This window comes from Ambystoma mexicanum, chromosome 7q (genome assembly GCF_040938575.1).
Source record: "Ambystoma mexicanum isolate Mex_15411 chromosome 7q, UKY_AmexF1_1, whole genome shotgun sequence".
Classification (NCBI taxonomy): Eukaryota; Metazoa; Chordata; class Amphibia; order Caudata; family Ambystomatidae; genus Ambystoma; species Ambystoma mexicanum.
Window position 1 is genome coordinate 255,192,690 of NC_090941.1, and position 288,358 is coordinate 255,481,047.

The following is a 288,358-nucleotide window of genomic DNA, read 5'->3' on the forward strand; positions in this document are numbered from 1 at the left end:
ACTCCTCTGTCTGCGACACCTGCACTGAGGGATCAGACAGTCTTGGTTCCTCCGCCCGTGGTGGATCGGAACGCAGGGTCACCCTCCACACCAGTCACTGATGTGCCTGGGACATCACGTCGACGGGGGCATATAGTCGTGCAGCCGCAGGCGGTGCCAACACAGCGAGGACCCCCGGTCCTTGGGTCCCGCAGGGGTCAAGCCCGGCAACGCGGTCGCCGCGTGCAACCACTGTATACTGAGTGGGAGCAAGACATGACTGCCAATTCCGAACGGCAGGGGGCAGCAATGGAGAACATCGCTGACAGCATGGAGCGTGTGGCCCGATCTGTGCTCCCCCCTGCTAGGCAGGTGCTTCTCCAGCAGCAGGCGGCACGGTCCACGGCCCGCTCGCTCAGGCTGGGCATGGCGGCCTCAGACAGGGCACGCCAGGCTGAACTGTCGTCTCTGCGTCAAGCAATTGCTGCTCACGCAGAGGCGCACATGGATGCCCTGAGGGAGGAGTATGCCTCCCTCAGATCCACTCTGGGTGTCCTTATGATGTCCCAGAGGAAGCAGGCAGAGGAGAGGTTTGCACAGCTTGAGCGCACCATCTCGGCTGAGCTACAGGCTTGCCGGGAGGTGCAGCGGTTGTCCAGCCAGGCCTTGCAGGAGGAACTCCATGTTACACGTGCTACCTTGCAAGAGGAAGCACGTGTATCACGTGAGGTTCTGCATGCAGACCTATGTAACATCGCCACACAGAACCAGGCTCACCTGTCCGGCAGACTTGCTGCCGACGAGGGGCAAGCTGCGGCTAGGCGTGGCCAGGCTACTGTGCCACGTCCTCCTTTCCAGGATGAGCCAGACTCGGACGACCATCTATCGCCCACATAGGTCGTGCTGTGCAGGCGTTGAGCCCATGGAGGTATTTTTTTTTGGCTCAGCATCATCGCATGTGGATGTTGAGCAGCACCCTGTACCTCCCCCCTCCTGGGTGCCTCCCCTCCCCCCCGGGTCGTATGTGGCCATTTTTGATTTTTCTTTTAGTTTAGTTAGTTAAGTTTCTGTTTGATAGTTAGTTTAAATAGGTAATGTAGGTTTTCCATAGTTAGTGTAATTAGTTAATAGTTGAGTTAGTTTAAAATTTGTAGTCTATTGTGCTTTCATGTGACAGTGCGGTGCCTTGTGGTTTTTGAAGACATCCACTGTCTGTTCCAGCTGGGCCCTTCATGGTTGTCTTGTGTATGTGTTTGCTGCTTGGGTTCCTTGACTCACATATGCCACTCCTGCCTCCCTTATCCATGGGCTCGCAAGGATGGTTCGGTGTTACAGAATTTTACACAAGGGCTTTGGACTGTCATATCTGTGGCATGTCTGGTGCTTTATGACTTGTGTTGACACCCCTAGTGGGGATGATTTAGGTGTAATTGTCCACTGTTCAGCTTTTGCTAGATGGGGTGTGTCATGATTAATGTGGACATTGATTGCTATGCATTGTGTATTATGTCTCATATCTTTTCTGTACACGTGCCTGTTGCAATTCATGCTGTAGATAGTGTTCCACACTTTGGAAGTCAAAGACGGGCTGATGGTGTGATTTGTGATGTGACTCTCTGACATGGTCAAGTAATGAGATGCCTGATGAGACACACACAGATCACTTTGATGCTTTAATCATTTGTTTCATGCACTTTCTGCAGGGGGATGAGGCACCAGAGCACCTTTGCCAGCAGACATGGCCCATTGGACGACGGAATTCCTGACCCGTTTGTTGGTGCCCACATGCACATGTGTGCACGTGCAGAGCCACAGTGATTGCAGACCCACATCCTAGAACTGCTGACATGTTCCAAGGAACTCCAGGCAAGGTGAGCATCACAGGGGGGCCACGACACAGCAAAGCTTGCACCAGGCGAGTTGCACATGCAGGCTTAGTCACAGCACTGAGGGTGAGCTTAGACGAATATTGGTGTTGAAGCACACAATGCAGCTCAGATGTGTTTGTGGACTGATGGCTGTTGATAGTAGGGTTGTCTGGGACACATGCAGGGGCAGTGGCACATACCCTGCGGTACAACAAGGTTCATTGAGGCACTTGTATCAACCATGTAGCCTTCCGAGACATGGAAAGGGGCAGCTCACAGGGACATACAGCAAGGGACATACTTGGGTGCAGTGCATGTCTATTCCACGTACTTCATGATAAATGCACTGCCAACTTTGTTTTGGTCATGGTGGTACGCAACTTGCTCTGTAGTCATGGCTTGCCATATGGGTCTGTCTGCTTACCCAGGGAACATTGCATGTTGTGTGAATTGTGACACATTGGTGTTCCATTTGCCACGCACCCACCAGCGCCTGACTTACTGCATTGAGTGTGCATGACCCGTCACAGGGGTGATGTTATATATGGGTACGAAGCATCGAGCACTGATTGTCTGTTTGTAGAGTAGTTTGTTGCTATGGGGCATGTTTTGTGTTGTGTTTTTGTGTAATTGGCACATACAGGTTGTTGACTGTGTCTCTCTTTGCAGCATTGCAGTGCTCCTGTAACCGGCCCTGAGAGTGCGCAGGCAGGAGGCCAGCACTCAAAACCAGAGCTAAGTGTCTTGTTGTTTTCCTTACAAACTGCACTGCATAGGCTTGCTGGGGAGTGTACTGATGCATGGATGTATGTGTGGTCCTATTTGGTATGTTTTTTTCCCTAATCACCCGTGATCCTATGCAATTATGAAACCTGTACCCTCTATCCGGTGTTCCTGCTTCCCGTGCCTATCCACGCAACGTTCCCTGACCCTCTTTCCCCACTGGGGTTGCGGATGCCTGTGTAAGCCCCGAACTTGCAGGCGCCAAAACCCTAGAGGGGGTGGTTGGTTCGTACCACTCCTGAGCCTGGACTACAGAAGGCCATGACAATGATGTCCAAGTTTGTTTGGATTGTGTATGTGTTCTTGCAGGTTGTACATTTTCGTGCATTCCCTAGTTTCATGTTTCATTCCTCCTCCCCTCACCTGCCACTCATTCCAGTCATCCAGTGTGTCTACACCTGTCCCGACTGCATATCCCTGAACCTCATTCCCCACCATGATCTCAGGGGCCTGTGTGAGTTTGACCTTGCAGGCACCGGGGACATGGTGTGGGTGGTTGTTTCATGAGTCTCCCGCGCCTGTACAGGGGACCTGTGACAGTACACATCCATTCATGGTGCATCATCCTATGTCATGTACCACACATGTCTCACATCCTGTCGTGACATTGTTCTGCTGTGCTACCTTGGTTGTTGCATCATTGTGGTAGTACTTGGCGTTTGTGAGGTACTGCTACGTCAAGTCATCTACTGGAGGTTGTTTGGGTTCGTTTTCATGCCTTGGATTTTGTGATTTTGGAAATGAGTGTGGATTCTGAGGGTTCAGGCATCTTTTTACACACAAGGTGGGAGATGGACACAAGGGGAAAGGTGATCCTGTGGCCAGGTGGAAATGAGGGTTGGAGGGTCCATGACCCAGGTGCAGTTGTTCAGTGGGTCATGGTCATTTGCGCGGGGGGGGGGTTGTTGTTGATAGTTGCATTGCCCTGCAGTGTGATGGGAACTCTGACATTGTAATGTTGTTGTCCTATGTACATGTTGTGTTCTGCTGATCAATGCCTGTTCATGTGTTGTGTTTTCCTTTCAGGTGCGAGGGGATAGTTGTGGTTTGACATGCTGGGGTGTACACATGGTGGATGTTCACATGTGATGTGTAGGGAACACTGATGGTCACTTGAGTGCACATGCATATGTGGAGTGCATGTCCCTGCAGAACCACACACTTGCACTCGGATGCACTCAATGTACTCCCACCCTTGCATATCCACGTGTACACTGTTTGCCTTCTGGTGCCCACTGTGTCCCGGCAGCACGTTCTGTGACCGATTATGGTTCCAGTACATGCCTAATTTGGTGTTTGATGTAGTCTGTCACTTAGATGTGATGCTCAGGGTGTGCATCACACGCAATGGCTGTTCACTGTGCTGTGCGCTGAGCAGTGTGATGCAGGAGTGGGAGACTGCACACATGAGCTGCAGTGTTGATTTTGCAATGCATAATGTGCATATAGACAGGCATTCATTGTGATGTTACGTCTACGACTGTTGCAATGCATTTGGAAACGACTTATTTTGGGTGGGACATTTTGTTGGTCTGTCATTTCATCTGATTCCGGGTCAGGCATCATTGTCCGATGCCACTGTACATTTAGGACATGGCAATGTGTACCTTATCGTTACTGCGTCGGTGTATGGGTATTGCTTGCCATGTCATGTTGATGTTTGGGAGGGTTTGACTGACATGACAGTGATGGCCATGGCCTGTTTTGCAGGTGTGTGTGATGCACACCTTGCATGTCCAGGTCATCCGCTTCTCTGAGCAACTGGGCGGGGGTAGGTTTCTCTCCGCAGCAGGGCCCTCCCCCTGGAACAGACTTCCTGCCTGACTTGAACTTGAGGGGAACCATCTCCAGTTCTGGAAGCACCTCAAGACCTTCCTCTTTGCTTCTGCTTACTCTCTGCCTCTCCCTTGCAGAATTCTTCACTGGAACTGCACAGGAGCTGCTACTGGGACACTCTCACCAACCTCGGTCCCTGGCCCAGCCACTGTCAACTTGCACTGCCACCCTGGCAACCCCTGCACTGCAGTACTGTCTCTCTATCCCTACAGCCCTCCCTTCCCAGCACTTGTCTGCACTTACCTTTGCAGTTGCCACCAGGCGACCTATGTATTATTATTTTGGCCTACTTCCCCTGTACTGGACTCCCCCCCACCCTTCCCCTTGCACTTTTCCCTTCCCCCTACCCCTGCACTTGCACAATCTCAATGACACCTGGCCTAGTAGTACCGTTCTCTGTGTTCCCTTGTTCCCCCCCCTGCCTCATTGCGCCTTGGAATACTTGTGTATGGCCCATGTCATGTCACATGTCATATGTGTGCATTTTGGTTGCACAGGATAGCTTGTGTTTAAGTAGCTAGGGATGCAGACGATGTGGCACTTCCATGGCAACTATCTCAGGGTGGTAGGGTTGTGACAGTTGACTGTCACTTTGTCATCATCGATTGTCACCTGGTATGTGCCAGGCCTGTGTGCACTCCGCAGGGGTGGGAGTTTAGGTGAAAAATGTGGCCACAAGCTGGGTCCGGGCTTCCTCGCCACGTGCCCTGTCCCCTCCCATGGGCAGCGCCTGTGCCTGTGGTTGGGGATGTGGGGGCACCACCATGTCCACCGGGACGCCCTGCCGTGTTGCAACATTGTGCAGGACACATGCTGCCACAATGATCCTGCACACTACTGGTGGTGCATAGAGTAGTTGCCCACCAGAGCGGTCAAGGGAGCGGAAACGTGACTTGAGCACTCCGAATGTGCGCTCCACTATGCCCCTGGTTGCAATATGGGCGGCGTTGTATCTTACCTGGGGTGGTGTGGTGGGGTTCCGGATTGGCGTCATCATGTGGTTGCTCAGAGGGTAGGCACTGTCCCCTGGGGAGATGATAATAATTGAGATTATTAGGGTTTGGATATTTGTCTGTGTGTGACTTGCATGCATGTGCAAGGGCATTTGTACTGACCTAGGAGCCATGTGTCGCCATGCTGCCCAGCTTCCAGGGCCCGGCTCAGGGCGGACATTCTGTATATGAAACTGTCATGGGTGGAGCCAGGGTAGTTTGCATAGACAGAGGTGATGATTCCCTTTGCATCGCATCCCACCTGTACATTGATGGAATGCCAGTGCTTGCGGTTTCGGTAGATGTGCTCAGTGGCCCTAGGTGGACGTAGGGCCACATGGGTGCAATCTATGGCACCGAGCACTTTGGGGAAGTGTGCCACCCTGAAAAAATCCAGGACAACGGCCTGCCTTTCTGCGGGTGTTCTGGGCATGTATATGTGCCTGCGGACTGAGTGGCGCGCTGTCATGATTGCCAGTACCTGGTGTAGGCAGCGTGACTGCGTGGCCTGTGAGACCCCCCCCACTATGGCAGTGGTCCGCTGAAACGACCCAGTGGCCAAAAAATGCAAGACATTGAGCAGCTTCTCCAAGGGAATCAATGCTTGGGAGCAAAGGGTGGGGGATGTGAGGTCATCTTCCCACTCCCTGACCAGGTCTAGGATGATATGGGGTGGAAACCTATACCTGCCGTAGACCTGGTCGTCAGGCATCCCAAAAAGGCTTGTCCGTGGTGCAAAAATGCGTGCCCTGGCTATTCTCCTCCTCCTGCGGTGTCCCACGATCAGTGCAGCAACAAATGGGGCATTCATTGTCACTGTATATACGCGTTTGTTGTTTGCGCGCACTTTTATGCTGTCCGCGGGACGCCTCCGTGTGGGCGGACTCGTTGACGCCTGTGCACGTCTTTTGCCGTGCACGTGTTTCCCGTATTCGGGTGTCATCGCGTGTGATCGGAGGGGAGCGAGCGTACATGCGATTGGCCTGGGTACGTGTGTTTCCGGGTGCGCGGGTAGTTCCACACGCGATTAGCCTGGGTACGTGTGTTTCCGGGTGCGCGGGTAGTTCCACACGCGATTAGCCTGGGTACGTGTGTTTCCGGGGTGCCGTGAACTTTCACACGCGATTGGTTGAAATCCACGTGTGTTCTGTCATCATGTGCAATGAGGGATACACCCTCGCACGTCACGTCACAGACGCGCTCACGCGCTGAGGGCCTTTGGTCCAATGAAAATGCGTATGCGTGCAGACGCGCTTACGCTCTAAGGGCCTTTCCTCGAATTACACGCTGACGTGCAGATTTTGCACGTGCCAAATCACTCCGTATCAAGCTGGCCACGCAAATACACACGGAAGACCACGCTCCTGCCCAGAAGGCCGAATCACTGCCCCCCAGTGCCCCGAGCAGCCTCCCACGTGCCATCTGCTGCTGCCTGCCTGCCTGCCTGCTGCCACCGTGCCCTGCCATTTGGTGCCTGCACATCAGCCATCTGCAGGGGTCCAGTTGCTGTGTCCACCCCTGCTGGAACAGTAGACTCCCGACTGGGATACCATCGCTCCACAGCCCAGCCCCAGGACCCAGTTGCCCACCCACGCCTGCCTCGGGGGTCGCCATGTCGGGGCAAGCACCATCTGAGACCAGTGGCGACCCCCAGCCAGAGAGGCAGAGGGCCACCAGCTTCAGTGAGAAGGAAGTTGGTGTCCTGGTGGAGCATGTCCTGGGGCATTATGATGCCCTCTTCGGAAGACCACGCGCCAACAAGGAAGGACGGGAGAGGATCTGGGACGATGTAGTGGTTGCCATCAACGCGGAGGGGGTGGCAACCCGCGACATCAAGCACATCAAGAAGCGCTGGGAGGACTTGAGGTCCAGGACCCTCAATAAGGCCCGGCGCCTCGTGGAGGGGGGCCGGGCACGCCTGAGTGACATCCAGATGAGGGTCCTGGAACGCGTAGACCCAGCGCTCCACGCCCAGATCCTTCGGAGGCAGACCCATCTGCAGTTGGCCGGTAAGTGGCCAAGCATTACTGTGTGAGACAGGGCATGTTGCAGTGTGCTGGTTGTCTGATACCTGCCTGTATGTGTGACATAGGCCATGTACGTATGTGTGTGTGCAGGGACATCATGGTCAGGCATGTGAATACAGTGATGTGTGAACCACATGGTTGGTGCATGTGTTCTATTGCAACATGGGGGGCTTTGTGCGGAATGGACACATGGAAGCATGGCAGTCTCTGTTCCTGGACATGGGTGGGGGTGAGGGATGGGTGCTGGTCCCATGTACACGTATGGTGTCCATGTGTGTGTGTCTGACCTGCGTGTCTGTGACTTGTAACCGCCATGGATGCATGACACATGTCTGTGACAATGTTCAGATTCACTGCGTCTGTGGTGTACGAGGCCAGATGGATGGAACTACGGTGAGGTGTGTGCATGTGATGGAAAGACCCATGATGCATGTGAGTTTGAAACCAACATTGTATGAATCATGAGTCCCTTGGTCATGTATGCCAATGTCCATGGCCTGCGCCATGCCTGTTACTGTATGTGTTTTGCCTGCACTGACCCATGTGTTGTGGAGGGACATGATGGAAGTGATGTATGACAGTGCCACTCATCTGCTGTTGCTTCCTGTCTAGGGGACCATTGTACAGTACCCTGATGCTTGTGTTCTATGTCTCCCTCTACACAGTGGCAAGTGAAGAAGAGGGCGGAGAAGGCGCTGTGGAGCAGAGTGGCGGGGATGCTGCCACGGCTGCAGCGGAAGGGGTGGGTGAGCCCCCACAGGGGCTTGCACCGGCGGAAGACGGCGTGGAGACATCCAGGTTGGTGGTTTCCACAGAGGTGGAGGAGGCCGCTACTGAGCCACACATGGGGCCTGGTGGGGGCATCCCCGCTGGTGCAAGTGGTGCAGTCCAGGGCCAGGGGCAGGAGGCAGCACAGGTCGCCGTGGAGGTGCCTGTGCATGTCACTGTCCCTGACACTGTGACTGCACCACCATGCGCCAGCAGGGATGCCCCATCCCAGGCCCGTCCGCAGGTAGGGGAGATGTCCATGTCATGTGACACTCCTCTACCTGCGGATGAGGGGACCCCTGGCCGTGTGGAGAGGGTCCTGATTGGTGTCGCGTTGCGCACGGCTGGCATTCGTGATGAGGTGCATGCTTCCCGGGAGGAGCATGCACATCATCACGAAGAGCACCGTGCGTACGTGAACCATTTGGGAGCCGCCATGGTCGGGGGTTTCCTACATGTGTGTGGCCTTCTGGCGACCCTCTCCTCCTCTGTGGTGGCTATGCGCCAGTCGTGCTCCATGCCGTCTTCCGGCCCAGATGCCACCAGGGCCCCCTGTGGACCTGCCCCGACCAACGCAGCCAGCTCGGTGGGGACCCCATCCCTGCCACAGTCGGGAGTCGAAGGTCCAGCAGGGGTGGACACACCAGCAACTGTCCCCCTGCAGATGGAGGATGTGCCGGCATCATCTGGCAGGGCACGTGCACGACGGCATCGGTGGATTCCATCAGCCTGGATGCCGTCGTGCTGGCAGAGGCAGTGGCGTCGGAGGCAGCAGCAGGCTCGACGTGGGAGGCATCATGGCTCGGGCCATCAAGATCAGAGGGGCAGGCATCGGCCGGAGGGCAGGAGAACCCTGGGATGGCAGTGTCTTCCGTGTGGGAGCAGTTGGTCCAGCGGATAGGTGCGGAGCGGCAGCGGGCGGAAGAGGAGCGGCTCACCATGGTCAGGGCGGAGTTCTCCATGCGTCGGGCGTTGAGGCGGGCTGAGTGCCTCGAGGAAGCTCGCAGGGAGTTTGAGGTGGACACGGGGTTGTCCCTGCGAGACCTCGGGGCCAGGACAGAGTCCCGCCTCCGGGACATCGACATGGAGTTCGATGATGCCCTGGCCGGCAACATCACAGAGTGAGCCGCAGGACTTGCCCGCTGCCATTGTATATAGTTCTTTAGTTAGTTAGTGTTAGGTTTCCTTTATTTTTTAAGTTTTTTTTGGACCGCTCGGACAATGGCCACTTTTCTGTATATATTTTTTTTATTAGTTAGTAGTAGTAGGTTTCATTTATGGTGTTGGACTCATGGACCCTGGGATATTCTTGTACATAGTTTGATGTTTGGAAAACAGCTGTTGGATTTATATTTGTGTTCACCATGTGGCAATGGTTTTTCCTTATTTTCTCCCCCCATTATTTTTCTTTGGACTACATTAGTTTTTGGATTCCTTTGTTTTTTGATTTTTTCTATTAGTTCTCGGACATGGACCATTTGTTTTGTCATCTTACATTTGTGGTATTTTCTCATTGGTTTCATGCATGTCATGATATGGGTTTTGACATTCACTTGCACCCATTGTGTATGTGTGTGTGACGGACATGTGTTCATTTACATACTTGCCATTGGGGTTGTATCATGTAATTGCATCTACTATGTGGGTGGATGCAATCCTTGGCTGGGTGTTTGTGCTGGGTATGCTGGCCATTACTGCCATGATTGCGTTTCGTCAGGACCTGGGGGCAGGGGGACATGAGTGTGGGCCTGCTGGGGGGTGGGGGTGCAAGGGGACATGAGTGGGACATGGTTGGGGGCCCGCTGGCAGGTGCCCCACAGTGCTGGGGGGTGGGGGTGCAGGGGGACATGAGTGGGACATGGTTGGGGGCCTGCTGGCAGGTGCCCCACAGTGCTGGGGGGTGGGGGTGCAGGGGGACATGAGTGGGGGCCTGCTGGTGGGTGGGGGTGCAAGGGGACATGAGTGGGACATGGTTGGGGGCCTGCTGGCAGGTGCCCCACAGTGCTGGGGGTGGGGGTGCAAGGGGACATGAGTGGGACATGGTTGGGGTCCTGCTGGCAGGTGCCCCACAGTGCTGGGGGTGCAGGGGGACATGAGTGGGGGCCTGCTGGGGGGTGGGGGTGCAAGGGGACATGAGTGGGACATGGGTGGGGGCCTGCTGGCAGGTGCCCCACAGTGCTGGGGGGTGGGGGTGCAAGGGGACATGAGTGGGGGCCTGCTGGGGGGTGGGGGTGCAAGGGGACATGAGTGGGACATGGTTGGGGGCCTGCTGGCAGGTGCCCCACAGAGCTGGGGGGTGGGGGAGCAAGGGGACATGAGTGGGGGCCTGCTGGGGGGTGGGGGTGCAAGGGGACATGAGTGGGACATGGTTGGGGGCCTGCTGGCAGGTGCCCCACAGTGCTGGGGGGTGGGGGTGCAAGGGGACATGAGTGGGACATGGTTGGGGGCCTGCTGGCAGGTGCCCCACAGTGCTGGGGGGTGGGGGTGCAAGGGGACATGAGTGGGACATGCTTGGGGGCCTGCTGGCAGGTGCCCCACAGTGCTGGGGGGTGGGAGTGCAGGGGGACATGAGTGGGGGCCTGCTGGGGGGTGGGGGTGAAAGGGGACATGAGTGGGACATGGTTGGGGGCCTGCTGGCAGGTGCCCCACAGTGCTGGGGGGTGGGGGTGCAAGGGGACATGAGTGGGGGGCCTGCTGGCAGGTGCCCCACAGTGCTGGGGGGTGGGGGTGCAAGGGGACATGAGTGGGGGCCTGCTGGGGGGTGGGGGTGCAAGGGGACATGAGTGGGACATGGTTGGGGGCCTGCTGGCAGGTGCCCCACAGTGCTGGGGGGTGGGGGTGCAAGGGGACATGAGTGGGGGCCTGCTGGGGGGTGGGGGTGCAAGGGGACATGAGTGGGACATGGTTGGGGGCCTGCTGGCAGGTGCCCCACAGTGCTGGGGGGTGGGGGTGCAAGGGGACATGAGTGGGGGGCCTGCTGGCAGGTGCCCCACAGTGCTGGGGGGTGGGGGTGCAAGGGGACATGAGTGGGGGCCTGCTGGGGGTGGGGGTGCAAGGGGACATGAGTGGGACATGGTTGGGGGCCTGCTGGCAAGTGCCCCACAGTGCTGGGGGGTGGGGGTGCAAGGGGACATGAGTGGGGGCCTGCTGGGGGGTGGGGGTGCAAGGGGACATGAGTGGGACATGGTTGGGGGCCTGCTGGCAGGTGCCCCACAGTGCTGGGGGTGCAAGGGGACATGAGTGGGGGCCTGCTGGGGGGTGGGGGTGCAAGGGGACATGGTTGGGGGCCTGCTGGCAGGTGCCCCACAGTGCTGGGGGGTGGGGGTGCAAGGGGACATGAGTGGGACATGGTTGGGGGCCTGCTGGCAGGTGCCCCACAGTGCTGGGGGGTGGGGGTGCAAGGGGACATGTGGCTTGGCTGGGGGGCATGCCCATGTTGGATGGGCTGCCTGCGGGACATGACCAGGGGTGCAGGGGAGTCCCCTGTGGTGTGGGCTGCCTGCAGAGGTCGTGGAGGGGGTAGAGGGGAGACCTGGGAGGACCCACACTGGCAATTCACCTCTTCAACTTCCCACACACCCACGTAATACACTGCCCCACTCGCACAGGCCCAATCGCGTGTAGGATTTCTCGCGCACCCCTGTAATACACGTACCCAGGCCAATCGCGTGTAGAATTTCTCGCGCACCCCCGGAATACACGTACCCAGGCCAATCGCGTGTAGATTTTCTCGCGCACCCCTGAAATCCACGTACCCAGCCCAATCGCGTGTAGATTTTCTCGCGCACCCCTGAAATCCACGTACCCAGGCCAATTGCGTGTAGAATTTCTCGCGCACCCCTGAAATCCACGTACCCAGCCCAATCGCGTGTAGATTTTCTCGCGCACCCCTGTAATACACGTACCTAGGCCAATCGCGTGTAGAATTTCTCGCGCACCCCCAGAATACACGTACCCAGGCCAATTGCGTGTAGATTTTCTCGCGCACCCCTGAAATCCACGTACCCAGCCCAATCGCGTGTAGATTTTCTCGCGCACCCCTGTAATACACGTAACCAGGCCAATCGCGTGTAGAATTTCTCGCGCACCCCTGTAATACACGTACCCAGGCCAATCGCGTGTAGAATTTCTCGCGCACCCCTGAAATCCACGTACCCAGGCCAATCGCGTGTAGAATTTCTCGCGCACCCCTGTAATACACGTACCCAGGCCTATCGCGTGTGGGAACAAATTCATCCACTATCAAGCCCTCAGAAACCTCTGATCGGGATAAGCTCTCCTCCTCTCTATTCACCCTTAAACTTAACCAGAGTTTCCAGCTGGGCTTTCGGTTTCCTAGCTCCCACCATCTGGAACACTCTTCCTCTGCACATCTGCTGCACCGAGAACTACCGTTCCTTCAAAAAAGTCCTAAAATCCTGGCTATTTGCCACATTATCCTGAAACACCTACCTATACCTTCCAATTCCTGATTTTGAACAGAGAAACACTCACCACCAGTCTAAAAAAGTATACACAAAAGGGAGGGGATACAAAGACAAGTCCAGATTTGAGCTCACTAGTATTGAGATGACCAAGGGGTATGGAGACGTGTGGCCGCTGCCTGAACTGAATACAAAGTAATCATGTGAGCTGGAATTATAAGGTTGTGCATGTCCATAAATGAGGCTGAGAGCGCTGGACCTGTCATTTGTTTTGATGGAAGAAAGTAGAGTTTGGCCATATTGCTGGAAAGTAGGTCCAATATGTTAGGTGGGAGAGGGTGCCATATTGAAGTGGACAGCTATGACTATGCAAGATAGGTTGCATTCATATTGTTTGAAAAAAGGCACACAATGTATGGGTGGAACTGGGAACCAAATTGAAGTGGTCAGCAATAGCTGAACATGGACAAAGATAAGCAATGTTAATGGGTCTGTAGCCAGTAAAATCTTGCAAGAGAAATTACATTTCCCCATGCATGTATTTGGAAATAATGCGAGGAATCCTTGTCTGTGAATATAAGCCATAGCATATATAAAGCCCTGTGTGGAAAATAGTCATAGAAAACATGTAGCTTTGCTTACCTCTACATAAACGTTAAAGTTAAAAATAAATGTGTATTCAGTGAAAAAACGAATGTGGGCAGCACACTAACAATATTGTATTTCTTCAAGCAGATATACCTTCTTCACTTAAACCTTTAATATTGATTTATTTGCATTTGTAGAGTGCACAAGCAGCACTTGGGCATCGTGGCGCTGTTATATAGGAACTTAGTTACAATAAATGAAAGCTTAGTTACATTTGCCGATCAGTGTCCATAGTTACATTTGCTGATCGGTGCACGAATAGGTACATGGTTATGTGTTACATAGTGTGTGGCTAGTCACCTAGTGTTATAGCAGTTGATATAATATGTATAGACATAGTAGTTAAGGAATCTGGTCAATGCTAAGTAGAGTGAGTATTTTAGGAGACTATCCTTGTTTTGATGGCAGGTGAGGAGGTTCCAGTCTGAGGGCAAGTGGGAGGGCATTCCATTCCATTGCCTGGCAGTGATGAAGGGGAAGCTGAGACCACCCCCTTTGGCGCGTTTGACTCTAGGTAGAGTCAGCAGGTTGGTGTAGGGTGTTCTAGTGGGTCTGGGGCAGGGGTATGTTAACTCTCGTGGAGAGGTAGGGCGGGGCAGTGTGATGATGCACTTATGGGTGAGGGCAAGCGTCTTGAACAGGAACGGATATGTGACTTTCTTCTAAAGATCAGTCTCTGTTCCAGTTGAAGTAGCTATTGTTTCACATTTTTGCCTTTGAGATTAGACACCAGCACATTCCATTAGTTATAAAATGTTCCACTAAAGGATCTATTATATTCGTGTTCTTAATATAGCTTCTGTGTTTGTTCATCCGCACCTTTACTTTTCTCATTGACATTTCTATGTACTTCTAAACCAAGTTATGTGAAACAGCTGGGGGCAGGCGTGGTTTCTCTTAATTTTAGTGTGGCCTGTGGTTATGTGCACTGTGTTTGTAGAGTTTGAAGCCTATTGATACACTAATGTGGATGGCTAATAAATATTATTCACATCCCTGAGAAGCTAGTGGTAGGATCTTGGACAGGACTCCAGTTAATAAAGCTTGTTTCATGTGTTTCTCTAACATCTTCTGGTTTGTAATGACGTTTATGTATTTGTTTAATGACTTGCTATGCCAAAGTTTTGATTTGCAATATACAGTTTTAGGTTTGTCTGGCAAACAAGGAATCTGACTGTTCCCCCCACATAATGCACACAGGATGCAAACCAACTGAACCACCAACAAATAACAATGAATGACCCCTCCCAAAATACCCATATGATTAGTACGCTGTGACAGAATGCCATCCTTGAGGGTTAAATAGCTGAGCGTTCTTTAGTTGTATTAATAACATGATGCAGGTAATTCTTTTTATGAAAGTGAGATCTGCTAATCAAAAACCACTTTCATAATGATGCATGCTAAAAGTTTAGGGCCCACATATACATGGTATATCTCCTGATACCATCTATAACTAAACTACCCTGCAGAGACAGAAGGGCCGGTTCAAAGGTCACATGTGAATTCCTGACCAACTGCTGGACCACAAAGTTCCAGTAGGAAAAAGTGTTTTTTTAATCACATGGACCTCTGGTTGAAAACATTATAATTGTGTACCCCATCAACCTGATAAAACCTCAATATGAAAATATAAGCCATGTTTCCTTATGCTATGGGAGTTACTTAGATTACACAATTATACTGCCACAAGCATTTGATGTAATATTATTGTCAGCTAGGCAATCAGAACTTGTGCATTACAGTTGTGTGAGTGTATTTGTTCTCTGGCCTGGGTGTATCCACAACAACCATGTTGGACCCAGCCCAGGAAGTATCTTTTTTGATTCCCCAGAGGAGTATCAACACATTCCTCAAGAGCACAAGAGCCCTCCCCAAGAGGTACCCCACCAATAGGTGCTATAAAACAGCCCTAACATGGCAATAGTCATTTCACACAAGGTGCTGATTACTGTAGACATATTGAAACAGGTAAACACAGTTAGAGTAGTCTAGAAGAGAGGTTCAGATCAATGAGATTTCTCATCATCTTGTTTTTGCAAGGGCTCCTAAACTTCCCATCCCCTCTCCGCACATTCTACAGACAAGGCACTCTTGACATGACATCAACAGGTGAAGGACATCTTTCACAACATTGATGATTTGATTCATAACAACAGGCCCATTGCAGCATTGTCCCTGGTGAAGTTGGGAGTTCCTTGCTTTAGTTGATCAATCTTTGGACAAGGGATACACCTTGGACTCTGTTCAGAATACAGGCTTGTCCTTAGTCCACTACCACAGAGGTGAAGACAGCGACTTTGAAACAAGCTGCTCTTGTCCCTTACACCCTCCCGGGCACATGTTAGATGACCAGCTGGATGGAAAAAGCCTAATCTACCCGGGATCCTGCACAATGTAGGTGACAGAGCCCAGCCAGTGTTCTCTAAAACCCTTCCTGGTTGGCAAGGCTAGAGTAAAGGGCTCAACTTGCACCTGAGACCCTGTTCTACGTCCCCCAGCAATCACAGAACAAATGAAGCAAACCCTGTCTCTACCGTCATCTCAGAAGTGCATTGATTTTCCATTGGGAAAAAAAAGCATGCTGACAAAAATATAAAGCGCACGCCTCCAGGAATGCAGCAAAACGTGCCCTCACTACCTTTAAAAAGGATATGTTCTCCACCAAATCTAGCTCTATTCAGCACTTCATCAACATTGCCATCAATAAGCCTAAATAACATTTTGAAATTTTAAAAGAAAGTTGTATAACCCACAATGTGTATTATCAATTTAGCTTCCTAACTTACAATTGGCCAATGAGTTCAACATTTTTTTTCTGAACTAAGTTAGCATGGTTAGAAACAATATTGATGCCCCATCTATGATCTCCCAAACTTTCTTATCTGAAAAAAAAATCCAATTATATCTCACTCTGCCCGTTTTCTCCAGTTTCCTCTAACAAAATATCTACATTAATCATGACATTTAAACCCACTAACTACAATTACAATCACTTACCAGCCTTTCTTGCTCAACATCAGGCCACAGTGTTAAGTGAATTTATTACCTGTATTCATAAGTGGTAATCAGAAAGAAAGGACTTCGCTCTTTGGCCGAATTCAATCTAAATGTATCCAAATTTAAGTGGTCAGGGTGCAACAATCCTGTTGCTCCAGAATAGGGACAATCGAATCCCTCTTCAATCCACAGACTTTTTTCTACTTGTTTCAAACTTTTTCTACTTTAACATAAGGCCAGTGAATAATTATAACTGGATCCTTTAGTGTTTCGTTAAAATCTATCAAGAAAAGAAAAATCCCTCCACTAGCAAATACACTTAGTTTGATTTAAAATTGAAGGATATGAGACTCTCCTGAGGATCCCTTTTGATCTTAAAAAAGGGTGAAACATATGTAGAGAGTACAAATCATTTGTGAATAAACAACGTTCAACTACTATCATTAATAGTGTGACATTCTATTATTTTGTCTCTCACCCACCTAAGTCTAAATAACGGATTATTGGATTGGCACATTTGGGACTGTACATTCTACTGAACTTTGAATTTATTACCTGCTTTGTTAACTCTTCTAGTAAGAGATTGTTCCTAAGGTGTTGAATGCTTCAATTTTCACATAAAAGTAAACAACATTGGAGCACAAAATGCTTCTTAACTATCATCCGATTGCGCTCTGTTTTAGTGAGCAATGATTCTTGAAAAGGTGGTTAACTCACAGTGGCAAAACGTTGTAGAAGAACATTGATTTCTTGACCCTTTTCATATAGGTTTTAAGCCATCCCATGGAAATAAAACAGCACTCTTACCCGTCTGGGACAATATCCTGAAATCGGCAGACGAGGGTGATCTCATCTTATGCTCGAGCTCTCAGCACCAGTCGACTACAATTTACTTCAGTCTAGACTCATCCGAGGCACCCTCAAAGGGTTTGTTTCATTTTTATCTGATCAGAGTCAGCAGGTTAGGATTGGGTAGAACTATTTCAGCTCAATTCCAGTTTCTTGTGCGATCCCTCAAGGTTCCTCTTTGTCCCTTTTATTGTTCATTATCTACATCCACCGCTTATGTGCATCTTTTAAAAAATGTGTTTATACTGCCACTCATATCTATATGAGAAGCAGATCTATGTGTATGTGAACATTACATCTGACTCTCTTCAGCGCATCATGGATTGAACATTAGAAATGAAAAGTTGGATGGCGTCTAACAAGCTGCAATTAAATCCTTCAAAAACAGAGTTTGTCCTTCTTAGTCCCAAAAATATACTGAATAATCCATCAACACTATGTTGTTTGAACTTCCTTAATCTTTTGCACACGTTTAAGTATCTGAGTTGCTTTTTGCAATCCAACTGGATTGTGAGTATAAGGTTGGGATTTAGTGAAGCCTATTTGCTTTCGCCTCTGACTTTTGCAAACAATCCTTTCTTTTACTCTGGAAGCAGATTGACCGTTAGTTGTTCGCTCAGTGATAAATTCCAAATTGAATAATTCCCTTGCAATCCTTAAAGTGATCTCAGCAAAGCAACCTGCTTGGTTACAAAAGACGCAAAATGCAGCAGTGAGACTTTTGTTCCATGTTCCAATATGTTCATCTATGTCACATTGTTATTTCACTGGCTGCAGGTACAACAGGTAATTCATTTTAAGATCCTCTTTATTGTTTTTAAGTGCCTTCCTGGTCTTGACCCAACTTATCTCACTGCCAAACTTGTACCCTATGGCCCAGCACGATCATTACAATTGTCCAATTAACATCTTCTAGTAGTACCTGTCTCCTACACTGTGTCTTAGTTTTGCGCCCTCGTTTATGGAACTCACTTCCCATTGATTTTTGAAACAAATGATTCTTATTTATCATTTGGGAAAAATGTAAAACCCTATCTTTTTGAATAACTTTTTGATTTATATTCCCTAAACACTTTTGCCTACCTTTTGAAATCCAAACCGAGATGCAGTTTAGATGGACTGTTTTCTCCCTCGCATTGGTAGACTATATGCACCTGATACATACATTCGTATGCGCCCAGATACCCCAGGGTTTGGTGCGCTTCATAAACAAATAAATACATTAAATGAATACAGTTCAAATTAAAACATTGATGCCCATTGGGGCACCTTTGACAGAATCCACACTGCTGTAAAGAAAGCACTGGAGGAATCCTTGACCTCTACATTTGACTGACTACAAAGCTCAGAGTTTTGCACAACGCTGATGCTGAAGCTCTAAAGTTTCGGCATTTGAAACATGCCAAGTCATGTAGTGTCCCATCTTGCCACCACCTGCCTCATTACAGACATCTTTGAGCTTCAAGATGCCATTGATTGCCCTCTAGCAAGGACTGCCTTTTTTGATTTTTATAAAACTAATAAAATGATACATCTCAGGAAGGAAAATCTGCTGATCGGATTTGCCTTCCATAAACTCCATGTACACCTGTGCCCTGCAGAATCAGTATGTCGATCTGCAGTGACTGCTCTCCAGTAGCACAGAGCAGTTTCAGGGGTCACATGTGCTCATCTAACAGATGCAGTGACATTCAAGTCTTTGCAGCATAGGGGCTGCAATTAAGATATGCAACCCTGTTCACTACACCACAAAAATATGAGAGTTACTGTCCTGGTGGCAGCTGTAAACTTCAAATACAAGCCATACATGGGTTTATGAAAGGCAAATGCCACTCATCCTGTACAAATGATTGTGGAAAGCCAAGTGAATGCAATTTGCATATGTTACCTTGATATGCTAAATTCTGGTGACGCACATGACACTACATATGTTAGAGTGCCTCCACTTTTTATTTTCGGACTTGCCCTCTGGTTTGATGTGAGAGGGAAGAGACCATGGGCCTCATTATAAGTAAGGCGTTAAAGCAACAACGGTGCCAGTAGCGCTACTGGCACTGTTGCTACCGTACCACCATACTACGAGCTGTTCTTGCAGGTGCCTGTCAGCGCGCCAGGTCTGACCTGGCAGGCAGAACGGCACCCACGAGCACAGCAAGTCGGATGCTCCGGCACCATTGTAAATGGTGCTGGTGCATTTGATGTCCCCATTCCCATCGAGCCCTGTGGGGCTCAAAGGGGAATGGGGATGTACCGGGCCCAACACCCACGAAAGGGTAATTACCGGGTCCGGCTGGGATGGAATAGCCCATTAATTGCCCATTCGTGGTTGCCGGACCGGATGCGAGTTTGGAGGTAGCCTTGCCGTTTTTACCACAAGGCTACCTCCAACCTTGTAATTAGGCCCCATATGACTCTAGAACAGAGACTGAACCCCAAAAGCAGGCTTGCTTTAGTCTAATCACCTGGGGGATTTTCCCTTTAAAGAAGGGGTATTTCACTCCTTCTTTGATTCCCTTTGGAAAAAACACCTGAAGAAGAATATGCTCCACCGCTTTTGGGAGAGTTGACAGTCTAACACGCTCTGCAAGCTCTTCTATCTAACCTTGCCCAAGGCACATTGCGGGTGACCGGGTTCTTGAGCAAGACCAGCATCTCTGCCAGCAATGGTCTGCCCAAGACCTCACCATTTCGTGGGACCTGTGAAGGTGTGTGCCTTCCTTCCCCATTGTAGGATACCAAGAATAATGACTTATGTTTTCCATGGGTCCCTGGTTTGGGACTCACAGCAACCTAATATTCAAGACAGCTAGGCTTCCTTTGTTTTCTTTGTTGAACCTCTTTGAACTCTGATTTGAGCTTGTTCAACCCAGTCAAACCAACAGGGCCCTCCAGTGCTGCCTTTGGCACTCACTTGATCTACAAACCACTGTGTTGTACCCATTTTACCAGTTTTCCATCTCACTGTGCCAGCAAGCATATCGTTACCTTGGCGTGAACAAAAAGCTAATTGTTGAACACGCATCATTTGAACCATGTTTTGAACGGTTGTATACTAATTGACCTATTCACTATTGGCCTCAGGAGAATTGACCTCGGGAGAATTTACCAAATTTAGAAGGTCAATTAGGATACCCCCCACAATCCCCACCCAATCCAAAACCCCCGGCAGCCCTCTGCCCAATCCACTTATATTATTTATAATCCAAAACAAACCCAATACCTATATAACATAACAAAAATAATATAAAGGTCAATTGTGCAGAAGGTCAATTAGGACCACTATAATTAGGTCAATTGTGCAAAAGGTCAATTGTAAAAGGTCAATTTGGGTAATACCTTTTGAACAGCCTGCAACTTTCTGGCTGAACTTTCTAAAAAGTTTACCAGACCCTTGGGACTTCATCAAACCATGACATTCAAACACTGCACCAAACTGCCTAACTTGAACTGCAAATCCAGTCACCATTATCTTTGAAGTCAAAATGACAGTCAAACTTGCCCTTGCGATACTTATGTGTCGCACTCCATTGAGCACTTCTTCGAACCGCAGCAAACTTCAGCTCGATGATGTCACATCCCTAGTGGAGCCCATCACCCGTTTAGCTTGAACAAACTGCTCATTGCTCGACCTGCTCTCAAAACGCTGAAAGTATTGTGTGATATATCGACCCGAACAAGTTTGTACCAAATTACTAAAACCGACTCTGAGTTGCTGTCTCATCGAAATACACCTCAAATCATCAGGATCACAGTTTGGAACCATCACAGGATCTCGACTCGAACCACGGGAGTGTCACATTCCCACCAAAACCAACAGTTACCACATCTCACACTAGCCCCAATTTTTTAACCAACCCTGGTGAGCCATCTGGACTGCATCACTAGAACACTTCATTTGAACTGCTCTGAGCTACCATTACCAACAAGCTCAACAGCAACCACTAACCACTTTGGCCTACACGATTTGCTGCACCCAAACTTGGCTTGATCAGCTCACATAGCAACAAGAAGACTGATTTGAAGCTGTTAAACTGATAAGAACTGCAGAAAGGTATTATTAACAAATAAATGGCCCCTCGGTCCTTCTGTGGCCTAGAAACTGGTTAGGGTTTATCCTGTGTTACACCCAAGAACATATCTTTTTAAAGAAGATTTTGATTTTTACCTACCTTCCACCCCTTATTCATTACCCAGAGTGCTATATCTTCATATCTTTGCTTTTTAAGTGTGTTTTCCTCAGGGGTGCATTTTATTTAGTGTATTTATTTTTATTTAGTTATTTTTGGTGTAATAAATGTAAGTTTATATAGTTTTATGGAATCTAGATTGGGCATCCCAATTATTTTGGACTATTGTGCTTTGCTGTTTGGGATGCTACTGGATCCCATTCACACCCCTCTGGAGAGCATAGTCTTCCCTCGGCACACGTTACCACAAATGGCAAAGGAGGTATATCTCTTACCTGGTGCTGTTTTACCTGTTTGTTTGGGATCACACTAGTTTTGCAGCAGTTTGAGGATCGAGTCGGTGCTTTAGCCACTACTCAGCCTTGTAATCCAGCAGGGCAGAAGCCATTTCATTACACCGCTGACAACATGTTGAGCCAGCAATCCTGATCACCATCAAAGGCCAGTCTCTGTTTTGCTTACCCGAGACCACTGGTGCCACCAATTTGACATCACATGTCCCTAGTAGCTTTGACACACAAGCCATCACTTCTGCGAAACAGCATTGGAACCTGTTGCTACCATTATCTGACTTGACCATGCCTCAGCACTAAAAGCGGCAGACTCCCAGATGAATGCCAAAAAAGTCTGTCTCGATGCTGCTGATTCCCAAAGATAAGAAGATGAGGCATTTGAAGTGGTGCCGTTCACCTGGTCCACATTAAAATACCATAGTGAAGTTTAAGTCCATTCTCTATTATTTCTAAAGACATCTTCATAAACTTTGACATTTTGGCTGAAATAATTACCTGAGCAGCATTGTCTACAAACCCAGTGTTCCCCCTTATTCCAAAGTCTGCTGGCCCTATGTTTTCACTTGCAGGGGTCAGACAGTAGTGTTTTTATTAGTTGTGTGCATTTAGATTAGTATAATTATCGATCCTATTTTTATCCTTTGTCGGACATTTTTTATATTTTGGTACTCATTTAATGTTGTTGTTTGTGCGGTCTCTGTACTAGGTTCCACCCTTCAAGAAAAGAAGAAACTGCCTCTGCCCATGCTGCTTAAAGCAGCAAAAAGAGGTTTATCTGTTAGGCTGTGCCTGTTTAACCTTTACGATTGAGATCATTGCTTGTTTAGTACTAGTGTGTGGCTAAGAAGGCACTTTATCCACTATTTATTCCTGTACTCCTGTAGATTCATTGTAATGTCTTCAAAACTTCACCTCTACAATCAACTGACCACGCCCCTGGCCAATGCATCCGAACACCAAAAGCAGATGAGGTTCCCTTTTCTGCCACAAATGCATGCATCTGCCCGACAGAACACATAGAAACGGACCCACATGCAAACACAGGGTGCTTCCAGTCTGCATGCATCAACACAACAGCAGAGCTGCCTTGCACTTTCCCATTTATAACCCGTAACCTGACCCACACCCTTCTCTTTCAGATCCAACAGTTTTCCTGGAGAACATGCCAAGGACAGCAGAGCATGGTAAAAATCATTGTGACATAATAACATTACAGAAACTAGTACCATCTAAAATCAGGCAGAGCCCAGACACATGTATCCAGATGGAATCTCAAAAAGTTCAAGAATCATCTCACTTGTTGATTTGCCAAAACGAGGAGGAAAAGGGTGATCATAGTCAAATTCTTACCCAGGGCCATCTTAAGCACTTTCGGGGCCCTGAGCACAGACATCTTTGGGGCCCCCCCATCAAACCAAAGGAATTAAATGATGAAGAATATATGCCCCCCCACCGCGAATCCCAACCCACCCATAGGTTGATATGCTGCTTCACAGAATTAAAAATAACGATGTTTACTTCCTTTCAGTCCTCTTACCCTCTTCATTATTGCTCTAATCAGAATGATAAACATGTACCATTTGAAGGCCAACATTATCAGTCTACAAAGAGGTTACTTCTGTTCTAGCATAAATTATATTCAGGCGACTTTTTATCAATAAAATCCAGGCAGGTATGCAGCCTATAGTATTAATGTAGGAATGCATGTAAAAGGTACATGTAACCCAGAATAGACAGGGAATTCACATTTGCTACCTCACAGAACACACACACATGCTCAAGCATGGATAGAGGAGACCAATTGGTAGGAAGGAGAAAGCTACACATGCCATTGCATGGATAGTGGATGCAGATTAGAAGCTACCAGGAAGGTGTCAGTATGCAGATAGACTGAGGTTATAAGTGGGATATGGTTTTCGAATAGTGTTGCCATTAGAAATCAAAAGAATAAACTGCCTATGGTGTGCAATATATCAATGCTCACTATTATAGTGCAAGAAACACTATAGCCAGTGAAACCATGAGTGAGGCTGTTTTGAAGAGCATACCCTGAAAAGGAAATCTCCCTGAAGGGCTGACCATTTTGAAAGGTTTAGGGACTGGCAATTTCGAGAGGCTAGGCAATACAAGATTCAATTAGATGCCCAGCATTACACACAATGGTTAAGGGGTGAATCTGGGATTTTGCAATTTCTGCATTTGAACACTTTCATTACCAATTCTTACCATAAACTCAAATAATTTTATTTTATAAAACTGACTTGGAAAGTACACCAATCACGTTACCAAACATGACCATTTTTCAAAACAAAATATTATAGAAGGGGTGACACAGAATGATTCTAGCTTAATTCTCTCCATCTTCAAGAGAGGTAATAAGTACCAGCATACCAATCAGTGTGATTTAACCAATTTAATAAGGGTTGGTCGTTTGTATTTTAAAGCTTTACATAGTTCCAAAACACTGGCTTGTGAAATTTTCATTTATAAATGTGCAGAAACACCTTTGACTTTTACAAAAGTGAAAATCGTTTTTTTTTGTGTCAAACAAGCAGACTTTAAATATGCTTGCCCAAGTCCTGCACCATCTGGTCCACTCCCTTCTGTCTACCACCCCTTCCACTTAAATGACCTACATAAGAAGAAATAGCAAGTAATGGGCAAAACGATGCCATAAGCATGTGAGGAGGCAAACTTCACAGAAGACAGTACAGTAATGTACGAGATATTAAATGATTTGACCAGGATCCCTGTATTGTCTGCTGGCAAAGCCAGGATACAAGCATGAATGGTTTGGTTCCAAATTTGGATACGTATTCATCTCTTGAACCAAAAGTTTATGCTCATTGTTGGAGGTGATTACATAGGTTTTACAACACCCCATCTGAACAAACCAATTTCTAGACCTTCACCATAAGGATGACATGTTTGTTTTTATAGAAACCCTTATCTGGTGCAGGTACATTGCTGATAATAGCACTTGGTGTGCTGCAAGACCGAGTACAGGCATGTTTAAACACTTGTTTGTTTGTTTGTGTATTGATTGATTTTGTATGGCGCGCCAAACCCAAAGGTAACAGGGTGCTACAGAGAATAGGAAAACAAGATTACTTAAAAACTTAGTTACAGGCACAGTATAATCATATACATTACATAACACGATAAATCAGTTAAGAGTATACATATGTACAGTCAGGTTGATAGCTATGGATTAGTGCGTGGTTAATCTTGGGGGTCATTGGAGTGTAGCCATGTGAGAATATTCAGTCTAAAGCTATAGTAGGACTGTTCTGTTCTGATGTCAAGCGGGAGAGCTTTCCAGTATTGGGCTGCCTTAACTGGGACGCTGCTCCCTCCTGGTTTTTTTTAGTCTAAATTTGGGAATCTGAAGGCAGTAGGAGTTGACGGCTCTGGTGGGGTGAGTGGATGTTTTTCTCAAAATTCTTGCTGCCAGGTGGGGGGGCTGCATTATTAAGACATTTGAAGCTGAGTGATGCTGTCTTAAGTGAGATTCGGTCACAGATTTTGAGCCATTTTTATTTTCTTCTAGTGTTAGAAATGTGTTCTTTAGAGGATAAGTTGAGGGCGTTTCTGAGAGCGTTGTTTTGCCATATTGGAATTTTGTCAATGATGTATTTGTTGGCTCCCAAATACAGGGCAATGCAATAGTCAAGTTTGGAGAGTATTAGTGCATTGGCAATGATGATACAGCTGGCTTGAGTGAGGAAAGCTCTACTTGCCCTAATAAGCTTACACGTGTAGGCTGTAGAAGATGCAAGGGAGTTAACTTGTTTCTTTAGTGTTCGGGATGAGTCAAGGTGAAAACCTAGAGTTTTAACTGTTTTGGAGACTGTGATTATATTGCCATTGATGTTAAATGCTGAGTAGTTGGGGCTCAGTTTTTTTTTAAAATGGCAGTGGATCCGAGGAGTAAGATTTTGGTTTTATCATCATTCAGGCATAGTCCATGTGTGGCAAACAATGCCTGAATGATGAGATATATTTTGTTTACCAAGGCTGTATCCGTATCAAAATTGCCTGAAAGGGTGATGAGGATCTGAGTGTCATCTGCGTAATTAGTGTAGGTGACACCCAGTCTCTCCAATTTGTCGAATAGGGGCTTGGTAAAGATATTGTATAGAGTTGGCGAGACGCAAGAGCCTTGGGGTCACCACAAGTTATTTTGATGGGGTCTGCTGATGCCAATGTAGAGAAGACTCTCATTGTGCGGTTGTCCAAAATTGATTGGATCCAGGTGTTAGGAAAGATTTCATGATTGTAGGTAATTTTCCTTCCATGTGGCAACCCCCAAACCTTTTGCTGTTGCTTTACACCCTGATCTAGACTTTGCCAGAGAAGTGCAGCCTTCCGCCGCACTCCTATGGGCTTTCGCTCCATTCTTATGGGGAAACTGACATGCCCTTAAGACAGTCAGTACTGTGAGACTTTGTTTCCCTTAGTCCTTTCCTCATGTTGCAGCTTTTGAGCAATATGAAACAAGAGTGCACCATAACTTACATTGCCGCGCTCTTGGGTCTCTAATCATTCCAATGGCCCTAGAAACTCTTGCTGGACTTATCATGAAATGTGCAAGTGTGTCACGGACGGGGCTGGTGGCAGCTATCGTTTCTTTGTGTTTTGAACCCCTTTTTGCCATGTTAACCGCGCTTCCCGCGTTTCGCCCAAATGGGTGGCCTGGCCTCCAAAATGGCCATGCCCTGAGGTTCTTTGTCCTGTCCGCTGACCATCTTGCCCCTTCACCTTCCCCCAGGTCGAGCCGACCCGGGAAGTCCTTATTTGGTCATGCCTTTCCCACACAATGCTTTCGCGGGCTTCTGCATGCCTTGTGTGTGCCTCCAGGATGTGGGCTGGGATGTCTGTTCCCAATACACCTCCTGGGTGAAAGAGAGTCTAGAGTGTCTTGAATGCCTGGGACCACCGTGGTCCGTGATAGTTCCATGTATGGTGTGAGTGTTTTGTGAGCAGATCTCCCATTGAGTCCCCTCCGTTTTGGTGCAAAGGGAACTCTGGATGAGAGGAGGCTGGAAACACCACTACCATGTCGATCTCCTGAGTTCTCACGAACAAAGGATAAGGAGCCAAGTATCCTGCAACTAAGAAGCTGAGTCAAGGAATCGCAGGTGACCCGCTGAAGGTTTGGCACCCTGCACTGCTGTCGTCCTGTGAGACCCCTCTGCCTCTGATCAAACGAGAAGGCCTGTACTGGCGCTACGACCCTTTAGAATAGTGGGAACAACATTTCTCGGCATCTTCACCAAATCCTGTACGTAAGCCTTCAGAAGTGTCCCAGGGCCATCTAGTGGACTGACCAGCCTACACAGGAACCTTGCTCTGTCACTGCCGTCTGGCTTACTGCTAATCCCGTGTCCTTGGCACTCTCACCATGATTCGTACACTTGGCATTCCCAGGTCTGAAGGGAGACGTGTGCTTTGGGACCGGAATACCTCTGGTTGCCGAGTTGCCCTGCTGTGGTAACAAACCTGTGCGTGTTCACTGCATTTGGACACCCTCGACCCTGACTCCTGCTGTCGCGAAATCTACACAGCATCGAGGCATCCTGCTGATCGCATCTGAACCTGCCAGTACTGAAACGGAACCGGAGAAGCCTGGGTCTGCCTGCATCGGGGACCGAGTGAATAGTCAATACCCTAACCGGTCGCCCTCCCGCAGGAGCCTGTGGCTCTCCACCGCTGTCGTAAACAGCAACCCTTTTCCCCACTCGCACCCTGCTTCTGGAGGCCGCGCTTGGGTAGCGGGGAGCTGTTCATCATCGTTTTGTTCACCTCTCTGAACTGCCCGATCTCCCTGAAGAGACTCTACTTTGCCCGTTGGCACCCGCGTGTGCAGGTACTTTTGAGCCAAGGCTCCACTCTTCATAGAGCTTGGACTTCCTTCTAGTTAGGTGGCCTCTGATGTCGAACTGGGTCTAACGATTACTTGCACTGCCTGTTTTCCTCCACATCTAGGTGGTCTGCATAGTTTGTGCTTCTAACTCTTTAGACCCCTTGGTCTTGTATATATATTGTATTGCTTGTGATGTGTTGGTTTATTGGAGTTTTACCGTGATTCTTTACTATGGTCGATGTTACAAAGGCCTTGTAATAAATGTGTCTATATTTTTAATATAACACCTGTCTGGAGTAATTTGTAAGCGTCCGTGCTTTGTGTGCTCATTGCAGGCTTTCAGTCACCCTCACCCCTCTTGAGACCTAGTCTTGACCGCCGCCATCGCTACCCTGATTGGTCTGGCTTGTCCAGAGATTACCCTGATCCAAGAAACTAGGCTGGACTTCTGAACCTCTGCCACTCAAGGACAGAGTTCAGAAATCCATCTTAACACCAGGCTATGGCCTCATTTGAGAAGTGGGCAGCCAATGCCAGGTGTTTGCATAGTACTGTGTGATCCACCAGATCAAAGGCTGCCAACAGATCAAGGAGGAGTAGCATTGCAGTGTTTCCCTTGTCATTGAGTTCATCAATCTGTACTTTAAGATCAATTAAGGCTGTTTCTGTTCCATGCTGTGGTCTGAATCCTGATTGGCAGGTACCTAAGAGTTGGTTAGTTTAAAGGTAATGTTGGATTTGTAGGTATGCTACTCTGTCTATTATCTTGAGGAGAAATGGTACCGTGGTGATGGGTCTATAGTTAGTGGGAATGGCAGGATCTAGAGTTTGCTTCTTGAGGAGGGGTAGGACCCAGGACTCTTTTAGGTTACTTGGGATGGTGTTGGAGGAGAAAGAGGAATTGATCAGTTTGGTTATGAATGGTGCTAAGTCTCTCGTGGAATCCTTAATTAACTGAGCTGGGCAGTTGTCACCCTTACAGTTGTCACCCTTACAGTTAGAGGGTTTAAGGGATACAATAATTGGATTTTTTTTTAATTTGAAAGGGTTGAGGCAGGGTGAGTTGATAGTCATAGGGATGGTGATGAGAGATGATTCAATGGGAGTTAAGGAGTCTTTTTTTAAAGCAATTTTAGTTTGGAGTGTTTTCATTTTATTTGCTAGGGCATTTTGGATGCTGGTGCACCATTGTTTGTCTTTGGCTATATCGTCGAGTGGTGGTACTGGGGATTCCAGCTCCCTTAGGATAGTAAATAATTCTCTAGTGTTGGAGGTTGCGTTACAGATTCTTTCATTAAAGAGATTTTTTTTTTCGCGAATAGGATTTCTTTTTTTGTATTTATTGGCAAAAAGTTCCAGTTTGTTTTCTTCAGATGGGGTATGGTGCCATATAGACTCTAGTTTCCTTTTTTGTATTCTTAGGTCTTTTAGGTGTGGGGTGAACCAAGCATTTAGGTGAGCTTCTGGTTTACTTTTTTGAAGTTTTAGAGGAGCAATGGTGTCTAGTGCTATTTTCATAGCATTGTTGTAGCTTTCTACCAGGAGCTCAGGGTGCTGGTTATTTAGAAGATCATTGTAGTAACAATGGCAGGAGATTGTCTGGAGTTATGTTTTTTTTAGCTCTTGTGGGTAAGGGGGGTGCCATGATTTTCTCTTTGGTGGTTTGTTTATTAAGCGTTAATGTAAAGTCAATAAGGTAGTGGTCTGACCAGTGTTGAGGGGAAATTTTGGCAATAGCGGTATCACAATTGAGGGTGGCGAACCAGTCCAGGGTCCTTCCTTTGTTGTGGGCGGGGGTAAGAACATGCTGGATTAGACCATGTTCAGCTAACATAGTGGCTATAGATTGGGCTGGTTTATCATCTGGGTCGTTAAATCCTAGGTTTAGGTCACCTAGTAATTGGATTTCTGAGGAGTCTTTGGTGTTATTGGCTAAGAGACTGGAAAGATCCTCTTTGAAGGTCCCAATGGTGCCGGGTGGCCTGTATATTAGGCAGATAGTTAGTGCATGGCAGTTGGAGATGGGCAGTTTGGCTATGAGGAGTTTGCATGATTTGTTTATTTTTATTTTTTTTAATTTGTTTTGGTTTATTCAAACCTTTACAAAGAAATATATACCGTAAAAAGACATAAACACGTTTCATTAAAACAATGTTTTCACAATAGATTACTTATACATTTACGATTGCAATAAAGATCCAAAATACAAAAAAACACATAAAGACAAAGAACGAAAATCTATTACCTCAACCTAAAATATAACCACATTACAACCTAAACAAATATTTAAAACCTTTGTGGGCAATAACACATTCTGTGTTATCCACTTGGAAACAAATAACCTTTTCATCAATTCCTATATAATACACAGCTAAAATACCTAAGCTTTATCAATAAAAAAATATATATATATATATATATATATATATTTCACACACAAAATAATTCCTCTGAGTTAAACAAGACCTTTGTCTCTATCCTCAGCAATTTTTATGTCAGGGCACAAGTAATTTTCAGAAATATGTTAACTTTCATTTTCAAGGCGTTAGAGGAGCCATTAAGCATATCACACCAGAGTTTGTTTCTGTCCACCCAAGCTGTGTAAAAGGCATGGTCCAGTAAAAAATGTTATTGTCCCTACTGGTCTGCCATGTTTTTCTAAGCCTAAGTGGCTCGATTTTAGAAAACTTTCCTATGGACCTTACCCGAGTTTTTGTCCATTAAACGCATGCGAAAACAGGCACCAGGGAGCCGCCATTTTGTGATAATCCTATCACTTGCCGCATCGCCCTGGCAGATCTGCTTCTGCGGCACTAAATCAACTCCCCCGCCCCTGAGCCTGTCATCAGCAGACTCGTACAGCCCATTTCCCAACGCCAAAGCACGTCTCGTGTCAACAAGCGCTGCGCCTCAGCTAATGACGGGTCGCCATGGAAATGGCAGGACGCCTCTTTCCTCAATAAGTATAAACAGACCGTTTCCCAACACACAGCAGCAGATTTTCAATTCCATTCCTCTCTCTGTGTTACTTTGAGTATTCTGTGACTCGTTTCTGTGCTCTGGTCAGCTACCTTCGCCGCTTGTAGCCCGTGTGAACACCTGTACCATCTCTGTAAATTATTTTACTTTGTTTACCACACAATGGCTACAATAATGCCCTACATGTATGAGCCCGACTATACCGAGGAGGAACTACTGGAAAGGGACGCACGCGAAAACGAAATGATGGGGATTCGGACGGCAGTTGGGAGGACGATTCAACAGACGAAGAGCCTGGGCCTAGTCGCATGGACGGCGTCTCCACCTGGTGCACATGCAATCGGTGCGAGCTAATGCCAACCGAGGACGAGAACTGCTGCTGCCGAGAAAACTCGGGATGCCTGGCTTACATTTTGGAAGGCGAGCCACGACCGCAATGCATCACCGAGCTGCCAGACTTCAGGGCAGCCTGCCTCACACGGGCCGTGTTGAGAATAATGATGGTGCTTATGCACAAACTTCGCGCAACTGCTCGTCCTCGTAATCCGAGTAACGAGTAAGTATACTCTGCTTGTCATGCCACTCCTATTTCATGTTCTTCTACTATATCCAAAATTATATATTCATATCATAGTAATGCATGAAAGTCGTTCAATAGTGTGCATTGTCTAGATAGCATTTGTCCTTGCATAATGCCATTAGTTACAAGAATTGTCATTGCCAACAAACGTTTATTAAAATTATCTTGGTCATTTAAAAACAGTTTGTTTCATTCCTTTTCACAGGTGGTACAGGCTGGTGGCCTATTGTTCCTTTACATGGTGGCTCCACGGGAAGCTTGGACACCGCGTTCGAAGAGTGATACCCGCCTGTGCCGTTCGTGCCATAAGAGAAACGTTCCCGAGTGACAGCGGTCAGTACAGGGGATTTTCTCTGCAACCTGACCTGTATAATCTTTACAGTCTTGTATTTTTGTGTCTTTAAAATAAGATACAAAATAAAACACCACATATATTTTAACAACGGTTGTTTTCGATTTTTTAAATGAATCAAGTGTGTCTCCATTCAAGGATGGACGTCAGACATCTGTGCTCCGAATGGGTGAAGGTCTGGTCGCTGTGAAGCAGGGTGGTCACTATCTATCTAAGCTAACATAACATTCTCGATAATGCATGCACTAAATAACACTTGTTCAAAGTCTTTCAGTAGGTTATGTCTCTATAAAAGTCACACATATATCTATACTAACAATTACCATTGGATTATACAGGCCTTAGGTTAAGGGTCTTGACCACTATAATAAACCGGTTGAAGTGTGGGTCTGTGCTCACAAGAATCTCCGGTATGTGGCATTTGTTATTGATAAGCAACGATATACTATCAAAGGCAGTTCGCACCCGTGGATGAGCGCTGGCATGTGGGGCTGTCTGGGGCGCGAACGACCAAGGTGCCACTTCAAAAGGTATCCCACCCCCAGGGGCCATCGCTCACATGGCCTCCTCAGACCCGGTGTCTCCAGCCAGGCCTCCCCTTGAAGCAGGCCGCCCCCCTGCAATCCACATAAGTGTGTTTCCATTCAGCAGTCTTCCTGTGCCTTATCTGCACGCCCCAGGCCCATCCATCCAACCCCCTCTATCAAAGGTGGTTCGCACCCGGGGATGAGCGCTGGCATGGGGGGCTGTCACAGGCGCAAACGTCCAAGGTGCCAAACAGCATGTACACTTCAAAAGGTATCCCACGCCAAGGGGCCATCGGTCACATGGCCTCCTCAGACCCCGTGTCTCCAGCCAGGCCTCCCCTCGAAGCAGGCCCCCCCCCTGCAATCCACATAAGTGTGTCTCCATTCAGCAGTCTTCCTGTGCCTTATCTGTATGCCCCAGGCCCCTCCATCCCACCAACCCTCTATCAAAGGCGATTCGCGCCAGTGGATGCGCGCTGTCAGGGGCGCGAAAGGCCAAGGTGCCAAACTACATGTACACTTCAAAAGGTATCCCACGCCAAGGGGCCATCGGTCACATGGCCTCCTGAGACCCCGTGTCTCCAGCCAGACCTCCCCTTCAAGCAGGCCGCCCCCCTAAAACCACGACATATATACGTCATTCATTCACAAACACACCCCTGTTTCTAATACTTTATAAACCACTTGATATGTCTCATGAGAACATCTTTGTGCTTTGCAAGTCAACTCCTGAACGTGCTACCTGGCAACCACTGAGATCTACGCTAATCTGCTCGTCGTTGTGCTATCCGTGAACTTCTGTGACCGCTTAGAGCAAACCCATCAGTGTGCTACCTGTGGCCACCCACCTATTCTCCTGCAACATACTGCTCTGCTTGCTGAATCCAACTGTTTGTTGGTCAAGGTAAGGCCATGTATCCTAGTCATATTTCGCAGATTTTTAAATTTCTATCTATTTGCAAGTAGAGTACACAATAGTGCTATGTTCATTGGTCTCATTGCTATTGACTTGAGTTTCCATTGCTATGCTATCAATAGATCTATTTATTTTCATCTTTGTCTATTGTCATCGAATTGCATCCTTCGGCGGGCCAGTCTATAATGTAAGCATGTTTCCTTCTCGTGCAAGACAGAACATCCAAGGAACGAGTCACATGTTCAGATTTTAGTCACATCATTTATACATTTCTGCAACTTATGCAAATACTAATCCGCACATAATGAACTGGTATAGTTCCGGCGACCAAAACAAACCTTGCATTGATCATTGTATGATTCATTTACTTTTGTATCAAATCTTTATTCATGAAGATTGTCTAATAATGTCGATATTTACTTTTCAGATTTATCAACAATGCCTGCCTGTTCGATTAGCGGTTGCCCTTCGAAGACCCATGCAAAATCTGAAGGCACTACAATGCATGTATTCCCGCTAACTGTTAATCAAATAAGAGAATGGGTCAGACATTGCAGATATCCACTGGATGAGCTGGAAAGTAGAGTCCAACAAGTCTTACAGGACAAGAGGGGTGATCGATACCACATCTGCAGCCGGCACTTTTCCTTGGACATGTACACAACATCTTGGGTAACAAAGAAGAATAAACGGCGAACAACACAGAAATTGCTCGAAAACGCTATTCCCACTCTATTCGTCCACATTCTGCCACCGGTGAGTCAAATGTCTGGATTTAGCTTTAGGCCTTGCGGTAGTGTGTAGGTAGCTGAATGGATTAATTGATATTGTAGGTGTTCTATCCCTTGTAATAATTTCGATATTGATATGAGTGTATAGCTTTTTGAATAATGACATTTATCAATATATTCTTTTTCGATTTCATAACCCACAAACGAAATGTATATATATGGAAACAGGGAACTGTGCTGTATTGAGCATTTTTCAAGTATTCTGTCGCCTTACATGGCTATTTTTAATATTGGCATTTCATTATCAATCATTAATTTACCTTTACAACTTCTTGACTATCCCTTGAATCTGAAGCAAGAACATTCTACATCCTTGACGTGGTCGCAGTTATCAACCACTTCTAGCGCATATCAGGTAATCTTACTAGCTAATCCGCTACAGACTTGTTTTATGCATGTCAAGTAATAGTTTTATTCTATCGTTTTATTATTTTACCGAATGTTTGGTTAGTGCTTTCCAATTGAGATACACCTTAGTTATCGTCCACTGGTGTTTGTTTTCAGTTATAATTAGTGTTATCCATACTAATGCAAGTACTTTCTTTCAGGGAGATGCTGAAGCGTCCGCCACATCTACAACATTTCTAGATGTTCTTCACCAGCAGGAGGTATGGATACTGACAGCTCCATCGAGCGTCATCATCAGAGCTGGAATTCTTGTCGTTTGATTGTTCTACGCAATGTTTCATTCGTGGTTAGCCGTTGATATGTACCTGTGCTGTCGACCCCAGGTGTGTGTTATGTTTTCACTATTGTACTCCTCACTAATGCAAGTACTATATTTCAGGCAGTTGATGGAGCGTCAACCCCTGCACTTGATGCGGAGCCTGACATTCAAGTCATTCCAGGGGAAGTGGAAGCGGGGCCATGCGTATATGAATCGGCGCAACAGCTTTCGGAAGTGCGCACTACATTTGCAACATCCATAGATATTCTTCAGCAGCACGAGGTATGGATACTGACAGCTCCATCATGCGTGATCATATAACGTGATTCCATTTGCTATACTTTCTTCCCTATTAACGCAAGTGCTGTGTTTCAGGGAGACGACGGAGCTTCCACTATAATCACAACATCCCATTTAGATGATGCAGATGTAAATAAATCGGAGAAATAACTCGATGAAATGTGATCATATTTAGATTTTCCTTGATTCTTTTAGACAATGCATCATTTGTGGTTATCTCTTTATATGTACCTGTGCGTTTGACCCCAAGTGTGTGTAATGTTTCCAATATTGAAAACCATACTAATGCAAGTACTGTGTTTCAGGGAGACGACAGAGCTTCCACTACAATCACAACATCCCATTTTGATGATGCAGATGTAAAGGAATCAGAGAAATAACTCGATGAAATGTGATCATATTTAGATTTTCCTTGATTGTTTTAGACAATGCATCATTTGTGGTTATCTCTTTATATGTACCTGTGCCGTCGACCCCAAGTGTGTGTTATCGTTCTTATATTGAAAACCATACTAATGCAAGTACTGTTTTTCAGGGAGATGCTGATGCCTCCTCTCCAATACAATCATTCATGGCAGTCCATGCAGAGCCAGAGGTATGGATACTGACAGTTCCATCCAAATAGATCATCACTGGTCGAATACTTGTCATTTGATTGTTGCACACAATGTTTAAATCGTGTTTGGCTATTGAGATGTACCTGTGTGTTCGTCCTCACGTGTGTTTTATGCTAACAATATTTTGATACATAGTAATGAAAGTACTATGTTTCAGGGAGACGATGGAGCCTCATTCCGTGTTGTCTATGTGGATACAGAAAATATAGTCGTTGCAGCGCAAGAGGAAGGGAGGACATGCGGAAACGAATCGGAGCTACAGCGTGCAGATGTTGAAGGTCGAGTCAAAAAGTTGCAAAGAAAAAAAACCAAAAAAAGGTTAGTTACAAACAGTTCATAACTTTAAAAAAATGTTTGTGCTGTGGACTATTTTATGGTTTTTTCCAGTCAATTGGACTACACTTTATCTTGTGTTTAAACTGAACATCCCTTTTCCAATCTCTCCTCTAGTTACCCATGGTTGTCAGAACTATACATACACAGACAGTGAAGCGAATGAGAGATGTTGCTTGCCAGACCATGTACACTATGGAGGAACTATTAATTGAGGCGAGGCGTGTTCAGTATCAAGATGCTCATGTCCAATGGCCAGAACATGAATTAACTGTGTTTTGAGAATACAGCAAAGTTGCATTGGACCATTGCTACAGTGCGACTGCACCACCACAAGAAGATGATATTGAATGTATTGAGGTTAGCTCTGAAGTAGTTGCAGATCAATTCACGCAAACTACACCCGCCAAAAAATTGCCACCCAAAAACATGTCAACATTGTTCTGTTCTCCCATCAATGTTGAAGTAGCAGATGTCGAAAGGACAGAGAATGAACCAGCCGGAGCATCCATAGACGCATCAGAACTTGATAGCAGCGATATTACTTTCAAATGTGTTGAAATCTCTGCAACGTCACAGGCCGAAACAACGTTGACGCAGGATGACAGTCTAATGAAAGAGAGCAAATACATTGTATTCGACAGTTGTTTGATGGAAATTATAAGTATGCTGAAATGTGGGCATTCAGTTACAGGGAAAGTATGTGGGAAGCCATTGATTAATGTAACTCGTCAATTAAAGGCAGTAACGTCAAAATAAATGCCGCCTGTCGATTAAATCATAGGTTCTCATGGTCTGCACAAATGATGCTGGGGAAAATGCCAGCAGGCAATCTACTGTGTGCAGCTGCATCACTTTTTAGTGGCTCCAGTTTTAGAAAGTTAGAGGCTTTCTTTCAGTTTGTGGGACTCCATTTCATTTCTAAATCGCTGTACTACATATACCAACGTGATTATCTGTTTCCGGCCATTAGTGATGCTTGGAAAATTGAACAATTGTCTCTAGCAAGTACATTCGAAGGGAAACGTTTCAGGCTAGCCGGCGATGGACAGTGCGACAGCCCTGGATTTTCTGCCAAGTACTGCACTTACCACTTTCAGGACATGGATGGTAAGAAAATTGTGAGTTCGGTGGTTGTGCAGGTAACACAATGTACATCCTCAGTGGCCATGGAGAAACTAGGATTTATAAAATCAGTGGAATATCTACAATCAAGGGGAATGCACATCGACCTCATAGCCACGGACAGACTTGTTTCAATTGCCAAGACAATGAGAGAGCAGTTCCCGCTTATTATTCATCAATTTGACATATGGTATCTTGCTAAATCAATCAGTAAGACAATCTCGGCTGCAGGAAAAAAAAAAGGTTTTGAAAGTATTTTGCAGTGGTCACAGTCTATCACCAACCATCTTTGATGGAGCTCAAAAACTTGTGAAGGGTCAGTGGAAATACTACTTGAAAAATGGCTGTCACTGATGCACCACTGTACCAACATTCACCGCTGGTCAGAAAACCTACATTTCCACCAATGTGAACATGACCCTTTGTCCCCAGAGGAGGCAAGGAAGAAGAAGTGATTGATTCCATCTTCACTGACACACAAAGCCATTGAGAAGATTGTTTTCGACAAAACTCTATCAAGAGATTTGAGAGGACTGACAGAATTCTGTCACACAGGAGATTTGGAGGTGTTCCACAATATGTGCCTAAAGTACAGGCCAAAGCGCTTGCATTTTAGCTTTCGGGGCATGAAACATCGCACTCTACTAGCGGTCTTGGCACATAACAGCAATGTCGGACGTGAACAATCTAGGACTAGGGGTAAAGTAAGGATGCCTCGCTACACTAAGGTGTTTTCAAAATGAAGTAAGCAATGGGTGATCAAACCAGTCTATGATGAAATGCAGTTTGACTTTGTGAAAGGCCTTATTGTTGCTGTGTTAGAGAAGCACAGATATGGAATTATGGACGTTTCTGTGCAGAGCAGTGATCCATTGCCACCGAACATTGCAACTGTGCCATGTCCACCAGAAGCACAGCTGGTTGTGAAGTACACATCCTGGTTTAAATAATTGAAATACGATTGTCTTTTTGTAAATAAATGTTATTGTACAGTGTACCTGTAACCCTAACCCATGGGTGTCATCTTTGAATTCTCTCTATTCCCCTCATATATGTGTATGTATATATTTTTCTCATGTCTCATGTAATGTAAATGCTGCGCACTGTTGCGCACTGTTAACGGAGGGGAGGCTTGCGTATTGCAAATAATAAAACAAACAAACAATAAATCTCACTTTTAACTCAACTCTTAATGTCTCCATAGTTATGATTCTTTGGGGCTGCAAAGCTCGCAGACAACGGGGACAAAATTGGGGGCCTTAGAACGCACCAAGCGGGCCGTGGCATTTGGGAGAGAAGCCCGTTCGCATTTACACATTGTGGCGCACTACATAGAGGGATTCTAAACTTCAAGTTCTCACAGATGCCTTTACTACGGGATGTTGCAAATAAAGAATGCGAAGGACAGAGGCTTTGATTTTCAGCTCGCGCCCAGAAGAGGCCCACAAGTCGCACTGGAAGTATAAGGGTCTATTGTTTTTTGACCTTGAGACAGGGACCATGCCGAAAGAACTTCATTTGAAGGGGGTGCGCAATAACTTAAGAGACGATAAGGCAGAAAATTCAGAAACTAGACCGAGTTTCATTTTAGTTCAGTATCCGAAAAATTGTTGTCAAGAGCACGGTCGGATTTACAGACTGCATTACGCAGAGACACAATGGAAATTTCAAATATAATGTGAGTAAATCTTTAGACGCTTTTATACCGAATGAAGAATTAATGAATGGATGCATGAATAAATGAATGAATGAAGAGCTAGGAAAAGCAAGGAAAACATGTTTGTAGTGGGCACATGGGCATACAGGTTCACAGGTCTCACTGATCTCGGTCCTTGGACCAGCCACTTTTCCCTGCACTGCCTACCTGCACTACGGGACTGTCTCTGTATCCTTCAGCCCCTTCTCCCGGCATTTACCTTGCACTTGCCACCAGCTGGCCCTATTATTTATCTTTTATTCTAATAACCATGTACAGCACTTTTACCCCCCTCTCCGCTTCCCCTTGCGCGATCTGAAAGACACCTGGCCTAGTAGGATCATTGTTTGTCTGCCCTTGTTCCCCCCCTGCCTCGTCGCGCCTTGAAACACTTGTGTATAGACGCGTTACAAATGAAATATCATATATCATATCATTCCACACGCATGTAGACTAACTGTCGTTTCTCATTGTGTGTTGGCCTCGATTTATTTCGTTACTTTTCGCATTGATTTTAGAGCCGAACATACTCCATTGAACTATCCTTGCAAGCAAATAGTTTCTGATCGGCCGTATTAAATCAAATAATTTTTTTGTTTTCATAACAGGTATTTGATCCCGTTCTGCTACTGTCATTGGTTTGAGACACCGGCAGACGGATTCTTCAATAGACACCTGCAGCTTCGTGTGAACAACTGGAGCACGTTAACCATATTATGGGACGATCGCCAAGGGCTCACATGCCCTTATGCTGTACTAGTGGCTAGAAGCAACATATCAACCTTTACGATGGACTAGTGCCTAGTTGATGGAACAGCCTTGCGGTTCACCGTGCTTCCAAAGTGCTTCTTTTAACGAAAAGCAACACCCTGTGTACCATAAAGGAACAGCGCGTGACTCAATATAAACTTAGACGGATTTGCGGATACAGATAAAAGAAAATAAATGGCTTTCGGAGTTCATATGGCAATTGCTGAATATTCTCTAAACATTTAATGTCAAATAAATGTACTTTACCAAATGTACCGTGTTGCTGTTTGATTTTAAAGTACAGTTTCATATTCTGAATTGTGGCGCGCTGTGTTGTGAGATGGTCTGTGTTGGTTTCCGGGTTCTGTGTGGAGTCGCATAGAAGACGACTGGACGCGTTTGCCTATGCAGCACAGTAACGTCACGAAGAGAGGCGGGTAATATGAATGTTTTGATAATGTCAGGCTCAGGGGCGGGGGATTTGATTTAGTGCCGCAGAAGCAGGTCAGCCAGGGCGATGCGGCAAGTGATAGGATTATCACAAAATGGCGGCTCCCTTGTGCCTGTTTTTGCCTGTGTTTAATGGACGAAAACTCGGGTATGGTCCATAGGAAAGTTTTCTAAAATCGAGCCACTTAGGCTTAAAAAAACATGGCCGACCCGTAGGGACAATAACATTTTTTACTGGACCATGCCTTTAAATACAAACTGTGAAAAGCTTTCGAGTCTCCTCTCTCGAAGAATTGGACGTTCCAGTAATAAATGCTTTAGGGATTCACCTACGCCTTTTAATTTACAGAACTGACATTCTTCAGTCCCACTAGAACTCAACCCCCGAAAAAACAGGATCTCATTTGTACTTAATACGTTAAACCTGAAACGCATATACGAGTTTCGATATTCTCTTGAAGGATATTTCTTCCGGTATTCTTCCGGGTAGGGAGGAAATTTCCAATACGACACACTTTCAGAGTATAGCTTAGAGTGTAACAAAACTACATTATTCTCCAACCAGTCGTATGCATTGACAACCTCCTTAACTTTATCTGGAAACATAATAAGTGTTTTTACGGATAAACGTAAATCAAAACGTTTTTTCTCACAGTCCTCTTTTAGATTGTACATAAAGTTTCCATTCTTAACATGATTCAAATGAGCATAAATTGTGCTGCTTTCGGCAACCAGACATTTTCTTAATAGAGCCAGTTTTCTATTGAACATGATACTAATAAGTGAATGCAGGACAAGTTCATATCTTATTAGCTCTAAGGGAATACATTTTGGAACATAGTATAACAGTTTATGCCATATCATGGCCTCAAGTTGATGTAAAAAGGGCCACAGAGTTTTAGAAAAAGATTCACACCCATATGACAATCTTGGCATCACCTTGAGCCTATAAAACAGAATGCAGGGGGCAAGAGTGAATTTACCATATGTCCTTTCAATGGCTCTTATTTGATTAAGAGCCACCTTTGCTTTTTGTGTCAAGCTGTTTTTTAACACTGTGCTAGAGTTACTAGAAAAGACATACCCTAACCAAGTTAGGACTGCTTGGCTTTTAATTTTTGCACCATTACAGCTCCAATATGAAAAGAACGGGGTAGGACTTTTACATCCCACCTGAAAGATTCTAGTTTTGCTTGGGTTAATTTTCAATTTTCTTTCATCAATAAATTTACCGAAATCATTTATCAGCCTTTGCAAACTGATTTTTGTACAATCCATTAATAAGAAATCATCAGCATATGACACCTACCTAATAATTAATCCTCCTATTTTAGGTCCAATTAGGCCGCTAGAATCCAGGGACCTGCCTGCATTTGACACATACAGATGGAAAAGTGTTGCAGCTAATCTGAAACCTTGTTTAAGCCCGTTCCCAGTAGGAATAATATCGGTCAAACTCCCTTTGTTGTTCAGCCTGACTCTAATTGCTGTTTCTGTGTAAAGGTGAATAATGACATCTAGCAAGGCTTTATCAATACCCAACATTGACAGGGTTTTCCACAGTGTATGCCTGTCCACAAGATCAAAGGCAGAACTTAAATCAATGGATGCGATGTATACGTGCTTCATAGCTTTCTGTTTAACCGCACTCATTAACTGAACCATCAACAATCCACCGGCATCAGTCCCTATAGCTTTATGAAAACCAATCTGCCTGTAGTCTAATATACTGTTGTCATCAATCCACACAGTCAGTTTTTCAAGTACTACACCAGCAAAGATTTTCGACTCCACATTCATAAGTGTGATCGGGCGATAATTCTTGGGACACAGGCGATCGCCTTTCTTGAATAATGACAGTACATACAAGACTTTCCAGTTTTTTGGTATCTTCTTTTTGCAGCAAATATCCACAAATAAAAAGTGCAAAAGCTTAGACCACAGATCAATATTATTTTTTAGATTAGCCAATGACAACAGATTGAGACCTGGAGTGGAGGTAAGCTTCACTTTTTTAATTAATCTTTTAATGTTCAAGATTGATATATCCAGATGCCATGCAACAGCTGTAAGATCCCCAGGAAACACATAGATTTGAGGGAATTTATATAAAGATCCAAAATACTTGGACCAGACCCCAGCATCTATAGGATTCAATTGTAGGAGCTGTTGATTACATTGGTCTTTATTTATTAAAGACCAAAAGCAGGTATTATTCTTCCCACGCATAGCCTCTTTCATTGCCTCCCCATCTTTTTGGGCTAACCCTCTTCTGATACTCTTAATCCAATTCTTATATTTTTGTTTACATCGCCTAATTTTTAAACTCCTCTCAAGTTCCCCCATATCTTTTGTCTTTATGTTTCTGATGGACTTACTCATAATGATCTTTGCTTTTTTTACAGACTCAGCAAATGTATGTATGTGCACTTGATTTGATTCTGTGCTACCACTTCTAAGCACCTTGCTACCAAGTAACATATCTTCAATGTAGTCACCAAAATTGTCAACAGAATAGCAAAACAACATTTTCTCATAATTTGAGTATGCAAGGTCCTGTGTAATAATTTAGTTAGCCTTTTCCATGTTACCATGATTCCATTTTACATGTTTCCCATCATTGAATGCTTCAATTTGAATATGAAAGGACAAGGTTTCATTATTATCCTTACGCCATGGGAGTTCCAGACGTAACATTGCATGATCGCTATTGCAGTCTTCTACAACTTCAAACTTTTTACAATAAAATTTCTCATGGTTGCAAACAAATATGTAATCTAATATGGAACATGATCCTCGAGCGGCCCATGTTGGCATAATGTTGTAAACAGGCTCCATGCCCCAACTCTTTCCAAAATCCAGCCATTGACAACCTCTAGTTTTTTTACTATCCATATTGGGCGGAGGAACACGCATCTGATATTGATCAGCCTTTGTAAGTAAACAATCCGCATTCAAATCACCCGCGAGTAAAATAAAACCTTGTGGGTATTAATCGAGCCAATTGCAGATCTCTTCATTTACACATACAAAGAACTCCTGAAGATCACACATATTCTCATTAAATGTATTCCATTATGCATTGAACATCACAATATGAACAGTTTCAGCATCTGTTGTCAGTTGAAAACTAGCTCGTATGGCACAATCAAGCACAAACGAACTGTCCATTAGTTTGATGCTCACATCTATTCTGTATGCCAGCAGCAAGACACCACTTGGTCTACCTCTATCTTTTTTTTTGTTGCAGCTAGACATAAGGTGTTAAAACCATCGATGTACAAACCAGAAGTGACCCAAGTTTCTTGAAACAGCACAAAGTCATATTTACTAAGTTTCATACATTCTTCAGTATCTAACAAGAGATGTTTATAACCTCTTGTATTCCATGACACAAGTTGAAAATGAGTCCTTGTGCTAAAGTGGTTTAGGAACGGATTTCAATTGTGCAATTGATTCTCGCAGGGAAAGTGCAAGCCAGCGCCACTCTTGCATATCCTTTACGCAAGACTTTGCTTCATTAATAACCTCAATCCCTTCATTTTGTACTGATGGTATTACAGCTGTTCTAATATCTGAGGTTCCATTGTACATCTTTTTTGTCTGTGGAGGCTTATAATTGAATGTATTATTATAGGGTATGCTATCAAAACCTTTCCTCTGTAGGGTGCCCATTTCTTTCATGAGTAGTGCTCTGATCAGAGAGGATTTGATGATCAGCCATAAATAATCATATCTCAAGTTATGGATGAAATCCACATGTTGTATATCCGCCGATGTTATCAGACAGAGTTCAGGGATTTCGTTAAATAAATTCAATATGTATGGTCTGTTCAGGGAACCAGGACCACCTTCCTCAAGTACATAATACAACATTAGACTATGTTCATTTGGGAAAGCCGGTCCCTTAAATGCCCAAAAGACGGATCATTCTGAAAATGTTGTCCCGATAACACGGGACCTTTATCTGTGATAGGCATTCTGCATGGAGGTTCGTATACCCTATCTGTCATGCAAATAGGGGCCACAAAACCCCCTGACGATATATTTTTGTTAGGTTCAATTAGAGCGTAACCATTAGAACTTGTGGGAAATTTCTTTTTTAGAATATTGTCAACCATAATTCCCAGAGTTTGTTCTGAGACCCCCTCCCTCAAGGCCATGATTTGCACCATGTATTACTACTTCTGTTACTGGCATACAGGTCTGCCCACGTTCTTCATTTATAGGTCGAGAATCTATATTCAGAGACCCGCATGATAGTTGATCAAAGGTGTCAGTCGGGTTGTCATCATGCAGGAGATTTTTGGAAACTTTCGGCAAAACACCCATACTTTCACTCACTCTCTGTTTTTTTAGAATATTTACAACCAAGCAGCAAACATCTTGCTCTCTAAGACACTTCTGAGGGGGCACACATCCAACCACCTTAGGCTTATTCACTGGGACAGGATTAACATGCTGAACCCTAGGAGTATGAATACCAGTTCTTGCTTGTATATTCGAAATTTCATCATGCAGGAGATTTTTGGTAACTTTCGGCATAAAACCCATACTTTCACTCAATCTCTGTTTTTTTTAGAGTATTTTCAACCAAGCAGCAAACGTCTTGCTCTGTAAGCCCCTTCTGAGGGGGCACACATCCAACCACCTTAGGCTCATTCACATGGACAGGATTAGCATGCTCGACCCTAGGAGTATGACTACCAGTTCTTGCTTGTATATTAAAAATTTCACTAACTACATGACCAGAGTCAGGTGCAGAATAAGCGTGTGACTGCAGATCATCAACACAAACCACAGCATCACTCATCAAATGAGGGATTACACAAGGTGACATAAGGCCAGTAGGGGATGGTGTATTGGCTTGTGACTGCATTTCTGGGTTTTTAAATATATCAAAAATGTCAGCCACACCTCTTTCCATACGCCTGAGATTTTTATCAATCCTGTCTGTCACCTGTTTATGTTTTATTGCATCTGTTAATCTATTGGCACCCTCAGAATATTCTTTCTCAAATTTGTTTCCAGTTTCTGCTGTTCCCTCACGTGACATAAGATTCCCTCTTGCAGCGCTAGGCATTGTATTCGCACGTGACTCATGCAGGTCTTCTTTATCAGTACAAAAGTCATCACAAACAGTTCGTAGGTCAAGATTTCTCATGAACTTACGCAAACTGTTGTTTAAACACTTGGGCTGAGAGAGATTTTTTTTCTTTTTTTGCTTGTTTTTTAGATATTTTTGTTAACTCAGAACCATTCAAAATATTCAGTCCCTTCCCACCATTTGCATGATTTGAGGGGGGAAGAAGTTTGTAGTCTAATAGCGAGATTGGTTTAGCTATAATAGCTAAACCCCTCCTTTGCTGTCAGGTCTGTCCATTCTAATGAATTGGTAATTTTCAGGGATAGCTAGGGAGAGAACAGGGCCTGCAACTTCGTGTAACCATGATTCAGTGATTGCTAGGAGGTCAAGGTTATCGGATAATAGTGTGTCTACTATTTCAGTGGCGTGGGCCACTAAGGACCTGGCATTGATCAAGGCACTAGATAGAATGGTTACCTTAGGTAAGTTTTGGATTTTTATTGGAATAAGTTTAGGCTGAGTGGTATTGTTGCAAAGTATAGTTGGGTTGGGATGCGGCTTGGTGTACCGTGAGGTTGGTTTATGTTGGTGGTTAAAGGCCTTGTTGCTGTGACATATAGGCTAATAGATGTGGGGTAGTCTAGCTAGAAGTCTATTATTTCTGTCCATGGTGAGGCATGGTGCATGTTTATGGGAGGGCATAATGATAACAGTGCTGAATATGGTGAGGCACCGCAGGGAGGCTATCTGGGTCTTGTTAAGGCACATTGTAATGGGCAGTAGTGGAAAGCAAGTGGTTGAGCTCAGGTTAGGCCAGGGGCATGGGCAGGTACCAAGTGTGCTAAGTTATGAGGGCGGCTCAGTGTCTGGCAATGAGCTGTTTCTGGCAGGCGCTCAAGTCTAGTGATTGCTTATTTTAAATAGGCAAGCTTGCAATAGCTGACAATGGCATTAGGCAGTTTTGTAGGCCTGCAATAGCTAGCGGTGGGCTCTGTCAGAGGGGCATAGAGTAACTGACAGTGGCAATAAACAATTGCAATGATGCAGGAGGCTAAACAGTTATACTGTCGCTATGGTGGGCACACAAAATCCGCTACCTAGGTCAGAGAATACAATTTTCTATAGTACCATTGGGCACATAGGGGCGAAATTGCTACAGTAGCATTGGGCACACAGGAGCAAATGCCGAGGTCAGAGAATACAATTTGCTATAGTAACATTGGGCACACAGGGGCAGATTTGCTATAGTAACATTGGGCACACTGGAGCAAATGCCTTGTTGGGCACACAGGAGCAAATGCCTAGGTCAGAGAACACAATTTACTATAGTAACATTAGCCACACAGGAGCAAATGCCTAGGTCAGAGAACACAGTTCGCTATAGTTAAAATTGGGCACACAGGAGCAAATGCCTAGGCAAGAGAGTACAATTTTGCTATAGTGACATTAGGCACACAAGGCGGTTACTTAGGTCAGAGAGCACTACTGCCTTAGTGGGTACTTTCAGCAGTGGGTTGGAACATTGGGCATATAAGACAATGGGGCATATAAAACAATAGGCGCACAGCAGCAATTATCTAGACCATAAATCATATGTCTGCTGCGGCATGCAAGGTCGGCAAGAGAGGCGGAGGAGTATCTAAGAATAGAACAGTGAGTATGCAATAAACATCGGTTTGTGAGTGCAGGGATCAGACATGGAGGAGGCAGGTCTAACACGGCAACAGGCATTGTCGGATGTGGGGATAAAAGCAGTGTTTACAAGTACAGTGCAGGATGTAAATAGTAGGGAACGGTATGTTTCTTGCAGTGCGGTAATTACATAATGAGGTGCAATATATTGGTACAAATCTCATATAGAGATAAAGAAAAAACTGAAGAATCATGTGTGAGGGCCTGTTGAGTAGAACAACTTATATTATCTAGCAGATAAGCTGGTAGAAAGTATAATGCTATACAGCAATCGTACCTGCTCCGGACGGCGGCAGATAGAAACATTTAATAGAGATCAGATAAAGGCACATGTCCAGTGCGAGATGCAGTACAGTAAGACATAGGATATGCTTAGTCAGCCTTACAGGAATGTGCTATTCTAATCTTTCATAGGAACACATATCTCTGCAATGAGTGCTTAACGCACTAAGCTAACTTTTGAATAATTGTGGCACTGGATTTACCAATATGCATTTTAAATGTGGCTATTGCACATGATCAACATAATTCCCACTGGAAGGAAAGAATGCTAGAGGAGTTGTGCTGCAAGGAACACACACACTATATATACCACAGTGAATACAGAAACCATTACATTATGAATTGATCGAGGCAGAATGTACTTGCCAAAACAGGCAGGCAGTAGGTTTAGAGCCTCAGCACCATGCCATAACATATCCTGGTCTGTGCTATTTAAGTCTGGTGAACAAAAGAATCTTACTTATTTAGATCAGGCAGACTTGTGGGGCCCCCTCCAAGGCGAGGGCCCTGGGCAAGTGCCAATTTTGCCCTCCCATAAACATCTCTCTGTTCTTACCGTGTTTAAGTAGAATAGTTCCCCTAACACTTCAGAGATAAAGGTAAAATCAAATCCACAAAGTGAGATTATCACTCACTCATCATTCCTTCATATGACACATGCACAGATCTATAATGAATATTTACATTTCTGAGTATATGGAGAGCAATTTTGCCCATACAGGAAATCTATCTTACATTGTCTGATCCCCAGAGTTTTCTACTTTTCTCTGACCCCATTTTCACCAAGGAAAATAATATGTTCCTCTCTAAAATAGGCAATCATCTAAAAAGATGGCGCATGGCATCTGTCTAATATGCAATGAAATATGATACTCCTGGATGATGGCAAGCCATAGGACTGCATACACAAATTCCAAAGGGAGTAAAACTCAGTCGTCTAAAGTCACACATCATTAAGTTGATTCAGTGTAAGATATGATTACATCAGCTAACAAAAAATAAAATTCGGCACACCTTTAACTCATAATAATAGCCATACAAATAATGTGTTAATTTCAGACATTACATCTAAAACACATGTGTGGTATTGTGTGAAAATTGATGGGCTTTATTTTCTATTTCCCTAAACTTATATATGAGGTGTAAAAACAATGGGGCTAATTTGCGAATACTGTGTGCTTTGGCGACAGAGGCCAGTTACGTTTACCCTATAAGAGTAGATAGAAACCCGCCAACAAACTTTCCTCATTTGCACAGCAGAGTGAAAAAAGGGAAGGGCAAAAAGGTGACATACACGCTTGTACTATGCTGTGCATCTTGAGTAAACACTGTCTGCCATGTATGCATGACAGGCAGTGTTTAAAATAGATTCCTATGGAGTCCACTTGCCTTTTTGTGGTGCAAGCATCCGGAGGACTCTGTGGGAATCCTCAGCCTTTGCACAGGCATGAAAATCCATGCTGGCGCAAATCCTGTAATATTTGTATGGCAGTAAGGAGGCGGAAAAAATGTAGTTATGTTGCACCCTCTCCTCTCCACCATACACGTGCTTTAAAATGAGGCGTGTGTAACATACAAGCCTTAAAGCCCTGCACAGGGCTTTCAAGCATTGTCCTTACGTTAGGTGTAGGACAATATGAGCTCCAATGTGTCAAATGGTTATGCTTTGTTTTACGCCTCGGAAAACAAAATGGGACATGTTTCTGATGGTGAAGCTGGTACACAGAAGAGAACCAGCAAGGAAACAAATGTGTTTCTGCAGTATTCTCTTGGTGGCCAAATAGATTGAATTTCTTTGCAATCCCACTGTTTCTAGAACCTGCTAAAAGCAGGCATACTGAAAGGAACCCAATGTACACGCCACCTTCAATAGGTTAATGGCAGGTTTCATTGGCTCTATTTGCACTGTGACATAGACACATGTTTTAAAGGCTAGTTTGACTGTTATTACACTTGCTTTGCACTTCATAGCGCAAATGCTAATTATTGCACACAGGGAACCATTGTGCACTTAAGTGTAAGCATTACAAGTCATTTCAAGGCAATTTATTTATTTAAAATGTGACCATATCTGGATGAAGACAGACTGTTTTTGGATCTTCAAGAAAAAGTCAGATCGTTTAATTTGTATTCCTATGGAGTCCACCTGCTTTTTTCTGGTGCAAACTTCTGGCACACTCCATACTAATCCTCAGCATTAGCACTGGTATGAAAATCCATGCTGCCACAAAAGAGAATGGCATTCCACTTAGTTCCAGTGGTGACACTGCCCTTTCGGCTCCTTCTTTGGAATAACCCAATTTTCTTTGTATAAGAGGTCATCACACAATTCAACTCCACTTTCTGGATCACAATCCCATGAGAGAGGTGACTCAGAGTTTTTGTAACAAGCAGCACACAAGGACAACATTAGTTTCTTTGGGAAAAAAGAGAAACTACGGGTGGGTGCAGTGTTCATGTTGGTGACACCATCAAATTGAGGGATCAGAGAAGAAACATGACATGTGTAATTTCTGAGAACATGGTTCCACATCCTGGCAGTGTGCAGTGCCTAAATTATCTGTGGAAAGTAGCAGCATTTGGTGGGATTCTGAAAGAAGAGTGTGTGTGTGTGCGTGTGTGTTTTGAAGCACCTCATACTTCTTTTGTAAAACCCAAAAGCTAAAATCAACTTTCGATAGAATTTCTTATTTATTTTGTAATCAGTTTAATTTTTGAACCTCCAGGTACCCACATTTATAGATAGAGTGCAGAGAACGGTTTGTATGACACCACATCTCTATTTCCTCTTTTCACATATCAAGCCTGCCAAAATGAATTTAATGATGCCTGAAAAGAAGCTTAACTTTGCATAATTTGTCTCTATTGTTTTAAAAGCCACGATGAAATTGACCTGCCAAAGAAAGGATCGTTTTTGGACAGAATAGCTCTACACGGTTATATCCTGCTGGCTTCACTATTCAAGAGTGTTTAGCACTCCACTACCAACAATGACTCATTGCAAGTTAAAAATACCCTCAGCAAGATGTCATGACCTTGGTCTTGCAGATGATCTGGGACTGCTCACATTTGTCGCCTCCTCTTCTACAAAGTAACATGCTTCTTCTTACCACTGACTGGTTATGCTTTCCTCTGAGTTTGTTCTGTCATCTAAACACATGTTCTTCTTTCAACACTACCCCCTTTTCAACTATGCACTGTTCATAGCTAATGCCCAGCCCCTATACTCATATCGCCTCTGCCATTCTATAACATGTGTTATTTCACCCAAAGTCCAGTCCCTGGTTGTTGGGCCTTTGTGCTTCTGTGGCTAGCAACAGCAATGTAAGCAGAAATGGGGAAATGAAGATGCTGTTTGTTTCTACTGCTCAGCTCTCTGCTCTAGTCTGGCAGTGGGTTTCAGATGGGCCATGGGTTTGCAGAGAACAAGAGCTGTGCTATTCGACGCTGAGGTTGTTATTCATCTGTTAGTCCCACTTGCTGTAACTGAGCTATGCTGGTCGAGCTTGAACCTATGGAAATGGCTTGTATTCCTTTACTGAAAACCTTGTGTTTGTGGGAGTCTAAGAGCAAAATCAATGATCTTGACGTACTTCTTGCTGAGGTTTACAATCTCAAAATATGTCAAGCATGACAAGGATGCACTCTATCTGTCCTTGTTTGTACTGTATCTGTCTGTCTGTCCTTGTTTGTTCTGATCAATTTAAATGAATGGCGGTTGGGGCAATCAGAAGAGGGAATAATATATCACTGTCTTGGATATATCTTTTTTTTTTTTTAAATCAAGTGCTGCATCCTTTACAACACATTACTCAGACCATGTAAACGCCATGTAAATGCAGTACCATTGCTTTTATTTCAGTACTACAATGTAACATTATTAAAAAGTAATCTTAGCATCTATGCAGTGTAGTGGGGTTAGTGAAACATGAATAAACCATAATTTCCCCATCTTTTTGGGCTAACCCTCTTCTGATACTCTTAATCCAATTCTTATATTTTTGTTTACATCGCCTAATTTTTAAACTCCTCTCAAGTTCCCCCATATCTTTTGTCTTTATGTTTCTGATGGACTTACTCATAATGATCTTTGCTTTTTTTACAGACTCAGCAAATGTATGTATGTGCACTTGATTTGATTCTGTGCTACCACTTCTAAGCACCTTGCTACCAAGTAACATATCTTCAATGTAGTCACCAAAATTGTCAACAGAATAGCAAAACAACGTTTTCTCATAGTTTGAGTATGCAAAGTCCTGTGTAATAATTTAGTTAGCCTTTTCCATGTTACCATGATTCCATTTTACATGTTTCCCATCATTGAATGCTTCAATTTGAATATGAAAGGACAAGGTTTCATTATTATCCTTACGCCATGGGAGTTCCAGATGTAACATTGCATGATCGCTATTGCAGTCGTCTACAACTTCAAACTTTTTACAATAAAATTTCTCATGGTTGCAAACAAATATGTAATCTAATATGGAACATGATCCTCTAGCGGCCCATGTTGGCATAATGTTGTAAACGGGCTCCATGCCCCAACTCTTTCCAAAATCCAGCCATTGACAACCTCTAGTTTTTTTACTAACCATATTGGGCGGAGGAACACGCATCTGATATTGATCAGCCTTTGTAAGTAAACAATCCGCATTCAAATCACCCGCAAGTAAAATAAAACCTTGTGGGTGTAAATCAAGCCAATTGCAGATCTCTTCATTTACACATACAAAGAACTCCTGAAGATCACACATATTCTCATTACATGTATTCCATTATGCATTGAACATCACAATATGAACAGTTTCAGCATCTGTTGTCAGTTGAAAACTAGCTCGTATGGCACAATCAAGCACAAAAGAACTGTCCATTAGTTTGATGCTCACATCTATTCTGTATGCCAGCAGCAAGACACCACTTGGTCTACCTCTATCTTTTTTTTTGTTGCAGCTAGACATAAGGTGTTAAAACCATTGATGTACAAACCAGAAGTGACCCAAGTTTCTTGCAACAGCACAAAGTCATATTTACTAAGTTTCATACATTCTTCAGTATCTAACAAGAGATGTTTATAACCTCTTGTATTCCATGACACAAGTTGAAAATGAGTCCTTGTGCTAAAGTGGTTTAGGAACGGATTTCAATTGTGCAATTGATTCTCGCAGGGAAAGTGCAAGCCAGCGCCACTCTTGCATATCCTTTAGGAAAGACTTTGCTTCATTAATAACCTCAATCCCTTCATTTTGTACTGATGGTAATACAGCTGTACTAATATCAGAGGTTCCATTGTACATCTTTTTTGTCTGTGGAGGCTTATAATTGAACGTATTATTATAGGGTATGCTATCAAAACCTTTCCTCTGTAGGGTGCCCACTTCTTTCATGAGTAGTGCTCTGATCAGAGAGGATTTGATGATCAGCCATAAATAATCATATCTCAAGTTATGGGTGAAATCCACATGTTGTATAGCCGATGTTATCAGACAGAGTTCAGGGATTTCGTTAAATAAATTCAATATTTATGGTCTGTTCAGGGAACCAGGACCACCTTCCTCAAGTACATAATACAACATTAGACTATGCTCATTTGGGAAAGCCGGTCCCTTAAATGCCCAAAAGACGGATCATTCTGAAAACGTTGTCCCGTTAACACGGGACCTTTATCTGCGATAGGCATTCTGCATGGAGGTTCGTATACCCTATCTGCCATGCAAGTAGGGGCCACAAAACCCCCTGACGATATATTTTTGTTAGGTTCAATTAGAGCGTAACCATTAGAACTTGTGGGAAATTTCTTTTTTAGAATATTGTCAACCATAATTCCCAGAGTTTGTTCTGAGACCCCCTCCCTCAAGGCCATGATTTGCACCATGTATTACTACTTCTGTTACTGGCATACAGGTCTGCCCACGTTCTTCATTTATAGGTCGAGAATCTATATTCAGAGACCCGCATGATAGTTGATCCAAGGTGTCAGTCGGGTTGTCATCATGCAGGAGATTTTTGGAAACTTTCGGCAAAACACCCTTACCTTCACTCACTCTCTGTTTTTTTAGAATATTTACAACCAAGCAGCAAACATCTTGCTCTCTAAGACCCTTCTGAGGGGGCACACATCCAACCACCTTAGGCTTATTCACCGGTACAGGATTAACATGCTGAACCCTAGGAGTATGAATACCAGTTCTTGCTTGTATATTCGAAATTTCATCATGCAGGAGATTTTTGGTAACTTTCGGCATAAAACCCATACTTTCACTCAATCTCTGTTTTTTTAGAGTATTTTCAACCAAGCAGCAAACGTCTTGCTCTGTAAGCCCCTTCTGAGGGGCACACATCCAACCACCTTAGGCTCATTCACCGGGACAGGATTAGCATGCTCGACCCTAGGAGTATGACTACCAGTTCTTGCTTGTATATTCGATATTTCACTAACTACATGACCAGAGTCAGGTGCAGAATAAGCGTGTGACTGCAGATCATCAACACAAACCACAGCATCACTCATCAAATGAGGGATTACACAAGGTGACATAAGGTCAGTAGAGGATGGTGTATTGGCTTGTGACTGCATTTCTGGGTTTTTAAATATATCAAAAATGTCAGCCACACCTCTTTCCATACGCCTGAGATTTTTATCAATCCTTTCTGTCACCTGTTTATGTTTTATTGCATCTGTTAATCTATTGGCACCCTCAGAATATTCTTTCTCAAATTTGTTTCCAGTTTCTGCTGTTCCCTCACGTGACATAAGATTCCCTCTTGCAGCGCTAGGCATTGTATTCGCACGTGACTCATGCAGGTCTTCTTTATCAGTACAAAAGTCATCACAAACAATTCGTAGGTCAAGATTTCTTATGAACTTACGCAAACTGTTGTTTAAACCCTTGGGCTGAGAGAGATTTTTTTTCTTTTTTTCTTTTTTTGCTTGTTTTTTAGATATTTTTGTTAACTCAGAACCATTCAAAATATTCAGTCCCTTCCCACCATTTGCATGATTTGAGGGGGGAAGAAGTTTGTAGTCTAATAGCGAGATTGGTTTAGCTATAATAGCTAAACCCCTCCTTTGCTGTCAGGTCTGTCAATTCTAATGAATTGGTAATTTTCAGGGATAGCTAGGGAGAGAACAGGGCCTGCAACTTCGTGTAACCATGATTCAGTGATTGCCAGAAGGTCAAGGTTATCGGATAATAGTGTGTCTACTATTTCAGTGGCGTGGGCCACTAAGGACCTGGCATTGATCAAGGCACTAGATAGAATGGTTACCTTAGGTAAGTTTTGGATTTTTATTGGAATAAGTTTAGGCTGAGTGGTATTGTTGCAAAGTATAGTTGGGTTGAGGATGCGGCTTGGTGTACCGTGAGGTTGGTTTATGTTGGTGGTTAAAGGCCTTGTTGCTGTGACATATAGGCTAATAGATGTGGGGTAGTCTAGCTCGAAGTCTATTATTTCTGTCCATGGTGAGGCATGGTGCATGTTTATGGGAGGGCATAATGATAACAGTGCTGAATATGGTGAGGCACCGCAGGGAGGCTATCTGGGTCTTGTTAAGGCACATTGTAATGGGTAGTAGTGGAAAGCAGTGGTTGAGCTCAGGTTAGGCCAGGGGCATGGGCAGGTACCAAGTGTGCTAAGGTATGAGGGCGGCTCAGTGTCTGGCAATGAGCTGTTTCGGGCAGGCGCTCAAGTCTAGTGATTGCTTATTTTAAATAGGCAAGCTTGCAATAGCTGACAATGGCATTAGGCAGTTTTGTAGGCCTGCAATAGCTAGCGGTGGGCTCTGTCAGAGGGGCATAGAGTGACTGACAGTGGCAATAAACAATTGCAATGATGCAGGAGGCTAAACAGTTATACTGTTGCTATGGTGGGCACACAAAATCCGCTACCTAGGTCAGAGAATGCAATTTTCTATAGTACCATTGGGCACATAGGGGCTAAATTGCTACAGTAGCATTGGGCACACAGGAGCAAATGCCGAGGTCAGAGAATACAATTTGCTATAGTAACATTGGGCACACAGGGGCAGATTTGCTATAGTAACATTGGGCACACTGGAGCAAATGCCTTGTTGGGCACACAGGAGCAAATGCCTAGGTCAGAGAACACAATTTACTATAGTAACATTAGCCACACAGGAGCAAATGCCTAGGTCAGAGAACACAGTTCCTATAGTTAAAATTGGGCACACAGGAGCAAATGCCTAGGCAAGAGAGTACAATTTTGCTATAGTGACATTAGGCACACAAGGCGGTTACTTAGGTCAGAGAGCACTACTGCCTTAGTGGGTACTTTCAGCAGTGGGTTGGAACATTGGGCATATAAGACAATGGGGCATATAACACAATAGGCGCACAGCAGCAATTATCTAGACCATAAATCATACGTCTGCTGCGGCATGCAAGGTCGACAAGAGAGGCAGAGGAGTATCTAAGAATAGAACAGTGAGTATGCAATAAACACCGGTTTGTGAGTGCGGGGATCAGACATGGAGGAGGGCGGGTCTAACACGGCAACAGGCATTGTCGGATGTGGGGATAAAAGCAGTGTTTACAAGTACAGTGCAGGATGTAAATAGTAGGGAACGGTATGTTTCTTGCAGTGCAGTAATTACATAATGAGGTGCAATATATTGGTACAAATCTCATATAGAGAAAAAGAAAAAACTGAAGAATCATCTATGAGGGCCTGTTGAGTAGAACAACTTATAGTATCTAGCAGATAAGCTGGTAGAAAGTATAATGCTATACAGCAATCGTACCTGCTCCGGACGGCGGCAGATAGAAACATTTAATAGAGATCAGATAAAGGCACATGTCCAGTGCGAGAAGCAGTACAGTAAGACATAGGATATGCTAAGTCAGCCTTACAGGAATGTGCTATTCTAATCTTTCATAGGAACACATATCTCTGCAATGAGTGCTTAACGCACTAAGCTAACTTTTGAATAATTGTGGCACTGGATTTACCAATATGCATTTTAAATGTGGCTATTGCACATGATCAACATAATTCCCACTGGAAGGAAAGAATGCTAGAGGAGTTGTGCTGCAAGGAACACACACACTATATATACCACAGTGAATACAGAAACCATTACATGATGAATTGATCAAGGCAGAATGTACTTGCCAAAACAGGCAGGCAGTAGGTTTAGAGCCTCAGCACCATGCCATAACATATCCTGGTCTGTGCTATTTAAGTCTGGTGAACAAAAGAATCTTACTTATTTAGATCAGGCAGACTTGTGGGGCCCCCTCCAAGGCGTGGGCCCTGGGCAAGTGCCAATTTTGCCCTCCCATAAACATTTCTCTGTTCTTACCGTGTTTAAGTAGAATAGTTCCCCTAAGACTTCAGAGATAAAGGTAAAATCAAATCCACAAAGTGAGATTATCACTCACTCATCATTCCTTCATATGACACATGCACAGATCTATTTACATTTCTGAGTATATGGAGAGCAATTTTGCCCATACAGGAAATCTATCTTACATTGTCTGATCCCCAGAGTTTTCTACTTTTCTCTGACCCCATTTTCACCAAGGAAAATAATATGTTCCTCTGTAAAATAGGCAATCATCTAAAAAGATGACGCATGGCATCTGTCTAATATGCAATGAAATATGATACTCCTGGATGATGGCAAGCCATAGGACTGCATACACAAATTCCAAAGGGAGTAAAACTCAGTCGTCTAAAGTCACACATCATTAAGTTGATTCAGTGTAAGATATGATTACATCAGCTAACAAAAAATAAAATTCGGCACACCTTTAACTCATAATAATAGCCATACAAATAATGTGTTAATTTCAGACATTACATCTAAAACACATGTGTGGTATTGTGTAAAAATTGATGGGCTTTATTTTCTATTTCCCTAAACTTATATATGAGGTGTAAAAACAATGGGGCTAATTTTCGAATACTGTGTACTTTGGCGACAGAGGCCAGTTACGTTTACCCTATAAGAGTAGATAGGAACCCGCCAACAAACTTTCCTCATTTGCACAGCAGAGTGAAAAAAGGGAAGGGCAAAAAGGTGACATACACGCTTGTGCTATGCTGTGCATCTTGAGTAAACTCTGTCTGCCATGTATGCATGACAGGCAGTGTTTAAAATAGATTCCTATGGGGTCCACTTGCCTTTTTGTAGTGCAAGCATCCGGAGGACTCTGTGGGAATCCTCAGCCTTTGCACAGGCATGAAAATCCATGCTGGCGCAAATCCTGTAATATTTGTATGGCAGTAAGGAGGCGGAAAAAATGTAGTTATGTTGCACCCTCTCCTCTCCACCATACACATGCTTTAAAATGAGGCGTGCGTAACATACACGCCTTAAAGCCTTGCACAAGGCTTTCAAGCATTGTCCTTACGTTAGGTGTAGGACAATATGAGCTCCAATGTGTCAAATGGTTATGCTTTGTTTTACGCCTCGGAAAACAAAATGGGACATTTTCTTTGTTTCTGATGGTGAAGCTGGCACAGAGAAGAGAACCAGCAAGGAAACAAATGTGTTTCTGTAGTATTCTCTTGGTGGCCAAATAGACTGAATTTCTTTGCAATCCCACTGTTTCTAGAACCTGCTAAAAGCAGGCATACTGAAAGGAACCCAATGTACACGCCACCTTCAATAGGTTAATGGCAGGTTTTATTGGCTCTATTTGCACTGTGACATAGACACATGTTTTAAAGGCTAGTTTGACTGCTATTACACTTGCTTTGCAATTCATAGCGCAAATGCTAATTATTGCACAAAGGGAACCATTGTGCACTTAAGTGTAAGCATTACAAGTCCGTTCAAGGCAATTTATTTATTTAAAATGTGACCATATCTGGATGAAGACAGACTGTTTTTGGATCTTCAAGAAAAAGTCAGATCGTTTAATTTGTATTCCTATGGAGTCCACCTGCTTTTTTCTGGTGCAAACTTCTGGCACACTCCATACTAATCCTCAGCATTAGCACTGGTATGAAAATCCATGCTGGCACAAAAGAGAATGGCATTCCACTTAGTTCCAGTGGTGACACTGCCCTTTCGGCTCCTTCTTTGGAATAACCCAATTTTCTTTGTATAAGAGGTCATCACACAATTCAACTCCACTTTCTGGATCACAATCCCATGAGAGAGGTGACTCAGAGTTTTTGTAACAAGCAGCACACAAGGACAACATTAGTTTCTTTGGGAAAAAAGAGAAACTACGGGTGGGTGCAGTGTCCATGTTGGTGACACCATCAAATTGAGGGATCAGAGAAGAAACATGACATGTGTAATTTCTGAGAACATGGTTCCACATCCTGGCAGTGTGCAGTGCCTAAATTATCTGTGGAAAGTAGCAGCATTTGGTGGGATTCTGAAAGAAGAGTGTGTGTGTGTGCGTGTGTGTTTTGAAGCACCTCATACTTCTTTTGTAAAACCCAAAAGCTAAAATCAACTTTCGATAGAATTTCTTATTTATTTTGTAATCAGTTTAATTTTTGAACCTCCAGGTACCCACATTTATAGATAGAGTGCAGAGAACGGTTGTGTATGACACCACATCTCTATTTCCTCTTTTCACATATCAAGCCTGCCAAAATGAATTTAATGATGCCTGAAAAGAAGCTTAACTTTGCATAATTTGTCTCTATTGTTTTAAAAGCCACGATGAAATTGACCTGCCAAAGAAAGGATCGTTTTTGGACAGAATAGCTCTACACGGTTATATCCTGCTGGCTTCACTATTCAAGAGTGTTTAGCACTCCACTACCAACAATGACTCATTGCAAGTTAAAAATACCCTCAGCAAGATGTCATGACCTTGGTCTTGCAGATGATCTGGGACTGCTCACATTTGTCGCCTCCTCTTCTACAAAGTAACATGCTTCTTCTTACCACTGACTGGTTATGCTTTCCTCTGAGTTTGTTCTGTCATCTAAACACATGTTCTTCTTTCAACACTACCCCCTTTTCAACTATGCACTGTTCATAGCTAATGCCCAGCCCCTATACCCATATCGCCTCTGCCATTCTATAACATGTGTTATTTCACCCAAAGTCCAGTCCCTGGTTGTTGGGCCTTTGTGCTTCTGTGGCTAGCAACAGCAATGTAAGCAGAAATGGGGAAATGAAGATGCTGTTTGTTTCTACTGCTCAGCTCTCTGCTCTGGTCTGGCAGTGGGTTTCAGATGGACCATGGGTTTGCAGAGAACAAGAGCTGTGCTATTCGACGCTGAGGTTGTTATTCATCTGTTAGTCCCACTTGCTGTAACTGAGCTATGCTGGTCGAGCTTGAACCTATGGAAATGGCTTGTATTCCTTTACTGAAAACCTTGTGTTTGTGGGAGTCTAAGAGCATACATCAATGATCTTGACGTACTTCTTGCTGAGGTTTACAATCTCAAAATATGTCAAGCATGACAAGGATGCACTCTATCTGTCCTTGTTTGTACTGTATCTGTCTGTCTGTCCTTGTTTGTTCTGATCAATTTAAAGGAATGGCGGTTGGGGCAATCAGAAGAGGGAATAATATATCACTGTCTTGGATATATCTTTTTTTTTTTTAAATCAAGTGCTGCATCCTTTACAACACATTACTCAGACCATGTAAATGCCATGTAAATGCAGTACTACAATGTAACATTATTAAAAAGTAATCTTAGCATCTATGCAGTGTAGTGGGGTTAGTGAAACGTGAATAAACCATAATTTCTTATTTTTTAATGTTTTAGTTGAATTTTGAACCATTATAGTTCATCATAGTTACTAATATGTGAGCGAGATAAAACACATTTTTTTATTTCACTAATGTACAACAGTGCCAGAAACTAATCTGTCTCATAAATACAATCAAATCAGTCTGTCCTTCCTCACAGTCCCATGTAAAATGTGGGTGGGGATGAAAGTTTTTCACTCGTTGGCCGCACCGCCAACTCGACCTGCAAACAGGCTGTCCACATTCCTTGTTTCGGCCAATTTTGGGTACGCTGTAAAAATATGTCCCATGTGTTCAACATAAGTGTTCACCTTCATCATAACAATAAACAAAAAAGGTGTGAATACTTGGATATCTATCTATATAAATAAAAATGTAAATGAATGTTTGTTCAAAATCTTAAATCTCTGAAAGTTCTTCACCGATTGCTTTGAAATTTTGACACAACGTTGCATTCGAATAGGCGCGCATTTTTATATACCTACTATACATAGATGTCACACCTGTGACAGGAAAAAACATGCTTATTTCTGAAAAACAGTGGCATCTGCTGGACGTAAAAGCAACACACGCTATACTAAATATTTTACGATTCCATTTCAATGTTTCCAATTTAGAATGGCTCAAATACGTGCCGAGGAAGCAGCAGAGCGACGTGCAGCTAGACTTCAGGATGCACGGTTGCGAGCACGGTGATCGCGTTCTGAAGCTTCAGATCTGCTTTGTTATCAACAGAATGAATGCAACAGGCTGAGAATGGCTGAAAGACGTCAACGAGAAACAGCAGGTCAGCGTCAAACACGACTCTGTGCTCAGGAATTACAATCGCCTTCCATTCCGGTACAACCCAGCTGATGATCATAGTTTGAGCCGGCATGTTCTCATCGGCACCATGACTGAAGGGTGTCCTTATTGCAAGGCTCTGAAATTCAATGGAGAAACGAAAGGAATGTTTTGTGCTGCCGGGAAAATTAAACTGCCTCAACTTGGAGAACTGCCAGAGACATTAAAAACTACCCACATGCATTGTGAAATTAAACATATTAGAAACGTGTGCTTTCTCTTGTATTTCTTTTCCATTTAACCAGACTGAGCCACATCAATTCCAAAATGACCATTGTCACCTGCACAGCTCAACTGTTTGTACAACATCATTTATTCGACAATTTCATGCAAAGTCATAATAATAGACTTTCTTAAAAGCAAAAAAGATGTATCTCATTCCATGACCAATAGAGCTTCATCATGTATTAATCAGCTATTAGGCTGATTTTCACAATTTAGCTACAACCCTCAATGTGGTTCAATTCCTTAATCAAAGAGCTGTCAGCGTTTATGTGACATACATTCCGTTGAGGAATGGTAACATTTGGCCCGGGGAGCCAGTGTAATTTTCTGGCCCATAGTGTGGTGGCCGTAGCCCACAATGTAGCACCCCCAACTCCCAGAACAAGTAAACTAAATACCAACCTCTCCTCCAACACATTCCTATGTATCCATATTTTATGCAGTATATCTTTCAGTTATGTTTGATGTTTCTTAGAGACCTAGAACCCAGGAATGTGTACCACATACCAAGCATGGCAACATTATTTCTCCAGGATAATATAATTGATTACATGGGAGAGCTGGGATTTGATCAGAGGTTTCCTCATGGTCCATTTAGAAATATGCCAGTTAACTACATCTCCGCACACCCCATACCCTTGAATCTTTAGTTTTAGACCAATGCAGTCTGGCTTTGCTCTCTCAGCCACACATTGAGCTAGCAAGTCAAAATACCTGCACCTGGCTTCCTGCCCAACATTACATTCCCATACATGGACGTGGCACTTTGTCTAACGCCCCAGTATAAGAACCTCACTGGCATCCCACCCCATCACACATATGCATCATATACATGGATACAATTGAAATTATTTATGGCTTAACCCTATAGAAAATAAACACATACAAGTGGGATTTTCTCTACAGATAGTTAAGGAAAATAAGGCAGAATTATGAAAAGTGATTTGCTCAGGATCACATAATGTATGAAGTGTTGAAGCTGAGCATTTGAGCCCTGCCTTCCTGGTTACACAGTTTCCAATTTAGAAAGCAGAGGAGACCTCATCTTCTACTATTCTATATTCAACAATAGAAACAACAAAACACTCTCGCAATGTTGTTATTGAAGGGATAAACTAGTACACTTGTTCAATAAATCTAGCTTTCAAATCATCAATATATCTAGAAGAGGTAAGCCTAATACATAATCTGTATATTTAGGGGAATACATTTGGGATTACACACTTGTGCAGACTTAATTGGAACACATCACTTTTTCCTAAAAAAGAAAGTAGTCGAGTCCCAAAATCAGGTGAGGTGGCATGAAAGCCAGACACAGATCTCAGAATCAGTCAAGCAACCTGCTGATCTTTCCAGATGTGTTTCTCTGTCTCATTTCCCCATTTTCCTTACCTTTCACCTTCCACTGTCCTTCCCTTGTACCACATTCCCGGTGCCCCCCTGTTCCTTACAAATAACATTCCAACCTCTGTTCCTCTTTTGTTCCATTCTTTAACCCTCAACTGAATCCCCCTCCCTTCCCTTGCACTCACCCCCTTCCTTTACCCAAATTGCATAGCCACAAATGCCTTGCCAGTGACAGCCTTTAATTGTGCATCTAACCAAGTATGTTTCTTGCCCCTCATCACGTTGCGTTGCCCTTGCTCATATGTAGACAGTAGACCACCTTTATTTGTCAGTCAGACCAAACACAACAAGAAGCCATGGTCAGTTTCTTGTTTGTAATTGTGACGATGTGGTCTGCATTCGGAAAGTGCAGGGTGAAAGACAACGATGGGACTTGGCTTGTATTGCCCTCCTAAATAGCAAATAAGCTGCATATTTCAATTCATGGAAGCAGAAGGAGCAGCGAGGGGACTCCTCCCTTGATCTGGTGATGGAGGGGGAGGAAGTGCAACCTACTATATTTATATGCAAAAACACATTTGCAGTAGTTGTATGAGCCACTGTACACAATCCGTTTCTCAATTCAAATTGATGGTGAAAATGGCTTAGAAATGGTTTGTTTGTAAAAAGTGTATTACCACCAGCGGAAGTGGTATTTCTGAAATAGCACTAGTGGTATTCCAGAAATACCACCTCCATTAGTGGTAAACTTTGAATAGGGTGGATTTTCTGTAATACAGCCGGCAGAGGTGGCAACTCTCTCCAGTGGTATTTCATTTACAAAATCTGACCAATTCTGAATGACCCCATTTGTAGTCTACTAATACTTAATTCATGAATGATAGGTCTTTCTGTGCATGTTTTTTAACTGTGCTCAAATGTAAGTGCCATAAACAATACAACAGCAAGTTCTATACGCTCCATACAGTATCATCTACAGGTGCTGTTCAATGTGCTCATTAAGCCCTTTTGTAATAACCTAACCAGTGATCAGGAAATTCACCAGATCATGGAGGAAACATTCTTACAGACAAACTCTAACCGGATGTGGGCACGTACTTCCTTGGCAAGAAGGAGATATGTTAAGCAGCTGTTGATTGTAACAGATCAACGTTGTATGATGTACAGTGGTGCCAACATTACCATTCAGTCTCACAGAATCTGTCATTTATATTGTGTGCATTACCGCACCTATACTCTTCTGTCTCCCTCACTGTGGAGGCCTATGTGTATGGGCCACCCAGGACATTCTGCAACATTGTGGAAAACAAGATGAGTGCCTTGCCCCATCTACACAGAAGTTGGGCAGACATTGCAGCACTCCTCTTATTGCGGCAGGCTGGATTAGGAAGTATTGTGTCTCTTTTGGTTATTATTTTTTTATACATTTTACATTTATGGCACATGGGGGGCAACATCCCAGCAAGCCTGGGGGAAATTGGACCCTGGTCCCCTTCCAAGTCTGCCCTTGTTCTGAGTCATGTTTCTTTGTGCTAGCAGCAACGACAGTAACAAAGGATCAGTGCTTTATTACGAAGTGCTCATTGAAGTTAATTCAATAATCTATAGATGATGAATCGGAGAGCCTCATTATGATTTGAGGAAGATGTTTTGGCAAGTGTGGAGAAACACCTCTAGAGTAAATGCATGGAAAATATTGACATTGGTGGACCTACAATCATGACATATATGAAGGCACAGTACTTTGGCACAGGTGACTAGATAGGTATCCATAATATTATGTGGGAGGAGGAATTAAGGCTCTCTATGAAATGTGGGCATGGAGACGTGTCAGGGATTGTTGCATTGCCGCCATTTTGTATGATCAGGCAATATTCATCGTAAGCAAATGTATATGTAATAACAGCACCATGTATTGTGGACAGAGCACCCTTGGGCCCATTGGCATAGCCTGATATGGAGGCTCTCTCGTCCACTACATTGTGTCATGGACCAGGTTGGGTAAGCAGGCATGGATTAATTTAATTGTATGGTGAGCGGCCCAGATTATAAATCAGGAAGGATACTGTTTACCTCTTTCAGCAAAGTGATCAGAGAAGGTGCAATTCACAGCTTCAGGGTAGATAATCATACATGTTGAGGAATCATGTCAATGTAGACCATATGTATTTTCCTTTGTTCTAGTTCTCCAAGGTATACTGCACTCTGTGTTCATTGTAGCCTTTACTGTTAACTTTACACACATATGTAACCCGCCTTGTGTGCCATTAGCATGTTATTTCCCTGAAGGTTTTGTAAATAATAAAAGTGCAATGGGATCATTCTGTATGTTGGAAGAAATATTCCCGTGATTCAGTGGGATTGATACACTGAATATTAAATGAAACCAGTGATTCTCAAAAGTGTGCTATAAAAAATAAAGCTTAAAATGCTGTTTTTAGCGTTACATTGTATACATATGTTTTACTTATTGAATGTTCTGCAATGAATGTTTAGAGAGTTCTTAATATAAACTGCAGGAACATAAAATTACTTTTCCGACCCCTGACATTGTCTCAAGGGCAGGAATTTACAGACCTGATATAAAATATTAGCCTTCAGTAAAGCACAAGATAAGAAGACACCTTCTGGGGACCTAACATAAGCTCTGCTGTGTTCAATTAAGAGCTTTACTTTTTGTCACAGATTAGTATAATCATGACTCCCAGGAATCTAAGGATTGTAAAACGTTGCCTGAATGAAGCCAGCGGAACAGTTTTGTATTTTGAGTTTTCCATCGAATATCTCTATTTACACTTATGGCAGAATTGCAGACCAAGTCCAAATACTCCAAGGGATTTCTAAGATAAAATGAGAGGGCAAAGGCTCATACTGACATCAAGGCTCCCAAATAATTTCTTCAGATATGCTTTCAAACACAGGCTTCACACTAGTCACTATTTCCTCTGAACAGTGAATGTATTTCATAAATTGTGGTGTTCATCAAAACTGAAATAGCCGAAGAGTTACAAATGCAGGCAGTGAAACAGAAAGGAAACACAATTAGTGTTAGTTTTGATGTCATGTGTCTGGCCCGTGCAATATCATCTTTGCGCTTTACACACAGAACTCTTGTCTTAGCTGTGGAATTGAACATATTTAGGAAATATTAATTTGGCTTCAGAATATGTTTTTTTTTCTTTCTTTTAAATATTTTCTAATTGTTTAAGAGCTAATTGATACAGGACAAGCATTCAAATCTGAAAATTGTTCGAAAAGGAAAGAGGAATATTCATCTTTGAATTAGGTGACTCTGAACCTGCTTCCATCTGTTGTCACAGTTTGCTGAGAAATATAAGGAGACTGGTCACTGAAATATTTGGTTTTTTGAAGACCATGTGATATGAAATTACGCTTAAATCTCCCTCATCTATCACCAAATGTACATTCAGTCATACTAACCCCTACTTTATCCAGGCATAATTCTTGTCTTAAGCTTTTCCGCACACTTGCCCACTTTATTGAAATCACATATATTGAATTCAGATTTGCACTGTTCACCCTATTTAATAATCAATGCTGTGCCAAATAATTCACCTCCTACGACCCATTTCCGCAACCATGAATCGCCCCATCCATTCAACTGCAGTCTTACTTATTGTAAAGAAAATCAGTGCTGACCCTAGCAACCCCTCATTCTGCAGATGTGTCTCATTCATACCCCAGCAACTCTAAAATCCTTTAGAGGGTATTTTTAAACTCATGGTAAACTATCTGGAGGCTCAATCAGTGTACCCCTGCAGTCTCGATTCCAGTCCAAAAAATACACTGAACATGCCCTCCTCCACCTCTTCATCTTCCTGACCAATGAACACCACCCACATATCTCTTTTTTCCTCATTCTTCTTGACCTTTCTGTGGCCTTTCACTGTGTGGATCACCTCTCCTTTCTTCAAATACACACCCACCTTGGCTTTATAGGCACCTGCCTTGAATTGGTGTCCTGCTATCACTCTGACTGCATTATTTCCATCACACTGAGCGCCAACAAGTGCTGCCAATAACCGTCCATCTGGAAATCTTCTATTTTTCACTTTTAGGTTAATTCCTCTTCCCCATTTAGACTGTCTCAATTGGAAAAGTAATTCACTCCTTTGACATTATCTCTCATCACTTTGCTGATAATTCTTGGGTCTTTCCCTTCTTCTCCTTCCCTCCTGTTATCTAAAAATGCATAACCAACTGACCGTACATTACCTGGCATCGGACGGCCATAAGTTGCATCATGCACTCAAAGATAAAGGACATCTTTCTCAGAGCCTCCAATGCTTACCACACACTCCTTTCTCCAGTTGCATTCCCCCAAGCACCCTAGACCTTCACCTATGATTCATAAAATTGTTTTTTTATGACTGCAACCTAAAACTCTTCTTGTTCATCATGGCCATGGCCACCACAGCCTGACTCAACCTCCTAAACATTAATGAAATCCACCCATGCATCATACATCAGTCATCTAAAACACTAATCACTATTCCAGAACTAAGCAATCTGCACTACTGCCCGTGCCTATGTCTTGGTCTCCCACTCTGGGTGTTTGCTCCTCACAATGTCGTGCTCAACTTTGCAACACCCTCGACAACCTACCTAGATCCTCTACCAAATCTTTGCACCATCAGCACTCTGTATGGCTCTCCATCTGCATGCAAAATCTTTCTCTTTTTAAGATCCTGCACCACCTTGTATGTCCATCCATGGACTTTGCCCCATTATCTCTCTGGCAGTCCTCCAAATGTCCCCAGCTCATATATCTATAACCTGCCCATCCTGTATTTTATTCCAGTTTCTGTCATCAGCCCTACTTACCCCACCTCACCAGAATGCTTCAGATGCCTATCAAAGCCATCCTAAAATTGGAAATCTCCAAGTCCAGGCTAAGCCCCATCTGCTAATGGAAAAAGGATCCCCTTTTATCCACCTACCTTCCCATTTTAACTGGCTCCCCACACAACCTTTGGGTTCCCATAACTATTCTATGTAAATTGTAACTATGTAAAAACAGCCTTATGCTTTCATTTTATTTCATATTAATATGTTGTCCTTGTCATTATTGTGCTTGATCCTGATTCATGTTCACACTGTTAACCCCTTTTCAACTGGACAACTAATTCACCTGTGAGAAACCAAAAGGTGTCTCACCCGCTAGTGCTTGGGGACTTGTCATCCAGGTGGCCGGGACGCGGCCATTGATTTTGGATCCAGTTCCTGAGTGAGGGGTTTTCGGGGAGTGTGGGTGAGGCAGCTGATGGTGAGATGTGGTATTCCCGTTTTTTGTTCATCCAACCCCTCCTATTTTTTAGGATCCGATGTCCTAACCCCCCCCCCATTTCTGCACAAACACTAAGCCAAGGAAGAGGGTCACTGAGAGTAACAAGACTAACTCATACATCATACTGGATATGTACCGCTAATTGGGCCAGGCAAAGTCAAGCACTAGATTTTAAGTGCATATACCTGATTACAATTAGCTCTCCTAACACGGATAAAGGGCATAACCTAGAGACACACTCTGAACAAGGTCGAACACGAGTACGAGTAGAATGTCTGGGGCAAAGGCAAACCTAATGGAGCAGAACGATGGACCAAGGGACGAGAGCAGTGGGTTGAAAACCCCAAGAGGTCCCTACCGGAGGTCATTGCCTCCACAAGGCCACGAAAGACTTATTGAGAAGGCCATATTTCCATATCGAAGACTGCATTGTGTTTCAAGGAAGCCAGCGACCCTCCCAGGTGAATGGCAGAGTTGGAGGCCAAGCCTGTGGTACTAAACTTGACCTATGAAATGTAAATTGAAAAGTCAAAGAAAGAACCGCACACAGCCGGTGACTTGGAAAGTGACCTGAGCAACCAGTGTGTGCTAAGAAAGATTGAAGTTGCAACAATATATCGCAAGTGAATGCTGCACCCCCGTGGTGGAGAGACGAGGAAAAGTAGACCTGTGAATGAACTTTAAAGTAAGGACAGGTGTGGAATCAGCAATACTGAGTAACGGAATGGTCCTACAAAAGGGAGAAGCCCACTCGAATGTCTCAGTGAAAGGTGCATGGTCTGTAGCGATAAAAGTGAATGACCTGTAAAAGTGAAAGTGAACAAACTTAACCCAGAGAGAAGGGGAGAGGAAAGGCTGAACATAGAATTCTGAGTCAAAGTCAAAGTCAAAGTGGTCCTCCGGTGGTCTGTAAAGAAAGCCAATTACATTTGAAATTCATCGACATCCGAAATGCGGTCTGAGCCTGAGTGAGGGAGACCAGAAGTGTAAAAAGCTTGGGGAAGCGAGCCCCGACAAGTGTTGAACTGTGAAAGATGTGAGCCTGGCAGAGGGGGACCAATGTTGAACTGTGAAAGGTCTGAGCCTGACAGAGGAGTACCGGTGTGAACTTTTTGATTCGCTGTTTGGAAAAGACTGGAACAAGAACCTTTATTGTGAAAGGCTGGGCAGGCCTCAATACACTTTCCGAACTGTTTCAGTGTTAAAGCCTGAGCCAGAGTGTGTCATCCTGCCTACAGAGACTGCCTTATTCTGTGCTGTCTAAACGTGGGGAGGAGATCTGATTTGGCCACATGTATTCTTTGTTGAACACTGATTTTCCTTTTATTTATACCTACATTACACACTTTTTTGTACAAGAGATAGGGCAGGCATTAGGTTTTGTTACTCCTAGGCCATTTTGATTTGACAGGCAGGACTAAGACTGTCTACTTTATTATTTGATGGTTGAGACGACTCCCATCCTAGTTACAGGGTACGGTAGGAGTTTTTCCAAACCTGACAAAGTTATTAACAGTTTTGCAAATGGTATCTTTGGTGTCATTCTTATGTGGGATACCATGCCTCCCCTACACACCCTGCTCTTTATTACAACTCCCTTTGTAAGTCATTTCTTTTCAAAATTACTCCCTTCTGTCTTCAATAAATAAAAATACAGATGCACATTTCAGAAATATGAATTCATAAATGAATTTCACAAATCATACATAACCGTCACATATGCATTGGTGATTTCAACCTGTGAATTCCCTCAGACGGCACAACGTCTGTGGAGGAACTGGAAAACGCAGGGTTGAAACAGTTTGAAACACAATCCTGCATGTGATATAACTTGACTGGGCACTGCAAGGAATTCCTACTACCAGACTAGCTAAATGGAATTTAACAAGTATTAACTAATGACCCTTCTTGCTTGACAGTGTTACTTGGCAAAATATGATCTTGGGCAGGCATTTTTTTAAAGTGTGCTGTCCTGGGATGTGGTGTGCGCTTTTATTTTTTGTGCTTTATTTTAACCAAATTCTGGTTGTGGGCAGCATCTTGACAGGACATTGGCAGCGTTTAGTCTCAAATATTGTGGCAATCTCCTTGCTCAGTGAACGAAACCGGACAGCCAATCAATTCAGACATGTCTTCCACTTGAAAGGTTGTCTGGCACCTTGAAGTGGTGTATTCAGGGATGGTGATCCAGTATATGGAGCAACGCGTGCCTTTGCTGAGTGATGGACCTGAATAACATGAAAACAAATCCACTCCATGTGATCCACCCCTTAGATCTAGCCACTGATGTTTGTATCCTCAAATGAAAGAAGCACCCATATGTCCATGTTCACCGATTTGGCATTCAGTTGAATATCCACTATTTCTAAAGCAATGCCACAGGTGATAATGACTAATCCCCCAGGAACAGCCTAGAAAAAAATCTCCTTTTTGCACATTGCTTGACATTAGGTATAAAAAAGAAAATAGCTAAGTAATGGAACTCAAGTGAGACCTTTCTTATTCAGATTGGACAATCACATTTCTCTGAAGAACCCATAAGGTCTCACTAGTAGACCATAAAGAATAGCTCAGACAGGCCTGAATTATTAACAATAGTAAAGCAATACTGTGTTTTCATATAAGATTTCCTATTATAGATTTTTGCATTTCATATCACTGTAAATGTTTTTTTTTGCTACTGCTAAATAAATGATTAACAACTTGAGACGCATGAACGACTGAGGTTGCTTTGTCGATATTGAACCTTTGATCTTTATTGTCAGTAAAGGTTGCAGCTGCAGGGGCAAAGTGGCTGGAGCACGAGTGACCATACCAGGAAATAGAACAGAATGGTGGAAGAGAAAGAGGAAATAGAGTACATTCAGTACATTGTATAACTCTCCCACTTCCGAAGTCCACTTCAGTACGTGATTCTCCCTTTCTATTATTCCAATGTGTCTCTCTGCTCACTTACCCATTACTTTTTTCATATCCTATATTTCCTTCTCGGCATGCCATGTGGTTCGTTTGTTATATAATTTCTTCTTTTACTTTCTGATACTTTTTTATAAAAAATATTGCCACCTAAGAGTAACCTGCTCGCCAGCATAGATGCTAGGCTATATGCATCACTCACAGGCGTTGTTTCTGTGATAAAATATCCATGTTTGTCGAATTTAAATAACAAAACAACCATATACAAATCATTTTACATTCCGCTCATAGAGCTCTTCGGCCTGAACACTTTTTAATAAATTGAGTCTCTAGGACCTTTTCTATCAAATGTTACAAATGAAAATGTGATTCCATATGTACAATTCAAAAGGCATTTTTTGTTTACATATAATGCGATGAATCACAGTCTGAAATGCCATCTCCAGTTCCTGGAAGATACAACCAAATGGTTCCAGCTCCTGTTGGTGCTCAGTGCTGAGACATTTATGGCTCAGTGAGGTCTGGTCATCATGGAGAAATGTCCTTTGAAATCCAGTTGCTCATAGTTATTTGTTGAATGAGCTCCTCGCACCTTGAGTGGAAAACAGCCACTTTCGGTCCATGTGCCAGACATCAAGTCTTCAAAGGTATGAGTCACCTCTTCATATGAAGATCTGGGACATGGTGAAATGTGATTACTTAGAGAGCAGACGGCTGCCCGGAATGAATTAAGTGCATTTATGAACCGTTTGTCTAGTGCCCATGGAACATGGAATCTGTAAATGCTAAGCTTTTGTTTTGTATTGAAAGGCCTGGATTTTTGAGAACCAACTCCAAGCAGAACCATCAGCTTGTATGTCCAGCTTCAAAAGCCAGTGTTTGTATTTTCATGGTATAGCATCCCCTACATCCTCTAACTTGTTGGGGATTGTTTGCAGTTTTACCTTCCAGGACAAAGTGGCTTTATTCACCAATGCTGCCTGTAATGTTATTTTACCTGTTGCAATTGTCACCCAAACACAGAACAACATTACAACTTTTTCTCTGCAATCAAACTCCTGCCTTATATTTTTGACATGTATGCTTCGTTCTGCAAACCTGATTCCCAGTCCTGTGAAGGAAAATATACACAGTGCAAGGCCCGAACTCGATTTTAATTCTCTATAAACTATTGTGCTTTTCCTCCATGAATTGGCTGTTTTTCCATTTAACAAAAGATTGCAGGCATTTTCCATGAACTGAAAAGATTTCTGTTTGTGCCTGTCTTTAAAGCTGGGTTGATAATATCACACTTTTCCTTGCAATTGTCTTTTTCAAATGCTGTAAGCAGTCTGCAGCACACATCTATGTTTTTAAATTTGGCATTTCTCTATGCATCCTTTTCTTCAGTATAGATGACCTTACAGGATGTCCTCATACCAGTACAACATCAATATGGTTTCAGCATTTGTCATTAGATGTCATCATTCTACTCCTGTGACACAATGTACAGAAGACTAGGCAGTGCAGGACAACAGTATCCTATCCTCCTCAAAGAGTTCTTTTCTGCTGGCTCATATCCGCTCTCAGTGTTGCTCTGCTCTGAGGTTCCCCATGCACTACTTGTACTTCCATTTGGTCTCACCCTAATCAGAAATCACAACAGATTTGTAAAGGAGAGCATTTACTATTTAGCACCTAGTGCCTAGACACTCATTGGGTACAGGTGAAGTATAAGGGCATCACTCAGCAACTACAGAAGAGCATATGAACTGATAGGATTCTGTTAATTTAATGTAACATGGATTCTTTGACAGTGTGAAAAGCAATATAGATCAGAAGCTATTGTCAGATGTGACAATTTTGCAGCATAAACTGAACTGCAGTGCATTGTTGTAAAACATGCCAAAAAAAGAATGTCACCTGGGTAGAACAGTAGAACAGTAGAACCGTGAAGTTGTACACTGCCGTGTATTGTACCGTAAATTTGGAATGTCCGAATACAAAGGATTGCATGGCATTTCAAACTATTAAAATCTGGGGGAGAAATTGCATATGACACGATAGCAGAGTACATTTTTAAAATGTGCTTTAGAGTCCATGGAGTCAATAGAATCGATGAAGGGAGAATGCTATTGAAATGATAGCATGTAACTCCTTAAATAAATCAGGACAGAAGTATAGCATTATTTGGACACTAGCTTACATGCCTAAAGACTGTGTACTGAAGACAGAGGACATAACCTTTTGTGAATCCTGTATGCCATTGCCAGTGTGCCAAAATAATCAACATTTTCTTTATGGTGCGCTTGCACCATCAAAGAACAGTGATGCAGTTCTAAAGTGGGTTTGGGGGACAGGAGATAGACAATGCTGTTTGTGTAAGCCCCATGCAGGGGAGAAATACCAGTGGACTGTAAGGGTCCCACTTCTAAGGTCACTTTATTTGCATAATGCAATCAGGGATACATTTCACCCCTATCTAGGCATTATACGTTGAACTTAAGAGCAACATTTGTACACATCCATTTTTTTATCGCTGGGCATTCTTGTCTTGGTGGCCCAAGAGAGTAAGTACAATCCCAAAAAAACATAGCAGTAACCAGAGAACTGCTGTTGCATTCATCAAGACATCTATCTTCCATATTCTTAGAGCAATCAGAAAATTAAAACAAATGGTACTCTATATTTTATTGCATGTCTTTGTTTTTTTTCACAATGGTAAAAAACCTTTTATGAATACAGATTGCAGAGCATTGTCATGAACAATATATGCACCATTTTGGTTTCTAATTTTAGTTTTTCAGCATGCCAATGCTTCAAAAAAGGCAATTGGTTTAAAAAAAAGCCTGATCCCATTACCACATGAACACAATATTTTAATGGTTATAAATGAACACTTAGTCAGGAAAATAAAGCATGGATAAGAAGATATTTTGGAATGTGGTGTACAAAACAGTGCTTGGAATCGCCAGTCAAAAATGATCGGTTCATTGCATCAGCTCTTAACTGTTGCATCCTCCCAATTGTAATTTGGCATAAGCCTATGCTTTGCATCTTTTGGCTCTACCACTTTAACCGCAGTGGAAAAGCAAAGGCGTTCTCTAAATACTGAGTATTCCACAATATTGACACCAAAGCAAGCTTTGATCTCAATAAAGGTAAGGTGCCGTTTGGCTTGGTTTGCAGCCTATTCCATTTGGCACTATGTTTGAAGATAATTGCCAGGATATTTGTGTAGTGACATTACAACTGCACTGACGATTCACTTATTTTCCTTGCTTGCCCCACCTTCTCTCTTCTGTCTCTTCTGAGACCCCAGAAGACTTGTTACACTGATTATTCAATGTTCTTCCTTCCTTGTCCTCCTTCTCTCTTCTGTCTCTTTTCAGCTCCTGCAAACTCTTTGAAACATGCACAAGTCCGGAATTGTGCTCTGCATTCTGAATACTACGCATCTAAGATGCATGTTGCCTTTCTTTAGATGGTTTGTTGCGAGCTCAAGAAAAAGAGAGGGGGAAATGGCATGATGCAAGAGTACAAGGTTTGGTGGTGAGGATGGATGCAGAGGTTAAAACATAGCGCTTATGTGGACTTGGTACTAAAATATAGCACTTCTGTGCAATGAACCCAGAGCTATAATGGACGTTTGCTTCAGGCCTCGGTTAAACCTCCACTTGATGCAAAGTCTTTTTTATTGGTAACATGTTTGCGGTGCTGTCTAGTGCCTATGTTATTTTGCAGTGCTTCAAGGACATGGAGAAAAGCTACACGCACAGATGGCTAAGACTGAGCAAGGTGCCGTCTGATAATTGAAAACGTTGTTGTGGAATGTAGTTATTTTGGCTTCTTTCATGAGAAAGGGAAAAGCTTTGGCGGTCATTACAACCTTGGTGCTAAGTGCACCAACTTTACCACCATGGTGTAAACTATGTTTACACCATGGTGGATGGTGGATTTACCGCCCCATTCCAAGGTGTGTTGGGCGGTAAATCCCCATTTCCCATTTTCCCTTCCCCATTCCCATTTTTGCCCCATACGGCATAATGGGAGTGGGGAAGGCGCTAATTACGCCGCCGTAAATTACGGCGGCGTAATTAGCACCATGGCGGGTTAGCGCCATGGACTTTAACGCCTGCCAAAAGCAGGCGTTAAAGTGGGAATCCGGCGTTAAGGGTTAACGCCGTCGTTAACCCTTAACGGCGGGGTTGTAATGACCTCCCTTGTCTTTTTGGGTTCCTATGGAGGATCCGGCCGGGGGCTCATTGGAACTTTTGAATCGGCAGAGACTTGGAAAAAGCCAGAAAGTTTTGGAAAATGCCATCATGCATTTGCAATGACTTAAAAAGGGGGGCACCTGGACAGTCAGAAAGAGAGAGAAAGATTTGCTAGTAGACGGACACATTGTGCCAGGTCTGTTGATATCAAGATTTTTCTAGCTGCCTGTAGAGGAGTTTTTCCAGGGTCGTTTTTCTGGAGAGGTGAAAGCATTCTTTAATGCTGTATCAACGGTGATGTATATTTTCTAAAATACTTTTATTATTTCTTATTCTTGTTGGGTTTTTTGCATTAATACATTTAGGTATGTTTTTGGTGAATAATGGTCTCCCAGTGTCCAAGGATGTTTTTCAGTTAGTGTACTGGGGAGAAAAATAAGCAATATATTAGAAAGCAAAACATCATTATAGGCAGAAACAGGTGAAGAGTTGGATATAACATTGTTAGTACATATACGTCTCTAGCACTTGATGTCTATCGAGGCATGTTAATCTCATCCTGTTAGTTACCGATTGCTATACTAGCTCTTTTACTAGTCCTATTGAAGTAAAAGCTCAAAACTCACCCACTGGTATATAATTGCTCAAAATGTTTTAATCCATCACTAGCCAATAGATTATAACTGATTGATGCTGAGACCAAATTGAGGAACGTGAGAGAGAGAGATAGAGAGAGTGAGAGAGAGATAGAGAGAGGGAGAGAGAGAGAGAGAGAGAGAGAGAGAAGGAGAGATAGAGAGAGAGAGAGAGCAAGAGAGAGAGAGAGAGAGAGATAGAGAGAGAGAGAGAGAGAGAGAGAGAGAGAGAGAGAGAGAGAGAGAGAGAGAGAGAGAGAATGGCATTATAAAGATGAGATGAGGATTAGGATAGAATCGATGACAGTATTGCAAAACACACCCCAAATTAATGTTTGCATGAAGGCAGTTACCAGAGCAAGGCAATGGAAAAGTATGAGATAAAAAGAGAAGAGACTGAAAAAACACTCATATGAGGGTTTTCCAATGCCTTATTGCTCGTATTCTAGGGCTACCAAGGCCACACCTCAGAATACAGTAATGGCTCACTCAAACCTATCTAATTCCCCCTACATCGACAAGTAAACCAACAAACAAGTACAGAGTTAGGTGGGGCAGAATGGTAGCAATAAGACCCCCAGATCTGGGTATTTAGATGATACAGAGAGGAAACTGGACTCATATACTGAACAATAGGTGACATTGAGTGACAATTGCCATCACTCTATGTCAAACCATTATTCATTGTCAGAGGACTCAACAGATGTTTAAAATCCAAAGATGAACAGAATCACTTCAGGTATCTCATAGATTGAAAAAGAAACCAAAGCAATCACAGACCCATAGGAAAAATGTCCCCAAATCTTACTCATATTCCAACCCTAAAGATACATTTTGTGATGCAGAAGTTTAGCGGGCACTGCTTGAGCACTCTTCAAGGGGATGTGTTGGATAAAATGTGTTGCAAATAATGCTTAGTAGCAATGGTTAAAAAGAGTGTGGTAACTTATGAAACTTGCCACTCTGGCCAAGAAAATAGTCCATTCTGTAAAAGATAAATGGGCCCATCCCAGTATTGTTATTTATATTTGTACTTAGCCTATTACAAACTTTTATCACCATAATCCATCCCAAAACCACACTCAATATGATGCAACATTGAAACATCCGCCATCTTTCCATAACGTCAGGTTTAAAATCATATGTATTGTAAATCATAACCTAGACTTAATCATGTTTAATAACCATTGTTTCCTCCAACAATTTGTTGTTAAAAATGTCATCCAAATAATGAACCAGAGCAAACTTCAACCTAAAATCGGTTCCACCACATAAAAATGATTGCCACCATTCATCAACATTTTCTAATGGTTCCCCTGTATAAAATCACCCAGACATGTTGTTCACCAATCTCTCAACATAGGACACACCAGCGTTAAATGTCCAAAGATTCAACAGAGTCCTTACATAATTGGCACAGCCCATCTACAAAGTTCACTTGCTTCTTAATTCTTAGTACATCCTTTGTTAGTAAAAGGTTAATTCGATGGTCTGCACTAGGACATTTTACCAAATATTTGCGGAGCATGTTTAAATATTGGATATCCACAAGATGCTCATACAATTTATAGTCCTTTATTCTTTGTCCAGGTTTTGGTCCAATAATTACCCCAGAGCACTCTCTTGATCAAATCTGGGTTACTTTTTAGTTGCATTTCTGATGCACCCATGTCGGCATGTATTTTTCTACACTGGGAAAGTCATAACCCAGTCATGTCCCATGCCACCTTTTAATATTCTGAATTGGGCTAGGCTGTCATCACAAATAATTTTCCAAAATAAAGCTGAGGTGTTCCATACAACCCTAGCATAGATTGACAGAACACCCTACTCATATCTAATAGCTGGTCAGGGTACACAATTTGGAAGGTGTAAAATGTTACGCCAAATAATAACTTCCAATGTCGCACAAAGGTCCCATGGTACACAGAAGGTTGCACTGCACCATAGCATAATATGGGTAACACTTTTTGGTTGTAAAATTTCACTATGGTGGCCAATGAGAACTTGCCATATTTGTTGTGAATCATGTTTTCTTGGGCCACCAAATTCTTGTCTTTTAATTTTAATTCCATAATTTGAGGGATATCTTTTATATTCACATTCATGCTTATTCACAAATATTTGATCAGTTTTACTGGTTGTTTTGCCAACTTTCCCAATGATCACCTAGGGTTGTTTTTTTGTTTCCCCTCTGTGGCTTCAGGATTAAGATTTCCAATTTAGCTCTGTTTATTTTTAGACTTTTACAATGAACGTAATCCTGTACCATTGTTAATTTACGCTGCAGTCTAATCACAGTCTGAACGAGAACAACAAGGTAATCTGCGTAGAGTAACCATCCCAACTGGTTCCCCGCTATTCTCATAGGAAAGATTGCAGTGGAGTTTAGAGCCATCTATAGATCTGAAATAAACACATGGAATAAAGCAGGAGCTAATAAGCTTTAGCATTCAATATGTACTGATCATTTTAGTCATACAACCAGATTGATTTAATCTTACCTGGATAGACGTATTGGAGTAAAGCACCTCCATAGCCAGAACTTTGCCCCTCTGGCAATTCCAAGCTAACAGCTTACCCCAAAGCAAATCTCTGCTTATGACATCAAAAACCTGTTCTAGGTGAATGAAGGCAAGCTATAACTGTTTCTCTTCTTGCCTTGACTTAATGTTCAGTAAGTTAATCAAAAACAGGTTTAAATTACATCCCACTCCTTTTACAAATCCAGTCTCGCAGTGATCATAATGTCCAGTATTCATCACCCATGCCCTTAGCCTTGTCAATAACAACAGAGACGCATACAGTTTACCCAATAAGTACAAACGAGCAATTGGCTGATAGTGATTCTGATCCAACCTGTTGCCTTTTTTAAAAATATGTATGACAACTGCAGACTTCCAAGAAGATGGAATTGTTTTTGTTCTAACAACTTGAGAAAAAAGGATTCATGAAAACTCCACTGGAGCTGATTTCAACATCTCATGTGTAATTCCATCTGGGCCAGGAGCCTAGGATCTGCTGGCTTTCCCGATGAAGTCTACTAGTTCCTCTTTGGAAGATAGGATATCCCACTCAGTCTGATCTAATTTTAGGATTTTTGCCCATTCTAAATTGACAAAGAACCTGCCATGGGGCTCAACACATTTCTCTTCCCATGGAGTGGTTTGCCACATAGAGATTGTTGGTTGGTTCCTATTGCATTTAAAACCTGCCACATTCTCCTCGTATTAGTTGAAGACAGCAGACTCAGCATTGACTCTGCATCGTTTGGGCTAAAATGCCCTTGTGTGAAATCAGCCAGTTTGTATATCGCTGTCTGTGTTTTTTGCTGTATTTTGATCTTATTAAAGCGGGCATACACCGCACATCTCTAATGTCCTTATGTAATTTCTTATTTTGATTCGAAAATTCTTTTTCAAAAATATTTCTGTGTTTAGAAATTCATATTCTTACTCCCTGATCTTATTACATATAGCTTGCCAATAATAGGGTGAAGTCTGTACTCGTTCTCTGTTCATGCACTCTTTTCTGATACCTCTGAGACGGTTGTGTGATGTCCAGTGGGTTCCAGCAAAGTCTATTATGACCTGGCTCGATCTCAACTTTCACTGGCCAGAGTATATTGTTCTACTCAACTGCCACATTCCAGATCATCCTCAAAAGGTTGTGATCGCTGTTTTGCATGGTGATTAGTTTGACCTTACCCTATCAAAGACATTAGGTTACACAAAATAATAGTCCAAGACAGAGTTCTGATTGTCTCTGTGCCATGTATAGGCACTTGAAATGTCCCTGGGACCTGACCATTCAACATATGGAAATTTCTCGATTGAAGTTCATTTTTCCAAAGATTAGCTCTTGCTTTCTTCCCCCAATTGATCACTCACCAAACTTCTCACTTCCTTCCCCAAGGACTTGATACAATATATGTTCAAATCCCCACACAAAATAATCCAGGTGTTCGAATAGTTACAGTTAAGATTGCCAATTTGAGCAGTGACTGTATCAACAAAATATGAGGTTTACCACATTTTTGAATTCCAGTATAAATTAAATACTACCAGAAGTTTATTCTGAATGCTTGTGGACCCTTCCAATTCAATTACCAATATTTGGATAAATGAATTCTGAGACTATTCATCCACCACGGTCAACTCTGCACCATTCCTTATACTTGTAAGCAACCTGCCAAAGGGATTAGGGTGCTTATACTGCTTCCCCACTCTGATTCTTTTGAACAGAGCAAGTTCACTATTAGTTTCCGTCACATCAAATCTCAAAGGGCACAACAGTGGAGAGGTATCCACTAACAAGTTTCAAATTATATTTGATTTTACATGAAGACAAACTATATCTCAATGTTTCTCTTTTAGGAATTCAACAATCACAATGTCAGCTGATTCAGTGGTCCATAACTTAGGTATATGATGGTAGAGCCGCATCACATTATTGCGATATAAAAAATGTACTTGTCCACCATAGGAAGTATTCTTTCTAATGTTATGAAACACTCCACACGTGAGGTTTTAAACCAAGACTTGGCAATATTTTTTTTGTTGTTGTGTGTCATAATTCTCTAGAGTTTGCCAATAATGCTCCCATTACAGAACTTTCAGGGTCATTTCGCTTTGGTCGAGTTGTGAAAGTACACCATCCGCTACTTGCTCAGAGCTATGGTTCTTCAAAGTTACCACCTTTCTACCTTTTGATCTAAATAATGTATCAGCCATCATCCTTTTAACAGCCAAAGTTGTGAAATATATATCAGTCCCCACTTTTGGGGTTGTCACTATCCTCACAGCTTTTGATGTTCCTACAAGCTGTTGATGATCACTTGGACTATTTTAGATCACATTTGGGGGTGTTTGACTTGTCATCACATCTTCGATCTCATCATGGCCATAGATCAAGATGTTCAATAGATCAGTGCTAGATGAATTAGAAGCTTCAATCCCTCTTTGGGTCTGTAGAAGTGTTATCAATGTAGCATGTGCGATCTTGGCTCCTTCTTTCCTGTGCAAGTTAACACCATCCGAGTCTGTTGTGCAATTTCTGAAGTTAAGAAGTCATTTTCTTGGACTATTAGAGTAACGAGTTTTCATCTGAGGCATATTTTTTGATTTATTTTGCCTGTAAGTTTTTGATGACACGATTTTGCTGCTTTTTGTCTGCTGAGAATAGAAGATGGAAAAGTTGTTGTTGTCATCCTGAAGATCCTCTTGTTTACCAGTATGATGATTCTCTTCCTCCTTTTCCTCTTCTCCAAGTAATAGGCAAGTTTCCTCCACTGGGGATGGAGCAGTTACGTCAGTATTTGTGGGATTTAATTCCCTCGAATCAACATCACTAAGGGCCCTATTCCTATGGCCGTCTCCCTCACTTCACTCAAGCTCCCCCTGTTCCATGACCACACCATCTATGAAAGGGTGCTCCAATACCTGTTTCTTTGTAATCACGTTAGGAGCCCTTTTCCTTGCTCTCTAGGGGTTGGTTGACAATTCTGAACTTTCTTCATTAACTGTTATGATCTTCTCTGATTCAGAGTCACTGTCACCTCTTTCTTTTAGAATCCCTGCACTGCCCCCTTGTTGCACTCCACCAATCGCTTTTTGTCTACAGTCAGTTCTTTAAGTGAGTCTAAAGTTTTTTAACGTCTTTGAAGATCTTGCTTTCCACCTGGGGTTGTGGCCTCTTGCCTAGCTGTTAAATAGGACTCTATAAATAACAATTTTGAATGCATCATAGCAATTAAGGTTGCAAGATCCTTAAGGCTTTCATGTATAGATTCATACAGTTTTAAGAAGGGGGAGAGAGTTACTGACATGGCTGACATCAAAACAACTTTAGTGTGTTTGTGTTGGACTTTGTTTCCTCCAATGTTTTCTTAGTGATGCCCTGTTTCACTTGTCTTACTAGCTATTTTTTTTTGGCCTGCAACTGTCACTTTGAGGGTACAGTGACTTGGTTGAATTGTCAGAATTGCTCTAAGTAGATCTCATGGCACACATATGAACTTTTTGAATGTTGCGTTCAATTGGGGGACATATTACAACTAATTGATTGTCCATCGATGAAAGAATACCCTTATTGGTACATTTCCCCAAAGAGTGGGGGAACACTCTGAGATTCGACCAGTTCTAATGGATTAACTACTTCAACTTGATTTTTTTTTAATTACCTCCCCTCTGAGGTGCACCTGTGCTGTTTTCAAATTGGAGGGATATATCAGCTAAATCCCTCCTTAACCTTGCTGCCAGTGAACCTTTTGCCAGAACATCTACTTCAGGGTCCTGCTGGATCACCTCTGGCTCCTCAGATGGACTACCTCTACTGAGTCCCCTACATGAAGTTGGAATTAGTGTAGAGGTTGATTGAGGCAACATAAGTGGCAAAATTTAAATCCAAAATACACTTGGGGTTATGTATTTCATTCCACCCTTGCTCCATTAGCCCATGTTCAACTCCAGCCATCATATGCTCATCTGTCAGTTCAACAGTTGCTTGCCATAAACTGGCACACTCGACTGCCCCAAAACTTCCTGTGATCACATGGGGCCTTTCGATCTTCTTGCCGAAACCTTCTTCACAGACCATCCAATTTCAATGTTTTTAATATGTCCATGTTAGATCTGTTACCAGATGCCATAACACATAGCCCTCTTGGGGATCCTGGAGTGGACACTAAATTCAACAATGATGTAGAGTGTAATAATATAGTACCTTGGCTAAGCGACAGTGACTTCAATGACTTGGATGCCGTAGAGCTGGCCAAAAACTGCAAACGCGACTGTCGTCGGGTGCACTGCAAACCTTCTTTCACTGGGACGACCGCTCGAGCCATCAAATGTTATCACCAAAGATCACCTTTGGGACCACCGGGAAACCACAGGTAACACGGTCAACACACTTGCCACACTCCACAACACTCTGCGTCGGGCTGAAGCTTTTGTGAACTGGATCACACTAGAACAATGGAGGGGGAAATTAGACTCCAAAAACAGTATCTCCAGCACAGTCAACACACTGCACACTGCTCGCCACTATCTGGCTAGTTAGATGATACAGAGAGGAGACTGGACTCATATACTGAACAATAGGTGACACTGACAAACAATTTTCATTAAAATCCAGCGATGAACAGATTCACTTCATATAGCTCATGCATTGAAAAATAAACCAAAGCAATCACAGTCGCACAGGAAAAATGTGCCTAACTCTCACTCATGTTCCAACCCTAAAGTTTATATGTGTGATGCACAAGCTGAGGGAGCACACTTCAAGGGGATGTTTTGGATACCATCTGTTGCAAATGATGCTTTTGAAAACATAGTTGCTTAGTAAGATTGGTTAGAAATAGCATAGTAACTTATGAAACGTGCCACTCTGGCCAAGAAAGTAGTCCATTCTGTAAAATAATTACAGGCCCATCCCAGTATCATGTGCCCCATAGGACATTCATATCCTGGCCATTGGTGCACGGGACAGACGTAAAATAATAGAAGAATATTTACATTATTCAGGCAAGGTTATGGACACATTGGACAGTGGAGCGCAGGCCTCGAAGCGGATAGACATTTTCTAAAGGGACAAGTATCTCAAAGGCAAACTGAGGTCTTAACCATCAGCACGCCACTTTTGAGCTATTAGTAGTGTTTCCAAGGGAGGTACAGAGTTGTAGAAAATGGAAGAATCTTGTTAACTGTACCCACTAAATGATAAACTAAGTGATACTGGAAAAACATATGTGCATGATAAAACAAAATAAATAATTACTTACTTTAGAGGTTACAAGCTAAGAACTACCGACATCTATTAATTTTAAAACAGCATCGCATATTTCCTGCAGCATCATGCTAAATTGAAATGTCTTCTACTTCTAAGCCCTAGATTAGAATGTTCTAGAGCAGGACCTGAGGAAATTCTGAGGGTGCAGTATGGGGGTGGTTGTCCGAGAGGGCAAAACGGAGTGGGACATTTGGGTGGGGGGAATGTAAGGAGAGGGCAGGTCACACAGAAGGGGGGAATGTGCGAGAGAGGTAGTAAGAAAAAGCAAATAAGTAGGCTCCAAAGCATGAGCAACATGTTTTGGGCTCTGGAAAAACGAGAATTGTGTTGCACTACAGAAATAATACTTGTTTGTACTTGTGTTTGTGGTTCTATATAATACAAACCCAGCAAGGGAACAATGAAACACTACATTTTCTTGAGGTTGGCATATGAGATAAGGAGGTGGTTTATAATATGGTATGGTATAAGAATATGCTAGATTTCTTTTTAAACACAAGCTGCAATGTAAATAACAGTGAGGGGAAAAAAATGAAAAGTGATTCTAGAGAAATTCATATTATCCCTTGAATTCATTGTTTTGCAGTGGACACATATATTTTACTGTGAGGCAACAACCTGCCAAAGAGGAAATGTTTAAAGGCTATCTGTTTCGTTAGAGTGTTATCTTCCAGGTGTAAAAGTAAAAAGGAAATAAAGACTTTCACTTAATGTGCAACACAAGGTATGAAAGTTGATGGCCGTAGGCCATTCAAAAACTCTCCATAGTTCTATTAGAATTAGAAAGTGCCTATATAATAAGTAGGATTTGAACATTCCTATGGTTCCCTTGCATATGTCTGATGAATCTGAAAGTGATCAGATCTCCTGATTACAGTTAGAGAGGCAATTAAAGATCTCATAGAAGACGTACTTCTTTGCAATGTGTAGAGGAATTCATTCGCCCATTGTCCATGATAAACTCTACTCACACACACATCGGAGCTGTTGACCCCCACTTGCGATGCCCGTAAGCCCCCAAGCGCATACAGACACACACAGAGACGTCCGTACTGCTCGGGTTTCCCGGTCACACTAACACGGCCGGGAACGCCCCATTTATTTATACTGCACGCGGCGGCGTGCAACATCATGCCGTCGCATGTGCATCCCTTACAGGGGCAGCGCCACAGGAGCAACACCTAACATGGTATTGTCTGGTAAGTAGCCTATTGACTAATACGTCAAAAGTGTAAGTAAGGAGGGTACACACAAAGCTGAGCACTCTTTCCTAGCTCTTAAACTGAGCTTAGAACGGAAGGTAAGGGCACTGGATTTTAGATTGATTACTATTTATAGTTGAGGGCGTAAAACAGGAAATAGACAAAGTGACAGTTGAGTTTTTCTAAAACAAAACAAGTCCAATTGAGCCTGTGGTTGCCGGGATATATAAAGAATTGGTATCAAATCGGAAGTAAGGCTAAAAAGACACATAAGATAATTTCTTTCAAAACTCATTACAGAGAATACCTCACTTCCAGACAGACTCAACCTGCACACCTGTGTCAGAGTAAGCATTCATTTATACAAAGGACATGCTGAGATGGAGTTTAAGTAGCACGAGACACACTGCAAGAGGGTTGGACTATTACACGTAAAAAGAACAATTTGTGAATAGTCTTGTTGTACAGACAGAGCAGAAGAAACAAAAACACAATCATATTGGGGAGCTGTAGAACAAGAATGAACACAAGAAAGTTATATCCACTCCCGAGTTCTATATATTTATAGATTTGAAAAAAGGAGTTTTTGAAGTGGAGTGGCAAAATCAGAATAGGATGTCCCGAGTCAGTCTGACAAGTGCTGCTCAGAAGTCAGCATCTGCTGTACAGGATGTTCATGAGCTCCAATATAATCATTCATTTCTCAGTTCAGAATCTGCCTCGAAACTAGGCACGTGTACTCCATGTCACTGCTGCATTTTGCTTTGTCACTCAAGCCTCTTAAAGCAAACCTTCCATATGTAATAGGGAATTGTAAACCAGATTATACTCTGGTGATGTGGTTGGTTTGATATCAACCTCAGCCAAGGCATTGGGAAATGTCTACAGTTTCTGCCAAATTGTTTAGACCTTCTTAGACTTGAAAATCAATCAACTCGAAATAGTGATAATAATTTAGAATTTACATTCCAATGCAGTTAATTGTCATTAAAAAAAACACATGTAGAGTATTTGTGAGTGAGTCGGTAATCAAAACAAATAGACATGTTTTAATTGTCTCCATCTATTGAAGGCAATATAACACTTGCTTGCCAAAAACACTCATCCCAGTTAACATAAAGTGAAGAACCAATTATGTTAAGAAGATATTTTGCCCTAAATTAATATATACACTTTCAATGTTGTTACTCCCTTGTATGTTTTTCAAAAACTCCAATCAGCAATAACAACATGTGTCTGGTCAACAAAGATCCTTCAATTGTCATTAAATACAAATGATGAACCAGTGGAAAAAGGTATTTGCTTTGTCACGCTTTTGAAAGGTACATTTAGGACAGCCACTTTATTATGTTACAGCATTTTATGTTTCCAGTCAAATGTGAAAATGTGGAGTTTTGTGTACTTAGATCACTGAGGGCCCACGTTGTGGATGATGGATATGGGCCTGATTTCCAGATGCGTTTCACAATGATGCAAACCTATTAAAAGAAGCTGTGTCAATCATGTTCTGTTGTGGCACTCATAAACATATGAAATTGATACAGATCGAGATATTGCAAGACCCAACTAGTATATGGATCAATAGTACATGGCAATTCTGTGTAAATACTAATATTTGTAATAATCTCTCCTTCCTGGAAGCATTTCACACTAAACATACTTTAGAGAGGGTTTCTAGACCCCCTTTGGCAGCTTTCTAACTCAATCAGGTCTATGCTGATAGAATGATAATACAGTATGGGAGGTCGAAGGTGATCACTACTTAATTATTACGGTGCACCAGCTAACAATACTTTCAGTTTAGAAAGCATGGTACACTGTCCATTCTCAAGTGCTCGGCCAGAATAGATTTAGGTACAAACTGGTTTACACTTTGATGAACACTATCCCCTGCCTTCACTTCTGTTCATGTTTGTCTTGTGTGTCTTGTCTGTTAAATTTACGATACATGTTGTATACATCTATACGTTTATTTTGAATTTGCATTCCATGCATTAGGATATAGCATGCATGTAATAGCACAGTAGGCTTTTATGCCATTTCAGTCTGCTTTAGAGGAATTACTTACCGATTATATATTTATTTTTGACTGGTTCTTGCATTTATCGTGTAAGCCTTATATGCCTAGAACCTTAATAAAAGAAAAAAAAAACTTGAATAATATCTGGTTTAATGATAAGCTGCCTGACATTAACAATGGTTTGAATAAGTTGTGGACGAGATTGAACGCGTGCATACGTGTCTTCACAACTCTACCATGCCAAGATGCGCATTACTTTAACTGCAAACTCAATACTCGTATTACTACTTTGCCCAATTCACATGATTGAAAGTATCTCTGCACAAGTTATTGCAGCCCCTTTTTATTTTCCATTACTTATGTCCTCTTTATTTTCATTTCTAATTGTGATTTATTTTCTCTTTTTTTGAAGTGCCAATCTGGTCTCAGCTACTTCTTGGATGAAGTGTCTCAGTGACGACAAGGACAGTGCGGAGTACCCTTATGTGATGTGAATACATTGGGCCTCATTACAACCCAGGCGTTAATGGGTTAACGGCACCGTAAAAGGTGTCGGCGCCGTTAAACCCTTAACGCCTGATTACGAGGTCCCTTTGCGGGTCGCACTTTAACGCCTGCTTTTAGCAGGCGTTAAAAAACCCACCCGCAAAGGGACCTAAGAGCTAATTACGGCACCGTAATTTACGGTGCCGTAATTAGCGCCTTCCCCATTCCCATTGGGCCCTATGGAGCAAAAATGGGAATGGGGAAGGGCCATGGCGGCATGGGGAATTACCGCCCCGCCAACCTCGGAATGGGGTGGTAATTCCCCATTCCGCCATGGCAGAGTCGGTAAGTTACCGGCATGGACCATGGTGCTATTAGCACCATGGTCCAACGCCTGTGTCGTAATGAGGCCCATTATATTGATGTTGGGAAATGCAAGAAGCGTTTTTACTACTCGACTATATTTTCTGAGCTGCATTTCAAAATTAAATGTGTGTATGGCATAGCTCTCGCTAGTGTAGAGTCAAATAAAACATATGTGCAAATGCACGTTTTACTTCAAGGATTCCTCCAGTAAGCTGTTATTCTGTCACAGGTGCCTTCATTGTCCCTTAATGAGTCAACGTTTTGTCTGATGAGTTTTTCTGCTGATTCCAGTGACAGCATTAATAATGCTTTATAGCCTCATAGTTTAATGGGACCACACATACAATATTCAAGTGGGATACACCAACCCATTTACTTGTGCATTGGGGACGAGAACAATAACAGCAAACTGAATCATTCCCCTGGTTAAGAAATAAGCAATGCATTGTAGCCAGTGCAGTGGTGAATAAATACTGGAAACGTGTGATATGCAGACAGCTTGAGCATTAACATTAGTTGTCGGGAAGTTGAGTCCCTCGGGATTTTCGATTCTTTAATATCTTGTTTGAGCAAGGGGCAGGCAGAAGTTTCTTAATAACCATAGACAGAATAATTCCAGCTAATTAATTCCCAAAGGAGTGCTTGGAAATGACTCAATGGTGCTTTGTTAAATAATAAAACATGCATTATCCAGGAAAATGTTAAATATTGGATGTTAAAGAGAAAGTGCATACAATTTACATGACAAAGCATGCACACGGTACGAATGGTGCCAGAAATAGCAAATGCAAACATAGAGAGAGCGTTTTAAATAAACAGTTGATATGAAGAGTCAATTCAGGATTTTTTTTTCCAAACGTTCAATGTGTCAAGCATCATGTGAGATGTGCAAAAACAAAATATTACAAAAGTTGCAATTTCTAGGAGGACACAGTCCATGTAAAGCACACGTGTCTAGTCAGAAAAAGTATACACGCATTGCCATAGTGCAGTACAGAGATTCATAAAAGCATACATTGGGCCTCATTCCGAGTATGCTGGTATCCTGGTGGCATTCCCTTCATTACCACCACTGGTAATGCTAATGAGGGCTTTTTTGGCCAGTAGGGCACCTGGCTTACCTCTAGCATTTAAGACCAGGTGCCCCACTGGCAAACCCATAGTCAGCCGGTCTAACAAAGTGCCGTATCCATGGAGCCGGTACTTTTTTACAAGACAGCCGACTCGAAATGAGGCCCATTCTATCCAACATGTCAGATTGAACTGTGGAAAGCAACCAGTTTCCATCATGAGGAATGGGGAATACGGTTCAATCGAATTTCTTTTGCAAACTCTGTGCTCTCGCCCTCCATTTTTTCCCTTAACTGAACAATGCTGGCAGAATATTGAAAGAGTTGATGGTCCTTATTTGCAAAACATTTAGCGCATGCGTAAAGTAACTTTGCACTGCAAACAAAATCTTTTCTGCCATGATAATTGTCATTATCATATTTACAAATGTAACATTTTCCTTGCCCTTCTCACTTTGCGCTGGGCAGGAGCGTTTTGCACGACAGAGAGAGCAAGGCAACGGAATGGCCAGTGCAAAGAACTCAATAAGGGCCGGAACATGCAAAATCATCATTCAAGGAGGGAAGAACATGGGCGTGCATAGGGAGGCACGATACAAAAAACTAACATGCCCCATCAAGCGCAATGTGAACCCTATTCACAGAGCAATCGCGCTAAATGCCTGACTTCAATGAGGAAAAACGTACTGCTAACCTTCATCCATCGCAAAGGACGAAGCACAATGGAAGTCCACTCATAAAAAGCGCTATGCAACCCCAATGAACATACAATTGCCACAATGCCGGATCCTGCATTGTTAGCACTGATATTACTACACGGAATGAGGTGGTCGGAGGATGAGAGCCAGAATCCTGCATCCACAAACAACACTATTTGACATGCCAGGTGAGGAGGTTTATTTAAGATACTTCTTCCTTCCCCATGTCATCCTAGACCTGGTCAAGGATTAGGAGAATTACCAAGTATCGCAATTTCTCAGGATGCACGTATGACGGATACATCTTGCTCCATTCACCCATATACCAGGCATTGGAATCGAGAAACTTTGGAAAAACCTTGCTTGTCGGTGAGTATCAACTACCTAATGCACACACAAACAGTCACATAACACACAGAAACACATCAAATCACGAATCCATGCAAATAATAACCATACGCTGATTCGCAGTGAAAAGTGCCTACCCGCTCTCACCATTGCTGTTTGACACCGATCCAGAATCCAGACATCCCAGGTGAGGCGTGCTGCAACGCAGCACACATCACCTCTATGAGAATAGTGGAGTGCACATCCAGAGTGCTTACGCCACACTCAGGTGGCATATTGCTATATGCACCTCCTGCAGAATGCAAAATAATTATAGCATGTTGTGTCCCGCATAATATTGCCACATGTCATGACATTGCAGTAGAGATGAAGGAGGGCTTCTACCCTCATCCACAGGCACCACCCATTTCCTTAGTAAGACAAAGGGTACAGGGGACAGAACACACACAACCAGTTAGTACAAACCTACTTCACATGATTTGCAACTCCTGTGGAACACACACAGTAAAGTCACATCCCTGATAGCCTTCAATGATGCAATCAGGCTAATGCAGGTTGCCCTTAACAACACCTTGAGAATGCATCTCTTGTTTTGCTAAACTGTGTGTCCTCTATAACAATCAAAGTACACCGCAACCTTGTTGATATCCTTTACATAAGGTGCACAAACCATAACAACATGCATGGCAAGTTGGAAGCAAATGGTAAATGACTCCACTTTAACACTGAAGAAACAGGTAAACTCTCTAGCGTCCTCAACCGCTTACACATGCAAACTTATTAGAGCATGTAGAGCTTTCCTAACTCAAGTTAGCTGTATTATCCTCGCCAATGCCCTTAGACTGTTCAGAATAGATTACTGCAATGCCCTTTACTTAGGAGCCAATAAATACATCACGGATAAAATTCAGATAAAACAGAATAATGCCTTGAGAATTGCCTTCAACCTTCCCACTAGAGAACATGTATCTGACCTGAGAAAAGAACATCATTGGCTACAAATCAGAGATATAATTGCACTCAAAACAGCCCCACTTACTTTCAAGTGCCTTAATAATGCAGCCCCACCGTACCTGACGGAAAGAATATTCTAAGAACATCAACTCATCCTACTAGAACTGCCAACTATTATTGCCTTCTAGTACCTAGATTTAGACTAGAAAAATCAGGTGGAAGTAGCTTCCCGGTTAAGGTAGCCCAGTACTGGAACTCACTCCCACTTAACCTCAGAAAAGACCAATCTTACTACAACTTCCGACGAAACATCCTCACATGGCTCCACTCTAATGACCGCCTTCCTTGACAATATGCGTTTGAGCTGTAGATCAGCAGGACAGCCCTCTGCCCATGCAGCCCCTGTGGCGAAGGACCCAAGGCAAAGGACGGCTCCTACAGAGACGGCTCCATATCGTATCTGCAAATATCCGCAGGAGAAGCAAGAAGACAACAACGAGTAAGTGTGGCAATGGCGGGGACTGAAGCAATTACTTCATGCCATACTTCCCTACCACTCAATCTGTTAAAGAGTAGTTTACATTTAGAAAGTATTCCCTATAGCATATCTGTGGCATAATTGCATTTAGAAATTCTGTCCTATAGCATATCTGTGGCATAACTGCATTTAGAGAGTGTTCCCTATAGCATATCCATGGCATAATTGCATTTAGAAAGAGTTCCCTATAGCATATCTGTGGTATAATTACATTTAGAATCTCTGTCCTATAGCATATCTGTGCATAATTGCATTTAGAAAGTGTTCCCTATAGCATACCTATGGCATAATTGCATTTAGAAACTCTATCCTATAGCATATCTTTCATAATTGCATTTAGAAAGTTTGAAGTGTGCCTAATAGCGTGCCCTAGTTGAATTTAGAAGTGTGCCTAATATCCTCTCTGTGCAAAGTTCAACTTAGAAGTGTGCCTAATAACGTGCCTTGCTTGCATTTAGAAGTGTGCATAATAGCAGGCCCTAGTTGAATTGAGAAATGTGCTTATATCCTCTCTAAGCAAAATTGAATTTTGAAGTATGCCTAATATCCTGCCCTGGCTGAATTAAGAAGTGTGCCTAATAGCCTCTCTAAGCAAAATTGAATTTTGAAGTGTACCTACTAGTGTGCCCTAGTTGAATTTAGAAGTGTGCCTAATACTCTCTCTGTGCAAAGTTGCATTTAGAAGTGTGCCTAATAATCTCTCTGTGCAAAGTTCTGTCGAAAGAGAAAGTATATTGTGCCTCCTATTGTGATAAATATATTAATATTGGCCTACACCAAGCTGCTCGAAAGTCGCTTGCGAAAGAAATCCGTGTTGCAAGGTCCTGACCTTAAATCCATGTAAGCCGCCATTTTAGGTCAAACCGCCATTTTAGGCTTCGCTTTATAAAAGTCACCTTGTGAGTTAAAATGGTGGACGATGTCATTCCAGAATACAACATGGCCGTCTTGACCTCTGTACATAGCAAATGTGTAACTTGCCTGCAGGCCACTTGTTGAGGTCGTGAACTGAGACCTTGTCCTTCGTTGAGCTATGTGTAGAAGGATTTCTCGTGCAATGAAACTAATCCACGAGCATATGTTGAGACAATGTATTCAAAATACTGAACGAAGAACATTTGTTTAGCTACATTGTATTAATGTTTGAGAAGGCCTGCATGGAAAATCTTAGAATACACAGTTATTGCATAGGCTTGTTGATACATGTATTAAAGGCAAACCTGTTATATGCGGTTGTTTGAGACTTGGCACGAACCCTAGATCGGTGATGTATTAAAAGGAATATTAACCCGAAGTGGGGCTGGACATCGTGCCCACCAAATGTGTAAAAAGCGAATGAATTCTAATGTACAACGTCTCTCACTGAACACACTGAACCACGCTGGAGTTTGTTGTGTTGTACTGAGGGCCGATAGATATCTGATTTTGCTCTGTTTTTGTAACTGGATTCAGTATAAAATAAAGTACTTTGTATGTTCCTTTGTAACCCGTGTTCGGTGTATTTCCTTTTGGGGTACTCAGCCTCAATATTTTGATTCTGTTTTCACAGTTGGTGCCCGAATAGGGACCCGCAAGATTGATGCCGTATTGTTGAAGGTTGACACACGCTATCGGCCCGGGATCGGACGGTGTGATATAAGGGGCCCCCTGAACGAGATGTGACACCTCAGCTGCGCTGCACAACCCGATCCTTGGACGATAAGCATGTGGTCCGAGACGGCATCTTGATGAGGGTCCACTTATCGAGGCGGGCAGATTTGCCGAAATCACCATACACGAGGTAAGATTAGTTAGGTAAGATTCTTAGAAATCCAATCGGCCCTCCTTAGGATTGGTCAGGTGAGTCGTGACCCGATTCTTAATTTAACCCTGACAATTTGAATTTTGGCACATTGTATCTGCAGACACAATTATTGACCAGGTAACACCCAGAATTTGATATATGCCTGGGAAATTGTCTACCTGCTTTAGGGCATTATTCCGCAGTGATAGACAATCTTTGGAATTTAGCCATCCCGCACCACAGGAGGGGTCGCCGGCATGTACTATGTACTGTAAGCATGGCATTGGAAGTATAGTATTTAATGATATTTGGCAAAGACAAACCAGACATGCCTCCGAACTTCAGTGGCCAATCAGTGGTAGTTTTGAAATCCCTCGTATTGAGTATTTAGAGTCAATTCTATTAAAGAAAAAGGCTACACCTGCAGCATTTGATGTTTTGAAGAATTGGAAAAAAGAAGCGTTGCAACAACTCAAAAGTAGGGAGAAACATGCACGCAGTCATAAAACGAATGCTGAAAAAGCGTTGTTATATGATCAGGACAAACAGTCTGAGGCGACTAAAAATATGGATAGGGCTTTCTCACTCGGTATTCAGAAAATCTATCCTTCTAAATATCTTCATATTTCTGATGAGTTTATTGACAAAATATTAAATTAACGAAGGCCTGGTGCCTCTGCGCCACCTCCGTATGTTTCTCTTCCTGCTGCTTTGCCTCTTCCTCCTGTTATTCCTGCTCTACCTGTTGTTGTTCCTGTTGTTCTTGCTCCGCCTAATGTTCCCCTTCCTCCAGCTCCCCCACCTCTTTTTATCGCACCAGTTATAGGACTTCCATCAAATATGCCTGCTCCCTCTCTTCCAAGTGGTCCTGAGCCGCTTGTAATCGATCGAGGTACAGGAACAAAGGGTGTCACTCGCAATACTGTACCGCCGGAGAAGAAACGTGAGTTAATTGCATGGGCTAAGCATTGTATGGAGAAGGATGATCAAGCTAGCGTTTTTGCCACACTTTGTAATATGGATAATTTTCCTGAGAAAAATGTTTTTTATTGAAGGATTAGGGATTCAGTTATGTATAATGTGGGGAAGATTAAATAATGCAGAACTTCTGCAAGGGTTAAGGGATCTAAATACTCTAGCGCTTTCTAGAGACACTGTCGAGAAGGTAAATGAGCATGTCAAGAGGTTATTTGGGTATAGAAAGGAGTTAGAAAAGTTACAGAATGAGGATGATGAGGGGGAAAATATGTATGTATAGAAACGTTTTTTTCTGTGTCGTAAATCGATATCTGAGGAAACGCGAATTTGTAAGAAAGACGCGATTAGATGGATTTCAGACATATCGATAACTCCAGTTGAGGTATATGACACATATAGTCAATATACGCTAGAAATGCAGAGGAATGTGATACAGGTAATGGTAGAGAACCTGCAGGATGAGTGTGTAAAAAGGAAGATTAGTTGTCCCACAGAGTTATTGAGCATTTATAAGAGAGCTTTTTCACTTGACACTTCTTCGACTGCTTTAGCGCTCGACTTGGCTCTGTTGCTTAGTAAGCGTTCAGAGTCACCTACTTCTCAGTTGCCTATGAGAGAGGTTCCTCCGACATTTGTCCTGAAGGTTGAGATTGCGGCCGATGTTGCACGGAATATAGTCACTGTGCACATTCCTGCGCATTATGTATCACAGTTTGTTCATGTCCCGTTTTCACGGCAGGAAGTGAACACCATTAGACAGTCTATTCCTGACATTTGGAAAACAATCCGACAGGGTTCTATAAAGAGATAGAGTCCGTTTTGCAGTCCTCAGTGTTCACCCTAGGTGACATTGATTTGTTGTTTCCTGTACTCCTGCCTGTAGATTTATGGAAACAAGTTAGAACTATTGACGACGTACCCGGGTTGGGAGATACATGGGTGAATATAACTAGACTCGATGGGGAAAGGCCAGCTGGTGAAAGACCGCCTCAGGTGATATTAACTTTGCCTGACAGAAGCATTTTCATTAGGGCTTTGAAAGAACAGCTTGATACCCTTGAATTGCCCTCTACCTGTACTTTTCTTCAGTACGTTGATGATTTACTTCTAGCTGCTGACTCTGAGAGTGCCTGTAAGGAGGGCACTGTGTCATTACTTGTTCATCTAGCTAAGCATGGTCACAAAGCTTCGCTTAAAAAATGTCAATATTGTTGTCAGGAGGTCGCCTATTTAGGCTATCTCCTGTCAAAGGAAGGAAGAAGATTGACACCTGAAAGAATAAAACACATTTCTGGCATGTCTGTACACAGAAGGAAGTTAGGGCCTTGATAGGTATGGCTTCTTACTGTAGGTTGTGGATCCCGAATGTTTCACTAGTGATCAAACCAATGTTGGCTTTGACGAAGAAGGGCATTTCTTCGCCATTGCCATGGAACGCGGTACACCAGCAGTCGTTTGACTTGCTTAAGACTGCATTATGCTCTGCACCAGTTTTGGGCACACCAAACTATGAAAAGGCCTTTGTGTTGTTTGTGCAAGAATGTGATGGATGTGCTTTGGCTGTATTAACGCAGGAACATAGAGGGAAGAATAGGCCGTGTGGTTACTTTTCTTCTGCCCTTGATCCTGTAGCATGTACTTTGCCAAGATGTTTGCGAGCTGTCGCTGCTGCTGCCGCGTCTGTAAACCAGAGTGAGGGAATGGTCCTAGGCCATGATCTAACCCTGATGGTGCCCCAACCGAACTCAAACGCAACACCTCACTTCTGCACGGTTGACAAGATATGAATTGATCTTGTTTGCTCCTCACATTCAAATTAAGAGGTGTTGTGTTCTTAATCTGGCTGAACTCCTACCTTTCCCGCAAGATACTACTTGCGGCGATGAAGTGCCACATGATTGTTTGTATACGACCGAACAAGAGACGAAGGGTAGAATTGATTTGTAGGATACTCCCTTGGATAATCCGCAAGCAGAGCTGTTTTGTGACGGCTCCTGCTTCAAACTTCCGGATGGTACATCCACAGCTGCTTATGCGATCACTACATTGAGCACGGTTGTGGAAACTAAGAGAATCACGCATAATTCTGCGCAGGCCGCAGAGATTATAGCATTGACCCGAGCTTGTGAACTTTACGAAGGGCTTGCAGTTAATATGTATACTGATAGTATGCCTTTGTGGTGGTCCACTCCGTTGGGAGACTTTGGTCAGAGAAAAGGTTCCTAACTTTGCATGGCACCAAAATTCAACATGGCTCCCTAATAGTACAACAACTCTCAGCGCTTGCACTCCCTACTCAGTTAGCAGTTATGAAATGTGCAGCACATCGAAAGTTTACAGATGATATAGGGAAAGGGAATGCTTTCGCTGATCAGATAACTAGGCAAACTGCTACTGATCTCCCTACGGTGATGTATGTTTCAAGGGAATCTGTAGATGCTTATGCAATAGATGAGGGTGTTGGGTCTGTACGGGATATCCAAGCTGATGCCACGTTAGAAGAATTCAAAGGGTGGGCTGAAGGCTTGGGTAAACTTGATGATGATGGGTGTTGGGTGGACATAGTAGAAGGGAAATGGCTACTCCCTGACGCGTACGTCATGATGATGGTCATCATGGCCCATGGTCCTACACATGTATGTGCCCAGAAAATGACAAAAATGTTAGAAAAAGTTTGGGTAAATAACAACATTTTGAAAACTGCCCAGCGCTACATCTGGGAGTGCATGATTTGCTTGCAACACAATGTAGGAAAGGGGACAGTAACTCCGAGGGGTAGTTTTGGGCCACCCTCGGTCCCCTTTGAAGTGATCCACTTTGATTTAATTGAATTGGAACAATGCGATAATAAGAAATATGTACTGGTGGTTATCTGTGCTTTTAGTAAATGGGTTGTGGCTTTCCCTGTTAAAGATGCCACAGCTATGACTACTGCAAAAATCATGATAAAAGAATACTTCCCGCGGTTCGGTTTGCCAAGAGTTATCTGGTCGGACAATGGTACACATTTTGTCGCCGCTGTAATTCTGCAGATTTGTACAGCATTACGAATTGACAAACGGTTCCATTCGGCCAGACATGCTCAGAGCGCCGGACTAGTAGAAAGACACAACAGTATCATCAAGAACAAGCTTGCTAAGACGTGTCCCGGCACCAAACTAAAATGGCCGGACGCCTTACCGATCGTGTTGTTATCCATGCGCACAACCCCTCAAACTAAGACTGGGCTCTCTCCATTTGAGGTGGTAATGGGGAGACCTGCCAATATTTGGAACCTTCCTAAATGTAACTCGTTAAGAAATGTTGAAAATGTACTACTGTCAGATTATTGTAGCCAATTGACTAAAAACCTGTATTTGATTTATCACCAGGTACGAGAAGCTTTACCTGTGCGATACAAGGGCCCGGGCCACAGCATACGGCCTGGAAGTTGGGTGCTCGTCAAATCGTTTGAACGCTCCTCTTGCCTTGCGCCTCGCTGGCGTGGGCCATTCCAAGTCCTGTTGGTCACCCAGACAGCGGTGCGGGTCGCTGGGAGAAAGAACTCGATACACGCATCCCACATCAAGAAACTTCCTCACCCTGTGCCACACGTTACAGAAGAAACAGAACCCCTCGCTGACACTGCAACCAATTATCCCAAAGCAGTAAGTGTCACTGAGAGTATGACCGAGAATTTCTCTGAGCCCGTGAGGCTTGGGGAAGCTGCCATTTTGTCTCCACACGCTCCACAAATTATGCAACCGGAAACTGCTATTTCGAATTCAGTACCTTCACTTGATTCTGACATGTTGCTTCCAGCAGGAAGTGACAACATCTTGTTTCCGGATCAATCAGTAGCGGGAAAAGTACGATATAATCTACGACTAAGAAGATAGACTTACGGCACGGTTTTGCTGTGCATTTGATAGACTTACGGCACGGTTCGGCTGTGCATTCGGAGAAGGAAAAGAGTGATCGAGGGCTTGCTTTTTGCCCATATTTGAGAAAGGGGATTCTGTTGGCTAGGTGTGTGGAACGACTAAGAAGTCGCTCGACCGGGAGGTCGCCAGCAACAAACTTTGGAGTATCCGTTTGAAGACTACGATGCCCGCCACCGCTACTGCTCGTATGGGACTTGTAAATAAGGGGGTGACCAACCGGGACAATGGACAAAATGCCTGGGCCCCGAAAATCTATTGCTGTATTTTTATAATGATATTTGGGTTTTTAATAGTCGCTGCCTTAGGATTGTGGTACCTCGAGGAAACTCACTCTTTAGAACTTTTGTTGCCTACTGAAAGTGCACCCATTGTTCCTACTCCCTTTGTACATTTGCATACTCCATCCCCTAGGGATTCTCAGCACAGACAAAGTAACCACAATAACACTTTACTGCTTATCATGAATGCTACACATGCCATTTTTAATAAATCTAACTGTTGGGTCTGCTCACATTTACCACAACATGGGGATAAGGGGCTAGGTTGGAATATTATCCTTTACCATTGACAACTGCTTGCTATGCTTCTCTTAGAGCACTGTTCTTTGGCCGATGGAATGATAGCATCTCAGGGAACTTTGATGGCACCAATTTGAATAGTTTTGAGAAATGTGTTTTGACTCCCCTGGGATGCTCGCTTTTTGCAAATAGGAGTAAACCGAATGTTTATTAGGCCTTCTGATAAACTGTCTCGTCCTTTCCAATCTTTGATTTCCTTTAAGATGGCTCCAATAGGCAATAAGGATGCCATGGCTCCTTCTTTCACTGTTAGCCATAGCCACGATTCAGTTTCTTTTTGCATACAGAGAAATCGAACTCAGTCAATGGGAAATTTTCTAGGTTGTGCCAACGTTGCAAATTTGACTGCGGAAAACAGACCTTTGTATGTAGGCGAACCTGTCTACTTTGTCTGCGGTAATGTAGCATTCCCATGGTTGCCCAGGGATTGGCAGGGAACCTGTTATTTAGGGATCCTGTTACCTGGGGTGTTTATAGCTAGTACAAAAGAAGTTTTGAAGGCTCGTCCACGGCAGGACGAGAATGGTGACACCCCAGCACAAATCTTGGGAGATATAGCTAAATCAGTTGTGCCATTTTGGGGGCAGATTGCGAATTCGGAAGATATCAGAAAACTAGGGAGAGTACTGGAGAGAACCATCAACCGGACCACGGACATACTCTATAATATGACGCTAGAACAGAAGGCGATAAGATTACTACCACTTCAAAACCGAATGGCATTAGATGTCATTCTAGCTGAGTATGGTGGAGTGTGCAAAATAGTGGGGTCCGCTTGCTGTGTTTTTGCACCAGATTCCTCCCCAACTATCTTCAAGGCAATACAGAATCTGCACGTCCTTAGTTCCGAAGCACATGTTCCCGAGAGAAATTAGGATCTAAGCACTTGGTTCTGGGACTTTTTGCGATCTTAGGGTTGGAAAGTAATTTCCGTCTTACTAATTATTTTGGTTATCCTGTTGTTTCTTTGTTGCTGTATTCAGTGTTTACCTGGTATGTGTTTGATGCTAGGGGGATGTTGCGCACAAGCAATAGGTTCGACAGGACATAAAGTGTATGACCCGGATAAAACTTCCAAAGAATATGTCTTGAAAGATATTTTAGCAAATGACCTAATGGCAATAGATATTTCCGATAGTGATTCAGGTGCATGGATGATGATGCATGGAGTTATTTGCAAGGAGATCCAAAGTAGTTTTTAGCACTTGGCATAGGCCAAAAGGAGGGTTTGTCGAAAGAGAAAGTATATCGTGCCTCCTATTGTAATAAATATATTAATATTGGCCTATGCCAAGCTGCTCGAAAGTCGCTTGCGAAAGAAATCCGCGTTGCAAGGTCCTGACCTTAAATTCATGTAAGCCGCCATTTTAGGTCAAACCTCCATTTTAGGCTTCACTTTGTAAAAGTCACCCTGTGAGTTAAAATGGTGGACGATGTCATTCCAGAATACAATATGGCCGTCTTGACCTCTGCACATAGCTAATGTGTAACTTGCCTGCAGGCCACTTGTTGAGGTCGTGAACTGAGACCTTGTCCTTCGTTGACCTATGTGTAGAAGGATTACTCGTGCAATGAAACTAATCCACAAGCATATGTTGAGACAATGTGTTCAAAATACTGAACGAAGAACATTTGTTTAACTACATTGTATTAATGTTTGAGAAGGCCTGCATGGAAAATCTTAGAATACACATTTATTGATTAGGCTTGTTGATACATGTATTAAAGGAAAACCAGTTATATGCGGTTGTTTGAGACTTGGCACGAATCCTAGATCGGTGATGTATTAAAAGGAATATTAACCCGAAGTGGAGCTGGACATCGTGCCCACCAAATGTATAAAAAGCGAATGCATTCTAATGTACAACGTCTCTCACTGAACACACTGAACCACGCTGGAGTTCGTTGTGTTGTACTGAGGGCCGATAGCTATCTGATTTTGCTCTATTTTTGTAACTGGATTCAGTATAAAATAAAGTACTTTGTATGTTCCTTTGTAACCCGTGTTCGGTGTATTTCCTTTTGGGGTATTCAGCCTCGATATTTTGATTCTGTTTTCACAGTTCCACTTAGAAGTATGCCTAATATGCGTGCCCTGGTTGAATTTTGAAGTGTATCTAATAGCGTGCCCGGGTTGAATTTAAATGTGTGCCTAATAAGCGTGCCCTGGTTGAATTTAGAAGTGTGCCTAATATCCTCTCTGTGCAAAGTTGAACTTAGATGTGTGTCTAATAGCGTGCCTTCCTGCATTTAGAAGTGTGCATAATAGTGTGCATTGTTGAATTTAGAAGCGTCCCTAATATCCTCTGTAAGCAAAATTGAAGTTTGAAGCTTGACTAACAGCAAGCCCTGATTGAATTTATAAGTGTGCCTAATACCCTCTCTCTCGTGCAAAATTGCATTTTGAAGTGTGTCTGATATCCACTCTATACAAAATTGAACTTAGAAGTGTGCCCAATATCCTCCCTGTTCAACATCGAATTTAGAAGTGTGCTTAATATCCTCTCTGTGCAAAACTTGAATAAGCGAATTATATCACCCTGCTTAGTTGAACCCAGAAATCATAAATAATCTCACTCAGTGATATAGCTGAATTTATAAAGTCCAAATATAAAGTGTAACTTACACCTGAAACTGTACCTAATAGCGGGTAATGCTGTGGCACTATTAATCACAAAAAGAGTCAACAATTAACATCCGGTGTTATAGCTATAGTTGATGGTGTGAACGATATCTTCCAACCTATCTATGACACAACTACTAACCATGAGTGCACCCAATCCACCAAGGTCTGCCGTAAACGACCCCCATGCACCGCCTCCGCCCTCCAGCCACCCCTGCCTCCCGCCCCCATCCCCAAACCATCTCACCCTCCACCACATCCCCTACCCATCCCCTTTCCAAACACCAAGCCAGAGGGGCATGATGGTGAGCCAACCACCCTAAGTCCACTGCACCTCCGAACCCCCTATTGATCAGCCCAACTTGATCATACTCGCTCCCCTCACTAGCATACCGGGCACACCCTGCCCAGCAATCACACACCCCCGCATTTCCCATTAACTCCCACCATTATACCCCCCGACCACACCCTTTCCCCTCCCTAAAAACTGCACACCATCCCTAGCAAGAACAGAAGCCTCATCCCTCTACCCATTTGACCCCCCTACCCTATCACACACACCAATCGCAATAAAGACACTAAAAAAGAAACGTACCTGGTCCCCCTCACTTTTGCAGCACTCATCGCCCTCCCTGTCTCGAACCACCACCTCATCCCCCAATCACCTCCCTCCCATGCCTCACCCTGCCTGAAAACCCTCTCCCTCAATTGCTCACCGACAACTACTGAAACCCCTAATCCCCCACACCCCACCTTCAAATCCCCCGTGCCTAACCCAATCACCCTAACACACGTATCCAACCATCCCCACCCGAAACCAGCCAAATTTTCTGCTCGCCCACTTTTTCCATCGATCAACCACCCCACCACTCTCGCTCTCCAGTTTCCACCCTCTTCCCCCCGACCCCCCATCGCTGCAGCTCCGACACCAACCTCACCTACCGAAGTGAATTGCATCCTATTTAATGTCCGAACCGTAGCAAAAAACAGACAAAGCATCTTTGACCTCCTTGCCTGGTACAAACCAGACCTGGTCTTCATCACTGAAACCTGGTTCTCTGATGACTTCGCCCCTATCGCCAACAAAGCCTTCCCCCCGCCTACTCCCTCATCCCACTAAACCGTCCCACTAGAGGAGGAGGAATAGCATTTGTCTTCAAGTCTCACTTCCACACCTTAATCATCGACAACCAACCTTCCATTGCTTCCTGTGAATCACTCCTCGTTAAACTATTCCTTTCCCCTTTATTCTCACACAGCTTCCTAATAATCTACAAACCCACTGGCTATGATAGACTATTCTCAAAAAACCTCTGCAACTCTATTGCCATCCTTCAACTAAACAATCCCAACCTCACCCTTCTAGGAGATTTCAACATATGGCTGGACATCCCCACCAACCCTATGACACACTCTCTGGTTGACGGCCTAGACACGATTAACTTCCAACCCCACATAAACAGCCCGACTCACTATAAAGGACATACTCTTGATGCCATCTTCAGCTCCCACAACCTGATACATCTAAACCCCCCCAACCTTATCATCTGGTCCGATCACTTCATTGTTTCTTTTGCCATTCACTCACCTAACCCGCTTCCTGTACCCGAGCCTGAACCTCAGAATCTATGCAAATACTGGAAAAAACTAATAATCCTTCCTGACCTAGGCGATGCACTCCTCCAGACTCCTCCACCTACCTGCCAACCCAATAACCAACTAACCCCCGGTGCCTTTGACTCATGGCTCAACACCCCACTAATGCGGCTCACACCCTCGTGCAAACCATCAGCCCGCGGTGGCCTGTTCCCTAGATGGCTCACACCAGAATTGAAGACCACTAAACAACTGTATAAATACCTAGAACGCAAATGGGGGAAAGACAAAACCCCCCTGAGCAGATCCACCTTGTCTCTGCACCTTCATCACTACAAGGCCAAAATCCGGAAAGCAAAAAAAGCCCATTACAACTCCCGAATCCTAAACTGTAAAAACCCCAGCAAAGAACTTCACAAAATCATCCCTGAATTCACCAAACCATCATGCACTACCACCTTCTCAACACCCTCACAATCACTGTGCGACTCACTCTCTCTCCACTTTTACACCACAGGACTCGAAAGAACAAACACTCTAACCAACAAACTAGCACTCTTACACCCACCAGGCAATCCACCCCCCATTCCGGCAAACCCACCGCCCCTGACCAATACCCAACCAACGTTCGACTCCTTTAGTCCAATATCCCCTGAACAATTTCTCAAACTTCTCTCTGCCCACAAACCATCCGGCTCTCCGCTAGATCCTTGCCCGGCCACAACCCTCAAAGAAATATTTGCTTCTACCTGCGCAGGAGAACACACAAGATCCATCATAAATGACTCCCTTTCCTCAGGAATTTTTCCTGACGCATTCAAAATAGTTAAAAAAAACCTTCCCTCGACCCTCTCGCGCCCAAAAACTACCGCCCCATCTCAAACACCAGGTTCCTTGCCAAACTCATTGACCGAACTGCCTACTCCCAACTAAATGCCTTTGTAGAAGCCTACAATCTCCTAGACCCCACACAATCAGGTTTCAGAGCCCAACACGGAACTGAAACCACCCTAACCTCAATCTAGGATGACCTGAAAAACATGGCAGACTCAGCGGGATGTGCCGCGTTAATCCTTCTTGACCTATCCACCGCCTTCGACACAATCAATCACTCAATCCTCCTTGACTGCCTCCACTCCCTAGGAATTTGTGGAACCGCTCTCAAATGGATAGCTTTGTTCCTCAAAGATAGGTACCAAATAACGCTTCTCTCTAGCCATTCCTCCCAATCCCAACCAGTCGACACGGGAGTCCCACAAGGAGCATGCCTATCAGCCCTCCTGTTCAATCTCTATATGGCCACCCTGCCAGAAATAATTTGTTCACACAACATCCTGTGTTACAACTACGCTGACGACACTCAACTAATTCTAAAAATCCTGAACTCAAAACCCAACTGCCACCCTGTCCTGGCTGCCTGCCTCCTTGACATAGAGCTCTGAATGACCACAAACCACCTCTTGCTAAACCCCTCCAAAACCAAAATTGTGGTATGTGGCAACTCTGAACTTCTTCCACACCCACTACCCCGGCCATCTGCCATGGGCAACTCACTGACTCCCTCTAATTCAGTAAAAAAACTTGGATGCACCCTAGGCTCTGTCCTAACACTCTCGCACCAAGTCAATAACGTCTCAAAGTCCTGCCACTACCACCTTAAAACTCTTAGGCGCATCTTTCCATACCTCTCATTTCCCAACAGACTCTCCGCAGTCCAATCAATTGTTATATCAAGGCTGGATTACGCTAACCCCCTCTACCTCGGAGTCCATGCATGCCAAGTGAATAAACTACAAAGAGAACAAAACGCTGCAGCCAAACTGCTACTAGCGCTCGGCCTGAGAGACCACATCTCCCAGCCCTCAAAACTCTGCACTGGCTTCCGGTTGCCCGAAGGGTGACCTTCAAAACCTTATGCATTTCCCACCGAGCACTGCATTAAACTGGACCTCAATATATTCAAGGCAAACTAAAACCCTATCACCCTCCACGTACTCTAAGATCAAGCTCAGCCGGCATCCTAGTCATACCTAAAACAAACTCAGTCAGGTTAGTTGGATCATCATTCTCAGCGTTAGCCCAGACGCTGTGGAACACACTCCCACCCCACATCCGCCTCACTGAAGACCTCATGTCTTTCCGGAAATTACTGAAAACTTGCCTCTTCTCCTAAAACCGACCCCGTACTCAAACCAACTCATCTGAATAACAGCATTTCAATGGAAGAAAATGAAAAAAAAAAATAATCAGAAAAAAAAATGCTAGATCTTAATAATAATAAGACAAATAACAATACAACATCAAAATCCAAGCAGGAAATCGACAAAATAACCGCTAATGTAAACTAAAAGGACAAACAGAATAGAATGAGTAAAGTAGATCAGAGCAGTGAAGTGGATAAAAAGAATAAATCGTACGAAAACAGTAATGTGGTTGAAATTAATGAAATAGATGTAATGATTGCAATGGACGAAAGGAACAAAATGGACGAAATGAATAAAGAGAAGAGAATAAAAGATGAATACAGGAGACTGATGAGTACACAGACAGATGCATGGAATGTATGAGTGCATGGCATAAATGGAAAGTACAGAATAGACGATTTGAGTACATAAGACGGGTGTAGTGCATGAGAAAGATGGAGAGCACGGAACGGGTGGAGTACGTACGACAAGTGACATGGGCTGAACAGATAATGCAGGATAAATGAATGAAGTGAGTGGAGCGGATAAAGTCGGTAGGCTGGATGAAGCGAGTAGAGCGGATGATTGCGCTGAATGGATTAATGCACTGAGCAGATGAGTGTGTAGAGCGGATAAGTGACAGAACGGATGAGTGTGTAGAGCGGATGAGTGTGTAGAGCGGGTGAGTGTGTAGAGCGGTTGAGTGTGTAGAGCGGATGGGTGCATAGACTGGATGAATTCGTAGAGCGGATGAGTGCGTAGAACGGATGAATGCGTAGAACGGATGAGTGCGTAGAGCGGATGAATGCGTAGAGCGGACGAATGCGTAGTGCAGATGAGTGCGTTGAATGGACGAGTATGCAGAGCCGATGAGTGTATAGAGCAGATGAGTGTGTAGAGCTGATGAGTGCGTAAGAGCGGATGAGTACATTGAACGGACGAGTATGTAGAGCTGATGAGTATATAGAGCGGATGAGTGTGTAGAGCAGATGAGTGCATAAGAGCGGAGGAGTGCATAGATCAGATGAGTACGTAGAGCAGATGAGTGCGTAGAGCAGATGAGTGTGTAGAGTGGAAGAGTGCGCAGAGTGGAAGAGTGTGTAGAGTGGAAGAGTGCATAGAGCAGAAGAGTGCATCGAGCGTAGGAGTGTGTTGTAAGAGGATTCAATTCAGCACTACAGCTAAGTTAACGCCTAGTCTAGAATACTGAATGAAAACCCTTATTGATATATCTTTAGGTCCAGTTCATGCGTTCTGGATGACTACCCCTATATAACACCCCTCTCTTGGAATCCCCCTGACCCCACTGAGGCAAGAAGTAGTTCTGTTTTGCAAGTTAAAAGGGTTTATTTGATAATTTAAACAATAGATATATATATGACACTTTATAATAAATTAATAATTGAATATCACCCTTAATCTGATATGATAAAGATTAACAATGGAGAATCTGGCACTAGCACACTTCTTTATAATCACTAATGAGTTGACAGGAAATGGATAAGATAGCACACTGGTAAATAGGAACAAAAGTATAATGTGGTAGAGGATGCTTTATGTAAGCTCAGGTGGATGCAATATTCAATGAATGCAGTACAGAAAATACTCAATAGGATTTCAACCAAACAATGTAATCACTTTTCTCTGGCTATTCACTCCCCCCCTCTTTATGCAATGCAAGGAAATGGAGGGAAGCACACAGTTCTCAGAAATGCAATCAATGTAATCAGTTCAATCCAGCAAGCTTAGACAACAGAAAACAGATAGGAGTTTTGAAATCACAGGCCCAAATTGCTTTGATATGTGCTGGCAATGAATTAAAAAAATATGCTAAACACTTTTAATTCCCTTACAGAGGTTCAGGGTGAGTGGTATCTAGTTAATATTAGTCCAGGCTCACACTAGCAATGATGCAGGGATAGTTAGCAGGTTAAACGAATTTCTGGCAACTGGAAGGCAAGCAGCAGCAGTTTTTACATGTGAAGAAATTTGCAAATCACGGTAAAATTCGCGGATGCGTGTTCCGCGATTGTGGTAAAACTATAAGGGGTAGGAATGCGGTTCTAGATTCATGGGAAAGCCACGATTCTAAGCTTTCAGATAAAAGTTACTGCAAGTCTCTAGCCCAAACGGTCACGGAGATATGAGCGATTTAATAAAGGTCGTTTTTGGGTTTGCAAATTTCAAAAGCTCAAAATGACAAGTGCAGCTTGCAACTAGCAAATCACAGGTGACAGCTTTACAAGTGACAGGTGACAGTTAGGAGACAGTTCTACTTAGACTAAAATAGGATTGAATTATATTATTTTAACTAAGAGATTGGTTCTGCACAGTATTCTAGGTACTCACACTATATTCTTGAGTGAAATGGGCCTCGCCACGGATCTGGTCAGGGTTTTAGACTGGACTCTGGTCTGGTCTGGTCTGCACTTCACAGTGATCTGGGTCAGCTCTCTCTGCTGGTCTGGGTCTCTCTGGGTACAGCACTGCTTTCTCTCTGGTTCTCTTAGTTCTGGATAGATTGAAGTCTCTAGTTTGGCTTTCTGGAGGTTGATGGAGGTAAGTATGGATTTTTCCGGCAGAGCGTCCCGCTGCAGATGGATTTGGAAAGTCCCTATCTGTCCTGTCTGTCTGCTTTTATGTGTTTAGAATGTGGGTGTGTTCTAGCATCACTGACCCTACCTCTCTCTCAGCTTCTAATTGGTCAAACTTCCATTTATCATTTGATTGGGGAATGAACTGTGAGTCAGAGTGATGTCATTTTACAGCCTGCAGAAAGTCCACTCCTCCTGTCAACTTACACACAAATCTAGATTTGAAACAAATACATATTTGCAGAGGTACATATTGTTTTAAAATCATATGCACCCATCATGCATTACAGGAGGTATCCCCTGTTCAAACTCTGCTCTTCCTGGGAGCTTGCATTCAGAACTGGCACATATTTCACTTTTTAACTGATTTTTCAATTTCTGACATGGACCCAACTTTACATACATGTGTGCAGGGAGTAGGGACATTAACTGATGAAGTTTCAGATTTTTAACATGCATACATTTAGAGTTATATCCACTTTTCCGCTGACACCCCCCTGAACACGCCACCGGGTCGAAAAACCTCTTAAAATGTGGGCAGAAAAATCACAAGAATTATGGTATCATTTATAAAATTTTCACATGTCCGCTCTATGAGTTATTCATCTTTTTAAAGTTATGTTCTGGCTCCAAAGGGGTGTGGTTTCCCAGGTCACATGGTATAGAAACCAGTCTTTCCAGTTTCTGCCAAGCCAGCTTGCTCTCACAGGCAGTGCCCCTCCCAGCTCCTGCCAAGAGGAAGCTACATTTTACGACTGCGGTAATAAAAACCTTTGCCTGAGTGAAGAGGGCTTTGTTCACTCTCCTGCAGAGCACCGGTAATTCAATTATCAAATAGATGGCATATCCTTAGCTTGGGCAGCAAAAGGAAGGTTGGCCTGGGAACACAGTTGTGACTCAAGTTTCACTGCTGATGGGGGTAGCTGCCAGGCAGAATCAAGTTCCTTAAGCCAGACTTTCAGCTACTGTCATGTTATTTGTTGCTTTTTAAATTAACTTGCAATTTTACACATGCAGCTAGAATGCTGATTCTAAGTGCAAAACTATGACATTTAAACAATTGCAACCTATGTGACACTCAAAAGTAGGTCACTCAGTCAATTTAAACATTTAGATTTTTTTTTTTAGTGTCTTTCAATCCAGTGCAACTTAAACTGCTGAAATCCACAGCGCAGCCAGTCTTGTTATAAACCTTGTCTTATGATCTTCATTTCCCAGATTTTGTAGGCACACAAAACTCCATTCTGCCAAATGTCTGCTGGTGTTCAGTAAATATTTTGCACATATTGCAATGTTTGAAAATAGGCATTTTGACTTGCCTTCAGGGAAACAGAGTGGTTTTAAAACGCCGGCTTTTGGATAGTGGTGAGTACTGGTACTGCACCCATTTTTGGGATTTAAGAAATGAATTCCCCACAATTCTAGGTTGCATTTGGCAATCAGCATTGCCATTCCCAATGGTTTCAGACTACTGTGCGGGTAGTCCAATGGTGGTTTTAGGCAGTGTCCTTCTGTGCCCATAACATCGGCAAAAATGAGTGGCAGCCTATTCTTCATGCATTTCCCTGTGCATTTTCTGGGAAGCTCTGGCCATCATGATGTTTTCCATGTCAGTACTGCACAGTTTTGAGGTAGGGCTCGGATGCATGGGTAAATACATCCCACAAGCCCCCCTCTTGCGATGGCCATTCTATTTCACGAATGGGACTCGCAAGACCTGGGATGTTTCCTCATCTTCTTCCAATAGATGGCACAGTTCAGCATCTTTTCCTCCATCCGGTCAGATCGATCGGTTCTCCTCGCCGGTCCTGATGGGAGTCTTGGGCGGTCCACTGGGCCCGTTGCGTCTCAGCTCCCGGTCTCCGGATCGTCCTCCTTGGCCCGTCTCAAGGTTTTCTTTCTCCTAGGACGACAAAGGAAGAGCGGCAATACCTATTCATAGACGTTTTTCCACCACCGTTGAGATAGTGGGGCAGCATATGCATTTCATCATCACGAAACATTACATTCTTATTTTGAAAAAAAAAAAACAGTATAACTAAGAGACAGTTTCATGCAAATCACAATATTTTAGAGACTAGATGTGGTATGTTTTATGATTGGAACAGAATTAGTCTGAGACAGTACCCGCTAGGATTCCAGAGGATTCCTCCAGTTGTTGCAGAGTGTGCCTGGGATGGCAACATTTCAACTGGTTTATGTGGACCCACTTGTCTTCCCCCGCTGCCAAAGGACCTTTGGGGATGTGGATTTTGTAGGCCACAGGGGAGATCTTGTCGATGATCTCAAATGGTCCCTTCCATGTAGGCAAAAATTTGCGCTGCTTGGCCTGGTTCCTTTGGAAGTTGTATAGATAGACCCGGTCTCCCACCTGATATTCCTTCCTGGAAGTCTTCAGGTCATAGTGGGTCTTCATGCTATCAGCCGATCTTTCTAGATTCCGCTGAGCGTAAGCAAAAGCATGTTGGAGGTGTTTCCTTAAATTCTCCACATACTCATGAGTAGTGGAGGCATTTATCAGTGTCTGCTCTTGGGTCCTGTAGAGCAAATGCTGAGGAAGCACCATCTTGCGCCCAGTCATCAACTCAAATGGTGACATTTTGGTTGCAGATGAAGGGGTAGATCTGATAGCCATTAGGACCAGAGGTAATCGGATATCCCAACTTGGCCCAGAATCTGCCACAAACTTCTTTAATATGCTCACAATTGTCCGGTTATATCTCTCTACTGCCCCAGAAGAAGCTGGTCTATAAGCAATATGCAGCTTTCTCTTGACCCCCAGTATCTCCCACATCTTTGTCATTACTTCACTGGTGAAGTGGCTACCTCTGTCTGACTCAATCCTTTGAGGTAGACCAAAACGGGAAAAGATGTGGTTAATCATCAAGGCAGCTGCAGTTTCTGCCTTGCAATTTGGGGCTGGGAGACATTCCACCCACTTGGTAAACAAGCATGTCACAGTCAACATGTACTTATTCCCCCTAGCCGAGCGAATCACAGGGCCTACAAAGTCGATTTGTAAATCTGACCATGGCAGTGTCATCCCCCGCTTTTGTAAAGGTGCCCGGTGCGTGAGGGATGATGGCTGAAATTGTGCACACACAAGACACCCCTTCAAATATTGGTTGAGGTCCTGGCCCATGTGTGGCCAGTATGCAACCTCTCTTAAGATTTCCAATGTTGTGTGAAACCCCCTATGACCGGCGGTGGCCGCATCATGGGCGTGACTTAACATCAGGCTTCGGAATGAGGTAGGAACCACCCACTGGTCGTGGCCAGCTTTGGATTTCCTTACCAACAAACCGTCTTGGATCCGGAACATTTTTGGACATTTCATCAACACTCTTAGGTCCTCTTTCCCAATGTAATCGGTATCCGTCAGGGGAAAGTTCTCAGGGTCCTCAAGGTGCTGGTAAAATTTACCAATTATTGGATCCCCCTTCTGAGCAGTAATCAAATCAGCATCAGGGGTCTCCTTACTCCATTGTGCAATTGAAAGGTCGTTGTGAGCATTTGTCTGGGACCTAGTGATAGCAGTGACCTGGATTTCCCCCAACAGGGACTCAATCTCAATTAGATCCCCTTGGATGGCCCCGGTTTTGGCCAGCTGATCAGCTAAGTCATTTCCAGTTTTGTCTGGTCCCTCTACTTTGGAATGACCCTTGATCTTCTTCCAATAGATGGTCATCTCATTCGAGGTGACCAGATCATCAATGTTTTGGATCAACTTCCCATGTTTCAAGGGTTTGTTGTTAGCACATAACATGCCTCTGGTTTTCCAATTAACCAGGTGCTCCACGAACCCGTTCCGTACATAATCTGAATCTGTGATTATGACCAGTTCGTGGAGTTGATGCTGGACAGCAGTGAGGATGGCCTGATGCACAGCCATCAATTCTGCCACCTGACTACTTCGGGGACCAATTTTGTATCCAGCGGAGGGTTCTGGGGACTCATTCACCCATGCATTCCCTACGCCAGCCACCAGTTCTTTCTCCCCGTTGTTGTCAACATGGTAAGAGCATCCATCCACATAGACAGTGGGCATTCCCTCACACTTGTCTTCTTCAAAGACTTTGTGGGGGGAATTAAGGTATGCCTCCATGTTGTCCTTTATTTTTAGACTTTCGTCCTCGAGACAGTTTTCTCTGGCACAATCATGCAAGTCAGCCAGACCTTGCGCGAGGGGACTCTTCTTGTTTTGGCCATATCTGACCTCCACAGGAAAGCCTTGCATTGACAGAATCCAGGAAGTAATTCGGGAATTACTCACATTTCCGGCCCGGATTCTGTCACTTTGGAGATATTGCAGAGGCTGGTGTGGAGCCTCCACTATGATGTGTTCCCCCTGGATAAACGGGCGGTAATTCTTCAATGCCCACACCGTTGCCAGGAGTGCCTTCTCACAATCGTTGAATTTTTCCTCCACAGAGGATAAAGTTTTGCTCGCATAGGAGATTACTTTATTGACCTTGTCATGCTTTTGGTATAATACTGCCGTCAAGCACGTATCAGAGAACCCCGTCTCCAGGAAGAACTCCTTGTTTCTGACAGGGTAAGCTAGGCAAGGCGCTTGTGAGAGGCTTCTTTTGAGTTGTCTTACTGCCTCGGATTGTTCTGGACCCCATTCCCACTTGACCCCCCCCTTCAGGAGATGAATCAGGGGTCTGGTGATCTCTGCGTAGCCCTCAATGAACTTTCTGCTGTAATTAGTCAGTCCAAGGAGGCTCCTTAGTTCCCGCAGAGTTGTGGGGTCTTTCAGTTTCTGAAGTGCTTCCACTTTCTTTTCCTGGGGACAGAGACCCTGAGGAGTAATCTCATGCCCCAAGAAATTAACACGGGTTCTACACCACTGTGCTTTCTGAAAGGAAAGTTTTGCTCCGGCGGCCCTCAACTGTGTCAGAACATAACGGATCTCCGCTATGTGTTCCTCCACAGATGAACTTTTGATGAGGACATCATCTACATAAGCCAGGTTACCATTTGCACCCAAGTCAGGCATGGCTTTGTGTAGAAAAATGTTGAATTCATTGCCGGAGTTGAGGTATCCGAAGGGAGTCCGGGTCCATGTGTACTGCTGGCCCCCAAAGGTAAAAGCCAGCTTGTATTGGTCCTCCTTACTGACAGGCACAGTCCAGTATCCATTGGTCAGGTCTATTGCAGTGAATACCTGTGACCCCTGGATCTGGGCCAGCCCTTGGTCAATGTAGGGCAGAGGCCATCGGGAAGTATGGACCCGTTTGTTGAGCTCCCTAAGGTCGGCGCAGAGTCTCCACTGGCCGTTTGGCTTCAATATTCCCAGCACCGGATTATTGAAGGTGCTGTGGACTGGACGGATTATTCCCCGGGACTCAAGGTTCTTAATTATTTCAGTAAGGGACTCCATTGATGCGAGAGGCAAGCGATATTGCTTCACAAACACTGGAGTCATGCCAGGGTCCGTGGGGATTGTTGTTGTGTGGATGTCAGTGCGACCACAGTCATATGAGTCTACCGCAAAGAGATCTTGGAAATCCAAGAAAACTTGTTTCAACTTTTGCTTTTGTTCCAGAGTCACACAGGCATCAGCTAGGTTGACTCTCTCTTCCACCATCTGCCTGAAGCCTGGAAAGACTTCTGGTTTGGCTATTTCAGCGGCCTCCTCCAGCTGGGTGGAGAAGTCCCTGGTCAGAGTGCTGATTTGGACTGGAGGCTTCAGGTGGGAAAGGCAGTCCTCATGGACCTGGAAAATCACCTCATCCCTCCTGAAATCACAAGTCACATCTTCCTTACCATAGGGGCAGGAAGTGTACACCAGGAAGTTCCCCCCATGCCGGGTAAAAATCCTGTCTGGTGTTGTATTGTCATCACTGTCACTGTCAAAACAGTCCTTGGGGATTGGTCCTAACAGTTCATTTACTAAGTCGATGGAAAAATGTCGGTCATCAACCGCCATTCCAATAATGGTGCCTGCGGCTAGAGTAATACTCTTTAAGTCGCTGTTATCCACCTCTATTGGAATGGTGTCATGTTCTATGTTGACTAATGGAGTTGGGTTTACCCCCAACCCTTGCTGTTGGAGAGAAGCATTTAGATGTATGTAAGCATCAGGGTTTTTCAACTCTTGTCCCCTTTTAACTTTCACTTCCAGGGAGAATTGTCGGGTCCTTTCTGGGATGGTGACTTCCTCTTTAATCTGAATTTCAACTGCATAAGGTAGCAATTGAGCTGACCTAAATGCTTTTTCTGGATCATCAAAGCCCATGGGATTATCCGCTAATCGGGACCAAGCTTTGAAGTTTATTAGGTCCAAACTAATGGCAAAGCGATTGAGAATGTCACTGCCTAAGTAAAAGGCGGCAGGGACGTCTCGCACGACCCAACAATTGTGGACTATGCTCTTGTTGCCAATGGAGATTTTGAGCATACACCTGCTTGGCAGGAGATGTTTGGAATTAGGTGCTTCCAGGTCCATTTCCCATTTGTCTATCAGTTTGAAGGTGGGAATGGCTGGATCTTTTGGGAGTTGGCGGAACATGGCTTCGCTGATGAAGCTCTTACCGTTGTTCACACACACTCGAGCGAGAACAGAGTCCTTCCCATCATTTAACTGAACAGGGATGAACAACTGCTCTCCAATTTGCTGAATCTCAGCCAGGCTCTGAGCTGATTTCACATCTTTCTGGACTATAGGAGTGTGAGTTTCAGATTGTGGATTGGTATAGAATTTCAGAGTGTTTCCTTCCAGCGTGGAATACCACTTTAGACTGGAAGGAAGGTTGATTTTCAGAAATAGAGAGGACCCCCCATCACCAGTCTGTTGTCCTACTGCTATTACTGTCACGTCTGGAATTTGGTTATTCTGGAAGTGAAATTCTACTTGGTCAGATTTTTGTTCAACCATGTGGCATGTGCCGTTTAAACTAACATGGTTGACACTCTGTTTTAATTTTATTGGTCGGCTAGTCTGGGTCCAGAGGACCTTGTTTACACAATCTATTAGGGGTGACAACCTTCTCAGGAGGTCATTCCCTAGTAAACAAGGGGTGCCCTCCGGGGTCACAACTATGACCGGGTGTTTCAACTTATGTCGCCCGATCTTAATGTCCAAGTCTGCAGTCCCCTCAACGGGAATTTCCTTCCCGTCAAAGTTCTGCAGTTGTCCAGGAAGAGAGGTGAGGGGAATTTGGTAATTCTCTCCCCTTCCTGCATTCAGTTCGTCAAAGGCCCTTCTGGACAGAAGGGTAGCTTGAGATCCAGTGTCCACCAGTGCCGAGATTGTACCCTGCCCCTGTACTTGTACCGGGGCATAATATCTTCCCTCCTTCTCCTCAAGGGGGCACAGGTAATGTACATTTTTGGACAACTGGTGGGCTAACTTTCTGGTTTTGGACATCGCTAGCGAAGGGATTTGGGCAGAATCTTGTGGAGAGCCTTGGGAATCTGAAAGAAAAGTTTTGCAACTGGAGATCAGAGCCATTGTGGGTTCCCCTGGTTCCGGTTCTGGGCCGCCCCCCCCTTTTTGGAGGCAGTCCCCAGGATGGGTTTGGACCGGGGGATTTTCTGGCTGTTGGTTCTGGGATGAGATGGTGGGCGGCGGTAGCTCAGTCTCCACATCTCCCCAGTCTGGATTTGCATCCCTAGGGACCCATTTTTCTTTGGGAGGAGTTCCCCCCTCTCTGAAGGAGAAGATCCTTTTCCCAGGATCCTCTGAGGATCCCTCTCCCTCAAATTGGAAGATCTGTACCTCCTCCTCACACTGAGTCTGTTTGGGTCTTTTGTTTCTCCTACCCCCCCTCTGCTCCTTAGGAGGCAGACTTTCAGGGGCAAGAGATTTTGTTTCCGGTTCCTGGTTTTCCAGGGGCTGTTTACAAGTGAGGAAGGAAGCTTCCTCCAAGGCTTTACACCCCCCTTCCCTTTGTGCCTCCTCCCTGGGAACCGGTGAGTTATCGGGGTGCTGCCCCCGTCATTGTTCTGGAGCACCAGGTCCAGAGTTGGTTGCGTTCTGCGCCGGCACGCCCATCTGAGGGTTCTGCTGAGCCCTCAGTATATGACCCATCTCCCGCGCCATGTTTTGAACCTGGCGCTCTAACTGGGAAACCCGCTCAGGCTGATACGGGGCCCTGTTTTCTCCCCTGGGCTGATCCCGGGAAGGGTAGCTGTCCCTCCTCTGGTAATACCCCGGGTTGGGAAGATTTGGGTACCCCTCCACCCTTGGCCTCCCCTCTCCCGGATTCAGTGGTCTGGGCTCAGGGAATTGGGGAAAGAAGGATGGATGGTTTTGGGGCTGAAAGTCGGGAGGATATCTGGGGAAAAAGTTCTGCCCAGGGTTTGGTAAATTTCTGCCCTCCTGTGGGAAGTTTGGAGGGAAGTTCCCTGGGTTAGGTGCTTGGCTGGATCCCCCCCCTTGGGCTGGAGGAGTCCACACATAACCCAGGATGGGTCTGTTACCTTTGTAGCGAGGACTTACATAGTCAGGAGAGCGAGGGACCCCATTTGTGGGGCTGCCTCCCTGGCTCCCTGTCTGTGACTGGCCCGAGGACCTTCTGGGCCTAGCATTATTAGGTGCAGGTAGGTTTTTAGGCCCCCCCATCTCCAGATCCAAAACGGGGGTGACCTTTACCTCTGCCACCTTGACAGCAGCAGGGGTGCTGTTGGCTTTGGGGTTTTTCTGGGCATTGCTTTTATTTTCTATGGGCTTCTGCACCTCATAGATCCGGGTAGCCTGTTCAATGACCCAGTCTAAAGATCTTTTCTCATGAAAATCTCTCACGAGCTGGGTCATTATATATTTGGGCAAGGCATGGAAAAATGTATTGACAAACTCTCTACTATCTGTGCGCACCCTTCTGGTGGTTTGCGCAAAAGCACGCTTTAACTCCTGCACAAATTCTCGTGGGGCCTGATCCTCCCCACATTGCAAATTGTAGGCCGCCTTGCGAGCCTCTTGAGGATTTCTGTAAACAGAAAAATGTTTCAGGATGGCCGCCTTATATGTGGACCATCTTAAATGATTTTGGTCCTCCAGCCCTGCAAAGAAACTGGAGTATTCCGGGGAGAAGGTCCACTTTACATATTGAATGCAGCTTTGGCTGTCCTTCAAATGGAAAGTCTCCATCATTTGTTCAAACAACTCTAAGTGCTCCCAAACAGAATACTTAGCGTTCTTATGGTAAGGCGTGATGACGCTCCTGATCGCCTTAATCTGCTTTAAGGGGTCCTTAAGCAAGGCCCTTTTTGCCTTATTGGCCTTTTTGGTTCGGGTAACCCTTGTCCATTCTTCCTCGGACTCAGAGGCACTGCTCCCAGAGGTTCCCGTCTGTTCTTCCAGGTTTTCCCGGATTCTGCGAGCCTGGGAATGGCTGGCAGAATGTGGGGACCTGGTCTCCTGTGTCCTGCGCAGTTCAGAGGAGTCTTCAGATTCCTCCTTGCTGCCAGGATTTGATGGGTACCCCCTCCACTGACCTAACTGGGCAGAGGTTTTCAGGATGCCCTTAATGGGCCTACTCTCCTGGGGTTCCCCACTGAACTGTATTGTACTTGGGTGCCCATACCCCGATGCCCGCCCCTCCATTCCTGGATGGTACTGGCCTATGAGCCCCATGCTTCTGGCTGGATAGTAATCTGCCATCCCTGTGGCCCTGTGCTCATGTGCGCCAGGGGACATGGGGGTGGCAGAGTCCAGGGACTGAGAGGTATGAGGGCCTCTGGTACTAGGGCTCCTGAGGTTATGCTCCGGAGTTTCCATTTCCCAGCGAACCTCATCTCTATCCGCCCCTGCTCCCTGTTGCAATGCAAGAGCCTGCATTTGTGCCTTCAGTTCCTCAGTTAAGGCCTTACTCGACTCTATCAGTCTCTCCTGCATCGCTACCTGCTGTTGGAGCCTATCATTGTGCTGGCAGAGAGCTTCATTCTCTCTCTGTGTTTCCTGATTGGTCCTGGAGAACTGGGCCAGTCTTTGCTGCAGGAGGGTTACCTCCTGGGCAATGTCCCTATTGGCCTGCTCCTTTCTTGCTAGAGCATCCTCCACCCTTCTGGTGTGCTCTACCAAGTTCTGGTTTTCTTTTTGGAGGTCACCCAGCCCCTGGTGGGCCAGGTGATTTTCTTCCATTTTTCTTTTTAAATGGCAGACTTCCTGGCCTAAGGCGTCTCTTTCCTGACTAAGAGCCTGCATTTGTGCCGCCAGGTCGTCCCTTTGCCTTTGGAAGGCACCAGCTTTCTGGCGCTCCTGATCAAACTCTGCCTGGGTATCCAGGTCTTTCAGAATCAGTTTATTGCTCTCCTCCTTCACTCTATCTAGGTGGCCTTGCAGGGTGACTACCTGCTCAGCACATGCCCTATTGAAGTCTAGCTGTTGCTCCAGCTTTTTCTGGCTTTGCAGTAGGGAGTCCAAACCTTCTTGGTGTTCCTTCTGCAAGGCCAGAAATCTGGTATCCTGTTCTGACTTTTCCTTTTGCAGCACATCCATATCCTCCTTTATTTTAGTGATGTACTGTCTGGTCTCATTTTCTGACTCCTGGCTTCTGTGCAGCCTTTGCTCAGAAGAGTCCAGATCAGATTGGGCCTTCTCTAACGCCATCTGTTGCCTTTTTGCCAGATCATGGCCTTCAGCACATTTATTCTGTATGGCTCCCATGTATAAATATAAATATGCCGCTATCCTAACAATCTTGTCGTGCTCATCTTTGGCCTTAGGAGCCATATATAGTTCACTCAGGGCCACGTGTAATGGACCCTGATCTCTATATATATCTGACCCTGTTTCAGTGACCTGTTGCGTGATGGCCTGCAACCAGACTGTTTGGTCCTGGTGAGTCCATTCACCTCTCACAAATAGTTTGTGTAAGAAGTGCTCTCTGGCTATTTTCATATCTACCAAGGTCGTCATTCTAGAGATTGGTCTCTGTCCTGACTTACAGAAGTTAGTATTTTAGTTTTGCAGAACAGAACTTTTCTTGGAGTGTCCCTTTTGAGGAATGCTTCACAGCGTAATGCAGCGTGGTGATCCGACTGGATGTATGTATCCCGTCAGTTAGCACACTGTATTAAGCTGCACAAGTGGTAAATCTAACCCAACGTCTCGGCTCGAGCCCCCAATTTGTAATAGGATTCAATTCAGCACTACAGCTAAGTTAACGCCTAGTCTAGAATACTGAATGAAAACCCTTATTGATATATCTTTAGGTCCAGTTCATGCGTTCTGGATGACTACCCCTATATAACACCCCTCTCTTGGAATCCCCCTGACCCCACTGAGCCAAGAAGTAGTTCTGTTTTGCAAGTTAAAAGGGTTTATTTGATAATTTAAACAATAGATATATATATGACACTTTATAATACATTAATAATTGAATATCACCCTTAATCTGATATGATAAAGATTAACAATGGAGAGTCTGGCACTAGCACACTTCTTTATAATCACTAATGAGTTGACAGGAAATGGATAAGATAGCACACTGGTAAATAGGAACAAAAGTATAATGTGGTAGAGGATGCTTTATGTAAGCTCAGGTGGATGCAATATTCAATGAATGCAGTACAGAAAATACTCAATAGGATTTCAACCAAACAATGTAATCACTTTTCTCTGGCTATTCACTCCCCCCCTCTTTATGCAATGCAAGGAAATGGAGGGAAGCACACAGTTCTCAGAAATGCAATCAATGTAATCAGTTCAATCCAGCAAGCTTAGACAACAGAAAACAGATAAGAGTTTTGAAATCACAGGCCCAAATTGCTTTGATATGTGCTGGCAATGAATTAAAAAAATATGCTAAACGCTTTTAATTCCCTTACAGAGGTTCAGGGTGAGTGGTATCTAGTTAATATTAGTCCAGGCTCACACTAGCAATGATGCAGGGATAGTTAGCAGGTTAAACGAATTTCTGGCAACTGGAAGGCAAGCAGCAGCAGTTTTTACATGTGAAGAAATTTGCAAATCGCGGTAAAATTCGCGGATGCGTGTTCCGCGATTGCGGTAAAACTATAAGGGGTAGGAATGCGGTTCTAGATTCATGGGAAAGCCACGATTCTAAGCTTTCAGATAAAAGTTACTGCAAGTCTCTAGCCCAAACGGTCGCGGAGATATGAGCGATTTAATAAAGGTCGTTTTTGGGTTTGCAAATTTCAAAAGCTCAAAATGACAAGTGCAGCTTGCAACTAGCAAATCACAGGTGACAGCTTTACAAGTGACAGGTGACAGTTAGGAGACAGTTCTACTTAGACTAAAATAGGATTGAATTATATTATTTTAACTAAGAGATTCGTTCTGCACAGTATTCTAGGTACTCACACTATATTCTTGAGTGAAATGGGCCTCGCCACGGATCTGGTCAGGGTTTTAGACTGGACTCTGGTCTGGTCTGCACTTCACAGTGATCTGGGTCAGCTCTCTCTGCTGGTCTGGGTCTCTCTGGGTACAGCACTGCTTTCTCTCTGGTTCTCTTAGTTCTGGATAGATTGAAGTCTCTAGTTTGGCTTTCTGGAGGTTGATGGAGGTAAGTATGGATTTTTCCGGCAGAGCGTCCCGCTGCAGATGGATTTGGAAAGTCCCTATCTGTCCTGTCTGTCTGCTTTTATGTGTTTAGAATGTGGGTGTGTTCTAGCATCACTGACCCTACCTCTCTCTCAGCTTCTAATTGGTCAAACTTCCATTTATCATTTGATTGGGGAATGAACTGTGAGTCAGAGTGATGTCATTTTACAGCCTGCAGAAAGTCCACTCCTCCTGTCAACTTACACACAAATCTAGATTTGAAACAAATACATATTTGCAGAGGTACATATTGTTTTAAAATCATATGCACCCATCATGCATTACAGGAGGTATCCCCTGTTCAAACTCTGCTCTTCCTGGGAGCTTGCATTCAGAACTGGCACATATTTCACTTTTTAACTGATTTTTCAATTTCTGACATGGACCCAACTTTACATACATGTGTGCAGGGAGTAGGGACATTAACTGATGAAGTTTCAGATTTTTAACATGCATACATTTAGAGTTATATCCACTTTTCCGCTGACACCCCCCTGAACACGCCACCGGGTCGAAAAACCTCTTAAAATGTGGGCAGAAAAATCACAAGAATTATGGTATCATTTATAAAATTTTCACATGTCCGCTCTATGAGTTATTCATCTTTTTAAAGTTATGTTCTGGCTCCAAAGGGGTGTGGATTCCCAGGTCACATGGTATAGAAACCAGTCTTTCCAGTTTCTGCCAAGCCAGCTTGCTCTCACAGGCAGTGCCCCTCCCAGCTCCTGCCAAGAGGAAGCTACATTTTACGACTGCGGTAATAAAAACCTTTGCCTGAGTGAAGAGGGCTTTGTTCACTCTCCTGCAGAGCACCGGTAATTCAATTATCAAATAGATGGCATATCCTTAGCTTGGGCAGCAAAAGGAAGGTTGGCCTGGGAACACAGTTGTGACTCAAGTTTCACTGCTGATGGGGGTAGCTGCCAGGCAGAATCAAGTTCCTTAAGCCAGACTTTCAGCTACTGTCATGTTATTTGTTGCTTTTTAAATTAACTTGCAATTTTACACATGCAGCTAGAATGCTGATTCTAAGTGCAAAACTATGACATTTAAACAATTGCAACCTATGTGACACTCAAAAGTAGGTCACTCAGTCAATTTAAACATTTAGATTTTTTTTTTTAGTGTCTTTCAATCCAGTGCAACTTAAACTGCTGAAATCCACAGCGCAGCCAGTCTTGTTATAAACCTTGTCTTATGATCTTCATTTCCCAGATTTTGTAGGCACACAAAACTCCATTCTGCCAAATGTCTGCTGGTGTTCAGTAAATATTTTGCACATATTGCAATGTTTGAAAATAGGCATTTTGACTTGCCTTCAGGGAAACAGAGTGGTTTTAAAACGCCGGCTTTTGGATAGTGGTGAGTACTGGTACTGCACCCATTTTTGGGATTTAAGAAATGAATTCCCCACAATTCTAGGTTGCATTTGGCAATCAGCATTGCCATTCCCAATGGTTTCAGACTACTGTGCGGGTAGTCCAATGGTGGTTTTAGGCAGTGTCCTTCTGTGCCCATAACATCGGCAAAAATGAGTGGCAGCCTATTCTTCATGCATTTCCCTGTGCATTTTCTGGGAAGCTCTGGCCATCATGATGTTTTCCATGTCAGTACTGCACAGTTTTGAGGTAGGGCTCGGATGCATGGGTAAATACATCCCACAGTGTAGGGCGGGCGAGTGCGTACAGCGGGCAAGTGCATAGAGCGGGTGAGTGCGTAGAGCAGCCGAGTGCATAGAGCGTGCAAGTGCATAGAGTGGGCGAGTGCATAGAGTGGGCAAGTGCGTGGAGCGGACAAGTGCGTGGTGCGGATGAGCATGCAGAACGGATGAGTGCGTTGAGCAGATGTGTGAGCAGAGTGGATGTGTGAGTAGAGCGGATGTGTGAGTAGAGCGGATGTGTGAGTAGAACGGATGTGTGCGTAGAACAGATGTGTGCGTGGAGCGGACGAGTGCACGGAGCGGACAAGCGTGTGGATCAGATAAGTGAGTGGAGCGGACAAGTACGCGGAGTGAACAAATGCGTGGAATGGACGTGTGCATAGAGCGGATGAGTGCGTAGAACTGATGAGTAGCTAAAGCGGATGAGAGGGCAAAATGAATGAGGGCATGGAGTGGACAAGAGCGTAGAACAGAAAAGAGTGTGGTGCAGATGTAGGTTGTGGTGCGAAGGTACGTTGTATGAGTGATTAATAGAGTGGAGCAGATGTATGCTGTCGATCAGGTTTAAGATGTTGAAAGGATGTAGGGCGTGATGATCTCCAACAGATGTAGGGTGTTGAGCGGATGTAGTGTGCGGTGGTGTTCAGCTATTGTAGGGTGTTGAGCGGATGTAGAATATGGTGTGGGTGCGGAGCGGATGTAGAGTGCGGAGCGGGTGTAGAGTATGGAGCGGGTGTAGAGTGCAGAGTGGGTGTAGAGTGCGGAACGAGTGTTGAGTGCGGAATGAGTGTTGAGTGCTGAGGTGGTGTAGAGGGCGGAGCGGGTGTTGAATGCAGAGCTGCTGCAGAGGGTGGAGCTGATATAGAGGGCGAAGCAGGTTTAGAGTGCGGAGCGGGTGTAGAAAGCGGAGCGGATGCTGAGTGCGGAGCGGGTGGAGAGTGCGCAGAGGGTGTCGAGCGTGAAGCAAACGGGGGATATAGGTGGATGAACGGATGAAGAGGTTGGAAGGAGTGGATATAGTAAAGGGAGGAAACGGGTAGTGGGTGCAGGAACAGAGAATGGATCTGGAAGAACGGGCGATGTATATAGATGACACGGGTAAAATATGAAGAAGGAACCGGTGAAGTATGCGGACAAAATGGGTCAAATATATTAAATAGAGCGACTGAAGTATGTGGATGGAACGGATGAAGTTAATCGATTAAATAAAAATAATGTAATTAGAACGAAGGAAGTATGGAGGTATGGGGTTGGAACACGTGTAGTATGTGAGTGGAACGAATAAACTGGGTGGAACCGATGAACCAAGTGAAAGGGGTGACCCAGGAGACACAAAAACGAATGGAGTACGTGGAACTATTGGAGTGGGCCCGATCTCAAACACTTAATGTAAACCACCATACCACATCTCCACGCCTACTCTCTTCTTTACACCACCACTCAACTAGAACACAGCGATACTATGACACCATTCGGTATAGCTGGTCTCATACCATCATCTGCCTCATACTCCCCATCACTCTAACTAAACACTCCTGGTTACACACCCTGCAGCCTAGGCGTTCTCTTCAGGCCTAACGCAGCCAGAATTGGTCTGGATAAAAACCTACCAGAACGAACACATACTCCTGATCTCTCAACCACCACACCTACCGCTAAGAAGCAGCTATCACACGAATACCACACCAGCTGCACACATACCCGGTGCTCACACCGCCTTTGACTCTCTCTACTCTCTCAGACCATACCAATGGTACATAAGGCGCTATATAAATGCAAAGTAACATAACATAACATAGCATAACATAACATTGTACCTGTGATCATCTGACTCCTGTTCCCTTTGAACCTACCCCGAAGCATATTTATGTACTCTTTTTGCATATCCACTAGTTAGACCTGTTGATTATGTATTGCCTTTATATGTGTACTTGTCCTCATTCTGTAACTAAGCTTGAAGTAACCTTGTATGTTGTGGCGCCCAGTTACCCAAGGGTCCAGCGTGCTTGACAAATAAATAAACAAACAAACATAAACAACCAAACAACCAAAATTCCAGACATTACAAAGCCAGTCCCTCACATGTGATAGCTCCATCACATGCATTCCCCTGAGTCCCTTGCATCAAGTTGAAAAACATTGCTCACCTGACTGCTATCTTGAAGCTGGGTCACTCCACACCATTGCAGCTAGTTCTGCTCACCATCACTAGCCACTGCCATCTATATGCTCCAGCAACGGCGAAAATCAATAGTTGCACACCCACACACTCCCCATGCATTTCGCTGATACCCACAAATATGTCCCTTTTCCCATCATGAAGATGCACACCAAATCTCCCAGAAAGATATTGAGCCACTCACAGGATACACAAACATTAGACAATTATGCAAGGTTACTCAACAGTCCCTGATCATATCAATGGGAACACAGCTGCATCATCACACATGATACATGAGAAACACAATAGGTCCCCGACCCACGTACCTCACTACCAATGCACAGCATGATTCACACATCATCCACATGCATACTTCTTCTGGATCATCCACCTATGTGGATTGTGAGAGTCAGGTGTTTTACATGCCCTAGCATCATGGACAGGGTTGGCGGGAACCAAATGTGGCCCTAGAAATAATTCCCAAAGTGGCCCCATAACACACTTCTACAACAAGCCCAACTCTTTTCCCATGAGAACATTTGGAAATTCCATACAAATGATGACCAGGGTGCAGAGGTCCCTCATAGGACAGCCCACCCCTGATCATGGAGTGGCTACTTGCTATGACAAATGTCAGGAGACGGCATGCAAGGCTGACATGGCAGGAATGAAAATGAAATGCCACTCAAGAAACAAAACACGTGTCCAACCAGCAAGTCATGGAGGTGTAACCAGCAACACAAAGCAAATTCATTGTTGATCAAGAAGACGTGCACATAGACAAGTAGGTAAGGCAACTCACATCTTCATTGACAGTGACCATCACCCAATCATTACCATATCGCATTATTCATGCAAAGCTTGCGTGTGCCACAGCATGTCGCTATTGGGATGCATATGACATCAGCCATGACCACAAGCTGGCTGTTGCATCTCCAACTGCATATTGAGACTCTTCCGCAGGGTAGATATCTCTTGGCAGGTCCCATTTGGCAAACAGTTCATCATGCAGAGATTGCTTCAAGGAATCTTTGTCTTGACAGCGGGATTCCCTTATGACCAACATCTCCTCATGCAGGAATTTATTCAGGGAATTGATGTTTTGACATTAGATTCCCATTATGCCAACATCTCTGCATTCACTGTTTGATTCAAAGTTTCCATCTCCTTCTGCTGAGAATCCCTTGAGGCCAAGAACTCATCATGCAGGGCTTGTCATCCTCATCACAAATCACCTGCCTCAGTTGCTGAATGTCGGCAGTGTGTGCAGAATTCAATGAGATGACATTGTCTGCCAGGAGATGGATGTCCCTGGATATCTCCTGCAGGACCGCGTCCCCTTGGGCACTTGCACACAGCAACTCCTCCTCCCACTCCAAGTGACCAGCAGGCACACATCCACTGTGTGTGGGGGCATACCAAGCTGTTATGCTGAATCCCGGGCCGTCACAATGAGTGCACTGTCATTTCGCTGATGGTCTGCAACTCTACGACTAACACCAGAACCCGTTTCTGGCTCCATGATTGGCAAAGGCAATCTTGCAGACATCAAACCCACCGTTGATGCAGGGATTCCCATTGCAAGGCCCATGGTCTCCAGGCTTACCTCCTCCAACTCAACAGCCTCAAGGAACTCAAGGAGCTCCGTGCATCCTGACTACTCAGTGATGTACCCACCACCATGTCCCTCAGTATGCCTTCCACATCAGATTCAGCAGCTTTATCATAAAATGAGCCATCAGGCCTGCTGATGATGGCCTGCAACTCGAGGGGATTCTCACCAGACACAGCACGCCAACTGCACTGGTGGATGGTTGTGAATCATTGTCCTCCTCCATCTGCTTCTTCTTATACACTGTGTCCTCACTTAACCAAAGTTAGACAACAAGATTCAGAGGCGTACCAAGATTAAGATGCCTGCTGGACATGGATATGTGAATTAAAATGCATACAGACACAATAGAGCTAGCCACACATACATCAGGCATTGTAACTCTGCATTCTGAAATGTGGAAGGCACAGGTGACTAACCTTCAATGCTCTGTGCAATCATTTCAGACGTGGTGGGTGAATCGATTTTTGGCTGAGACATTGTCAGAGATAGGCATGGACTAGCCCACTTACCCCTGTATACAGTTCATTAGTTGGAGGTTTCCTTTTGGTATATCTATTTTCTCAATGACTATCTATTTGTGTGCATTTGTGTACATGGTTTCCCATCAATCAAGATTTATGTTGTTGTCAACACCACAATTTACTGTCTCTTTGTCCATGTGCAGCTTTTTTTATACATGATCTCCATCTTTGTATGTCCTAGGGCTGTCATGTGTTTTAGGGCATACTCTGTGGGTCATGTTGGTACACGCTTATTTGCTGGGGCACATGTTAGCATGCTTCATGTGAGGGTGATGGTTAGTTTGATGCCTTCATGGCACATGTACATATGTGGACATTGGTAGATGTGGGGAGATTACATGTTTGGAGTTCAATGTGTTTGACATATTTGTCATTCTAATCTGTTGCTTCTCTACGTCCGCGCTTTGTAGTACAGGCACGTTGGTCATTATTGTACATGGCATGCATGGGTGTGTCTAACATGCATATTGTGGTTGACATGGTCCTTTTGTACATGTATTCATAGATGTTGGGTCATGTTGGGGGTTGTCTGAGGTAGGCATGGTGCCATTACTTTGAATTATTTGCCCATATAGCCATGTGGATAATATGTTTCGCAAGTAGGGAAGGGAGAATCACCAGTGTGGAGGTGGCAAGGGATGGTTGGCTGCCTTGCAACCCTGCTAGTGGGCCTGGGTGTACTCTTAGTGCACGTCAGTGCACCTTCAGTATTATGCTGGTTTAACATAACGGGCGCAATGATGAAATCTCAGCAGCATTTTTCTAAAAGTTATTCAACAAAAATGCTGCTGAGAACACGTCTAAATAAACACTTTCACACACACCAAAGTAAGTAGCTGCAATGTTGCACAACACAACGTTGAAGCTGCTTGCATATGTGTATGTGAAAGCATACATATACACCCATGTACATATACACTTGTATGGCATATATCAACACCTTCCTATACAGCAAAGCAAGCAGCTTGAACACTACTTGCTTTGATGTATGTGAAAGTGTACATATACACACATGCAGGCAGCTCCACAGTAATTACAATCCAATTTGCGGCCTGTAACCAATCTGCGGGCTATACCAGATTGACCAATCAACTTTGCAAAACACTGCTAGGGAGTTCTATTACAGAGTACATGTGTCACAGGATGCACCTGTGCTACTGCGTTTCATAACAGTGAAGGGATGAACACTTGAACATACATGCCAGGTCACTTTGACATTGAAACAGTCAGTAGGCATGTAGAACGGTGTAACATGGCTCAGAAGTGGGTGGGTGCAGTGCTGTACATGTGTACGTTCCCAACAATTTACATCAACAAGTATGTTTTGATGTCAATCAGTCAACGGGACGGCAGTGTAAGGGCAAGTTCAGCCATCATGTGCAATGTGCATGCACTGGGTTGCATGGCTACAGTTCACCCACCCACCCCTTAGTGAAAATGCAGGGAGACATTGCATGGAAATGAAAGGTTGACCAGAGAACTGTGTATTGGCAGACAGTGTTGGTTATTATCAATTGCATCATCTCAGTCAACTGACACTATAGCAGATGAGAATGGGACAGTATGCAGGACACATGATGAACCCTCAGTAGTACACCCATTCATGCAGAAGGCACTACACCTGTTGAACAGAATCAGGGGACCTGCAACAGGGGGAGGCCTGTGCCCCACACAGACAATGACATCTTAAACATGTGCGTGATGCAGGACTGAGCCAGAGTGAGCAAGGAATGGATGACAAAATGCCATGACACGTATGTAATCCTACAGACGTACTACAATGATCATCCTGCCAAGGACACATAGGGGCTTTGCATGTAATGCACATAGAGCATGAATGGGCACTCATGTCCCCGGGGAGCATCTGCAATCTGCACAGTCCCAGTGAGACATGAGACACCCTGCATCAAGGACAAAGGATGTACCCCACAGTATGTGTCGTGCAGGTTAGCAGAGGGAAGTGTGCATGTACACAGGAGCGTGGAACAGGCCATTGCAGTAGTCTAACATGTTGCCCACCAGTGCCATGGTGAAATTGAGGAGTAGGGGGGTGGAGTGGCAAGGAAGTATGAACGCATGGAGTACCCGCATGCAGGCTGTCCACACATGCACGTCAGTCATGCGATGACATAGTCCGAGTGCTGAGTGAAATGATACCTCAGCCTATGGGCAGACAGGACAGTGAGCTGGGACATGGACCAGAGGGGCAGCCGAGTGACTAGCATTAGAGTACAGTACATGTGTGCTGATGAGGACAGTCCCTGTCTGCTTCACATGTCCAGCATGCATCCCAACAGGCATGCATCAGTGAAGCTTTGCATGGCTCGCACATGCGAACCATGTACACATAGGATGTAGTGGCAGTCAAGCACAACGCATCACACAAGCAAACAACACATGGGCTGGCGGAACACGCAACCACACTCACTGGACGATGCATCATAATCCACCATCTCTCCCACTCCTTGGATTAAATTCTGCCTGGATGAACTCCACAGCGATCTCCTCATGCGGGGTGAGTTCTTCCTCATCAGGTGGTGGCCCACTGCCAGTCACCTGAGTCATGGCATAGTTGGAGGCACACTTTTGCTTTGCACAGCATCGTAGGTCACCCCAATGCTTTTTGCAGTCCTGAGCTGTGCGCACCTGATCTCCAAATGCATTAACACCATCCGCAATATGCTGCCAGTGGGCCCAATTCTGGGCAGGCGTAGTATGACAATTTGGGACCACTAGTATATTGCATTCATGGTCCGACATGTAGCCCACAATGAAGTCAAGTTCCTGCTTGTTGAAAGGCTTCCTCCTCGACGTGCCGGTGCCGGAGGCCAGAGCCATGTCTCGGGTCCCAGCCTCTTGCGCAGGAGCAACCTTCCTTCTCTTGGGCAGTGGTACAGACCCTGACTGGCAAATGCCACCCTGATCCATAGGGGCAGGGGCACTGGTGGACTGGACCAAGGGAGTGGAAGGTAGAACCAGGACGGAAGCCCTATCTTGCGTTAGTGGCTACTGGGAGCTCTTGCCAGGACCCAGCGATGAAGAGGGCGGAGACGGTGCTGTGGAGCCCAGCGGCAGGGATGCCACCGCCAGCCGGAGTCGCAAGGCCCAGCTTCCATCCCAGGTTCTGATATCTTCCGGGAGTGAGGAGTCTGGTGCCACTTCCAATGTCGCAGCTGCCGAGGGGAGGTCCAAGAGGCCAAGTTTGGAGGTGGACTCCTCTGCAGCAGATGGGGCAGTTGAGCTCCCACAGGGGCGTACTGAGCAAGATGGCACATCCAGGTTGGTTTTGGGTATGGTTGAGGAGGAGGCCATATCAGCTCGATGCATGGGGCCGGGAGGGGATGCTTCCATGGTTGCGAGTGGTGCAGTCCAGGGGCAGGGTGCCTGTGTGTAACTCCTGTCCCTGATCCTGTGACTGCATCATCCCGCAATAGCATGGATGCCTCTGTCCAGGCCCGTTCGCAGGTATGGGATGCGTCTACAACAACTGCCCGTCCTCTCCCTGCGGACTTGGCAATCCGTGACCATGTGCAGCCTGTCCTAGTCGGTGTGGCGTTGTGCACGCATGGTATTCGGGATGATGTGCATGGTTCTAGGCAGGACAGTGCACATCATTTCGAATACCTTCTTGGCCGCCTCGACTTGCTAGGACAGGTCACTAGCGCAGGGTTCCTCCGTGTGCTGGATGCTCTTGCGACCCTCTCCTCAAATGCACCCCCTATACACTAGTCATCCTCCGTCTTGTCTTTCCACCCATGTATCATCTGGGCCCCCTGTGGAGCTGCCCCTGAGCCTGCGGCCAGGTTGGTGAAGAGCCCATCCCTGCCACAGTCGGGAGTGCCACCAACTGGTCCCCAGCAAATGGAGGATGTGCAGGCATCATCAAGTAGGGCACGTGCACGATGGCGCCGGGGGATTCCATCAGCCCGGAGGCCGTCGTGGTGGTAGCGGTTGGGCCAGCAAATCGATGCAGGGCAGTGGCAGGCGGAGAGGGCATGGCTCACAATGGTCAGGGCAGAGAACTCCATGCACCGGGCTTTGAGGCAGGCTGAGTTCCTCGAGGCAACTCACAGGGAGTTGGTGGATGCCATGTCTGCATCCCTGCGAGACTTCGAGGCCAGGGAACAGGCCCACCTTCAAATCATCGATGTGGAGTTCGATGAAGCCCTGGCCCGGGACATTAGTACGTGAGCTGGCGGGCTAGCACGCCGCCTTTGTACATAATTATTTAGGCATAGGTTTCCTTTTGTTTCATTTATGACTTGGAGTCCACAGACTTTGCTCCTTCTTTTTGAATATATTTCTATTTTTTATAGGATTTTTGATAGGTTTCCTTTATTTTTGGGATCATGGACCCTTGTGACTTACATTGTGAATAGTTCCGGACAAGTACATAGATTATTTTTTTTTTTTTCATCCCATTGACTAATGGTTTTTTATGGTTTTCAATTTCATCTGTGGACTTTGGCAAGGTTTCATGTCTTGGATTTTTATTTTTCCTTGGATTTACTATTCTTTTTGGTATTGCTTTGATAATTTGTTCATTTGCATTTGTGGATTTGAATTTGTCATTTTGTTTTCTTTTTAATACATTTCACAAATCTTCATTATCGGTGTGGTCTACTCTCATTAGTTTTGTGCATGTGTAAATGTCCATTGCCTCTGTCATGTGTCACCACTGTGTGGCTCTTTTGGACATGTCTTTGGGTCCTGTTGTGTGCTTTTTTGAATGTCAAGGCATGGTGCTTTTAGTGGGGAGTGGGTACAATATATGTTTGTGTGTTTGGACTGGGGTGCTGTGGCGTGGGGTGGGATTTGGGTTGGCATTTCTGACATGGGCCTCTATTCTGACAGCATGTTGGGTGGGGGACATGTGTTGGGGCATGCTGGCATGGTCAGGGTTTGTAGGGGTGGCCCCTGTGGTGTGGGCTGCCAGTGGGGCATAGTCAGGGTGGATGGGCACCCTGCAAGGCCTGGTCAGGGGTTGTAGGGGTGTCCCATGTGGTGTGGGCTGCCTGTGGGGCATGGTCAGGGTTTATGGGCTGCCTGTGGGGTATGGTTAGGGGTGTAGGGCCATCCCCTGTGGCGTGGGATGCCTGTAGGCATGGTCAGGGTGGATGGGCTGCCTACGGGACATGGTCAGGGTGGATGGGCTGCCTGCGGGGCTTGGCCTGGGGTGTAGGGTGGTCCCCTGTGGTGTGGGCTGCCTGCGGGGCATGGGGAGGGGTGAGGGCACACTGCCAAATTGCATGTAATGCTCACTCATGTACCCTGGAATACACATACCCCGCTCACGCCAGCAAAATCACGTGTAATGCTCAATCGCGTACCCCAGAATACACGTACCCCGCTCGCGCCAGCAAAATTGTGTGTAAACCTCACTCGCATACCCCCAGATTCATGCACCAGTGTGGTGAGGAGCCACATGCACCCCCTGCAGGCAGCCCACACCACAGGGGTCCACCCTACACCCCTGACCATGCCCCGCAGGCAGCCCAACCACCCTGACCATGCCCCGCAGGCATCCCACACCACAGGGGACAGCCCTAAACCCCTGACCATGCCCCACAGCCAGCCCATCACCCCTGACCATCACCCGCAGGCAGCCCATCCACCCTGACCATGCCCTGCAGACAGCCCACACCACAGGGGACACCCTTACAACCTCTGACCAAGCCCCGCAGGCAGCCCATCACCCTTGACCATGGCGGGGTACACGTATTGCAGGGGGTGTGTGAGAAGTTTTACACGCAATTGGGCTGGCGCGAGCAGGGTTTGTGTATTCCGAGGGGTGCACAGGGAGTTTTACACACAATTGGGCTGGCACAGCAGGGTTCGCGTATTCCAAGGGGTGCATGGGGAGTTTTACACGCGGGTAAGCAGGCGCGAGCGGGGTTCGTGTATTCCGAGGGGTGTGCGAGGAGTGCAGCTGTTTTTGCCGCAAGGGGCAGGGTTTGAGGCGTAACTGGTACTGCTGGATGGTCGCTGTGCCACGCTGCACCACGGCTGGATATGGATGGGGAAATCCATGAAAACACAGTGCGTGGAAATGGGTTTTGGCACACGGGCTGGCACAAGCTGGCGGACGCTCCCTCTGTGCGCCAGCCACGTGCACCACTTCTGTGCTTGATTCCATGAATTACCCTCTTAGTTGTATGGGAGTAACCAAGCACCAACAGCAATGTTATTTTCCAAACTGACTAGATACTGTCACACTTGCAGTGAAATAATTTCTCCAACTCTGCAAACCGAAGGCGAGAACTTGACACTTTACCTCACGTTGCTCAGTGCAGAGACAGTGTATCTGTTTCACGAGTCATGCAAGGGCAAGCAGCACATCCATTACATTTATTTATTTATTTATTTGAATTTGTATAGCACACTTACAGATCAGCGGCATCGAAGCGCTGTTACATGAAGTTTGTAAGAAATTTTGATTAAGTGGTTACAGGTGACCAAGGTGATCTCTTGGGTATAGGTGCAATAAAATTAGGTGTCTTCATACATGACAGGTGATCAATCAATCATTATGACAGCAGTTATAATAGAGCATATAACAATTAGACAAACAATTAGACAGAAAGCTTGGTTTTGATTGCTTTGTGTAGTGCTTGGTGGGACTCGATCATTCTTAGGTGAGTAGGAAGAGCATTCCAGTGTGAGGTGGCCATTGTGGGCCATTTAACACGCCCACTGTACACTGGAGGATGCTGTTCCTTGCTCCCACTGGGCTATGCCTGCTGCAGCCATAAATCGGTAGGTTTGAGCAGCAAAATCCATAGGCAGTAGGACTGCTTGGAATGCAGTAGCCTACCGCATGCATCGGTAGGGTTGGCGACAGGGGCAGTGTTACCAGGATACAGAGGATGACATACACATGTGCATAGCTGTGGAACAGATCGACATGCTATCCCACAACTAATTAAAAGTGCATCTGAAGATGCGGACATGCAGTCACCACTGGAGTCTTACGGATACCCGCATTGTGATTGCACATATGCAGGGCAGGTGTAGTCTCCCTAGGAAATCTCCATTTTGCTTACCTGCAGCCATCTTGGACTTTGCGCCCCAGACTCACCATGCAATTTTAACACAAACGGATAAGCCACTTGCACACTCACCAACACTTTACATGTACACAGTTTAATTTCTAAGATACATAGACACTATTAGGAAAGGGAAGGGGTTGCACAAATGGATACATACACAGGGGAATTTGGGATTTCAACAAATTCTTTGAGGGGAGCCCAGGATTGAGGTCTCTGCTCACAGGGATTTTGTTGGGGATGGTGGGCTGGGACATGGGGAAGGGGTACACGTTAAGGTGGGGCAGTGGTATTTCATGTTTCCAATAATATGTCCTTCTACAACATCATTTAAGGCGGCTAAATTGTTTAGCAATTGTTCCATTTTGATGGCCAGGCTGTCTAGGTTGCTTTTTACAGCGTTTCCTTAATTTCCTGTGGCCATATGCTGTTGTGGAAGAGGTGCTGCTTGTGATGCATTCCTTTCATTTCCAGTATGTCCTGTTAAAGATATAAATATCTGTTCGGTATATATGCAGTGATATATATATGAACTGTTTTACTTTTTAGACTATGCTGTGTAGCAATGGCGTTACTATTGTTACTCATTTCGTCAAGAGGGAAATTCTCTTCCAGCCATTCTAGGGTGTTTCGTATTGCTGCGTACAAAGAAAACAATCATGGTTTTTCACTTGTGTACACTGCATAAGCGCTTAAATTATAGGAGAAGCTTCAATGACATTTGTGATGTCATCTTTGATGTCATGGGTGTGAGTCTTAGCAGAGCACAGTGGTGGTGCGGCTTATGGTTGCTTAGCTTACCATAACTGGTGAATTTCTATTTTTTTTTTGGTTTTATGTGTACCCATAATATGGATAGGTTGTTGTTAGTGCAAAGTAACATCCCTTTAACACTGTTTTTTATTGATTTTATATATACATATATATATTACATGGCTTAAGGTAGTGGCCGTGTAGTAATGGTTAAGTTGCTAATCTCATAGGAAGAGCACTTTTTGGTGCAGGGGGGGGCAAAGTTGTAAGGGGGATCCCACAATTTCTTTTTTTCCCATAGAGTGAATGGGGAAAAAACTTTTCTAACGTCTACAGCTCACACCGCTGGACGGATTAGCACCAAATTTGGTGGAAATCCATTCAATAGTTTTTTTTTAAAACAACCAAAAAGTAGGTCTCAAAACATTTGTGATATCTATGTCCGCTCCGCTGACACCTTTCCCTGTTCGCTCCGTGGACAGGACACCAATTGGCTAATGGGCTTGCATCATGTCCGCGGACATGCGACATGTTCACTGATTGGCTGGGTTGAAGCATGAGGTGTGTCGTATTGTTTTGATGCATCCTCCATCTTGGATCTGCAGCAACAAACGGGGAAAAATACAACTTTGGGGTGTGTGTTGGTATGTAAGAGTGCTTGGGGAGGGTGGGGGAGTAAGAAATGGGTCAAATGCTGCATTTAATTAGGTGGCAGGTGCCCATGATGTGTTTGTCATGTCCGCGGTCACCGCAGACAGAAAAAATGCAGTAGCCCATATAGCACAGTTAAAATGTATGATTCTATGGGTGTGTTATGCTGCAGTGGTTGTGGCCAGGGCCTAGAGTCTTGGGTGCATGGCCGAATTTTCAAGTTGCTCATCTATCTGTTGGGTTGTTGCAGATTTTTGGGGCAGTTAGATACCTATTGGTGTATTCTAACTGTTTATTTCTTATTATATTTTAGTGGTATTGATTTATCTGTTTGGTTGTTGTAGAATCTTGGGGCAGTTAGATACCTGTTGGCGTATTCTAACTGGTTATAGTTTTTTATTAATATTTTCAAGTTACTCATCTATCTGTTTGGTTGTTGCAAAATCTTGGGGCAGTTAGATACATGTCGGTGTATTCTAACTGTTTATAATTTTCTAATTCAAGTTTCATTAATGTTTATGCACAGATTAGTTATTAAATTCTGGTTTTAAGAATATTAAATAAGAGTTTATAAGATTTGTTGGTAATCTCTGCTTTAGAGTAATGGTACTATCATTACATTCGAACCATCCACAATTCTTGTTTATATATGCAGTGTAATGACCTGTATTGGTTGTGGCTCCTGTGTGGTAGATTATACCTATTGTTGTGAAGGTTTTCTTACCAAGTGATACTTGACCATGTGTGAATCCAGTCAGCTTGCAGTTGTTTTTGGTTTCATCTGCATTGTAACGTAGAAGCATTAGTATTACGTATTAATTATGTGTTTGTATTTGTAAGGTGGAGTGATTATCTGAATTGCAGGTGGTACATAATCTGCCATGATTTGCATTTTGTACAAGTTGCTGAAATGGAACGGATTCACAGTTAATTATGGATATATACACAAAGCATTCATTAGGGATTTGTTCCTGTGCCACATTGTTGCAGAGAGTGCATGTATGTTTCCATATGTATGAAATCTGGAAGATTTCATTTATAGGTATGTTTTTGTTTTCCAGTACTTGTGATAAGTACATTAGAAATTATTGTGGATCCTCTTGTGAGTTTATAGTGAATTTCACCATTCCAGCATAGTCCAATTTGTGTCTTATTCCATGAACACTGTTAGTGTTGTCAGGATTGTTGCTTGCATTTCTATGAAGGACTAACATTTGCAAACACAATTGGTCTGTATTGTGTAAGTAAATGTTGTCAACAATTGGTGGCAATTGGAATAGAATATGTATTGCTACATTTGCGTAGCAATTTACACCAGTTATGTTTGAAAATTTGAATGGACCAGATAGTTCTGTGTCCAAGTCATTTCTTCTGAGTGTGTGTTGCTTCTTCGAAGAAGTACCTGTGTTACTTTTAGTTTTAGATTCTTCTTTGGTTGTAGTAATTGATGAAGTATTATCTTCTTGTAATCTCTTTGAAGGATTTGCAGTGTGATCCTGTTGCATTTCTGTTTGAAGTAGTTTTATTTTACAACATTTTGCTTTTTGTGGAACAGGATACGTTTTTAGATGGGGATGTACAGTGAACGTAGTCTATTGTATTCTAAAATGCAAGGAATATCAGTGTTTCCTTTACTTGCATCAAAGTTGATTAGAAATAGACTGTCAAGTGTACGTAAGCGTGATAGTGCTACGTAGCTCATGCCTTCTTTAAAGACTTTGTTCCCAATATCTATCAATTCTTTATCTAGGGTAAGACCTTGTGATTTGTGAATGGTGACTGTGCATGCTAGAGTTAGAGAAAATTGCTCTGGAATCGAGCTGTCGAGTGTCCTATCCTTTTAACGTTTGATAGTTTGTCAAAGAAATATTGACAAACTGAATGTTGTCACGTGGGTATGTTTGAAAGCCAACAACTGTACCAAGTGCTTCATTAACTAGCCCTTGCTTCACGTTAAGGTTACATTTAAGCATTACTCCACAGTTTAAAGATAGATTTAATATTTTCTCCAAACCAGCTGTGTTGGAGATAGAGTTTTCTAAGGTATTTAGTCTTGTTGTGGCTTGTTGACGCATGGGTAGTGTCATACCATGTACGTCCAGTTTGTCTGTATAGCAAATTTCAATTATTGGTTGCATTGCTTTTTTCAACATTGTTAAATTGAATTTTGAACAGCTTGCAAGAGTTGGCATCAAGGACTTACAATTTACATTTTTGTGTGCTAATTTTTCCGTGACATCAGTAGCACATGAGTTATGGCCATACATTGCATGGATGTGCCGGGTTTTTAATATTGATTGTGCTTCTTGAGGTAGTACACCAACTCTAATAATTTTTAAAATGTTGGCGTATGTTAGGTCTGCAGACTGGCGCATGTTTTCTGTTAATTTTCTGTATTGGAAATGTTGCCAAAGCTTGACATTTCCTATGTTGCCAACAGTTTTATGGCAGAGTTTGTGTCCGAAGGTTTTAAAAATAGGTTCACCTTTCACTGGTGTCAATTGAAGAAGATCTTCAAAAACAATATTGTGTTTTCCTCCAAAGAGCTCTTCGTAGTTTGTTTTGAATACTTCTTGTCATCTGAGGTGAATCAAAGTCAACATTAGGTTGGAGACCATGCTCACTTCATCTATCAGAAGCATTTTCATTTGTTTTAAAACTCTGCGTAGTTCCATTGCAGCTTCTGTAGAAAGTTTGTAATATTCTAATTTGTTTTGGAGTTCTACTGGAAGGAGTAGTAACCGGTTTAAAGTGACACTGCCTATGTTGTAGGCAGCTAAACCTGTGGGGGAAGTTACAACAGCTGAGAGTTTGTTTTTTGTCAATTGTTGAAGGAACTTGCTGATGATTTTGATTAAGAATGTTTTGCCTGAACCAGCTTGACCACCGACGTATAGTAGTATAGGTTTGTAATTTTGGCAGGTACATTCTTTATTTTCATGTTGTACACCATGTGCAATTTCTTTTGTTACTTCTTGAAAAATCCTACGCTGCTCATTGTTCAGTACAGTTAAGTCTTCTGTATCTTCTTAATAGTGACACATGGGGGTAATTCATGGATTATTTGACCGAAAAAAATGGGATTTGTGCGTCATTCTGCCTGCAAATCCCCATTTGTTAAACAGGAATTTGCGGCCAGAATGGCGCACAAATCCCATTTTTTTCGGTGCAAATAATCCATTAATTACCCCCATGGTGTTTTGTACTTCTGTCATAGCTGATTCTGCCTCCTTTACTGTTAGTGGCTTCCCAGTGGTTCTTGGCTTCCTGTTACAGAAGGTTGACTACTGTCGGGAGTGTCCTAATCTAGTTGGGCCTGGAGTTCTTCTTTGTGTTGCTGTTCATTGTGCAACATTGTTTTTTACTGTGTAAAGTTTACATTGGTTATAGTGCTTTCATTTGCTTTGAAAGCATCTTCATAGGAGTCATAGATATCTAGTAACTCTTCTTCTTTTCTCCATGGTTTAAAAAGTTGTAGCAGGGACATGTAATATAGTTCTTTCTGTTGAGGAGTTTTTAATGACAATTTGATATGATTAATTAAGCTTCTTTTGGTAAGTTTCACTAAGCTGCCTTCACAATTTGTCACTCTGTGTCTACCTTTGTTTTCATCTGGTTTAATATTATTTTTGTATGTGAAGTTTTGGGCTACTTGGTATAGACACATGGTTTCCAAAGTGGTACTTCTGTTTGGGCAGTATGTGTCTAGTAAATTGTTTTTCAAAATGTCTTGGCTGTTGGGATTATTTTTGGCTATTGTTTCTATGTCGTCGTATGATTTGAGAACTCTTTTTCTAGATTTAGCAGGACCAAGACTTAGCCATACTATATTTTCAGATTTTCCATACAAAGCAGTACCGGTTAAATGGTCTGCAGCTTTATAGCAGCCACATTCTCCATGAGAGAGCATTTTTATGCCTAAACTGTACAATTTCTGAGACAGTGTTTTGTCCGATAATAGGTCATCCCAGAGGTCTTGAAGCTCTGTTTTTTCTGCTTTGGTTATTTTTCGATAATTTGTAAAACAGTGCAATCACTGTCTTGACCAAATTTAGGAGCATCTTTAATCCATAAAAGCATGTAGATATGTGTTGCTCCTCTGACTTGGTATTCTTTTCTCCAAAGGAAGTGTTGCACTTCTCCGAGGGGAGGAACAGTTTTATTACAAATAAAGTGTAGCATAGCAATGAAACGATGATGCAAATATCTTGAAATATTAACATGATCTAGAGAGCAAAGTTCTCCAGGTATCTATGTTTTTTTTTGTTTTTGTTTGATATGCGTAGGAAATCATGCAAATCTTCCCATGCATATTCTGCACAAATTAATGTAAGAAGTGTGTGGGCCAAGGTTTCTTATCATACAATGTACATCTCCGTGACTTTGGAACCAGTACTCTTTTGTACCATGCATGTTTGCTAACAGATTTGTTATACTTGATTGTAAAACCTCATCATTTTCTTGCACTTTTTGTATTAATTGCGTAGCTGACATATTTTGAAAGTGGGTTCCTGATTTCAATACGTGTGCAACTCCGTAACATAGAGTTGCTAGTTCACTTTCAAAGAGTAGGTGGAATATATATTCCACATTTTGTCTAAATCTGGGATCTTCAGAATACATTCGTAACAAGCGATATTCTGATGCTGTTGTCTGAGTGAGTCTATAATCGTACCTTCCTCCTTTGCCAGTAGGAAAGAGTCGAGGAAAAGCATGTGCTTCTATACTTTTTTACCATATGCTGATTGGTGATCCTTTGGTTTGTCGCATTTGGTACGTTTCTAGTGCATCATCTATGTTGTCATTAGAGTGTAAAGGATGAATTGTATAATGGTCTAAAATATTGGATATTTAAGCAGGATCTAGAAGTTCAAATTGACCAGTTTCTGGTGACTCTTGAATTATTTCTGTTGTTTCCCTTAAGTTTTCTTCAATATGTATTTCTTTGTAGTATTCATTATTGTCTTTTAGATATTGAAAGGCTTGTGTAACTTTATGTAAGTTTACGAGATGTTGCCAAATTGTTTTGTCTTTTGTTGGTACACCATTTGGTACAAACAATTAAGCATTGCTCTATTGGACGTTGCACTCCCAGAGTGTGCACATTTTCTTTCTTTCATTTTCTTTCAGATCTAATGATAATTAAACTACTTTGCCACAAATGCCTTTCATCAATTCAGAGGGAGGTCATTTTGCTGTTTTTGGTTGAAGGCGTATTATTGAATAGGTGCACTGTTGAATTCTGATGCTCGCATATAAATTGAGTTGTTGCATGGGTTTTGGTAGTGGGAATAATTCCAAGTTATTTCTGATAGCACGTGAAGTGGTTTGGCTGTTGTCAAGTTTTGTAGTGCAGTTACTGCAAAGTATTAAAGGGTCAGTTATTTCATATTTGTTTTGGGCTATAAGGTAGAGAGCTAATTCAAACCATTTGGAATCTTCATTGTCTTCTATTTTGTATGTTATGTCTATAGTTTTTGTGTGGCAACACACACACACATGGTTTGGTACTTCAGCGGACGTACTTTTAAATTTTAGTATTTCTTTTTTGTATGTGTGTAGTAGAAGTTTGCTATGTGCAGAATTGTTGCTGGCCTGTTGTAAAGCTATTACTTTTTGTAAATGGCTTTCACTTCCAAAATATTTTCTCTGCATATGGTTGATTTCTTCAAGTATGTCTTTCAGTGTACCATGTAGATGAGTGTTATTTAAATTGGCTAGTGCTAAAGCAGGACTTTTAGCATACAGTACAGTTTATAGACTAGATTTATTATAGTTGAAGGTTGTGTTGATATCATTTTCATATCATGGAAGGTGCTTTTGCCAATTCAGGAAATGTAGGCTAATGAATGTCCTTGTAGTACTGTGTATTTGCGCACTGGACAGCTATCCATATTTTGCAGCACTTTCATTTTGATTTTGTCTTCGCCTTTCACATACTGATTGAGGAACTGGCGTAAAGATTTGAAAGATTTTTTGTGAATGTTACACATTGACGTGCATGGCCATTTGTATACTGGATGTTCTGGTTCCGTTGAATGGAGAAGTAATTCTGAGTTTTCTGGGGATATTTTTGTAAGCAGTATTTCTTGTTCCATTATGGTATTATTATTTTTTTTCATAACCTCGTCCACTGCTATGGATGGCAATTGTATTTGTTTGGTTTTGTTTGTATGCTTCTTCATGAAAATATGGTTATGTGCTCGTGGTGTGACTCCATTCACCTCCACAGATATTTAAGAAGTTATTTTTGTTGACATTCCGTTTATTGAGAAGTTTTTTTGTAATTTAGTAGTTAGTTTTGTTAGTGCTTTCATTCTGTTTAACACTAAAATTAATACATTTCTTTTGAGAAGGATTGCACTGTGGCAATAAGCCCCGAGACTGTGGGCCAATACCACCCCAGTTAATGCCCCTGGGGCCGTAATTACAGGCCCGAGGGTAGCGAGGGCCTTAACGATGCCCTGGGGGCATTACCATGGGCGGTATTGGCCCGCAGTCTCGGGGCTTATTGCCAGTAGTACCCCAGCCCGTTAGACCGGGGTACTAATTGCTTTTTTTTCTGTTCCGAAACACAAAAAATTTCCGCTGGGAAAGGGAAAAAGTAGTCCGTTTTCCCTTCCCATGGTGGCCATCGGGAGCGGGCGCGCTGGGAACACTCTGTTCCGAGTGCGTCTGCCTCCGAGAAAAGAAGAAAAAAGAAGGTAAGTGGGGTGGGGAAAGAAGAAAAAAAAAACCTACCGCGGTCTCCGGCAGGGGACGATGGAAGCCTCCAGCCGTGTGGAGGCTTGGAGCGGGAATGCCCCCACTCCGAGTCTCCACATGGCTGGAGGTTTCCATCGTCCCCTGCCGGATTCTGCGGGATAGAAGGTAAGTGGGTTGGTGTGGGAGGAGGGAGGAGGGAGGAGGAAAGGGGAAACAAAAAAAAAATGTCTTACCTGAGTCCTCGGCGGGGGACGAGGGAATCCTCCAGCCATGGGGAGGCTTGGAGCGGGGATTGCCCCATTTCGAGCCTCCTCATTGGCTGAAGGGCTGCCACGCCCCTCGCCCGGAACAGAGTAGCCAGCATGCATGGCGTAAAAGGGAATACCGTGTGGTATGGCTCACAAATGAGCCAATCACCACGCTGTATTCCCGTTCCGCCACGTGTGCCGGGTACTAATGTCTATTAAAGCTTCTAAGATTAATTTTCGACGTTAGGTTTGAAGGGTTGTGCATGATTTGTCTCTAGTTTTTATAAGATTCTGAAGGACTTTGTGGCGGAACATTTTTGCTAAAATACTTTTTTTGGTATGGTTACTTGCTAGTATATCAACATTTATAGGAGCAGTTTTAGCAGTAGAGGTAGCTGAATTCTTGTTAAGCATTTTTTGTTTCGTTTTACATTTTGATAGAGGAGGCAAAGTTTCTGTACTGGAAGCTTGTTTTGTTTCGCTAAATGACTGTATTAGCTGTTTAGTTTGAACGTTTTGTACAAACACTGGTAGAGATGGATGCTTATTTTGGACACTTTTATTTTCTTTTGCTCTATTTCTGTGTTGCTTTATACGGACTTGCTTCTTGGTAGGCATTCTTTGGGGTATGTTAAAAAAAAAAGAAGGTATGGGTTGGGCCGTTCTGCAATGTATGTGTGCTGTGTGCATGAGTATCTGAGTATGATGGGAAAGATGTATGTGCTGGTGTGTAATTGTGCATTGGGCAATTAGAATTAGTTGGGAAGACTATTCTTCTATTTGTGTGTTACTAAACTGCGGTTCAGATGAGAGTAGAAAGTGAGCTAGTGGTGAGGAGAAGCATTAATAGTAAATCTATTGGTATAAAATGAAAACAGTTCTTTGTTTTGTAGTACTAACATTCTAAGGGTTGAGTATGTTATTTGTGTTCTAAAAAACGGGGATTTGTGTGTCATTTGCCTGCTAATCTTTGTATAATAAATGGGGATTTGTGCGAAGAATGGTTCAGAAATCGCCGTTTTTTTGGTGCGCAAATTACATGAATGAACCACACAGTGTGTTTGAGGAACAGTAAGAATATTAAGGTAGTATTGTACTTACTCTATTTTTGTGCAATTAGCAAGTGTCTTCGGATATATTGTTTGTAGTTCAGATGCTGCTGATTTTCAGGAGAGTGGACCTCACTGCAATTGTAAAAGAAAGAAGTTAGTAATTTTGTGTGTTTATAGCACTGATGTTAATGTAGACGTTGATTTTTATGTTTTTGTGGTAGTATTATTGTTTGATATCTGAACTCACGAGCCGATTCATGGAATTAATGTGCGCCGAAAATTCCCGTGGAGAGGTGCCAAAACGTGCGATTCGCAGTAAAAGTGTGAAAATCGCAGTGCAACTGCGAAAATCGCAGGGAAACCAGCGCACATCGATTCATGGAAGTCTGTGCGCGAGAAAAATATTGGATGTGCGCTGAAAAAGTGCGTGGCGCACGCCGGCGCACAGGTCATCCAACGGCGTGCGCCACGGCCGCTGCCGAATCGCACATAGCGCACGGACATTACAAAAGTAGGCGGAACATGGGGCGTAACACTCTGATTGGGGAACAACGCATGAAAATATGGGCATCACGGGGGAAGTACAGGAGGCAAGTGCCGGAACGCCCACACGCTCGCCTACAACTCGTATTCATGGAATCGAATAGGGCAAACCAGCGCACAGTCAAAGACACTCACAGGGCCAAACAAGTAGGCCACAAGAAAGCAGGCGGTAGCGTCCCTTTGCCTGAAATAAATGTGCGCCAAAATGTGCGCTAACAAAAAGCACCCATATACAGCTATGATGAATGATCCATACAGTGGCCCTCTAGGACAAATGAGGTGCAAAGGGGTACCGACAAACATGGACACCCGCTGTGTGAAAAATAGCGTGTGCGTGTATTACGGGGTTCGCGGGTAGTTCCACACGCGATTGGCCTGGGCACGTGTATTACGGGGTGCGCAGGAAGTTTCACACGTGAATTTGCAGGGTACGTGTATTTCGGTGTGCGCGTGAAGTTCCACACGCAATTTCAGCAGGGTACGTGTACTCCGGATGCGGGGCATATTCCGCACGAGAATCCAGCAGCCTAAGCGTATTTCGGGGGTGCCGGGGAGTCCCACACGTGAATTGGCCGTATGGGTCCTCCCAGCTGTTCCCTCTACACCCTCCACGGCCCCTGCAGGCGGCCCACACCACAGGGGACTACCCTGCACCCCTGCACATGTCCCGCAGGCAGCCCATCCACCATGGCCATGCCCCCCAGCCAACCCACATGTCACCTTGCACTACTGCCCACCAACGCATGTCTCCCAGCACCCCCACCCCCCAGCATCCAGGGGCACCCTCCACCAGGCCCCCACTCATGTCTCCCTGCACCCCCACCCCCTGCATCCAGGGGCACCCTCCACCAGGCCCCCACTCATGTCCCCCTGCACCCCCACCCCCCAGCACTGTAGGGCACCCTCCACCAGGCCCCCACTCCTGTCCCCCTGCACCCCCACCCCCCCTGCATCCAGGGGCACCCTCCACCAGGCCCCCACTCTTGTCCCCCTGCACCCCTACCCCCCTGCATCCAGGGGCACCCTCCACCAGGCCCCCACTCATGTCTGCCAGAACCCCCACCCCCAGCACTGTAGGGCACCCTCCACCAGGCCCCCTCTCCTGTCTCCCTGCACACCCACCCCCCTGCATCCAGGGGCACCCTCCACCAGGCCCCACTCATGTCCCCCAGCACCCCCACCCCCCTGCATCCAGGGGCACCCTCCACCAGGCCCCCACTCCTGTCTCCCTGCACCCCCACCCCCCTGCATCCAGGGGCACCCTCCACCAGGCCCCCACTCATGTCCCCCTGCACCCCCACCCCCCTGCATCCAGGGGCACCCTCCACCAGGGCCCCACTCATGTCTCCCAGCACCCCCACCCCTCTGCACTGTAGGGCACCCTCCACCAGGCCCCCACTCATGTCCCCCTGCACCCCACCCTCCACCAGGGCCCCACTCATGTCTCCCAGCACCCCCACCCCCCTGCACTGTAGGGCACCCTCCACCAGGCTCCCACTCATGTCCCCCTGCACCCCCACCCCCCTGCATCCACGGGCACCCTCCACCAGGCCCCCACTCCTGTCCCCTTGCACCCCCACACCCCTGCATCCAGGGGCACCCTCCACCAGGCCCCCACTCCTATCAGCCTGCACCCCCACCCCCCTGCATCCAGGGGCACCCTCCACCAGGCCCCCACTCATGTCCCCCTGCACCCCTACCCCCCTGCATCCAGGAGCACCCTCCACCAGGCCCCCACTCATGTCCCCCTGCACCCCCACCCCCAGCACTGTAGGGCACCCTCCACCAGGCCCCCACTCATGTCTCCCAGCAGCCCCACCCCCCTGCATCCAGGAGCACCCTCCACCAGGCCCCCACTCATGTCCCCCTGCACCCCCAACCCCCTGCATCCAGGGGCACCCTCCACCAGGCCCCAACTCATGTCCCCAGCACCCCCACCCCCCAGCACTGTAGGGCTCCCTCCACCAGGCCCCCACTCATGTCTCCCAGCACCCCCACCCCCCAGCACTGTAGGGAACCCTCCACCAGGCCCCCGTCTCCTGTCCCCCTGCACCCCCACCCCCCTGCACCCAGGGACACCCTCCAACAGGCCCCCACTCATGTCTCCCAGCACCCCCATCCCCGAGCACTGTAGGGCACCCTCCACCAGGCCCCCACTCCCGTCCCCCTGTACCCCCACCCCCCTGCATCCAGGGGCACCCTCCACCAAGCCCCCATTCATGCCTCCCAGCACCCCCACCCCCTAGCACTGTAGGGTACCCTCCACCAGGCCCCCACTCATGTCCCCCTGCACCCCACTCCCCTGCATCCAGGGGCACACTCCACCAGGCCCCCACTCCTGTCCCCCTGCACCCCCACCCCCCTGCATCCAGGTGCACCCTCCACCAGGCCCCCACTCATGTCTCCCAGCACCCCCACCCCCCTGCATCCAGGGGCACCCTCCACCAGGCCCCCACTCCTGCCCCATGCACCCCCACCCCCTTCATCCAGGTGCACCCTCCACCAGGCCCCCACTCATGTCTCCCAGCACCCCCACCCCCCAGCACTGTAGGGCAACCTCCACCAGGCCCCCACTCATGTCCCCCTGCACCGCCCTGCATCCAGGGGCACCCTCCACCAGGCCCCCACTCCTGTCTCCCTGCACCCCCACCCGCCAGCCATGCGATTTGCCTGGGTATGTGTATTCCAGGGGTGCGCGGGTAGTCTCACACGTGATACCAGCAGGGTACGTGTATTACGGGGTTCGCAGGAAGTTCCACACGCAATTGCCCTGGGTACGTATATTTCGGGGTGCGCGGGAAGTTTCACACGTGAATTTGCAGGGTACGTGTATTTCGATGTGGGCGTGAAGTTCCACAAGCGACTGGGCCTGTGAGAGTGGGGTACGTGTATTCCAGGGGTGGGCGGGAATATTTACTCACGACTGGGCCTGGGAGAGCGTGTTATGTGTATTCCTGGGGTGGGCGGGAAGATTTACACGGTCGCCTACAACGCGCCAAATAATAAAAGGTCCAATCCTGAAACACGTAGGCCAGCATGAAGCAGACGCACGTCCCGCGCAGCATAAAAGAGTGCGCAAACAACAAACAAGCTCAGACGCCAGGATGAATATACCGTTCCTAGCAGCAATGGCTGTGGGATACCGCAGGAGGAGGAGAAGGATAGTCAGGGCCAGAATCTTCACACCCAGAACCAGCCTATTTGGTATGCATGATGACCAGGTGTATGGGAGGTACAGGTTTCCACCACACATAATACTCGACCTGGTCAGTGAGTGGGAGGATGACCTCACATCACCCACCCTGTGCTCCCAAGCACTCAGCCGTCTGCAGAAGGTCCTCAATGTACTGCACTTCTTGGCTACCAGATCATTTCAGCGGAGAAGTGCCATAGTGGTTGGGGTGTCACAGGCCACGCAGTCACGGTGCCTACACCAGGTGTTGGCCATCATCACTGCACGCCCATCAGTCCCCAGGCACATATACCTGCCCAGAACACCTGCAGAAAGGCAGGCTGTCAGCCAGGATTTCTACAGGGTGGCACAATTCCCCAAAGTGCTAGGCGCCATTGATTGCACCCATGTGGCTCTACGTCCCCCCGGGAATCTGAGCACATATATAGAAACCGCAAGCACTGGCATTCCATCAACGTCCAGGTAGTATGTGATGCCAAGGGAATCATCACCTCAGTATACGCCAACTATCCATGGTCCACCCACGACAGCTTCATTTAAAGGATGTCAACCCTATACCGGGACATGGAAGCTGGGCGGCATGGCGATGCATGGCTGCTTGGTGAGTAGAAATGCCACAGCACACGCATGCATGACAGATACAGAGTAATGTCACTACCCCACTAATGATCCCCATCATCACCTCCCCAGGGGACAGTGCCTACCCTCTGAGCACACACATGATGATGCCAGTTCGGAACCCCATCACACCTCCCGAGGTAAGATACAACACAGCCCATATTGCAACACGGGGCATAGTGGAGCGCACATTCGGAGTGCTCAAGTCACGCTTTCGCTCCCTTGACCGTTCTGATGGGCAGCTGTTATACGCTCCCCCAGTAGTGTGCAGGATCATAGTGGCAGCATGTGTCCTGCACAATGTTGCAACACACCGGGGCCTGGCTGTGGACATGGTGGTGCCCCCACATCCCCAACCACATGCACGCCCGCTGTGCATGGGAGTGGAAAGGGCACGGGGTGAGGCAGCCCGTACGCAGCTGGTGGCTAATTACTTCACATAGAAATCACACCCCTGTGGAGTGCACACAGCCCTGGCACATACCATCTGACAATCAATGATGACTCAATCTGACAATTCTGATGAATTAAGGGACAGTCAACTGTCAGAACCATAGCAGCCTGAGATTGTTCATCTGGAAGTGTCACAATGTGTGCATCCCTACCTACACAAACACCACCAATGCAGTGTCATCAAAAGACACACTTCCATGCAGCAAAAATGAATACCCACTTGCAAAATACAACATGAGAACAGTGCCATGTCACCCAACCCCTCCCCGGCACGGCCACACAACACACCATGGCATGTCATGCAATGTGAAAGCAAACAAATTAATCCCCACAACATGCCCCAAGTGTCACCAACTACAATGTCCCTAATGGGAACTGGCCACACATGAAATGCTCACAGTAATGCAGGACCAACAACACACATTACCAAATACTTACCAATAATACCAATCACCTACACAACCTCCCACCTACCATAAACTTGACAGTACGGACTTAAAAAATTGGTAGCCTCACTACCTGATAATGCCAGCACTTCGAACACTTCCAACTATACAGTCCACGCAAGAGTGTCGGTGCACTGCTTACAACATGGACTCCAGTTCCAAAGTAGACCGCCTTGTGAAGACATGAGAAATGGACCTGCAAATTAGGAGGATGAGATGGATGCTGAGGCACATATCAATACACCATGCAGTGTACATTACAACAACAATATGCACTAGGAATGTATACACAGTATTGACTACAGACTGCCCACACATCAAATGGGAGTCCAACGTCACTGTGTAAGTCAATGTCACTTGGGCACACCCTTTGCAAGCCCATGGAAACGGGAAGCAGGAGGGGTGTGTGTGTCACACAAACCCAAGCATCTGACCCAAATTCAGGACAAGCCTGCATGTGCCCAGCCACAATACAGCATATGCCCACCGGAGCCACACAAGGCAACACACTGTCCAAAAAATCAAGAATCAAAAATGAAAAAATAAAAAATAAATAAAAATAAAAAAACAAAAATCAAAAATCAAAAATGGCCATGAATGTGCCCGGGGGGGGGGCACCCAGGAGGCCTGAGGACAGGGTGCACACCAAAACCCACCTGTGTGGATCTTGCGGAAAAAAAAAACACCTCCATGGGCTCATGGCCTGCACGGCTACCCTATTGTGGGAGAATCACTGCTGTCGCTCTCCTCACCCTCTGCAGCTGCATCACGAGGTGGTGGCACTATGGGAGGCAGCCCATGCAAAGCCCTAGTCTGGTCCTCCATGGCAGCAAGCATGCGGGTGTGGAAGGTCTGGTTCTGGAGGATAATTGTGCGTAGGTCCCATGCAACAACTCACGGGATGCCCGGACCTCCTCCCTAGTTGCCTGCATCTCAGCTGAGAGCGTACGTGTGAGCCGCTCCAGCTTTGGTTCTGTCCTCGTGTTAGCTGAAGCCTCAAGCTCAACCAGAGTTGCCCTGAGCTGACGGAGTTCCAGCCTCAGGGCTTCCCTGTGGCCCTGGAACTCAATAGAAATGGCTTCCCGCAGTGTGACTGGCTAAAGGAGTCTGTTGCCTGCTGTAGTTGTTCAATTAGCCTTTCTTGGGGGACAATGGAAGTGGCCACCCTATCCATGGCCTGAGCCATCATCTCAGTTGATGCTGCCTGTTGGTTTGCCATACCATATATGGATTGCTCCCATGCGGTATTGCCAGGTGGCGTACGGCCACCGCGTCGGCGGGCACCACACCTGTCTGGGGCAAGGCGAACTGTGCCTTTCTGTGTTACACTGCCTGAGGCTGCAGGACTGCATTCCCCCTCTGATCTGCTGGCCCAGGAACAGGATCAGATGTAGCAGGGTGTGACCCTGCATCCGTAACCACCAAAGGTGGACCTACCAACACTGACAACCCCATTGAGGGTTCTACCCCTGGTGCAGGTGGGTTGGACAGTACAGAATCCCTCCCAGAAACACTTACCTGCGACGGCACATAGGTCTCATCATCCGAATCAACACCTGAATAGAGCTCGGGGGAGGTGCACCCAGAGACACCCCTTGAGATGACAGCCTGCAGCAAGTGTGGGTTCTCACCCGCCACCACACCACGTCCCTCACTGGTGCCTGGTTGGGCCTGAGACCCCTCCTGGGTCTGCAGCATCTCCACAACCCCAGCAGTATCAAGTGCGTCATCCCCTGCAAAGACATGAAAGAAAAGAAATGGGAACAGGCATTAGCACCATGGAACACAATTAGGGCTGAGAAGCAACAGAAACAGTACTTCATTGACACATGTACCACATGACTATAACCCTCCCGTGCATGCACTGTCACTGCGTATGAAGGGGAGGCAAATGGCACACATTGATGACACCAAGATGGAAGGCCATCAAATTTGCTGCATGCTTCCTAGCAGTGCCATCACACATTGGCCTGTGATTGGCATGTCCAATACACATACATGACACATGCCATAACACAGATGGCATGTACCCTAGCCATGTCACACATGTGACAATAGGACTAAGAAATGCCTAGTGAAAGTGGTGGAATGCAGACAATCAGCCTGAATGAACACAGAATAACATTCAACTATGTTGTGGCAAGATGACAATTCAAGGGCAACTGGCGTGAGGTTGGGCTGAATGTATACTGTTGCCAGAAGGGATACTGCAACACCCAAATCCTGGTGCGCAGAATGTATTGGATGAAGCACATGGGTGACCCAAACCACTCAGGCACACACCCCCTCACCTGGCACTCAATCAGAAGCACTCACACACACACCATGCACATGGATGACACACACATGCATGTGCACTCACCGGACAATGCCTCGTAATCTGGCAGGTCTCCCACGCCTTGGATCTGTTCCTCCATGATGTAGGTCTCAGCAACATCCTCATGTGGAGTGAGTTCTATGTCCTCTGCCGGAGACCCACCTCCAGTCACTAGAGTTGCGGCATGACTTGAGGCCAGCTTTTTCTTTGCCCTGCGCTTAAGGTCAATCCAGTGCTTGTAGCAATCATTAGCTGTGCGCCTCACGAATCCAAGGGCACTTATGAGTTCCGCAATGGTCTGCCAGTGTGCCTGACGTTGTGCAGGTGTGGTCTTGCATCCTGCAGGAGTCACCATTTCGCTGTCATGTGCGGACACATACTCCACAAGTGCATCAAGTTCGGCCTGATTGAAGCTGGGCTTCCTTGGTGGGCCGGACTGTGTAGCCGTGTCTGGGGCATCAGCCTGTACTGGACGAGCACTCTTCCTCTTCCGCTTGGAAGGTGGTGGTGATACTGAGTGTCCTACGCCGATCTGGACACTAGGGGCAGGAGCCCCGGTGGACTGTGGACTAGGAGCGTGGGAATGAACACTCACCATGGGACTTGGTGCAGGCATTAGCTGAAGTGTGATGTAGTCAGGGGGAACGTCATCAGGATGGACTAGGACCGACACTGTCCTGGCTTGGACACTCAGAGCTGGGGTGGATGGAGCCGCAGCTGCCCCTGCAGCCTCCCCACCCTGCCTACTCGGGGCAGCAGATGACATGGCTGCCCCTGATCCACGTGGGCTGGTGACACCAACGTGCACCGCCACACGTGGCCTAGACCTGCTGACCTGGAAGTCAGCCATGGAGTTACCCTGTGCCAGGTCTGGTGCCACAATGGGCTGGTCCAACAAGGGCTGAGCAGGGATGGTGTGAGCCACGTTACCCTCAACCAGGGGAGGGGGCATGGGTGTCCCTGACTGGTCACCCACACATGGGGGGCTAGGGGCACCCTGCAAGTCCTGGCCACGTCCCCTACCGTATCCACCACGGCCACCTCTTGTGGCTCGCCCACCTTTGCCACCCTTACCGCGTGCTCGCCTCCCAACCATGGCACTGATGCTGTTGTGCATCTGGGAGTTGCAGTAAACTATTGTTCTGGGCAATTGGGGGTTAAAGGGGTAGGGTACTAGATGGAATTCATACCCTAGTGCTCTAGCAAGGCTGTATGTGACCCCTGGGGAAGATGACGGGTCACGCAAAGCACAGGCACCCCAAAAAAGGGAGATAATGTGCATGCAACCCGTCCTAGATCACGTGCGTACACTGTGGCACCCAGAAACACAAAAATGAACGTATGCGTGTCACACGCAGCCTAGACTGACCTCTGAATAGCTGGGCAACACACGGGGCAGGAACAGATGTCAAATATGTGCGCGACTCACCGTCTGCCAGGAAAAATCGCGTGAAAAATACGCGCGTGTGCGCGTTGGCAACACCCCCGCCAAAAGAAGAATTGTACACTGTCTGAGGAGACAGGACAACAGGAGAAGTGAACGCTGTTTGAGGAAACAGGCCCAGGAAAAAGACAAGAAGACAAAATGCTGTCAGAGGTAACAGGGAGTACGAACTTGGAACGCTGTGAAGTAAATCGCGTGTGAACTGACAAGAAGTACAGATTTCACCCACTCGCTCTCCACGAAAAGCACGTACAAGGAAATGGCGTTCTACACGTACCTTTTAAACATGCCCACACTTCCAGCATCACTTCCGCGTGTACGCGCTAAGGCCCTTTCCTCCAATTACACGAGCTGACACTCTGACGTGCAGTCATTGGACGTGTAACATGCACCCGTGTACAGGGAAACGCCCGCACACGCACGTCACAGATGCGCATACGCTCTGGTGGCCTTTGGGCCAATGAATTTGCGTACGTGTGCTGACGCGCTTACACGCTAAGGCCCTTTCCTCGAATTACACGCAGACATGCTGGATTTTCACATGCCAAATCACTCCGTATCAAGCTGGCCACGCGTAAGCACACGGAATATCACGCTCCTGCCCAGAAGGCCAAATTACTGCCCCCCAGAGCCCCGAGCACGCTCCCACCTGCCATCTGCTGCTGCCTGATTGCCTGCTGCCCACGTGCCCTGCCATTTGCTGCTGCACATCAGCCAGGGGTGCTGTTGCTGTGACCACCCCTGCTGGAACCGAAGACTCCTGACTGGGATTCCATCGCTTCACAGCCCAGCCCCAGGACCCAGTTGCCCACCCACTCCTGCCTCTGGGGTTGTCATGTCGGGCACTGAAACATCTGCACCACTGACAACCCCCGGCCAGAAAGGCAGAAGGGCACCAGCTTCACTGCCACCGAAGTTGGTGTCCTGGTGGAGCAAGTCCTGGGGCAGTTTGATGCCCTCTTTGGAAGTTTGCACGCCGATAAGGAAGGACAGACTCGGATCTGGACGAACATCGTGACTGCCATCAATGCGGAGGGGGTGGCAGTCCGACTATTCCATCATGTCAAGAAGCGCTGGGAGGACTTCAGGTCCAGGACCCTCAACAAGGCCCGGCGCCTCTTGAAGGCAGCGGATGCTAAGGGGCGCTGGGGCCACTTGTCGGGCGATCAGATGAGGGTCCTGGAACGCATATCCCCAGCGCTCCACATCCAGGTCCTTGAGAGGCAGACCCGTCTGGAGTCGAGCAGTAAGTGTACATGCATCATGATTGTAAGCTGTGCGTGTGGTGATGTGCCAGTAGTGTGCAGGTTGCACATGTGTTTGTATGGGGCCAAGTATGAGTGGGGGTGTACAGGGCCGTGAGGCTAACACATGCGAGGGCTCTCATGTGTGAGACATGGATGGTGCTTGTGTGTGTAGGCTTGCATGCCAAATGCAGTTGTGTGGGTACACATGTTTGGATGAATGTTTATGTAAGTAGGCATGTTCGTGATGGCACACATGGATGTTGTTTTCAGCTGCATGTATCAGCACTGTGTACATGTGCATGTGTGTGTATTTGACAAGGGTGCAACAGAGATGCAACATGGATGCATGTGACAGCGGGATGTGGAAGCCTGATTGGCAGATGTGACATGGATGCCGATCTGAACACTGCGACAGTTGGCAGAGGTGTACACATGCATGCAAGTGTGGTGGTGTGTGTGCATGTGTAGTGCACTCCCTGTGTTGCATGTGATGTCTGGCTCACCTTTGCCTGCTCATGCTGTTGTATGTGTATGGATGGTGCTGGCTGTTGCGATATGCTGTGGTATGGCTCATGTGTGCAAATTGAAGTGACATGTGTGTTGGCAATTGTGATGCCATGTCTGAGGTTTGCCAATGCCACTCATGTACAACTGTCATGTGTGTATTTGTCCATTGTACAGTGCCCTGATGCCTGTGTTTTATTTCTCCCTGTCTGCAGCGTCAACTGATGAAGAGGGCGGAGAAGGTGCTGTGGAGCACCGCCAGCCGTAGACGCAAGGCCGGCTCCCCTCCCAGGTTGGTATCTCGTCGGGGAGTGATGTTAGGCGGAAACCTGTGCAGTTCCCTCTGGGACCACTGCAAAAGATTTAGGACTACAGGTGTTTGGCAGTAAACCCACTTGGTAGCAGTCTGTACCACACAGATTCACTTGATAGCTGTGGCTGAGCAGTCAGACTTCCCTCAAGAAGAGTTAGGCAGTATGTGGAGTATACAAAATAGGGCAATTTACACAGTAGAACAAGCAAACACGGACAGAGCTTTGGTGTAAAGATATAAAGGTATTTATTTATAACAACACATCTATGAAAACACACTGGCACTATTACGGCAAACAACTTCAATCACAATTACTATCAGAAAATCAATCCCCCTAATAATAGTTCGACAAGTCTAGGTTCAACGGCACCACTTATTTGCAGACAGAGGTGAATGCTTTAACCTAGATGGCACTCTAGTATACGTTAGGGCGTGAGAGAAAAAGAAGGCAGGTTATGAAATCAATTCGGTACCAACACTTTTACGAACAAATGCAAGGCACGTAAGGCAGGGTCTTCTGTAGATCGTAAAGTTCAGAGGCCAGGCCCACTCGGAGAGAGGCAAGGTGATATGTCCCAAAAAGTATCACAGTGGAAATGCACTTCGAGTCTTTGTCGCAAATTGTTATAGGAAGATTGGACCAGTTCAGAACAGAAAGTTAAGAAAGCTTGGAGGCGACCCAATGGAGAGGCGAGGATTAAGACACCTCACGCTAACTGACACAAGGGAAGCCAGGCAGACACGGTACCTTGTTTGGGGAGAGACAGCTCCGGCGGGGGCAGTTGTTCCTGGTGGTGGATGCACGTCATGGCTTTGCCAAGAGAAGAGATGATCTCGTCGTCGAAGGAAAGTTGAAGATCGTTGCACCACTAGGGAAGAGACCAGCCGCGGAGTGCTCCATCACAAGGCACCACCTTTTGGTTGCGGTACAGGGGTAGTGGCTATCCGGTTACCGGGGTGCTCTACACGGACAATTTGACCACTACGTCCTGGAACGAAGAAAAAGCAAAGGGGACTGGTTGTTCCCACCAGTCAGGGGAAGAAGACTCTCCGGCCGGGAGATCTCCTCTGTCGTCGGGAAAGGGTGAGTCGGTTCAGCAGGGCTCCACCGGAGGTGTCGTCGTTGCAGGTCGGCTCAGTGTTACCCTCGTCGGATTCTTAGGTCCTGTGGCGACTTCTGAAGATCCAGTCCCAAAAGCCCTGCTTTTATGCAGAAAACCCCCCTTCATTCAGCCTAGCTGTCAATCAAAACACGCTAAGTGGTGAGCGGGGTGGCTCACCACTTGGGCCAATCACACCAGAGTGCGACTTGAGTTGGCAAGGCAACTCAGTCCAGGGTGCCTAAACCCCCTCCCACATCTCCTGTGGTACCCTCTGTGTAGGGCCCGCCAAAAGTGGAACAAAGGGCTCAACCTTTGGTTTAGGAGTCACAGAGACGAACACAGACGCCATTTTAAAAACCGAGTTCTGGCAGAAAATACCAACCGATAGATTTATTTAAGATAAATAAACTGGTGGTATGTTAGAGATTAACGAGAAAAAGTATTAACCTCCAACAATGGGAAGAATCCCATAGGGTTATATTCGGGGTCGAATATAACAAGTAGTTTCCACTGCCACCCGCCAAAACTCGACAACGGGGGACGGGTCAGTGCCCCCTCGAATAACAGAACCAGGAGTAATCGAATTACCCCTACTAGTACGTCCACAATAGGATGGTTTGTACTAGTTCTGTTAGTAAATTTAGGTCTAGTAAAGCCAATGGTGACTTTACATTCCCGGGGAGACAGTAGTCTGTCGCCGGGTATGGAGTCTATGGTGGAGGTCCGCTAAGACGCCCCGGTATTACGGCACGGAGGGTGCGTTGTAACACACATAGCAAAACATATGAGACCCTATGGAGTAAAAGACCCCATAGCCCATAGAACACATTGGCATTCAAAGGAAGTACACACATTCAGGTCCAAGAGTGGGAGAAAAAGAGTCTCACTCTTGGCAGGATGGAAAAAAACAAACTCCAGAAATACAGCAAAGCCGCTGGGGGACTCACTAGGTTAGGAAATTCAGCCTCAACATAGAATTCTCCCTAACAAGTGAGGAGTCAGGTGCCGCGGCCCAGGCCGCAGCTGCCGGGTGGAGGTCCAAGAGGTGGAGGTCGGAGTTGGACTCCTCGGCAGCAGAAGGGGCAGCTGGGACCCTACAGGGCCCAACAGGGGACGATGGCATGGAGTCATCCAGTTTGGTGGGGGGTTTGGTGGAGGAGGAGGAGGCTGTGCAAGCACCCGAGACGGGGTCTGGAGGTGGGGATTCCACTGGTGCTCTTGGTGCAGTGCAGGACCAGGGACAGGAGGCAGCACAGGCCGCCGTGGAGGTGTCTGTGTGCAATCCTGTCCATGATCCTGTTACTGCATCATCTTGCACCAGCAGGGATGCCTACGTCCAGACCCGTTTTTTTGGTAGGGGATGAGCTCACAACAACTGGCCTTCCTCTGCCTGCGGACGTGGTTATCCGGGTCCAGGTTGAGCCTATCCTGACTGGTGTGGCTTTGCGTCAACGGGCCATGCGAGGTGACCTGCAGTCTTTTCATGAGGAGAATGCACGTCATCTCGAATTGCTCGTTGACCGCGTCGGCCTACTGGCACAGGTGACCCAGGCTAGATTCCTCCGTTTGATGGGGCTTGCTCCGACCCCCTCCTCAACTGAACCCCCTATGCGCCAGTCGTCCTCCGTGCCATCTTCCCACCCATTAGTCACCTGGGTGCCCTGTCGAGCTGCCTCTGACGGTGCGGCCAGGCTGGTGGAGGAGGCATCCCTGCCACAGTCGGGAGTCGGGCGTCCAGCAGGGGTGGCCACATCAACGACTGCACCCCAGCTGGTGGAGGATGTGCAGGCAGCAGGAGCCAGGGCACGGGCACAGCAGCAGCAGCGGGGTGGGAGCCATGATGGCTCGGGGCCTTCGACATCGGAGGGGCAGGCATCGGCCAGAGGGCAGGAGGACCCAGGATGGACCCAGGATGGGAAGTGTCTTCCGTGTGGCAGCGGTTGGGCCATGTCATAGATGTGGAGCGGCAGCGGGCGGAAGAGGCATGGCTCACGATGGTCAGGGCGGAGAACTCCATGCGGAGGGCCCTGAGGCAGGCCGAGTGACTCCAGGCAATCCGCAGGGAGTTGGAGGTGAACATGTCAACGGTCCTGCGGACCCTCGGGGCCATGGAGGAGGACCGCCTCCGGGACATTGAGCAGGAGTTCGATGATTCCCTGGCCCGGAACATCCCGAAGTGAGCCGTCGGACTGGCCCGCTGCCTTTGTAAATAGTTCTGTAGTTAGTGTTAGGTTTCCTTTGGTTTTGCATTTTTTTTGGACCTTTTGGACAATGGGCCACATTTTTGTATATAGTTTTTTTTTTATTAGATAGGTTTCATTTCTTCTGTTGGGATCATGGACCCTGGATTGTTTATCTGTATATAGTTGACTGTTGGATTTTCTATTTTTTTTTTTATAATTTTCCCATGGAGCAATGGTTTTCGATTTTAATTTTCCATTGGATTTACTTTTGTGAACTGTGACTTTGGACAGCTTTCCTTTGGATTAGGATTTGTGGTTTTACATTATTTTACGGACATGCTGCTTTCTTTTTTTTAATTCCCATTTTCGTTTGTTTATTTTTGATTCAATTTATGTTGCTTTTAATACATATTTTTTCTTCGAACTCCAATGTGTAGTATCATCTCATTGGTTTCATGCATATCATGATATGGGTTTTGACATTCACTGACACCCATTGTGTGTATGTGGGGGACATGTGTTCATTTACAAACTTGCCATTGGGGTTGTATCATGTAATTGCTATTTCTAAGTGGATGGATGCAATACTTGGGTGGGTGTTTGGCATTTGGAGGCTGCCCATAAGGCCCAGGGATCTAGATTGTGATGATGTGTGGGCTGGGGGACATGTGTGGGGACCTGCTGACAGGTGCCCCTGACTGGTGGGGGTGGGGGTGCTGGGAGACATGAGTTGGACATGAGTGGGGGCCTTGTGTAGGGTGCCCCACAGTGCTGGGGGGTGGGGGTGCAGGGGGACATGAGTTGGACATGAGTGGGGCCTGGTGGAGGGTGCCCCACAGTGCTGGGGGGTGGGGGTGCTGGGGGACATGAGTGGGGGCCTGGTGGAGGGTGCCCCACAGTGCTGGGGGGTGGGGGTGCAGGGGGACATGAGTGGGGGCCTGGTGGAGGGTGCCCCACAGTGCTGGGGGGTGAGGGTGCAGGGGGACATGAGTTGGACATGAGTCAGGGCCTGGTGGAGGGTGCCCCTGACTGGTGGGGGTGGGGGTGCTGGGAGACATGAGTTGGACATTAGTGGGGGCCTGGTGGAGATTTCCCCACAGTGCTACGGGGTGGGGGTGCAGGGGGACATAAGTGGGGGCCTGGTGGAGGGTGCCCCACAGTGCTGGGCGGTGGGGGTGCAGGGGGACATGAGTGGGAGCCTGGTGGAGGGTGCCCCACAGTGCTGGGGGGTGGGGGTGCAGGGGGACATGAGTGGGGGCCTGGTGGAGGGTGACCCACAGTGCTGGGTGGTGGGGGTGATGGGAGACATGAGTGGGGGCCTGGTGGAGGGTGCCCCACAGTGCTGGGGGGTGCGGGTGCTGAAAACATGTGTGGGGGCCTGTTGGAGGGTGCCCCACAGTGCTGGGGGGTGGGGGTGCTGGGCGACATGTGTGGGGGCCTGGTGGAGGGTGCTCACAATGCTGGGGGGTGGGGGGGCTGGGAGACATGAGTGGGGGCCTGGTGGAGGGTGCCCCACAGTGTTGGGGGCTGGGGGTGCTGGGAGACATGAGTGGGGGCCTGGTGGAGGGTGGCCCACAGTGCTGGGTGGTGGGGGTGCAGGGGGACATGAGTTGGACATGAGTGGGGGCCTGGTGGAGGGTGCCCCTGACTGGTAGGGGGTAGGGGTGCTGGGAGACATGAGTTGGACATGAGTGGGGGCCTGGTGGAGGGTGCCCCACAGTGCTGGGGGGTGGGGGTGCAGGGGGACATGAGTGGGGACCTGGTGGAGGGTGCCCCACAGTGCTGGGGGTGGGTGTGCAGGGGGGCATGAGTGGGGGCCTGGTGGAGGGTGCCCCACAGTGCTGGGGGGTGGGGGTGCTAGGAGACATGAGTTGGACATGAGTGGGGGCCTGGTGGAGGGTGCCCCACAGTGCTGGGGGGTGGAGGTGCAAGGGGACATGTGTTGGACATGAGTGGGGGCCTGGTGGAGGGTGCCCCACAGTGTTGGGGGTGGGGGTGCTGAGAGACATGTGTGGAGGCCTGGTGGAGGTTCCCCACAGTGCTGGGGGGTGGGGGTGCTGGGAGACATGAGTGGGGGCCTGGTGGAGGGTGGGCCACAGTGCTAGGGGGTGGGGGTGCAGGGGGACATGAGTGGGGGCCTGGTGGAGGGTGCCCCTGGATGCTGGGGGGTGGGGGTGCAGGGGGACATGCGTTGGTGGGCAGTTGTGCAAGGTGACATGTGGGTTGGCTGGGGGGCATGGGCATGGTGGATGGGCTGCTGGTCCCCTGTGGTGTGGACCGCCTGCAGGAGCCGTGGAGGGTGTCGCGTGAACAGCTGGGAGGACCCAACGGCCGATTCACGTGTAGGACTGCCCGGCAGCCCCGGAATACATGTAGGCTGCTGGATATGCGTGTGGAATTTCCCTTGCACCTTGGAATACACGTACCCTGCTGAAATCGTGTGTGAAACTTCACGCGCAACCCGAAATACACGCACCACGGACAATCGCGTGTGGAACTTCCTGCGCACCCCGAAATACATGTGCCCAGGGCAATCGCGTGTGGAACTTCCCACGCACCTTAGAATACACGTACCCTGCTGAATTCGCGTGTGGAACTTCCCGCGCACCCCGAAATACACGTGCCCAGGGCAATCGCGTGTGGTACTTCCCGCGCACCTTGGAATACACGTACCCTGCTGAAATCATGTGTGGAACTTCCCACGCACCCCGAAATACACGTACCCAGGGCAATCGCGTGTGGAACTTCCCGCGAACCCCGTAATACACGTACCCTGCTGATATCGCAAGTGGAAGTTCATGCAGACCCATAATACACGTACCCTGATGAATTTGCGTGTCAGACTACACGCGCAACCCTGATATAAACGTACACAGGCGAATTGCACTGCTGGGGGGTGGGGGGGTGGTAGAAAGAAGTGGGGGCCTGGTGGAGGGTGCCCCTGGATGCTGGGGGGTGGGGTGCTGGGAGACATGAGGGTGGGCCTGATGGAGGGTGCCACACAGTGCTGGGGGGTGGGGGTGCAGGGGGACATGAGTTGGACATGTGTGGGGGCTTGCTGGCAGGTGCCCCACAGTGCTGGGGGGTGAGGGTGCTGGGAAACATGCATTGTTGATCAGTAGTGCAAGGTGAGATGTAGCTTGGCTGGGGGCATGGCCATGGTGGATGGGCTGCCTGCGGGACATGAGCAGGGGTGCAGGGTAGTCCCCTGTGGTGTGGGCTGGCTGCAGGGGCCATGGAAGGTGTAGAGGGAACACCTGGGAGGACCCACACGGCCAATTCACATGTAGTGCTCCCCGCGCACCCCTGAAATACACGTGCCCTGATGGAATCGCGTGTGATACTTCCCGCGCACCCCTGAAATACACGTACCCTGATGGAATCACGTGTGATACTTCCCACGCACCCCTGAAATACACGTAGCCTGCTGATTTTGCATGTGATACTTCCCGCGCACCCCTGGAATACACGTGCCCTGATGGAATTGCATGTGTTACTTCACGCGCACCCCTGATGTACACGTACCCAGGACAATCGCGTGTGAAACTTCCCGTGAACCACTGAAATACACGTTCCCCGCTTGGCGTTTGCTGTTTGGCAGCCCTGTGAACTGGTCCAGGGTTAGTGCAGCCCTTTGCAATGAATTGGGAATTTTGATGGCTTTTCGGGAGCACCTGAGAGGGAGATTTCACCACAGCAATCGGGAACATTTATTTTTCTCATAGGATTGCATTGGGATTAGTATTAATTTAGGCGGGAAACAGTAAAAAATGGTGCAATTTTTCAATGAAAAATCCAGAGTCTCACGATTAAATCAGGAGGGTTTGCATGTATGTATGTGATATGCAGGTTTAGTGGAATTACTCTGTTTATATGGATTCATAACACTTGTACATGAACTGTGAAGAAAATATGCATACGTGTAGTTTGTATTCATGCATGTAGATATGAATGCAGCTGTAAGTAGAAATCTTGATGACTTGTAGAGTAGTTTTTGTAGTAGGTGCTTTACAATGATATGAGACTTGTACTCAGAGTGATCAACAGTACATTTGAAGTGCAGAACTCTGATGATGGAGTTAGATGTAGAGGTCTTGGATGTGATTGGTTGATGGTTGTGTGACTGCTTATCTGTATCCAATGAGGGAATGGCACCGAGAGTGATGTGGAAAGGGTAGAAGGTTGGCTAAGAGTTACGTGCCGCGCGAACACTGCGGCTGTCCACGGTTAGGGCGTGCCACATCCGGGGTTTTGCAGCAAATCCAGTATGGAAAGGGGACTGTAGTGATCAGCCAATCAGATGTTGATGTTGTGGATTTGTGTAGGAAGAGATTGTGTGTAGTGAAGATGGCAGAGGTGGAGAAAGTTAGGGTGTTGGTGCTCGGAGATATGTTTGTCCATAGTTTACAGAACTATGCTCAATGCAGGCATGTGGCAACCAATTTCGATGCTAAAGGAGGGGAGGTGGTGTGGAGCGCTGTGCCTGATTGCAATGTAGAGGGAATTCTGCAAGTTTGTGAAGATTTGCGCAGGATGAACAGTCCCCAGCTGGTAGTTTTGCACTATGGTGCTTTCCATTTGGGCTACGTCAGTGCCCCTACTTTGTTGGCAGATTTGGAACAGTTGGTTGAAGCAGTAATGAACATCCTTCCAAATGAAAAAGTAATTTTTTCTGGATTACTACCTAGGGCAATATGGGACAATAGTTCTGTTTTTTGTCCTCAGCAAAACATTGCTAGGTGTGTAATCAATCGAGGCATGTGTGCTTTCATGCTTAAAGCTGGTATGTCTTTCTGTAACAATGAGAATATTGATTTGTAATTTTGAATGTAATTTGTGTAATTTATTTTGAAGAAGATGGCATTTCTTTATCTTTTTTGGGAAATACCATGCTGTTTTGGAATGTAAGGGTTGCTTTGGAGAAGGTTATGTGAAGATTTTAGTTGTAAAGTAAGAAGAAAACACCCCAAAAAAATACAAAATAACAGGTGTCTGTCGGGCATCTGCAAAGAAACCAAAAAAAAACGGCTCATTTCAGAGCCCACCTCAAAGGGGAAATGGGGCACACTATTTAAATGTATATTCACCACGCTCAGATTTTCGATATGTCCACGGACATGGGGGTAGTCTGCGGACAGCGCGTATTACATATGGGGATTTTGGAGTGGAGAGGCATGCAAATGAGAATGACCGGAGGTACGGATTGGTCAGTAAAGTTTACTGGGTGTGTTGAGTAAGGAGAGATTTTGTCAGAACGTCTTTTTCCTGAGATAAGAGATAGCTATGGCTGTGGGTTTCCGAAAACAGATTATCTGGATTTTGGGAGACTCATGGATGTATTGGTTGAAGGTGCATGCAGAAACTGTGGAGTAGCTGCAGCTCTTGGATTTGCTCATGTGAAAGTGCACTGTCATGGAGTGTGTGGAATGAAGTGGCTGGACTTGGTAACTCTGTGTGCTACTTTAGAGACAGAGCATCATCCAGACATAATTATAATTCATTGTGGAGGGAACAGTTTAGGACATGTGTCTGGAATTTCTTTGCAATTTGCAATGAAAGAAGGACTTGAGAAGGTCATGGACATGTTTCCAAATTCCTAAGTAATTTTTTCTCTTATTGCACAAAGACAAATGTGGCTGCGTTCTTCTTTATTTGGTCCACAAATGGAGAAAGCAAGGCGCAATGTCAATAAGGCTCTTTGTGCCTTTCTAAGAGATGTTGGCATGTTCTCTTTTCACAATGAAAATATTATGTTTCGTCGCACATACATTTTTCGCAGAGATGGAGTCCATTTTACTTATGCTGGCAATTTTTTTGAGAAATGTGCAAAATACATTGAGAATTTTTTGGGAATTATAGTCATCTATTTTGCAGTAGATGTTGACAACTTCAAGTTTTTCAAACACACAAAGACACCACCAAAAGGCTCTTTTCAGAGCTACCACTTCCTACTGGAGAAAAGTGCATTGGTTTTGCTAAGGCAACACCCTAAAATCTTATATGTCCTAGGACTATCCGCAGACTTCCAAAAAATGCACAGGGCCCTGCACTGTTTATTTGCCACTTCTATTTTTAAACTGTGAAAGGCGGCTCTGAAAAGAGCCTTTTTTGGATTTTTGTTGTTTTATTTTTTTGGTTTTTTTTCACATGACACACTAGGACAGGAGGGAAAAGGAGGGTAGGGAAGGGACACCAACCACGGGGATAAGAAAGGGCAGGTGGAGAGAGGAAGATGTAGGGTGGGCATTACTTAGGTAGGTAGCAGGTCTTCTGGTGCTCCACGTGACCGTAGTCTCGAAAGCACTTAAAAGACTATCCCCCCTGCAGAGTACTGCGTTGCAGTCCATACACAATATTGTGACCCTCGAAAGGTAAGGGTCAACATCATTGCGAATGGCCTGTGAAGCAGCTGGAGGGATGCGCTCTCCCACAGGAGTGGCTTTTGTGGTGAGAGGGCGGAAATGGAGGATTCTGTAGAGGAACTCAACCTACTACGTTTATCACAAGGTACAACCTTGCGAATGTCCGCACAGTGGAACGACATTAGGTGTTGCTTCATGGATTTCGTAACAAAGCTGTATGAACCACGTCTCCCACGACGCAGCACCATTTTGCTTCGCAAACAAATCGAATACCCAAAAAGGTTCAAAAAGTTACAAAAAGCATGTGGAAAGCCAGGGTCATTGTCTGGGACATGTGCAATGGTGAATTTTTACTGTAAAATAATTTGGATTGTCTGAATAATTCCTTTTGAAATGTTGGGGAACCGGACAGTGTCTGCAAATTAGGACACACACTCAGCGTGGGTGCGGTCACATGATGACGTCGGGAACACATTCGCAAAGGAAACGGGTATCCACAGGACACCAAATGCACGGGAACGGTTGTGCGCATGCGCGCGGGTGTTCTACAGACAGTGTTCAGGTCCTCAAACAAATTAAAAGTGCGACACAAGTGAGACAGACAGTTACGGACAGGCGCGATGTTCGCAGGATTTACGGGTGTGGTGCGCATGTGCGTAGATGTTCTGCAGACTGTACAGACAGGTATAGTGTACTTAGGACACCTCCATTTCGTTTGACTATTGACATCCCGGAAACCGCGCATGTTCTTAGGACAGTTTCCATCTTGGCTGCGAATGGTACGGACAGGTGTAGTGTCCTTAGGACATCCCCATTTTGTTAATAACGGACAGCCCGGACAGCCGCGCTGTCCGTGGACATTCTAACTGGATTAAAAAAAAAAATAAGACACAAGGATTGAATTAAAAGACACATCATATTTTTTTTTATTATATACAGATACACAATTTATGAAAGAGAGGGGGAAGCATAAACTGATAGAAATACAGGGGAATTAGGGGTTTGGGGAGGATGAATGGGAGGGGATAAAGGGATGTAAGTCTCAACAAAACGTTTTTCTTGGTGTTGAGGGTTTGGGGATAGTTGACTGGGACATGGAGAGGGGGAACAGGTACATGTGGGACAATGATATATAATTTTCTTATTTGTGATGTCATCTTTCATGTCCTCGGTGTTAGTTTTAGCAGTGTACGGTGGTGGCGCGAGTTATGGTTGCTTAGCTTACCATAACTGGCGAATTTCAGGTTTTTTTTGGTTTTACTTGGAACCATAAAGTCCCTTTAACAAAGTTTGTTTTTTACTGAATTTCATAGGTTTTTAGTAGCGCAACTTAACCACAACGTCCCTTTAACAAAGTTTCTTTACTGAATATATATATATATATATATATATATCAGTGAAAAAAACTTTGTTAAAGGGACGTTATGGTTAAGTTGTGCTACTAAAAACCTATGAAATTCAGTGAAAAAAACTTTGTTAAAGGGACGTTATGGTTCCAAGTAAAACCGAAAAACCCTTGAAATTCGCCAGTTATGGTAAGCTAAGCAACCATAACTCGCGCCACCACCGTACACTGCTAAGACTAACACCCAGGACATCAAAGGTGACATCACAAATGTCATTGATGACATCACATGTCTGGCTCACTCTTTTTTCTTTTGCTGACATATCTAGGCCACATGGTTTTCTTCAGTAACAGTCAGAAACTAAACATTTTATTTTATTTGTAGATGTATCCTTCAAGTAGGTTCTTACAGTAATCCAGTCACATCATATGAAACATATACATACGGGAAGACACAAGCTTGAAAGACAGCAATCCTTTTTGTGCATAAAGATAATCAATAGACTTATGAGCACTTTCTGATAGTTCTGTTGTTTTTTTTATGGCTGTACTTTCCCTGTGGGTCCAATCACATCAAGTGATACATATACATAGGGTGAATAGCAGCTTTGAAACAGAACAGTCATTTATTTGCATGAAAATAATCAGTTAATTTATGAATTGTTTCTGCTACTACTTGTGCTTTTTTGCTAACTTCACTTTCCCTGTATATACCCATATTGGTATGTGTTCTTGTGTCTTTGTGTTTTGTCTATAGTAATGTTTTATTAGCTACGTATTACATATTTCACAATACACAAAAATCTATTAAGAAAACAATTATCATTTCATTATTCAACATATTAACATTACGAATATTATACCTTCATCTTGTACACTGCACACCATGTTATGTTTCTGTATCAGTAGCTTAGTATACTAGATAGAACTCCATAATAGAATGCTATTTATATCAATGCATCGTTCAATGCACTAATTAGGGTATGATATTTATTGCAATGATCCTTGACACCTGTTTCGCAACATTATAATAAGAATCCCTTGTACACATATTTCATGAAAAGTACATACACATGTGATGTCATCAGTGATGTCATCAATGACATTTGTGATGTCATCTTTGATGTCCTGGGTGTTAGTCTTAGCAGTGCACGGTGGTGGCGCGAGTTATGGTTGCTTAGCTTACCATAACTGGCGAATTTCAACGGTTTTTCGGTTTTACTTGGAACCATAACGTCCCTTTAACAAAGTTTTTTTCACTGAATTTCATAGGTTTTTAGTAGCACAACTTAACCATAACGTCCCTTTAACAAAGTTTTTTTCACTGAATTTCATAGGTTTTTAGTAGCGCAACTTAACCATAATGTCCCTTTAACAAAGTTTTTTTCACTGAATTTCATAGGTTTTTAGTAGCAAAACCTAACAATAATGACTTTCACTTTATATACATGTCATATGGAACTGACTAGATCTCTTCTTATGAACTTGATGTCCACGAAATGATTTAATGTTCGCGGACATGTTCGGACAACAGTACCACTACCTAAAAACTTTGGGGGGGGTATGTTTGATTGTTATATCATAATATAAGAACATTTAAGAAATTCAAAAAGCAGCACACAAACACATTATATATAGTAATACATAAGAAATGTAACCCATATATGTAACACACTAACCATTCATTTAAATACAATATGTTCTGAAATGGAATATACCACAAGAACATAAATTGGCTTCCAACATAATTACCTCACAGACACAACAGAACTGAGAACAAGACCAGACCCACTGAATACATAGGACTTATCTTACCAGAAATAGTAAGTGTACTTCATGTTACTCATATATTTATAAACTTTCTGTATTAAATTAAAAAATATATTATCTTTTCTTTTTTTTTCCCACAGAAATGTCTAATACTCTGGAATGGCTAGAGGACAATTTCCCACATGAAGAAATGTCACAAGATAGCGAAACTAATGGTAAACACTTTATAATATAAACCATTTAAATATTATTATTCTGTATACATTTAACATATATATATTTGTTTTATACAGTGCATAACAAAATAGAAACTACCTCTGAAGAAGCTGTTATGGAAAACACGCTTGACAACATAAAAGAAAAAATTGATTTACTGTTGACCAATTTTAATAATTTAAAAACTTTTGTTGAAGATCATTTTAAAACAAAAACGTCATACCATTGCCCCACATGTACTTGTCCCTCCTCACCATATCCCAGTCAATTATCCCCAATCCCTCTCCATAATCCAAAACGTTTTGATGAGATTTCCATCCCTTCCTCACCTAATACCAATCATGTTGAAACCCCAAATTCTCCTGTTTTTGTTTCTGTTTCTGCCTCACCTTCTCTGTCATAAATTATTAATATATGCTAAATAAAGTTTAATTTTTATATTGTATTGTGAACAGTTTCCATTTTTTTTTAAAAACAATAAAAGTGTCCGCGAACAGTGCGAGTGTTCTGAAATGTTCGTACATAAACGAAAATGGAGGTGTCCTAAAGAACACCACACCTGTTCGTACTGTTCGCTAGCAAGTTGAAACTGTTCTAAGAACACACGTAGTGTCCTGAAATGTTCGTAAAGAAACAAAAATTAAAGTGTTCTAAAGAACACTATATCTGTCCTTAATGTTCGCTATCAACTGAAAACTGTCCTAAGAACACAATTGCTGTCCTGAAATGTTCCTAAATACACGAAAATGACGTGTCATGAACAACAGTACAACTGTTCGTAGTGTTCGCTACCCAATTGAAAGTGTTCTAAGAACACAATTGGTGTCCTAAATGTTCCTACATAAACTAAATTACACGTGTCCTGAAGAACACTATATCTGTCCTTACTGTTCGCTACCAAGTTTAAACTGTTCTAAGAACACACGCGGTGTCCTGAAATATTCGTTTCACGTGTGACGCACTTTTAATTGCTTCAGAACCTGAACAGTGTCCGTAGGAAATCAATGCGCATGCGCTAACCAATCTCCGTGCACTTGGTGTCCTGCGGACAGGTGCTTCCTTCGCAGACTAGTTCGCAAACAGATCATATGACCGCGCCCACGCTCACCGTATGTCCTGAAATGCGGACACTGTTCGTGTCCCCGAACAATTTAAAAGTACATTTTCAGTTAATCCATAATATTTTTCAATAAAATATCACCATGCCACAAGTCCCACATAGCAATCTTGACTTTCTATATACGTTTTGAAACTTTCCGATCCTTTTTTTGTGTTCGATCTGTCCGCGCACAGTGCGCATGTCCGCGGACCGCGCACAAGCACCCCTATAAAAGACCACGCCCAAGAGTTTATTCCCATTGTGTTTCTGGCTATTCTTCAGAACACAGTGATTTTTGCTGCCACCTGCAGACTACACCATCATCGACATGGCATCCTTGGCTGCTGAACTGCCACTTGGTGTTGCACCTGCTTCAGCACCACAACCACCACCACCCCCTCCACCACCACCACCTCCCCAAGGGCCTGAAGAGGGGAACAGGAGTGAGGATGCGGAGGAGGAAGAAGAGGATGATGAGAATGAGGTAGAGGAAATCCCTACTACTCGCACTAGGCGTGAGTCTTGGGTGTGGCGGTTATTTACCATTCATGGGAATGGTCCTAAGGCTCGTGCGAACCATGTTACCTACAATGAGTGCAAAATGATACTCAGTTGCGGGAAGCAGGGTAACTACAGCTTTGGGACCACTAGTATGAAGCGACACCTGAGGTCATTTCACTCTGGGGCTATTCGCAGGGTTGTACCTTGCGAAGAACGTAGCAGGTTGATTTCCTCTACTTCATCCTCTGTTTCTGATCCTGTCACCACAAGGACCACCTCTGTGGGACAGCGTCTTTCTGAAGCTGCCTCACAGGCCATACAGAATGCTCATGACCCTTACCTTTCGAGGGTCACAGTTGTATGTATATACTGTGACACAGTACTCTGCAGGGGGGAGGTACTCTGCAGGGGGGAGCGACTTCGGAGTGCTTTTGAGACTATCGTCTCAGAGCACGAGAAGACCTGCTCACTACCCAAATAAAACCCACTCTACATCTTCCTCTCTCAGCTCGCCCTTTCTTATCCCTGTGGTTGGTGTCCCCCCTTTACCCTCCTTTACCCTCCTCTCCTACTGTGTCGTGTCTGAAAAACCAAAAAAATACAAAATTACAAAAATCAAAAAAAAATAGGGCTCTTTTCAGAGCCGCCTTTCCCAGTTAAAAAATAGAAGTGAAAATAAATGGAGCAGGGCTCTTTGTATTTTTTAGAAGTCCGCGAACAGTTTGCGAACATTAAAAAAAAGGGTTACTACTCCATCACAAACATTGTAATTTTCTCTTGAAAGAAGTGGTGGCTCTGAAAAGAGCCTTTGGGCAGTGTTTGTAAGTCAAAAATTGTAAATGCTTAACATCTACTTCAAAATCGTTGTTGTAATTCCAAAAAAGGTCGCAATGCATTTTTTACATTTCTCAGAAAAATCTGATTGCCAGCATAAGTAAGATGGACTCCATCTCTGCGAAAAATGTATTTACTACAAAACATAATATTTTCATTGTGAAAAGAAGACATGCCAAAATCTCTAGAAAGCCACAAACAGCCTTATTAACATTGCGCCTTGCTTTTTCCATTTGTGTACCAAATGAAGAAGAACAAAGCCACATTTGTCTCTGCGCAATCCGTGAAAATATCACTTGCAAATTAGGAAACATGTCCATAACCTTCCTCAGTCCTTATTTCATAGCAAATTGCAAAAAAATCCAGTCACATGCCCTAAACTGTTAACTCCACAATGAATTACAATTATGTCTGGATGTTGCTCTGTCTCCACAGTAGCACAGAGAGGTAGCAAATCCAACCACTTCATTCCACGTACTCCATGCCAGTGTACTTCCACATGTGGGAATCCAAGATCTACAGCTACTCCACAGCTTTCTGCATGCACCTTCAACCATTGTATCCACGAATCTCCTAAAATCCAAACAATCTGTTTTCTGAAACACACAGCCATAGCTATCTTTTGTTCTCTCAGCAAAAAGAGTATCTCAAAAAATCTCTCCTGGCACAACACACCCACCAAACTTTCCTGACCAATCCCTTTCAGTGCTTATTCTCATTTGCATGACTTCTGAACCCAAAAATCCCCAGATGTAACTCCCAATGTCCTGGAACTACCGCCATGTCCGCGGACATATAGTAACATGAACAGCCGTTCTACCATTTCCACTACACTCTCTCTGCATTCCCTCATTGGATGTACCTCAAAAATCACATGACCATGCACCAATCACATTCAAGACCTCTACATCTAACTGCATCATCATAGATCAGCACTGCAAATGTACTCTGAATCTCTCTGAGTACAAGTGTCATATCATTGGCAAGCAGCATCTACCAGAAATACTGTACAAGTCTTCTAGATTTCTACTTGCAGCTCCACGCATATCCATATGCATGAACACAAACTTCAGGTATGCATATTTTCTGTATAGTACATGACATAGCTCTCAACCATTTTTGTTTTACAGGCGGGTGAAATCACCCGATTTTGTTTTTAGCGGGTGAGAAGCCCATTGGAATGAATGGGCGTCCAGGAGGCTTGGTGGGTGAGTCTGCCCTTTACAAGGCGTGTGACACCCGCCAAAAGCGTGTGACTTGAGAGCTATGGTAGATGAACACATTTTCAAACAGACTTTTACCTTGTAAAATCTGTTAAATGAATTTACTGTACTTTTTTCAATTTCCTAAAATCAACTACCACTTATACACCTTTATACTTTTTACTTTCTTTAAACACACACACTCAAATCATGTTAAACTAACATTTTTTAAATTAAATATATAGACTACATATATTCAAACAAAATTGCATGCAAACACAATCTATGTTTAAACCTTTATAAAAATACTTATACAATTTCATATTTTTTGTTTTTATTTATTTATTGACTTAATTACTTTGAATTAGACATGACATTGAGGCGCTATTACCTAGAACAGTTTACTTACAGAAATAGTGATATTCACTAATATATTATAAATTTCACAAGACATAGTAAAGATATTTTATTTTTGCTACAGTTAGTCATTCAATACAATTTGTTCATTAAGAACATATCATATACACTGAACTGATGCAATGTATCTTATGTAAATAAATTAGTTTAATAGTTTTACAGAAGGCACTGAGGATTTCAATTAAAAAATCTATATCTAAATTAAAAACAGTGCTATATACAAACAAAGTTACTAATTTGAAGCTTTTACAGTTGCAGTGAAGACCAGTTTCCTGAAAAGAAGCAGCCAAATTCGAAGAAGAAAGAAAAACTAAGAAGTTACCTGTTAATTTTAAAAAAAGTAAGTAAAATATCACCATATTATTTATATTATTAATCAAATATACTATAACATTAATACCAGCTATTTTGGTTTCTTAAAATAGAGATTTTTTACCATTTTGTCCAAAAAATTTCCATGTCGTAAACAGCGATTTACAATCAGAATGGCCCACAAATTTCTATTTTTGGACACACAAATTAGCCAACTGAACCACTACAATTTTCATATTATAGAACAAACAACTGTTTTAATTGTATACATTAGATTTACTATTTGTACTTTTCCACACCACTAGCTTACTTTTTTTTTGTCATCTGAACCCCAGTTTAGTGACACATAAATTCAAGAATACCTATCCCTACTAGTTTTAGTTCCCAATGCACAATCACACACCATTACATACATCTTTATCATCTTACTCAAACACTAATGCACACAGCACACATACATTCCAGAACACCCCAACCCATATCTTCTTTATTTTTTTCAACAGACCCTAAAGAATGCCTACCAAAAGACAACTCCGTAGAAAGCAACGCAGAATTAAAGCAAATGAAAATAAAGGAGTCCAACATAAGCATCCATCTCTAGCAGAATTTGTAAAAAAAAGTTGAAACAAAACAGCTAATACAATCATTTAGTGAAACACAAGAAGTTTCAAGTACAACAACTTCGCTTCCTCTATCAAATGGTAAAACAAACCAAAAACAATTAACAGAAAATCAACTATCAGTACAGATAAAACTACTTCTTCAAATTTTAATATAGTGCAAAGTAAGCATACCAAGAAAAGTATTTTAGCCAAAATATACCTTCACAAAGTCCTTCAAAATCTTATAAAAACAGGAGAGAAATCAGGTTCAAAGCTTAAAACCTATCGTAGGAAATTAATCTTAGAACCATTGATGGACAGTGCAATTCTTCTCAAAAGAAATTTATTTATTTTACTGTTAAACAAAATGAAACCACTAACAAACCTAATAACTAAATTACAAAAAAGACTTCTCAATAAGCAAAATGTCAACAGAAAGAACTTCTTAAGTATCTGCGGAGGTGAATGGAATCACACTACGAGCACAGAACCATATTTTAATGAAGAAGCGTACAAACAAAAGCAAACAAATACAATTGCCATAAATAGCAGTGGTCGAAGTTATGAAAAAGTGAATAATACCATAATGGAACAAGAAGTACTCCTTACAAAAATATGCCATAAAAACTTAGAATTACCCCTCCATTCAACTGAATCAGAACGTCTAGTGTACAAATGGCCATGCACGTCAATGTGTAACATTCCAAAACAATGTTTCAAATCTTTACACCAATTCCTCAATAAATATGTAAAAAGCAAAGACACAATCAAAATTAAATTACTGCAAAATATGGATACCTGTCCAGTGCGCAAGTACACAGGACTACAAGGACATTTATTGGCCTGCATTACAGGACCTACTTGTAAAACCACTTTCCATGATATCAAAAGGATATCAACACATCATTCAACTATAAGAAATCTAGTCTATAAACTGTACTATGCTAAAAGTCCTGCTTTAGCACTAGCAAAGTTAAATAACATCCTTCTACATGGTACAGCAAAAGACCTACTTGAAGAAATTCACTATATCCAGAAAAAATATTTTGGAAGTGAAAGCCATTTACAGAATGAAATAGCTTTAAACCAATTAAGCAACAATTCTACAAATGGCAACCTTTTGCTAAACACATACAAAAAAGAAATACTAAAATTTAAAAGTACATCAGCTGAAGTACCAAACCATGTATGTGCATGTTGCCGTAGAACTTTTTATAAAAGTAACACAAAAACTGTGGACCTATCATACAAAATAGAAGACAATGAAGATTCTAAATGATTTGAATTAGCTCTCTACCTTCTAGCAGAAAACAAATATGAAATAACTGAGCCCTTAATACTTTGCAGTTATTGCACCACAAAACTTGACAACAACCAAACTCCTTCATGTTCTATCACAAATAATTTGGAATTATACCCAGTACCAAAACCTCTACAACAACTTAATTTATATGAGAGCATCATAATTCAAACAGTACACCCATTTCAAGCAATAATACGCCTTCAACCAAAAACAGCAAAATCACCTCCCTCTGAATTGGTAAAAGGCATTCGTGGAAAAGTAGTTTATTTACCATTAAATCTAAAAGAAAATGTGCATACTCTAGGAGTGCAACGTCCAATGCACCGATCTTTAATTATATTAGTAAATGGAGTAACTACAAAAGTCAAAAAAATATGGCAACAGCTGGTAGATTTATATAAAGTTAGACAAGCCTTCCAATATCTTAAAGAGAATAATGAATATTACAAAGAAATTAATATTGAACAAAACTTGAAAGATATAACTGAAATAATTCAAGAAACACAAGAAGCTGGTCAATTTGAGCTACTAGATCCTGCTACAATATCAAATACTTTAGACCAGTATACAATTCATCCTTTGTACTGTAATGACACCGTACAAGATGTACTGTAAACTTACCAAATGCGTCAAACAAAAGGATCGCCAATCAGTATATGGGAAAAAAGTATAGAAGCACGTGCTTTTCCTCTACTCTTTCCTACTGGCAAAGGAGGAAGGTATGATGATAGACCTATTCAAATATCAGCTTCAGAATACCGCTCATTACGGATGTATTCTGAAGATCCCAGATTTAGACAAAATGTGGAATACATATTCCACCTACTCTTTGAAAGTGAACTAGCAACTTTATGTTACGGAGTTGCACACATATTAAAATCAGGATCACACTTTCAAAATATGACAGCTACACAATTATTAGAGAAAGTGCAACAAAAGGATGAGGTTTTACAATCAAATATTACACATCTATTAGCATATATGCGTGGTACTAAAGAGTACTGGTTTTGACGTCATGGAGATGTACGTTGTATGATCAGAAACATTGGCCCACCCACTTGGTTTGTTACATTAAGTTGTGCAGAATATGCATGGGAAGATTTACATGATTTCCTACGCATATCAAATAAAAACAAAACAAACATAGATATTCTAACACCTGGAGAACTTTGTTCTTTGGATCCTGTTAATGTTTCAAGATATTTTCATCATCGCTTCATTGCTATGCTACATTTTATTTGTAATAAAACTGTTCCTCCCCTTGGAGAAGTGCAACACTTCTTTTGGAGAAAAGAATACCAAGCCAGAGGAGCACCACATATCCACATGCTTTTATGGATTAACGATGCTCCTAAATTTGGTCAAGACAGTGATGCCACTGTTTTACAGTTTATTGAAAAATATTTCACTTGTGAAATTCCATCAGAAGCCACAAATAGTGATCTTTGTGCACAAATTTTACAATTTCAAAGACACAAATGTGGAAAATATTGTCGTTGCAAATACAAAAACAAAGGCAAATACTACACCAAATGCCGATTTGGTTTCCCTAGACCAGTTACAAATACAGGTCAAGTAAACAACCTCATGTCTTCAGTTAGACATACTGTTAAAGGAAAGTCACCTAAAAATACATATTACATAAAAAGAAAAGAAGAAGAAAAATATATCAATGATTATAATGCAATCATTGCCCACTTATGGAATGCAAACATAGATGTGCAGTACATTGCAGACAATTCTACTGCAGTTGCACGATATGTCACAGCATACTTAACTAAAGCAGAAAAGACAGAGCTCCAAGACCTCTGGAATGACCTGTCATCAGATAAAACAGTATCTCAGAAATTATACAGCTTGGGCATAAAAATGCTCACCCATAGAGAATGTGGATCTTATGAAGCAGCTGATCGTTTAACTGGTACTTCATTGTATGGTAAATCTGAAAATATAGTATGGCTAAGTCTTGGTCCAGCTAAATCTAGAAAAAGAGTTCTAAAATCATATAAAGATATAGAAACAATAGCCAAACATTTTCCCAACAGCCAAGATATTTTAAAAAACAATTTATTGGACACATACTACCCAAACAGAAGTAATACTTTGGAAAACATGTGTCTATACCACATAGCCCAAAACTACACATACAAAAATAATATGAAACCCGATGAAAAAAAAAGGTAAATATAGAGTGACAGACTGTGAAGGCAGCTTAATTAAACTCACTAAACCAAATTTAATTAATCATATCAAATTGTCATTGAAGACTCCTCAACATAAAGAAGTATATTACATGTCCCTGCTACAACTCTTCAAACCATGGAGAAAAGAAGAACAATTACTAGATAACTATGACTCATATGAGGATGTTTTCAAAGCAAATGAAAGCACTATAACTGATGTAAACTTTACACAGTACAAAACAATGTTGCACAATGAACAGCAACATGAAGAAGAACTCCAAGCTCAACTAGATAAGGATAGTCCTGACAGTAGTCAACCTTCTGTAACAGGAAGCCAAGAACCACTGGGAGAACCACTAATAACAAATGAGGCAGAATTAGCTATGATAGAAGAAGAAAACACCATGTGTCAGTATGAAGATAAGGAAGACTTAACTATACTACAATCAAAACTAAACAATGAGCAAAGTAGCATTTTTCAAGAAGTAACAAAACAAATTGCACATGGTGTAAAACATGAAAATAAAGAATGTTCCTGCTATAATTATAAACCTATACTACTGTACGTCAGAGGTGAAGCTGGTTCTGGCAAAACATTCCTAATCAAAATCATTAGTAAGTTCCTTCAACAATTGACAAACAACAAACTGTCAGCTGTTGTCACTGCCCCCACAGGTTTAGCTGCCTACAACATAGGCGGTGTTACATTACACCAATTACTACTATTACCAGTAGAACACCAGAACAAATTAGACTATTACAAACTTTCTGCAGAAGCTGCAATGGAATTACGCAGAGTATTGAAACAAATGAAAATGCTACTAATAGATGAAGTGAGCATGGTCTCCAACCTGATGTTAGCTTTGATTCACCTCAGATTACAAGAAGTACTCAAAACAGACTATAAAGAGCTCTTTGCAGGAAAACACATTATTGTTTTTGGAGATCTGCTTCAATTAACACCAGTAAAAGGTGAACCTATTTTTAAAACATTAGGGCACAAACTCTGCCGTAAAACTGTTGGCAGCATTGGAAATGTCAACCTTTGGCAACATTTCCAATACAGAGAATTAACAGAAAACATGCGCCAATCTGCAGATCTCACTTATGCCAACATTTTAAAAAGTTTGAGAGTTGGTATACTTTCTAAAGAAGCAGAAGCAACATTGAAAATCTGGCACATTAATGCACTTTATGGCGATAATGCATGTGCTACTGATGTTATGGAACAATTAGCCCACAAAAATGTCAATTGTATGGCCTTAATGCCAACTCTTGCAAGCTGTTTCAAATTCAATGAAATCATGCTAAGTAAAGAAATGCAACCAAGTATGGAAATTAGCGCCACAGACAAACTAGATGTACATGGTATGACACTACCCATGTGTGACCAAGCCACAACAAGACTAAATAATTTAGAAAAATCAATCTCGAACACAGCAGGCTTAGAAAAGATGTTAAAATTATCCTTAAATTGCAGAGTAATGCTTAAACGTAACCTTGACGTGGACCAAGGACTAGTTAATGGAGCACTGGGTACAGTTGTTGGCTTTCAAACATACCCACGTGACAACAAAATTCAGTTTGTCAATATACTCTTTGACAAACTTTCAGATGTAAAACGGATAGGACGCTCAACAGCTAGATTCCTTCTCTTCAAAGATATGTATGTACGCAGAGAACAATTTTCTATAACTCTTGCATACGCAGTCACAATTCATAAATCACAAGATCTTACCCTAGACAAAGCAATGAAAGATATTGGTAACACAGTCTTTAAAGAAGGCATGAGCTACATAGCACTATCACGCTTATGTACACTTGACAGTCTATTTCTATTCATCTTTGATGCAAGTAAAGTAAACGCTGATATTCCTTGCATTTTAGAATATAATAGACTTCGCTCACTATACACTCCCCATCTAAACACATATTCTGTTCCACAAAAACTAAAACGTTGTAAAAGAAAACTAAATCAAACTGAAATGCAACAGGACGTCACTGGAAATCCTCCAAAGAGAGTAAAAGAAACTAATACTCCATCAAGTACCACAAACAAAAAAAAATCAATTAGAGAAAGTAAACCAGGTACTTCTTTAAAGAAGGAAGACAAACTCCAAAAAAAGTAGTTAGATACAGAACTACCTGGACCATTTAAATTCTCAAATATAGTTGGTGTAAGTTGCTATGCAAATGTAGCAATGAATATTCTATTTCAATTACCACCAATTGTTGACAACATTTACTCACACAGTACAAACCCATTGTGTTTGCAAATGTTAGTACTTCACAGAAATGCAGCAAAGAATCCTGACAACACATATAGTGTTTTTGGAATAATACGACAATTGGACTACTGTGCTGGAATGGTGAAATTCACTATAAACTCACAGGAAGATCCACAAGAATTTCTAATGTACTTACTACAAGTACTGGAAAACAAAAACATACCTATAAATGAAATCTTTCAGATTTCATACATGTGGAAACATACATGCACTCTCTGCAACAATGTGACACAAGAAGAAATCCCCAATGAACGCTTCATATATATATCAATACCAAATTGTGAATCCATTCCATTTCAGCAACTTGTACAAAATGCAAACCATGGTAGATTATGCTCTACCTGCAATTCAGATAATCGCTCCACGTTAGTAATACAAACACATAGTAAATACGTAATACTAATGCTTCTACGTTACAATGCAGATGGTACCAAAAACAACTGCAAGCTGACTGGATTCACACATGGTCAAATATCACTTGGTAAGAAAACCTTCACAACAATAGGTATAATCTACCACGCAGGAGCAACAACCAATTCAGGGCACTACACTGCATACATAAAAAAGAAATGTGGATGGTTTGAATGGAATGATAGTACCATTACTCTAAAGCAGAGATTACCTGCAAATCTTACAAACGCTTATTTGATGTTCTTAAAACCAAAATTTGATAAATAAACTGTATTTAAACCTTTAAGTAAATTTGTGTTACAAAAATATAAACTGTTAGAATACTCCAAAACCTATCTAACTGCAAAAAGATTCTACAATAACTAATCAGATAAATGAATACCACTAATTTAGACCAAAAAATACACAGTTAGAATACACCAATTGGTATCTAACTGTCCCAAAATTATAAATGTGTGTTAAAGTAATATAAACTGTTAGAATACTCCAAAAGCTATCTAACACTCAAAGATTCTACAACAACTAATCAGATAAATAAATACCACTAAATTAGGCCAAGAAATACACAGTTAGAATACGCCAATTGGTATCTAACTGTCCCAAAATTTAACAATATCCAAATAGGTAAATGAAAACCACTACAATATATTAAAAAAATAGACAGTTAGAATACGCCAATTGGTATCTAACTGCTCCAAAATTTCATAATATCAAAACAAATGAAGAATCTGTTACTGTTCCAAAAGAAATACAACAAAGCAAAGTATAAAGCATTAGCCAGAAACAACAAGTGAACACTGAAAACAAACAAACAAATAAACTGTAGCATAACAGAAAAACGTCTATTTTTTAAATCCAACATGGATTTTTTTTTCTCCCACAGACCCAATGATTTTAGCAACAAATACAGAAACTGAGCAAATTGCACAGTACTCTGATTTGTACTCTACTAAATATGAGGGTCGAAAAAAAATAAAAGTATATTGCTTATACAATGTAATAAGTCATTACAAAATGCTAATACTAACATGCTATTTTCTTTTATCACAGAAATGAAGAAAAAAAACATGGACTCCCATTACTAGACCAAACAGTAAGTATACAATAATAAGGACAACCATAGCAGTACATCACATCCATAGTATCTAATACCTTTGTTCCTTATACATTTGTTTTTCACCCAAAGTTATAAACAAATATGAATGTGATATGCTGCGGTGGTTGTTACCAGGGCATAGAGTCTTGGGTGCATGGCCAAATGGCCATGCACCCAAGACTCTATGCCCTGGCAACAACCACTGCAGCATATCACATCCATAGAGTCAAACATTTCAACTATGATCTATGGGAAACTTTTAATGTCCGCGAACAATGTGAGTGTTCTTAGAACACTTTGAGCTTGCCAGCGAACAATACGGACACCGTTTTCAGGACACCCCCTACGAACATTTCAGAACAACGCGATAGTTCTTAGAACACTTTCAACTTAACAACGAACAATACGGACACCGTCCTAAGGACACCCCCTACGAACATTCCAAAACCGGGAGTGTTCTCAAAAACGTTTTCAGAACACCCCCATCTTGTTTATTTGCGAACAATTCAGGACACCGCGAGTGTTCTTAGGACACATTCAACTTGACAGAGAACAATACGGACAGCGTCCTCAGGACACCCCCTACGAACATTCCAGGACACCGGGAGTGTTCTCAAAAACGTCTTCAGAACACCCCCATCTTGTTTATTTGCGAATATTTCAGGACACCGCGAGTGTTCTTAGGACACATTCAACTTGACAAAGAACAATACGGACAGCGTCCACAGGACACCCCCTACGAACACTCCCCGGACACCACGAGTGTTCTTAGAGGCGTCTTCAGAACACCCCCATTTTGTTTATTTGCGAACATTTCAGGACACCGCAAGTGTTCTTAGGACATACTCAACTTGACAGAGAACAATACGGACAGCCTCCTCAGGACACCCCCTACGAACACTCCCCGGACACCGCGAGTGTTCTTAGAAGCGTTTTCATAACACCCCCATTTTGTTTATTTGCAAACATTTCAGGACACCGCGCGTGTTCTTAGAACACATTCAACTTGACAGAGAACAATACGGGCAGCGTCCTCAGTACACCACCTACGAACACTCCCCGGAAACACCGCGAGTGTTCTTATAACAGTTTCACTTTGCTTGCGAACAAAACGGACACATTTTGACTCCTTAGAACACCCCCTAGTCAGTTTATTTAGAAAATTTCAGAACACCCGTGATGTCCGCAAACAAATCGAACACAAAAAGAACGTCTAACACATAAAAAACACAACTTTCATCCTATCTCACACACTCCCACCCTCCCCAAACACTCCTACACACCAACACACTGTACAAAATACACATTTTGAACAAAGTTTCACCGCGCTGTCCGGGACGTCCGCGAATCCAATATGGCGGAAGCCCCCGAAAAATCTGACGCGCTTCACGCTCCACGCCGTCCAATCAGCGAACACTTTACATGTCCGCGAACATCACGCAAGACGATTGGCCAATCAGGACACTTTCCGCGGAGGGAAGTGTATCCGCAAACTGAACACAGATCTCACTCATTTTTTTTTACCTACTTTTTGGTCATTTTAAAAAAAAACTACTGGACGAATTTTCACCAAATTTGCAAAAGCACGCTTTCGGGACCAAGCCACTGCTCCTGGTCCAAATTTGGTGGAAATCCGTCCAGCGGTTTGGGCTGTAGACGCGAGAAAAATTATTTTCCCATTCACTCTATGGAGAGTGACTATAATGTATACAAATATGAGCATATAGAGGGAACGTAGAGTAATAAAAACTAAAACTATGACAAAGTGCTGATACCATAATGATTATCTTCATTCACAGAAAGGATTCCTCTCTTTCAAGCCTGTATCTTCCGCTACGTACATGTTTCATATATGATGTGACAGGAACCCAAGTCTACAAAAATAGTACCTTTTCAATTTTTACTTCCTGACTGTTACTGTAGAAAACTATGTGGCTTCGATATGTCAGTAAAGGATAAAAAGGGAGAGCCAGCCATGTGATGTCATCAGTTATGTCATCAATGACATTTGTGATGTCATCTTTGATGTCCTGGGTGTTAGTGTTAGCAGTGCACGGTGGCGCGAGTTATGGTTGCTTATGTTACTTATGGCGAATTTCAAGGGTTTTTCGGTTTTACTTGGAACCATAACGTCCCTTTAACAAAGTTTTTTCACTGAATTTCATAGGTTTTTAGTAACAAAACTTAACCATAATATCCCTGACATGTAACATAGAACATACTAACCCCCTCGTAGTGATTTTCATGTTCGCGGATTACCGCCATGTCCGCGGACACATCGAAAATCTGAGCGTGGTGAATGTAAATTTAAATAGTGTGCCCCATTTCCCCTTTGAAGTTGGCTCTGAAAAGAGCAGTTTTTTTTTTTTTTTACAGATGCTTGACAGACACCTGTTATTTTATATTTTTTTTCTTGTTTTTTTTCTTACTTTACTCCTAAAATCTTCACATAACCTTCTCCAAAGCAACCCTTACATTCCAAAATAAAAAAGGCGTTTCCGGTAAAAGATAAAGAAATGCCATCTTCTTTAAAATTAACAGCATTACTGGCATCAATATTGTCATTGTTACAGAAGAACATACCAGCTCTAAGCATGAAGGCACACATGCCTCGGTTGATGACACACCTAGCAATGTTTTGCTGAGGACAAAAAACTGAACTATTGTCCCATATTGCCCTACGTAGTAATCCAGAAAAATTACTTTCGCATTTGGAAGGATCTTCACTACGGCTTGAACCAAGCATTCCAAATCAGCCAACAAAGTAGGGGCACTGACGTTGCCCAAATGGAAAGCACCATAGTGCAAAACTACCACATGCGGACTGTTCATCGTGGCCATATCCGCACAAACTTGTACAATTCCCTGTACATTGCAATCAGGCACAGTGCTCCACACCACCTCCACTCCTTTGACATCAAAGTTATTTGCAACATGCCTGCATTCAGCGTACTGCTGTAAACCATACACAAACATATCTCCAAGCACCAACACCCTGACTTTCTCCACTTCTGCCATCTTCACCACACACAGTCTCTTTCAACACAAATCCACAACCTCGACATCTGATTGGCTGATCCGTACAGTCTTCTTTCCATGTTGAATTTCCTGGAAAAACCCGGATTTACCACGCCCTGTCCACGGACAGCCGCAGTGTCCGCGGACGGCATCCACTTTACTCTCTGTACCATTCCCTCATTGCATACAGCTAAGCAATCACACAATACGAATAACGTCCTCAGAACACCCCCATTTTGTGAATTGTCCAACATTTCAGGACAATTATCATTTCATTATTCTACATATTAACATTACAAATATTATACTTTCTTGTACTCTGCACACAATGCTATCTTTCTCCATTAGCAGCTCAGTATACTACATAGAATCCCATAATACAATGCTATTTATTGATATAAATAAATTGTTCAAAGCAATAATATCGTATGATATTTATTGCAATATCCTTGACACTTTTTTCGGAACATTATAATGAAAATCCCTAGTACACAAATTCCATGAAAAGTACATACACATGTGATGTCATCAGTGATTTCATCAATGACATTTGCGATGTCATCTTTGATGTCCTGGGTGTTAGTCTTAGCAGTGCATGGTGTTGGTGCAAGTTATTTTTCATAGCTTACCATAACTTGCTATTTTCAGGGGTCTTTCGGCTGTACTTAGAACCATAACGTCCTTTAAACAAACTTTTTTTAATATCACGCAAACAATATACAAACATGGCGTGCAAAAACCAACTTCTACAGATGGCTTTAGACAGAATGTTGCAAAGTAAGAATTTATGCTCGTTCACAGTGAAGGTCAGCTGCTTCATTTTTTTCTCGGGCCCCGGAAAGGCTCACGAAGCAGACTATAAGGTTGTATTGTGTTTTGACCTTGACAGACAGAGCTTGTGATGAAAGACTTCTCTTGAAGGAGTGTTGCTAAAACGTAAGAGAAGATAAAGATGAAATTTCTGAAACGAAACCACTTTTACATATTATATCAGTATGCGAAAGATCGTTGGCACACACAGAGTCGTATTTTCGGACTACACCACTCGTAGACAATGGAAATTGCAATTGTACTGTAAGTAACCCTTTCCATTACTTTTTACCAAATATAATTACAGTAGCATAGCATTAAAGACCGCTGAAGTTGAACTTGTTCGTTGAAAGTGGCATAATGTTTTCTACCGTGTACTATCACCGCCAAATTGATCCCCTGTCGTTTAGAGGGCTCTGAAAAAGGCAGACGACACAGAGTGGGTTAATAGAAATAATTTATCCGGTCTATAGGCGGTCAAACGCTCTACTCGCTGTGCCACTTTACCATAGCCTGTCAAGTGGCACAGCGAGTACAGCGCTCGCTTTGACATCCGTGCACAGCTTGCTAACGCAAGTTCGAATCCAGACAAGCCCAAACTCAGCCTTTCATCCTTCAGTGGTCGATAAATGAGCACCACACACCGTGGTTAATAATAAGCACCGCTTAGAAACCTCACAGTTCTTAGCGCTATATGAATGGGAAAATATTATTTTTTTATTATTAACATACTCTGTTGCACTATCTTCGATAGCAGATAGTTTCACGCCCTAATAAATAAAATGATGATTTTTAATGAAGATCGGCTGGTGAGACTAATTTATGTTTTTTAAAACAGGTACGTGGCCCCGTTTTGTCTATGTCACAATTTACAGACTCCAGCGGATGGGGTCTTCAACTGCCAGGTGCAAGTCCAAATATGCAACTTCATGACCCTCACCATTTTATGGGACAATCGCCAAGGACCAATATGCCCTTACGCAGTACTACCGGCTACAAACAACATACCAACCAATACGGTGGTCTAATGGCTCGTTGTTGGAGCAACCTTCCGATTATCAGAGAGACCATTTACTGCTTTTATCATAAACCAACAGCCTATCTACCGCAAAGGAACAACGCGCGGCTCCAAATAAACTTTTGCTGATCGACAGCAGAGACATTAGCAAATCGCTGAATATTCACTAAACATTTCATGTGAAATAAATGTACTTTACCAGGTGTACAATCCTGCTGTTTACTTTTAAACCACAGTTTCATATTCCGAATTGTGACGCACTGAGTTGTAACCTGATCTAACACTCTCTGTACCGCAAAGGAACATCGCGTGTCTCAACATGATCTTTTACGGATCGACAACAAACACAAATGCAAATTGCTGAATATTCTCTAAACATTTGATGTCAAATAAATGTACTTTACAAAATTTACAATCTTGCTCTTTGCTTTTAAATCACAGTTTCATATTCTGAATTGTGACGCGCTGTGTTGTGACATAATATGTGTTGTCTTCCGGGTTCTGTGTAAAGTCGCGTAGTACTGGAGACGACTGGGCGTGTTTCATTACGCACCCTGTAACGTCACGGAGAGAGGCGGGACTATGAATGCTTTGATAATATCAGGCTTAGTGGCGGGAGATATGATTTAGTGTCGCAAAAGCAAGCCAGCCAGGTCAATAGCGCCAGTCATAGGATTATCACATAATGTCGACACACACCAGCCGGATTTATCGTTTCTTTAGTGGACAAAAAGTTGGTTGACGCCCCTAGGAAATTGTACTATTAGCGGACAAAAGGAGTGCTCTTAAAACACTTTCACCCTGACAATGAACAATACAAACAACGTTCTCAGAACACCCCCATTTTGTGTAATTGCAACCATTTCGGGACACTGCGAGTGTTCTTAGAACACATTCAACTAGACAGATTACAATACGGACAGCGTCCTGAGGACACCCCCAGTTTGTGTATTTACGAACAATTAAGTACACCGCGAGTGTTCATATCTCATTTTTACCTTCCTTGCGAACAAAAATGACACATACTCCGTCCTCTAAACACCCCACCATTTAGTTTATTTACAAAATGTCAGAACAGCCGTGTTCTCCGCGGACAAATCGAACGCAACAAAAACGTCTAGCACATAAAAAAACAAAGCATTGAAACTATCTCATACCCCCCCACCGTCCCCAAACACTCTTACACACCAACACACGGCACTAAATACAATTTTTTATCCACGTTTCACTGTGCTGTACGCGGTCGACTGCGAATACAAGATGGCGGGCGCCACAGAAAATCTGACGTGCTCCATGCCCCTCGCCGTCCAATCAGCGAACACGTCGCATGTCCGCGGACATGACGCAAGCCCACGGGCCAAACGTGGTGCTGTCCGCTGAGCGAACACGGAAGTCCGTCCGCGAAGCGAACGCAGATATCACTAATTTTTTTGCCTTACATTTTAGTCATTTTTAAAAAAACTAATGGACAGATTTACACCAAATTTACAAAAGCACGCTTTTGGGACCAGGCCGCCGCTCCTGCCGCAAATTTGGTGTAAATCCGTCCAGCGGTTCCGGCTGTAGCCGTGCGCAAAGTTTTTTCCCATTCAGTCTATGGGAAAAAAAAAAAGTTTTGGGACCCCCCCTATAACTTTGCCCCCCCTGGACGAATCCTCACCAAACTTTGCAAATAAATTCAGAGTGACCCAACTACTTTTTTTTTGCAAAGTTTGGTGAGGATCCGTCCAGGGAGAGCGAAGTTACAAGCCGCCCAAAAAGTGCTCTTCCTATGGAAACAGCAACTTAACCATAACTACATGGCCACTACCGTGGCCATGTAATATATATATATATATATATATATATATATATATATATATATATATATATATATATATATATATATATATATATATATATATATATATATATATGGGCCATGCTGCCTGCAAGTGCTAAAATGTTGCTAGGCGCTTTCTGGAGATTGCCGTACACTGGGGACAGATCCTTTCAGTTCCTTCTTGTGCTGAGTTTGGGACTTTCTAAGATATATCTCCATAGATCCAACTTTTGAAAGAGGTTAGTTAGATGACCTTAGGTTCCAGTTGGGTGGTACATCACCTTACCAGAGACCAATTTTGGGTGCAGGCAATAGAATTGGCAGAAAGTAAGATTCATGCAATTGTGGGTAGAAGATTGGAAGGTATCTGGTCTTTCCATCTAATGCCATTGCATCTAATGCCATTCCATCACATTTTTCCATCTAAAAACTTTGCATCTAATGAATTTGTTTGGGGTTTAGAGGGTTCATTTTTGTTTAGGTTCATTATAAAGGGTAAAAACGGGGGTTGGAGGAATCCCCACAAATAAATAAATAATTTAATTTAAAAAATGCATTAGATGCAAAGTTTTTAGATGGAAAAAATATAATGGAATGCCATAAGATGCAATGGCATTAGATGGAAAGACCATAAACCCAGCTTGAATATTAGCATCATTATGGATGCAGTGGTACATCAGTTGTAAATCCCCTAGTTAAGCACCAACATCATTTACTGTAACTGCCCCTTAGTCCAGTGTGCATACCACAGGTTACCGAATGGTGGTAGGGCAGTGTAAATCCCCATTTTGGAGTTCATGGTACTCCATTGGGATTTTTGGCAGTTTTACAGTATGGTGAGTCTGTAAGATTTACAGTGTGGTGTGTCTGTGTGGTAAATGAAACAGAATGAAGCCTTAAAGTTGAGGATTTAACTCTGGCATGACGCTAGACATAAATCCCCTCTTAAAGGCCAAACTGTAAATTGTACGGTGTTGCAAAATGGTGGTTATTCTTTTACTATCAAAAAATCTGGTGTTAAAATAATTACTGCCACTTTTTCACTTCAGTGCCAAACTTGTGATGAGGCCCTATTTGTTAGGCGGAGACTCTATTATAACTCTGTTGGTGTGCTGCAAGACCAAAGAGCAGAATGGGGAGCAAGATTATGGGGAGCAGTGATCAGAGAGAGGGACAGAACATTGTGGACAGCTGTAGGATGTGTTTAGAAACCATTCAAGGGCTTGGGTTGTGAACCCATGTCTGTAGGCAATGTCTACATTCTCAGCCCTACTGTTGATTTGGATGGTGCAGTTGTCACACCACAGTACCAATAAACAGGATTTAGTAAGAACGGCTTCACCTCAGGGACGTCATTTTACCAAACTGCCAGGGGAAGCGGAAGTGACATCATAATGCCACGCCCCCACGATTGACATCACATGAAGTGATGTAATTTGAACCCTTCCAGTGTGGCATCACAGAAAGTGATGTCATTTGACCACACCCCACATGACATCTCAGTAAGTGGCATTATAAAGCATTTTGCCTAAGTACACTAAGAAAAATATGGTCACAATATCACTGTATTGTGTGGGATGTTGTGACCCACTTTTGCTCGGCCATTCAGCATCACTGTGTACTGATGGTGGCAAAAATAATAAAATGGCTGCAAACACTTGTGCGTGCCAAAACCTCTGAAATCGCGTTTTGCAAAGCATCTATGTACAGGTTACCAAGTGCTAGGGCCATCTTCTCTGATCAGGGAGACTCCAGTGAGGGGAGAATCAGATAAATGGATCCTTGGAAATATAACTTACCAAGAGATTAGGCAGTGAAATTTGGTGGGGAATTCCATGAGACCAGGCCCACCAAGAGCATACTAAAAACCTCTTTCGAGCTAGGACAGTGGGATGTGGGGGGTACTGAACCAATCCTGGGAGCAAGGAAGAGTCCCCCACATTCTGCCAGCCATTCCCAAGCTCGCAGAATCCGGGAGAGTCTAGAAGACCAGACAGCCACCTCTAGTAGCAGTGCCTCTGAGTCAGAGGATGAGTGGACCAGGGTGACAAGAACTAAAAAGGCTAACAAAGTTAAGAGGGCTTTACTCAAGGATCCTCTGAAACAAATGAAAGCTATTAGGAGCGTCATCATGCCCTACCAGAAAAATGCCAAATATTCACTTTGGGAGCACCTTGAATTATTTGAGCAGATGATGGAGACTTTCCATCTGAAGGACAGCCAAAGCTGTATTCAGTATGTAAAGTGGATGTTTTCTCCTGAGTAATCTAGCTTCTTTGCGGGGGTGGAGGATCAGAAGTATTCCAGATGGTCCACCTATAGGGAGATCACACTCAGGAATGCACAGTTTCTTTGTTGGGGTGAATTAGGATAGGTACATATCTTTATCTGGGCTTACAAGTGCAAGTCGGTGCACTCTAGCGTGCTAAAAACACATGTTAAACCACTCCGGGCTGTCTATGTGTCTGTGACTATTCGGATGAAATTCTCAAAACTTTAATGGGTTTGCTCCGTCAGGCAGGTGCAAGTATGTTTCTTAAAAAAACTGAAGGGTGTACATTATATTCTCCAGTAGGTTCCTCTTTCGCAACTTTGCGTTGAAGAATCTTGTAGGACCCTTAATGTTTGTTTCTACAGGGTCCTGGTGTGGAAAACTCTGCCTGTGCTTCTTTTCTGTGGCACTATGTCAGGTCTCCCAATAGCCAAAAGGGCGGCCATCCTGAAACATTTTTCCATTCATAGGAACCCTCAAGAGGCTTGCAAGGGAGTCTACAACTTACAATGTGGGGAGGATCAGGCCCCACAAGAATTTGTTCAGGAATTGAAACGCGCCTTTGCACAGACCACTCGAAGGGTGTGCACTGACAGTAAGGAATTTGTGAACACCTTCTTTCATGCTCTCCCTAAGTATATTATGACCCAGCTAGTGAGGGACTTTCATGAGAAAAGATCACTAGACTGGGTCATTGAACAAGCGATGCGCATCTATGAAGTACAGAAGCCGTTGGAAAGTAAAAATCTGGGCAAAAGCCCACAACCAACCAACACCCCCGCTGCTGCAAAGGTGGCAAGGTGATGGTTGCCCCCATTTTAGATCTGGAGATGGGGGTGCCTAAAAACCTTCCTGTGCAGAATCCGACCGACCCCAGACCCAGAAGGCCCTCGGGCCAATCCCAAACGGGGACCCAAGGAGGTAACCCCACAAATGGGACCCCCAACTCCCCTGACTACATCACCCCACGCTACAAGGGAAATAGACCCATCCTGGGCTATGTGTGGACTCCTCCAGCCCAAGGAGGGGGGATCCAACTAGAGAGCAGGTAACCCAGGGAACTTCCCTCCTCACTTTCCCCAAGAGGGCAGCAATCCCCCAAATGCCGGACCAAATTTCTTTCCCCGGTACCTGCCAAACTTCAACCCCCAAAACAACCCTTCTTTCTTTCCCCACTTTCCTGAGCACAGACTGCCCCATCTGGGAGAGGGGAGGCCAAGGATGGAGGGGTGCACAAACTTTCCCAACAAGGGGTATTATGCGAGAAGGGATAGGTACCCTTCTCGGGATCAATCCAGGGTAGACCTGAGGACCCCGTACCAGCCAGAGCGGGTGTCACAACTAGAGAGCCAGATACAGAACATGGCACAGGATCTGGGTCACATCCTGAGGGCTCAACAGAACCCTCAGATGAGCATGGCGGCTCAGAACTCCTCCAATCCAGGGTCTGGTGCTCCAGAACAACGATGGGGGAAGTCCCCCGACAACCCACCGGTTCCCAGGGAGGAGGCACAAAGGTAAAGGGGGAGTAAAGCCTTGGAGGAAGCTTCCTTCCCCACTTGTGAAAAGCCCCTGGAAGCCCAGGAACCGGAACCAAAATCTCCTGCCCCCGAAAGTCTGCAACCCAAGAAAGGGGGGTAGGAGAAATAAAGAGCCTAAAAAGGCCCATTTTGTGGAGGAGGTGCAAATCTTCCAGTTTGAAGGAGAGGGGTCCTCAGAGGATTCTGGGAAAAGGATCTTCTCCTTCAGGGATGGGGGAACTCCTCCCAAAGAAAAATGGGTTCCAAAAAATCCAAATCCAGACTGGGTATATGTGGGGACCGAGTTACAACCGCCCATCATCAAACCGCCGAATGACCAGCACGAAAATCCCCTTGTTCAAACCCATTATGGTGACTGTCTCCAAAATGTGGGGCAGCCCAGAATTAGAACCAGCGGAGCCCAAAACTGCCCCCATATCTAGCTGTCACCTTTTTCCTACAGGTTCCCAAGATCCCAAACAGAATCCTGCCCCAATCACCTCTCTGTCAGTATCCAAAGCAATGAATCTAACCCACCAGTTGGCCAAAAATGTGCATTATCTTTGCCCCCTTGAGGAAAAGGTGGGTAAGATTTTATGTCCCGGTCCAAATACAGGGGCAATGTACAATTTTGGCACTGGTGGACACTGGATCCCAAGCTACCCTTCTCTCAAAAAGGGCCAAATTCCTCTCTCCCCTCTTCCTGGACAACTTCAGAACTTTGATGGGAAGGAAATTCCTGTCAAGGGGACTCTGAATTTAGACATTAAAATTGGGTGACACAAGGTGAAGCACCCGCTCATTGTTGTGACTCCAGAGGGCACACTATGTTTACTAGGGAATGACATCCTGCGTAGATTGTCTCCCCACATAGATTGTGTAAACAAGGTCCTCTGGACCCAGACTAACCGACCAATAAAATTGAAACAGAGTGTCAATAATGTTAGTTTAAATGGCACATGCCACATGGTTGAACAAAAACCTGACCAAATTGAGTTCCACTTCCAGAATAATGATATCCCAGACGTGACAGTAAGTGCAGTAGGACAACAAACTGGTGATGGGGGTCCTCTCCATTTCTGAAAATCAACCTTCCTTCCAGTCTAAGGTGGCATTCCACACTGGAAGGAAACATTCTGAAATTCTATACAAATTCACAATCAGAAAATCCCATTCCTGTAGTCCAAAAGGATGAGAAATCAGCTCAAAGCTTGGCTGATATTCAAAAAATTGGCGAGCAGTTGTTCATCCCTATTCAGTTAAATGAGGGGAAGGAATCTGTTCTCGCCCGAGTGTGTGTGAACAACGGTAAGAGCTTCATTAGCGAGGCCATGTTCCGCAAACTCCCAAAAGATCCAGCCATTCCCACATTTAAACTGCTAGACAAATGGGAAATGGACCTGGAAACACCCAATTCCAAACACCTCCTGCCGAGCAGGTATATGCTCGAAATTTCCATGGGCCGCAAGAGCATAGTCCATAATTGTTGGGTCGTGCGAGGTGTCTCTGCTCCATTTTATTTGGGCAGTGATATTCTCAATAGTTTTGCCATTAGTCTGGACCTAATAAACTTCAAAGCCTGGTCCTGATTAGTGGGTAATCCCATGGACTTTGACAATTCACACTTGAAGTAAAAATTAAAAGAGGACAGAAACTAAAAAATCCTGACACCTATGTCCATCGTAATTCTCATTTTCAACAGAAAGGGTTGAGGGTAAACCCAACACCACTAGTCAACACAGAACACAACACCATTCCAATAGAGGTGGATAACAGCAACCTAAAGAGTATCTGTCTGGGCGCAGGCACCATTATTGGAATGGCGGTTGATGATCAACATGTTTCCATAGATTTAGGTAACAAACTGTTAGGACCAATCCCCAGCGACTGTTTTGACAGTGATAGCGACGATGACACAACACCAGACAGGATCTTCACCCAGCATGGGGGGAATTTCCTGGTGTACTCTTCCTGCAATTATGGTAAGGAAGATGTTACCTGTGACTTCAGGAGGGATGAGGTGATCTTTCAAGTGCACAAGGACTGCCTCCCCCACCTGAAGCCATCAGTCCAAATCAGCACTCTGACCAGGGATTTCTCCACCCAGCTGGAGGAGGCCGCTGAGATAGCCAAACTGGAAGTCCTTCCAGGATTCAGGCAGATGGTTGAAGAGAGAGTCAACCTAGCTGATGCCTGTGAGACTCTGGAGCAAAGGCAAAAATTGAAACAAGTTTTCTTAGATTTTCAAGATCTCTTTGCAGTGGACTCATATGACTGTGGTCCCACCGACATCCACACAACAATTCCCACGGACCCTGGCATGATTCCAGTGCTTGTGAAGCAATATCACTTGCCTCCGCATCAATGGAGTCCCTTACTGAAATCATAAAGAACCTTGAGTCCCATGGGATAATTCGTGTAGTCCACAGCACCTTCAATCATCCGGTGCTGGGGATTTTGAAACCTGGCGGCCAGTGGAGACTCTGTGCTGACCTAAGGGAGCTCAACAAACGGGTGCATACTTCCCGATGGCCTCTTCCCTACATTGACCAAGGGCTGGCCCAGATCCAGGGGTCACAGGTATTCACTGCAATAGACCTGACCAATGGGTACTGGACTGTACCTGTCAGTAGGGAGGACCAATACAAGCTGGCAGCAGTAAACATGGACCCGGACGCCCTTCGGATACATCAACTCCGGCAATCAATTTAACATCTTTCTACATGAGGCCATGCCCGACCTGGCCTATGTAGAAAATGTTCTAGTCAAAATGTCAACTGTGGAGGAACACATAGCGGAGATCCGTTATGTCCTGACACAGTTGCGGGCTGCCGGAGCAAAACTCTCCTTCCAAAAGGCACAGTGGTGCAGGACCCGTGTCAATTTCTTGAGGCATGAGAGAACTCCTCAGGGTCTCTGTCCCCGAGAAAAGAAAGTAGAAGCCCTCCAGAAAACAAAAGACCCCACAACTCTGCGCGAACTATGGAGCTTCCTTGGACTAACTAATTATAGCAGAAGTTCATTGAGGGATACGCAGAGATCAGAAGACCCCTGATTCATCTTTTGAAGAGGGGTCAAGTGGGAGTGGGGTCCAGAACAAGCCGAGGCAGTAAGACAACTCAAAAGAAGACTCTCACAAGTGCCTTGCCTAGCTTACCCTGTCAAAAACAAGGAGTTCTTCTTGGAGACTGAGTTCTCAAATACATGCTTGACTGCACTATTATATCAAAAGCATGACAAGGTCAATAAAGTAATCTCCTATGCGAGTAAGACCTTATCCTCTGTGGAGGAAAAATTCAACGATTGTGAGAAGGCACTCCTGGCAAAGGTGTGGGCACTGAAAAATTTCCGCCCGTTCATCCAGGGGGAACACATCATAGTGGAGAATCCACACCAACCTTTGTAATGTCTTCAAAGTGACCGAATCAGAGCCGGAAATGTTAGTAATTCCCGAATTACTTACTGGATTCTGTCAATGCAAGGCTTTCCTGTGGAGGTCAGATATGGCCCAAACAAGAAGAGTCCCCTTGTGCAAGGTCTGGCTGACTTGCATGATTGTGCCAGAGAAAACTGTCTCGAGGACGACATTCTTAAAATTAAGGACAACATGGAGGCCTACCTTTATTCCCCACACAAAGTCTATGAAAAAGACCAGTGTGAGGGAATGCCCACTGTCTATGTGGATGGGTGTTCCTACCATGTTGCCAACAACGGGGAAAAGGAACTTGTGGCCAGCGTAGGGAATGCATGGGTGAATGATGCCTCAGAGCCCTCTGCTGGGTACAAAATCAGTCCCCGAAGTAATCAAGTGGCAGAGCTGATGGCTGTGCATCAAGACATCCTCACTGCTGTCCAACACCAACTCCACAAACTGGTCATAATCACTGATTCAGATTATGTACCAACGGGTTCATGGAGCACCTGGTTAACTGGAAAGTCAGAGGCATGCTATGTGCTAATAACAAACCATTGACACATGGAAAATTAATACAACATATTGATGATCTGGTCACCTCAAATGGGATCACCATCTACTGGAAAAAGATCAAGGGTCATTCTAAAGTAGAGGGACCAGACAAAACTGAAAATGACCTAGTTGATCAGCTGGCCAAAACCGGAGCCATCCAAGGGGATCTGCTTGAGATCGAGTCCTCGTTGGGGGAAATCCAGGTCACTGCTATCATTAGGTCCCAGACAAATGCTCACAATGAACTCTCAACTTCACAATGGAGTAAGGAGACCCCAGATGCTGATTTGATTACGGCTCAAAAAGGGGATCCAATAATTGGTAAGTTTTATCAACACATTTAGGACCCTGAGAACTTTCCCCTGACGGATACCAATTACATAGGGAAAGAGGACCTCAGAGTGTTGATGAAATGTCCAAAAATGTTCCAAATCCAAGATGGTTTGTTGGTGAGGAGATCCATAGCTGGCCATGACCAGTGGATGGTCCCTACCTCATTCCGAAGCCTGATGCTAAGTCACTCTCATGATGCGGCCACAGCCGGTCATCGAGGGTTTCATACAACACTAGAAATCTTGCAAGGGGTTGCATACTGGCCACATATGGGGCAGGACCACGACCAGTACTTGAAGGGGTGTCTTGTGTGTGCACAATTTCAGCCAACACCACTCATACACCGTGCTCCCTTCCAAAAGAGCAGGATGTTACTGCCTTGCTCAGATTTACAAGTCGATTTCATGAGGCCCGTGATTTGCTCCTCTAGGGGTAACAAGTTCATGTTGACCGTAACATGCTTGTTCACTGAATGGGTTTAATGTTTCCCGGCCCCAAATTGCAAGGCAGAAACAGCAGCTGCCCTGATGATCAATCACATCTTCTCGCGTTTTGGACTACCCCAAAGGATTGAGTCAGACCGAGGTAGTCACTTCACTAGCGAACAGATGACTACGATGTGGGAGATACTTGGGGTAAAAAGGAAACCACACATTGCCTATTGGGCAGGCTCTACTGGTGGAGTTGACAGATAACAAGACTATTGTGAGCATATTAAAAAAGTTTGTGGCAGATTCTGGGCCAAGTTGGGACATTCAATTACCTCTTGTCCTGATGGCCATCAGATATACCCCTTCTTCAGGAACAAAAATGTCTCCATTTGAGCTGATGACTGGACGGAGGATGGTGCTACCCCAGCATCTGCTCTACAGAACCTAAGAGCAGACCTTGATAAATGCCTCCACAACTCATGAGTATGTTGAGAATCTGAGAAAACACCTTCAACATGCTTTTGCCTATGCTCAGCGGAATCTAGAAAGATCTGCAGACAGTATGAAGACCCACTATGGCCTTAAGACAACTTAAAAAGAATATCAAGTAGGAGACTGGGTCTACTTGTACAATTTTCAAAGGAACCAAGCCAAACAACGAAAATTTCTCCCAAGTTGGCGGGGTCCTTTTGAAATTGTAGACAGAATCTCACCAGTCGCCTACAGAATCTGCATCTCCAAGGGCAGTTTGGCAGAAGGGGAAGACAAGTGGGTCCACATAAACCAGCTGAACAGTTGCCATCCCAGGTATATTTTGTGGCAAATAGAGGAGCCAACCGGAACCTAGAGGGGGACATTCCGGACACCTAGAAGAATCCAACTATTAAAACCATTCCAACTGTTAAAACCATTAGTAAATACAGGTGGGGAATATTGTAAATTGTATTCAATGTATGCATCTGTGCCACTACATGAATAGTAGTGGGGAAGTTTCCATAACCATGTTCTGTTCTGTCTCATAGAACTGGAACCAAGAATTTATAAGTACCAAGGAGGACCACTCGGGGACCGGGAGGAAAGAACCAAGGAGCCCAGAGTATCGCCCCATACTCCCAACCAGAACCGGCGAGGAGAGCATGTCCATCCAGCACTGATAGGAGAAACAGAGACTTTCTCCACCTGGACCAAAGAAAGAAAGAACATCCCAATCTCCCGACTTCCCCTTGACGGGTGATCAAGCTCAAGTCATCGGGGAGAGGGGCTCTGTGGGATGTTTTGACCCACTTTTTCTCTGCTGTGCGGCATCACTGAGTTCTGATGGTGCCTAAAATAGTAAAATGGCCGCAAACCCTTGTGCATGCCAAAACCTCTGAAAATTGCACTTTGAAAAGCACAAAAAGATGGCTGCCCAATCAGCCATGCATGCTGTCAGTGGTAGAACAGAGATCTCACTCCTGAAACATGTCACTGAGCTCCACAACATGTGAAAATGGAGCACAGAAGGAAAAAGCAGTGCTTTGCTAACGGAAACCCCAAATCTTTCTTTAAACTTTTTTTCTTTGTTGCTGAAACTGCAGAATGCCGGTACAAAACACCCTCAAACATCCAAAATTCTTACTGTGTGCTACAATCCACTTAGTTTAAGAAATCATTGTGAATTTACAATGTCCTGAAAAGCTGAACGCCTCAAGGGATTAACACAGCAAAAGTGGCCAGTCTGTGAATCTGTCAAAATCTGGGTGCAGTACCCTGGGCTGCCTGAATGACAGCTGTCTGATTAAACTTTAAACATGTATAAACGGAAATCAAATGTTTGCAATCTACGAGGCTTGTTGTTCAGAGTAACCCATCTTGCAATTTTTTTGATTCCATGGTTTAAAATCTTGGATATGTACTTAGCTGTGATTTGATCCCACAAGTTTGTTTTATGCTAAGGGAAAATTCAACAGAAGTAACAATTAGAGTAAGTTGGCTAAAGCTACCAAACTGAAATAACAGCTTTCCTCACAGAGGCAAGGCCTCTCCTTCCACCAGGAAATCACACCAAAGTGATAATTATGGGGTTTGGGAAGAACCTGGTCTGCAGTGGGGAAGGAAACAATGGAAAGCTGCAAAGCAGGAAATGCTAGGTGTGAGGACAGTTGTAAAATGGCCTCTGCCAAGAGAACAGGGAGGAGACTGCTTCTGAACTGAAGGGAGACAAAAAGAGGCGGACCCGAACAGCCATCTGTGGCTGAACATTCACAAAGAACATTTTGTTTAAAGACTTCTAAATTACCACTTAAAATTGTCAAAAATACAAAAGTAACAGAATTGTAAATCTAAATTTTGGTTGGACATTTCAAGAGGCAGAGAGATTATGTGACATGTTATGGAAAGAAACGGTAGAAAATGTGATTTTACACCAAATGTATTTCTGCTAGAAGTATGACACTTTATACACGTATGCCCATGTTATACGCGCACACTTATAGAAATTTGCTGATAAATTGGATATTGTGTTCCTGATGAAAAGGGCGACATTCGGTGAAAAGCAGACACAAGATCCCACAGTGACAGGGTTTTGAGTAGTAGCTGCTACACAAAATATGTAATCTGTATATGTGATTGTTATAGAGGTTACTCACGTGTAAATATGTCTTGTGTCAAAAGTAGATTTTGCGTTCAAGAGGCTAGGGGTGGACTCTAAGCCTCATAAACCCACACCATAAAGGTGACACACTGTTTATCTCCTCCTATCAAAGCAGAGAGGAGACTCTGACCAATCGCATGTCAAAGGGGTGAGCTTAGGCTAAACCAGCACACACACTCCCTGTATCATAGCATAAATAGAGACAGCAGATGGCAGATAAGGACAGACAGATTCACTCACTATCCCGATGCTGACGGAGCACCCTACTGCAGGACTTTACATCTTCCTTGCTCCAGACTCCAGAAACTTGGCAAAGCAGAAATACCCATTGCATAGCTGAAACACTTTCAGCTAGGCCTCAAACTTCAGAACCAAAATCCCACAATTCTAAGTGGAAGCAAAAGACAGACGGGCTGCGCTGTACTACTTGCCTGTTAAAATAATTCCCGTTATAACCAAGAATGGCAGATCCAATCCAATCCTGTGCTGTGCTGTGACCAGAGTGCCATTGCAGATACAAATCAGTCCGGTGCCGTGCGGCGACTAGAGCACCTTGACGCTGCCCAAAACGATTTGCCCAGCAGTCTGTCCTAAAACCGATCCAGTTCCCTGACCAAAATCCTGACGGTTCTGTTTAAAAACATATCTAGTGAGTATCTATAGAAAGAACTGTCACTAGCATATGTACTGTCCATAGTCAATCCCTATCTTAAACACATCCTATCTTGTATTCCGAACCTGTGTTGTTAGGAATATTTTTGAATTGTCTGAACTCTCCATCCAAACCATCCTATCTTCCTCCTGTAATAGTATTGTTAAAACTATCTTTGCGCTGATAATTTTTCATCCGAAGATGGCGAGCTCCTCTGTAGGCAGTCACCCTGATCAAGTGGCTGTGTTCCTGTGTGGTGTTCGTTTATTCATAGTCATCCTCTAGTGTAAGAAATCCCATTTGTCATTTTAAATGTGCATTCCCGTTTTCCATTCTTGCGCCTATCTCGAAAACATGACATCCTCTAAAATGTCCCTAACTTCCTCAGTGTGTGTGCTAGAAACAACATCCACAGCTTTAAATTGCATCTAAATCCACATCCCAAATCCATATAGTTCTCCCGTTATTGCGATTATCGCGCAGTGAAAAGTTTGCCACAAATGTTCGTTTAGTGAAATTCTGACACGTGTAAAACAGTTTTTGAGTGCTTCCAACTTCAATTTTCAGATTTCAAATTGTTTCTTGGTATTAAATCATTGCTAGTGTTTGCAAATAACTATCCAAAGCGGCTCCCATAAGAATTATAACAATTTCAGAAATGTAGACCACATTAAGTGTTTTTGACAATCCATCCCAAAATAACTTTGAAACCATTCTGAAAGCTTGCCACTCAATTCCATTTTTCTTTTGTGTTGCTGGGGGAAATTGGGATTGATATTCTGTTTGAATTCTGCCATTCCTGAATACCTGTTCTCTCTCCTCCTATCTCTTTGCATTGCCTATTGGGGGGGTTGAAGAGTGTGCAGGGGGAACCTTTAACCACAGTGCTATCTGACCTCAACAGACACACAAAAGTATTATTTCTGTGCTGAGTTGTTTTTCTCGCTGTTACTCCTTGTGTATTAAAGAGATTATTCAGTGTTACATCACCCCATTGGTGATTATTGTGTACCCATTAAAACATAGTGTGATTAAATTGTAAATACATAAATAAATATTTTAACTTTGCAAACCAGCCTGATTCCTGGTTCAGTGTGACTGGGGGGGGTGAGGAGTTACGGTAGAGGGGTGTGATATGAGTGGCTTATCGTTCAGAATAAAGAACTTTTAGACAAAAATAAATAAGGATTTCAGTTGTGCATTACATGCCAGGCGTGGACTTGGGTGAGTGCCGGATTGAAATCACTTATAATTGTGACTTTTCATACAAGAATGGATCATCATATATAACAGTGTGTCAAGGCCCACATTGCCTTGGGAAGGGTACAAATCCAAATCCCCTCTTTATGTGGTTCCGCCCTGTTATTTCAGCAGGACTACAGAGAGAAATCACATTCTGCGGGGACAGGGGTGGATAGGCAGGTATAGGTATAGTGGAAAGCCAGGATAAAAGGGGAGAGGGAGAATATTTCAAGAGACAACATGTATTTTTCTAGTCGATGGCATTCACTGTCTTCAATGATTTTGGTAATTACCCCATTTTCTTCTGATCCAACAAGTATTCAGTGTTATGTTGTATTGTTCGCAGTTGTTTCCTGGACTTGATTAATCCTGCACCAAACAGCCAGATATCTCCGATTTTCATCTCCTTCAGAACCTAGAGCTAAGTTTAAAATGTGTTTGATTAGTGCATTGGCAAATACTGCTAGCTGATCATCTGCCTGTATCTCTTCAAAGTGCTTGCATAACTTTAATAAAATGTGATGCAAGCTGTGCAATTTAAAGAACAATTATTCAGCAACACTGGTCAAAACGACTAGCCGCATAGTGAAGTAACTCATCGAACTGGCCCACAATGGGAAATAATGTGGCCCACTTTGACCAAAAAAAATGGCCCACACTAGCATTTTGCATTTTTGGTTCGGGCCCTATTGCCGCACAGGCCAATCCAAGCCTGTCTAATATTAATGAGCTGATCACAAGCTCTTCACACCGCCCATAGAAACAATCACCAGACCCTGCACCAATACTGATGTAAATGACTTTTGATTCACACGTGCTGGCAGTAGATGCAACATTTTCCCCAGTCAAATCAAATGTTGCCCTTCATGAAAGAATGCCCTTTCAGATGTCATTTCTTCCACGATTTCGAACCGAAGCCATCACCATCTTCGTCCCCAAAGACGATGTCACACCACGACATATATTATTCACGCACAGTTTTGATAACAAATTAAAAGGTTGGGTACTTGTTTTGAAATATTCTCTCTGCATATAAAGTTAAACTATTTATTTCTGGTCGGCTATTTAACATTCTGTGTAAACCCTTTAAACTCACCTTTCCTGATTATTGTAGAGTTTGCAATCGTATAATAAACGACATTAAAACTACAATGTAGTAATGCCATGTTGTGAACATTGACAAAAGACATTTGAACGCAATAGAAAATCGAGTTAAAATATAATAAAAATATGTCCTGATGTAAACAATGTAGCTGACTGCAAATGCTTCTATTGGATTAAAAACCCAGAGTTCATTTTTATTTTCCACTGTACAGATCGGTATTGGAGATTTCATGAAATATCAGGTCTGCATATCTGCTCAACTGGAAAAATAGCAGGGGCAGGGGGGCACTCACACACATAACGGATGACCAGTGGGGCAGGGGGGGCACTCACACACAAAATGGGGGATGAGTGGGGTCAGGGTGCCACTAACACACATAACGAGGGACCAGTAGGGGCAGGGGGGGCACTCAAACACATAACGGGGGACCAGAGGGGGCAGGGGGGTACTCACACAAATAAAAGGTGACCAGTGGGGGCAAGGGGGCACTCACACACATAACGGGGGACCACTAGGGGCAGGAGGCACTCACACCCATAGCAGGGGACACAAGGGGGCAGGGTGCACTCACACACATCATGGGGGACAGGACCAGTGGGGCACTCACACACATAATGGGGGACCAGAGGGAGAAGGGGGGTACTCACACAAATAAAAGGGGACCATTGGGGGCAGGGGGCACTCACACACATAACAGGGGACCAGTGGGGGCAGGGGGACACTCACACACATAACGGGGACCATTGGGGGCAGGTGGGCCCTCACACGCATAACAGGGTCCAGAGGGGGCAGGGGCACACTCACACTCATAATGAGGGACCAGTGGGGCACTCACACACATAACGGGTGACCAGTGGGCACTCACACAGATAACAGGGGACCAGTGGGGGTAGGGTGGCACTCACACACATAACGGGGGACCATGGGTGACAGGGGACACTCACAAACATAACGAGGGACCAGCGCTTCACCAACTCACCTGCTGCACCACTGCAGCAGCAGGCGAGTTGGCACACACCTCAACCTGGGCCAGTGCATTGATTTAAATGAGTTGCAGACTTTGATACCAAGCAGAAAGACTACAACCCAAGCTCTACACACTTGTGGAAACGTCATTGTAAGGCGAGAGAGCTGAACAACAATCAGAGGTTTTGTCGCTTACTTCATATTACATGGTGCACCCATGGGGAGTTGAAAAAGTGTCTCCGAGCATGAGGCTCATGTTTTCATCGGTTACCAGACATTTGGTCGAAAAAAATTGGTCGACCAGACAAATGGTCGAACCAATTTGGTCGAAAACCAAATGGTCTAATTTTTTTTTTTTTTTATTTTCACCTTTTTTTTTTTTTTGGGGGGGTCCCCCCCAACCCCCTTTTTTTTCTAAAAACCCATTTTTGTAAAAAACGAAAACCCGAAAAATAAATATATAATTAAAAAAAAAAATTCGACCATTTGGTTTTCGACCAAATTGCGTCGACCAAATGTCATTCGACCAGTTTTAGGTCGACCAAATATCTGGACACCGTTTTCATCTACAGCCAGAGCCCGTCGGGGACTCCACTGCAGAACCTGAGGCACACACTCCATTTGTGCGGGGCTCGTGGCTATTGAAATGTCAACAGGAGGATATACGTACCTAAATTTGCACACCACAGCACAAGATCCTTGTCTAGGCTGCCAGCCCCCCACCGCTGAGCGGGGCACTGCACACAGACCAGCTCTGTGTGCATCTTTGCTAAGCAGGTGAAAGGTGCACTGGGACAAGAGGCAGGGAGAGGGAGACAGGCAGCCCGGCGGTTTTGTAACTACTAACTCCCCCACAATCCTTTGGGGCTACAGGCGAGTTGGTGATGATGCACAGACACCTCAGCCTGGGCCTGCGGTGGCGCCGCGGCTGCAGGTGAGTTTGTCACCGTTCCACGCTGCGGCAAGGCCGCCGCCCGCCGCATTAATTTGCTGACCCCAACCCACTAGCAGACACCATCAGGACGGACCTCAGACTTTTCACTTACTGTGTTTGTTTCTTGGACAGGACAGACAGGACACTACAGGAGTCTGGAGTGCACCAGAGAAACCCCACGTGCTGCTGCCAGCTGCTCACAAAATGGAGGAAAAAAGCATGTGGCACGCTTGGTGCCTGTGGCAATGCCCCCTCCTCTGATTGGAGGAAATGTCAGAGGTTGCAAGTGATTGACAGAGGTTGCTGGCCAATAAGTAAAAGTCGCTCTTGCGACCTCTGGCGACCCCTGCATGACGTCCCTGCTTGACTTTCATGTTCTTCGCGCCCACTTCATGCACGCAGATGTCTACATCATTGGTAAGCACGCACGATGAGGACGCATGTTTCAATTACATCAGGCATTTTCGCAAATAGATGACAAATAGTGTCGCAGCTGGACACCGTAGCCACCTACCTTCGTGAAGGAGGCAGTGTCGTTTACATTGCATCTGTTCTCTCTCTGGGTCTATGCTCCAGGGAGCGATTACTGCAACTTTTACGTGTGTGATGTGTCCGTTGCTACTGAATGATCAGACAAAGGTGTCTCGTAATTAAATCAAGAGGCCCTGTAAAGCATCACATAACGATCACATAAAACCTCAGCACAATAATATGAAAATGCCTTGAGAGCCCTTCAAGGTGAGGCTCCAGGGAGTTCCACTTATGGATTTCCATTTTGCAGACCATCTGAGAAAGGATTTGCTGCTGTGGATGTTAAATGAGCGCACACTCTTAGGAAAGAAGTACTCTACTGTGTTCTGTCAAATGCCATATAGAAAAGCCCACATCTCTATTTTTTCTATAATTGGAGACACAGAAGCCACAAGAGGCCGCTGGAATGGAGGAAAGCAAAATCAATATGACCTGCCATGACATGTTAATATCAAAAAGTGTATAATTTTTCAGACTGATAGAATAATGAAAGGTGCAAAACGGAAAGCGTCAGGGGATTAATGTGACACTGGAAGTCTCAAACAAAACAATGCGCGATAATGATTTTTAGAGGAATGTGCTAAAAGCACGTGCACAAAGTCAGGCAAAGGCTTCCCGACTCATAAGAAAGGGCATTTTTGCCAGGACGCAAAAGCAATTATTTTAAGGTCGCATTGTAGTATTCAGAATGTGCATACTTTTAAAACATCGTTGGTATTCTATCGTAGACGATGTAAAGAACATTCCATAGAATGAAAGATGCATGATGCCATGACCCATGCAAAAAGATGAAAGCTTGAGTGAAACTCGTGAATGGATTGCCCGATGCACGTCCCTGCTGAAAGAGCAGCGCTCCGTCAACGAAAAATGACTTACACCACCCTAATATTTACTTTCAGCATAGAAACAGGAAATAGATGAACGCCATACCAAAACTTTCCATACGTGGGTTAGAGAGCACTCTTCTTGACTGATGTCATACTGACATATAATCACACACAATCACGGTCTATAGAGGAATAGTTCTACAAAGCATGTTTTATATGTATGCTCATTACATCATTCACAAATAGCAGTACAAAATTCTGTATCTCAGTGGGCCATTCGCAACATCGGAAAATAAATCACTTGTCAACAGCCTAGAGCCAGAGGGGAAAGGGCATTTTACATTAGATAATGCCAGGTACTTAGAGTTTTTTCTGTACATTTTTAGATGTTGTAAAAGGACCCTACAGTTAAGGTGCCTTATGTATTGTGTGTTATCAGTACACGTTGTTAGACTTTTCTAGTGGCTGGCACTACATTGGCCATTAAATTTACATACACTTTTGTGCAGATATAGCTCTAGAAAACTCTAAGTACCTGGCATTATCTAATGTAAAATGCCCTTTTTTGCAGTTCTCATTTAAACACTTGGGACTGATTTTTAATTGTTTATATTGTGAGTGAACCAGTAGGCAAAGTGTGACTCTCACCCTTTCCCCTCTGGCTCTAGACTGTTGACAAGTGGTTTATTTTCCGATGTTGCGAATGGCCCACTGAGATACAGAATTTTTTACTGCTACATGTGAATGATGTAATGAGCATACACATAAAACATGTTATGTAGAACTATTCCTCTATAGACTGTGATTGTGTGTGATTATGAATCTAAATTCTCGGTAGGAATGTAATTCAGACATTTTGTATGTCGAATTAGCAATTAGTGTTTCAATACTGACATATAAAGCACAACGGTTACGTTCGGATCACTCTACAAACTGCACGCTTATCAGAGATAAACTGAGTGTGCTTTCTGCCCGATGGTGCTAATGAACATGCGTCTTCCTTGTCACTGAATATCCGAATCATGCCTTCCTTGACTATAACAATAAGATTCTGCTGTATCTCTGTTTTTGTAAAGTGGCTTACCAATTCAGTGATCTCAATGTATTGTCCAAAGTAAACTTTCTTTTATGTCTATGCCCTAACGTTTTTTAATGTTCGGTTTGCTGTTCTTCTTTTCTTCAGTCACAGGAATCAGATCACCATCAACATGTCCTTTGAGTGGGACAAGCTTACTGTAAAAGCAGAAAGTCGGTTTATTATCATGTAGACTGGAACATAGAAGAAAAGCAAATACATGAGCCCTATGGGTACCTTAAAGGAAAGATACACAGAACCACACACAGTTTCCTAATGCAGAAAGCCACACGGATGCTTGATACTATCCTTAATCAGCAAAGTACATCAACTAACCTTGCACTAGTCTATTGACAATGATGTGTCCCCTTATTTTCAGTAGGGCAAGTGTAAAGAGAAGCACCTCCACTTATTTGGGGAGCATTTTATCTGTGATAACCTTTGGAGACAGCATGTGAAGGGCCTATAGTTTTCAGTCCAGTTGCACAGCAGCAATGTTACAAGGGTGGTTTGTCCACGATGGGCGATTGGTCATAGAAACGTCACTCATTCTGGATGATCCAAGCCAGCACAATAAAAATATTATGCTCTGAATTAGCTACACCAAGTTGTTTTAACTGTAGAAAGAAAACGCGGATTCCCTTTGAAAATGCATCTACCCCAGTGTGCATCTCGAATGGGTCATGCAAGGTCAGGGGCTTTATGCATCCCCAACCCTGCATGGCCCATTGGGGATTTAGGCAGGTGTACTGGAGCTCTAAATGTTCATATGGGGCATGAAGATCGCCTGAAGCACACACAAGGGAGTGCTCTGGCTCTTCTGAGCATGTACCGGAACCTGGAACTCTGCATTCTTCCTGGATGCGTTGTGTGCTGCGTGGGAACAAGCCATTTGTCATGGGAGCCTGAGGCGGAGAGGACTCTGGACTGAGACTGCAGATTAGGACAAATAATATGCTGTGCTTATGTGTGTGGCTGCATGTGAATGAATGAGCTTGTGTTGTCTGTTTGCATGTGTGAAACCAACTGTACATTGTGTGGATTTGAGTGTGAATGAGAGTGTGTGTTGTATCGTGGACAGGGGAAATAAAGTTGATGACTGATCTAAGGGTGTGTGAGTGAATGTTTATAGGAGCATGAGTGAATGTAAATGAATGCTGAATTAATGCGTGCAGTTGTTTGGTAGTGTGTGCCTTTGGGAGCAGGCCTCTGCCTTGGGGGGATTAATGTGGCATGATATTTTGTTACGGGGCTTCACGGGTAAAGCCAACATAAGTATTATTACATTGCTAGACTGGCCTGAATTGCTGCAGCAAGTGTGGTTACACTTTCTTACTGCAGCACAGCATTTATATTACTGGGCATCAAGGTTAAAGCAAACATGATCAGCGTAATTATGTGGCTAGACTAGCCTACGTTGCTGCAGCAAGTCTTTTCTTACTGTGGCATGGCATTTTCTTACTGGGCATCAAGTGTAAATTAAACAGATAAGTGGCATTACATGTTTTGACTGGCTTACATTGCTGCAGCCAGTCTGCTATGATTTTGCACAGTGGCATGGAATTTCGTTCTCGGAATCATGGCTAAAGCAAACATGATGAGTGTTATTATGTGTTTAAGCATAAGCTGACCTACTTTCCTGCTGCCAGACTTTTTTTTTTTTTTTTACTAAGGTCTGACATTTGTTTACTGGGCCTCAACAGTATTACAAAACATGATACGTGTTATTATGTGGCTAGACTGCCCTGCATTAGTGTGAATAGTCCGGGGATATCCTTTTACTGTGGAATAGAATTTTCTACTTATATTGAGTGTAAAGCAAACATGATTAGTTTTATTATGTGGCTAGAATAGCCTACATTGGTGCAGCTAGTCTGTTTATATTTTTCTGAATGTTGCATGTCATGTTTTTTTCTGGACAGCAATCTTAAAGCAAGCAAGATATGTTTTTATATAGCTAGACATACCTACATTGATGCAACCAGTCTGTATATGCTTTCCTGCGGTAGCATGGTATTTCATAGGGCATCAGCAGAAAAATCAAACATGATTAGTATTATTATTAAGTGGCTAGACTGCTCTGCATTGGTGGCGCAAGTCTGGATACATTTTGGAATAGTATTGGTTTTTGGGCATCAAGGGGAAAGCAAACATGATGGGTGTTATTAGTTGTCTAGACTGGTCTAAGTTGAAGGAGCTAGCCTGGATATATTTTCGAACTGTGGCATGATTGTTTTTTTATGTGGAAATAGATTGTGGGCAGAGGCATCATGAAAATTAGTTGGACAATATTCCTGTGCACTGTAGGTGACTTACATCTATTGGATTTTTCTTGTGTTACCCTACAGGACCACATGCAATCTGTGTGTCTTTTGACCCTATTTTTCACATGGGGTATGTTGTAAAATGGGCCATTTTAACACATTATTTAAAGCATGTTCTTAGTGGAGCACCATCCTGATCCCCTTGGTTCTTTCAGGCTCCCTCATTACACTCGGTTTTCTTGGGGAAAACATTTGCACCCAAACAATTACAAAAATCACCAGCTGTCACTAAAAGTCTAAAATCGTTCTAATGAATCTGTGTTTTAGCATGGGAACAAGCGACACAGGTTGGAATAATATGACTCAGGCTATTACAGTTGGATTTGCCTATGCCCAGATCCAACTATCCAATTGTCTCCAGATATAAGTGTGCACAGAATAAGCGAGGAAAGCAACATTGATGTTTTATTTTACAGCGTGTAGGACCCTTTAATGCATTCTCTTTCCCGGATGATTAATAGTATAGGAGCAAGAAACATCTACATTTTCCAAAATGCACCACTGTAATCCACTTATCACAGCACTTCTAACAAGAAATGTCTAAACCTCTTCCCCACAATGTTTTCTTGTCTTGCTGCTACCAGCAGAAATGTAAGTATAACCTCCCTTCAGAATGGATATGCTATTTGGCAATCAATGGTTTTGTTTAGTTACACTTTTGAATAATTGCTCACATATTTACGTTTTTAACTCTGCCTTAAACGGTGAACAGGACCAGGGCTTGTTAAATGGAGGTTTGATTTTTGGCAGTCATGTAGAGCAGGGTAGTGTTTCTGTTCCTCCACAATCTGTTCCTGGATTTAATGACCTGTGTTCTTCCTTTCATTATTCGTCATCTGAGCTGTAAGCTCCACGTGCGTTTGTGCAAAGCTCCTTCTCTTCAATCAATTCTTCTGGAAACGTTAGTGTCCCGACCTTGTAGCACCAGCGAATTCTCCACTGGTGGAGGCAGCTTTTGGTGCTAGGCGGCAGCACATCCTAGAGAGCACCTAGACTACGATTGACAGTCAGTGGTAACTGTTTTTTTTTTCATTTAACATCCTTTAATATTTTCCTGAAATTAGCACATGTGACATAGAATAGCGAGGGAACAAATGTAGAGAAGTCTGTGGGATGTGTCCAACCCATGTTTAAAATAAATAACATTGGTGTAAATTGCAGCACAATTTTTGAAAAAATACATTGTGTAAAAAGCCCCACAATTTTCAATTGGCTCTGTAAAATCACACATGAAAAATCTAATAGAAGGATGTCAGGTAACAATCAGTACACAGGAACCTTAGACAACAATTTCATGATGTCCCTGCCATATTATGTGCTAGAGTTGCCACTATGTAACTTATGTGTGGCACCCGCACTGTATGCCAGTATTGCCCTGCAAAACACGTTCTCTTGCTTCTCGTGCCAATATACATGCATTACAGTATTAATATTGATATTTTATTTGTATCACGCTCGTACAGAAGTGTTTCAGAGCGCAAAAACCATTTCACAATGGGGCCCACAATATATACCATCACTACAAAGCAGGTGTTCATTATGCTAATATGAGGAAAGTACATGCCTGCATTGCCTTTCAAAACCCAAACGTACTCTATTCCCGCTGTGAAGAGACAGAATGCCATTGTAATCACATTAATGCTGCTAATGCTTTCTCTCCCACATATGGTGTAGCTACCACCACCTGCGAAAACACATGCATGCTTTCCACAGACATGCATGCAAACAGACAGACACAAGACAGTCACTCACTCGGTCTCATGAGCATGCTCCTTCAAACTGCCTTGTTAACACAAACACACACCCGCACATTGCATTCATAGATTCACAACACACACGCTAAGAACTATTACGACTTTATTTCAACGTACCTATCCACTGTGATGCAGATGTCCTCGATTCGATCTGAACTCCTTACAGGGGCTCTCCTCCAACTGTCGGTGCAGCAGAAGTGGAACTGCATGAAATGGATGAGGGCATTTAAAAAAAAAAAAGATGATGGCAACTAGTATGCAACACATTTTGTAACCCCTAGGAGGAGAGGAGATGCTGGCTCAGCACAAGGGGTGCCTTTATAAACAAATAGAAAGAAAAGCTTAGCAGTCCATAGCTTGTCACACATCACCGTTACAGGGGTGGGAAAGCCAGGCTTGCTGTATGCATTGTAAATTGCAAAAATGCGAGGGACTTTAACATGCTTATTTCAAGATCCAATTCCAATGTAGCAGTAAGGGTGAAGCAGGTGGCAGGCAAGGCGCTCCACGGCATGAAGACGTGCCCCTTGACCCCATGTTCCTGCCTAGCTTTGACACTGGGCAGCACCAGTTTCAGAATGCTTTCCTCCCTTGGTGTGAAATCAGAGAGTAGGTCATCCATGCACGACGATTACAGTCCATTACATTCAGTGATGTGCATCTTGCTCTCTGTTCAGGCAAAGTGTATCGCTTGAAAGACTTTAAAGGTTTTAAATGGAAAAGAAACCTTACGAGTCTGTTAGTGAGCTTGCATTAGCGTTAACATGGTGAATAAGGAATAGAGTCTGCAATGCATGTGTATTCAGGAGTTGCAGGTGAAAGAGAGTGCTGGGAGAAGAGACAATGATCCCTCTTTTAAAAACTATCACGAGTGAACAAGAAAGAAAAAAGACAGTGGGCCCAATGAATGAAAATGGGTGCAGAAATCCGGCAAGGTTCACCAGCCTAGAAGGATACTGTGCGCACCCGACGCAGAAAGAAAAATGCACATCCCGCGTATTCATGGAATTGACAGCGCACAGTAACAGTGATCGCAGGTCACGCCCAGAACGCCCCTGACATGCTCAAGCGCAAATCATGAACAGCCAGAGCAGCACCGCCGCGCACATCCCGGGCGCGAATACATGCACCCTTCAAACAGTGCGTGGGGTCCCCCTTAAGCATGCCTGCGACACAGGGACCAAGCACGGGGTCCCCCGTAACTGTTTCTGGCACCCCCCGACAACATGCGTTTAAAAAATCATAACTCAGCAATAACTCAGCAAAATCTGTATGCAAACCCACGTAAAACGTTCCTGCACCCCGCTACACTGTTTAGGCTCAACCCTAAGTTACATCCGAACAACAATTGAGTAGACGCACCCCAAAATCCAATAAGCGATCCCACCTGTGCACTGAAAATCCTACACGCACGTGTATTTACACCTGCCTTTGGGTGGCGGGATCGTATGAAGGATGTGTCTGGCCTTTTCCCAGCCAAGACGGTGCACGATCGATTCCATGAATACGTCTCATGCGGTGCAAAAGTGGGTGTGCAAGGGACTGCCTGCAGGACGTCTCTTGGAACTCGCACTTTTTTGCAAGTTCTTACCCATTTTTGGTGTTCTGGCCCCTTCCCAGTCATCTGCGCAGGCCACGCCCACGCTCTGACGGTAGTATTGCGCTAAGCCCTTGACAGCTCGCACAGATGTGCCGAGCCAGAATGAACTCTACGCAAGTCACACACAAGTACCCTCGCTTCTGCACAGATAATTCCATGAATTGGGCCCAATGTCTATAATTATGTTTGCTACTAGATCACATGTATATACACATGTAATGAGGAACCGTTTTCTAAACATTCTGCTTCCATATCTATACCTCCCCCTTCCACAACATTACTGACATTATTTTGTGATATTGAAGGAAGAGTATTCCTTATAACTAAGGTTCCTATGAAAAGGAATGCCATTACAAAAATCAGCAGGTATCACTGCCATTCTTTTACATTTTAGGCCATTCCCCTAAGGCTTGGGGTTCATTATGTATGACTCGTGTTCACCTGTGAATCCATTAGTTGTGATGTGGACAGAAAGCAGCAGAAGTAACCATTCATATTTTAGCTCCACCACTACCAGACAACTCCAATATAGATTTCTCTTGAGGAAACCCTATAGGATGACTATTTTTTCAAGGAAGAAATGTAACTCACAAGTGATTCTCAGCAGACCCGGGAATATGTTTGAGCTGAACATCTGACACCAATTTGACATGAATCAACCCATTTCAGTGTGTAAAATTGTTCACTCTGTCTTGCCAATTCTGGGGTCCAAGCTCCTTCCTGGTGACCTTGCAAAAAGAGACCTTTCAAAATGTTGTTCTCTGTCTTTAACCATGCCCATGGTGCTGGTTCCTTCCTGGTTTCCTGGAACAACAAATGCCATTCAAATGTTGTTTATCTAGCTCTAACCAAGCTCAGCATCCCGGATTGCTTATGGCTACTTTGTACAACAAAACTCACTTGCAGTCTCTTGGTTGAGCTCTCCGGACCTTTCATTCTTTTCCTTCCTGCTGTACTGTACTTGCTTTTCTCAAGTGACATCTTTATGAGGCTTCTGATGATTACACTCTACAGCTAAAAGTGAGAGAAAGGCAAGGTTGGCAGCTGGTTAAGATGAATTCGGTTACTATTAGCACCTTACTGATGGGTCCTGGCTCAATCTAAACCATCTTCACTCTCCTCCTCGACAGTTCACCACATGCTTGTACCCATGGTGTATTCCCATATTCCTTCACTCTTCTCCTAACTATTGATTGGATTAGTTGGAAAAACCTGGTGCTTCACCATGTGCTCAATATTCTGCCCCTACCAATAGCGCCATGACTACCAACAATCTCGGAATGAGGCCCTTTATATTGTGGCTCAACCCCACTTGCAAGAACTGCCCCTTTTCAAGCACCCTCAGATGTGATGTGGATTAAACTGTGTCCTCTTGTAAGCTATGCTCTGTTATAGTTTGGTAATCTTGTTGTATCATGCTCCTGCACCCTTCAGTTTTGGAGCCGATGACTCAGCCAATGTACTTTTCAGCCACCATTTGTGTTGCTTATAGTGTGCATGTGCGGCCATGTCAGTTCAGTAAAGCTATGCTCCCATTCTTCTTTCAGATATATAAAGGGATCCCGAGGATCCTGAGGAGTGTGAGGGTCTTTATCCATGCAAGGATTGATAATTAAATGCAGAATTACCATTTGATAAACATATGACAAATGCTTGATGTTGCTATTTCTCATTGAGGACCAACATATCCTGAGGTTTTTAGAAAATGAACTAGACCTTCTCTTAGTTCTCTTTATTTCCAAGGTGATTCAAATGCATTGTTCTCCCATGAATGCATAAAGAGTGCTTTCTTCAATCTAAGGCCTGAATGAATTTAGGGGTCTACCTGAGTCTGATACGGGTCAAACTGATGAGTATTTACTTTATAAGGATACATTTGTCAAGCACCTTGGCAAGTATGCATTCACTTTTGCTTTAAAAGAAATATAGTCTAGTTATCATTGAAGAGCATTTTTTATCCTCAGGTTTGTAGGATTGTTTGGTGTGTTTTGGGAGTACAGCGCCACTACACAGGATCAATGTATAGCATTTTTTTCATGCAGCACCACTGCATGGGTTTGGTGCATTGCTACAATGTGGTACAGCAAGACATGTGTTATTGAGCTTTTTTTTTATGCAGCGCCACTGCATGGGTTTGATGCAATTGCTTCAAGCTATGTGTTGCCAGTGCAACATATAGTATGTAAATGAAGACAGGCTACACAGGTTAAAAACAAACCATTTTCTCATTTAAAAGCGCATTTTATTTTTCATATTCAAAATGCACACATTTTTTTTTTCTTTTCATCTGAAATGCCTATGTTGCAAGAGACACATTTGAAGATTAATGAACTAATATAATTAACCGTACTAACGTGAGTCTAACGTCTTAATAATATAATGTGTTCTCCACTGCAAAATGAGGCAGGCTGAAACTCATTTCAGACTGTGTGCAGATTTTATTTTTTCTCTTCTTGTTTTTCTGTGCTGCTTTGTCCACAGTATTTGCAGGAAGCAAGGATTCGAATAGCAGGAAATCAGTTTTGTTACAGTTGCTTACTGTAAAAGATTTCTATTGTGTGCAGAGGGTGGATAGGACATGATAGAATTTTATTGGTTAGGATACTTTGGTAGGAGGTAACCAGAGTTTTCATGTATAATCTCGGGGAAGAAGTTAGCAGAGGACATCTTGACACAGCTCGGAGAAGGACTGATTCAATACTGCTACAGAGGCTGGGATTTTCAGTCAACAAGTCCCAGTTTGAGTGACAGCAAATGCTTGTCCTTGCTGGGTGAACTCCTCCAGAAGGCGACCAGCCAAAGAAGTTACATGCTGAACAAGCCTGATAATTAGCTCGCTGAAGTGTGGGGGCTGTGTGTATGTGTGCGAAAATATTTAGTCAGAGTAGGAGAGGAGATTCCTGTGTTTTAACCACATGTTTAATGTTGCAAATTAAATTCTTGTTCCTCGCCACTCTCTTTTCATTTTGTTACAGATAATGTTGTTACTGTGAGTTTTCCATTTATTTCTGTAAAAAAAGAGTAAGCTCGTGTTGAAATGCAAGTTTTATAATACAAAAAAATTATCTGAAAGCAGGCGGGAAGTGTGTTTCATTTTTATCTTGTCCTTTGTGCATCTATCATTATAACACTGGTAATACGGGAAGATCTTTGCACAGTGCAATTGTCATTTTTTAAAGTTGCTAAAAGATAAGACATGGCGGTAGCTGTGTGCATGAATCCATTCAGTGTTTGAGTGCGTGTGTGTTTTCTGAATGGAACATAATAATAACGAAATGAAATAGCCTTCTGCCGAAGGTCTATGAGTCGGCAGAAAGAGAAGCCCTGGACATAGCTCACCAAACGTAAATAAGTTGGTGGGTGAAAAATACCACATATAGCTTGCTCTCGTAGATAAGTCAGTGAGAACAGCCCATGGTGGCACTCCAATTGGAAATGTGGTGTTTCTGAAATGCAAGCCTGAGGTCTCTCTAGTGATCACACGAACACACTAAACAAAAATAAGGGGTTCTGGATATTGTGGTCATATATATAAAACAAAGGATTTATGCTCACCCATAAATACCACCAATAACACATACTAACATAATGTATACCACTAAATGTATCAGTGTGCTGAAATAATGTATGTATACTATAGTACTATATACCAAATCTAATCTGAATGCAAAGAGTGATTATTACTGAATTATTTTCATTTTGGCGGTAAGAAAATACTGCTAGGCCCCAGATCTATACAAAATACCCAACAGGTTTCATCGGCAATGGCACAGGAGGGCTGGTGTGTCCGGTTGGCCTCTCTTTTGCAGTGGGTGACTAGGTAACGAGAAATCAGAGATTGGCATCAAGCATCAATGTTTCTAACCCCTACTTTTGACTCAAAAGTGTTAGATGAGGATGTAGAAACAGAGCTAAACATGTCCAAGGTTGGTTGTGATTTATCCTTTTAGACTATCCTTTGGGCAGAATAATTAGTCACTTCTTGGCAAAATGGTTTCAGGTCAAAACTGATGCCTGGGTTTTGAATTGCATTCTTATCCAAGGAAACACCGCAAATGTTTTAGTGAAACCTATGTGAAAAATATGCCACTATTTCAAAAGTAATACAGGTACTGAAGTGTAAAGGGACACTTTACTCCTGCCAAGTTTTTTTTTTTTTTTTTGTCAAACAATTGCAGTACAATGTTTCACCAAACACTGAGTGTAGTGCACAATCAAGCACTGCCTGGACACTGTAACAGAGGTTGAGTACAGCAATCAGCTGGGAAGCAATGGCCACATTTCTGTCAGATCTAGCATAGTCATTTTAGTGGTTGGTCCTTACCCATCAAATAAGTGTTTGGATGGACATCCTTCCATCTGTTTGCATTCTACTGGTGAATTGCTGATCTTAATATCTCGAGGAATGCAGAAGTTGGAAGCTACACCTGCAGGTTCTTTAGCTTCTATTGGACCTCTGGGGTCCATTCATTTTGAATACACCTGTAACCCCCTTTCTAAATACTTGTCTTCCTGGTTCTTCAGTTGTTGTCCATACACAGACGTAGAAGAGACTGGTACATTTTTTCTGCTTTGGGGTACCAGAGTTTGATACATCTTATTGTCCTTTGTTCATAATTTCATAATTACATTTCAAAGAGCCTGTTCTAAATTCAGACTTAGGAGGCAGCCACAGTCCAAGTATCGCTCCTTAGATCAACCCAGGTATGGTATCCTCTAGCCTTAGCATTTTCAATGGCAGGCCCAATAATTCTTGGATTATGTCAGATAGTAGTGAAGAATATCAAGGGGGGGTTTCCCTTATGATAATGGAAAAGACAGCTAATAGCATAGTATTTATCTGGGATATCTGTTACCATCTCCCCACTGAGGTTTTAGCATTAGCTACACATTTCCTCAGGGGCCCTTGGTCACCAGTTATTTTCATGCCCTATAGTTCTTTATGGGCTTCCTGTAATTGCTTCTATATATTAAGTTGAGGGGCACCAATCAATCAGGCATTTTTAAAAGAGGTTTTGTGTCAAATTCCCTCCAAACTTAAGTTCTCTTTCCTTTTGGGTTGGCCAGGCAATCTAGAGCTTCCTTTGCTATCTCTTTCAGCAAAACATGTCATGCACGTGTCTCTCACATCCTTTAGAAGAGTAAGAGATCTGTAGTTAAGAGGGCATATTTCATATTCTGGTGTTTCTTTTTGATTGTGGCAGCCTATAAAAACACATTGTAAATTAAATGAATACTGTCTCTTCTGGACTTTCATAGGGTTTGTGTGCTAAAATGATTGCATTGTTTCAAATCCCACACCAATGTTTTAAGGATGCCCAATTCCCGACTAGTTTCTTGTGGAGTAAAGCTATGTCCTATCTGTGCAGCTGAAACCGATGGACATTTACTGGGTAATTGTCCTGTAATGTCATAACAGAGAGCACAGCCAGAAAGCCTGAAGAACATGCTTGTTAAGGATTAATTGCTGTTCGAAGCACACACCATCGGCCTGCAGATTTGTAAGCTTAAGGTTTCCTCTGAAATGCTTTGTATCAACAGGCATGAGATGGTACTGTGAGTTCACATTGACGTCTGGTCAACTTGATAAAACCCCATAAGAGAGCGCGTATCCCAGGCCGTGACTAGGGGGGGCAGGGCAGGGAGTGAGTTGCTAACAGGTGCCATACTCTTCTGTTGAAAACATGTTTGTGCAGAACCTTCTAGAGAGGGCTATATAATATTTGACAGACAGGCACACTCGGTGAAAACTTCACACCTACTGGGGGAAGAGGGATTCGTCAGCTGACCTAGCTTCATGCAGGTGCTAAGCATCCTGGAAGCTAGGCCTCAGTGTGATTGTTGCTATCTGCGCTGCTTTGGATGCTGTCCTGTGGAGAGGGAGAGAGTTAGCGTGCAAGCTGCCTGCACACCGGCCCATTGTCCACAGAGGATCCCGAGTGCTGGCCAGTTGAACATAAGCAAAGTAAGGTAAGCATTGTGCTCATGTACCCTCATGCATTTTTTCCCTTTTGTCAAGTTATATTTCTGTACAGCTTGTAGTGATCGTTTGCCATCATATCCACTCGCTGTTTAATAAATGCAGGTATCAAAGCATTCCCCATTCTTGTGAGTGAATTCATCATTTAGGCAAATACGAACCTACAAAGCTGTGTGTACGCTCTAGGCTGGTCCCATTTCTGACACAGGCCTTCCCCTTATCGAACAGTAATAACTGGAATCAATATGATGGTTCTAGAGGGCTAAATTGGTTTTAGAAGTAGTTGTTAATCTTTGACATTTCGCTCATGCTGCCATATCAAAACATATTCTTGGAGGCCCTTATGTCATCATATTTTAGTACTTTTTCCCCTACTTGTTGTATCAATTGTTTTTTGCAAAAGTGGATTCTACATACACAAGTGAGGTTTTCATTGACAGCTGGTAGGCCCTGGAAAGTTAACATATGGGGCAGTTCCGACAGATTTGTCTTCCAATAAGTTCTGCTGAATAGTCTGCAAGGGATATTGGTTGCTCCTTTCCCGGGGAAGCTTCAGTATCTCTGAATCCCAATGCTATATATTTTTTTTTTACAAGAAATCCAGAATCGTTACTTAGAAGACTTAGAGCTGCTATGAGAGTAAATAAACAAATTACTTACAATACATAATTGGACACTATTATTATATACTAGCAAAAAGTACCCATAATCCGCAAAGGTTCTGTAGACAGACGTGATAACACGCCCATCAATTGTTGAAATTCAATGATCCAATAAGTCGCTGTTCCAAGTCGCTTATCGCTTGATGTGCTTTGCACTCTGAAGTAAACTGCACTGAGAATGGTCACGTATGGCTGGCTGACATTCCGCGGAGCAGACGTTGGGGGGAGGCAAGATTTGGCATGCTGCAGCTTACTGGGACCCTCTGTGCACTCTCCCCACCTGTCAACCCAACCTGGCGCTGTGCAGTGCGTTGCTGTGCAAATATCTTCGAAACTGTGCTTCTTAGGGCCTTGAAATGTACCTTCAAGTTGTGTTCCTCACGCTGAGATGCATACAGCAAGTTCTGTCCGGTACTTCTATGACCACATTGATGTTTCACCAATTTTAGGCAACTGTTCCATGTGTGAAGGAGCTGAAACCCAGGGAAAGGTTTGGTGCGTTCAAGTGGCATGTAGGCAGACACGTTCGGAGGGGCCTAACACGTAACAATGCAAAATGTGTATAACGAACAAACTAACAGATTTTCTGCTTTATATTTATATAGAGAGAGATGATGCAACACAATTGCCTGGTAAACCAACAACGAGTTTTTTCAGAGCATACCGTGAGTGCAGGTCTTACTATTTTGAAATATTTAGTGTCTGTCAATTTGGAAACGTTAGACACTATGGGCCTGATTCTGAAAATTGGTTGTGGGCGCAAGTGAATCCCCTTCGCGTGTGCCAAGCAAAGGTGGACAATATTCACAAGGAATTGTGAATGTGCTCATCATGCATGTGCACGTTCAGATGCCCATTTCCCTGCATGGGTGCTATTGTGCAAAGCAGGGAGGGAATTTCTGGATATTGGAAAGCTAATCTGTAATTCACAAATGAGAACTTGCAAAGAGGGATGCATAAAGCTTTCCAGGGTCATGTGTCGACCTTTTGAGTGTCTTTAGTTAAATGAAACTGCAGCAGTATGAACCACTGCTGTTCTAATCACATTTCTATCCCTCAATCAAAGGTAAAAATGTTGTTTTTCTTTTTTGCTCCTTTTCGTAATTGCAGGCCCTCTAAGGGCTCATTGAAGTGAAATGTGCTTCCAGCACCCACGTGAGTAACGTGAGGCAATCATGCAGTTGTACCCGAAGTATTCTCTTGACAACAATATATACAAGAGGACATGCCATACATCAAGTGTACTGTTCACAAATGTAAAATGGGTGACCTGCATATTTCTTTGAAGGAAGAAACACACACTGCATATACTCTCTGTGTTTTTTTTTATTTTTACTTGCATGAGACTTTTTAGAACTAGGTACCTTTGCTATTAAATGATTTGCCAAGGACATGGCACTATGGTAAAGTGGAAAAGCTGACATTTGAGCACAGTCTGTAATTTCAGCAGATAATCACATTGTTTGAAAGATCTTGTTGTACTGAAACGTGCAACTATTTGTGAATATTTGACTTTAATAATGCAAACTAATTTTTCAAAATGAACTTAGACAGTTCAGACATACTATGCTATATCATATGTGTTTCCGTTTATCAGTGTATTTAATATACGTATAGTCTTGCGACTTTGTATAGCCAACAAAAACAATACATATACATACACATATCCGATTTTTAACATAATTATAAGTCTGAACAGTGGACATTTTACACATTCATTTTACACGTTTAAGGGACAAATATCCCAATTACATTATCCTAAACAGTTTAAAATGTCTACAATGAGCAGATAAAATGACACCATAAAATCGATGTGATTGCAATCATCACCTTTCATAAAATATTGCCACAGCATTGATGCAGTGCAAGAGTCTATCTGATTATCATACGATTTAAGAAATGTAATTTGCAACATAGAAATACTATCACAACACATCATTAAATTATATAGAGACTCTATGACTTCACAGCCACATAGTCGACACTGTCTCATTTCATGACTTAAACCCAGCCTTGACACTTTTGTCTCAAGCGATTCTGAATAATTACATTTAATTATTTAATTTGAAGATACATTCAAAATATCAGTGAGCTGGGATAGGCCACGATGTATCTTGGAATAGTCTCTCGAAATATATGATATTATCAATCGGGGCTGCTGTGTGCTTTGGTTTCTAACTCAACCGCATGTTTCTCATTACTGTGTGCTTCCAATTTTCCTTTTTAGCGACCCTTTAAACTGAACATGAGGGGTAGCGCTTGAGGATTGTACAAACCCTACGACCCATTTTTATAGCGTGGATTTAATAAATCTTAACGTGCCCATATTTTGAACCCTATCTATTCTTAGAAAGACTTTCATATGTGTTACAACAATTGTACCATTCACTAGCCTGGCCAAATTTTCATAACACATTAGTGATCTAATTATGTAATCTGCTCTAATAGATTTCATATTAAATTCTAAGTATGGATACTCCAATGATATAGTTCTGGGAAGACGCATACGTTTCCTGAGTATCATAGTCTTAAGCTCTCCTAGGTGAGATATGTATTTATGTCCCCATATCTCAATGACATAGAGAAGCATAGCTCTTAATTTTGCTGTTTACATCGTTAGAACAGCATTTGTAGAACTTCCTACATTCCTGCCCACAAAGGAGCTGATTGCATTGGCTGGCATTAAACATCTTGATTTTATTGATGACCATTGCCTTTCCCATATCCACTTAGGGTCGATCAAAATCCCCGAATATTTATAGCTATTGACCTGTTCTAAATGTATACTATTCAAGGATCATACATATTTTTTAGGGATTCTATTTACCAGGAAGACCATTACTTTACTCTTTTCAATGTTAATTTTTAGCCCATTACTATTAGAGTAATCAGCCAAGGCTTCAAGCAACCTCTGTAGGCCTGTTGGAGTATAATCAAGCAATAGCAGATTGTCCACATATGTCTAGCTTCAATGGATATGTACCCAAGTTCTTAAATGCATGTTGCATGTCAGCTAGATATAAGTTAAACAGGGTTACTGCCACAATGCAACCCTTCTTTACTCCGCAACTCGTTGGTATAAAAGCAGACCATTTCCCTTTTGCATCCAGTCTTATCCGGACTGAGGTGTCTGAATATAGAAGCATACACATTTTTAGTAAACCTTTTGGGATGTTCCACAAGCTTAACTTATGCCATAGTCAATTCCTATGAACCGAATCTAAAGCGGGCAAAATGTCGATGAATGTGCAATACACGTTCAGGTTTATTCTTTTCCATGCATATTCAATTGTTGATGATAATACAATTAAATTGTGGGTTTTACTCATTCATTGTCTAAATCCAATCTGATTGATTGGCAGGATGTTATTACTTTGTACCCAGTCATTTAATTCTATTAATAACACTTGAGCAATCATTTTGATGGTATATTGAGCATGGCCAACATTCTAAAATGTATAGAATCATCCCATGCCCACTTTTTATATACAGTTAGGATGTGACTCACATTCCACCACTGCAGGATTCTACCTATAATACCGATTCCAACAAACAGCATGTGCAGACCAGAGGCCCATCATTCTGGCTCAAGTTTGAGCAGTTTATTACATGTTTCATCGTGCCCAGCCACTCTGGAGTTGTTAAACTGTTCTATATTTAGTATGATATCTAAAGTGTGTGCTTTACAAATACATCTGTCCACTGGTAAGTGATATATTTCATCAGTACTATCTGTTTGTCCTAGGGTTGATTCAATATGGGCACTTCAAGTCTCTTCAGAGGTACAGTTTATCGTATGATCCCTTTTTTTGGTTCTACAGCAGATTACATCCCATATCTGAGATAAATTGTTAGATTGCGCCAAAACAGCTATCTGTTGCCATCTCTCTCTCTCACGATTTAACTGGTGCTGTCCTAGCCAACAACGGTATCTATTCTTAATGGATTTTACTCTAGCCATGACCAGGTCAGCAACAAAACCCACCCTGGTGCAACACACGACCTGTGCAATCTCACTGCGTACCTTTTTTTCCGCAATAATGATCTTATCTTTGTTTTCACTATTGGACAGACCTTTATTTGATATTTCAATAGTAGTTTTATAAACACGATTCTCCTTTACTTGTTTTTGAATGACCTCCATCATTTCTGAGAATTGTGATATTAACCTCATCCCAACATTGATTTCCACAGATTGTCCTTTGGCTATGAATTTTGGAAGCAATTCCTTGACCAGTACATTTGCCTTTTCCAGATTTTGCGCATGCCAATGTATTCGATTACCACCCTCATTTACATATATCTGACCATTTAGGTCATAATCGATAGGCAATCTATTTATTTTGGACAGAGCAAGTAGGTGCAGAGTGGTATGTGATCACTCTTCTCTCTATATACTATGCCCATGTCAAGTGGGTGGCAAACACCTTTGCCATTAACAAACACATAGTCCAGATTGGAGGCTGATTTACCAGCCACTCTTGTGACTGCCATCTGTGAGTCACTCGGTGTACTACCATTACGCATGGTGAAACCACCATGGGACACCAAGACAGTTTGCCATGGTTTCCTTTGCCTATTAATTTCTAACTTCTTAATTGACGAGGACAATGGGTTGGAAAACATGTGTTGACAGTGCACTAATCTTCGCATTAAAATCTCCAGTAATCCATACCGGATATTTATGGTTATTATTATTAAGAATATTGCTAACTGCACTTTCATTGGCCCTCATTACGACCTTGGCGGAGGACCATGGTGCAATTTGCACCATGGTCCATGGCGCTAAGCTGCCAACTCCGCCATGGGGGTTGGCGGACTTACCGCCCCATTCCGAGGTTGGCGGGGCGGTAAGTCCCCAATCCCCATTTACCCTTCCCCATTCCCATTCCTGGCCCCATAGGGCATAATGGGAGTGGGGAAGGCGTTAATTACGCCACCGTAAATTACGGTGGCGTAATTAACAACAAGGTCCCTTAGCGCCATGGATTTTAACGCCTGCTAAAAGCAGGCGTTAAAATCACCATGGCGCTAAGGGAACTCGTACTCAGGCGGTAAGGTACGCCATGGTTTACGCCGGCGTAAACCCCTTACCGCCTGGGTCCTAATGAGGGCCATTGTCTCTTATGTTTGCCATACTAGGGGAGTCATATACGTTAATTAGTAATATTACTTTGTTTTGGTGCGACAGCTTTATTGCCAGAACGTTTAAAGTCAATTCTTTTAACATTTCTACTGCCTAGGGGGCTATAACAGTAGGCCTCCTTTTGGTCGCCCTTTTTGCCATTGAGTCTCTACTTGCTTCACAGTATTATACCCATCAAATAATACATTGTTAGTGAGCCAAGTTTCCTGTAATGCAACAAACAGGAAGCTATCTAACATAGACACAACATCCTCCTCTTCAAACAGGTGGGCATGACCCCTCGTGTTCCATGTATACATCAATTCATCTCAACACTGCCCATCATTAAATGTTGCTTAGATGCCACTAGGAGCCACTTCCAACACCCATTTTCTGTAACCTAATTTCTAGTCCCGACGGAGGCATTACTGTGGGCGGTTAGAGATTTTGTGTTCTTAGTTCCATTGCTCAATGTTACAATTTGTTCTGAGCTTTTAAAATTCATGTCGCTATTCTCAGTGAGTTTTATAACTGGACGCACTACTTGTGAGGTCATATTCCGTTGGGTGCTTTTCAACGACACAGAGGAGTGCAATTTTGTCATTAGTATTGTTACTACTTTGCAGGTATATCCTTAATAAATCGGCTTCATAACTCATAATATAGTTCAGAGTTGCTTCAGTGCTAATGCATACATTTGATATGTACTCACCCACTAATTCCACTTGACTGACTATCTTGAAATCCCTTGTTGTCATTGCCCTTAATGTAACAATTAGGTGTAGGATTTTCAAGAAAGCCGATCTATTCAATTGCGGATTATTTACCTCATGGAAAACCTGCTGTAATTGCAGCGCGTTCTCGGTTTTTATTGCCAGAGAGACATTTTTATTAGCTCCTGATAATTAGGTTATATCAACCGCTCTCTCTTCCACATTATTGGTTTAAACATTGCATATCTCTGCCAAGGTGCTTTGAGTTTTAAGATGGACTACAGATTGTTCTTAGCTCTCAGCCGATAAACCAGATGCATTGCGCAACACAGGTAAACTCACGGTTAGTGGTGAGGAAGACACTACATGGGGTACTGTGTAGTTTTCAATTCCAGGATTGTTGTTGTTTTTTTATCCTATCTCGACCTCTACTACAGACATTTCTAACTGGGGGCTAGAATAGGGCGCAACCTCTACTATCTCAGATGTTACCACATCCTTTTTCACAGATTTTGCATACTTTCGCAGTTTGGACTTATTGTTATGCATAAAAGCATCATTTACCGATTTTGATGGTTCCTTTACCAGAGAAGAGTCTTTAGTGTTCGGCCCTTTGTACTTACCATCCATTACATTTTTCCACGCCAACTTCCTAACCTCTCCGTGTAGCTCCATTGCATCTCTCAAAACTATCTTCTGAGGTGACATACTGGTACCACGTTCACGTACTGATTTACGTATAACATTCAAGCTTTTATGTAAAAGCAAGGATTGAATAGTCAGCTTTATTTCGAGACACTCACATTTAGCTACTAATTCAGTTAAGGTTCTCGAAAGCATTGAACATCTCATTTGATGTCATACTATTGTCAGTAATACTTATGTTCATACTCTCGCTTGGATCAAGTACTGTTTTAGTGATTACTTCAGTATTATTATCATGATTGTTGTGTGGCCTGTTACTGGGTTTAAGAGACCCTGATACTTCTGATCTTTCGAATATGTAGCTTTGTTTAAGTTATATTCCAATGCTGTTGGAATCAAAGCTGCTGCTAAAGGCCCACTTGTGTCAGGATACATTTTCACAGGTAATCTCAGAGTTGATGATGCCTCGCTAAAGGACATTGGCCCTCATTACGACCCTGGCGGAGGACCATGGTGCAATTTGCACCATGGTCCATGGCGCTAAGCTGCCAACTCCGCCATGGTGGTTGGCGGACTTACCGCCCCATTCCGAGGTTGGCGGGGCGGTAAGTCCCCAATCCCCATTTACCCTTCCCCATTCCCATTTTTGCCCCATAGGGCATAATGGGAGTGGGGAAGGCGTTAATTACGCCACCGTAAATTACGGTGGCGTAATTAACAACAAGTCCCTTAGCGCCATGGTTTTTACCGCCTGCAAAAAGCAGTTGTAAAAATCACCATGGCGCTACGGGAACTCGTACTCAGGCGGTAAGGGGCGCCATGGTTTACGCCGGCGTAAACCCCTTACCGCCTGGGTCGTAATGAGGGCCATTGTCATATTATTTCCAAGATACTCACATCATACTCCCCCAAATCACTACACAGAAGATCAATATTCGTTATTAGTGGCTGACCGCACTCAACGCTATTATGCACCATTGCCTGTATATTAAGTATTTTTCCTTCTGCCAGTAACGGCAACACAGCACATGCAGGGATATTGTCAAAGTCACCATTATCACCGTCTTAAACCAGGCCTTTTAACTCACCTTCGATCTGCAGTGAGCATAACAGTGCAACAACATTTTCACCCTCAGTACTATTTCTAGTATTTACGCTGTACCCAGAGGTTTGCCTTACCTCTCCACATATCTCATCATCTAATCATTTTGAACTTACACAACCAAGTTTGTTCATGAGATCAACTGATAACTCTTATGCCGCTGCACATATTGTGGACGCAGGTGGGGGAGGCATTTTTGGGAAAAATTCTGTCATTTGGTTACAGGACATGCCATGTATCTTAGGATGAGTAATTACTTTAGGGAGACATATTCGTCTCCCACGCAGTACTTTGTGTGGACTTGATACCAAACAGTGATCGTCCATACTTCTATTGATATTAAAATGGTTTCTGTTTTTTTTCTTTCTCCATTGCTCTAAAACTCTTGGTTCATTTTCACACTCTTAACGTGAAGTGAAATAAGGTTAGACGTGTTGTGTACAATTCACTACAAGCAACAGCAACAACAACTACACAATTACCTACGAGAGAAGTCTGCGATTCTAAATACTAAACAGATTAACTTGCGTTTACTGTCATATTTTTAATGAGACCATCACACCGTAGTGGTCTTAGAGAGCCTGACATTGTCTGACAGGTGGTGTATTGTGACCGCGTCGAGGTCTCTATAGACCTCAGTCTGAAAATAGTAAAGATGGTAGTGATAAGGGGAGAGACAGAGATAGAAAAGAGGGATTATCCAATACACAATTTAGGTGGGGAATTAATACATGGGAAGAGAGGGAGGTATGGATGTCTGGTTAATTGTGATTAGTTATTGATAAGTGTGCGAGGGAATTTCACAATAGTAAAATCTTTTCTGTGATGGCAATTTCTAGATCAGACAATTCATGGTACTAGGTGTAGTTGGTGAATGGTTGTGTGATCGACCTGAGAGGTCTTCAAGTAGGCCTTTGTTTTGTGGTGGCTTTTACCAGGTTTATAGGAAACACTTCTTGTTTCTGGAAGACAACTGGTTTTGCCACTCTAGATGACAGATGTGTCAGTGCCAAGAGTTGGACATGCATAGCTGCATGCATGGTGAAACACGAGGAAGCAGGGAGGGGGAGCGAACAAATGATATGAAATTAAGTCCAATAGTCCAATAGAACTAAGTGCCTTAGGCTGTGAGCAAGGTATGATTCACTGTACCTTTTAAAGTAGCTGATTTATACAGGGAAGCATTGTAATATCCCGATACATTCGGATTTGCATTAAGGTCAGAAAGTTTATCTGGTTCCTGTGCTTCAGGAGATATATCTCAGGAAAACCAAACTTGCTATTGTTTTTATATAATTTTTTGTCTCATTTATGACACGGTAACCACAAGGATTTTTTGACCAAACCCAGAGTCTTGTGCTTCTGTGCAGGGTCGTTGTGGACACAAAGAGTGTCATTGGCTCAGCAGTGGTAAAACATGTTAGCCTTCCTCAGTGGCATGGTTAGCCAGGGCATGTGGAATACTCTTCCAAGAAACACAGATGGCAAAGCTCTTCTAATTATGTGTCGCCTAAGCCCTTCACCGCCACAAACTGCAACGGTCTACAGATGGTAAAGCTGAAAGGGCATATGGGCACATTTAACTATGGGTGGGATTTAAGCCATGGCTTCCCTGGGAGCAGATGTTATGATCCAGCTTTGCTGGAGGTTCTTGTGTCCTGCTAGAACCTTTGTAGGAATTATTATATTGGTGTGTGTGTGTGGCAGGAACCCTCTTAGGCTGAGATTGGGCACTTATCAGAGTTAATTTACATAATTCAGTTTTTGACTAGCATTCTCAACCTGGGCTGCAGTTACTGTGTGCTGTTACTAGAGGGCATCATGTGAAGGTTAGATCAAAACAGGGGGGTAGAGTATAATTAACAGATTAGTCTACCTTCTGTTCTTTTTTTTTCTTCTTTTTGACATGTTTATGGAGTTTTACCTGCTGTCCTATGGCTGCTTCTAAACCATTTGACCATTCCACACTGCATCAACTCACCTGCAGCATCCTCGGAGCACTCGATCCTAACCCACTGCAGACCGTGCCTTCTGTCTGGGGAGCTCTAGACCCCCAGCCCACTTGTGGAAGAGCAGGCTACACCAGGGAATGCAAGAGGAAACAATGGGAAAGGAAGGATACTTGGGAAATTGAGTAAAGAGAGGTTGCTTGTGCAAGGATGGATGTGTGCCACACTATACCACACAGACCATCCACTGGATCAATTGAAAGAGTAAATGCACTTGCTGAGGCAACACAAGCAGACTGACTCCAAGGCAGACTCTGAGAACCACACAGCAAACTTCAACCAGTTTTGAGGGCGCAAAGAGCCCTGAGAATGTGTTCCAGCAATCCCGGTAGAGGTGTCGGCCCAATGTGGGGCATCCATTATTAAACACTGCACATACCCCTCAGATGCAACCCCTTGGACTGCCAAGCCAATCCCAATTCTGAAGCCCAGCCCAAGAGCAGAACAGTCACAAAGGTGAAAGCTGACCCCACAGAGGAGGAGAAAGAGAGGGATGGCAAGAACGGTATTAGAAAAGAGATGAAGGAAGAAAGCCCACAATGTTCAGAATGTACTGTGGATGTTGGCATGTTTCTTTTTCCCTCTTTCTCCGCTTTAGTCACCCATCTCCTCCTGATTTAATCAAGCACCAGCCATGTTTTCGCATTACCCTAATCAATCATCCATGCCTTTTCTTTATGCAGTCCTTCCAAAATTGCTCTCCAATAAATGACCGAAATCTAGAGCAATGGCAGACTATAGAGATGTTGCTATGAAGCATATAGCTGCTGAAAATGTGAATAGGTGTTGTGCCTTTTCAACACATGCAATGAGAAAACGTTTCCGTAGAACTAATGTACACATAACACATATTGACAAACATCCCCTTAGCCTGAGCCTGCCGAGGTATGTTGCTGAACTGCATCAGCGCACCCCAGGGGCGTTGCTAGGGGGGGGCTAAGGGGGCTATAGCCCCTGATCTTTTGGTTGTAGCCCCGGATAGAATCTCAGGAGCTACAGCCAAAAAACTAGCTAGCCCCCAGTCCCAACAGTTCCGACATCAGCGTAGCCCCAGGTCTTTTCCAGACCTAGCAACTCCCCTGGCGCACCCTACTCCCATCTGAGTGCAATCCAGCGTGTGCACTTTAAGAGAAAACCATCGGGCCCCTCATTTCCATTTACTGGCCCCCTTCCACAGAAGAACACTGCCTGCTAGCACATAACATATAACAGACATTCTACGAATACAAAGTAATACTAGACATATGAAACTCAATATCACATCATATATCATTCCTTAAAGGTGTGCTCCCCACAGAACACGTAAAAGCACATATCTAAATTGCAAGTATTGCCTGCACATATAGTAGGTGTACACCATTGAAGTATGCACAATTCAGAAATGTGTTCCCGATTTGCAACAGTGGTACTAACAGCAGCCATCAGCAAGAGGGTATAACTGGGGGCAGAGTGTTTGTCCTCCCTCGATGTACATAGAGAACTCCCATTGGAGCGTCCTGTTTTTTTAAATTGACGTCATGAATATCGAGAAGGTCCCTATCGTGGTCAACAATGTATTCCTGGCATGTTGTAAACAGCCCTATAATCATAGAAAATATACACCCTCAACAAATGTGTAAAGTAGCAATATCACAGACAGGCGCGCACACACACACAGCAGGCACGCTGTTTTCAGAAGCATGCCCTCCAAACACAATGGGGTTCACTTAGAGTTTGGCAGTGTGGAAAAAAGTGGAGGTAATTCTGTTACTTCAGTTTTTGCAGAATTACCACCGGTGGAATTAGCAAGTGATAATTCTGCCGATTTTCTTTTAGGAAAAGTGAGGGATTTACAACCAGGATGACGCTGGAGCTGAATCCTCCACTTTGACTAAAAAAATCGGTAGAATTACTATGCGGTTATTCTGCTGGTGGTAATTCTGCCAAAAATCCCCAATGGACTCACTTAATTGGGACTAACACCGCTCTACCACCACTTGTAATCCCATGGTAAATGCACGCGACTAAGTGGCGGTAACAGTAAATGATTTTTGTGGTAATTTGGTGGAGTTACCAACAAATGTACCCCCAAACTCGTAATGTGCCCCATTGTCAATTATTTCAGCTAGTTCTATGATACTGTAATGGTTCTCTTTTTTTCAGGCACTATAGTAAGAAAAAAACATAGATTCATTATAAGCTCAATTTGTCGATTAATCAGACTCTTTCAAAATTGTGTATTCGTAATAAATAGTGTTGGGCTTAAAGAGGATTGGTCTGCTGCAGTGAGTTGAATCTGGTCTGCACGACCCCCACCCCCCACTGCATTGGGGGCATGTGTTTGAGAAACACCTATTAACCATTTGCCAGTGTAACAATGGGACCAAGTGAATTTCACTCTTTCACAAAGCACTCACAGTAATCCCTTCCAACCTTGCTGTTCACTTTGATAAACCAGCATAACGAAATTTAAAAGAAAAAGAAATTAAGTAGAATTATCATCATGATTTTAGCATTATTTGTCCAATCAGAAATTGAACAGTTGTTTGCCTAAAAGAGCTAAGACACTGGGCCTCATTCCGAGGTGGGCGGTAAGGGGTTAACAGCGCTGGCAAGGGTACCGGTGCCGTTAACCCCTTACCGCCGCATTATGAGGTCATTTAGCGGGTCCCGCTAAGGGCGGCTCGTTTTATCAGGTGCCCTTAGTGGGAGCAGCTAAAGGATCAGCATGCTAACAATGGGCTCGAATGGGAATGGGGATGGGTTCCCTGAATGGGAAATACCGGGTCCTCCAAGGATGGAATGGCCCGGTAATTCCCCATTCAGGGAACCCGGACCTGGTATGCGGTAAGGGGGTAGCCATAGTGCACATCTGCGTGAGCTCCCCCACTCCCCAGATAGCCTCCTCACCCCCCTGCCCTCTCCCTTTTCCCCACAACACATGCTGTTTCTGTAATGCAGTTTGCTTTGAGATGTCAGCTAATCGAGGCTATAGAATGCTTTTTTTGTAAACTCAGACCCTAGACCTAGTCCAATCCCAAAGTTCACTTGGTGTCCTCTAGCCACCCCACCCATCTCTAGCCTGAAGGCAGTTGCAAGTTTTGTGACCTGCACATAGCATTTTTCATGTGTTTCATTTTCCCATATCCTCAGCTATAGCCTCGGATATATCTCACATCGATAGAGAAAAACAAGATGGCAGTTGTTTCATTTGCAAAAAACCTCGGTTTTGGGTAAATCCCAGAATAGCTCTATCTATTTTTGGGAAGGGGAACCCCATTCTCCATCAAGTATTTAAAGAATGACTGAACAGAATAACCCCAAACCATGCATGCATCGTGAGTCAATACTTTGTGCCCAAGTTGTTTCAGACCTGATCCAAATCTGTCCAGCGGTTTGGGCTGTGCGCTTTGTCAGAAATGGACCTTGTTTGTCTATGGGAATCGGAAGTTGGCTGCACTTTTTTGAAAAATGATTTATTTTAATACATTATAACATTTTTAACAAATCTTTACAAAACTTTGCAGTCTGGGGGGCATGCAGGTTTTTAATCACTTTTGAAATGTTGGTCAAATCTGTTACTCAAATCAAAAGTTATTAACAATAGAATTTTGAGGGGTTCCTATTGGAGTCTCACTTACCTTACCTATAGGGTGGCTATTGCCGCCCTATAATACAGCACAAATTAAAGCAATCTATCCTGAGCTCATGCAAATAAGACAACCTCTAAATGGTTAAACAGCAAGAAAGGAAAAACTCACTGTTTTGCATTGAGCATTCTCCCATGAATTGTGCTTATGCTCACTGGTCCTGTTACCGAAAGGTGCTAAACCATGTTTGAACAACTGCTGCGTAAAGCAACTGTGTCAAGATCAATTAGGCATGCCACTGATGCCATTGTTTTGCAGACGGGCTCTCAATTGCAGCCTTGTCGCCATGCTTTCTTTATTCACACAGTGGCTTGTTTCATCCTGATTTACCTTGGCCATGGTACAGTGCCCACTGCTGGACTGTAAACTGCAGAAGTTCTTGACCTCAAGAATTTAAATGACAAGGGAGTTAACCCGTACAATATGTTTGCTGTGGAGTAAACAGGATATTTATGTGGCTCCAACCTCTAGAGCTCTGTTCTAATAAATTCCTATAATGCAAATGCCTAAGTAGAACTGAACATAAACATATTTTGAATGCTCTCGACCCTATACAAATCATTTTGTGATGTCCAAATGCTTTGAATAACTAGAGCATATTACCACGTCCATACGGAAATTGACGCAGTAATGCTGAGGAATAATTTACTTAACAACGGTGTTCAACTTATTTGTCTACAACTTTGTGCATTCCAGAAATCATCTTGTACCTGGCAAGCAATGTGGTGGACTATAAATCTAGCGCTGCGGCCTGTCATTTATCTGGCATTTTTGCAAAGCAGCATGCAGCAAGCACACATGTCTGAAAATATGCTTCTATGAAATGGTGTTTACAGTGCAAACCACTGCCCATAGGTGTCTCAAACCGATGTCATGATCGTTCTGTTCCTAATTCCTTCTCTAATTTGTTTCTGATAATTTTAGTTTCACTTTTCCGTCTACACGACCTACCAGTAGGAGTCGTTTTACACGTGTTTTCTCCCAACTCGACAACTGCAGCACCCTGTGGTCAAGATACTAATCACCATTTTACTGCAGTTCACGTCTAACTTGTTTGCTCAACAGCAGCTTAAACGTGGGACACCTGGGATCAGATTAAAGAAACATTGCACTGGTGCAAGTGCAATTTTGCATTCTATTAGCAGTAGGTAAGAAATGTCCTATTGCAAAAATATATATACATTCTTTCAATGTATTTTTTGCAACAGGGACAGCTTGTCCTAGTGCTGATACGGATCTGTATTAGCACAAGGGATATTTTGCCATGGTGCAAAAGTGCATTGAAAGAATTGTTTTTGCACAAGGGCACTCTTTGCTCTAGTGATAAGGCTTTGCAAAATTGCAATTACATTGGTTCCAGGTTTCCCTAATCTGGCCGCAGTGCGTACCTGGTGAAGCACAAAGAGCCTGCGCTAATAACACAACAGGGACATGTGCCATATTAAGAGAGTATAGGGAGGTACTACAGAACATTTGCACTGGTGCAAGTGCAATTAGCAATAGTGCAAACATGATATAGACCGGATTTACAAAAGATTCTCTATGGCTGCGTCCCATTGAAAAACGTGTTATGAATCAAGCCCATCATTCCAGTGCATTTTAGCACCACGGCAGAACATTAGCTCTATGGCAGATATTAGTTTGGTGTACATTGAAATAATATGCTTTTTAAACATGGGCTATTTTTGCCCCAGTGCTAATTACACTTGCACTCGTCTAAAGTTTCTGTACCATCATACAACATCTGTTTCTGTTCACAGACACTACACATGTGAATATGTAAGCACATTGTTAGGGCACATATGTTGTGCGTCTGCTATTAGACACAGAAATCCTGCAGCCGCAGTGTCAATTATTTGATAATATACTCAGCTTTTGGGACATGGATAGGCAACCCAACATAAAGGGGTATCTGTGTCGGATTGCTATCCCTGGTGTGGAAGCCCTGACTTTTCTATTTTATTAAATTAGTAACATTGTAAAGGCATTCCATTTCAGAAAGGGAAATCTGTTAATCGGTTTCCCCTTTCATAAACTCAATGCCAAAGCATTGTGCACACTTGTGCCCTGCTGGATTAGTATCTTTATATGAAACACCTCCTCTCCAGTGGCACGGTTCAGAGTTCACAGTTCCCCATTTGAAAGCTGCAGTGACAGCCACGTCTCTGCAGTGAAGGGGCTGCATTTAAGATATGCACCTCAGTTCCAAAACCCCATAATTATGTGTATACTATCCTGGTGGCACGTTACATTTTAAATAGGAGCCATATCTTTCAGTTATGCTGGATGGTGTTTCTAATAATTATTACAGGCACATCAAATAGGTATCACACACCCGTCAGCCCTGTAAGACTAGTTCAGCTGTGAAAGGATGATGTGCAGCTTTTTCTTTCTTTCTCTTCTTTCTCTTCTTTCACCCACTCTAATCTCGCATCCTGTCTTCATGTTATTCGTGCTTGGATGGCAGCTCATTACATCCATCTAAACCCCTCCAAGACTGAGCCCCTTTTTTCCCTTCCTTTACTATCCTTCCCCTTCCCCCTCTATCCTTTTTCCTCCACTTCTCTAAACATCTCATCCGCTCAGAATGTCGTTCTTATCTGCATTCCTTTCTCACATTCTGCTCTCATATGTTGACTACTGCCTGCTCCTGTCACTACCAGCTCTTTAATGTGGGAAGGCACAGCCGTTTCTTTCATTTAATGCCACAAACATTCTTTTATCTTCTCTTATATGTTCCCGACTATTCCATTGTTCCCCTCTTCTTCTTGGCCTTCCTGCTACTCACGTGTCTTCTTTCTGCTCCATATATAATTGTTCTGCCCATCTCTCTTCTCTGTATCCTCTGGAGAGTTTTTCACCTGCACGCACATCACTTTTGAAGGGCTTTCCTTCAAATTCTACCTCTTCTTCAATTTTCTCTGCCTCGTAGCTCCATGGCCTGCCACCACGCCTCCTTATCTTTCTTCTTTGTTTCCTTCCACTCACCCTCCTGCTCCCTTCATTCACAATCTCTTTTCTCCTTACTGTGCCTCGTCCTCCATGTGCAAAATCTAATTTATCCTCTTTTTCCATATTGGCACAGGAACATTTCAACCCTCTTTCCCTTCCTCTTTGTTTTCTCTCTTCCTTTCCTCTTTTTAGATCCAACCTTAAAAATCATGTGTCTGCCTGTTCATTTGGTTGTTTCATTTGTTTGTGCTTGATTTGTACCACTTATTTTTACTTGTAAAAAGTGCTTTGGCATATAGGGCTATATAAATAGAATTAAATACAAATAAATATGTCTATTCCCCCAGGCCTGGCTGTCCTTGCTTCTGCTAGCAAGATTATAGCTGTGGGGGTTGCATCTCTTTGTTCTGTTGTGAGGGCATGTAACACCCTCCCCAAAGAGACAACCACTCAACAGGAAGCTCCCCTTGCAAAAGGAATCAAATAGCACACCAATTCAAAGAAGGATTAGCCTCAAACCAGGATGCAGCACACCAAAAGGGCCTCTGATTATAATGAGCAGAAAAGCGAGCAGGATAGTGTTGACAGAGAGAGTTCAGACCTGCTGGAGAGAGATTCCACCATCTTGTTCGCTCTGTCTCTATCTTTCCTTCCTGTCCCTTCCACCTGTAGCACAAAGCACTTTGCGTGTGATGTCAGAGGGCAAAGTCTGCTTGTTTCACGACCAGGGATTGGACCCTTAAAGAAAGCAAGTTTTTAGTCCAGTCACATGGGGGCTTTTTTCTTGAAATGATATCTCCCACTCCTTAAATTAAATTTTGGACAAACAATTAAAGAAGAATGAATTGCACCTCTGTTAGGAGAGTTGATATTTTGAAACTGTTCTGCAAGTGAGGTGAAGACTGATTATCAAAGACAAAGGTGATCCCTGTTCTCTAGCCACCTTCAGGCACCATTGGGTGTGAACTGCTGCTGGGACAAGAGCTAACACTCTGACAGCCACAACTTTACCTACCGAGCTGAAGGACACTTGCAGTACTGGGACAGCCGCCCATGCTGAAGGAGCCTAAGAACAAGGAATAAACCTATTGTTGAGTCCCTGTACTGTGACTCACAGCAACCTGAGAGTAAAGGCAACATGGAACCCTATGTTTTTCCCATCAAACCAATCTGAACCATAATTCGAGCCTGGATGACCACATTGAAATATAGTGTCCCTCCGTAACTGCCTTTAGCACTCACCCACTCTTGGAAATGCTAAACTGCATGTTCTAACCTGTTTGCCACTACTGCACCAGCTGAGCGTGTCATTGCTTCAGCTCAAACCACAGCTCACTGCTACATCTTCCACCCTACAAACTACTGCTCAACCCACCAGCATCTTCACTGATGATCTTCATCACAAGATGAACGAACTCTGCTGGGCCATCAAGCTCCAACCATCAGCCACTGCATCAAACCGCTCAAAACAAACGGTGTCTAGAGCCTCCAGCATTTTTACTGCCTAATTGACCATGAACTCTAATGATGGTGGCCCTCACAATCTGAACTTCTTCAAGCTTCATCTTCAAGCCACACAAACACCTGTCTGATCCATGTTCTACACAACTCACCATCTAGAAAAATACAATTACCCTACCTGAACCTGAAAAACAGGTTTGAACCTTTTCTCCACAGACAATACTAGTGGAGAGAACATTTGTGATGGATCAAATTCAACACTCTTTTTTACATCAGTCATCTTGGAACCGCTGCTTGACCCGCCAGGGTTTTGCTGCTGTTCTAATTTGCTAGTCAAACCCACCCTGACGGATCTTTGAGCCCCAACCATTGTACGCCACATCAAACCAATCAAACTTGACTGTGCATCCAGTCTCCAACATCTTCGTTGTTGAATTGACCATCAAACTGACCCTGGTTTCCCTTAATGATCCGCAGCCTCTCAAATTCTTCATTAAACCGATCCTGTAGAACAGGGAATCCTGTGACCATCATCTTCACAATCAATCCAACCATAGTGAAACTCATGGTCCATACTGTTTCAAGCATCGTCTTTGAACCACACAAGCTCATGTTTGACCCCTGCTCGATACCGCTCCCCGTCTAGACCAATACAATTGCTGCACTTGTACTACAACAAACTGCTTGAACATAACCAAGAAGCCTGGTTCAGTGCTGGCAAACTGTAACAGTATTATTGACTGGTATTTGCCCCCTTAGTCCACCCTTGGGACCTAGAGGCTGGCTAAATCAACTTTAATTATTTTTTGCAGCCAAGAACATATCCTTTTAAAGCACATGGTATTTTTTATTTGCCTTTCATCCCTATTTAATTACTGAGAGTTTTGCATCTTTCTATCTTTGTTTATTTTGCTTTACTTCCTCAAGGGTGGGTTTTTTGTAGTGTTGTTTTATTTAGTTATTTTTGCAGGTGGTGTGTTTAATTAAAGCATATATATATATATATATATATATATATATATATATATATATATATATATATATATATATATATATATATATATATATATATATATATTCAGTGAAACAACTTTGTTAAAGGGACATTATGGTTAAGTTGCGCTAATAAAAACCTTTAAAAAAACTCCTTTGCAGTAGGGTAAAGAGGCATCACTTCTTCCCCCAACAACTTCAGTACTGGAACCAAACTTGAAGCACTAATGTAGCCCAAATATTCTCCTCTACGGTGCAACACCAAAACATCAGTACTACCAAAAGTAGCCATGTTTCTGCAAAGAGTAATCTTGTGCATCTTTCTGAGCCTTTTTCTCACCCTATTAGGACTTGCAGTAATCCATTTCCAAAGCAAGTAGTACAACAGCAATTCACACACTTGCAAAAAGTGCAGCCCCATAGGGCACACTTATCAATACACCACTGCTCCCCTAGCAACAATGATGATGCTTCCAAGTCCCCATTCTTATGCAGTGCTGTATAATGGAACACACAAGCTAACTCTTCCTGCCAACAAATCCTCCTACAATCTTAAATAATGTGTTCTCCCAGTGTAATTACTGTGTCATTATCACACATACCCACTAACTTCCTTCTTTCACAATTGCAGTGAAGAACAGCCTCCTGAAAGCCAGTGACATTTCCAGTGTAAGACAAAAAGCCAGAATAAACCTACTCTTCACATCCAACAAAGTAAGTGCTGTACTGTAGTAGTGTTCTGCCTGTTACTCAGACAGTGCAGTGTTAGTCTATTGTAGCCTAGACAATTATATCCAATGAACAAAAAGTGCAAACAAAACAGCCAATACAATCACTGAGCAAAACAGAACCAGGTAGCAGGAAAAAAGTGTGAACCCTCTTCCAAAATATAAAACTAAAAAGAAATATATTAAGAAGAGTGCTAACACCGCATCTGCCAATGTACCCACAGGTAAGCATTAACAAAAAAAAATATTTTACAAAATAATTTCCAACATAGAATCCTTCGGAACCTTATAAACACAGGGGAGAAATCACGCTCACCCCTTCAAACTTGTCACAGAAAACTGCAATGCTCCTCAAAAGGAAATTGTTTAAATTAATTTTAAACAGAATGAAACCACTAACAAAATTAATAGGTAAACTACAGAAAGTACTTCACAACATACGCAACATCAACATATATACCTTTGCAAACTTCTGTGCAGGTGAGTGGATTCACACAACCAGCACAGAGCAATATTTCAATGAGGAGGCATATAAACAAGAGCAAACAAACCCAATTGCCATACATAGTAGCGGGCGAGGGTATGAAAAGGTAGAGAGTACCATTATGGCAGAAGAAACGCTGATTGAAAAAATATCCCGAACAGACTTAAAATCTACTCTCCGTCACACCAAACCAATCCGTCCCATCTACAAATGGCAGTGCACCTCAATGTGTAACATACAAAAACAATCCTTCAAATCTTCACGTCAATTCCGAAATCAGTATGAAAGCCAAAAACACATTAAAAATGGAAATATTACAAACCATGTACTCCAGTCCAGTGCACAAATACACAGGACTGCAAGGACATTCATTAGCCTGCATTTATGGGCCTCATTGGAAAAGCACCTTCCACCATATCAACATGTTAGCAACATAGCATTCTACTATACGAAATCTCGTTCAGAGACTATACTATGCAAAAAGTCCAACTTTAGCACTGGATCATTTAAATCACATGCTCCTACATGGCACAGCCAAAGAACTCCTGGAAGAAATAGACTGCAGCCAAAGCAAATATTTTGGAAGTGAACAGCACTTACAAAATCCTGTAACTTTAGTACAGAGTAGTGAAAACCTTACAGATGCCAACCTTCTATTAAATAGATACAAAAAAAATAGAAAAGTTTAAACGCACATCTGCTGAAGTACAAAACCAAGTATGTGAATGTTGTTGCAGAACATTTTATACAAAGAGCACCATATATGTAGATATATAATACAAAACAGAAGACAATGAGGAATACCAATGGTTCCAGTTAACTTTCTACCTTATAGCAGAAAATAAAAACAATATGACTAACCCCTCAATACTTTGTATATACTGCTCTGCAAAGCTTGATAGTAACCAAATGCCTTCATGGGCTATCACTAATAACTTGGACATATTTCCACTTCCAAAACTACTCCAACAGCTTAATTTGTATGAGAGCATTGTAATCCAAACAGTACACCCATTTCAAGCAATAATACACCTTCGACCAAAAACAGCCAAATTGCCTCCTTCTGAATTATTGAAAGGCATTTGTGGCAAAGTAGTTTATTTGCCATTAGATCTTAAAGAAATATAGACACTCTGGGAGTGCAACAGCCAATAGATACATCTTTGATTATCCCAGTGAATGATGTACCTACAAAAGACAAAAGAATTTGACAGAAACCAGTAGACTGAAACAAAGTTAGAGAAGACCAGAAATATCTTAAAACAAACCATGAATATTAAAAAGAAAAAAGAAATTAACATTGAAGAAAACCTTACAGAAACCACCAAAATAATTTAGGATTCCAGATAAACTTGCCAATTTCAACTTCTAGATCCTACTTCAGCATCCAATATTTTAGACCAGTATACAATTCACCCACTGTACTATAAAGACAGCATAGACGATTCACTAGAAACATATCAAATGCAGCAAGCCAAAGGATCTTCAATCAGCATTTGGGAAAAAATTGTAGAAGCACAAGCCTTTCCTCTACTCTTTCCTACTGGAAAAGGTGGACGATATGATGAAAGATGCACACAAATAACAGCATCAGAATACCGCTGATTAAGATTGTATTCTGAAGACCCCAGATTCAGACAAAACTTTGAACACATATTCCAACTCCTGTTTGAAAGTGAACTAGCAACTCTATGTTACAGAGTTGCACACACATTGAAAACAGCTTCCAATGTTTTAAATGTGTCTGCTACACAGCTGCTTCAAAAGGTGCAAGAGAAAGAGGAAATTGTACTGTCAAGTATTACAAATCTCTTGGAAAACATGTGTGGTATGAAAGAATACTGGTTCCGATATCTCGCAGATGTATGATATATGCTACGCAACATTGGCCCACCCACATGGTTTGTCACTTTAAGTTGCGCAGAGTATGCATGGGAAGACTTGTATGATTGTCTACGCATAGCAAATGAAAACAAAGTAGGGATAGACATGAAAACACAAGGAACAATCTGCTCTCTTGAACCTGTAAATGTGTCAAAGTACTTCCATCACCGCTTTATTGCCATGCTGCACTTCATCTGTAATAAAACAGATCCTTCCCCCAGAGAAGTTCTTTTGGAGAAAATAATTTCATTCCAGAGGAGCACCACACATCTGCATGCTTTTGTGGATTAAAGATGCTCCTAAATTTGGTCAGGACAGTGATGCTACTGTTTTACAGTTCATTCACAAATATGTCACTTGCAAAATCCCTTCAGAAAGCGCACATAGTGAGCTACATGCTCACATTTTATGGTTTCAAAGACATAAATGTGGCATGTATTGACGACACAGATATAAAAATGAAAGCAAATACTACACCAAATGCCGCTTTGGTTTCCCTAGAACAGTTTCAGCAAAAGGACAAGTAAGCAGCTTCATGTCTTCTGTTAGACAAAGTGTGAAAGTCAAATCGTCTAAGAACACATACTGCATTAAAAGAATTGAAACATCAAAGTACATCAATGATTACAATGCAATAATTGCCCTCCTGTGGAATGCAAACATAGATGTCCAGTATATTTCATACAATTCCACTGCAGTTCCACAATATGTCACAGTGTCACAGCCTACTTAACCAAAGCTGAGAAAACAGAGCTGAAAGACCTGTGGGATGACATATCATCCGACAAAACACAAGTCTCCAAAATTATACAGCTTTGGAATAAAAATGCTCTTACATAGAGAATGTGGTTCCTAAAAAGCTGCAGACCGTTTAACCGGAACAGCTTTATATGGGAAATCTGAAAACATAGGGCCTCATTCTGAGGTTGGTTGTAGTCATGGCGCTATTTGCGCCATGACTGCCACCAATAACGGTGGCATGTCCGGTTTGGTGCAATGGGGACTTACTCGTCTAGTCAGACCTTGGCGGGACCGGTAAATCCCCATTTACTAAACCATTCCCCATTCCCATTTCAGCCCCCATAGGGCTCAATGGGAAAGGGGAGGGCGCAAATAACAGGCCGGCATATGCCAAGGCCGTTATTTGTACCCAGGTCCCTTAACGGGTCCCGTCCTTAACACCTGGTCAGACCCGCTAAGGGACCTCTTAGTAGGGCAGTAAGGGATTACTGGCAGTGGTCTCCTTACCGGTGCCTGGTATCCCTTACCGCCCTACTCGGAATGAGGCCCATAGTCTGGCTAAGCCTTGGTACTGCTGCATTCAGAAAAAGAGTTCTCAACCCGTTCCAAGACATAGAAACAATAGCCAAAACGATCCCAACAATGCATGCACCCAAGAGTCTAGTACCTGGACACAATCACCACAGCATAATACAGCCATGCACCCAACAGTCTGCCCAAGGCAACCACCCACACACATAAACCAGCTGCCTGAGGCTCTGTCCAATTCTGTACACATACTATTACAGTACTTGCAACCAGTGGGCAGACTCTTGGGTGCAATAAGACAGTCGTCTGAGGCCCTGTGCCTTCTCTACACATACTATTACAGTACTTGTAACCAGTAGACTTCGGCCATGCAGCCAAAAACGATCCCAACAGTGCATGCAACCAAGAGTCTAGTACCTGGACACAATCACCACAGCATAATACAGCCATGCACCCAACAGTCTGCCAAAGGCAACCACCCACACACATAAACCAGCTGCCTGAGGCTCTGTCCAATTCTGTACACATACTATTACAGTACTTGCAACCAGTGGGCAGACTCTTGGCTGCAATAAGCCAGCCGTCTGAGGCCCTGTGCCTTCTCTACAATTACTATTACAGTACTTGTAACCAGTAGACTTTGGCCATGCACCCAAGACTCTAGTAGCTGGCCACAATTACCACAGCATAATACAGCCATGCACCCAAGAAGTTGCCCAGTGGCTGCAACCCTCAGGGCAGTCCAATAAGCCAGCTGCCACACAGCCTGTCCACTTCTGTACACATACTACCACAGTACTTGCAGCCAGTGGTGCATAATACAGCCATGCACCCAAGAATCTTCCCAGTGGCAACATTCCACACACATAAGCCAGTCGCCTGAGGCCCTGTTCACTTCTGAATACATATTATTGCAGTACTTCCAGCCAGTGGGCTTACTCTTGGGTGCATGGCCTCTGGCAGACCATGCACCCAAGAGTCTAGGAGCTTGCCACAACCACCATAGCATAATACAGCCTATACAAACAACCTGATATCATCTACATTCCACTCCCCTACCCTAATGAAGCCTGTCTGCAGTCACCAGATAAGCTGTTCACCTACCCGCAAACTGCTGCGGTGTCTGCGGACTGCCGCAGACACAACACAGTCTTCTTCCACCTAAACAAATACATCATATGAAACATCTTTCATTCCCACATCCTTTCCAGCGACTTTTCCCAACACCAGATGCTCCAAAACATGTTTTGCAGCCCTGTTCGCCACCACACTATCCACGAATATCCAAGAATACAACATGGCAGGTGTTTTGGAAAAATATGACGCACATCACGCTTCCGTCCAACCAATCAGTGGCCATGTCAAATGTCCATGGACATCACAGTGCCCTCCAGACCAATCATGGTCCTGTTCGCGGAGTGAACAGGGAAATGAGTCCGCGTAGTGGAGGAAGATATCATAAATGTTTTGGCACCTACATTATGCCTGTTTAAAAAAAAAAAATACTGATCGGATTTTCACCAAATTTAGAAAAGCACGCTTTCAGGACCAAGCCGCCACTCCTGCTGCAAATTTGGTATATATCCGTCCAGCGGTTTGGGCTATAGGCGTGGGCAACAAAAATGTCCATTCGGTCAATAGGGAAAAAAAAAATTGGGCACCCTCCTATCACTTCCCCCCCTTTGACAAAACTTCACCAAACTTGCTAAAAAACTTCAGAGCCGGCCATATACTTTTTTGAAAAGTTTGGTGATGATTCGTCCAGGGGAAGCGAAGTTATAATCCAACCAAAAAGTGCTCTTCCTATGAGTTGAGCAAGTTAACCATAACTACACAGCTGCTACCACAGAACGTGTACTATATATATAAATAATCACTTTTGTTTCCCTCGTGCATTCAATATAAATGGAGTTGAGCATTTAATGAGAATCTCTAACTTCTCTATTTTCCGTCTTCACATGTCCACCTAGTCATTACCAGAGCTGTAACATACAGGATAAAATTACCAAACAATATAGCCAATATTTCATAGTAGGCATTATCAACACATAATACAAGAATCATATATTTCCCAGATGTATGTGATGGTTAACCATTTAGTATGCTGTTTTTCTCTGTACAATGCCTGCCCAACATATTCTAATATGCTCTATGCCGTCTGCAGAAACACTGCCAAAAGCAAATAAAACAGTGCTGGGTGGCACTGATTGAAATTAAGCTCTCTGAGGAGTATCTTTAGGGTTTTTGCATGTATGTCGTTGTATGCCATACAAAAACCAAAAAGTTAAGTAGGTTCTCTTCTTCCGCTAGGCACAAAGGCCATCGCTTCTCAAGGGAATTTCCCTTCGACAGTGCCATTACCGACATGAGTAGCAAACAGTAGAAATGTGTTTTTGTAACTCCATGCCTTTCAAATGGGTCATTCGCCCAAATTAGATAACCTTTCATACCGGTTTCAATAATAATGGCATGCCTCCTATTAGAGGGAGTGACATGTTTCTTGGTTTCTAGTCCTGCAAGAGTGAAAGCCATAAGCCTAAATGCCACTTGGGATGCGGCAAGCAGGTCTCTGTTTCCCAGTGTCAATAAGTCGATTTCCCCCAGTGTGTTTTCAAATGCACTAACAATGGTATACGTTCTACCCCACTTTTGGTTAGCAATTCCAGAATGACAGATTGGGCAAGATTAGTATTGGGATTTGTCCAGCTGTCTAGGCAATGACAAATAGGCTGCATGATTAGATCGTTGGTCAAAAGTCCAAGGCATACTTCCTGGTGACAAGAAAAGTTTGGGGCAGAGCAAGGCAGGACAAGAATTCCTTTGATAAAATAATGTTCTGCCACTTGCAAATCAGCCACTTCAGCAATGCCCTAACATTAGGCTCCATACCCAATTGATGTGACTCCTTTGCAATTATAAACTTTCAGAATTCTGTTCAGTGGCTGATTTCTGTATAGTTTCACAAACTTCATAACACTGCATATGGCTTGTTTAGGCTTGCTTAAATTTGATAGTTTGTTTAAAATTATGATGACCCCCCTGGAGATTATTTGAAAATTGTATTCCGAGGTAGTCAAATTCCCAAAGCATTGGACATCTACATTGCTAGTATACGTCCTGGGCATTCAGACACATTGTCATGATGCCTACCCCCGGAGCACCAGGCCAGGCCCAGCACCCCCGAGAGCAGGCATCATGCCCCCGGGTAAAAGCCCAGCGGTCCTTTATAGGGGCTCTTTGGACTCTGTCCTGGCGCCTTTGGCGCCAGGCTCATGTTGGACATCAGTCCTGACGCCATAGGCGCCAGGCTCATAAAGGAAGGTGTTTTGTGCACTTACCTGATGCAGACCATGCTGCAAGATTCAGGCCTCCCTGAGACCTGAAAGGGACTATTTTTTCATTGGGACTATTTTGCCACTCGGGCGTGGCCGGGGAAGGATACTTACCTGGAACTCCTTTGGGGGCTATTTAAGCCACGCCCAGACAGTAGCTCACGCTTCGCGTTGCTCTGCATCCAAGCAGCTGAACGCTCACCATGTCTGCTCCTGCATCTGGTCCCCAGCCACGCCCGCCTCGATCCTGGAACACCTGTAAGGAGAGAAGAGAAGAGAAAGGTGAAAACCAAGAATTTTATCAAACTTCTTACCTGCATCCGGAACCTTCACGCCAGCGTTCCTGAGAAAAGACTTTCATTTAAAAGCACTGCGTTGCTCGCTGCAGCGCCGCGCTTCACTCACCTGTCCTCGGGAGTTCTTCTGGCTCCACCGCGACTGTCTGCTCCAGTCGCCACATCTCTGCGCCTAGGGGAGAGAAGAAGAGACAAAAGGTGAGCAGAAGGAACATATGAGGAAAGCCTAATTTTCCGCCATAACACTTACCGGTCTTCTGTTGTTGGACCATTCCTCATTTCGGGTCGGCGCCGCTTCGTTGGCATTTACCGCATCCCGGCCCCTATGGGGAAAGGACAAAAGACATTACTGGAGGAATATAAAGACATTAAGAGGGGTCGCCCCCATCGCTAACTCACCTGAGTTTACCATCGGCAATTCAATCCCTCAACACATCACCTTCATTCTGCACCTGAAATAAAGGACAGATCACAGGTTAGGAAGGCAACAGAAAAGGAGGCTCAACACTTGAACTTTTGTAATCGTCATACTTACGGCGTTCCGCTCGGAAAAGTCAAGTGGATTTTGCCAGCGCCATTCTGAAAACCAGTGAAGTAACTGGACAAACACGCGCCCCTGCACCAGAAGCAGGATGGAGAGTTCATCCTTTCAAACCATAAGGTGAGCTTCAACCGGGGATTTCGGAGGAAGTTAGAGAAGAACGAAGGGGGGAAGCGAGAGCAAGCACACTATTCTGCAGACTGTTAATCCCTTTTCTCATCTGCAGAAGGATATTCCTACGGGCCAGACAAGCAAGATTTGAGGGTCCTGTTCAGTCGGTGTTCCGAATTCTGCGCATCACGCTCGAAGAGGCCACAGCGACCCAGACTAGACCAGCGCTTCCGTGGGAGTCAGGTGAGCGTTACACACATCTCCTTGCATGCATGTAGACCATCACTGCAGATTTGCCTGCATTGAACTGAAGTTCAACTTTGTTCATGAAGGCAGTGTATGCCACGATACGGTGCTGTAAAAGACTAGGTGTTCTTATTTTATTTATTTATTTATTTATTTGCATTTATAAAGCGCACAGAACTGCCCTGGGGCATCGTGGCGCTGTTACAGCAGACTTAGTCATGAACACAAGCATAGGAATGTGTTTACAGATGTAAACCGAGTTACAGAGTACATTTCACATTGGTAATAAACATTGAGCTTAAAGGTTATGCTATGCTGTGGTTACAATGCAAGCATGAGAGTGCATGTGGTAGACTTTAGCGGAATAGGAGGGTTTTGAGGTTTTTACGGAAGGTATGGTATGATTTTTCGTTCCTTAGTGAGGTAGGTAAGGAGTTCCAGTTTTTAGGTGCGAGGTGTTGGAAGCTGGTTCCTCCCGCCCTGGATCTTTGAAACGTGGGGACATCAATCATGTTGGTGCGGTGAGCTCTGGTGGGTCTGATGGAGGCTTTCGGTGTGATTCTTTCTGCGAGATAGGGTGGGGCATCCAGGGATAGGCATCTATGTGTGATGGTCATGGCTTTGAAGAGTATGCGTTCCTTCACGGGTAGCCAGTGAGCATCTTTCCTTGCTTGCGAGATGTGTTCTCTTTTTGGAATGGACAGTGCTGCCCGGAGCGCATTGTTTTGCGTGATTTGGAGTTTTTTTAGGTTGTGGGCGGAGGTGCCTAGGAACAGGGCATTACAGTAGTCTAGTTTTGTCCCTATAGTGGCTCTGGCGATGGACAGGCAGTTTTTAGCGGAGAGAAAAGGCTTGACAGCATTTATCATCTTGGTGGTAAGTGCCGAGGAAGAGGCTATGGCGTTGACCTGGCGAGACATAGATAGTGAGGCATCTAGGTGAACGCCTAAGGTTTTAACAGTCTTGGAGACTGTGATGGTGGAGTTGTCGATGTTGAAGGATTTGTATTGGGGGGGGAGTTTGTTGAGAATTTCATTGGTCCCTACTATGAGGATTTCGGTTTTGTCCCCGTTTAGGCAGAGGCCGTTGGCCGCCATCCAGGTTTGGATGGCTGTGTAGATTTTGGTTAATGCTGTCGCATCTTCTTCGTAGGTACCAGTTAGAGGGAGTAGTACCTGCGTATCGTCTGCGTAGTTGGTGTACGCTATGTTACGACAGTCGAGGTCATTGAAGAGAGGAAGGGTGAATATATTGTAGAGAGTGGGGGCGGTGCAGGAGCCTTGTGGGACGCCGCAGTGGATGGTGGTAGGGGTTGCCGAGGCAGTGTCTGAGAAGACTTTCATGCGTCTGCCATTTAGGAAAGAGGCCACCCATGCAATGGCTTCCGGGGAGAAGTGTGCTTCATTTTTTAGGTGCATGCCTAGGATATCGTGGTTGACAAGGTCAAAGGCGGCAGATAGATCCAGTAGGAGAAGGAGTGCAGGTTTGCCTTTATCCATAGTGTCTGCAAGCTGTATTTTCAGATCAAGTAGGGCTGACTCTGTTCCGTGACCTGGTCGGAAGCCTGACTGTCTTTTTCCTAGGATATGGTTGGTTTCGAGATAATCCTGGATTTGTGTGTAGGCCATTTTATCCAGAATCTTGAGCAGGAAAGGCACAGTGGTGATGGGCCTGTAGTTGGTAGCTACTTCAGGGTCGAGGGTGGTTTTTTTTAGAAGCGGGCGCACCCAGGCTTCTTTTAGACTGTCAGGGACAGTATTGGCTTTGAAAGAGGCATTAATGAATGATCTAAGGAAAGGTGCGAGTGTTTCAGTGCAGTCTTTGATCAGGCTGGCGGGGCAGGGATCTCCTTTACAATTGGATGGTTTGATCTTGTTCATTATCTCAATAACTTCGTGTTCTGTGACTTCCCTGAATTTGAACGGGGTAGTGGGGGCTTTGGTGGATGTGGTTCCCGAGCTAGGGGTGGGCATGTGGCTCGTGGTGGTGGGAGATTTGAGGTGCAGTGATAGGTTTTTGTGGTGCTCGTTAATTTTTGTTTGTAGGAGTTCAATTTTGTTTAACAAGGCAGATTGTATGGAGTTGCACCAGATTTGGTCTTTAACAATGTCTTGTGATTTGGTGGCCGGTGTGGTGAGTTCGTTGAAAATGGCGAAGAGTTCTTTGGATTCGGAGCTTGCATTAGCAATTCTGTCATTATAAGAGACTGATTTAGCTGTGATTATGGCTTTTTTGTATTGGGCAGTGATTTTTTTGTAGGAGGATAGGGTGGCTGGGGAAGGCGATTTCTGCCAGGAGTTTAGTGCTTTTCTTTTCTGTGAGCGGAGTTCTTTGAGTTCAGTGGAGAACCAGGTATTTGAGTGTTTGATAGTTTTGGCTTTTTTGGTCTGCAAGGGGGCAATGGCGTCAATGGCGGTGCTTATGGTGCTCTTGTAGATATCTGCTAATTCTGACGGGTCAGATGACTTGAGGTCTGTGGAGAGGATGTGAAGGTGGGGTGTAATTTTATCTTTCGCGAGATTTTTTACACATCTTGCCAGTGCTGGGGGGATGGGGTTAGGTTTGTTTGTGTTAGATACGGCGGGAATAAAGAAGTGAATGAGGTGGTGATCTGACCAAGGAGTCGGGGTGATGGAGCTAATGTCGACGTGACAATTGTGGTCAGCTATCCAGTCCAGGATACGGCCTTTGTTGTGTGTGGGTGAGGTTATTTTTTGGTCGAAGCCTAGTTCTTTTAAGGCTAGTGCAAGAGATTTAGCTGGCTTGTCATTTTTGTCGTTATACCCCAGGTTAAGGTCACCTAGAAGGATGCTTTTGGAGGTGAGTTTTAGGTTTTCTGTTAGGCGGTGTACAAGGTTCTCATGGAACTCAGTTAGTGGGCCGGGTCACAATACTGTGACCAGTATTGTGTTATCGCTGTAAGTAAGCAGAGTTAGACTGCAGTTCTTTTCTGTCTGTCTGCATATTGACTTAAGTCACCTACTGCCCATTTATGTACAGAGAGAAGAGAAGACCTGAGTACGTACCACAGTTTGTCCAATTAGCTTTGTCGAAGGCCATGCTCAGGTCCATGCACACCAAATATACTGGCTCTGACCTTATTTAGAGAGAACCCACTGAAAACATATATAGATTTGGAGCTTGTCTGATGTGCCCAATCTGGTTCAAAAATCCTAGTTGGACTTTAGACACGAATCACTTGTCCGCTACCCAGGCTTCCGATCTTGCTAATATAGCACAGCCAAATATTTAACATAGCAAGTCTAGCAAGGATATGGGTCTGTAGGATGCTAGGATCACCCTGTCACCCTGTTCAAAAATAGGAAATATAATTGCTGACTTCCAGGAAATTGGAAAATGTTTGCATTCAATAATCTGATCAAAGCCAATATTGAGGAATGGTGCCCATAGTTTTACTTCAGACTTGAACAGGCCTGGGGGAATACTGTCCAGATCTGGACAATTAGACCTAGGAGCTTGACTGCACATTTCTTTTATTTTGGACTGTTGGACGATTGCTGGTTATGTTGCCACTGGGTCACATTCACACCCGTCTTCATGGTATAGCCTTCCCTTGACCCATGTTACCACAAAAGGCTAAGGAGGTATATCTCATAACTGTGCCTGTTTTACCTTTATGATCGGGATCACACTTTTTTTGTAGCATTTTCAGGGTGGAGTGGGCACTTTAGCCAATAATCACCCTTATACTCCTGAGGACAAAAGTAATTTCTTAACAGTATCATATCACTACACCCCGTCAGGTGGACCGGATGGATTGCACCTTGTAGTTTCTATGCCACTTCAGAAAGACCACTCTCCTGGGTGACACACATTCACCCCCTATCCCCAGTTCCTGTGCCCAAGAGCATGGATTCTTATGAAAAATATGCAGGGTAAAGAAGGATACATTTATTTGCACATGTACATTGGGCCCACATGAATGAGGAAATGTTCCCTTTGAAGTGCAACTTTCTGGTACCAACATTCAGTTTTTCTTTTGGCTTCATGTTTTATATGGTACATGAGTCTCACCTAAGATTTGCATGTTTACCTTAAGTGTTACTTTCATGAAGGATGTGTCACATGTGTACAGCTTTATGCATTTGGAACTGCTTTATTTACAACACCTCAGCTCAGTCTTCAAGTCTCAAGCAAAGTCGATGCGAACAAGGACAAGGCAGATGGAAGGATGCAAAGGTAGGGAGGTATATGGTCTTGCAACCTGTTTAACAGAATCATAAATGCTGTAGATGCAAATGCATAAATATGTTAATGCAGTAGATGTAACGATTTGGAACTCATGCAGGCTCTCTTCCAAATGAAAAGGTATATGAATAGATTCCTGAATGCATGGTGGTAGGATGACAGATTTAGATATGGTTGTACAGGAGATCCTGACCATTACTAGTATTGAAATCGGCCAGTGATCTGCACATTTTGCTACTCCAGATGTTTTGGACTCCAACTCCCATCAGCCCTAGCCAGCATAGTCAATGGTGGGGGATCATGGGAGTCATAGTGCAAAACCTCTAGAGAGCCACATGTTACTGACCGCATGGCTAGTGTGTTATCCAAAACATCTTTAAGTTTTACCTTATGCTGGTCGTCCACCAGAATTGCATTCTGCAATCCAATTTCCTCTCGATAACACTCACATTTGGATCTAAAAGTATTCAACAGTGTTAGGAGCCCCATGACATAACAATTAAGTAGATCTTAATATAAGACATTGAAAATTGTGATATGGCAGAATATCTGCTGAATTGTGAGGAAGACCGGGCAGCACTGTTTGCCACAAGAGGAAGCACTAGCAACGCTTTGAGGACAGGGACTAACCAGTCAGAAACCTTGCGGCACACATTTTTCAGACTAGAAAGTCTTGTTAAAAAAGAGATTGACAATTATTGGGAGAAGGCATTCATGATTAACCATTTAGACACAGAAACAATTACAAGCGGTCTAAGGGAACTTATATTCCCTGATTTCAAAAATAGTGAAGACCAGGATCTAGCCCTAAATTGGTAGAATAATTTAACACAGAGCTCAAAAGTAATGATACAGCGTCTAATTGAACATGCAGAGATGAACAGGTTAGAACAATAATTCAAATTGATAAACTTAAACAGGATATTGCAGACATGGACAACCTTCAAACTATGAAACAAAATAACTACACTAAAATGCACTCCATTTTGAAAGATTATCAATATGAAATCAAACAGAGAAAATTGTGTAAATACAGGGATGAAAGAGACTAAATGGAAGATCGAGTTATCACATTTCAAAGTAAGTATGATGACAACAATCTAAATAAAAGTAATTGCAGGGGAACCAATCCAAACTCATCCCCTGCCAGCTCAAAGGTTGATTCAGAAGGTGAAACTTCTAATCAATTATTAACACAAGTATGAGTGTCACAGCCTAAACATCATGGTCTCCCATGGTGCATTGCAGGATCATGGTTTTCGGAAATGAAATGTCCGCCATCTTGTTTTTTTTCTCGATGCGAGAGATTTTTGCGGCTATAAGCGAGGATATGGGAAAATGAAACGCAGTAAAAAGCTGTAGGCAGGTCAAAAAAATAGAAATGCCATTACAGTAGAGGTGGGTGGATAGCTAGAAGGCACTGAGTGAATATTGGGAGTTGTATGGGGTCCAGGGACTGAGTTTGCAACACAAAGCTTTCTGTAGCCTCAGCGATAGCCACGAGTAGCCAACATCTGAAAGCAAACCGTGTCACAAAATCAGCATGTGTTCTGGGGTGAAAGGCGGAGGGCAGGGGAGGTGAGTAGGCCATATAGGGAGTTGGGGGGAGCTGGCACAGATGAGAGAGACACTTGGTTTTGGCCTGGGGGGGGGAATGAAGAATTATTTTGTGGTCATTTTTTGCTGATATTCACAGCTATATCCGAGGCTACGAAGGACTACAGACACCCGCGGGTAAGAGTAGTTCTGTATTCGTGGCTGTATTTTTGGGGGTGTCTGTGTTTCATTTATGTTTGAAAGTTTTTTGCACAGGTATAGTAATGTTGGGGATGAAAGACCTGGTAGGTATTGGAGAGTCTTTTTTATTTTGGATGTGTGTTTTTAGATGTTTGAGCATGTGAGAATTTGAAGACAAATACAACAAAATTGTTTAGCAAAATCAATATAAAAAGGAGCAATTGGAGTCTTGTTTTAGATGCGCCATACAATGTATTTTGGCTTGTGTATTCTCACTTATGGTATTATATTCTGTGGCTGTGAAATGTTTGCCTATCTAGTTTATTGTTATGTATTTTGCTATGCTTTCTTATTTTTCACTTACTTTGCATAAGTACATGAGTAGTGTTGTACTGTATTGATCATTTAAATTGGATTGTAGTCTAAAATTTGAAGTCAGTTCCCCTTTTATTTGACTTTTTGTAACCTTAGTTATGGTAAACATCAATGAATGTAGCCGTGGGTATAATAAAACATTTTGTTTTGTTATTATTTATTGTATTTGTGTATTTATGTATGATGAGTCATCCTTAAAAAGGACTGTTATGGGGTACAGTAGGTGTAGAACTTTAGCTCATCAGAAGTACTGTTTTGACGTTATGAAGGAACACTGCATTTCCTTCATCGGTTAGGTATACACCGTTACGTTTATAGAAATTCACCATGTTGAACTGTATGTTGTTTTTCAAAATCCATAATGGGTTGGACAAATGACACGTTGTATGTTTGTTGATGTGTGGGAGCCACGGCTATCCAAAATCGTGGGTGGGGTGGTATCTTATATGAATTGAGTGGGGAATTGTAAGAGACTAGGTGATTGGAGGAGAACTATGCAGAGTGGAGGGGGGGGTGGTAGGAATGTTGGGGACAGTTTATGGCTTTTGATGGAGTGGAAATGCAATTTTGAATCTGTAGTTTTTGCAATTAGCCGCGCTTATCAGCAAAAGTGCAGGAGGGGCTTTTTGTATAACCGCTACTATGAAAAGCATGTGTGTAGGCACGTCGATATTATTCTGCATTTTATTTTTTGTGGCTGGACCCACGGGTATATTTAAAGTTGCGTCTATAAAAATATATTTTTAGTGCAATAATCATATTTTCATGTGGATGATACAGTACATCATTTTATTTCTGTGTGTAATTTTATGTACTTAGCTGATTTGATTTGGGGCTTGCAGAAAAATGTGCTTGTAGCCCCGGGTGCAAACCAAGATCAGTAGCCGCGTCGAAAAGCCACGGCTATGAAAGCTGCAGATTTCTGTCCGTTTCATTCTTTGTTATTGGTACGTTTCTATTTATGCTGCTGTCTGTGATAGGCTGTGGGGAAAATGTGTCATCCATTTGAGTAGTTTTATTTATATATGTCCTCTTTTTTTGGTATTTATTTTGGAACGTATAAAAGCCACCATTTTCTCCAGTTGTATCCTTTTGATTCCAGAACTCTCGGTGGCAGAGGTGTGACTAGCGTGAAAGCAAGTGTTACTACATTTTTTAAATTGTTGAAGGTTTATTTGCAGTCTTGTGTTTCTTAGTTGTATTTAACACTGCTATTATTTGACAACACTAAAAAGACAATGGGGCTCATTACAAGTGTGCCGGTCTGGTACCAACGCTGCCAGTAGCACCATTCCGGCACCGTTTACCGGACTGGCACATGCAGACCTTCAGTGGCATAAACCCCTTCAGCGCCAAGTGAACCCCACAGTGATACCGAACCCCATAGCCCAGTGACTGCAAACAGCGGGATGACTCACCGGACCTCCCTGAATTAAGGGAACAGCGTTATACCGGGTACATTATGAGTACCATGTACACAGAAACACTGCCATATGGCAGTAGCATTGTGGTCACCACAGCTCTAATACTGGCACCACGTACCAGGCGTTAAACAGTGCCAGGTGAGCTGCAACAAGCCACCCCAGGTGTGCAAAATTAGACCAGCTGCACATCATTGGCCACTGGGAACCTACAAAAGGGCAACACCCACACCCAACCCACCTCTGAACACAACCATGCTGGCACTCAGCATATCAGCAATTGCGATGCGGATCCTGCAAGCAGCAGTGGAGTTAGAAGCAGCACTGAGGCAGAGGAGGAGGCGTAGGAGCTGGATGCAAATGAGGAACCCATTGGTCATCCCAAACATCAATGTACAGCAGGTACCACCCTGCAGGCAGCCACCAATAACCTGCATCAGGCCCTCTCCCTGGAACCTGACCCCAAGTCAAATCCACGCATTATACCGGCTTAACAGAGCTTTTAATATCAATTGTCACCCGCATCAATGAAGACATCAGCAGCATAATCAATATCCGGAATGTTATCCCACTCTTGCTGAAGGTAGTCTCGGTACTGCACTTCCTTGCAACTGGAACCTATTAGCACACTGTTGGGGAGCTGCACAGGCTGCCACAACCCTGTTTTTCAAGGATACTCTTCCAGGTACTAGATGCACTGCTGCACCATGTGTCAGACCACATTGCTGTACCCCGAACCCCTGCACAGGTCAATGCCACCAAGGTGGCCTTCCATGCCCTTACCGACATGCCCAATTGCATTGATGCATTAGATTGCACGCATGTGGAGTTGACTGTCAGACATGCAATTGAGGTGTTCTATTGCAAATGGAAGCAATTTCACTCACTCAACGTGCAGATGGTCTGTGATGCACAACAACTCATCACGCATTGTTGTGCAAGTGTCCCGGGGTCCACACACACTCAATGGTATTGCGGAACTCCACGTTGCCAGGGTACATGGCACGTTATGTGGGAGAAAGGACCTGGCTTTTGGGTGCGTAGAACAACCAATGCATGACCTCTTTGTAGGGGGGGCATAGACACTCACCACAGTGGGCCTGGCTGCTGGGTGAGTAGAACAACCAATGCATTACCTCTGTGTAGTGGGGGGCAATAGACACTCACCACAGAGTCCCTGGCTGTTGGGTGACTAGAACAACCAATGCATTACCTCTGTGTAGTGGGGGGGCAATAGACACTCACCACAGTGTCACTGGCTGTCAGGTGAGTTAAACAACCAATGTATGACCTTTGTGTAGTTGGGTGGGCAATAGACACTCACCAGAGACCATCCAGCTTACTGCTGCATCAGGCAATTGCCAGTATGCCATGTCACGGGAATACATACCCTGGCTAATGGAAACAAAACCTAGCAATGGAGCGGCACACCATGCAATGCCAACATGTGGTAGAGAGTGTCTCCACTGTGAATAAATAGTAGGTACACCCATGTGCATGGTGACTACTCATCGTACTGTGTGCAGTAGTCGCTTCAATCGTGTGGGCTGCATCTGCCTGACAGAGATCTTCCCAGCACATTACATCTGAACACACCATTGTGTAAATCGCAATGAATGAGACATGTAGTTGCCTAGCAGCACATCACGAATGGTGACATCAGGCAAAACAGTCTTTCTAGGAATGTGTGACACAAGTGTGTAAAATGTAAAAGTTCATCAAAGTCAATATACCAGATTGCACATTGACATCTGTGGGTTGTACTATGTTGTGTGCTGATCTTATACAGAGAGTGTGTACACGCTATCATTGCCAAAAACAAACCCCAAACACAAACATTGTATCACCTTACTGTCACTCCCATGCAGGTGATACCGGATATGCACTCACGCATGACGACCGCGGTACAGGCTTGAGGAGGCCTACAACCTGACACACGTACGGACATGGGGCATGATAGAGAAGACCTTTGGACTGCTGAAGGCCAGGTTCTGCTGCCTCAGACGATCTGGCTGGGCATTGCTGTACAGCCCTGTAAAGGTAGGCAAAATTGTGCTGGAATGGGTCATGCTGCACAATATGTGTATACGCAGGAACATTCCACTGCCCCCGGACATGGAGCCAGCAGATGCGTATGAAGAGGAGGAGGATGATAATGATGAGATGGGTGCACAACCAGGCTGGGTGCCATTGATGGACTACATGCACGGGGAGCACTTATTGACAGTTATGTCTGATTACATTCAAATGCACATGGTGCACATTGTTTGTAACACCTTCTTTAAATGATTCATACACACACGAAAGAAGATTTTCCACTCATAATTCACATTTGCAAACCATTGGATTAAGACAACAACAAATAGGAACAGGTGCACTGAGAAAACACGCCCACCTGTACCCTCCCACCTCCCAAACGCAACAACCCTCCGCCCAGGCCCCAACTACCTATTCCCACTATCGACCACCCCACCTCCCAAAAGTACCCACCCACCACCCAGGCCCCAACTACCTATTCCCAGTATCGACCACCCCCACCTCCCATACATAGCCACCCAACGCCCAGGCCCAAGACACAATATGGTAACATGTGAAACTTTTGTATCTTAAAGTACACTCTATTTCTTCCCACGCTTGGGCCATGTATGTCCCTCACAGTTGGCCCAGACAGCCGCATGGACCTCCTCCTGGGGCTGCCTGTCTGAGAGCTTTATGGAGTGGTGCTGCTTGAGGGCATAGCAGAGTTCTGTGGGGGTAGGCAACTTATGATGGCCTGCAGGGCCAGCAACATTGTTTCTGCAGTGTTGGATTGCATGCTGTTGCCCTCATGGACCCCTCGGGACATCAACATGTTTGAGGTGGCACAACGTCCAATGCCACATGCTACCCTGTGGCCTATCTTCTGGTTGCTCGCCCTCTGCAACCGTGACTCCACACGTTGGAGCCTGGACTGCTCCAGGTGTTGCTCCACCAGTGTGGCCAGCATGTCCTGCCATTCCTCTATGCGCTGGAGATGGCAGGTTAACTCCTGCCATGATGGTGTTGGGGAGTGCATTGGACTCCTGAGGCCCATTGGGCTGAATGTGCCCAGTTGATCAGGGGTGGGGGTACCCCTCATTTCCTTATTCAGGTGCCTCATTGGCATTATGGTCTTGGTTGGCATCCATGCCATCAGATTGAGACTGGTCTGGTGGTGCTGTTGCACTTTCCGGTGTACTTTCTGTGGCAGCAGGGGTATTTGGCTGAGGTGCCTGCTGTGTAGCTGGTGCTGCAGGGGAATTTAGCTGAGGTGCCTGCTGGATAGCTACCACTGCTGGGGTATTTGGCTGAGGTGCCTGGTGGGTAGCTGGTGCTGCAGGGGTATTTGGCTGAGGTGCCTGCTGGGTTGCCAACGCTGCAGGGGTGGTGGTTTCCTGAGCGTGGTGCACCTGAGCTGTCGTTACACCACAGGTGTCTGAGGTGCCTGCACTGGATGTCAATTGACATCTTCAACAATGGGCGCAGACAGTCCCTTTTGATGTCCCCGATTGACCCCTGTCAGTCTCAGATGATGTTCCTGTAGGAGATTGAAAGGCATGCTGTTAGTGGTGTCACAGCATGTGTATGGTACAATTACTTGCAACATACTCCTCAGCAGCATAAAAATATGGTTTGCATGCATTGATGTGTGCTGCGGTCATGTGTGTGTATGGGGTTCCACTTTGGTGCATGCCTTCTGGCTGGGGGGTGGGCCCATATGGGTACTGGATGTATAAGGGTTGATGGGGGCCTGTGATATGTTGCTTTTTGTGCATTGCTGGGGGGCAGGTTTAGCTTGATCCACATTCATGTCTTTGTACTTTCTGTATTCACCAGCCTCGCCAGGTGTCACTGCTCCAGCCTCCTCGCCACCAACTCCCTCAATGCCTTCGAGGTGCAGCACGCTGCAACTTTTTCCTCCCACAGCAGCAGGTTCGTGGGGAATGTGGTCCACCTCCTGTAGCACTGAACTGCTGTCTGTGGCCTGCCAGTAGGTTGTGCACCCTCAAGCACAGGTCATCCCACCTCTTGTGGCAGTCCTTGACCGAACAGGTTGTGACCCACACAGCTGACACCTTCTGGGCAGCCTCAGCCCTTATGGCATTTCACCTCAGCTGTGTGCTGCGCCTCTGGTCTGCTGTGAATAACTCCCCTGCATTGTCGACTATGTGGTCGACAAGCAGGGTGAGTTCCGCTGAAGAGGAGTTTGTGCTGCCAACTCAGTGGAATCCTTGAAGAAGACATCTCCCTCTGTGGTTTTTCACTGTCACAGTAGTTGTGGGCCTTCTGGTACCTGAGGATTGCAGTGGATTGTGATTTATGTAATGGTCACTGCGCTCTTTCCGATTTCAGCGATAACGGTATTTCCGGCTCTGGTATTTCCGCCTCTCCGTAGGCGGTGCCCCTATGTCTTGCATGCCGGGGCGGATACGGATGGACCGCAGACATATATGGCCGTGCTTCCGTCTCCACTGGTGTTACCATACTGGCAGTGGCACCAGTTCTGCACTTTGCTGATGCACGCCACCGCCTAGACGTAATTCAACCTTGTTTCAGCCACCATTGTGTGTCTATTGTAGTGGTGTTTACTCAGAGTTGTTTATATTGTTGTATGTTTTTTTTATGAAAGTTGGATTTTTTTCTCAATGAACCAATGATTACTGTGTGCAAAGAGAACAACAGTGTACTATGCACTAATGTTATATCTTATATAGTGCATATGATAGACTGCATAGAAAATATGAGGGTCATAAAAACTTGTGCATTAAATTGTGTTTATCAAATTGAGTGTGTCATTGAACTGATTATGTTTTTTTTCAGATAAAAGGATATTCATTCTTTTTTAAAAACATAGATGTATAACCAAAGCTCATTTTGAGTCTGATGGGCTGTTGGATGTTGGAGGTGTTTTGAGTGCAGTGTTTGTAATACTTACTATTCATTAATAATGCAAATTAGTGTACATAATTGAAAAGGGTAAATAGATATTCAGACACAGTTTTTATTTGGGGGGTTGTGGTTGTGGGTTTTCTTTTTATTTTAGTTGGAACACATGATACATCTTCTCTAGCCCAATTATCTGGATTTTTATTAATCATGATTTGTCTTAAATTTTGAATGTCCTTTTTCATTGATTGTACTTCTTGTTGCATATTAAGTAATAGTTTGTTTAGTTCTGTTAAGGAGTCCATAATTATATTTGTGGCTACTTCTTGTGGTGCTTCGTGGGTGAATCGTCTTGAGACTTGAATAACTGCTTCATCCATTTGAAATATTTTTTAACAATTGAAAATATAATACACTTTCAAAAAATGTGTGTTGGCTCCATAGGCATTTAAAAGTATTTAAATAAACTATATGTTTGGTGACTGATGTTTGTTCAATAACAGTATTGCCAGTCTAATTTTACATGAATATAAAGTGTGCACTTCCTGAACATAATGTATATTCTTTTGGGTCCTTTTCTTTAGTATACTCTTTTTTAATTTCTTCCTCTGTAGGATAATTTTCCTCCAGCCATTCCATGTAATTTTCCATTTTACTGTGACAGACAGATATACTGCTTGTCGCCTTAAATATTAGAATTAGCAATGGAAGAAGATTACATGAGGAGAGACGTGGAATTTCTTTTATTTACTTTCTGATTGGCTGTTTATTGTCTGTGTGGTGGGTGGCTGTCAATAGGATGTCAATTACCTCAGATGCTGTTGAATGTTGAACCTATCAGAGTGTGTATTTTTTAAGTGATGTTTATATATGTCAATAAAACTGTAGATTATATTGTATTAATATATTACGAGTTTTTCTAAATTTGTATTTTTTGAGGATGAGGTGTACTTTTAGGAGATTGTGCTGTTTTTGGGGTATATTTATTGTTTCATTTATATTCGAAAATGGAGTCAATTTCAGAAGGTGAGGAATCTCTTTGTTCAGAAGACTGTGGCAAATTTGCTGATTTTGAGAATGGGTTTAATAGTGATGTTGAGGACACAGGTGATGAGTTCTGAAAGCATTGGCTTACAAGGTTTTATTGGTTTTATAATATTATTTTAGATGGAGTGTTTGAAATGAGAGGCATGTGCTGTGATTGTGGAGAAATATTTTAGACAGGGAGCCCAGGTTTTTTTTCTCTTTGGGAAAAGAACATTAATTAATCATCTAAAGAAAGAGCACATACAAGTTATTCAAATTATTTTGATCATCATAGATGTGAAGAGTATTTCGCTGATTGGAAATATATTTTTGCGTGATATGTTGGTAAAATAACCCAAAGGCTCTTTTAAGAGCCATCCACAGAACTGTTTAAGTATATTGCAAAAGGAAAATATCTTTGATGCCTTTTTTTTAAAATAGTTACGATAGTCGCCAACGAAACATTGTGTCCTATCAAATGCAGTATAATGATAAGTTATTTATGTAGTGCCTTTACCCAAAACCCATTGATCTAGTAAGCTTTTTAAGGGTCTCAGAGCATCGAATGTCCTCCTCCATTTAGCTGGAGGAACATAAAGCTCCCTGTGGATAGTGGCCACTAGAAAAAAACATGCAAGTCACTGAAGCCAGGTGAGACGGGTCCCTCATTTCACAGAATGCCCTCCCGATTTCTACAGGAAGCTGAGCAAAACAAAGCAGCTTGTTGAGTGGGACACAATCCTGAGGGTCAGGAGCTGAAGACATGAATGGTGAGTAGATTGAGAGAGGTAGCAAACAATCAATGAGCACTGAGTGGGGAGAGTGATATATACTCCAATCAGAGTCATTTAGTGACAGAGAGTAGCCACGAGGAGCATTGGCATAGATTCATGTTAGGGCCGGCTAGTCTGTCTCTCTGTCTGTATATTGTATGTGGTGTATGTGGTAAAGAAATGATGAAATATTGAATAACGAAAAGTAATAGATTGAAGTAAAAGGCTGAAAGTTGATTATTTATTTATTTAATTGACTAATGGTGTTTATTGAACAGATAGATTGGAGTAAAGTAAAACCTAAAGGTTTGGAGCTGCAACGATTGGTGCATGCTCATATTGTATTATTTTTCGAAAAGTATTTATCTGTGTAAAATAGCACTAAGTATTGACAGTCAAGTGGGACTAATAATGATGGAGGATGTTAATCCACTTATACATTTGTGCAAACAGTTGCCAAAACACAAACCCAAGATTAAGCAATACAGTGCAGAATGGGTTAAGGACACAGCAGATAAAATGGTCATGCCGTGGCCACAAGGGGGATCATTTTCTGAAGCAGTTTTGCAACGCATGAAGACATATTTGCATGCAGCGTACACAGGAAAACAGCTAGAAAAGAGGTAAAATAGCTTAGAGCTTTGTAAGATGTACCAGGAGGAAAGGGAAGAACCACCTCCTGGAGACTTAATGTTTAACTAGTGTAAAGAGGAGGGTTTTTAGCCTTCTGCTCCCCCTACCGCGCCTGAAGTAAATGGCAATAATTCAAAAGATGATGGAATATATCCATTAAGAGAGCTTAAGACAGCGACATGGTATAGTAATCCGATAGATAAGTCTCCTTTGTATGGCGATGAAAGTAGAGAAAAGACTCCAGAGATGGATGTGATCCCTAAAGTCCCATGGCACAAGGAGAGAAGTGACCAGCCAGGTATGTCTTAAGATATAGAAAGAGAAATAAAGAGATGGAAAGGAGAGAAAGACAAAGCTGACGAGGTAGCAATCCTACAGAACGAATGGATGGGTGCTCAGATATTGCTCAAACTTGATGGAAAGAGCATTGAGGAAGTAAGGCATAGGGAAAACGATTGAAAGCAGATGAGGCCAAGAGAAAGAGTAGACAAAGGCGGGAACAACTGTATCAAGATGAACAGTTGAAAAATCAGGAGAGAGCAGAGGAGCAATCGAAGAGTGAGATAGTTTAGAAAAAAGAAGAGGAAGAACAGAAATTAGGAGATAAAAGAAAGCAACGACGAAGAGACGAAGAAGTGTATAGGGCAAATAAGAGAATAGAGGCAAAAAGACAAGAAGAGGAAAGAGTTATGGAGGAAGCAAAGAAACAAAGAGAATTTGACGACAAAATTGAACAAAAAAGAAGGCACACAAAATTGATTGCATGGAGAAAGAATTAATGGAACCTGGTCCAGTAGTGGCATGGGAGGACACAGAGGAGTTCTTCCAGGCACAAGAACCGATGCCAGGACCTTCTAGAGTAGATTTAGAAGGTCATTTTGATATAGAAACTATTGGAGACAGAATCAAAATGGCATATCAGGAGATGAGGACAAAACATGAATCAAGAAATAAAGGAAAAGACGATCGATTTGAAGGTGCTTAGTCGCGATGCTTAGAGGGGCGTCTGGACAAGCTAATGTAAAACAGAGACGAGTAAGATGGAAGCCACACTAGTTGGGGACAAGATATGTCAGATGAAGAAAGGGAAACCTTCTGTGGGGAAGAGGGCAGCAGTGCATGTGTTCCTGAGGGGTGTTTCCAGACAGATAAAAAAGTGAGATGGTTGAATCTGGACCTGCCTAAACCGAGGATGCCAGAGCCCCTGACATGGCCAGATCAACCTAAAGGACAATCCAATGGTGTGAGGGGGTACTCGCTGCCATATGTGAGCAGATTAAGTTAATTACAAGGAAGAAGACGGTGTGGAACCATTGTCCCTGCAATGGACAGGCAGAAGTTGGGAGATGAGTGTGATTTTGGGAGCTCGCTGTTCCCATTGTTAGAAAAAGAAGTTGCCAGATCACAGTATATTCCATGGCCACAGATGTAAACACCTCAGTTTGATGTCGGGTGCTGGAAAATAGATCTATGAATTAGTGAAAATGACACCATTGAATCCGCCACTAGGGCAGTCACAACATGCACCCATGCAGATACAGCAGAGCGCAAACACAGGACATTTATTAACTCCTAGAGTAGGGGGTGCCACTATCGAGGGAGGGAATCCTTTCACGGGCACAGGGATAAGTATGTCCCCACAATAGGACAGCTCACAGGTGACCTGATGTGTTCAGTACTATCTGTCATGCCTAATCCTCAAGGGTTGATGTTACGATAGGAGGCATTTTCTTTTCTTTTTTAGTAGACATGCGAGGGACTCGTTCATGTATACGAGAGGGAACATTTTTAATGTCGGGTAATGCCATGAATGCTCAAGGATTCTCAGGAGCTACAAGTAGAGTTCCTTTTACTGAGAACTTGCCAGTCTCTATAGGAGAATGTTGTATGTCTGTCCCATTGTTGTATTCAAGGCAGACACCAGTTAAACTACTGGGCCGAGATTTAATGTCAAAACGAAATATGACGATTTCTTTCACTGACGAAGGCATAGTGTGTTCTACACCAGGAATATATTATTTAAATGTAAGTGAATTCATCATGGTATTTATAGGGCAAATAGCCATACGAGGGGTGCCATTAGAACCAGAAGTTTTTCATTATGGGGTACCCATTTTGTTAACATGGCTGCCTGAGATTCTCATGGACAAAGTGGAGACGTTTTTTTGTTTTCCTTAGAGTTGAAAGCAGTGCAAGGAGAATTGGCCATGTTCATGGGATTTGACGACGGCAGATCATGGAGTATAGTGACAGCTATTGAAGAGGGTTACAGATTAACTGACATCACAGATGAGGACATATTTAGAGATGACCCATCAGATGACGAGGTAGTATTTGAGATCAGAATTACATATTGGATTAGGGCAGAAAGACGCAAGGTTCCACAGAGAATGATGATAGTGCGGCAGCGCCCCACATTTTTTGATGACGATATGGCAAAAAGTGCCAATTTCTTTATGGACAACGGGCCCCTATCACGTAGGCCTATTAAAGGGGGTTGGAGAAGTAAAGATTAAACAGGAGCCAGGAGCAATTTTACCTCGAGCAAGGCAGTATCCCATGTCTCGAGATACAGACAAGGGTATTTTTAAGATGATATCCGCTATGATGGATCAGGGGATTGTAGTGACATTAGAGTAAGCATGCAATACCGCAGTGTACCTTATCAAAAATCTAAGGGGGGGTCATGGTGTTAAATTCAATATATGAGCCTGATTATCCAGGTTGTAGAAGCAGAGTTCCCTCATAAAACATATGTTTACTTCTGCTTATCACCCGCAAGCAAACGGGATATGTCAGAGGCTCAAAGCAGGACTAGGAGGGATGCCCAGACAACTGCATAATTGTTAGGAAATGAGCTATGTGCTTACTTAACATGTATGACCACAAGTATCTCTTTCATTTCAGATCAAGTCAAGCGGACAGGGTGTTGGTCTCAGAACACAGATGAAGACCATACAGCAACTAGACCTGTGGAATTACAGGTCCCAAGACTATTTCCAGGTGATAACATTTTGATTCGGAATTTCATGCGAAAGTAGCATGAGCCCAGATTTAACAGCACTTTCGTAGTGGAAGAATTTACTCCATCAGCAGTGAAGGTCCTAGGGAGACGCGCTTGGATGAACCTGGGAGACGTGAAAGTCTACGCTGGAGAGGCCACCCTACACCCAACCCATTTGGAAGCAAACCACAGAGAAGAAGTTCAGCATGTGCACATTAGCTCGAAGATGAGGCAGAAGGATGCAGAGACTGTCCAATAGACAGAGGGAAAGTGTACACAAGGACTGTGGTTCATCTGGGACACTCTTTGTAGCTGCTAAGCAAGGAGTGAAAGAGCTATTGTTCTTAGGCCACAGGAGTTTTCTAACATTGGACTGTGAAGCATTGAGATCCCGAAGAAGAAAAATGGCAAACACTGAATTCCTTTTCAATGACTGGAAGAAGAAGCAGTTTCCCAATTCCTTTCTTACAAAGTTTCTCTTTGGAGACACCCATGGTGGTGTCTGATGGCAAAACTTATCGGCTCGTTATTGCTGTTTTTCTCTTCATTCTTCATTTATATCCTGCATTGGTTGGGAGAACTTGTGACATTCATATGTTCCTGCAAGATCCTAAAAATGGTCCAATCATAAGGAGACTGCTCTCAGCCATCATTGAGCAAATCCTCCAACTACCTGAGTATTGTACATAAGGTACAGATGGTCCTATCTGAAGCAGATGCTCACAAACTGCTTGCAATGGTCTTTTATTTTTTGCTTGAAGCGCATCCTTATCTTGTTGGATGACAGACGAACATTTGTATATTTCTGAGAGATCCCAGGAATAGACCTTCAATTAATTTACTGCTACACGAGATAGTCGAGCAGATTTGTCTACTACCTGAAATGCATACGGATGGTGCTGTCCATTGATGACATTCACAATCTACTGGCCTTGATGTTTTACTATTTGCTTGAAGCTCATCATCATCATGTCTGGCGCAAAGATAACACTTTTGTGTTCATTGGAAATCCTATCAATCGTCCTACAATCAGCCACTGCTTGTGGACCTTGTGGAGCAGATTCAACAGTTGCCAGAATAATTCATGAGATTGACTGATCAAAGTAATTTTTTTCCTTCCTTAAAGGTAATCACAGACAAGATGGGACATTTTGATAGTAATAATAATGTAGCAAACAACGAGAGAGCACCACGAGGTGCGAGAAGCCATTGTTGTTGGATTTGGATGTATTGGTACATGATATATACATCTATCATATTTATCATTATTCTTCTGTTTCTCAAAATACACACTGTTTATTATGTTGGTCCAAAGAGATAAGTAGGTCCAATATAACTTCCTGTGCAGCAGGAAGGTACAGATGTAGCAATTATATGACAGCCAAGGACCTATGTGATTGTCACTAATCCAGTAGCACATGTAAAAACACTGATTGCACTGACAAGTGTCCCTATGGTTCCCCCAGTCAGAAGGGACTATGCTGATATTCTTCATGAGATGATCATAAAAGCTCATGAGGCAAGGAAGACACCTAAGAGAAGTAAAAGGGAGGATGATCATGAATTGAATGACTACCTAGATAGTACAGCACATTAAGGGAACAACATGTGGTATCAGCACATGAAAGAGATGGGCAGATGTACTTCTGTAGAGGAATGCTATGTATGTGCACTCCAGGGACGTCATTTCACCAAAATGACAAGGGTAGCGGAAGTGACATCATACTACCCTTGACCTCTGATGACATCACAAGGAATGATGTCATTTGACCCCAACCCGAAGAGATATCACAGGAAGTGATGGAACACGACCTTTCACCCCTTGACAGAACAGGAAGTGGTATCACATAGCATTTTTCCTAAGTACAGTACGCAAAATATGGTTATGATATCATTATAATGTGATATACATTTCATACAAGAATGGATCACCATATGTATCATTAAGATCAGTGCGTATAGACCCATATTACCAAATTACTGTGAATGCAAGCAGACGTCCATGGCCAAATGATAATGATGTGTTATTATATAGCACTTATGCTTAAACTCTTTACGTAGAACAAATATATATACAATATCACCCGACCTGTGTTGGTACTCATTTATCGACTTCAGAAGGATGAAAGGCTGAGTTGAGATGTTTAAGAATAGACTGACAGGGTAATTCATGGAATTTCGCACAAAAGTGGCGCACAAGGCTGGCGCACAGTGTCCCCGTGCGATACACTGCGCCAGCCACGTGCGATAAAATCCATTTCATCGCACAGCGTATTCATGGATTTTAGCCTCCAAAACCAGGTGTGGCGCAGAGTTCAAATTCAGCAGGGTACGTGTATTTCAGGGGTGCGCGGGAAGTTTCACACGCAAATTCAGCAGGGTACGTGTATTTCAGGGGTGCGCGGAAGTTCCACACGCGATTGTCCTGGGTACGTGTATTCCAGGGGTGTGCGGGAAGTATCACACGCAAATTCAGCAGGGTACGTGTATTTCAGGGGTGCGCGTGAAGTTTCACACGCGATTCCATCAGGGCACGTGTATTTCAGGGGTGCGCGTGAAGTATCACACGCAAATCGAGCAGGGTACGTGTCTTTCAGGGGTGCGCGGGAAGTTCCACATGCGATCGTCCTGTGTACGTGTATTCCAGCAGTGTGCGGGAAGTTTCACACGCAAATTCAGCAGGGTACGTGTATTTCAGGGGTGCGTGGGAAGTTTCACACGAAAATTCAGCAGGGTACGTGTATTTCAGGGGTGCGTGGGAAGTTCCACACACGATTGTCCTGGGTACGTGTATTGCAGGGGTGCGCGGGAAGTATCACAAGCAAATTCAGCAGGGTACGTGTATTTCAGGGGTGCGCGGGAAGTTTCACACGCGATTCCATCAGGGCACGTGTATTTCAGGGGTGCGCGTGAAGTTTCACACGCAAATTCAGCAGGGTACGTGTCTTTCATGGGTGCACGGGAAGTTCCACATGCGATCGTCCTGGGTACGTGTATTCAGGGGTGTGCCGGAAGTTTCACACGCAAATTCAGCAGGGTACGTGTATTTCAGGGGTGCGCGGGAAGTTCCACACGCGATTGTCCTGGGTACGTGTATTCCAGGGGTGTGCGGGAAGTATCACACGCCAATTCAGCAAAGTATGTGTATTTCAGGGGTGCGCGGGAAGTTCCACACGCGATTCCATCAGGGCACGTGTACTTCAGGGGTGCGCGTGAAGTTTCACGCGCGAATTCAGCAGGGTACGTGTCTTTCAGGGGTGCGCGGGAAGTTCCACACGCGATTGTCCTGGGTACGTGTATTCCAGGGGGGTGCGGGAAGTTTCACACGCAAATTCAGCAGGGTACGTGTATTTCAGGGGTGCGCGGGAAGTTTCACATGCAAATTCAGCAGGGTACGTGTATTTCAGGGGTGCGCGGGAAGTTCCACACGCGATTGTCCTGGGTACGTGTATTCCAGGGGTGTGCGGGAAGTTTCACACGCAAATTCAGCAGGGTACGTGTATTTCAGGGGTACGCAATAGTTTCACACGCAAATTCAGCAGGGTACGTGTATTTCAGGGGTGCGCGGGAAGTTCCACATGCGATTGTCCTGGGTACGTGTATTCCAGGGGTGCGCGCGAAGTATCACACACAAATCCAGCAGGGTACGTGTATTTCAGTGGTGCGCGGGAAGTTTCACACGTGATTCCATCAGGGCACGTGTATTTCAGGGGTGTGCGTGAAGTTTCACACGCAAATTCAGCAGGTTACGTGTCTTTCAGGGGTGCGCGGGAAGTTCCACACGTGATCGTCCTGGGTACGTGTATTCCAGGGGTGCGCGGAAGTATCACACGCAAATCCAGCAGGGTACGTGTATTTCAGGGGTGTGCGGGGAGTACTACACGTGAATTGTCCGTGTGGGTCCTCCCAGGTGTTCCCTCTACACCCTCCACGGCCCCTGCAGGCAGCCCATACCACAGGGCACTACCCTGCACTCCTGCTCATGTCCCGCAGGCAGCCCATCCACCATGGGCATGCCCCCCATCCCAGCCACAAGTCACCTTGCACTACTGATCAACAACGCATGTCTCCCATCACCCTCACCCCGCAGCACTGTGGGGCACCTGCCAGCAGGCCCCCACTCATGTCCAACTCATGTCCCCCTGCACCCCCCCAGCATCCAGGGGCACCCTCCACCAGGCCCCCACTGATGTCTCCCAGCACCCCCACCCCCCAGCAGTGCAGGGGCACCCTCCACCCGGCCCCCACTCATGTCCAACTCAAGTCTCCCAGCACCCCCACCCCCCCCGCAGTGCAGGGCACCCTCCACCATGCCCCCACTCATGTCTCCCAGCACCCCTACCCCAGCAGTACAGGGCACCCTCCACCATGCCCCCACTCATGTCTCCCAGCACCCCCAACCCCCCCGCAGTGCAGGGCACCCTCCACCATGCCCCCACTCATGTCTCCCAGCACCCTCACCCCCCACCAGTGCAGGGGCACCGTCCACCAGGCCCCCACTCATGTCTCCCAGTACCCCCACCCGCCAGCAGTGCAGGGCACCCTCCACCATGCCCCACTCATGTCTCCTAGCACCCCCACCCCCCAGCAGTGCAGAGCACCCTCCACCAGGCCCCCCCTCATGTCTCCCAGCACCCCCAACCCCCAGCACTGTGGGGCACCTGCCAGCAGGCCCCCACTCATGTCCAGCTCATATCGCTCTGCACCCCCCCAGCATCCAGGGGTACCCTCCGCCAGGCCCCCAATCGTGTCTCCCAGCACCCCACTCCCCAGCAGTGCAGGGGCACCCTCCACCAGGCCCCCACTCATGTCTCCCAGCACCCCCACCCCCCAGCAGTGCAGGGCACCCTCCACCATGCCCCCACTCATGTCTCCCAGCACCCCCACCCCCCAGCACTGTGGGGCACCTGCCAGCAGGCCCCCACTCATGTCCAACTCATGTCCCTCTGCACCCCCCCAGCATCCAGGGGCACCCTCCACCAGGCCCCCACTCAAGTCTCCCAGCCCCCCACATCCCAGCAGTGCAGGGGCACCCTCCACCATGCCCCCATTCATGTCCAACTCGTGTCTCCAAGCACCCCTATACCCCTGCAGTGCAGGGCACCCTCCACCATGCCCACAGTCATGTCTCCCTGCACCCCCAGCCCCCAGCAGTGCAGGGCACCCTCCACTATGCCCCCACTCATGTCTCCCAGCACCCCCACCCCCCAGCACTGTGGGGCACCTGCCAGCAGGCCCCCACTCATGTCCAAACCATGTCCCTCTGCACCCCCCCAGCATCCAGGGGCACCCTCCACCAGGCCCCCACTCATGTCTTCCAGCACCCCCACCCCCAGCAGTGCAGGGGCACCCTCCACCAGGCCCCCACTCATGTCCAACTCATGTCTCCCAGCACCCCCACCCCTTGCAGTGCAGGGCACCCTCCACCATGCCCCCACTCATGTCTCCCAGCACCCCCACCCCCCAGCAGTGCAAGGCACCCTCCGCCAGGCCCCCACTCATGTCTCCCAGCACCCCCAATCCCCAGCAGTGCAGGTCACCCTCCACCATGCCCCCACTCATGTCTCCCAGCACCCCCCCCAGTAGTGCAGGGGCACCCTCCACCAGGCCCCGACTCATGTCCCCCAGCCAACACGTCATCAGAATCTAGATCCCTGGCCCTTATGGGCTGCATCCACATGCCAAACACCCACCCAAGTATTGCATCCACCCACTTAGAAATGCCAATTACATGATACAACCCCAATGGCAAGTATGTAAATGAACACATGTCCCTCACATACACACAATGGGTGTCAGTGAATGTCAAAACCCATATCATGACATGCACGAAACCAATGAGATGCTACTACACATTGAAGTTTGATGAAGAAAATGTATTAAAAGCAACATAAATGGATTCAAAAATAAACAAACGACAATGGGAATTAAAAACAAAAAGCAGCATGTCCGTAAAATAATGTAAAACCACAAATCATAATCCAAAGGAAAGGTGTCCAAAGTCACAGTTCAAAAAAGTAAATCCAAAGGAAAATCAAAACCGAAAACCATTGCTCCATGGGTAAATTCCAAATAAAAAAATAAAATCCAACAGTCAACTATATACAGCTTAACCAATCCAGGGTCCATGATCCCAACAGAAGAAATGAAACCTATCTAATAATACTACCTAATTAAAAAAATATATAAAAAAATGTGGTCCATTGTCCAAAAGGTCCAAAAAAAAAACAAAGGAAACCTAACACTAACTACATAACTATTTACAAGGGCAGCGGGCTAGTCCGTCGGCTCACTTCGGGATGTTCCGGGCCAGTGCATCATCGAACTCCTGCTCAATGTCCCGGAGGCGGTCCTCCTCCATGGCCCTGAGGGTCTGCAGGGCCGACGGCATGTTCTCCTCCAACTCCCTGCGGATTGCCTCGAGGCACTCGGCCCGCCTCAGGGCCCTCCGCATGGAGTTCTCCGCCCTGACCATTGTGAGCCGTGCCTCTTCCGCCCGCTGCCGCTCCGCATCTATGGCGTGGCCTAACCGCTGCCACACGGAAGACACTTCCCGTCCTGGGTCCTCCTGCCATCCAGCTGATGCCTGCCCCTCCGATGTCGAAGGCCCCGAGCCATCATGGCTCCCACCTTGTTGCTGCTGCTGCTGTGCCTGTGCCCGTGCCCTGGCTCCTGCTGCCTGCACATCCTCCACCGGCTGGGGTGCATTCGTTGATGTGGCCACCCCTGCTGGACGTCCGACTCCCGACTGTGGCAGGGATGTGTCCTCCTCCAGCCTGGCCACACCGTCAGAGGCAGCTCCACAGGGCACCCAGGTGACAAATGGGTGGAAAGATGGCACGGAGGACGACTGGCGCATAGGGTGTTCAGTTGAGGAGGGGGTCGGAACAAGCTCCAGAAAACGGAGGAATACGGCCTGGGTGACCTGTCCCAGTAGGCCGACGTGGTCAACAAGCCATTCGAGATGACGTGCAGTCTCCTCATGAAAAGACTGCAGGTCACCTCGCATGGCCCGTTGACGCAATGCCACACCAGTCAGGACAGGCTCAACCCGTACCTGGATAGCCACGTCCGCAGGCACAGGAAGGCCAGTTGTTGTAAGCTCATCCCCTGCCTGAAAACGGGTGTAACGCTCACCTGACTCCCACGGAGGCGCTGGCCTGGTTCACGCTGCTGTGACCTCTTCTAAGGTGATGCGCAGGGTTCGTAAAACGGACTGGACCGGGCCCCCAAATCTGGCTTGTCTGGCTCGCAGAAGTATCCTTCTGTAGGCGAAAATAGGGGATTAACTGTCTGCGGGGTAATGCAATCGGCCTCCCACTTTCCCCTCTCACCCTCCTTGAAACCCTTCTGTGATTCCTCGTAGCGTCTCACCTTAGGGTCTGGAAGGACGAGCTCTCCATCCTGCTTCTGATGCAGGGGCGCGTTGGTATCCAGTTACTTCACTGGATTTTCGGATTGGTGAGAACCAAACTTGCTTGGCTTCCAGGTAAGTTTTTTGATAAGAGGTTCCCCTTGTGTCCATGCATTAATGTACTAATGCTAGTGTCTTTTTCCCCATAGGGGCTGGGGTACGGAATGTCGGGGAACAGGCATTGACCCGAGATGAGAAGTGAAATCCTTGTAGAAATCAGGTAAGTCTTAATGAGCGTTTTTTGGTAATGTCTTTTCATTCGCTCATTAACGCTGATGTCTCTTTTTCCCCTTAGGGGCCGGGGTCCGGAAATGCCAAGATGCGGCGCGGACCCGAAATGGAGAGGGAATGAATCAACATGTAAGTCTTAACATGGCGATTTAGCTTTCCTTATTCCCTTCTCTCTCTCACCTTTTGATCTGGTCTTTTTCTCCCTAGGCGCTGGGGCGTGACTGCGAATCCGGATGATCGCTGCTGAACATGGAGGCCCCCTGTAAAGGTGAGTGGAATGCGGCGCTGCAGCGATCGACGTGATGAGCTTTTAAATAAAAGTCTTCCTTTTCAGGATTGTCGGCAAGATGTCTCCGGGATGCGGTTTTAGCAGGTAAGGACATTTCCTTCTTCTGTTCTCTTCTTCTCTTCCTTTGCAGGTGATCCAGGATGCTGGCAGGCGTGGCAGAAGTCAGGATGCAGGAGCAGACACGGTGAGCGTCCAGCTGCTAGATGCAGAACAACGCGAAGCATGTGTGGCTGTTCGGGTGGGGTTTAAATAGCCTTGGAAGAAGTTCCAGGTATGTATCCTTCCTCCAATCAGGTATGTATCCTTCCCCGACCACGCCCGGATGGCAAATTAGTCCCACAGGTAAAGTAGTTCCTTTCAGGCCTCAAGGAGGCCGGGATCCTGCAGCATGGTCTGCATCAGGTAGGTGCACCCTGTTATACATTGTGGGAGGTGGTCACTATGGGCTCGCAATCGATTGTGTGGTACTCTTCTCTACGCGACTCCCGAGAATCCTTCTCAAGAGGACATCTGTTCTGAAAGTAGCGGTCTAGACTCTTCACGTTTCTCCGAGACGTTCCGGCCTGCTCACGTGATCCTTTATCAAACACGGAAGCCGGCAATTCCTCGCGTCGCTTATGTTTCTACAGACGCTCCGTGAGTTCGCCTCTAGGGATTTCAACATCTCTGCCTCTCCCATTTGCCTTTTGTCTAACTCTGTAACCTTTTTTCCCTCAAGCTCTCATCTCAGGACTCTCACCCCCATTCCGGTCTCGCTATCTTTCGGGATTTCTCATCAAGCCCAGTTATCCATCGGCGTCACGATTACGCCTACCCTGCTTTCATCCTTGCTGAAACACCCCAGAGCTGTAAGTGCCATAAACTCGGAACTTCGTTCCGTCTCTCCCAATTCAGATCCTGACTCAAGTATTGTTTCTTTTAGAGCTCTTGTCGCCCGATCTCTTCTCCTTCGGAGCTCTAAATCAATCACCCTCTTCTTCACTCAGCTGGTGAGAACCCTTTAACTGTATCATTTACTTTCCACTTCCTATCCACTTTTACTACTCTGATCATTTACCTCTCGTCCATCCAGACGAAGCCTTCCTGCCCACAGCCACTCGTAGAAGACATTCATCAACCATCCGGATCCACAACACTTCCAGATTCTACCAGGGTTTTCTTCCCCATCGAGGGTTTCCCTGGCTACTCTGTTCTCTCCCCTGGTTAATCCCACTCCGGGTCGGAGAGGACAGGGCTGTCCTAGGGTAGCTTTCACGGCTGCACTTGGTTGTTTCCTGGCGGTCTACTCTATCTGTCAAGGTGAGATTTTTCACATTTCGGCAGATTATTGTGGGAAACAGTATCGACACTACTGTCGTAAATCCATTATATAACAGTAAGCGACGCCCGAATATTGACAGACGAAGACCATTATGGAACAACAAATGCAGCAACTAATGGCCGCTATGCAGGCTATGTCTTTAGAGGTACAATCACTTAAGCAAGACAATGTACGATTACGACAACAAGTTGCTAGAGCATTTTCCGATACTCCCCCGTCCACATTACTTCCGATAATGTATGATGGCGATCCTTACAAACTCAAAGAATTCCTTGATAGCTGTACGGTCCAGTTTACATTTAAACCTCGTTTCTTCCCAACGGATAAAGATAAGGTGGGGTTTGTGATTTCTCACTTATCCGGGCCCGCATTGGCATGGGCCACGCCCTTGGTTAGCTCAAACAATGTTATCCTTGATTCTTGTACTGCTTTCTCTAACAGTCTAAAATCCATGTTTGGGAGAAAAGAAATCACTGTATCCTCTCAGGAAAGACTCCTTGACTTAAGACAGAGTGGAAAGGACTTATTAGGGTATATCACCCAATTTAAGCAGTTGTCGTCAGAATTAGGATGGCCGGATGAGGGTCTTCTAACTCTTTTTCGTAGGGGATTAACCAACGAGCTGAAAGACGAGATTTCTAGGGTTCCTCGCCCAGCCAACCTAGCAGAAATGATAACGCTAACAATGCAAATTGAGTACCGGTTGCAGGAACGATCCTATGAACGGAAAAAGAGCAAGGGTACCCGATCCTTTAGTGAATATTATCCAACAGGAAATAAACCACATGTCCAAAATGAAGAGCCCATGCAGATTGGAGCTGTGAGGGGACCACTATCCGCCTCTGAAAGAGAAAGAAGAAAGACCGGAGGACTGTGTATGTATTGTGGTTCTTCACTACATGTTTTGAGAGATTGTCACTTGGTTCCCACACGACGTACCCCAAATCCTAAAACGGGAAACTTCAAAGCCCTACCGCAAGGGGAAGAACGGTAGTGGCTCCAAATCCTGTTTCCCCTTATCGAATGGGAATGTTGCTTGACACAGCTACTTGCCAAACCATGGTGGTGGTATCTCTATCTATGATTCTTTCAGAACGAGTGTTGGCGGGCATACCAGCCTTGATTGACTGTGGAGCCGCTGGCAATTTTCTGGATAATGATTGGGCCACAAAACACGAGATACAACTTGTTTCCAAATCAATCATTACTCCCATCCAAGGAGTGGATGGAAGTCCATTGAGCTCAGGCCCGATCAAGGAACAGACCGAACCGATTACTTGTATGGTCGCCAATCATAAAGAAACTTTGGTTTTTGACCTTATTAAAGCCGCTCACTTCCCTGTTATTTTGGGTTTTCCATGGCTACGACTCCATAACCCTTATATTAACTGGTCAGCGGGTACTTTATTCCTAGGGTCGGAGTTCTGTGTAAATCATTGTTTGTCCCAGGAGTTAGTGGGTGTTCACATTCCAACTGAAGTATCAAACCTTCCAACTGGGCCCACCATAAACCAACTCGAGATCATCCCACTGTGTCATCGAAAGTTTCAGTCAGTTTTCGAGAATCCCATATTTCCCACTCTACCTCCTCATAGGAGGGACGATTGTCATATTAACCTTCTTCCAGAACAACCCATTCCCTTTGGCAGAATGTATGTTTTGTCCCAAAAGGAAAAGGCAGTCCTAAAAGACTATCTCCAGGCCAATCTACGCAATGGTCTAATCTCTGAGTCAATCTCCCCAGCGGGCTCTTCTCTTTTTTTTATTCCCAAAAAAGATTCTGAGGAACTCCGCCCCTGCATTGACTACCGAGGTCTCAACAAGATTACTATTCCCGATAAGTACCCCATGCCTTTAATTTCTGACATTATAGAGGCAGTCCAGGGGGCTTCTGTGGACACTAAACTCGACCTCAGAGGAGCTTACCACCTCATCAGAATAGCTCCTGGGGACGAATGGAAAACAGCCTTTCGCACCCCGTTCGGACACTTTGAATACCATGTGATGCCGTTTGGTCTAGTGAATGCACCAGCAGTATTCCAACGATTCATGGATCACTTGTTCGCTGATATCTTGTTTCATTTTGTAATTGTATACCTGGACGATATTCTTGTTTATTCCTCCAACCCAAAAGACTATGTCAATCATGTTAACATAGTTCTCGGTCGACTCAAATCAAACCATCTCTATTGCAAAGCCTCAAAATGTGTATTCCACCAAGAGCAAGTTACTTACCTAGGTTTCGTGTTATCTAGCCTGGGCATATCTATGGATCCAAAGAAAGTGTCCGCAGTCTTAGATTGGCCCATTCCCTCCTGTGTCAAAGACATCCAGCGATTTCTAGGATTTGCAAATTTCTACAGGAAATTCATCCCGTTTTTCTGAACTCATTCTGCCCATCACACAATTACTAAAAAAGAACGTCACATTCTTCTGGAACGAAGCAGCCCAAAGTGCCTTTCAGACTCTGAAAGATATTTTCACTTCTACCTCTATTTTGATCACCCCTGATCAGACCAAACCATTTATAGTGGAGACTGATGCCTCTCAATACGCTTTGGGAGCTGTGCTATTACAACTCTCTGACCAGGGGGAAGAAAGACCCGTCGCGTATCTGTCTAGGACATTTAACGCAGCAGAACTGAATTATTCAGTTCTTGAGAAGGAACTTTTAGCTATTAAACGGGCTTTCGAAGAGTGGAGACATCTGCTTTTGGGGTCTTCTGTCCCTGTCAAAGTCCGAACCGATCACCAAAATCTCAGAGTTCTCCAGAATGCTCAGACCACCAACAGTAGACAAGCCCGCTGGGCCTATTTCTTTCTTCCCTTTCGGATCGAATTTACTTTTCTTCCTGGAAAACATAACTTAAGGGCCGATGCTCTTTCTCGGAAAGATTCTCCAGCTTCTACTTTTTTTTCTGAAAGGATGTTCCCCACAGCACGATTTATTGCAGTCCTAACGGATTTTCTTCAAGAAGTACTGAGTGCTACAAATCAGAACAAACTCCTATGTGAGAAAATCGCCGCTAACCATCCGCTCACTGAAGAGAGGGGCTATTATTTTCGAGGAACTCAGGTTCTGCTTCCCACTCCTTCACTGCAACAAGAAGTTCTGCAAATGTGTCACGACTCCCGAGCAGCGGGCCACCGAGGATACGCCTCAACCTTGGAGCTTGTTCAACGACATTTTTGGTGGCCGGAGGTAAAGGCAGACATCCGTGATTATGTTGCAGCCTGCACTATCTGCTCTCAGTCTAAGTCTTATCGGAGGGCTCCTCTGGGCTTACTTTCTAGAATGCCTATTCCAGACCGACCTTGGCAGTTTATCTCCACCGATTTTGTTTCGGACCTACCTCCTTCTGAGATTAAAACCACTATCATGGTCACCATCGATTACTTTACCAAACTGGCACATTTTACCCCGTTAGTGAAACTTCCTGGAGCAGCGAAAATGGCAAAAATATTCCTTTCCGAAATCTATTCTCGACACGGACTCCCAGATACCATTGTGTCAGATCGAGGCCCCCAATATACCTCTCTATTCTGGCAGAAGATATGTCACATTCTGGGAATCAAGAGAGCATTAAGTTCCGGATACCACCCCCAGACTAACGGGCAGACGGAAAGATTAAACCAAACTTTGGAAGGATATTTGAGATGTTTCATCTCAGCAGCCCAAGACAATTGGGTAGAATTGCTCCCGTTTGCGGAGTTCGCCTACAACAACTCCAAGCATTCTGCTCTTCACACCAGTCCTTTTCATTGTTCTTATGGGTATCACCCTTCTTTTGTACCTACCGTTTCTATTCCTGCTTCCTGTTGCCCTGGTGTAGACAGTCTTCTCTCGGACATTCAAGGGGGACAGAAGCTAGCTAGACTATCTCTTCAAGAGGCTCAAGATCAGGCTAAGAGGAACGCAGACAAGCATCGTCGAGCAGCCCCTACTGTCATCCCGGGAGATTCTGTTTGGCTGGCATCCCGATTCCTTCCCCGGCATCTTGTACCATCTAAATTGTCTCCTAGATATTTTGGACCCTTTAAAGTCTTGTCCTGGGTTGGGCCTGCTGCAATCAAACTCGCCCTACCGACGTCCTGGTCTCGGATTCATCCAGTGTTCCATTTATCTCAAATCAAATTGGTCGTTCCTGACCGTTTTCGGAGATCGGGGAACCCTCCTCCACCTCCGGTCTTCACTGCTACTGGATCTGAATATGAAGTGGCTGAAATTTGTGACTCTCGTTACAGGAGGGTTAAATTGCAGTTTTTGGTAGATTGGAAGGGCTACTCGCCTGCTGAACGGTCCTGGGAACCTGCTTCTGGTGTTCATGCTCCTAAATTGATTCGACGGTTCTTTCTTTTTCACCCGGGTAAGCCGGGTTCTCCCCCCAGGAGGAGGGGGTACACTGTTACACATTGTGGGAGGTGGTCACTATGGGCTCGCAATCGATTGTGTGGTACTCTTCTCTACGCGACTCCCGAGAATCCTTCTCAAGAGGACATCTGTTCTGAAAGTAGCGGTCTAGACTCTTCACGTTTCTCCGAGACGTTCCGGCCTGCTCACGTGATCCTTTATCAAACACGGAAGCCGGCAATTCCTTGCGTCGCTTCTGTTTCTACAGACGCTCCGTGAGTTCGCCTCTAGGGATTTCAACATCTCTGCCTCTCCCATTTGCCTTTTGTCTAACTCTGTAACCTTTTTTCCCTCAAGCTCTCATCTCAGGACTCTCACCCCCATTCCGGTCTCACTATCTTTCGGGATTTCTCATCAAGCCCAGTTATCCATCGGCGTCACGATTACGCCTACCCTGCTTTCATCCTTGCTGAAACACCCCAGAGCTGTAAGTGCCATAAACTCGGAACTTCGTTCCGTCTCTCCCAATTCAGATCCTGACTCAAATATTGTTTCTTTTAGAGCTCTTGTCGCCCGATCTCTTCTCCTTCGGAGCTCTAAATCAATCACCCTCTTCTTCACTCAGCTGGTGAGAACCCTTTAACTGTATCATTTACTTTCCACTTCCTATCCACTTTTACTACTCTGATCATTTACCTCTCGTCCATCCAGACGAAGCCTTCCTGCCCACAGCCACTCGTAGAAGACATTCATCAACCATCCGGATCCACAACACTTCCAGATTCTACCAGGGTTTTCTTCCCCATCGAGGGTTTCCCTGGCTACTCTGTTCTCTCCCCTGGTTAATCCCACTCCGGGTCGGAGAGGACAGGGCTGTCCTAAGGTAGCTTTCACGGCTGCACTTGGTTGTTTCCTGGCGGTCTACTCTATCTGTCAAGGTGAGATTTTTCACATTTCGGCTGATTATTGTGGGAAACAGTATCGACACTACTGTCGTAAATCCATTATATAACACACCCACGCACTCCCATAATGAACCTGGCGCCTATGGCGCCAGGACTGAAGTCTTTTATGAGCCTGGCGCCATAGGCGCCAGGACACTGACCAAAGGGCCCCTATATGGGGTTGCTGGGTCCTTCAATGGGGACTGGATGTCCGCTTTCGGGGATGCAGGGCTTGAACCGGCTCCCTGGGAGCGGGCATCATGACAACAGGTCTGGACGTAGGCATCCCTGCTGGTGCAAGATGAAGCAGTGACAGGATCAGGGACAGGATTGCACACAGGAACCTCTGTGGCGGCCTGTGCTGCCTCCTGTCCCTGGTCCTGCACTGCACCACTAGCACCAGTGGAATCCCCACCTCCAGACCCCGTCACTGTTGCTTGCACGGCCTCCTCCTCCACCAAACACCCCACCAACCTGCATGACTCCGTGCCATCTTCCCCCGTTGGGCCCTGTGGGGTCCCAGCTGCCCCTTCTGCTGCCGAGGAGTCCAACTCCGACCTCCGCCTCTTGGACCTCCCCCCGGCAGCTGTGGCCTGGGACACGGCACCGGACTCCTCACTCCCCGACGAGATGACAACCTGGGAGGGGAGCCGGACCTTGTGTCTCCGGCTGGCAGTGCAATCCCTGCCGCTGTGCTCCGCAGCACCTTCTCCGCCCTCTTCATCAGTTGACACTGCAGACAGGGAGAAATAACACACAGGCATCAGGCCACTGTACAATGGACACATACACACATGACAGTTGTACATGAGTGGCATTTTGAAACCTCAGACATGGCATCACATTCGCCAACACACATATCATTTCAACTCGCACACATGAGCCATACACAGCCATATTGTAACAGCCAGCACCATCCTTACACTTACAACAGCATGAGCAGGCAAAAGTGAGCCAGACATCACATGCAACACAGGGAGTGCACTACACATGGACACACACCACCACACTTGCATGCATGTGTACATCTCTGCCAACTGTTGCAGTGTTCAGATTGGCATCCATGTCACATCTGTCAATCAGGCTTCCACATCCCGCTGTCACATGCATCCATGTAGCATCACTGTTGCACCCTTGTCAAATACACACACATGCACATGTACACAGTGATGATACATGCAGCTGAAACCAACATCCATATGTGACATCACGAACATGCCTACTTACATACACATTCATCCAAACATGTGTGCCCACACATCTGCATTTGGCATGCAAGCCTACACACACAAGCACCATCCATGTCTCACACATGAGAGCCCTCGCATGTGTTCGCCTCACGGTGCTGTACACCCCCCCATACTTGGCCCCATAAAAACACATGTGCAACCTGCACACTACTGGCACACCACCACACGCACAGATTACAATCATGATGCATGTACACTTACCGCTCGACTCCATACGGGCCTGCCTCTCAAGGACCTGGACGTGGAGCGCTGGGGATATGCATTCCAGGACCCTCATCTGATCGTCCGACAAGTGGCCCCGGCGCCCCTTAGCATTCGCTGCCTTCAAAAGGCGCCGGGCCTTGTTGAGGGTCCTTGACCTGAAGTCCTCCCAGTGCTTCTTGACATGATGGAATAGTCAGACTGCCACCCCCTCTGCATCGATGGCATTCACGATGTCCGTCCAGATCCGAGTCCGTCCTTCTTTTTCGGCGCGCAAACTTCCGAAGAGGGCATCATACTGCCCCAGGACTTGCTCCACCAGGACACCAACTTCGGTGGCAGTGAAGCTGGTGCCCCTCTGCCTCTCTGGCCGGGAGTTGCCAGTGGTGCCAGATGTTGCAGTGCCCGACATGACAAACCCAGAGGCAGGAGTGGGTGGGCAACTGGGTCCTGGGGCTGGTCTGTGGAGCGATGGAATCCCAGTCGGGAGTCTTCGGTTCCAGCAGGGGTGGTCACAGCAACAGCACCCCTGGCTGATGTGCAGGCAGCAAATGGCAGAGCACATGGGCAGTAGGCAATCAGGCAGCAGCAGACGGCAGGTGGGAGCGTGCTCGGGGCTCTGGGGGGCAGTAATTTGGCCTTCTGGCAGGAGCATGGTCTTCCGTGTGCTTTCGCGTGGCCAGCTTGATACGGAGTGATTTGGCACGTGAAAATCAAGCACGTCTGCGTGTAATTCGAGGAAAGGGCCTTAGCGCGTAAGCGCGTCAGCACACGTACGCGAATTCATTGGCCCAAAGGCCCCCAGCGTGTAGACGCGTCTATGACGTTACGCGCACGTGCGTTTTCCATGACGTGGAGAAAAAATAAGCATATCAGAGTGTCATAGCGTGCAATTGGTGGAAAGGGCCGCAGCACGTATGCGCGTCTGTGACGTGCGTGCACGGGCGTTTCCCTATGACTACACGTCAGAGTGTCAGCTTGTGTAATTTGAGGATAGGGCCTTAGCGCGTACACGCGGAAGTGATGCTGGACGTGTGGGCATGTTTAAAAGGTACGTGTAGAACGCCATTTCCTTGTACGTGCTTTTCGTGGAGAGTGAGCGAGTGGGTGAAATCTGTACTTCTTGTCAGTTCACACGCGATTTACTTCACGGCGTTCCAAGTTCGTACTCCCTGTTACCTCTGACAGCTTTTTCTCTTTTTGTCTTTTTCCTGGGCCTGTTTCCTCAAACAGCGTTCACTTCTTATGTTGTCCTGTCTCCTCAGACAGCGTACAATTCTTCTTTTGGCGGGGGTTTTGCCATCGCGCACACGCTGTATTTTTCACACGATTTTTCCTGGCAGACGTTGAGTCGCGCACGTATTTAACATCTGTGCTTGCCCGTGTGTTGCGTACCCCTTCAGAGGTCAGTCTAGGCTGCATGTGACACGCATACGTTCATTTTTGTGTTTCTGGGTGCCACAGCATAGTGAAGGTTTATTTTTCCACGCACGTGGTCTAGGAGGGGTTGCGTGTACATTATCTCCCTTTTTTGGGGTGCCTGTGCGTTGCGTGACCCGTCATCTTCCCCCAGCGGTCACATACAGCATTGCTAGAGCACTAGGGTACGAATTCCATCTAGTACCCTACCCCTTTGACCCCCAATTGCCCAGGACAATAGTTTACTGCAACTCCCATACGCACCACAACATCAGTGCCATGGTTGGGAGGCGAGCACGCGGTAAGGGTGGCAAAGGTGGCCGAGCCACAAGAGGTGGCCGTGGTGGATACGGTAGGGGACGTGGCCGGGACTTGCAGGGTGCCCCTAGCCCCCCATGTGTGGGTGACCAGTCAGGGACACCCATGCCCACCCCCCCGGTTGAGGGTAATGTGGCTGACACCATCCCTGCTCAGCCCTTGTTGGACCAGCCCACTGTGGAACCAGACCCGGCACAGGGGGACTCCATGGCTGACTTCCAGGTCAGCAGGTCTAGGCCACGTGTGACGGTGCACGTTGGTGTCACCAGGCCATGTGGATCAGGGGCAGCTATGTCATCTGCTGCCCTGAGTAGGCAGGGTGGGGAGGCTGCAGGGGCAGCTGCGGCTCCATCCACCCCAGCTCTGAGTCTCCCAGCCAGGACAGTGTCGGTCCCTGTCCATCCTGCTGAGGTTCCCCCTGACTACATCACACTTCAGCTAATGCCTGCACCAAGTCCCATGGTGAGTGTTCATTCACAGACTCCTAGTCCACAGTCCACCGGGGCTCCTGGCCCTAGTGTCCAGAGCGACGTAGGACTCTCAGGATCCCCACCACCTTCCAAGCGGAAGAGGAAGAGTGCTCGTCCAGTACAGGCTGATGCCCCAGACACGGCTACACAGTCCGGCCCAACAAGGAAGCCCAGCTTCAATCAGGATGAACTTGATGCACTTGTGGAGTATGTGTCCGAACATGACAGCGAAATGGTGATTACTGCAGGATGCAAGACCACACCTGCACAACGTCAGGCACACTGGCAGACCATCGCGGACCTCATAAGTGCCCTTGGATTCATGAGGCGCACAGCTAATGATTGCTACAAGCGCTGGAATGACCTGAAGCGCAGGGCAAAGAAAAAGCTGGCCTCAAGTCATGCCGCAACTCTAGTGACTGGAGGTGGGTATCCAGCAGAGGACATAGAACTCACTCCACATGAGTATGTTGCTGGGACCTACATCACAGAGGAACAGATCCAAGGCTTGGAAGATCTGCCAGATTACGAGGCATTGTCCGGTGAGTGCACATGCATGTGTGTCATCCATGTGCATGGTGTGTGTGTGAGTGCTTCTGATTGAGTGCCAGGTGAGGGGGTGTGTGCCTGAGTGGTTTGGGTCACCCATGTGCTTCATCCAATACATTCTGCGCACCAGGATTTGGGTATTGCAATATCCCTTCTGGCAACAGTAGACATTCCGCCCAACCTCACGCCAGTTGCCCTTGAAGTGTCATCTTGCCACAACATAGTTGCGTATTATTCTGTGTTCATTCAGGCTGATTGTTTGCATTCCACCACTTTCCCTAGGCATTTCTCAGTCCTATTGTCACATGTGTGACATGGCTATGGTACATGCCATCTGTGTGATGGCATGTGTCATGTATGTGTATTGGACATACCAATCACAGGCCAATGTGTGATGGCACTGCTAGCCAGCATGCAGCAAATGTGTTGGTCTTCCATCTTGGTGTCATCAATGTGTGCCATTTTCCTCCCCTTCATACGCAGTGACGGTGCATGCATGGGAGGGTTATAGTCATGTGGGACATGTGTCAATGAAGTACTGTTTCTGTTGCTTCTCAGCCCTAATTGTGTGCCATGGTGCTAATGCCTGTTCCCATTTCTTTTCTTTCATGTCTTTGCAGGGGATGACAAACTTGATACTGCTGGGGTTGTGGAGATGGTGCAGACCCAGGAGGGGTCTCAGGCCCGACCAGGCACCAGTGAGGGACGTGGTGTGGTGGTGGGTGAGAACCCACACTTGCTGCAGACCATCATCTCAAGGGGTGTCTCTGGGTGCACCTCCCCCGAGCTCTATTCAGGTGTCGATTCGGATGATGAGACATATGTGTGGTCGCAGGTAAGTGTTTCTGGGAGTGATTCTGTACTGTCCAACCCACCTGCACCAGGGGTAGAACCATCAATGGGGATGTCAGTGTTGGTAGGTCCGCCTTTGGTGGTTACGGATGCAGGGTCACACTCCGCAACATCTGATCCTGTTCCTGGGCTAGCAGAACAGAGGGGGAATGCAGTCCTGCAGCCTCAGGCAGTGCCGGCACAGCAAGGCGCAGTTCGCCTTGCCCCAGACAGGTGTGGTGCCCGCCGATGCGGTGGCCGTACGCCACCTGGCAACACCGCATGGGAGCAATCCATATACGGTATGGCAAACCAACAGGCAGCATCATCTGAGATGATGGCTCAGGTCATGGATAGGGTGGCCACTTCCATTGTCCCCCAAGAAAGGCTGATGGAACAACTACAGCAGGCAACAGACTCCATTTGCCAGTCAAACAGGAAGGACATGTTGGCGTCCAACAGGGACAGGCGGGCGGCACTGGAGACTCTGCGGGAAGCCATTTCTATTGAGTCCCAGGGCCACAGGGAAGCCCTGAGGGTGGAACTCCGTCAGCTCAGGGTGACTCAGGGTGACTCTTGTTGAGCCTGAGGCTTCAACTGACACGAGGACAGTTGAGAGTGCTTTCAGCCTGAACAGTTGTTGCGAGCTACCTTGATGCTGTTTTGTGAGAGGTCACTGCACTGATATTGTGCTATTTGTTTGCTGCATGTGGAGCTTGGGACATTGCGGCGGCCCAATGAGGACAGAACAGCAGCTGGAGCGGCTCACACGTACGCTCTCAGCTGAGATGCAGGCAACTAGGGAGGAGGTCCGGGCATCCCGTGAGTTGTTGCATGGGGACCTCCACACGATTATCCTCCAGAACCAGACCTTCCACACCCGCATGCTTGCTGCCATGTAGGACCAGACTAGGGCTTTGCGTGGGCTGCCTCCCATAGTGCCACCACCTCCGGATGCAGCTGCAGAGGGTGAGGAGAGCGACAGCAGCGAATCTCTCACAATAGGGTAGCCGTGAAGGCCATGAGCCCATGGAGGTGTTCTTTTTCCGCAAGATCCACACAGATGGGTTTTGGTATGCACCCTGTCCTCGGACCTCCTGGGTGGCCTCCCCCACCCCCCTGGCCCATTCATGGCCGTTTTTGATTTTTGATTTTTGATTTTTTGGACAGTGTGTTGCCTTGTGTGGCTCCCGTGGGCAAATGCTGTATTGTGGCTGGGCACATGAAGGCTTGTCCTGAATTTGGGTTAGATGCTTGGGTTTGTGTGACACACACCCCTCCTGCTTCCCGTTTCCATGGGCTTGCAAAGGGTGTGCCCAAGTGACATTGACCTACACAGTGACGTTGGGCTCCCATTTGATGTGTGGGCAGTCTGTAGTCAATACTGTGTATACATTCCTAGTGCATATTGTTGTTGTATTATACACTGCATGGTGTATTGATATGTGCCTCTGCATCCATCTCATCCTCCTAATTTGCAGGTCCATTTCTCATGTCTTCACAAGGCGGTCTACTTTGGAAATGGAGTCCATGTTGTAAGCAGTGCACCTACACTTTTGAGTGGCGCTAATACTGTACAGTTGGAAGTGTTCGAAGTGCTGGCATTATCAGGTAGTGAGACTACCAATTTTTTAAATCCGTACTGTCATGTTTATGGTAGGTTGGAGGTTGTGTAGGTGATTAGTATTATTGGTAAATATTTGGTAATGTGTGTTGTTGGTCCTGCATTACTGTGAGCATTTCATGTGTGGCCAGTTTCCATTAGGGACACTGTAGTTTGTGACACTTGCGTCATGTTGTGGGGATTAATTTTTTTGCTCTCGCATAGCATGACATGCCATGGTGTGTTGTGTGGTCGTGCCGGGGAGGGGTTGGGTGACATGGCACTGTTCTCATGTTGTATTTAGCAAGTGGGTATTCATTTTTGCTGCATAGAAGTGTGTCTTTTGATGACACTGCATTGGTGGTGTTTGTGTAGGGATGCACACATTGTGACACTTCCAGGTGAAAAATCTCAGGCTGCTATGGTTCTGACAGTTGACTGTCCCTTAATTCATCAGAATTGTCAGATTGAGTCATCATTGATTGTCAGATGGCATGTGCCATGTGCCAGGGCTGTGTACACTCCACAGGGGTGTGATTTCTATGTGAAGTAATTAGCCACCAGCTGCGTACGGGCTGCCTCACCCCGTGCCCTTTCTCCTCCCATGCGCAGCGGCCGTGCATGTGGTTGGGGATGTGGGGGCACCACCATGTCCACAGCCAGGCCCCGGCGTGTTGCAACATTGTGCAGGACACATGCTGCCACTATGATCCTGCACACTACTGGGGGAGCGTATAACAGCTGCCCGCCAGAACGGTCAAGGGAGCGAAAGCGTGACTTGAGCACTCCGAATGTGCGCTCCACTATGCCCCGGGTTGCAATATGGGCAGTGTTGTATCTTACCTCGGGAGGCGTGATGGGGTTCCGAATTGGCGGCATCATGTGGGTGCTCAGAGGGTAGGCACTGTCCCCTGGGGGGGTGGTGATGGGGATCATTAGTGGGGTAGTGACATTAATCTGTATCTGTCATGCATGCGTGTGCTGTGGCATTTATACTCACCAAGCAGCCATACATCGCCATGCCGCCCAGCTTCCATGTCCCGGTTTAGGGTTGACATCCTGTAAATGAAGCTGTTGTGGGTGGACCCTGGATAGTTGGCATATATTGAGGTCATGATTCCCTTGGCATCACATACTACCTGGACGTTGATGGAATGCCAGTGCTTGCGGTTTCGATAGATGTGCTCAGATGCCCTCGGGGGATGTAGAGCCACATGGGTGCAATCAATGGCACCTAGCACTTTGTGGAATTGTGCCACCCTGTAGAAATCCTGGCTGACAGCCTGCCTTTCTGCAGGTGTTCTGGGCAGGTATATGTGCCTGCGGACTGATGGGCGTGCAGTGATGATGGCCAACACCTGGTGTAGGCACCGTGACTGCGTGGCCTGTGACACCCCCCCCACTATGGCACTTGTCCGCTGAAATGATCCGGTAGCCAAGAAGTGCAGTACATTGAGGACCTTCTCCAGGGGGCTCAGTGCTTGGGAGCAGAGGGTGGGTGATGTGAGGTCATCCTCCCACTCACTGACAAGGTCGAGTATTATGTGAGGTGGAAACCTGTACCTCCCATACACCTGGTCATCAGGCATACCAAAAAGGCTGGTTCTGGGTGTGAAGATTCTGGCCCTGACTATCCTCCTCCTCCTCCTGCGGTATCCCACGGCCACTGCTGCTAGGAACGGTATATTCATCCTGGCGTCTGAACTTGTTTGTTGTTTGCGCACACTTTTATGCTGCGCGGGACGTGCGCCTGCTTCATGCTGGCATACGTGTTTCCGGATTGGACCTTTTTTTTTGGCGCGTTGTAGGCGACCGTGTAAATCTTCCCGCCCACCCCAGGAATACACGTAACACGCTCTCCCAGGCCCAGTCCCGAGTGAATATTCCCGCCCACCCCATGAATACACGTAACACGATCTCCCAGGGCTAGTCGCGTGTGGAAGTTCATGCGAACCCGTATTACACGTACCCTGCTGATATCGCGTGTAAGACTACCCGCGCACCCCTGAAATACACGTACCCAGGCAAATCGCACTGCTGGGGGGTGGGGGTGCAGGGGGACATGAGTTGGACATGAGTGGGGGCCTGGTGGAGGGTGCCCCTGTCTGCTGGGGGGTGGGGTGCAGGGTGGGGTGCAGGGGGACATGAGTTGGACATGAGTGGGGCCTGGTGGAGGGTGCCCCTGACTGCTGGGGTGTGGGTGTGCAGGGGGACATGAGTTGGACATGAGTGGGTCCTGGTGGAGGGTGCCCCTGACTGCTGAGGGGTGGGGGGGTGGGAGACATGAGTGGGGGCCTGGTGGAGGGTGCCCCTGGATGCTGGGGGGTGGGGGTGCTGGGAGACATGAGTGGGGGCCTGGAGGAGGGTGCCCCTGGATGCTGGGGGGTGGGGGTGCTGGGAGACATGAGTGGGGGCCTGGTGGAGGGTGCCCCTGGATGGTTTGGGGTGGGGGTGCTGGGAGACATGAGTGGGGGCCTGGTGGAGGGTGCCCCTGGATGCTGGGGGGGGTGCTGGGAGACATGAGTGGGGGCCTGGTGGAGGGTGCCCCTGACTGCTGGGGGGTGGGGGTGCTGGGAGACATGAGTGGGGGCCTGGTGGAGGGTGCCCCTGACTGCTGGGGGGTGGGGGTGCAGGGGGACATGTGTTGGACATGAGTGGGGCCTGGTGGAGGATGCCCCTGGATACTGGGGGGTGGGGGAGCAGGGGGACATGAGTTGGACATGAGTTGGGCCTGGTGGAGGGTGCCCCTGACTGCTGGGGGGTGGGGGTGCAGGGGGACATGAGTTGGACATGAGTGGGGCCTGGTGGAGGGTGCCCCTGGATGCTGGGGGGTGGGGGTGCTGGGAGACATGCGTGGGGCCTGGTGGAGGGTGCCCCTGGATGCTGGGGGGTGGGGGTGCAGGGGGACATGAGTTGGACATGAGTTGGGCCTGGTGGAGGGTGCCCCTGGATGCTGGCAGGTGGGGGTGCTGCGAGACATGAGTGGGGCCTGGTGGAGGGTGCCCCTGGATGCTGGGGGGTGGAGGTGCAGGGGGACATGAGTTGGACATGAGTGGGGCCTGGTGGAGGCTTCCCCTTGACGCTGGGGGGTAGGGGTGCTGGGAGACATGAGTGGGGGCCTGGTGGAGGGTAGCCCTGACTGCTGGGGGGTGGGGGTGCAGGGGGACATGAGTTGGACATGAGTGGGGCCTTGTGGAGGGTGCCCCTGGATGCTAGGGGGTGGGGGTGCATGTAGGGAGACATGAGTGGGGGCCTGGTGGAGGGTGCCCCTGACTGCTGGGGGGTGGGAGGGGTGGGAGACATGAGTGGGGGCCTGGTGGAGGGTGCCCCTGACTGCTGGGGGGTGGGGGTGCAGGGGAACATGAGTTGGACATGAGTGGGGCCTGGTGGAGGGTGCCCCTGGATGCTGGGGGTGGGGGTGCTGGGAGACATGAGTGGGGGCCTGGTGGAGGGTGCCCCTGGATGCTGGGGGTTGGGGGTGCTGGGAGACATGAGTGGGGGCCTGGTGGAGGGTGCCCCTGGATGCTGGGGGTGGGGGTGCAGGGAGACATTGGTGGGGGCATGGTGGAGGGTGCCCCTGGATGCAGGGGTGTGGGGGTGCTGGGAGACATGAGTGGGGGCCTGGTGGATGGTGCCCCTGACTGCTGGGGTGTGGGGGTGCAGGGGGACATGAGTTGGACATGAGTGGGGCCTGGTGGAGGGTGCCCCTGACTGCTTGGGGGTGGGGGTGCTGGGAGACATGAGTGGGGGCCTGGTGGAGGGTGCCCCCGGATGCTGGGGGCTGGGGGTGCTGGGAGACATGCGTTGGTGGGCAGTAGTGCAAGGTGACATGTGGGTTGGCTGGGGGGCATGGCCAAGGTGGATGGGCTGCCTGCAGGACATGTGCAGGGGTGCAGGGTAGTCCCCTGTGGTGTGGGCTGCCTGCAGGGGCCGTGGAGGGTGTAGAGGGAACAGCTGGGAGGACCCACATGGCCAATTCACGTGTAGGACTTCCCGGCACCCCCAAAATACACGTAGGCTGCTGGATTTGCGTGTGGAATTTCCCGCGCACCCGGAGTACACGTACCCTGCTGGAATCGCGTGTGGTACTTCACGCGCACACCGAAATACACGTACCCTGCAAATTTGCGTGTGAAACTTCCCGCACACCCCGAAATACACGTACCACAGACTATCGCGTGTGGAACTTCCCGCGCACCCCGAAATACAAGTACCCAGGCCAATCGCGTGTGGAACTTCCCGTGCACCCCGAAACACACGCACACGCTATTTTTCACACAGCGGGTGTCCGTGTTTGTCGGTACCCCTTTGCACCTCATTTGTCCTAGAGGGCCACAGTATGGATCATTCATCATAGCTGTATACAGGTGCTTTTTGTAAGCGCACATTTTGGCGCACATTTATTTCAGGCGCAGGGACGCTACCACCTGCTTTCTTGTGGTGGACTTGTTTGGCCCTGTGCGTGTCTTTGACCATGCGCTGGTTTGCCCATAGCAATGCCAGTGGTTAAGATTCATTCTAAACCTTCCAGCCATCACCTCTTTTTTTTTGGTTTGTCATCCTGAGTGGGACGGGTATGCCCAGACGTGGGTCCCGTGCCTGCTGGGCCTAGAGACCCAAGCTACTCCTCACTGATGAGCCCCAACAAGGGTGAAACATGTTTGGGGATGCTTGTGGTCTCGTGCAGAAGGGATGTGGCCTAGCAGTTCGGGCTGGACTGCCCCTTTTGGGGCGGGGCCAAGCCTGATTTGCATATGGTCTTTCCCCTTCTGTAATGGCTTGGCAGGCGAAGACCGGTGGTCTGGCGGGTTGCCCATAGCAATGCCAGTGGTTAAGATTCATTCTAAACCTTCCAGCCATCACCTCTTTGTTTTTGGTTTGTCATCCCGAGTGGGACGGGTATGCCCAGACGTGGGTCCCGTGGCTGCTGGGCCTAGAGACCCAAGCTACTACTCACTGATGAGCCCCAACAAGGGTGAAACATGTTTGGGGATGCTTGTGGTCTCGTGCAGAAGGGATGTGCCTAGCAGTTCGGGCTGGACTGCCCCTTTTGGGGCGGGGCCAAGCCTGATTTGCATATGGTCTTTTCCCTTCTGTAATGGCTTGGCAGGCGAAGAACGGTGGTCTGGCGGGTTGCCCATAGCAATGCCAGTGGTTAAGATTCATTCTAAACCTTCCAGCCATCACCTCTTTGTTTTTGGTTTGTCATCCCGAGTGGGACGGGTATGCCCAGACGTAGTTCCCGTGCCTGCTGGGCCTAGAGACCCAAGCTACTCCTCACTGATGAGCCCCAACAAGGGTGAAACATGTTTGGGGATGCTTGTGGTCTCGTGCAGAAGGGATGTGGCCTAGCAGTTCGGGCTGGACTGCCCCTTTTGGGGCGGGGCCAAGCCTGATTTGCATATGGTCTTTCCCCTTCTGTAATGGCTTGGCAGGCGAAGAACGGTGGTCTGGCGGGTTGCCCATAGCAATGCCAGTGGTTAAGATTCATTCTAAACCTTCCAGCCATCACCTCTTTGTTTTTGGTTTGCCCTATTTGATTCCATGAATACGAGTTGTAGGCGAGCGTGTGGGCGGTCGGCGCACTTGCCTCCTGTACTTCCCCCGTGATGCCCATATTTTCACGCATTTTTCCCCATTCCGAGTGTTACGCCCCGTGTTCCGCCTACTTTTGTTATGTGCGCTGCGCTATGTGCGATTTCGCTGTGGCCATGGCGCATGCCATTGGATGACCTGTGCGCCGGCGTGCGCCGCACACTTTTTCAGCGCACATCAAATATTTTTCTCGCGCACGGACTTCCATGAATCGATGTGCACAGGTTTCCCTGCGATTTTCGCACTTGCACTGCGATTCGCACGTTTTGGCACCTCTGCGCCGGAATTTTCGGCGCACATTAATTCCATGAATCGGCCTGTAAATCAGTTACTCAACCCCTGAAGTGTGCCTGAAATAAACCTTTAATGAGTCTAGCAATTATTGTATACAATTCCAGAAAGACAAATTATTTGGCATTCCTATTCTTTCTTCCTTAGGGGCACTGCTGAAAGTGTTAGACTTGTGGATCCCCTGTTCTTTTTTGGTCTTTTTTTTTTTAAGAGGCCTGAACAAGAAAGCCAGACACTCCAGAAGCAAATAGCCACATGGTGCTGGTCACAGCCCAGGAGCTTGGATTGAAAAAAAAAAGAAACATAAAGTTTATTTTTTTTCATTTTTTTGTAGGGGTAGCAAGGGCAACCACAGGGCTATCAAGGGAGACCTCAGGGGTACTTTATCCAGATGTTTGTGAGGAGGGTGTGGTTAT